Source organism: Lates calcarifer, linkage group LG21 (genome assembly GCF_001640805.2).
Source record: "Lates calcarifer isolate ASB-BC8 linkage group LG21, TLL_Latcal_v3, whole genome shotgun sequence".
Taxonomy (NCBI): domain Eukaryota; kingdom Metazoa; phylum Chordata; class Actinopteri; family Centropomidae; genus Lates; species Lates calcarifer.
In genome coordinates this window covers 21,260,515-21,548,872 of record NC_066853.1, presented here as the reverse complement: position 1 = coordinate 21,548,872, position 288,358 = coordinate 21,260,515, and the positions used below count along the sequence as shown (strand labels likewise).

General features: G+C 40.5%; 12 protein-coding genes and 1 long non-coding RNA gene across 40 annotated transcripts; 5 read left to right on the top strand and 8 right to left on the bottom strand.

The window, feature by feature from the left end:
* The first annotated feature begins 6,269 nt into the window (after positions 1–6,269).
* ckmb (creatine kinase, muscle b) lies at positions 6,270–12,265 on the top strand. The gene is made up of 9 exons (XM_018665484.2): positions 6,270–6,427; positions 8,085–8,197; positions 8,489–8,585; positions 8,931–9,085; positions 9,536–9,668; positions 9,810–9,981; positions 10,494–10,617; positions 10,870–11,059; positions 11,686–12,265. Exons 2-9 carry the CDS (start codon positions 8,105–8,107, stop codon positions 11,862–11,864), a joined length of 1,143 nt encoding a protein of 380 aa, XP_018521000.1. The 5' UTR covers positions 6,270–6,427; positions 8,085–8,104; the 3' UTR covers positions 11,865–12,265.
* On the bottom strand, positions 12,147–66,281 carry mark4b (MAP/microtubule affinity-regulating kinase 4b). Of its 5 annotated transcripts, none has more exons than XM_051065490.1 (19): positions 65,574–66,281; positions 65,149–65,262; positions 47,625–47,822; positions 46,325–46,378; positions 34,226–34,274; positions 34,045–34,110; positions 32,912–32,982; positions 32,322–32,378; positions 31,697–31,933; positions 30,900–31,019; positions 30,565–30,664; positions 29,949–30,058; positions 29,265–29,454; positions 28,930–29,150; positions 28,207–28,310; positions 24,894–25,172; positions 23,312–23,394; positions 18,565–18,601; positions 12,477–15,975 (listed from the first exon to the last, which is right to left on the bottom strand). In XM_051065490.1, exons 1-19 carry the CDS (start codon positions 65,574–65,576, stop codon positions 15,642–15,644), a joined length of 2,427 nt encoding a protein of 808 aa, XP_050921447.1. In that variant the 5' UTR covers positions 65,577–66,281; the 3' UTR covers positions 12,477–15,641. The 5 variants fall into 5 exon arrangements, with proteins under 5 accessions (XP_018520996.1, XP_050921447.1, XP_018520997.1 ...); XM_018665481.2 differs by having other exon boundaries at positions 15,760–15,975; positions 18,565–18,609; XM_018665480.2 differs by lacking the exon at positions 23,312–23,394 and having other exon boundaries at positions 12,147–15,975; positions 18,565–18,609; positions 65,574–66,279.
* A 5,544-nt stretch (positions 66,282–71,825) lies between these two features.
* si:dkey-182i3.11 (leucine-rich repeat-containing protein 15) lies at positions 71,826–75,804 on the top strand. The gene is made up of 3 exons (XM_018665479.2): positions 71,826–72,102; positions 72,672–72,911; positions 73,591–75,804. The coding sequence occupies exons 2-3, from the start codon at positions 72,696–72,698 to the stop codon at positions 75,460–75,462; spliced, it is 2,088 nt and encodes a 695-aa protein (XP_018520995.1). The 5' UTR covers positions 71,826–72,102; positions 72,672–72,695; the 3' UTR covers positions 75,463–75,804.
* A 167-nt stretch (positions 75,805–75,971) lies between these two features.
* On the bottom strand, positions 75,972–88,958 carry LOC108876111 (zinc finger protein 850). The gene is made up of 12 exons (XM_051065556.1): positions 88,752–88,958; positions 87,048–87,387; positions 86,257–86,319; positions 84,439–85,910; positions 82,921–83,061; positions 81,890–81,988; positions 80,785–81,004; positions 80,363–80,433; positions 79,726–79,851; positions 79,193–79,472; positions 78,055–78,800; positions 75,972–77,357 (listed from the first exon to the last, which is right to left on the bottom strand). The coding sequence occupies exons 1-12, from the start codon at positions 88,863–88,865 to the stop codon at positions 77,091–77,093; spliced, it is 3,939 nt and encodes a 1,312-aa protein (XP_050921513.1). The 5' UTR covers positions 88,866–88,958; the 3' UTR covers positions 75,972–77,090.
* Positions 88,959–88,995: 37 nt separating this feature from the next.
* Positions 88,996–94,772, bottom strand: LOC108876140 (zinc finger protein 345). Its single transcript, XM_018665478.2, has 4 exons — positions 93,899–94,772; positions 92,714–93,099; positions 92,251–92,320; positions 88,996–91,410 (listed from the first exon to the last, which is right to left on the bottom strand). The coding sequence occupies exons 1-4, from the start codon at positions 94,314–94,316 to the stop codon at positions 89,837–89,839; spliced, it is 2,448 nt and encodes an 815-aa protein (XP_018520994.1). The 5' UTR covers positions 94,317–94,772; the 3' UTR covers positions 88,996–89,836.
* Positions 94,773–95,662: 890 nt separating this feature from the next.
* LOC108876139 (spectrin beta chain, non-erythrocytic 4) lies at positions 95,663–174,846 on the bottom strand. 2 transcript variants are annotated; one of them, XM_018665475.2, is made up of 43 exons: positions 174,415–174,846; positions 161,782–161,939; positions 161,284–161,435; positions 160,860–161,033; positions 155,674–155,765; positions 155,456–155,536; positions 155,013–155,128; positions 154,703–154,815; positions 154,369–154,556; positions 152,429–152,546; positions 152,064–152,222; positions 151,584–151,886; positions 151,123–151,273; positions 150,233–150,369; positions 148,641–148,790; positions 147,558–147,926; positions 147,210–147,424; positions 146,966–147,103; positions 143,880–144,120; positions 143,483–143,641; positions 143,069–143,199; positions 142,708–142,933; positions 140,055–140,257; positions 137,609–137,699; positions 132,057–132,203; positions 117,038–117,301; positions 114,033–114,257; positions 113,403–113,492; positions 112,926–113,204; positions 112,516–112,646; positions 111,588–111,792; positions 111,050–111,295; positions 110,549–110,683; positions 109,578–109,822; positions 108,833–108,971; positions 108,338–108,422; positions 107,992–108,188; positions 106,822–107,855; positions 106,627–106,687; positions 106,267–106,523; positions 103,269–103,436; positions 102,082–102,124; positions 95,663–101,923 (listed from the first exon to the last, which is right to left on the bottom strand). In XM_018665475.2, the coding sequence occupies exons 2-43, from the start codon at positions 161,924–161,926 to the stop codon at positions 101,606–101,608; spliced, it is 8,121 nt and encodes a 2,706-aa protein (XP_018520991.1). In that variant the 5' UTR covers positions 161,927–161,939; positions 174,415–174,846; the 3' UTR covers positions 95,663–101,605. The 2 variants fall into 2 exon arrangements, with proteins under 2 accessions (XP_018520991.1, XP_050921682.1); XM_051065725.1 differs by lacking the exons at positions 137,609–137,699; positions 140,055–140,257; positions 142,708–142,933; ... (19 more) ...; positions 161,782–161,939; positions 174,415–174,846 and adding an exon at positions 132,971–133,547.
* On the top strand, positions 113,201–114,137 carry LOC127139077 (uncharacterized). Of its 2 annotated transcripts, XR_007808960.1 has the most exons (3): positions 113,201–113,302; positions 113,421–113,518; positions 114,048–114,137. It is a non-coding gene; the product is annotated as an uncharacterized LOC127139077 (long non-coding RNA). The 2 variants fall into 2 exon arrangements; XR_007808959.1 differs by lacking the exon at positions 114,048–114,137 and having other exon boundaries at positions 113,421–113,774.
* A 1,549-nt stretch (positions 174,847–176,395) lies between the features above and the next one.
* blvrb (biliverdin reductase B) lies at positions 176,396–180,168 on the top strand. The gene is made up of 5 exons (XM_018665612.2): positions 176,396–176,598; positions 178,040–178,201; positions 178,882–178,971; positions 179,186–179,317; positions 179,607–180,168. Exons 1-5 carry the CDS (start codon positions 176,514–176,516, stop codon positions 179,765–179,767), a joined length of 630 nt encoding a protein of 209 aa, XP_018521128.1. The 5' UTR covers positions 176,396–176,513; the 3' UTR covers positions 179,768–180,168.
* Positions 180,169–180,947: 779 nt separating this feature from the next.
* sertad3 (SERTA domain containing 3) lies at positions 180,948–186,219 on the top strand. 3 transcript variants are annotated; one of them, XM_018665603.2, is made up of 3 exons: positions 180,949–181,113; positions 181,881–181,977; positions 182,787–186,219. In XM_018665603.2, the coding sequence occupies exon 3, from the start codon at positions 182,794–182,796 to the stop codon at positions 183,898–183,900; it is 1,107 nt and encodes a 368-aa protein (XP_018521119.1). In that variant the 5' UTR covers positions 180,949–181,113; positions 181,881–181,977; positions 182,787–182,793; the 3' UTR covers positions 183,901–186,219. The 3 variants fall into 3 exon arrangements, with proteins under 3 accessions (XP_018521121.1, XP_018521119.1, XP_018521118.1); XM_018665605.2 differs by lacking the exon at positions 181,881–181,977 and having other exon boundaries at positions 180,948–181,113; XM_018665602.2 differs by lacking the exon at positions 180,949–181,113 and having other exon boundaries at positions 181,124–181,977.
* A 734-nt stretch (positions 186,220–186,953) lies between these two features.
* kcnk6 (potassium channel, subfamily K, member 6) lies at positions 186,954–200,356 on the bottom strand. The gene is made up of 3 exons (XM_018665580.2): positions 199,933–200,356; positions 193,860–194,252; positions 186,954–188,703 (listed from the first exon to the last, which is right to left on the bottom strand). Exons 1-3 carry the CDS (start codon positions 200,246–200,248, stop codon positions 188,453–188,455), a joined length of 960 nt encoding a protein of 319 aa, XP_018521096.1. The 5' UTR covers positions 200,249–200,356; the 3' UTR covers positions 186,954–188,452.
* Positions 200,357–207,048: 6,692 nt separating this feature from the next.
* Positions 207,049–219,804, bottom strand: si:ch211-14c7.2 (uncharacterized). Its single transcript, XM_018665577.2, has 5 exons — positions 218,341–219,804; positions 214,455–217,596; positions 211,328–211,526; positions 208,124–208,245; positions 207,049–207,157 (listed from the first exon to the last, which is right to left on the bottom strand). The coding sequence occupies exons 2-4, from the start codon at positions 216,985–216,987 to the stop codon at positions 208,161–208,163; spliced, it is 2,817 nt and encodes a 938-aa protein (XP_018521093.1). The 5' UTR covers positions 216,988–217,596; positions 218,341–219,804; the 3' UTR covers positions 207,049–207,157; positions 208,124–208,160.
* Positions 219,805–225,469: 5,665 nt separating this feature from the next.
* prx (periaxin) lies at positions 225,470–259,995 on the bottom strand. 19 transcript variants are annotated; one of them, XM_051078894.1, is made up of 11 exons: positions 259,734–259,995; positions 248,032–248,087; positions 246,254–246,361; positions 244,524–244,649; positions 243,343–243,502; positions 242,141–242,334; positions 241,530–241,771; positions 232,181–241,299; positions 232,001–232,078; positions 228,503–231,898; positions 225,470–227,734 (listed from the first exon to the last, which is right to left on the bottom strand). In XM_051078894.1, exons 4-11 carry the CDS (start codon positions 244,551–244,553, stop codon positions 227,448–227,450), a joined length of 13,506 nt encoding a protein of 4,501 aa, XP_050934851.1. In that variant the 5' UTR covers positions 244,554–244,649; positions 246,254–246,361; positions 248,032–248,087; positions 259,734–259,995; the 3' UTR covers positions 225,470–227,447. The 19 variants fall into 19 exon arrangements, with proteins under 19 accessions (XP_050934851.1, XP_050934854.1, XP_050934855.1 ...); XM_051078897.1 differs by having other exon boundaries at positions 228,503–231,796; XM_051078898.1 differs by lacking the exon at positions 232,001–232,078 and adding an exon at positions 231,899–231,976 and having other exon boundaries at positions 228,503–231,796.
* Positions 259,996–277,076: 17,081 nt separating this feature from the next.
* On the bottom strand, positions 277,077–285,797 carry pld3 (phospholipase D family, member 3). 2 transcript variants are annotated; one of them, XM_018665576.2, is made up of 13 exons: positions 285,610–285,797; positions 284,402–284,523; positions 283,893–283,989; positions 282,508–282,555; positions 282,241–282,398; positions 281,688–281,868; positions 281,339–281,456; positions 280,958–281,085; positions 280,154–280,351; positions 279,755–279,894; positions 279,142–279,307; positions 278,928–279,027; positions 277,077–278,515 (listed from the first exon to the last, which is right to left on the bottom strand). In XM_018665576.2, exons 3-13 carry the CDS (start codon positions 283,917–283,919, stop codon positions 278,331–278,333), a joined length of 1,449 nt encoding a protein of 482 aa, XP_018521092.1. In that variant the 5' UTR covers positions 283,920–283,989; positions 284,402–284,523; positions 285,610–285,797; the 3' UTR covers positions 277,077–278,330. The 2 variants fall into 2 exon arrangements, with proteins under 2 accessions (XP_018521092.1, XP_018521091.1); XM_018665575.2 differs by lacking the exon at positions 284,402–284,523.
* Between the last annotated feature and the right edge of the window lie 2,561 nt (positions 285,798–288,358).

Below are 288,358 nucleotides of genomic sequence, written 5' to 3'. Positions count from 1 at the left end.
CAAAAACATCATGTCCCTGGCCCCAGCTGTTGCCCGTGCGGAGGCACTACTGTCAAATGGAAGATGAGTCCTTCCATTTGACAATAGTAAACGCATGAGACATGTGCAAAGCTAAACATTAATTTATATATCACAGATAGTGTGTATTAATGTGTATGCTCTTCACATTTAGTCATGGATTAAACCTGATCCAACTCTTCATTGTTATTATTCTGTCCTCTTCTAGGCCACCCTGCTGCTCTGGCCAAGAAATCTGGATTTTGTCAGTCTGGTCAAGTGACTGTGAGTGAACAGCCTGAATGGATAAAGGGATGGAAGGAGGGACAGACAGACAGACAGACAGCTGAGTCGATGCAATTCAATCGGGAGTACTGGCATTGGAGATTGGAGGACCTGGTGAGGTGGCACTAAAGATAGAAATCCACAGTTCACCCCCAACAGCCTCACGCTCCCCGCTCACGTCCCCTGCCCCCCTCCAAGTTTCTCAGGTAGCTCATGTTTCATTGTAGGCTCACCACTGTCACCTTCACAAAAACACACAAGATCACAGAAAATCAAAACTGTGCTCCAAAGTAAGATAAATTTGTTATAAAAACGAACATCTAAACTGGAAATACAGTGTTATGTTGCTCAGTGCAGATGGGTGAATAATCAGTAGTGTGATTCCCTCAGGCATTTCAGCATCCATACACACAACACATCCAATTCATTTCACTGCTATGCTATTTATTTCACCTCTAAAGCTGTGTACCCTGTGATCTGTCCTCTTTCTAATATTACTGGTTCTATTTATGTTTCATAAATCCCTCCACTTTGTGTCCATTGTCCATTGCTGATGATATCATCTTACAGATCACTATGAATGTTGAAGGTTACAGTGATATGTGTTCTGTTAGCTAGACTGATGAGCTTCATGTCAAACCATGCTTGTAGCAAGGGATTTAATGTTGAGGTTTTGTGTAAAGTTTGGATCAGTTCAAGAGTTTTATTGTTAAACAGTGTCAAACTCAACAAAACACAGTCACAGAGGACTTTATCTAAGCTGAACATCGGTCAAATTTTTACAATACAGGAGATTAATATAGATCTTACAGTCCTGGTCATTATTATCATCTGCAATAAGAGTGCCGGTGCTACTGATGAGTTACCAATATTGACCAAAACACCCCATGTTAAAATCATTTTGTGCTGCATCAATAAAAATCATACTTATTTTTTTCCAGACCTTTATGTAAACAGCCAGTCTCACTGATCTCAAAATCTTATTTTCACATTCACAACACACATGCAGATTAAAAAAGATAAAACACTACAAGTTGCATTTCAAATGTTCAAGTGCAATATCTAAAAAATGTGAAGAGCATTGTTATGAAAACCAGTTCTATTAGACCATACAATGAAGGTAAAGTGAAAATGTTCTATAAACTTCATTCATAAATAATTACTTAACTAATAATTACTTGACTGTTGACCACTTAGAGAGTCAGACAGAGTGGCCACAAACTGCAGTGTGACATATGTGTCCATGTGTATATATATGTCCATGAAATGGATCGCTAAAGAGATCATGAACACTGATACACACATGAAATAGAGATGATGAGTGTCCAGCACGTGTTTGCTGTTGTGGCAGGTTAGCAGGTGTCTGCTGCACCACCTGGTAACATTTCCAACCTGTGAGTCACTTCAGAAGCCATATAATAAAGTCTAGATCAATTACATGGAGATGGATGTGACCACATTCCTATGAAAAGCCATGATGTGTGGGGAGATAACTCACGGACTAACACAAATGAAGTGATAATCCCATCAATAATACAGTTAATGGTTTCAATCACAGTATGTTTTATTATATACTGTCTGTATCAGCCCAGCACCAGGTTGTCCCAAATTACACAAAAAAACGTACATAAAATATCTATCTGAAAATTAATTTCTGTATGATCTAAACTGAAAATGTACATTTCTTAATATAGATACTAGTTACATGGTGAGTACTTACATAATGTGGTGATTATTCTCTCTCACCCTTCAAAGATAACAATAGTAAGATTGACACCATGAATTCTTGTTAGATGAAAGTTTGGATTAGACACTTAAGCAACTTGTTTAAGTTCTCAGTAGATCTCAGATGTTCACATGATCTGAGAGCTGAATCTGTCATTGGTTCACTGAAGGTAAATATACAGAATATTTTCTAAATTTTTGACATGACAGTGGACAACCTGTCCTTTAAAATTATATTGATATACAACTAACTGCATTAGGACATGCATTTTGCATTTTTACTCAACCTAAAGAAGACACATCTATAAGGAATCTACAAATTTTTCACTACCAACATAAAACATTGGTAGTGAAAGCTACAGAGATGTGGTAAACTAATTCTTTCATACTCCAGACCTTTCAGACTTGCAGTGGTCTGAAAATTTTGTGTAGCTCCCTGAGACCTTTTGTGGCATTATATTCCCCTTTCAAAATAAAGTTGACTTTTTCTCTGATCTTAACCAAGTGTATTAATAATCTAAAAACACAGTGTGGGACACATGATCATGAACACTAACCCTTGCATCACGAATGATTAACAGTGGAAAGTCTTGTGTACAAATACAACACCTCACATCTCATTGGCCCAAACACCGTCACTCCACATTCAGCCCTGCTCACTCCATCCCAGCACTTCTCACTGTGTGTCAGACTTAACATGCACACACGTTGACAGAGTCATCTTACAAATGCCAGGGTCTATTTGTGGGTTCTTCAAACTGCTAACATGATTTTTTTTTTCCTGCTCTGGCTCTGGCTATGTGAAATGGTTAATCCAAGTAAAATCTGAGGAATCCAAAGAAGCCCTGAGCGTCGTGGCTCCTGGCTCCTGCTTCTGGAGATCTGCAATTTCTTTCATCAGAGAATCACCTCCCTTTGATTTTAGGAAGTATCTTCTTTTTTTTTTATCAGGCTAAGTTTAAAACACCAATGTTGTTAACCTAATGTTACACCTTCAGGTTTCACATCAACCAGCCATCAACACCAGCTTTCAGTTTTCTCTCGCTCTCTTCTCTCTTAGTGCAGGAACCACAAGAACAAATATTGGCGCTATAAATCACTGTATAATGCAGATAGAAACATCACAAATGTGCGTCAGTGGATAAGACTGCCAGCTGTTCCTGGCAACACCCATGTGTGAATGTGTGAATGCATGTACCCCTCAACTGCTCCCTAAGGCCTTTACTGTGAGTAAGAATCTGTTGTGAGACTGCACGACAGCTCCAATGAGGTTTATAAAATAAAATGTATACGTATTATATATCAAAATGTTCTCTAGGAATCAGACTGTATGACTGATACAAACAACTTGCAGTACTGATGTGATACTTAAATGAAGTAACAGGCAGCATCTTAGGATTTAGATTCACATTATCTTGAACGCCTCAAAACTGTATTAACTTCTTCAGTATGCATGTATGCTGCACAGAATGCATGTAAACACATTAACAGAAACACTGTTGAATGAATGAAGTATTAGCACACGTGTAGGGTGTAGACATTAACCAGAGCACCTGGCATGAATCCAACTCATCACATTCTTAAAAATTCTTCACAGAAGTTGGATTTAATGCAAGGCTGTTGTAATGGATAGTAACTGACTGTGCATGTGGCCATCACCTGCATATGTGCACATAGTTGCACATGCACATACACAAACAGCACCAACACCACAATCTCATTTGTGATTGTAATACAGTTCAGGCTGTGCAAACCAGTTGCTCCCTTATCATGCTGCCTCATATGGATCAGAACTACTTTCTTCTTTATTCGGTTCTATATCATGCCATTTAGTATGCACTAAACCAATAGAAATATTCAGTCATGTTCATGAGATTCAGATCAGAATCATTATAAACCATTCACACAGTGTTCCTGGTTACATAACTGTCCTTGGTGCCTGTTTTTGTGGGGCAGCTGCAGAGTTCTGGGGCTGTTTGGCTCTGCAGCAGGAGGGTGGCAGGGGTATGTGTGTATGTGGGGAGTGCTGGGGGATACAGTGACAGTCTAAACTGGGATACTGGATCTGTGCCATGGTGGCATACGAGCTACAGAACTAACTGGTCTGAATGGGCAGAAGACAGACACAGCACATATCACACGTCAGTCAGCATGACCTTTGAGTTTTATTGATGGGGGTTTGTGGTAAAGGATGGAGCAGGGGGATTCACTTCACATCTTACACGGCTTTTACTTCATACTGACCATTAACTGGATTTTAGTTTGCTCACCAATTACAAGGTTATGTGCATGTGGTTGCATATGTCATTCAGGCACTACACTGATACTCTGCTGCTGGTTGTTATGGTAATAAGTAGGAGTGTGTTTATCTGTTCATTCATATGAGTATGTTCACAGTGGGTGAGCAACATGCAGCAACATGAAGACAGACTAATTTGGAAAGTCATGTCTGTGGACGGTCAGGCCGCAGCTGTGAAACTGGAGCCCGCGTGATGATTTAGAGCAAAGGGACTCAGGCTCAGAGCTCATGAACACAACAGTCACCTTCACATTCAGTTTTAACAGCAAGCTGAAAGGATGGATACAACCACAATTATGCATTCATAAACCTGTAGTAAGTGTGCTGTGAGAGGACATACAACTGATTCAAGTTCCTGCACACTGGTTATATGGTAAAATGAAATGCTGACATGCCATTCATTTAGCAAATTCATCAAATATTGTAAGTGTTTTTTTAAAACTGTAAGTGGTCATTTAGTATATAGAGTTGATTGTCATCAGCAAAGCATGAAAATCACAGATTTCTAAATGGTGGATTAAGAGAATCAACAGGCCCAGAACAAAACTGCACTGAACATTGAAATGCCCACCTGGACATTCTAAATGGGTGCCATAATAATTTCATTATCCCTTTCTGGTCTGTTTTAGGGAAGCTTCATGTTTTGCTATCCCCATTTTCAAGTCACTGAGTTCTGTCACAACCAATGCCCCCTCTCTCTGTGCACACTACTAGAAATGCTAGCTCTGTCTTGTATTTGCTTTTTCCACCCAAATTTTCCATTAGGCTTGAGCATTTTTCTGCTAAAAAAGATACTAGTCTGAATGCTCAACACTGCAACTCCTACCATAAAATAGTATATAATGCTCTCAACTCACAATAATGCCCAAGGCATATGTCCCTACTATGATTGTTTGTTAGGGGTTTGTCCAGTGGGTTGAGGGGGTAGTGGGGCTGTTATGAAACATGAAATCAGTATAACATGAAACATCTGACCTCCAGTTCTCTGTTGTGTTTAGGGGGAAACCTGGATCTTATGGGAGACTGCTGTTTGCGTCACTGTATCTCTCAGCTCCACCCCACAATTTCTACTCTGTCACATGATGTGTGTGTGATTTAATATCTGTCTGTGGGTAGATTATTGAGGCCTATCACGTTACCGGTGAGGGGTATGCCGCTGGCACTTGTACAGTACAAGTTTTACAATTAGAACCAGATCTGACTCTGAGTGTAACCCTCTGTGAGCCCAGACTTGACTAATGTCCTTCCCAAGGATATTTAATATATGATTGACCAAACTTCTGCTCTGTCACTATGTATCACTATATGACATTTCACACAGGGAGGAGTACCACATATTCTAAACTCACACATGCAGACACCTCCACTTGGCAAATTGGTGGGCGAGAGGACAACGGCTCAATGAAATTCAATCAGTAATCTTCAAAATTGCTATGATGTAATCTAAGATAAGATGGTTATTTTAACTCCTAAATACGATGACAGATGAAACTCCAGTTACTTTGCTTCATTGATCCACCAGGGACACTTATGAAATATGGAGGAGAGATACAGCACAGTTAATGTGCATGCATACGTAGACTTAATGTCCAAACCATCAAGTCCAACTGCTCTTTTCATAAGTTGTGGTCAAAAAAACAGGGGCAGCAGATATTGGGCAGGGGTGGGGGTTTATATAACCCTCTTACGAGAATGTTACAAGAATGAGAAACCTAATATGTTCTTTTAAATTTGCCTTTAATGTAATTTTACTACTTCATCCATTAAATGAATGTATGAGGATGCATGGGCTTTTCCACACTGCTCTTTCCTGCAGGCTCCTATCAAGCAACTATGAACAGGCAGAAGGTGAAAGGTTGGACAGGGCAGCTGCAGCTGTTGCCTTGTCTCTCGTCTCGAGTGTTGTGTGATGTTCGTTCTTGCCTTTTACAAACTCACCCAGGCACAGAGGACCCCCTGTGACCAATCATATGAGGGGACCCCAAGTCCAGTCGGCCAATAGGGACAGAGGTCTGGGTATAAATGCCTAAGTCCATCACCTGGCAGAGTTGGGCAACCCCTATATTTGGTGGACAGGATCTGATCCCGGGATCTGTTACCTCTTTCTTTTCTCCTAAGCAGGTAAAAAAAGCAAAACAATGTTATAGTTATAGCCTTTTTGATAAATCCATGGGAAAGATTGTGGTGATTCTTCCTCATAAGTCTGGACAAAAACCTCCTCTTAAACAAACCTCTTGAAAACAAATCACGCTAAGAGGGGGAGGCATTTTTAACCAAATATCGGTCAGTCAGATTCCTTCATTGGTGAACTCTGGAGCTATGAATGTGTTTTCTCTTCTTGCATTTTTGTCTTGGATTCCTCTGAAGCTTTGCACATTTTTCCTGATATGGAAACTACTAAAATCTACTTTGATCATTCTCCAATCGGTGCACTCTAATGTCTGATACTAGGGTTGTTTTTTTTCTAAAGACTTGATGCACTTGATTTCTTGGATATATATAGCATTAGCCTGCTGACAACAGGACAGTGTATTATATGGCAGTGTAGTGTCACTAGTGACAACAGTTGTGACTATCAGCTGTTGCTGACGCTAGCATGGCAGGTTTGAGGTGTGTCTCTGGATAGTTTGGGAGTGCTTGATTTAGTCATGGAACTTGTGGGGCCATCTGTGAGGCATATAAGCTTTGACCTTTCAGTGCACCAGGTGTCATCAGTCAGCTGCACCTCAAGCAACTGACGCAACTGAGTTTTGACCTCTGTCCAGAGAGAAAGAGATTGACTTGGAAATAGATACAGAATGATGGCCAGTAGTTGTAAATCTATTCCTGGCCCTATATGTCTATTCTGGCTGATTCTGTTGATTCCAGCTTTGAGTTCAGACGCTGGATCATTAAGTCCCAAAATTTATGTAACAGATGTGTGAGTGTTGGAGTGAGAATATACAAAAAATATTTCGCCTCTTTCCCCCCTCGAGACACTTACTCAGTTCACGTAAAGGATTAAAAGAATATAAAAGACAAATATGTCTCAAGACAGGATGTGACAACACAGCTTATTACTACATTACCCACTTGCATTTTTGAGCATCAGTATTTCTCTGCTATTTTTTTTTGTCTGAAAAATCTGACGTCATTTAACAATAATCCTGCTACCTTTTGTATTGCACACTAGTTAGCATTAGTCTGAGGGCGAATAGAGCAATGCAATGATGTGCCAGAGACCGTAGCTCCGTGCAGAGATGGGAGGGGAGCGGGGGTGGGGGGGGGCACGGTCACACTATTAATAATCTTCGCTGTGAAGGGGTGGGGTGGGGGGTCAGGTGGTGAGACAGTCAGAGGCGGGAAAGCTGAGAGAAAAGCATGTAGACAACACAGCTAAGAGAGAGAGGAGAGAGAGACAGTGGGGAGGCAAAGAAAGAAAGACAGAATGAGAAGGTGTCTCCTCTTCACCAGAAGACTCATAGACAAGGCCCTTGAAAAACTTGGAGAATTACCAGACAAGACATATGGTATTAATGAGATTACTTGCTTGTTATGTTACTGCAACAAAGAAATATCAAATGAGATTTGACAAAAACATCTTGTTGCTAGTAAAACTATAAAATCCCCTCTTTTAAGGTCTGTTTCTAAAATATTCTTCTGATGGAGCACAATTAGGACAAAATTGCATGACCCTGTGTATAATTACTCCCAAGTCTACTCTCCTATCATCAAATGACTCTACAAGCATTGCAGCAAAATAACACCTCTTCTCCTCTTTTTGCTGTCCCCCTCTCAGACGGAGTAAGAATCGCAGCCATGACGAAGAACTGCCACAACGACTACAAAATGAAGTTCTCCTTGGACGACGAGTTCCCCGATCTGTCCCTGCACAACAACCACATGGCCAAGGTACAAATCCTACTCTGATGTTAATGACCCCACACCCAGAATACACAGGCACAGGTACCTGTAACCTTTAGCATTATGATCCCAGGAACCATGCAGCTTAATCTGACACTTTTTAGTAAGTCACGACTTCTCTATAGACAATTCAAAAATATACCTCACAAGTCTCTTATAGCGTTGGATATTTTCATTGCTGCTTTTGGTGCCCCCTTGTATTTTGTAGATAATTTTTTACAACTTTAAAGTCATGTGACTGTAGAATCACTGACCTGCACTGTGTGTCATCTGCTGTAGGTGCTGACCAAGGAGATCTATGGCAAGCTGAGGAGCAAGTCCACCCCCAGCGGCTTCACCCTGGATGATGTCATCCAGACTGGTGTTGACAACCCTGGTACAGAACAAGTCACTAGCAAAGAGATAAACACACAAACAAAGCTAAGGTTTCAGGACACATAAATCAACTGAAGCAAACATTGTATCATTATGTTATGAGTATGGATTGTTTCTATATCCAACCATGCTAGTGTTTATTTGGACTGAAATTATAAGGTGACACTATTCATCATATTTTTGCATCAGAGGTCTGGTGAGTTTTCTATTGTCTCTTGTTATTAGATATATCCAGGAAAACCTTGTCTCGTAGTGGTACAGGGACACACACCTTATGAGCAAACATACATGACAATCTTCAAAACTGAGTGTTACCATCTTCCTCATCCTCCCTCTTGTCTCCAAGGTCACCCCTTCATCATGACCGTGGGCTGCGTAGCTGGTGATGAGGAGTCCTATGAGATCTTCAAGGATCTGCTGGACCCCGTCATCTCCGACCGTCATGGCGGCTACAAGCCCACCGACAAGCACAAGACCGACCTGAACTTCGAGAACCTGAAGGTGAGGAGAGAAGACATGCATGATGGTGTTGTTCAGTCAGTCAATCAGCAGCGTGTAAAGAAGGAAGGAAATTGATCCATCAGTAAGTATACATACTAGACTTACAGCCTTTAATTTATCATTTGTGTTAAATAAATTACTGATGGCCACATCACTTCGATGTTAAGTTACCAACTGGCCATTCTCCCAAAATATCCATACAGTCTTTACAGAGTTTTTCAAAAGCAGCAAGCTATAAATATCTATTAATTCCCATGTCATCCCCTTGAAAACAAGATGGCACACCTCAAGGAGTTGATCCTTAAATTAAAAATTGACATAAATAACCTTATAAATAAATTGAGGCCAGTCTCCAATGGCTTAGGCAAGTGGGTTTGTAAATAAGATATTAAGTTACAACACAGTAATAATGTGTCTGTTGTGTTTTTATGTCCTGTCTTCTTCTCTCAGGGTGGTGATGACCTGGACCCCAACTACGTGCTGTCCAGCCGTGTGCGTACCGGCCGCAGCATCAAGGGATTCACCCTGCCCCCCCACAACAGCCGTGGAGAGCGCAGAGCCATTGAGAAGCTGTCCATTGAGGGTGAATATCAACCTAATGACAATAATGCCCATCTACTCATCTGACTCTAATTTGTTTACATACAGTGCAAATATTTGCAGAACACAGGATCAGAGACTGACTCCTTCCCTCTGTCCACCCTCCTTCATTCTTTCCTCTCAGCCCTGTCCAGCCTGGAGGGTGAGTTCAAGGGAAAGTACTACCCCCTGGAAGGCATGACCGATGCTGAGCAGGAGCAGCTGATCGCTGATCACTTCCTGTTTGACAAGCCCGTGTCCCCCCTGCTGACCTGCGCTGGTATGGCCCGTGACTGGCCCGACGGCAGAGGCATCTGGTGAGCAACACAGACACGTAGAACAGAAATAAAACAGAAAATATATTCAGATTTATAGACACTAAAAAGATGACCAAGTATGTGCTAACTAAAATCAATCAGCTGTGAAATCAGATTTTGTGGGTCTGTGTATACACAATCATACAAACAAAAAAAAAGGACCACCCTCTGGGTTAAAACCTCCCATCTGGCCTTCTCAGGCCAACCTTTAAAACTTCCACCATCTGTCTCTTTCTCCCACAGCCCTAATATGAAAATCCTGATTATTCCTGTTTTCAAACATCTGGTAAAGTGTGTCATGAATACCAGTTGAGTGACAGCATTGACAGTGTGCTGCTCAGTGGGTCACATAATTAACATTTTCACAGTTAATGTTTTGGCACACATACCAGAAATGTATACGCTCAGTTTGTGTAGTATTCATGCAGCCTTGTAGTATCAAATGACTGATTCTTGAACTTTCTGTGCTGAATGTAGATTGAGTGACACTGAGCTGGATTTTCTTCTAACAGGCACAACGACAACAAGACCTTCCTGGTCTGGGTGAACGAGGAGGATCACCTGCGTGTCATCTCCATGCAGAAGGGTGGCAACATGAAGGAGGTCTTCAGACGCTTCTGCGTTGGCCTGCAGAAGGTAACACAAAAAACATCCATGTACATTTTTACAGAAACACACAGTTATGCAGACAGATAATATGCTCGATTCAACCACATGAGTAAAAGAGTTAAAGCCAGTTCACATTTTATTTAATTTCTTAAATATTGATTTATGTGGTGACTTTTGTGATTAGTGACATTAGTGATGTGATTCAGTGACATCCAGTGCATTCTATTTGGACTATAATGTATTTTAAAAAAAAATGTTACTTTCCTCTTTGCTGATCAGATTGAGGAGATCTTCAAGAAGCACAACCACGGCTTCATGTGGAACGAGCATCTGGGCTACATCCTGACCTGCCCCTCCAACCTGGGAACCGGCCTGCGTGGTGGTGTGCACGTCAAGCTGCCCAAGCTCAGCACACACGCCAAGTTTGAGGAGATCCTGACCAGGCTGCGTCTGCAGAAGCGTGGCACAGGTACTGAAACCATGGATCAGTCTCAAAGTTGGTGACATATTAGTATTACTATTAGTAGAAGCTTAAAAACAAAATCTGTGCTCTTAACAAAATAACATATTTGGAAATTTAATTCACTGTAATACATTATATTGGAAGTGTAAAAAATGAGTTACCACAATAGGTAACTCCAGGTTAGCTAACAGGCTAATATGAAATAAGATACAAACAAGTTTCTGGTCAAAACACTAACAGAAAATACAGGACAACCAATGGATATCACTTTAAAAAATATATATATTCATGACATAAAACTGGGACAGAAAGCAGGCTAGCTAGCTTCCAAACTGCCACTATTGTAAACTGGCCGCTTTAGTTAGACCATAAATAAAACCAAATCAGTGTCAGGTTAGTCTGAAGGAGTTATTGGCCAGGACAGGATACATGTATGTTGTACTTATGGTAGAAATAGTCTAAATTATTTTATGTCAGAACTGTATTTCTCATCCACTGTTCAACCAATGTGCCCAGATAGATGTAAGAGAGATGATACATACATCAGAGGACGGGAGAGGGGTCACAGTACATTTCTCCTCCTGCTGCTACTCCGACAGTGGGTTAATTCCTCTCCCCTCTCTTCCCTTCAGGTGGTGTGGACACAGCCTCCGTGGGTGGTGTGTTCGACATCTCCAACGCTGACCGTCTGGGCTCCTCCGAGGTGGAGCAGGTCCAGCTGGTGGTTGACGGTGTCAAGCTGATGATTGAGATGGAGAAGAAGCTGGAGAAGGGAGAGTCCATTGATGGCATGATCCCCGCCCAGAAGTAAAGTGGACAGACAACCAATGACTGAATGACTGTCTGTGTTTGTTTTTTTGTTTTTATATTATAAAAAAATGAACAGGTAGCCATGTTGTAAAGTTATCTTACTGGCTACTTCCTGCTTACTTCTTCCCGTAAAGAAGACACTCCACTTTTCTCTCCACTCCTTTCTTTCTTACTTACTTCTGTTAACCTTACTCATCTCTTCTTTTCCTGCCTTTTTCTTTGGGTCCTATAAGTTCCTGTCACTTTAATAATCTCTCTCCCCATCTTCTCTGTAACATCCTGGGATCAATCCATGCATAGTCTGGTCATGGCTATGTATATTCACCCCCCAAAAAACTAAAACATTTTTTTGGTTGTAAAATATAACTGGACAATTAAACTGTGCCCCCTGGAACAATCAAACCCTCTACTTCATGTTTTCTTTATGGGAAACACATACATGGATATTTTGCCATTTCTCATAACACACTGACACTGATATGTGCAGCTTTGCACACACACACACACACACACACATACACAACAGCTTAACAATAACACAAAGAAACTGGTGCAATGTCTCATCAAAAACATCAAATCCATATCTGAAAAAAAAAAAAAAAACGACATAAAATATGAAAGAGGTTGAAAGTCTTTATTTTTGTGTCACACATTATTTCCTAGGAGACATGCAGGATTGCAGGTCGATCATTTCTTTAATTTCAGCCCATAAGTTAAGTTTTGTTGATAACAGCGACAGCTTCAAACACACTATACAACAGAACTGTAGCCTTAAAGCATGGCCCTAACTGTATCTAGAGAACAGGTTCAGAGAGTGTGGCCCAGTTGTACACAAAAAAAAAAGGAAAACTGCAAAAACTAGCCCTAAATCACAGCTTCACATTTTCAGACAGTGGTGGACACGTGCTGCGGCTGAAATCTCCCATGAAACAGATAAACATGTAGACCTTACAGCCGTAAAGATCACAAATCTGTTGTAACATCTAACTTTTCCATTTCCATATCAGTGTTTTGTTAGATGCTGTATACTTCGAAAGTACAAGTTATAATTGCTTGGCTTTAAAGAGTTACAATGTAAATACAACAACCTTTTGATTTTGGAGTTGTCAGCGTCAATGCAGAAACACATAATGACTATAACACTTGGTGTTTTCGTTGAATCCTGGTTGATTTGTTCTGTGATGAGAAGCACATAGTTTTTATTAAAAAAAATCTAAGAATCAAATTTCTCAAAGGGTCATTCAAGGTCACATTCTCGTCTTAAACCACTGCCTCATCACTGCACACGTTGCATGCTTTTAAATTATACATTGGCTTGATGAGGCAGGGGTCTGATTAGTTAACAGTCATACACCTCTTACAGCAATACTGGGTTCAACAGTCATACACCGCTCATCAGTGCTGCAGCCTGATTGGTCAAGAGGGAAAAATCCACAGTTTCTATATCAAAAGTGTCGCTGAGTTAAAAAACACAAAACAAATGTGACACTGGATGAAAGAAGACTGTTAAATCTGACAAAAGTTTGCAGAGACAGATCACTGTTTTGAATTTTTCAGAAATTTGGTACTTTCTAACAGTTTCATTGATATGACTTTGTGGCATCAATGGATTCAAATGGCACCTCTACCTGGAAACCTTAAAGTCATCACTCCAGCTTTACTGTGGAAAGTGAATGATGCCAAGACGCCATTGTAGGTTGGTACATGTAAGTAAAGAAAAGAAAGGCTTTCAGACTGTCAATTATTCACTTCAGTGGGCTTTAAATGTGTGAAACAATATGATTTTTAACAACTTAATAAAAGAAAAATGCAGATCAACTAAAAACTCTGCCAGAACAGTACAACGAGAACCCGGCTAAAAAGCAAAAAAGTGCATCATGAATTTTAACAACATATCAGTAATATAAAAAAAATGAAAAAAATGAATCAAACAAGGAGCCCTATTAAGTCTTAATCAATGCTTTTTCAAGTGTTAACTCTTGGCTTTGTGGTTGTATTGCACTACACTTGAGGAATGCGACAGCGATGGCATCCTGACAGGTGATACAGTGTGGTTATGTCAAAGTGCTACCAGATCGAGCAATGTATACAGTAATTACTGTATTAGTGCTACAGTAATCGTGTGTGGGGAAAATGTTTTTGGAAGAAGAGAAAAAATTATAATGAACAAACTTGGAGGTGATCTGTAAAAAAAAAAAAAAGAGCAGAGAGGAGAAGTCTGTGGCTCCTTCACCTTTTACTGTTTGACAATGGACCAAAATATATTTGCACTGGCCTCGCAGGAACAGGAGTGAAAATGAGCTTTTCTTGTTTTTTCTTCTAAATTATCATCAATCCAGATAAAAACTAGGATCAGTCAAAAATAAAAGCTATGCCATTTGACCAGTTATATTTGCTGAGAAAATACGATTTTTAAGCATTTGTGGCACAGATGAATAAATGAAGTGAAAACATTCGACATGTGCTGAAAAATAATCAATTTTCATTTTCTTACCAATAAAAAATGTAGTTTAGTGAAACTGGAGAGAGAATATTGTCTCAGAACAATAAATTCAGATTGTCTGACAAAACCTGCTTTTTGAATGTTAAGTAACTAAACCTGCTGACTAGGGAGTTTTTGGGTAAATTACTATAAAGTGGCTCTTTTCCTTTGCGTACATCCCACTCCAGATTAGCAACTATTGTAAAATAAATACAGAGCCAGCTCAGATATCCTGTTGTGAAATAAAAATAACAACCCGATCAAATCGTGATTTCAGATGGAGGTCCAGTTTTTTCAGTTGGTAGAATTTTCAAAACATTTTCAGAAATTTTACTTGTTGAGAAATGTGGCGAAGAACACAACATCAGGCAAAGATAAGTATTTGTGAGGAGCAGAGCCTGAGCTCAAATGGTCAGGTTATCAAGTACATTTCATTTCAACATTTCATTTTGGGTCCTGTATTATCAGGCAGCTTTGCTCATCTGTGAGCAACTAACCTGCCAGCTATCAACACAATTTGGATAACTGGCAGAAAAGACATTTTGCCAGAAATGGTGCAAACGACTGAGCAGTAAAATGGGTTTGGTCAACGGATGGGCAGAGAGGGCATGGTGCGTCATTCAGTCTGTCACAAGTTTCTGCATTTCTGCATGTCTCCCTCTAGAGGCCGGAGGTCAGACTGTGCCCTTACTCCTAAAATATGTGACGTCTGCTTCCAAGGATGACAACAGATGTCAAACTTCTGCCCATTTTAAAAGCATTAAAGAAAGAAAATAAACTTAATACACAAAAATTAAAACATTTCTTTAAATAGCAGCTCTTTAAAAAGGAATGATGACAAATATGGTACAAGAGGAATAACAATGTCAACAACAACAAATTATCAGTCTCCATCATTCTCAGCAACGTCATCCTCCATCATCATCAAATATGAAATCATGAAAAAAAAACAAAACAGTTTGACTCCATGGGCTCGCGTAATATGGAGGTGGTGGTGTGTTTTAAGCAGGGGTTGTAGGTCACTGACAGCTCCAAGGTCAAGGGTCATCATAAGTCTGCCGATGGCGGTCTATCCGTGTCTGTGCATCCGTTTGTCTGGCTGTGATTGGTGGCATCAGAGGAAGAGGGTCTTTGGCGGAGGCGAGGCATCGCTAGCCACATCAGATGAGGTGGAGCCCAGGGTGGAGGAGGAGAAGGTGACGGTGTCTGCCTCTTTGTTCCTCCCCCTCCTCATCCCTCCTCATTCATCATCAATCTGTCCTGTCCGTCATCAATCTGCCCCGCCTCCTGTTGCCCTCAGAGCTCCAGCTCCTTGGACACTTTGGTGGCGATGTCTCTAAAGGCTAACGGTGCCCCCCACAGGCGCTTGAACCTCACACCGCTGCTCTGGCCCAGCCCGCTGGGCAGCTGGCAGACCTCGGCCTCGAAGGCCACCCGGGCGCCGGCTGCTCCGTGGGTGCAGGACAGGAGGAAAGGCCCGGCCAGGTGGACCTGGCAGCCGCAGCCCTGCGCTGCCTCACGCAGCGCTAGCACCACCTCGGCCGGGTCGCGAGGGCTCCGCACCCTCACATCCCAGCCGCATCGGGGGGTCCGGGGCTCGGCCGCTTTCTGATGCCCAGATAGATGGCGACTGGAAGAAGGAACAGGAGAAGAGAGCGGAGGGAAGGGGAAGGGTGATGCAAATGGGGGATGGAGAAGGAAATGTATGAAGGTTTAAAGCAGGAGGGACAAAGTGAAATTTGGGTGGGTGAGGTTGGGAGAAGAAAAAAAGGGCGTGAGGGCAGGAGAGCAGATAAAAATGGAGAAGCATGGACAAACAGATTTAAGGTAAAGGAGTTAATGTATAGGTATTGGAGTGAGAAGATTGTGTGAATGCAAGTGAATGTATGAGTGTGAATGTATGAATGGTTAGGGAAAGGGGAGAAGAAGAAAAAGAATTAGTTTCATACATCACTAGATTTTGACATTTTGCTACCTACAGTAAATCACTGATAAGTAAATGTGTATTTTCTAGACTAACAACATGTCTTCCTTCATACTACACAATGAGTGCACAACACCAAAGAGATATGCAAATCATAGCCACCTCAAATTTGTGGTTCATGTGAGTGATTTGGGTCAATCGGGGACTGACAATACAGTTATTTTATTCTTTAATGTATATTATTAACAGCATATAATTTCATAAAATAATGATCACTCAACTGGATTGTTTTTGTTTTGAATTTGCTTTAAAGCTGGTCATTTTTCTAGAATCACACAAAACAACAACTACATAATGAAAATTAGTACAGTTTCTTCCTTTTCTATAAATCAGACATCAAAGGATCGTCTACTACAAGGAGCCATGCTCAGCATCTACGGCCACACCACAGACTGTTAGCTAACGTTACCCTGGTGCTGCTGGTTTACCTGCTGGTTTTAATCTGAGACTGACACTGGGCTGGAGCAGCCGAGGCTGAGAGGAAGTGCACAAGACCTTTAGTAACATACTGATAAACTGAGACTATTAGCCCTGAAATAACACAGAATAAGAGAGTACAAAAGATTAATACCACCTCTATAATCTAGGTTTCGATGGTTTCACAAGGCTTTTGTTGATTCTTGCACCTTAAATATGGCATTCTGTCTGCACTGGACTTTGCACTGGACTTGAAGTTTCTTCACTGTGTTTTTTATTAGCAGTGATTTTTATTACTCCCAGTATTTATTGCATGCCTTCGACCTTTTATCTTAAGTCTGTTGATACTGCTGGAACTGCGAATTTCCTGTGTGGATTAATAAAAGTATCTATCTATCTATCTATCTATCTATCTATCTATCTATCTAAAATATTTTGTCATTCAACCCACAACTGAAACCAATAATAACAGACAGTTATGCGATGTATGTGCTTGTAATGATTCATTTCTGTTACACTTTGTGTCTTTCAGCTTTGATCTAATCAAAGTGTTCAACACCGTTATTTTGTGCAGCAAAATGACGACTGTTACCTCAGATAAATGACATAAAATGCCAACAATATCAAATTCTTTCATCCAATCATTCATTGTTTTCTGCAGCTACTGGGTTACAGACATACAGGGAATATAAGGTTACGTGGGTATTGACGTTTGTGTTTAACCATTTATAGCAAATATAAGTTATTGATGTTGATCAGCTGTTGGTTCTAGATTTCATGCAAGATGTAGGACAGATAAATATGCATGCATATTAGTTCTGCTTTTATGAGAATGTATGTAGGTAATTAACTACACAATATATATTCTCTGTTTAAACAATGTCAAATCTTTTTTGTTATATATGTATTTCTATATGTCTTCACCATACAAAAGAGAAAAACTGAAAAAAATAAATAAAAAATAAAATTAAAAATTATAAATAAATAAATAAACCAGATATGAGTGTTCACATGTCAGTAGCATGCTTCAGGCTCTGTGCTGGATATGTAATCCAGTTCCCATGTTAGATCACATGTACAAGTGTGACTCCATGAAGAAATCTGGTGTTTACAAACTGATCAGAAAAACATCAGGTCTTGGTCACACACACAGAATGAGAAGACATACAGTTAGAACGTGAACACATTATTACTCTCTTTGCTTAAACCATGTATGACAGTATAGAAGTCTAAACACACAGTATACATAAGCAACATCTATAAATATATCTTACTTAGAGATTACAGTGATCCTGACTAATATGTACAAAGTGTACAATTAAATGTAAATGAATGACAGAGATTTAACTAAAGCAATAACATTCTCATGAATAGCACACAAAAATGTCTAGAGGCATTTAGCATCCTTTTAACATGACAAACAGATGAATACATTTTAGCATACTAGATCTTTTAGGCCAATTCTGACAGAAATAAGATAAAGACATGACTGACAGTAATTTCTTTAGCACAGACACCCACTATTAAACAATATTGTTGTAGGTCTCTTAGGTTTCTTTTTAAAGAATAGTGGTCAAGATACACACTAAGTCAGACACCACTTAGTGCTCTTTGCTGAACAAACAATGTAAAGGTGACGCTGTTTCTTTGTTTTCATTTTTGTGCTGTAATTTCTTATTTACCTTACTGGCCAACATATACACCAATACCGATAAAGCTTGATTTATTGATCTAGCTCCACTTGTAATAATGCTGACCCAGGATTTTTAAGATTATTCTTTGGTTGTGAAAGTTGAAAGAATGTCAATGTTTACTCACCTTGTGACCGGAGATCTGCTGATTCTCTCAGGTTCGTCTGTGACCCTCAAGAAGAAGACAAACGTGTCTGTTAGGAATCAATTGGCCAATCACGTTCTCACACTAACCCCCCCCCCCCCCTTCAGTCCCGCCCCCTCGCCACTGCCTGATTTAAAGCAACAATCAGCAGCACAGCTATGTCAATCAATCCACGTCAATGATTCCACCAATTACGACACAAAACATGACAGCTCATCCAGAAATCACAGATGGATCATCACCACCCTACACTCACTACAGTGAAACACTGGATGGATGTGAAACAACAAAATGTCAAAGTTACCACCAAAACAAAAGGAGATGGATAAACAAATGTGGAGGGAGTGAATCTAGAGAAGACTGTCAGGTCTCAACAGACAGCAAACACAGCGTGTGCTGCAGTGGTCGACAGACATGATTCACACAAACAGAAACACATTTTACTTTTGTCTGTGCTTGATGTTAACTTTTCTCACAGCTATGGGCTGGAACTAACAATTATTTTCCATCATTGATTCAACTTCTGATTATTTTCTAGAACGATCAATTAATAATTTGATCTATTAAAAAAAAAAAAAATCAGTCTGAAATCCAAAGATCTCTGATTTATGATCACATAAGACAGACTGTAAGGCTGTATGGACTAATGTGAGTATGTGTTTATCTTTCCTCAGGTATCCAGTGTACTTTTAGTTAGTTAAATTTAGTTGTTGCTTGTTATACTTTTATACTGCAGCATATAAACTCCCACAGCACAGTCATTCATGCACCACATACACCTCTAATGTTACTAATATCTCCCCTTATTTCTTCAGTCATGTGAGATCTTCCTTAATCAAATTATATGCAGTTATGCAATTTTTTAAAACTTAAAGGAGTAGAACTTGAGAGAGTTATTGCATTTGAAATGTGAAAAGGTGCTTTGAATGCAAGTATAGAAACTATTGAGTTTGCAGCCAATTATTGCACTACCATTTTGTGGCCACCAGGGGCTACTGTTGTTATTTTCTGTGTGTACACCAAGGGCTTTTTCCCCACCAACCTGGCAACCTGATCCCTATTCCAGGAACTGGGGGTGGCCTGGAGGAGCGAACAGTGAGATTTCATTGATGGATTTATTTTTTTTCCGACTGAAAATGAAACCTAAGCTAATAAAGCCTTGGCTCTGACTCAGGAGCTGTTGCAGCTCTAGCTTTAATCAGATCTAAATACATGTTAATACATGTGTGCCTCAGCTTTTTGACTGCGTCACCTCTCTGAAAGTACAGGGAGAGAGCCCCGCTAATCCACACAGATAATCACTGAGATATGCATCAGCATTTATGAATGAATGTTATCCAAATAATTATTCAGCAAATATCTGGAGGAGAATTCCTGCTGGATTAAGAACAGTAAACCTCATTCTAGGAGCTCTGTTGGGAACGTTTGACTCTTAACACCATAAATGCTACATGCTGTACAAACGTTTACCTATCTGATTTTTTTCTTTATGCCATCTCCTGAAATCTTTTATCAATACACGCCTTAACTCTATTGCACAGTAGTAATTATGTAAATGTTTTGTGACTGTCTCATCTAGATTATGACCTCGCCTTTCTTGTCTGGGTAAAGTGAGTGAGTAACATTTTGCCCCTCCCTCAGAAACTGATGCCAGGGTTCCCTTGAGCAAGACAAGTGCTATCACATGGAAGAATAAAAGTGGGAACAATCAGCCCAAGTGTTTTGGAAGGAGTGACAGACTGGACAGACTCTTGCGCTCTGAGCCAGTGACTGTGTATAAACTGTACAGTATCTGCGCCAGATTGTGCAATCTGTGTGAAGACTGAGAGGTAAGAGAGACAGAGAGGGCTGAAAGTGAGGGATTTAGAGACAGAAGAGCACAAAGTGACATAGGGAGAAAGAGGAAGAACACATGAAAAACAGAGGCAGAAACAGGGTGAGAGACAGACAGAGAAGCTAGCAGCAGTATAACAGAACAATCTTCTTGTATCTTGAGGGAGAGCTGTGTAAGATCCCTGTTTAAGAGAAGGATAAATCCTGGTTACATAACTAATCCTGATTTAAAACGGCAGTGACGCTGGGTCAGTCAGTCAGGATGACTGGTGCAGGCTGAGATGTTTCTTACAAGCATCTGCTCTAGCAGAGGGCTCAGACATATGCTGTGTACTTTTAATGTCACAAGTTCAATGCTGCAATGATCTAGACTGAATTCTGTTTATGGACTGCACCTAGACATGAACCTTTACAACCTAAATGCTGCTTAGCTGTTGGAAGACAGGGTCATTTAAGAATGTAAACCTGTTCCTATGTTTTCTGTATTTGCTGTTGTCACTATAGTAAACTGAAAGTCATAGTTTACCTGCTTTATTATTTACTGCCATATCTCTGCTCTTTACACTGCTGTTGTTACAGTGTTGTCTATGTGATTACAAAGGGCAGCACGATCTAATGTGAGATCAGTCAACACAATCTCAAAAGGGTGACATACTCTATATACTAGAGCTGCAACGGTTAACTGAAAGAATATCATTTGGCAAAAATGTCTATTTATAATAGTGGATTCATTGTAAGGAAAATAATCTATTGTTCCAACTTCTCAAATGTGAATATTTGCTAGTTTCATTATTTTCTACAGGAATATCTTTGATTTTTAGACTGTTTCTGATATTTTATTGCCCCAGCAATTTAAAAAAAATAATGATAGTGGAAATCTTTATAGCTACAGCCCTTGTATATATATATACAGCACATTAAAAAAGTAATTATAACATATATAATCTTTCATTTTCTGTCTCTATATTCCCTCAATCTAATTTTACTCTTATCAATTTCCCAACTTTCTCCGACTGACACTTGACAACAGTTATCACCAGAAACTGTGTAGTGGTGAGTAAAAGCTTTAATCAAAACAAAACCTGTCTAGTGCTTTCACTAGATTTTGGTCTCTAACCACAGGTTTCTCCTTCGTAAGATTGGTGGTGAGACATCCTTCCTGTTAGATTCATCAAAACCTACATGTATTTTAAGGGTTTTAGATGACTGAGACATTTTCTGTCAAACTGGATATCTGGAAATATAAGAAAGTGGTGCTACGATGTCGATGTTTGGCCAACTATACAAAGTATTAGAAATATTTGCCTTTACAAACTAAGATAGACTCAGTAATGTGCAGTACATGACCAGTACTTTGTTTTAACAGTGATTAAGTCGTTTACAATCTCTCTCCATCACTATTTTTCATCCTTTACCCCCTGCCTCTGTCTTGTGTAAAACACCAATAAAGCACCATCCCCCCTTTTCCTGTCTGTCTTGGATCCTCTGCTCCAAGAGATCCCACAGCCCTGCTGCAGGACTGCTGATTTGTTAACAGCATGGACAAACATATGGTGTTGATTACATGACTCAGACTAGTACAGTTGAGCTGCAATAAATCCACATTCTCAAGGGAACACACAAAAAGACACACATCTTCATAGACTTGTTTATTCTAAAAACAAGTTGTTTGACTGTAAGGCAGTGTGTCTGTGTGATTATTGATTTCTACTGTACCTGCATGAGCTAACAGACAAATGCCCCATTATATGTGACATTCACACTTGTTGTCTAGAAATAGGGAAAACCCACATCTAAAAATCAAACAATAAACCAAGTCCACCCCTTATTGTTCCACAAAACCAATACTGTTATGTGTTTTGTGGGAAGCAGGCAATGGTGCTGTGCCACCTACAGCCTCCAATGAGTGCTACAGCACAAAGCCCAGCCAGCAGAGACACAAACAGTCCAGACAAGACAGACAGACATTCAGGCAGACAGCTGCTGATCAGAGTTTTGGTTACACGAACATAATGTTTAGAGATAAAGCTGCTCTATAGGAAGAGACAAACAGTGTACACTGAATTTAACTTTTATGGGCACAAGACCAGAAGTTTTCTGGATAAAAACTTTTAGAGAATAAGCTGGGTTGAAACTGGGTCATGGCTGTCCAATTCCCAGCTCTAGCACTTAAGACCCTTAAATGTCCATCTTAGCATGCTGTAAGTTTCTAAAGAAATGCTGTGAAGTCTAGATTTTCTGACCTCAACCCACTTTTGTCAATTAATGGAGACAGAAAACCTAAACTGGTACAAACACAGTGGACCTGCTGGGATGAGTGAGCAGCAACCACACTGGCTGAATGTAAGGAGCAGATAACTGTCTACCATGAGATGACAGTAATTTATTTACACTGAGATAACTATCCTTTCAATATACATGGTTATATTGTAACATGGCTGATTTAAGGAAATAGAGGAATTTTACATCATTATGATGAAGAACTGTGATTTTTCAAGTATCTACTTCACTGGTTATTTTACCTATCAACAATGTACATATGTGATATAAAATTACATGTACTGCAACAGAAGAACATAAATTTAAAGAGAAACTAACTACTGAGAACCACACTTGATGTGGAAAATGTAAACCCCCCTTTGAATTTACTTTGCATGTCTATAAAAATTGAGAGCCAGAAGCCTGCAGGTTGAATTGAACTCAACCAGTGATTAAATTCCTGCCTGTAGAGTAGCTTTACCTCAGATCAATGTTTGTATAACTAAACTCCAACCTGCCACAGACAGCGAATGAGGAGTAGAGGGGATGACAGTGCACTGGCAGGCAGACAGGCAGACAGTCAGACAGAGAGACGACAGACAGAAGCAGCCAGAAAACATGGGAAAGGAAGACTTACTAACTGTTTTTGTCCCCTGTGGGAGGGTGCAGCCCGACATGGACTTGTTTGAGCTCTGACGTTTAGTAGGGTCAAGAGTGACCCTAGGAACAGAGAGGAAGAAGAGAGGGAGATGAAGAGAGGATGAGAGGAATGGAAAAAAAGGGGGAAAAATAACAGCAGAGAATCAGAGACATTGAATGAAAGAGAACGCAAGTGAGGGGGAACACAACAGAGTGATGACAGACAGTAGGGAGCACAAGTAGAAGAGGCAGAGAAGTACAAATCAAACTGTGTGTACTGTAGTTCAGGGAAAAGAAGGACAAAAGATTGGCAGGTGACTGGCAAGGAAAAGCAAAACTTGTTAAAGAATCAAACAAACAAACAGATAAAGCAACAATAAGCAGCCAAGAAGAACTGACTGTGAAAGACATACAGTATGTTCACCTGATTAGCAGACCTGGGTCAAATAGGTTTTCGTTTGTTTTTACCAGCTTTGAGTACTCAGTCTTGATGACAGAAACTGAGAAGTACAGGTTACGCAACTGGATTTGAACTATTTTCTCAAACTTCACATACTGGTTAAGAGAGAGGGCTGCAACCAGATTGGGTGACTGTGTGTCCAGAGCCAAGTTGGCACATGGTGTTGCTACCTCTTATTCTCTTGAGTAACGCAACAAGATACATACATATGTAACATTAGAAATGACCATCCCATTTGTTAAATTTAAAATACTATTTAAAATGAAAGTAAGATGGCTAAATATAAACCCTAAAATGAATTAATTTTGTAAGCAATAATACTAATCTGTCTTGTCTCTGTTTCTGAGAGAACAACATAAACAGGGACACAACCTGGTTTATCCATTTTTCAGCCTCATACTGGAGCTGATTTTATTTTTTACTTTATAAAACCTTTGTGGCTTATTTTCAGTATATGTCTTATTATATATGTTATTTACTATTTCATAAGGGCTACATTTCCTTTATCCTTCCTGTGGGGAGGCGCAGACAGATTTTCAATAGCAAATGTCGGAGGAAGCTGGTGGTAATGGGCGGAAATCCTACAGCTGCTGGCAGGTGTGGGATTGGAAAAAATATAAAAAATAAATACACAAATAACAAACAGTAAGAATAATGTTGTAACACCATTTGACCCAGGTCTAAGAAAAGCTTTATTATTAGAGAAGGAAGGCTGGTAGTCGGTTAGTACTTGTTAAGGAATCAGACGGTGAGAGGCAGCAAGGTCAGCTAAATGATCTTCATGTACAGGTTTACAGCAAAGAGCTACACTGTCCAGTAAACATACAGTCTGCTCACACATTTGAATGATTAGCAATAAAAAATCACTTACAATAGCATATACAACCCTTATAAATATTTGCAAATGTCTGACTGAGGCATGAACCTTAAAGTATAAGTCCATTTATTGTCTGCTATTTCCTGGTTTCTACCAGTTATCATCCTTCCTCTTCCTGCTTCACCTTTAACCCCACCCTCTACAGTAAAGCTAATTCCCTTTTATGCTTAACTATCAATTGAGGCCATGCAGAAACCTTCCATTCTTTCCTTCCCTTCTTATTGATCTGGCTTCTCCCCTTACCTGCGGGTCAACTTGGAGGTGATTTTGCTCAGAAGGTTGGTTGTGGCCCGGGTCCTGGCATGGGGCAGCGGGCTGGCATCATGGGACGGTGTGGGGGAAGCCGGGGGAGCATGGGAGGGAGGCCGACGGTCTCTAATCTGCCCTCCGTGGAAAGTGCTCCTCACCGTGGATCCTCTAGAGAGGCGGGAGGAGGGTGTGGAGGTTGAAGAGGAGGCCCCAGAGGCGCCAGCGATGCTGTGGGTGGAGGGGGAGGCAGGGGGAAGGCGGTGGGATAAGGTACTGGAGGGAGGGAGGAGAGGAGGAGAAAAACCATGAAAGTATAGTTGCAATCAGGACTCACATATTCCTTTAAATTATAGCATCTGCTGCCATTTTCCAAAGTGTTCCATTGTTTATTAGATTATAGAAAATGTCTTTTGTTTTTTTTCTCCAAAAATCTTTATTTTTAAATTAGGTTCAATTGGTTTAAATATAATTAAAAAAAACAGACATCTCCAATAAGCAAAAATCCAATTACATACTTTTCAGGCAACATGAATACCCTAAAATTTGAGAGCTGCTCTTCATCACATCATGACCACTAGGTCTCATTTAATTTCTGAAAACTGACCCAAAATGCTCTCTCTCCCCACTGAGCCCCTCTGATCTTCCTGCATGCTCCCCTACCCCTCATCAAATTCTGTTCTCTTCAACCAACACTCACACTTCCACGTGCACACATGCATACATACACACACGCACACCTCTCCACCTCTTACTCTGGCTGGCTGGTGGCCTGAGGCTGCTTTAGATAACACCCACACACTGGGTTCAAGTGGGGCAGAACCATTAGATGGGTTAAGTTGAAGTGCAGCCGCTGCAGAGCAAAATCGTTTAATGTCAATGTGAACTAGCTGTCTACTGCAGCTAACTGCAGGGGGGGCACACCCTGCAGTCAGAGAACGAAGGGGCAGAGGGGGTTAGATGAAGAGTGAAAAAGTGGTGGAGAGAGGAGAATAACAGATTGATTGGTAATTGGCTCAAAAATAGAAAAGTATGGAAAAGGTGAGAGAAACTAACAATGTTCAACTCTTTTGCACACAGAGAACTCCTAAGACTACTGGTCCACATAAAACATTTTAGTCTAGCCTTATTTTTCTAGCTGAAGATGGAATATTTCTAGAGTGATATTGACTTAAATTGATTGTTATAATGAAATAATTCTATTTATTATAAACATGAAATATGTCACACTATTTTAAAATAAAAATGCATGTAAAACTGTGTATGTTTGTCAACATTCAGCTGCTTTATGATGTGCTTTCTTGTCTGCATCAACAGTGTCATCATAGATTAGTGTTTGTGTGTATAATGTATGTATTGATAGTAACATGTTTAATGCAAGAGCCTGTATATAAAAATAACATATGATTAATCATAGCCAAACAGAATAAACATAACTGTGTGTGTGTGTGTGTGTGTGTGTGTGTGTGTGTGTGGGTGTGTGTGTGTCCATGCACGTGTTGGACCCATCAGCCACTCTGGCATGGCATCACATTGACAAGGCCTCTGAGGCAAGTGGAGGGTTACACTGGCACACTGCCAGTCCTCACTTCATCCTGCTGCTCTCCACAGCTCACCTCCCCCTTTCTCCCCCTCTCTCCTCTCTTCTTCTCTTCCTACTTTCTCTTTTCCTCATCCCATCGTCCTTCCTTCCTTTTACCTGCCTACTCTTTTCCTTAAATCCCTGCATCCCTCAGCATCACCTGTTAAATCAGAAAGTGGAGCTGCAACAGAGAATAATGCCTCATTGTAAAGCTTTAATGTAAGTGTTGAGTGTGTCTCTGCTCACAGGAGGAGTCAAATCAGTGAAATCCAAACTGTCTCTTAAACATCAGTGAGCCTGGGCTCCATCCAGAGCAATGTTTGATGGTTGCTTTCTCTTTTCCATTTGGTATCTTATCACAATTGGTAAACATGAGCATGTTTGTGCAGTTTACATCACTTTACAAGATTTTTTCCAGACCAACATTCAATACTTCTGTGCTATACTTTTATACTATCCGGCAACAATTTTCCCCCAACATCCTACATGTTTTTGTGCAACTTGTAACACAAAGGTTTTTCAAATTTTTCTTTACTTAAATTGATTTGAACAGCATCTCGTTCACATATTTTCTTTAATGGAATCTTTCTATTTAACAACTCTCTGTCTCTTATCCATTTGATGCACCCTCTGCCTGATCTGCCCCCGGACCCTCCCCCATCTGTGCAGGAAAATTTTACTTGAGGTCAGACAGCAGACAGGACCCCTCTGGCGTTTCCATCGAGGGACAAAATTACAGAGTGATAAAGAGACAGAAGGACGGAAAAAACGACCAGACAGCATGAAAGTGAGAAAGTGAGAGAGTGACCAAAAGATGAGAGGGAGAGAGAGAGAGAGTGAGAGAGGGAGGAGATTGTGCTTGCCATGCTCTGAGACTGACAAGCAGACAACCATCTGTCACAACAACAGACAGTTCACACTGGGTACATAAACACCCACACACACACACACACACACACACACACACACACACACACACTCACAGACACACAGATGAACCCACTCATGCACAGTTTAAGCCCTTTATCCCCTCTTGAAGAGAGAAAATGTATGTGAGACAAACACCCCATGCCAAACACTCTCTAAGCTCTGTGTAATAAAAGAGAGGCTGTGTGAAACCAGTCTTTATGAACCAAGGCATTACAATAAACTTTTAAACCTTTTACTATGAATATGAACATATTTCCTACATTGCAATTTATTTTGTTTTGTCCAAATTCGCCTTACCGTTGTTTTTAAACTGCATTGATGAGATTTAACAGCCAACAATACCTAATCCTGATTCAAAATACAGTGAAATTTAAAACTGGCACAAGGTCAAAAATGGTGGCAAACTTTGCTAACTAACTATGATATTCTAAAAAATTTTTTTGTCACAGTAAAGTAAATCCTGATCTTCTGTCTTGGAGAGACTTTCAGGGACAGGACTCTGAGGACAATGCTGCTCTCAATTAGTGTGATGATGCTGAAACCTGCTGTTCCTACTAAGTATATTTAAACACTAATGCTCCACAACCACTGGCTGTTGTCTAAGTTTTTTCATAAATTTAAGCAAGAAAAATCTCTGCCTTATGTTGTATTTGGAAACAATATAAGAGTTATATGAGAAATGAAGAGTGACCAAAATGCCCACAAGATGTCACTGACCGAAGAAACCTTGTAAGGGGATTTTGTCATTTGCAGTAAAAGATTAAGCAGAACACACTCAGACACCTATGCTCCTCTCACCTGTTTTCCTTGCCATTTTGCAGCAGTGAGTGTCTGTCAGTGCTGGATCGGTCTGTGCACACATACGTGTTCCTTCGAGTCATGGCGCTGGCAGGGATGTTATTCTGGAGAGAGAATCAGAAACTCAAATCAAATCAAATGACTTTGCCGATGAATAAATGAAGTCCTGAATATCTGTAAATGGTCTGTTTTATTTTGATGTGGTGGGTAAGTGTGGTGTACCACACAATGCAAAGAGATCTTCAAATTCAGGAAAAGATATTCATTATGCCATCCTGTGCCATACAATTTATTTTGATTTGAAAACAAAGATGTCCTTGCCTTGAGTTCTGTCTGCATCTGTCGTGCAGAAAATTAAAGAGTTAATCTCAGGTTAATCTGGTTTCTGTCTTTAACTCTTTACATCACCTCAACACTCACTCTTTCTCTTTCATGCTTGTTTTACTATAAAGCCATAATCTCAGTGTTTCCCCCTGCTAAAGCAATTCTTCATCTCAAGCTATGCAAGTGTTTTACTTTTCAGCTCTTCTCTGATTTGTGAAGGATGTTACTGTTTGCAGGCTTCACAATATCTGTGTCAGTGTAGCCTCAATGTGCTGTAATCTGAGGAAATGGGATTAGGAGGACTGTGAGGATTCTGCCATCTGTACATGTTGCATTGATAAGGAACTAAATGTGACAGATTACAGTGGATGAGTCATTACACCCACCCAAAATACTTACTGTAGTTGAGTTCACTTCCTTGCGTCGGTCAGGTATCTCGGCTTTATTTGGGTTGTGAGCAGAGCTAACCATGGGACTAGAGGGGGTTGGGATGCTACGGGAGCCAACGGTATTGGTGCTCGGCTTGCGGATTGACAACCTCTCCTCTTTAAGCCCCGCCCCTTCACCTACACCACTGGGACTCCGTTTGGGATGCGTCGAACCTGGAACCGCTGGACCACCTGAGAGATGGGAAAGGAGTTCTCAGTGCGGTGGATTTCTGTCGCCATTTCAGAACTTCAGAATTGATCTACTAAACAATAACTAATCCACCTAAACCCCTGTATGTCACTTACAGAAGTCTGAATGACGTCTCTGGCGGTGGTATGTCGAGGCGCTGCGCTGTGCCTTGTGGCCAGAGGAAGAAGGGGGTGCACCGGAGGAGGAGGAGGAAGTGGAGTGTTTGCTGGTTCCGTTGGACATGGTGCCGGGCCGGACTCGAGCTAGACTCAGAGTGCTGCCTGACCGAGACTCGTTGCCGTCAATCTGAGACACAGACAAGTAGACACAGATATGATTTGAAATTACTATGAATGAACACAGGCATTAGTTAAGTTGTTTACAGCTTCTCTCAGTGCAACAATCCAGGGAAATAAACAAGACCAGGTTAGTCCAGATTAGTCTATTCCAAAACCAGGCTTAATTAAATTCATGTCTCTACATCAGGCTGGGATAAAAATCTAAATAAATCATTTATTCACATTTGTACACTGAGTAAAACCGATTCAGCCATGACTGTCACACAAAACAGCTGTGACCATATTAGCAGTAGGAACTGCCAAAACCAAAGACTTCTCCAGTCTGAATCCAACATAGCCATAGCTGTAGTATTTCTTCATTTACTGATGACTTTATTTAGCACTGTACATGAGCTTTTTTAAGATAAAATATACACTGTCTGAACTGTAACCATGACTGTGTAATTCATATACTAATAACAATCTAATAGACAAACAAACAAAGCAAATGAATAAACTCACCTCATTCTTGCGTGCTAGCAGCAGGTATGTGGCAGTGACCTCGTTGTATTTTTGACTGACCAGAGAATCTCTGACCTCTTCCCTGCTGAAGCCCATCCCAACCATAATATCTGGAACAAGACAAATTAGAAACAGGTACAACTTCAGTTGTCTGCTTAATGTAAATCTTTAGAACTTAATTAACACCTGCCAAGAGCTTAATGCCAGTGCAGCATGTGTGGAGAACCATGTATGTTCCTAAATTTATGGTTCCTAAATCATCACATCCCATAGGACATTCATGTAAAGGAGACTTTGAGTGATACGCCAGAACTCCTGGCAGGCTGAGCAATACAGTGCACCAGAACTTATTTAAAGCCATCCAAAAGTCACAGCTCCAAACAAACACCTCCACAATGGAGACTTTTCAGCTGCCTACTACAGATTCTTTGTCCCCGACTTGTGGGAGTTGAAGAGTCTGCTGACAGGGTCCTCAACAAGATGTACCCAGTTCACTCTCACTGAGTATTTCTGTTTACTGTTACTGTAACCTGCCACTCGGTCCAACAGTTATCTTGTCATCAGTATTGTTTATGATCATAACTAAATTGATGATAAAAAGGTATGCGTTTCTCACCAATGCGACTAGTATCGTTGAAATCCTCCACAGGCTCTGTGTGGGGCTTAAGCTCCTCGCCCTCATAGCCAACATTGATCCACTTGTCTTTCATTATTTGCTGGTGAGAAACAACAGTAATATAGTATAAACACAGAATAATGTTTTTTTGTTATTTAACTTTCATTTTTTGGTGACAGTAATATTTTGCTTTGAATCCATGTGCAGTTGTTCACCCTTTACTTTATGTACTTATTATTCTACATACTAATAATAATTAATCTATTTGTGTGCATTTATTCATCTGCCTTTTAATTTATTACTGGTGTCTTTGTATGTACTGTATTGCTGCACACCTCCAGCGAGCAGCGCTTGGCAGGGTTGAGGACCAGGAAGCGGCGCAGGATTCCCTCGCAGTCTGTAGACATGTAGAAGGGCACGCGATATTTCCCCCTCAAAACACGCTCCCGCAGCTCCTGAAAGACAACACACATTCATATGCCATGAGTTTCAACCAGAGGGACACTGTATCATCTCAACTGGGCACAAATGTTTATTGTCATTTCACTGAAGTCACATATGATGTCATATTATGATGCACAATTGTGTGGTTATAAAACTCATAAAATAGATTATTTGCAAATTTCAGTTCTGACTAACATTACCATAAAGTTCAACCTGATTAACAACAATGCCTTATCTTACATGATAATTTTGATAATCTCTGTACCTCTTCTAATAATCATGATACTGATTTTAACCATATTGCACAGCTCTCAGAGGACACAGATTCATAACAGTTTTCATTGTAAAGGACGTGATGGCTACATTAGTTCAAGAAAAATGGAAAAAAAGTGTGTTAAAATGCATTCTGTTTAATAGAAAGCATGAAAATGAAAAAATCCATAACAGCTACTTTTATCTGGCATTTTACATTCTCTAGTATTCTGGCCTTCAATGGTAAAATTACATTAACGTCTCTATGGTACCTACATTTTCTTCTGTATACATGTAAGAAGTGAAGGAAAATAATCTAATTTCTCACACTCTGTCACTGCACCCATTTCCACTGTAGACAAGTAGTCACTTCATGGGAGCTTTCAGTCACCTCACATGACATTATACTGAACCAACACAGGCTCATGTCACCCACCTTTAGGTTCTGTCCATCAAAGGGCAACGACCCACTGACCAGTGTGTACAAGATGACACCCAGGCTCCAGATGTCCACCTCTGGTCCATCGTACTTCTTCCCTTGGAAGAGCTCCGGGGCTGCATAGGGCGGGGAACCGCAGAACGTGTCCAGTTTACTGCCCGCAGTGAACTCGTTGCTGAAGCCAAAGTCGGCTATTTTGATGTTGGAGTCTGCGTCTAGTAGCAAGTTCTCCGCCTGCAGGAAACACCACAGACAGTGAAACACATAACAATACAGGAAAAAAAACAAAAAAAACAGGAAAACTATAATCATGTATTGAAAACTGAAAAGTTGAGTGTTGACTGTTATTTGCATATTTGCAACTTAAAGACAGAGTCCATAATTTCTTTCATGGCTGTCTCACGGGAGGTGATTTCTTTTGCAATGTCTGATTTAAATAAAATGGAGCTGTTTTTAACTTCATTTCAGATATCAGCTTTGAACTAAATGTCTGCTTTCATCGTATTCATTAATATGTGTAAAATCAATACATGCAGTCGACATTAAGCTTCATATATTTTTATTATCTAAAGAAGGTTTATGGACCCTTTTTATTCTTCCTCTTATTACACTGTGTAATTACCTTCAAGTCTCTGTGAACAATGTTCTTCTGATGACAGTAGTGCACTGCTGACACAATCTGAGGAGAGAGAAAGAAAGGAGACATCAAACAAGATAATTGCACTTAATGTTTGTACTTCCATCATGTAAATGGAAGCTTAACTAGGAACTCCATTCACACATGCCCCCTTGACCCATGATATAACACAACATTACGAATAAAAAGCTGATGGCTGGATTTCTTGCTGTGCGATCACACCTACTGTTTGTTTTATTTGGTCTGAACCACTGTGGAAATGTTAACAGGGTTTCTGTGTTTGACTCATTTAGGCTCACACTGCCCAGTTACAAGCAAGGCCGTGACTGTTAACATTAAGCCACATGAAGTTTTCAGCTTCTATAACTTTTGGTAAACTTGATCAAATTAACACATCTGTTACTGTATACACACAACCCCTCGAGTGTAATGTTTGCTGAGCTTTTGTTTTCAACCCTACTGTGACTGCAGTTTTGAAGAATTTCACCTGACCACATCAGAATCTTAGCCGAGCTGTCAGACATACAGACAACAGGCATATGGACAGGTCAGGTAAGCTATGGACTTTTACTGACCTGTCTGAACTTGGCTCTGGCCTCTTTCTCCTTCATTCTGCCGTGAGCCACGAGGTAGTCGAACACTTCGCCTGGAAGAAAAACAAAGAGTATGAAGACATGCTGCAATTCATGCAGCCATGGAAGCTCTTTATTAGTTCGATGCTTCATAGACTTTCCAGTTGTATGTGACAATTTTTCTTCCATCTGTATGTGTTTCTGTGTGTTTGAATGTTAGAAAATCTCCAACAATCTGCCAGAAGTTTGCAAGTTTTGAATCAGGTCTGTGTCGTGCTTGCACATATTTGTTTCTGAGCATTACAGCAGCAAATGTGGCAACACTGTAAAGGCTTGAAACCTAATACAAGTAACCTGATTAGGATGAGTGAAGGCATATGGGTAAGTGTATGTGGTCATCGATAGGAAAGAGAAAGAAATCTCTATGACTTCCAGTAAGGTAGACTATCTTCAAATGTTCATTCTTCCTGGTTTGTTAAGATTATTTCTCAGTTCCCGAAAGTACAGTAAACAGCTGAAAACTGCTATTGAGACAAGCATCAAGTATGAAACCATTTCTTAACACCCTATGCTATTTTTCTGTAATGACACACTGAAAAAATTCACAATATTCCCAAACTGTTTGACATCCCTTGTCTTGAACACTTAAATCATATTCCAGAAACTCCAGAAAGTTTCAAATGTTTCTGTGTGCCTCCATACATATTTGTCCATACGTGTGTGTGTGTGTATTCCAACCAAACAATTGACTCTAGAGATCCTAAAAGGTAAAACAAGCTGAGGTTGAGTTGAGCAGAGCAGCTGGGGTGCTGCTGCCTTATTAGGTATTGGAAATAAGAGATCACACATCATACAGGGAGAGCGATGAAGAGAGATTAAGGGATCATGAGAAGAGAAGAAAGAAAAACAGAAAAACTAAACAATGTGAAGAAAGGCAGAAGAGAAAACAGTAGAGCAACAAAGCAAAGTGACATTTTCACTAATGAAAATGGAGTCCAAGGCATTGAACTCAACTGTTTTTACCCTAAATTAATGAGTTCATCAATAGAACTGTATAGTTCAGTCAAAGTAAAGAATCTAATTGGCACCATTCAACACTTGGCAATGATGATGGGGGTGGTGGGGGTGTCACTCACCTCCACTGGCGTACTCCATAATCAGGTAAAGAGTCTTTTCTGTCTCAATCACCTCAAACAACTGCACTGTAACACACAGAGGAAGACGTGTTAGCACAAAGGTCAGCATGGAAACACACACACACACAACACATTATCACCTTCAAATACACACTAGATAATTCTCTGGGGTGCAACTCACCTATGTTGGGATGGTTGAGAGTTTTCATGATGCGTACCTCTCGAAACAGCTGGAAAAAAAAAAAGATAAAAAAATGACAGAATGAGCCGTCAGAATCCTTTACTCGTGTCAAGTCTCAAAGCACACAAGGGTCTGGAAAGGATATTTCACACATAGGCTGCGTAAAATGTTTAAAAACACAAAAATCATATGAAGGATATGGGTAAAAGGATAATGGCTATTATTTTATGACAGGCACCTAAAATCAGCAGAGAGGTGGGAAATATGGCAAACGTTTTATCCAGTCATGTATTTACATGTAAAAACTGTGAACTGCTAATCTTAACACAATTGTTGGAATATGAAGACTGAGATGACAATAATATAACATTGTGCACGTCTGTGTCAGTTTATGCTTGAGTTCAGTTTCCTCCACCTTCATCTTGATGGCTCGTCCATTGATCAAATGAATTGTTCCTCAGTTAAATTATACAGCTCACAGCTGGTATATAGACACTGTTCATCCATCTTATTCCTCCACACACACACACACACACACACACACGTACACATACGTGTTCTCCCTCACGCTCATCTTTCCGACCACCTCTAGACCACCCAAGGGAGTGTCTCACTGGTGCTAGGCTGACAGCAGGGCCTCCTCCCCTGGGTGTGCTGTCCCTCTGCCTCCCCCCTCATACCCATCCATCAACTGAGCTCCAGACTGCTGCCTCATCCTGCCACTCTGATGGCGTCTCTCTCTGTCTGTCTAATTAAAGTAATGTATTTGTCTGTGAGCTCCATTTTAAAAGATTACAGAGGGAAAGCGGCAGGGCTAGATGCATCACAGTGGAGCACGCTGATGGCCAGTTTTGAGATGTTTTTAACACCGGATGGAATTACAGTAAACTGAAGTGTTCATCCATCATTAGTTGTTTTTGGTTATTAGTGACAAAGTGAGACATTCTGACCCGGGAGAGGAAATGTGACTTCACTGGGAAGGGCATGTATGTGGAGTGCATTGCAAAAAACAAAATGGGCAGAGTGTGTCAGCAGGAAAATGAAACTGAAATAGAAAATGAGGCGAGATGAGGGGCACAGAGGGAGGAAACAACAACAATGAGAAAGTAAGAAAGCAAGAAGGGAGGGAGATAAAGAAGTGAAATCTATGTCAATAAGTATTTATTTCATATTAGCAGCACTGGTGTCATTTTACTCCTTTGTAAACTACTACATTTTCTTAAAGAACAAATTACACACAAGTGAAAAAAGTGAAAGCACAGAAAAAAAACAGGGGGACAGGCAGCGAAAAAGAACAAGAATACAAAAACAGGAATGCACTGATGCCTTCATTCTTGTTGCTGCCCTGGGAAACACACTCCTCCCTCCTCCTTCCTCCCTCTGTCTCTGTTACTGTTACTATAATATAAAACCTGATGCAATTCCCATCTCTCATGTTTTTATGGTTACGTTTCCATATTTGTACACAACAGTAGAAAGTCTATATTACTATTTTTTATTTTAAATTAAAATGATTTTATGCTCATTAGTGGGTTAAGAAGAATCTAACAGTCAGTATGTGGTGCCTATTTCACTTATAATTGATTGATCTATGGCCCTAAGTCAGTGGCTGTTGGTCTAAACAGATAATAATCAGTGATAATGAAAATGTGGATAAACTTTCATTGCACCTCCAATTCGATACATTCCTGAATGCAGCAGGCTTCAGATAGAGGTGCTCAAAAATAGCCATATATTACATTATTGTGTTATTGAAAACCTAGGTGTCTAGGAATACCTAGGAAAAATGAGAGTAGATGAGAATACCACTCTCATTTTTCTGATAAATATGAAGACAGTCAAACTGCCAGTCGGTTAGCTTGGCTCAAAGACTCTAAACAGAGGGAAACAGTTAGCCTAGCTTGCATGCATTAATGCTAAGCTAAACAAACTGCCTGCTTGCAGTAGCTTTATATATGCAAAGAGGACAGAGGATGTCAAAACTAAGAAGGTACAGACTACTACAGATTTTGTTAGCTTCAAATTTGCTTTTACCTTTATTTATTTATCCTATTCATGCAGGGGGAGCTCGGTATATGTCCTGTCTCACATTCATACTGATTCAAATTTATCGCATTTCACACCTAGCAGCTGCTGAGCGCGCCACGTGTTGAAGGAATTTGCTTTCTCACAGTGAAGTAATAACACTTCCACGCTGACATAACTGTAGAGTCGCCCGAGGCGACGTGTGTATGCCTGGGTGCGTGTTTTCACAGATATCATCAGAGACAGATTCCTGGTATGCAATTGACCCCAAGGAAAAAACACCAGTGTAGTTCGCCTACGCAAACACCCATCCTCCTACACACACACTAATTTGGCTATACTGTACAGCCAAACACAAGTTTTATGCCAAGATAAGAAGCAGACTGCTTCAAAAAACATTCAAATAACTACTACACAAGAACTGTTGTAAACTGAATTTGTAACAGAGTTTTATCACAAATTAATTGCCAGTTTTGATACTCTAATAATTGTTCAAGTTCTCAAAAAAGCTGGCTGCAGCTTCTGTGATTTAAGAGTTTGCTCATCATGAATTGTGGACAAATTGACCGATAATGAAAGTAATTGTTAGTTGCAGCCATAAACTGATTTCTATTAGTGTTGAGGAAATCAACTCCTCATATGAAAAGACAAACATGTCCAGCTACGGTGATTTGGCTCAGTTCTGTTCTTTTAAAAACCATAATGTGAATTTTTTATAAAGAATCACACATCAGAACCACAGGGAACATTTCCTGGCTGGTAATGTGCTGTAAACATTCATTTCTATTCTTCTCTGTCAGTTTTCTTACCAATGCTTTAAAAATAGGAAGCTGCTTCATCATAAAGAGACACACAGAAGCCCACTGGGAGTGTGTGTAATTGAATTAAGTGCATGGTGCATCAGCTGTTCATCTAAGCTTTAAGAAGAATTATCAGCTCAGCCTCTCTTCCCTCACCTCTCTCTCTGCTATACACCCATTCACCCCTCTCTTTCTTTCACTCGCTCTCCTCTCTCCTCCACATTTTCACTCTTTTTTCTGCCTACTTGCTCCACTGACAGACAAAATCCAATCTGTGACCACTGCTCACTGGGACGATATTTAAAGATAAAAATAACAACTGGGAATTGTTTCCAAAACAGAATATGGCTGAAAAGAGACACTCAAGAACCAGAAACCTCAGCAGCTGGCCAGGAAATTGTTGAGTCACTGCTATTGATCAACAGTCCAATCAATCCTCAGCTCATACTGATTTAATGTTGTGCCTGTAGTGGTTCTTACTGCAGTTTTAGGTGTATTTTGAAGATTACAAACACGGAGCATTTGTCCACTGAGTAAACAGAATAACTTCACTCTCTGGCCCTCTTATGTTCATCCTCTCTTAAATCACTTCTTGTCTCTCCGCGTCACTATTGCCATGCCAACCCAGGTATTAATCCCTAGGCGTGAATCTCCTGCACCCCAGGGGGTTGTGGGAAGTCATGGAACGCCAAGCACATGGCAGGAGCTGCACACACAGAGACACACACAAAACCTACTGACACACAGCCGCTGTACTGTGTGGTCTTTGTATCTAAAAATATGTTTTTGGGTTTTACACAATTATGGGTAACCTTAATTTAGTTGTGTGTTTAAAACTCTCAGGTTTAGAAAATGCTTCCCTTCCCTCTGTTCAGGCAGCATTTTCTGACCATTTACATCCTTTGTCTCCATCTCTCCTTGCCCAGACTCACTTTGTTCTTTCTCACTTTGAGAGTGCTGCTGCGTGGGTTTGATACATGTGTCTGGCCTGCCAGTCTGTCGACCTTTGACCTGTTTATCTAGGCAATTTATCTGTGTTCTTCCTCTCCTTCACACACAACCACGCACACAAAGGAGAAACATGAAGAAAACAAAGATGTTGAAATGAGGAATTGATAATGCTCGTCTAGCTCACACATTGAAATACCCAGCCCCTTCACAACTCCACTGCACGACACACACTAACACACTACAGCACTCTACACAATGTGAACCACACTTCCACTTATCAGTCGCAGCCAACCACGAGACCAGAGAAATTCAGAGAAAAAGGAGAAGAGAGTGAAAAACAAAGAACGACAGAATGAGGGGGACGAATGAACACACAGGCCTCTCTCTCTACTCCTACGTCAGAGTACCTCTTGTGAATAACCCCCTGTGTGTGTGAGTGCGTGTGAGTGTGTGTGTGTGTGTGTGTGTGTCTGTAAACTATGAATGACACAGTCCAGCTCTCAGTACATTACTGACTGTGGTTTAGGTTCCCTCTCTCTTCAGTCAGTATATGGCAACTACTAACTGCAAAACTATATATCTGTCACACCTACAGGTTTCTCAGTACAAGTCCTCCTCGTCATGTCAGCTGACACAGTGCCCTTCGACAAGACACAGATCAATCGAAGAAAGTACATTTCCACAAAATGCTAGAGATCAAAGTTTCTCCTTATGTGTTATGTGAGTAAACATTGGTTCAGATACTGTTGGTGCTAACTATTGCTCTGGAAGGATTAAATGACTAAATTAAATGCTGGTAGCCTTAAGGAAAATTAATACTTGTGTATTAAGGGGTTTTGGTGTACTTACAAAGGCTTTTTTCATTACCTACACCACAGCTAAGGTGCACCTCCACAAATATACAACTACACTTTAGGGCCCTTTGCTTTAGTGGCTATGGACATACTACACGGAGACTACAAGACTGTGATTGGTCGGTTTGGACAGTAAGTGCGGCCTCCCACATGTTTCTGATGGTGATAGAGATGGTTGAAGATCAAGAGAGATGAAAAATAATAAATCCAGTATCTGTAGTATCCCTAGAGAGTCACTTCCTTTGCAAACAATCTGCTCAACTTGATTGTCACAAAGTTAATTTAAAAACAAGTCAACAAAATAACTTCAGCTATTAATTAATGAATGACAGTAATTTCCTTTTTGGTAATGTGACAAGGCAAATCTTCCCAGTGTCATTCCATATGACAAATTATTTTGGGTATATAATTAAAAGTATGAAAAGTCTTGATAGTGTGTGATATGCATCCAGCTAGTGTTGCAGTGGTGCTATCAGTCAGTGAAATCCAACAGTGAACTATAAATCAACCCATGCCCCAAAATGCAAACTAATACTTATTATATATATTTTTTCACATTCAATACTGAAGAAAGTTGTGCAACAATTTTTAATTGGAGAGTCTCTCCAACATCATGTGATCAAGATCAAATAACAACTGCCTAAACATCTGGTATGTCAAACTCATAGGTTCCATTATTAACAAAGAATCAATAAACTCATTAGGCAAAAAGTTTAGCAACACCTAAATCATGTTAATACCTCATCGCAAAATTTAGCTGGCCAAACACTTTACAGAATGGGTAAAACAATCTTCTACTTCTGCCAGACATTTAATATGTTCAACAAAGATCAGAGGACAATCCTACAGTCTGTGAACCACTTCAGCACATGTCAGTGTCTCTCTGGCAGGATTAAAGGCAAACAGCAATGAACCGAACTGTCAGTGTCCTGCCGAATGTTTTGAGAGAGTCTAATGAGCAACATTACTCAAGGATTTGCCTCCGCTCTTTTGCTTGTCGCCGGGGAACACTTGAATAGACTTTTGACCCTGGTTCGCCTTTTGTTGCCCGTTGCTGGGAGCACTGCCCTTCTACGTTATCCCAATAAAACGGCTACTATATGAACACCTCCTCCCAACCCTCCATTCCCTTAATGTACAACAGTAATTGGAGCTCCCAGGCCTGTCAATGAGAGGAGGTGAATCATTAATGAAGAGTAGCTAGAGTGTAATTCTGGTCTCCTTTTGCTGGCAGTTTGACCTAGATCGCAGGAAGCCTGACTCAGCTTGATTAAATAAGGAGAATCATATCTAGTTTTGTAGATGCTGGCTAAACAGGGAACAGTGGGGTGGGGGGTGGGGATACTGACAGACCAACACAGGGCATTGTACTTCTCTTCTCTTCAACTGTTCTCTATTCCTGTTGTGGGAAAACCTTCTGCTCTCACTCTGTCCGCCCTCTTGTCCCTTTATTGTCTAATTATTCTCTTTACACACGGGCACAATAACAACAATGAATACAGCGGCAACAATATGATTATGCACAGACACCCACACAGGGACAGCAGCAATGCAGATAATGGCATTACATGTGCATACAAAGGCGGAGCAGAGACTGTGTCGGGCTGCAAGTTTATCCGCCTGTTATCATTCACATAGGCGTACACACACACGCGCACACACACACACACACACACACACACACACACACACACACACACACTCCTGTGCTCTTCGGGTTCTGCCCTGTATCTTGTCTTTCTCAGGGTCCCTGCTCCCATGCCAAGTCCTCCATCACACCCCCACCCGACCCCAACTCGGCCACCCCCTTTGTTTGCCTGTCTGGAATTCAGCTCCTGGCTGAAGGGGGCCTGGGTGAGGGACAAAACACACTTCATACCATTAGATGGTGGCCCAAACACCGTCCTGCATGCACACACACACACACACACATACATTTCACTTTTATGCACATACACAACACTGGATGGCTGCCTACAAAATTCTCCTGTTCTCAAAGTAACACCAGGCTTTGATGGGGCCCTGCATAGTCTGGCAGATTATCCGAACACCGCAGGGGAGGAGTGCACAAAAAATTCGATCCTGTATGCTGTTATTATAGCCATACAGATTTAAGATATGAAACAGGAAATCAGCCTACTTTTAGCAAGGTACTGACCAAAACCTACAAAGAGATTTGACTGAGGTTCAGTGGAAAGATAGATTACGAGTGTCTGCCAACACACAATTTCTAACGTCTATAACTCTTCCGCTGAGTTCAGGGGTAAATACGACAGTCTGACATTAGGATTTCCAACTCTTCTTATAAACACCTCTGAAATGCATTATATATTCTTCTCCAAAAAAAGCAATACCCAAAGGCAAATAGCAAATAAGAATAAACTGTTTACAGAAGGTGCAGCTTTGCAATTTGGAAAATTGCTCAGCACTGGCAGACGTGCACTCTGCCAGATGCTATACTCTGTATGCAACAACAGAGGACAATATTTGTTTCTCTACTATAACTACACTTTACCATATAATCGGTACTAAGAGTATCAGTTAGAATTTAGGCAGATTTGTTTTTGACGAAACCTGTGATAATGACTCTGTTTGTGATTTGCGCAGGGTGTGTCTACATCAATTGTATGATCGATCTGCTGTTGTGTGTCAACAATAAGTACGCCTGCATATGCATTAATTCAAGCCAAGATACATCAAACAAACTATTGCCGCAGCCTGGCACGTGGGTGAAGCAGGGAGCTTGTACAGTGGCACTCTGGCAGTACTGGCTGTTCTCTATAAACTGAAAATACTTTCAAAAGTCTGAAACCAGACAGTCCCTGTTTAGCAGGCATACTGTAGTGGCACAGACGGTAGAGAGTACAGCTGTGATTACAGTAGAGCTACTACTGCAATACAACGCCTGGGGAGAAAAGAGAGGAAAGTGGGACACAGTAAAGAGAGCAAAATAGAGTTGATGAAGAGAAAATAAAAGGGGAGGAGAGGGGGGCATAGGGATAGAGAGAGAGAGAAATGGGGCATAAAGCTAGAGTACAGAGAAGAAGTTGACAGAATATAGACTCAGGCGTAGCAGAGTGTGAAGAGAAAGAAAGAGCAAGAAGGAGAGGAAGCAGAAAGCTCCTGTACAGAGAATTAGAGAGACGCCACAGTGTGTTTCTACATCAACCCAACTGTGAATACTACTTCTTTTGAATATTAATGCTGTGAAAATTAAAATGCAAATTATGTGCATTTCCATTAGGTACACTGAAGCACATAAATCAATCTTCCATGAAAGACAAAAAAACTGATTAGTGTTGGACAAATACTCTGCAGTGTCAGCTAATGCTGCATTTATTTCATGTTTTCATCCAGAGACAAAAAGACGGAAACATCAGCTAATGGTCACAAAACCAATACAGGAAGGGGAGACAGTAGTTTAAAGCCATCATTATTAAACCTGTAAATGTTTTCAATTTATTACATTATTCTGAAGGGCTTTAAATGAGGGGAAATCGTGTGTATGTTTTTACTTTTATACTCAAGCTTGTTCGCTTGGATGGTGACAAAGCAGAAAAGTTGAACTGTTAATCATATGAGTCGGTATCAAGCAAAACTGCCAAACATTCACTGCTCCAGCTGCAAATGGCAGGGTTAGCAGATTTTCCCTATTTCATACCATATAAAAATGAACATTTTTGGATTTGGTTTGTTAGACAAAACAAGCCATTTAAGATCAAGATTAATTTAAAACTATTTCTTTAAGATTTACTGAATAAAAAATTACTGTATTGAAACAGAATCTGACAGATGACAAGTTACAAGTCTAAAAGTATGTACAATAATGTTTGGGATAATCAGTATTTGGACTATTTTGTAACAGCTTATAAACTAAATCAACTGATTAATAAAAAAAAAAAAGAAAAGAGAGAAACATGACACATAACATGATACATAACAATAACAGTAAGAAAACAATGTATGATAGAATTGAACGTTTGTTTCAGCCCTAGTTTGTAGGTTAAAGAGAAAGTGATGGCAGGAAAAAGTGGAAGGCATTGAGAGAGAGGATATGTGACAGACGGAGACAGACAAAGAGATGGAGAGAGACAGTGTCACCTGGCAGCATGTGTAGTGTCCTACAGCAACTACAATAATGCTGACAGGACAGGACACAACTGGCAGCCCCAGCCCTGACACAGCTGCACTATGCAGCACTAGACCACTACCATACTGCAGAGTACACACACACACACACACACACGCACAGCTCTGTATAAACCTTGTTAAAACCAAGGTCTTAGTTTAAAGATTTGAACACCAGATTCATGGTGTAATTAAGCAGACTCCTCACTGTTGGAACAGAAGGCAAATTATCTGAGAAAAAAAACTAACAGTGAATCTCACAGGTGCTGTTCAGCATAAGCAGGTCTGTTTTCCCACAAAGCACACACAGTGATACAAGACAACCATCCATCACCCCAGTTTCACCTCTGTTAAAGAGAGTCAATAGTTTATCTGGTGGTGATAACACTTTGACAGAATATTAACTGTGCTGTGAAGTACATTTGAGCTCCTAAATGGGTTAAGCGTCATGATAATGGTACTTTATCAAAGATGGATCCGGATGTATTTCTGAGATACAAAATGATCAACTTCAGTTGATGGCTGTCTGAAAACTGATATGCAGCCTGTTGGCAATGAACACTTCCATTCTTTGTCATATGTGCAATGTTGTGTGGCAGCAGTCAGTATCTATCAGTCTTCCTGAAAAGAATCCACACTGGGTTGAACTGCAGGTGCCAAACGGTTTAGATTTCACAGCCACTATTGGATAAGATCTGAACATTTTCTGGCCAGAATAAAAATGATCAGGGTATGTTTTCCTCGCTTATTGACCTTTGTTTATTTTGTCTAAAAACAATTCAAGGGCTGGGGGATCTGCAGTGACCCTCAAGGTTCTTTATAATCAGGACTCTAAATCCTGTTTTGACAAGCTGGATGTTAGAAATTAGTATGCAGGTACTGTTCAGTAGATCTAAATCTGCTTATACTTCAGAACATTTTTTTTCCAGTTTTGGAAAGACAAAGACTATTGTTTTTGCCTGGTTTAGTCTTGGTTTTCAGTTAAGCTGCTCAGACGTCACACCAAAATGAGACTTATTCTAGGATTGGCTCGGGTTGGGAATGTCTGGTAGTGCAAAACGTTCTCTTTCTGTATCCTCATGCTTCAAATTGACTAAATTGAGGTTAGACGTTGTTTGAAGTCACAGGGAAATGTTATTTCCAGGTAAAAATTAACCTAAAATTTGATATGACTTGGCTTTTGTTTTCTATTTGATCTTTTTTCATTTCGTGAAAAATGATGTTAACGGTCAGCAAAGTGAAAACCTGCCATCCTGACCAGTATCTAGGGCGGGTGAACCAACTATCACACTGAGCTAGACACCATCAATAATCCAACTCTGTTTTTATCAATAGAGTCAAAACCCAGACTGTACTGATTAGCTAACCAGCTGAGTATTCATCAATAGGCTAGTTGTGTGTGTGATGCAGTATCGATCTCAGTGATGCCAGTGAGTACATTTGTTGCAGTGAAGGTGCTGATAAAGGAGACTCATTGTAAGACAAGGCCAAAGTTTGGTCAGTAGAGCCATCACTGAACAAAGACTGATTTGTATGAACTGTTGGTATGACTGTGAGCCTACCACACAAACTACACACAAATTAAAACTATTACTACCTGACAGAGAATGAAGCCAATGAAAATCTGATGCAAAATTGAAAAAAGGTGAAAAAAAGCATTAAAGGTACATACACAGCAACTTTCAATGTTACAAAAAACCTTATTTAGAGTCAGTTAGACAGTTAGTTCACAGTAAATGACTACTGTTATAAATATTAGCAGACACCAGCTTCTTAACAAGTGAGTTTTTGTTTTATAACACTGTAAACTGAATATCTTTGGATTTTGGACAGTTCAACTGTGTCTTTCATATTTTCTGACATTTCTAAGGACCAACAATTAATTGATTAATTGAATCAAAAGCTGATTAATCAATAATTGAAAGAAAACTTTTTTTTTTAAATAATGATCACTAGGATGTAACCAATATCTGACTTAAGAAATGCTGAACATACATGTGTGTGGCTTAATAGTAAGAAGCTTTGTGACAAACTGTTTTGGTACCTGCATCTCGACACACTCACTGATGAGCCAAACTGAGTCACTCTTACAATGGCTCAACTATGTTCAACCAAAGATGCGACAGCCATGATACAATAATATCTTTCGGTGATTTAAGATTTACTTTTTCCCTCATGTATCAGAGAGGTTAAGCTGCACTGACAGCATGAAAAAAATCAAATCCACCAATCTTTTAATACTGCTTTGTTTTCAGAGGTGAATATTCCTCCAACAAAGCCGCATGAGAAAACAATGCAACTTTAAAGGCTTGAAAACAGTACACAGGCCGGGGGCAGTTTCTCACTCAACTTTGCTTCATTAGATGGCTTGCTATGAACACAAGCATCACACATGCACACACAAATAGCCATAGCAGGCCAAGTTCAAATAGGAGAGAGTTTAATCTCATTAAGCCCTGAATGCAACACATGCAGCTAATACAGAACCCTAGATGTCACTAGACAAGCATACAATGACGTACATTACTCCAAGCCTTTAGCCTGGTTAGTTCCAGTGGACTGAGTGGACAATTGATGGTTATATTATACTGACACAAAGCAGAAGTCAATGCTTCACCGCCTTCTTGGACTGTCTGTATGAAACTATATTTAGTTTAAAGATTTAAATCATCCCTAAAACTGGACAGACAAGATCTTTTATCATACAGCAGCGCACTGCACCCACTTCTGCTAAACCAACTCTGTTGTCTCACACCTTAACAAATTCTGCTTGAAGTGATGCAGAGCTTTTTCAGCTCTTAACGTGCGGGCAGTGACTGCTTCCACAACATTAAGTTTCACATAACAACAAAAAGGTCAAAGTTCAGACGACTGCTGCATGCAAGGGTCATCTGAGAGTTACAGCCTCAGGCAAAACAACATGTGAGGATGTTACTGTGCTCAATGGCTGCTCATGATGCAATACAAACGCCAATAAAGACATGTAGGACACCAGACTGACTGACTGTTAAATCTTTACAATAAAAAAAACAGACAGTTTGGGGTCATATTCACACAAGTTATAGAGTTAATGAGGATAAATAGATAAGGTAGCAGGGCTATGACAGAGTTCACAAAAAATAAGAAAATAGGATATCCGCATTGCTTCTTTTATAATAGAAGAAAAAGATGACTAATAGGCAGTTCATTTCTGCTTAAAGAAAATTAGATGATCAAATTATTAGTTTGATGTAGGCTTTGTGATAGCTGCATACTTTCTTTAATTTCAACTTTACTCTCCCACATTCACCTTTTACTCTAACACACAAAAGACTTCACACATACAGTAACATGTCACTCACCTTCTGTAGGCTGGTTGGGTTGAGTTGTGTTTTATCGATGATCTTTATTGCAACCTGTGGGGAAACAAAAAGCATTGTCACAACCTTATGGGTTAAATATATTAATTCAACATACACACTCAGATTTGCTAATCTGTTGCAACATGTTATTCTACTATGTCTTCCTGGGTTTCAATACTTCTTGTTGAGTTTATTTACTATGTTGAAGGAAGTCACAGTTATTTTCCTTATCATTTACTGTAATCTGCTGATTCTTTTCTCAATGAGTGGTTTGGTTTTAAAATGTCAAAAGATACTGAAATATTTTGTCTAAAACCAAGCATATTCAGTTTACTATAAATAAAGACAAAAGGCAGCTGAGAAGTTAGCTTAAGAAAAAGTTTGGTATTGTTTGAAAACTGACTTTAAACAATTAATCTTTCTAAATAGTTGCTGATCAATTTTTTAACTTATTGTTTTCACTGACTGAATTTATTATGAACTACTTCATTTTCCAAACTGCATAATGCTGTCTTTGTTTTCATCAGAGCAGTAGCTGCTGAGCAATGTGCTCTGTTGAGGAGTCCATGCATTAAAATAAAACACATTTTCATTGGCATTATCCCTCATTCAAACATATTAAATAAGAAAAAAAACACACTTATCAAATCACAGTGTTTGACAATTAAAATGCACAGTGTTTTAGAGCATGCAGTGAACCCAGGAGCTGAAATCCACTAAACAAACCAACAAGGCTTCATAAGAGGCTTAAAAACATGTGGTGACCCAATCAAAGACTACGTCAAACTACCACCGTAAACCACCAATATATGACTCCTGCTCTATGTGGATGAAACACAACAGCTCTCACATGACTGAGCCAGTGGCAGAGACATGAACTTTCTGCTGGGCCTGATGAAGTTATCAACTCGGCTAATGTAGGTCAGGGTTTTACGAGAAGAAAGACTACAGTGTGTTTAAACACACAGATATACACCTACACAAAAGAAACACATGACTGTCTCTTCAGGGCTTTAAGGCCCTGACTGTGCTGTGGGATGAGATAGTTTAAGCTAAGAGAAGGTGCTCTGAACTTGTAGGAACAGCCCTTTAAAACTCCATCTGTGGGCTGAGTCTCAGGGTTCATTTCTGTTCTGGCTCCCAAACACAGGTATTTACCCAGGAGTCTACTTCTACCTGTCAACTCTTTCTTTAGCCTCATCAGTCCCAACATGCAGGACTTTACTGACACTTAACTCCAGTACAGTCATGGACAGTTTGCAGTACACTGACTCCTCCTTTCTCGTTCCTTTGAACTCACCTCTCTGCCAGTCAATATGTGCCGTGCCAGTTTGACCTTGGCAAAGTTGCCCTTCCCAATGGTTTTGAGCAGTCGGTAGTTTCCGATGTGTGGCTGCTCGTCTGAACACAAGGCGATGGAGTTACGACATCGGGCACCAAGCGAGCGGCTTGACCAGCCGGTACCCTTCTCTGAGCGGCTGGCCGACAGGGAGGTATGCTGAGGACAGAGAAAGATGAGCCGTCAATATAACGTAACACTGGGCCTGTCATTTTGATTAAAGACATATGCTGTACAATACTGAACACTGTTTTGTACCTGGCCTCCATACTGTTTAAGAAAAAAAAAAACTCTTTCCCCCATATTGAACTATTGATGATTTGTAGGAAATATAAAAAAAATATGAGAACCAATACGCTGAGAAGAAACATTATAAGAACTTCCATCATTCCAAATCTTCAGGAATGAGAAAATACAAGACTTTTAATGTCTAAACTGTATTTACAAATATATTTACAGACAATACATATAATAAGAATATCAAGAGCTTTTATCTCCAAAATGAACAAATGGTGTCTGACGCACACAGAGTTACCATTTTGCCATGATGAGAGACTTTGAACATTCATGTTCTCATTTATGCATTCAGTGCTTATACTGATTTGATCAATAGACAAAAAAAAAAACAACTCCAACTATTCTGATTATCAAATAACAGTTTAAATTATTTTTCATGGAAAAATGGTTCCAGCTTCTCAAATGTGGGAGACGTCACCTTGGATTCTAATAAGGCATTTTTCACTAAGATTAATTAACTGTGAAAATAACCCTGAAGTTGCAGCCATAATCAGTTTTAGCATCAGTAGTGGTTAACACACTAATTCAGATGATAATTGAGTAAAAGGAGGTACACCCTCCAGACTAACAGTCATATAACATCATCAGTGCGACCAACAAATACCTTGTGACCTTGACTCTGGTCCTGTAGTCATGTGACTGCAGCCTGGTACCAAACAACCAAAGGTGAAAAGCGGGAGTAAATCAGGCCACCAATGAATCACATCTGACCCTGTCTGCATTCCTCACATTCATGTGTGGCTGTGAGGACACTGCTGCTAGACATGTGTTGCTGTGGCTGTGGCTTTGATTTTAAAATAACGCAACCCGAAGCTGAGAATAAACTGTTTGCCTGTAAATCACCGTCTCCTCCTTATTAACAAATAAGTGATCTGAAATTACAAATGACAAACGGACACTTTGTTTCATACAGTTCATAGTTTTACCTTAATATTTATTGACCCTGACACTAACCACCTAGGATTAAGTTATCAGAGCATCAGAGTGTGAGGGAAAGCCTGAGAATAAGCATAGCCTCACAAAAAATACTTGTTGTAATTGAGGTAGAAAGGATATTATCCAGTGGTCAAGTTATAACATGTCACACTGATGAAATTACTTAATTACAGAATTTGTTTAAGCAATAGGATTTGTAGATATAAATTCAGTATTAGCAAATTCATTAATTTATGCAACAAAATGTTTATTATCAATTATATATCAATATTGCATCAATTATCAATAAACATTAACAAAATGGAGTGATCAAAATGACAAAGATTGTGTCTGTGTAACTAAAGCACATTTGCATTTGTGCTCCAGAAAAAACATATGTCCTTAAATGTAGGTACGTTGTGCAGTTATTTGTTACTTATTTCCTTCAACTCTTCTTTTCTCCAAAAATATCCGTGACCTGTGACACTCAGCCTGACCCCACCTGAACCTTTAAGTTCAAGTGAGGTCTGAGGTCTTGCAGCATAAACATCAAACTCTAATCCCTCCATCTGCTCCCCTCTGAGCGGAAACAGAAATATCCCATGGAAACTAAACAAGCCTGAACTCTTCATCTGTAGTGGGTAAGACATGAGGAACAAGAAAATAAGACAGAACAGGAAGCATCAGTCTCACAGACGAAATTTAGTTCCCGTCTTCAGGCCTCACTGTCATGAAAATGAACAAACACAAATGATAATGTTATTTTAAATGTCTGTTTTAACTGTCTTATTTGCCAACTTCCATCCACTCTCACAAGCTAGAGCAGAGAAATGACAGCTCTGAGAGAAACTGCGCAACTCATGACAAGCTCAGCACAACTCAACAGAAGCACTCCTGTTTCCACAGTATGAGAACCAGACACACACTCACTCACACACATCAGAAGTTGATAAAACCACATCACCTTGAAATGCACCCAATGTGGTAAATACTGTGGTGAGATCACGAGATTGAATGATTTTCCAGCAGACACATGAGAAAGTGCACAGACAAAGACCTTTAATATTACTAATAATTATATACTATAACTGCCATTAATGCTACCAATATTAAAACTCACAGAGCAATATAGAAAAGCAAGGTAAAAATTTCATATCTATAGATGAACAGTAAGTTTGTGGAAGCAAGTGAACTAATGAAGCATCATAAAAGCTGTCTGCACATACAGTCCAGGTGAAAGAGACCCCTGATGTTGCATCAGACTTTCTTCCTCAGTAAAAAACCTTTTTTTCTTCAGACCCCTCCCACCCCTCCTCTATCCTCTGCCTTCGTCTCATCCACCTGTTCCTGGATCTTCTCCTCCCTCCCATCCATTCATTCATTCACCAGGAAGACATCTGATTGGCTATCGGCACCTTCCGAGCGCTGGCTCCTTTCCCAACATCCTTTGGGACCCAAAGTGCCTGAATCACCCCTCCTTTCTCCTTTCCTTTATCGTTCCCATCACATTTCCTCACCCTCTTCCTTAATCCTTCATTCTTATCTCTCTTTCTCTTGCCAAAATGAATAAACATTTTTAAGTGAGAAGCCAATTTCTTGTGGTGTTCTTGTCTGATACAAAGCTAAGCAGAGACAGAAAAAAGCAAGTTTTAGAGGAATTCGATAAGTCTTTGTGAGGAGTGACTGCTAATCACAGTTGCCCAAAAAGTTGCCCTGTGAATAAGCTCAAGTTCCACTAAATAGATTAAACCATGAGTGTGCCATAAAACTTATTATTTGGAAAGAGGAGGAGAAGGAAAAAGTTTCATGCAGATTGTGTTATAAATTCTTACAATATGCCTGAGTCATTTTGGTGTTCATTGCTTAGAAAAAAGTTTTGGCTTTCTGGAAATTAACACTACAATCTCGAGTATGTGAGCTATGGTTCATTTAATGACTGTAATATGAATCACTGCACCAGAAAACAACCAAAACCTACTTCATCTCATAATATTCCAACACTCTATGTAAAGTTCACTACATGCATCAACAATCAAGGGTTGAGCTTTGGTTATTTCTGAGCTTGGAATAGAAACAAAGTACCAAAACATGAAACTGAAAACCTCATGTGGAACAATAAGACTATGAGCTAACCACTGGAGCAGATTTCAAACAACATCAGAAGTGGTTCTAAGGTACGAAGGAGTACTATAAGGAATTTTTAATATCACAGCCACCCAGCCAAATATGTTACTTGTTCATTTTAGCCCCCCACCTTAAATTTTCACCTCCTCCTCACCCTTCCCCCATTTATTCACCCTTCTCCTCTTTCCCCTGGTTCATCCCATCCCCCAGACAAATCAATTTGCCTCCCTTCCCTATATTCTCCTCTCCGTGCCTGGACCCGCCCTCTCTTTTGTCTCGCACCACTATCTTCATTTTCAGCGACCTCACATCAATTTGAGCTTCGTGCTGCCCTCCGCCATCCGCCACCCCCACCCCTCCAGCTCATATCCCCTCCCCCCATCCCTCATACTCCTTTCAAGGAGCGCAGTCTATCGATTCTCCCACTCCTTCTGATTACCACGCAGTTTCATTCAAGAGGAGGCCTCTGTGCATGTGAGTGAATGTGTGTGTGCATGTGTGTGCGCGGCTGGGCGAAGTGTGATGGGGTCTCTCACCAGCAGACTGGGGCAGGCAGAGGTATTTGGGTGGGAAGCGGGGGGATGAAAGCCCCTGACATCATTATACATGTAGGGTGACATTTGGTTTAGAAGATAGATGAAGGGCTGGTGGATGGCTAGGTGTGTGTGCGTGTTTGTGTGTGTGTGCGTGCAGGAGAGAGGGTGGGGGGTAGGGTGCGTGTGTTGTGGGCTCTTACTATGTAATTTGCACATTCAGCAAACAAGCTGCACCTTGTCCTTGTGAACCGAAAGCAATTCAATTCTCTGTGATGATGCCCTACATCTCCCAACATGCCCTGCTCTGCTGTCCTAAACACTTTGCTCTCTGCTGCTGGTGAAGCTTGTGGATGTAACCCAGGCCACCATTTGAACTACCTACCCACTCAGTGTTATGGAAATCTTTACTGACATTTCATATCTAAAGCTGTTATAAAAGTACCTGATTGGATTTTGGATGAAGGCCAGCATGATTATGGCAAAAACAGAAACCCTGATCAATCTAAATATCCTCCTTAATGTCATCATACCTTTACCTGCACCTTCTGATTATTAAAAAAAAAAATATATATATATATATTTACACAGTATATCAAAATGGTATAACTCTCAAGTGCGGAAGAAATAAGTGCATATTTAATTCATTGCAAAGCAAAATTATTATTAGGGGTTTTTTGACTCAAGCTACAAGCTTGACTATGATTATAATGATAGGAGCTGATTTCAGAGTGGGAGTTTAAGTTTACTTGTGTTAGTCATTAATGGCATAGTCCCGATTTTCAGTAAATACATCTAAATAAGCTAACTATGCACTGTCAATAAAGTTAGCTGCTTTCATTCAGGCACTCTGCTTTAAACTCTGTGGCTGATAGGACTGACAGTACGTTCTGTTTCCCTGTCAACATGTGCTAACTCACATACTTGCACACTGTACATGTGATTTGTACAGAGATGTTAAAATATACTTAAATCAATATGACAAATTAATTTCAGAACTCAATATATTCAATTTTTTCTGATCCAAATCTGCAGCAACAAAAATGAACTTATCAGCAACAGTAAAAACTGTGACTATGAGCTTGCTGTTGTGTGGGAATGTCTGCGAGGTGTTGATCGTCATCATGTGTAAACAAAACAGATGAAAACTGCGTCTGTCCTTCCTCCGATATTTAAATAACAAGCTAAAATGGGTCAGTAAAATTGTGCTCCACAGTAAGAGCCCTAAATGCAAGTTTCAGCCATTAATGTTGCTCATGTTTGTTTTGATTTAAAAAGAAATTATATAATCAACCTAGGACATAAATCAAGGATGCAAAAGAAGAAGAAAAACCAGTCTGACTAAGCACTACAGGTGGACTCTACTCTTCAGTCAGGTACAGGTACAGGTACAGGTACTCTCTTCTTAAGAGCTGAAACTTGGAACAGCAGCATTGAACAAGTGCTCCATCCATTCTCAACAAGGTTTTCCTTCTCTTATATATTTTTTTTCTTTGGTATGAAACATCAGAGACTCTGAACAGATCATAAAGGAAGGTAAGGATGAGCACAATATCAGATGCTAGAATTATCTTTCTATTAATATTACATTTATTTGACACTTGTTTCACAGTGGACCCGCAGTGCTCTGTTGCTCTGTGAACTAAAAGTAAAATCCCTTGAGGGATATCACAGAGATATCACGAGGTAGAGCAACAAATCATGAGATATCGCTCTTTATTTTTTACATCCTCCTTGGTATAAAAGAATAAGTGTTGGCTAAATAACGTGGTGGCATGCATGTTTGTGTGTCTGGCATTCCATCAGATATTCTACAGTACAGCAGCTATATTCCATCTGTGCTGGTCTCTGTGGGCGTACAGCTGAATAAAAATGCATATGAATGCTTGAATGGAAACTCTTATGAGTTTTGAGTTGCAGTTCTTCTGAATATGTGCCTATTTGACTGAATGTGATTCCACTTTTCTTTTGTACTTCTAATATATAATGTTATAAGTCTACAATAATTTTTATTCAACAGTTTGAAAAACAGCCTTGTCATCTTTGCTCGTTTTTTAATCTCTTCACATGCTGCTTCTCTGACATATGTGAATATTTACACACCACAGGAATATTTTATCTTGTCACTTGCAGTCATTGTATAAGTTTTTTGTTGGACTAAATTTGTTGGAATAAATAACAGCATGCAAGTGTCAGCCCGATGCTGATAACTTATAAATGCAAATGTGATTTTCTCTTTCTTCCTTGCCCTGGTTTTGCAAGGACTGTTACGTCAAGACTCATAGTGTGACGAACACAAACATGTTTCTAAACAATGGACCACGCCCTGAAGGAGGTGTCCTGTTGCTGCAGCCTGGAGTGTGAGTGTGTGTGTTGGTAGGGAGGCATTGAGTAAAGACAGGATGTGTGACGTTGGTCCCCAGCAGAGGAGTGGCGTAACCTTGAGCCATCCCAAACCTCTGCTAACTCACACACACACACTGACCCACAGCGTGTGTCCAGTTTCCTCTTCCTCTATAGCTGCAGTGGCTCTCCGCCTTATGGCCTCAGACTGGTGTGTCACTAGCCCTGACATACACACCCTGTTCTATCACACACCAGCAGACACGCTGTCTCCACAACATCACACAGCAGAACAAAGAGATAACACCGTTAAAAATAAAAAAAGGATGAGCTGTCCTAATGGCTCATTTGACTAAATTACATAACATGTTTCTTTGGTGTCATGAGTTCTAAACACGGCCATATTGTTTCTTCCAGTCTGTGGTCACACGCTGTACTTTGTTCTGTCCTATTAACCAAACTACAAAAACAAAAATAAGAGAGAAACGAAAGATTCTGAACTTTGTGAAATGGCGGCTGTGGCCAGTGATATCTTGCTTTTTGGGAAGGTCAGGAGATTAGAATGATCATGTCCCAGAGCAGTACTTAAAGCATAGTTAAAGGTCTATTTTTGATATAAATGATGTAATATGTGCAGAGAAAGCAACAGAGGTCAAAACCAAAAAGCGCATACATGTATTTTGGAGAACACATGTGCTAACTACAGGTTAAAGGACATTCACAGAAGAGTTTTATACCATTGTGGCTTTATAATGACAATGCTGTTCTATACCTACTGTACATTTCAGCCTACATTTATATTTTTATAAATCAAAAACACCAGTCCACTCTGGATAGGCACACTGCAGGGCTTTGTGATGGACCGGCAGTCCACCATAGAGCCAGCAGTCTGCCAGCAGTTTCTTTCTTCCACCATCAGGACTGACCACATACTGTAAAACCCTGCCTACAATTCTTTGCCCCCACCAAGCCACACAGCAGGTCCTCCCCTCTGATAAATCTTTCAAATGTGTCAATGACTTGTATTAACTCCTCACATCTGAGTCATCCATCAAGAGTGTGTGTCAAGTGCAGCAGGAAGTTGCATGAACTTAACCTGCGTCACTTCCTGTCCTGCAGTCAGAAATGTCACTGCGATGACAGCAGACGTGTCACATGCTGCACTGCAACACTCAGCAAGTGTTTCCTGGCAGGACCCACAAGGAAGGGAGCTGCCAGAAAAACATGTCAGGGACTGTGACAGACAGGCTGTCTGATACTGTGGAGCTAACTCTCTATCAGTTGCTGAGGCCTCACTTTGCCTTTAACTATCACGTGGTCTGGATTTTTCACAAAGCACAAAGCATTTCACTCCAGATAACAGATTTCTTTTATGGAAAAAAACTGTATGTACAGTAAAGTTTCTCAGTAATGTGCCTCAGTTTTTCCCTGGAAAAATCCTGAATATTAGTTGTACTTAGTGAATAGGGTTTCTGATTGAAAATATAAGGCCTTACAATGGATCTGCAAGCCATTATTATCCAGCAAACATGTAAAAGTCACAAAAATACTCATAATAAAAAACTCATATAAAAATACTCAACTCATTGTTGCACAGCAACTTGATGACAGTGGCTACCTGAGGACTGATCTTCAGGACTGACCACCTGCTTTAAAACCTTGCTACAAGTATTCAATCTAATTGATATTATTTTAATATTGAATACTAGCCAATACCAAAGTGTTCCATCTGTTTTCCACCATCATGTCAGGTTTACTTTTGTCACAAGAAATAATTGTTAGCATTTTTTTGATGACTTAATTTGCAGCATTTTCTGTAAGAGATTGCAGAAGAAGTTCAATGGCAAGAAGATGAGAATAGATGAAGGTCACACTGGATTGAAATGTCTGACTTTTAGAATAATTAACAGTGAAAAGGCTGCTAATAGAAGTGACTGTCTTTTAAAGGAGGTGCAAATGACAAAAGCTATGAACTGAAATTAAGAGAGTTGACGCTGCATGACAGCACGACATTAGCTGCCCTCTTAAACTAGTTAAATGACCAATAATTAAACAAAACATTGCTAACATTTCTTCTTCTGTGATTACAGGGGCCATCTGTTTCTTTATTAGAGAAATGTTTAAATAAAACAACACAGCAGCTGACAGACATTCCTCAGCTTCTGTCAGACTCGTTCAAATTCCTACCAATAACCATTAGCCAGCCTATGAGTCAGAGCAGTTGCTGAAACACTGCTCTCACTGACATGTACAGTATATTTCCCCAGGGCAGGCTGAATTGTGTTGTTCTTACCGGAAGCTCAATCTTAACCTTCTGTCCTATGTGCAAAATACAGTACCAGCAGCAAAGCTACATTCAGAAACTCTACTCCTTGGGAGTTTCACTTCAAGCAGCCTCATTTGACTCCCTCATTAAACTCATGAGGTTAGCAGTTTTTGAAAATATAACATGGCTTTGGAAAGGGTTTGAGAGGCACTCAGGTCAGACGACTGGCTTTAAAACACATAAACCTTCAAGTTTGCTTATAAACATGATAATTGCCAGGGTCAGGTTTTTCCCATGACGTTGGCAATCACGGAGGTTTTTCGCCTCAGCCTGTTATTTGCAGTTCTGCAAGACTGAATTCATCACTAAAGGAGCTTGAATTTGGTCCATCACAACTTACACTGGATGTTAGTCTGTTTCTATCTGCTATTCAGCATCCCATGTAAGGTTAACTCAAGATGACCTTGTCTTTTATGTAAGTGGTAATGCACAACAAGGTCTCCTGAAAAACAGTAAATGAATATATACCACTATTTCTACACGATGATGTTCTTTTTTTTGAGTATGTTACCATCTTAAAGTTTTCTTAACTTCTGCTGGGTAACATCTAAATATTATTAACAACATGAGCCAAAGGGCACAAAGTTGAAGAGGACAACTACCCGACATTGAGGGTTAAAGGCGGCCTCCCTCCTCCAGTCTGACATTATCTGGCTGCAGTATGCAAAGCGTAACTGGATTCCTCAGTCTTGACAGTGCAGGACTTCAAACACACACACACACAAACGCACAGAGAGATGCTCTGTTCGCCTCTGGAGATCTGCCACATTACTCAGCATATCATTCACCGCAGGGCTGTGATCATCAGACCAGGCTGAGGAAGGGTCAGATTTATTCTGTTTGGATCAACAGCAGTGGATTAAAGAGCTGAGTCACTCCTTGGCCAGACCTCAGTGTCTCTAGCTGTCGCTGCACAGACCGACTCTCGTTTCTGTACTGATCTGTTCCCAAAATCCTGTGTCACTGCATGCTCTGAGATACATTTTTTCAAGTCTGACGGGGCAAGAAACACGCGGTCAGATCATCAGACAAGTTGTAAATAAGCACGCAGTTTAGCCAGTTTATCTTTGGAGATAAAACTGAAAGTGAGTGCACCCAAAATCTAGGTATTAATGCGTCACTGCACAGGAAAACTATGTGCAAGTCAGTCTGTAAAGTGTGACAAATATTTATGGAGGAGAATTTGTGTTTTACATTTACAGTTTTATGTTCACCTTTGTTTTCCTTCACAAATTGTAGTGACCAGTGTGATCATCTGATTGGTGCTCATTGCCCTTTCAGTCTTCTTTTTAGCAACGCTGCTGATGAGTACTATTGAGTATTATTACTGGTGGTAATGGTGGCCAAAACTAGAAAAAAATAAAGGTATTTGAAACTATAGTTTCCCTTCAAAAAGGTGCTACTTCTACTCTCACCTTTGCTCTTTAAATCATCTCTATATCCAAAAAAACCAATCTGCCTCATAGCAGCATAAACTTTGAGTTAAATCCTCTCATTCATTTCACTAAGTAATATATATTCAGAAACTTCCACCCACTCCCTTCTCTGTCATTCTCTCAGCTTGCAGTCTTTGTTTCTGCCCAGTCTGCCACTTCAGTCTGACCCAAAATGACAACGTCTACATAACCTTTCACAATAATTATTTTTCTTGCTTAAGCCAAAAGCAATTTGTCTAAAAAGTCAAACCATGGTGGACGTCGACAAGCTTTTTTTGTTAAAACAGACAGGCACAGAGACACGACCTGCTCTGTAATATCTGCATAATGAAATGTTATAGTTGGTTTGGCTTTAAAGATGAGGATTAGCGCAGATCCTCTGACTACCTGGTTGAAACAAGGAATTTCCATGTATGAAATTTTTAGTTCAAAACTAGTGTTTGAAAATATCCCTTAATATATTTGGTTTGAAACAAATGTTGAGGAGAATTTTTCCCCATGATGGTTTGCTGATGTGTTTCAAAATTACAGTCTGCTGCAGGAAACTATTAGACCCTGCAGTTAGGGGAAGTCATGACACAACAGTCAACAGCACCTACGACGTGCTACTATCTCTCTGATATTATCCATTTAATAAAGCAAAAATGTCCAAAAACACTGTTCACCCCTAAAGGAAAGCTCAAATGTGAAATGTGAATAATGTGAAAATGACAACATCACAGGCTTTGTGTTCCTACCGACCACAATTAAGGGACACTCTTTTGTTGCAGAGCTTCAGTCTGCAGCAGCTAATGGACAGAAACAGTGACAGCTTTTTCTGATGTGACATTTCCTCTGGTTAACAAGAACATTACCACACAAACACACGCACACACACACTGACCACATAATACTGCCATACAGCTCGGAATAAACAATATGAAGCACAAAGTACATGTACACCATAAGAAAACAGCTTTAAGGCAGTGTCTACAAAACAATCACAAAAACAAAACAACTGATGAATTTGTCACTCAGTTATCTATGTGACTGGAATGCAAAACAAGTGGGTGATATGAATGGAAAAAAGGTGTGTGTAAATGGAAGTGGAAAAGTTTACAGCTTTAGACCTGTGACAAAATATGGACCTGATTCAACCAACAAACAACATCATTTTTAGTGTAACTTGGAAAATCTATCTGACTGCCACCTTACACATGCATACATGAACTTTACAGAGCTGCAAAACTGACAAGATACTGACAAGAGACTCACTACAGATGCAAACATTCTTAAGAGAACAGGAAGAGCAGATATAGTATCTGCACGGGTTTAACTGCAGGAGCTCAACAACACACCGAGGACATCAAGTTGACACCTGAGAGCCAGACGGCAGAGGAGCCCCATTACACAATGAACACAAGAGACCAACTGTATGCTTGGGCTATGAGCATCAAAGTGTCCTTTATGCTTGTCTGCTGGTTCGTTTTTGTAATTGTGTGTGTCTGTGCGATAATATGTTTATCTGCAGGGGTCTTTGTGCTTTGTGTGTGTGTGTGTGTGTGTGTGTGTGTGTGTGTGTGTGTGTGTGTTTGGCAGTTAACAGAGGCTCTGTGAACAGTGTCATTCTTCACGTGGTAGCCTGATCTCCAGAAAACACCACCTGTTCAGCACTGGTTGCTGACTAACCACTTAACTAGAATTGCACAATAGCTGGCAGAAAAAACTGTTTGTGTTGAAAAAAGGCCATGACAGTTATGTTTGGATTGTATGCCAATAAAGTTTAATTAACAAGTGTTAAATGAGAACATATTTAGATTTGGCCTCTCTTGTACAATCTGACTTGGCTCTTTCTTTGTGAACCTTCATTTAGCCAATCCTGATTTTCTTTTTTACATTTGACTGTTTGGCCCACAGGTACAGCAAGAAAGACAACTGCTAAAGGACTTACAGGATTTGAACATGCACACACCTCTGTATGATTATGTAAGATCAGAGGACAGAAACATCAGAAACAGCAGAATTTTGAAAAAGCTATTTTGACATGAACAGGGCATGATTTTCAATTCACAAATTTATTGTACCGTCGATGTATGCCTTATTTATTCAAAGCAAATACCCATTTAATACAGCTAATACGCCCACTATGTTTAGTGTACCTTAAAAATGACTATTTGTTGATTCTGGATGTTTACCTAAAACAGTTTCATAAATGTCTGTTAAATGTCTGCCACACCCTTACCGATATATCAATTAATATTCAACATATATCCATTTCACTAAACTGAGTGTTCTAAACAAAATGTCCCGTGGTAAACAGCAAATAATGTAAATAGTAAAGTAATTCAAACTTCATCTACCTCCTGTCTATAGGAAGAGGATGCAATATAGATTCTGGAAAGTCTGATACATTAAACAAGTGATACTCATCTGTGTCAGGACAGGAAAAACTTCTATTTTCTGATTTCCCTTAAAAAACAGTCACTGAAGTGCTCTTGAGCAGGCCATTTACAGGAAAGTCTGCTAAATCTCTTAAGCTCTTTTCCCAGTAGGGCCTTGCTTCACATTCACACTTTCATACCTTCACAGCTGAATCTGTGCAGAGATAACATGGTTTCCCACTGCTGCCCAATGACAAGTGTCACCAAAGAAACTAGGAGCTCAGTAACTTGCTTGTGGGCACCCTGGTAGTAGCTGTTAAAGCTAAACAGATGATCGCCTCTCTAGCTTAAGCCAGAAATTTCCCTGCAATGGCCCACTTCTCTGACCTTTGGGCTAATGTCTCGCCCGTAACTTAAAACACATTTCAGTTGGGTTAAGCTGGTGAGCCTACAAAGTCTCACACGTCACAGAGGCATCGTGACCAATACCCTGTAGGTCATCTCATATGAACCTGCCCAATTTTATACCAATCATTCATGCCTCAGTTGGTCTGTTTATGAGTGTATCTGGTGTGTTTCTAGGCGAAACGAATGCCATCAGGGGCATCAGAGGTGGTTGCCAGCTTTTGGGTAACATGTCAGGACAGCAAGCTCATGAATCTTTCGCTTGTCCGGGGAACACAAAAGCCCTGCTCTGCCCTGCGGTGGCACACTGAAAGACATTTTGGCCTTTTTGTAAGAACACACAACCGTACATGTGCGCACAAGCATTCACCCACACCTACTATAGGACTTCCTTTTCTCTCTCTCACACACACGCAGATAAAACCTTGTGATTAGCCCCAAGCAAGATAGTGCGTTCATTCCCACAGTGCAGCAACAAAAAGCACAGACATACATGCATACCTGTTTATTATGCTTGAGAGGACCTTCACTGACTACATTCCATGTGCTTCACAATGCTAACTCTTACCTAAACTGGGGTCTGCTGTAATCCTAGACCCACGTGCTAATGCTACACTATAACTTTAAAGTGACAACGTGTCCTCACCTCTTCTAACCTTAAGATCCCCTTAATAAAAATACCAAACAACAAAAACAGAAGACACATGTACAGCAGTTAACCAGGAAACATCCTCTGAACATAAAAACTGTTAAAAAAAAAAAAAAAAAACAACAACAGACATAAGAGCAAAAGTCTAAATGAAACACTTGCAGGCTTGTAACAGATGCAGGTTTAGCAGGTTAGGTATCATCTGTGTGTGCAAATGAGGAAACTGGTACTGACACAACCTCAGGGACAGATCTGAAGATGATTTATGACATTATTTCACAAGAATATATATATATATATATATATATATATATATATATATATATATATATATATATATATATATATATGTATGTGTGCACCACCATGTATCAGAGGTCTCCAGTAGCTAAAGAGCTAAGATATGAACAAAGTCTTTAAACAATCAAAACATCTGTGGCAATCACCACTAAAATTGTACCTCTGTGTAAATAATGCAACTTCTTCAGTAAATTCATATTATTTAGATTATACTTAGGGTGTAAGTTTCCAAGTAAGGAAATGTTACGTATTCATTCTTCCTGAAAAAGTGATTTCAATATCAGTTGTTTCCTCAAAACACAGAAAAAAAAATTGAAATCAGCCTTGTTTTAGCACAACAGCCATGTGTTTTTAGTTTATCAAAGGGGGTTGTGATCCAGTCATTTAAAGTACAACATGAACATCTACAAAACTGGTTATGATGATGGTTTTGTGCAGGGGGGTGTGACATGAGGCGAAGCAGTGAAACAAGGAGAGGAGAAAGACTGAGGAGAAGGGGCAATGGGAGGAGCAGAGAGTATCAATCCATCCATGCATCCATTATCTATACGGTTTATCCTTAAGGGTGATGGGGGCTGGAGCCAATCCCAGTTGACACTGGGCGAGAGGAGGGGGGAGCAGAGTATGAACGTGCAAATTGCAGATCCTGGTGTGAAAGTGCCCGTCGTCACATCAGGGGTGCTGTGACTCAATGTGGTGATAATGATCTCGATATGAATATCACGGTTTGAATTGTGTTACAGCGTGTTAATGATGGTCTCCATCCTGCAGGAGGTTATGAAACAAACAGAGCGAAAGAGCAATACATTCACTTTTCATGCTAAGCGCAACATATGCATGCACATGCAGACAGGTTATGCCCAGAAACGCACATATGCATAAAAAAACATTCATGTTAACTGCCATGTCTACCACTCCTATTTTGTCTTTCCTCCAACCTTTACACCTCTTAAGCACTACCATCTACCTAAACCTTCAAAACATCAAAATCACAAAACCAATATGCATTTAAAATTAGCACAGGCTGCTATATCAGCATCAACTGAAGACACGTGCCAGTTTCTTGCCAAAAACATTCATGAAACAGCTCTTAAGCTAAGTGACAGAGTAAGATCAGACCTCAGTCTTTGTTTGGAGCCAGAAAGAGTAGTGAAATGGTTTCTTGGATCAGATATGGTAGTTTAAATCATTGGTGAGCATCTTTATTACATTATAGCTTCCGCTATGAAATTGCATAGAGTCTGAGTGCACACAGCAAGATGAACACAAGCCATTAATCAAATGACAAACAGCCTTAACCTGGTAAAAAGTTGAACTGCCAGAAAGCACAGTACATCTGAGACAATGTTTGAACTAAAGGAAGGAAACGCCTCTGTATCATCATTAAACATATCATAATATAAGGTCAGTGCTGATGACATATTGCAAGAGACACACTGATCATGGGTCCTGGCCCTTGTACACTGCATAGACCTAGTAACCAGAACCACTGAGTGTGTGAGAGCTAATAATTGTACATGTGAGTGTATTTGTTGAAATGGATAAGAATGGGTGAGGAAGGGTGGGGTGGGACAAATAAATGGAAGGTGGGGGAGAGTGTGGAGGACCCCTGCTGTTGCCATGGTGAGGTTGCTAACAAGAGTGGCTTGAGCTTGTGGTGAGTACAGCGATCACTCAGCTGCCCAGCTTATAGCCACATAGTTTCTTTTCTGCGCTGTTTGCCTCGTCTACCAGCTCAGACACGTGTTTATTCCTACATTCATCAAAATGAGGAGGGACGTTATCAATTCAGTTATTCTGCTTTCACAGTCAGAAATAAGAATTATGTTATATAAGACTGCACCTGCCCACCACCAATTTTTTGACAGAACTCCATCAAGCACTTAACAGGCACAATTATTAGTTTACTGCTCTGCTTTGTTCAAGAGAAACTGTTTTATCGCCTGTAGTTATTAAACAGGAGAGGGGAGCCACCAGTGGCACCCAGTTTTGCTTGGAATCTCCTAGAAACTGTTACGTGACTGATAAGACTATGTTCAGTAAAAATTTAAGGAAGTGGAAAGGGAAGTTTCCTGTTGTCATGACTTACATTTTTATTCTGATTATTATTGGAATAAAAGGCTTTATCTAAAAGCAGTGTCACTTTCTGGAGTCCTACATTTGGGTGTGGTCCAAGGCACAAACTGTTCAAACCAACCACAACAGGTTCATATAAAAAGATCAGAATGCCTTATGGATTCTGCCACCTTTAAAAGTGCATCTGGTTCCTAGCGAAGGCTACAGGTGATAAACACCTAACTGTAACAATCTGCATTGAGCCAGGAGCATGGCCAGAAAAATACAAAATAAATAAAATCACACAGCAGTTTGGTAAGGAGGGGTGGCAGCATCTCTCCCATGGGTACAACCAGGGCTCAGAATGCACTCAGTAAATGTCCCTGAGCAGAGGCACTTCATCTTTATGTTTGTCTTTCATGTATTTTCCCATGGCTGCCATTCAAAACTTATATTCCAGCCAGCAGCCGGGATGGAAAATTATATTTCACTTACATTGGTCTTTTGGTTTAAGTGTCCCACCCCAAATATGGCGTACATTCAGCAGTCACTGTGGTGAAAGGTCAGCGTGAATGCCAAGAAAAGCGGCTAATTGTTGGATAAATTCTGTGACAGTCATTACTGGTTTGAGATATCTGCACAATATCTAGACAGCAGGCGCACAAGGAACTGGTGTAGTGATGACATATCCTTTAAATACCCTTTAAAAAATGGGAGGGAAGTATTCTGTATTTTGTCAGCTGCTGCAAAAGGAAGTAGCTCTTTGTGAGAGCTTGTACTCCAATAGGATTCTGTGATATTTCAGGCTGCTAGGTTGGTGTAAGCTAGGTGCCCTTGAAATAAAGGTGGGGATTCTTCATACAGCTACTACTGAAGTCAATATGTGGTGAAGGGGTATTAGAGAGAGGCTCACATCTTTACAAAAAAAACCCCTCCAAACATAAAAACTGTAAAATGCTTTAAAATGCCATTCTACTCAAAAGTCCTGTTTCCCCAAAATCCAGACGCTGCCACAGACACAGAAAAACATCAGCAGGACAAACCAGGCTAGCCTGACACAGCAGATTTTGCAATACTGGGCTGCCCACTGAGCTGCCTGTCACACAGTTTCATTAAAGGGGAAACTGGACAGGTCAGACAGGGTGGAGGAGGACAGAGAAGGTGAGGTGATGGAGGATGGATGGACAGGCAGAGAGGGAGAGATGGGTGCAGGGCAGGCTGGGTGTGGAGAGGGCTTGGGTGGCCTTGCATCAGATGCATCAATTATTGATCAGTTGGGAGGGGGGGGCTAACATGTGCACTGGTTGGTAATAGGAGGTGGAGGTGAAAGTCTGGGAGGATTTTAAGGCAACTCTCTAATTGTGATTTTTCCATGTCTGCGTAATCAATGTAACAAACACGACTCTGTACCCAAATCTCCCCCACCCGTCATCTTTACCCCCATGTTCTGCATCTCCATCCAGGCCAGCCTATGTGTGAGTGTGTGTGTCCAATTGCAACCCGTCCCAAATGAGCTAGAGGGAGATTAGCGCGTCTGTGTCGCTTTTCTTGACTGCAGCTGCTCTTTGCACATGGCAGACTAATCTCAGGACCTTGGGAGGTGGGGTGGAGGTGGAGGTGGGGGTGTCGGGGGTGGAGGGGTCATTACCATTTCCTTCAAAAGCATAATAAAACCTAATTGTAACATATTCCTGCTGCCGGAGACGCCAAATCGACGCCCTGGGTTTTAATCATCTACTTACATGGTCCGGGTTCCGCTCGTTCCCAGGCAGTGCCGTGCGTAAAGACATTTTCGTCCCTGAGTTCGCTCCGCCGTCCAGGAGAAAAGAAAAGTAGGCTGTGGGTTTGTGTTCACACTGGGTTTAAAAAAAACACCCCCAGATTAGCCTGGTTGTCACTCACACCAGGTTTATCAGGAAGAAAAACAGCCTTACTTCTCATACAGTCCTCATTGTCATAGTCCTTGAAGGCAGCACAGATCACCAATACAGTGATCCAGCTTAAATTGATGCGTAAAAAAACAAACTGTGAACCTACAGCCACCTCATGTCTGCCTGGTGTTGTTGGTACCAACCCAGCCTCATCTGACGAAAAAAAAACCAGCCCAGACTGAACCCCCCACTTAGCTTTTCACTTTCCCCCAAATCCCTCCCAGACGCTATCGTACCATTTCGGTGGACGCTGGCTGGATCTTTCACAAAACAATCCGGGTGGTCACCAGTTTACTTCAAGCTGCATCGTCTTCGGGTGAGAAAGGGAAGGAAACACAACCACTGAGGCAACTGATGAGGGTTAATAAGAGGAAACACAGCCGCGAGCTCTCTGCGTTCCTGCGACCACCACGGGCTGAGTTGAGAAAAAAGGGGGGAGTTTGTGTTTTCCTGTTAGCTAGCTAATATAATTTTTCTGGGTGACAAGGGTTAAACCGGTGGCTCCCACGAAGAAACTGTCACGTAAACAGAACCAGGAACCGTCTGAGAGAACATCTTAAGCCGCCGGGAGATGCCCGGGGCCTTGGGAAATAAATCAATGGCAAACTGCGGTTGTATTAAAGAAAGCGGCGGATGTGCTGCCTCCCAGTCAGTCTCCGGCTCTCCCTCTCAGTCCAGTCCGCCCTTAGCTGCTCTCATTCGGTTTGGCTGAAAGTGCCGTATATGAAAAGTCGCCGGCGTCGGATGAGCAGCGGCGCAGCACGAAGATATGTCTCCCTTGTGTCGGAAACATAGCATTTGTTTTCTGTGAAGGAGGCGAGAGAGAACGGGATCCCCCCTCCACCTCCCGAAAAACACCGTGACAAGAGAAAAGAGGGAGGAGAGGGACGTCAATGGTAACGACAGGCAGGGCTGCTGCGTCGGTGTCCACGCACGCACGCACAAACACACACACACACGCTTTTTTCCACTCCCCTCGCGCTCGTGCTGCCTTCAGGTACTCTTCATAAAGTCAGTCTTCAGGGTTTCGGAAGTAATAACTAGCATTTGGTTGGGAATATCAGTCACAATTAACTGAATGGCGACGTACTTTTATATTTATATTAACAGAAAATAAACGGCTTGTGTTATTTTCATGACAAATTCTCCTGAATTTTATCTCCTGGTAAACAACATAGTCTTTCCCCTGAAATATCATTATCGCCTCCTGGTGGCTAAAATCTACACATTTCCTAGACACAAAATGTATTATTATTATTATTATTATCATTATTATTATTATTAATGACCCATCAAGAGTCTGTCCCATTTCAAAGGCTTTTCAGATGGTGAAAGAAATTATAAAAATATACTTTCTCTGGCTCAAAGTGAAGGACAAAACCATCACAAACTCTGCTTTACACCAGTCACTTGTGACTGAGGAAAGCACTGAAGAGCACCCTATGAGGAACCTCTGCAGACTTTGGAGATAAGGCAAAGGTTCAACCTACTTGCCTTGATTTTTCCAAAGGTCACAGTTTCACAGAAGCAGGAGGGTCCCATTTTAGAGCCCACTCCATGTGAAGGACACAGCCACTGAAATGAGAATATAGTGTGAATATAAAACAACTGAGCTGCAGGATGGCCTATAAACAGAGGCCACAGCTCTAAACACCACTCACTCTCATTTGACCTCTTCACCTGTTAGAGCTCGAATAATATTATACTCCAATTTTAGTGAAATAGGTCCGCTATTACAGGAGTTCCACCCCTGTTTGTGCAATTTGCAAAAATTTTACTAAAATCTTAAAAATCATATCATATTGTCTCCTCTATTTGTCATTTTGAAGGCAATTTCAAGATGCTTATTGTACATGTTAATCTCTTCTCCCAGAGCAGTTTAGCTTTCAGACAGATAGATGTGTTATGTTTTGTTGTTGCTGTTTTTGCAAGATAAATAAATAAACAGAAAAACACAATATTTCCGACAGCATCAGAACACATCTCACAACATCCCTCACCCACCCTTCCCCCTGTTGTTCTTAAAGGCACAATCACTCCATTCATTGAGACATGCAGCAGTTTGTGTGTGTGAGAGAGAGGGAGAGAGAATTACTGTTACCAGAAGTTTATATAGACACCCTACCAGGAAATCTGCCACTGCCTCATCTGTGTTTGTTGGTTTCAGAATTGCGATTAAGCATATTAAAGATATTTCAACCAACACTTATTCAGCTCAAGTTCCAGTCATGATTAAACAGCAGGCCTTATTATTACCACTGTTTTAACAGTAGTCTACAGCACTGCGGTTTTTATACCATGTGATGCTATTTTTACATGTGGAAGACCCTCCAACCTAACACCATTTAGGATGTTTTGTTTATTTAAAAGATCTCATTTTTGGACCAAACCTTAGTAGAAATTCTGATGTTATTAATACATATAGTTCAGTTATGGACAGTAAAATATAAATTCTCAACTACATTCTGCCCAACCATAAACCTACAAAACATGTGCTCTAGCATCATGTTGATTCATTACTAGTTTAAAAGGTAATTTTCTCTCTCAGAATGATGGCTTTGGACTGCATTACAGCCCAGAACTTTTGTTTCATTTATTTCATTTTATTTATGCTTTAAAATGTGTCCATCATGGAACACATTAAACTGTAAGCCTATTCAGACCTGGAGGGTGAGAACGTCCAGATTTTTCCGTCAGCGGAGGAAACTGAAGTAACCAATACCCTCAAACCAAACACTCTGAAGAGGAGCTGCTTGTCTATTTTTCTGCCACCTTTCACCTGGGCTGATCATCAGCTGGCTCACCTGTCTCCTCACTTCTCTTCACAGGTGGAGTCTCTAAAACTCATCAGCACAGTCAACCTCTGCCAGTGGTGAGCTACAGCTGATCCCGGATCTGTCTCTCTGTACTGAGCACCATTAAACATTCAATGTCTCACTTTGATGTCTGTTCATTTATTCCTATTTTTGTCTGGTGTCATGTTTTTTTTAAAGCACAGTTCCTACAGTGGAGCATAAACTGTATCCATTTTGTGTTAACCTTTTGCCTGTTTCAGCTCACAGAGGACAGAATCAGCAAAGATTTGGGAGGAGAGATGAACACATCCATGTGACTGAAGTGGTTGAGAATGTCATCTGGAGGGGGAAGCTGTGGTATCATTGAGTCATTGTGATGTTTCTATCACATATTCTGTCCAACAAAACAAAAAATCTTTCCTGTGCTTTTGTTGATTATCACTGTATCACTGAATTTGACTTCATTAATCATTATTGAGATATAGGGATCAAGTACCACCATAATGATGTTATATCATACTTACTATTTACTATGGATGAGTATAAACAAACTATCTACATTCATTACTATTAAATCTGATTACATTATTTAAAAAGGCCCTGATCATTTGTGAAGATGTACTTTGTGGTGCTGTTGAAATGTATTGCATCATAGAAAGGTTCTCTACTGATATAAATGGGGTGGACAAAATATTAGAAGCACTTTCAAAACCAAAGCCATTTCAACACTGGTCATTATAACCCTCATGAAGGTGGGATTTGATGCACAACTGTGCATTAGACTGCATTAGTTTTAACTATAGGCATACCTAACTAAAGGGAACTAAAGGGCATCTGAGTGAATATTTATCTTCATGGGAGTCTTTTCAGAGTGATGAGAGAACATGTCCTTCCATGACTATATTACAAATTAGAAACAAATCTTACCTGGACTGATCTGGACCTGTTGGAACGAACCCAGGGCCTCATCCTTCCCTTGCACCCCTGCTTCCTGGTTATGACCGAGACCTTCAGTGACCTGAGCCCCCGCAGAGTAAGGGGCTGATGCTGGAACAAGCAGGTTAGTGACACACAAGCACATTCAATGTCATCCCTCGGAGAACAGAGGCAGAGAAAGAGATTTACCAGGAGAGCAGAGTGCTGCTGCTGCTGGGAGAGAATCGATGCTGGAAAGAACAGCAGCAGTCCATATTTCCATGGACTGCAGAGTCTGTACTGAACACTGTGTAACAGGGCACACAAGCATCATTGGCATCACTGTCTGGTCAGCTGTGTATAAACCAATTAGAGGAAAAAAAAAATGCTGGATGTGGAATTGTCAATACATCTAATGGTCTACAGAAAAGGGAGGGAGGGGAGTGAGTCTGCCTCTGTTGTTTTCTACATTAGGAGCTGCGTGTGTGAGTGTGCAACAGATAGTGATTTGTGCTGTTCTGAGCACGTCAGCAGGGATTGATCCAGCCAGTGGCTCATACTGACCCTGAGGACATCAACACTCAAAAAAAAAAAAAAAAACATTTGTGTACTTTGATACTTTTGAGGTCTTTCATTGACATGATATATTCTCTGGCTCTTGAGCCTGAGTGTCACAACTCCATGCCTAATCTGACCTTTACCCAGACCTTAACCTAATTTGAATTTGAATCCTAAAACCAAGAGCAACCCTTTGAAGAGGTGAGGAATAGAATACCCCACCTTCCAAAATGTCTTCACTCTCAGGGCCTATAACTGGTCCTCACAAGAATAGAAATACAAGACCACACATTCACACACACATGTAGAGTCATCTACACACGTGCAAGAACTTCAACAATTAATTTCTTCCTCCTCCATTCCTCTATCCTCATCTTCAATACGCCTGATTTGAACCCTAATCTCATGGACGTATTTAGTTGTAGTTTTCAGCTTAGCTTTAAACACATTTCAGTAGTATTTATGCCTGCAGAAATGTAATGAATCTTCTGAGGCTCTAAATGTTCTTACATGTAACACTAAAAAGTTTTTGCAAAGAATTTGATGAATTCAGATGAAAATTTACCTGAGATAAATAAATGTAATATTTTAAACCCTGAACTGTTGCTCCATTATACTCTGTTTAAGGTGTGGTTATGCCCTCCAAATTTAAGTTTATTGTTGTGTCTGAATTGTGTACAAGTGTAAGTAACAGTGAACATTTCATTAAAGACAGAGGTGGAAAAACAGTAAGCTTTTTTAAAAGAAGGGTATGCCAGCCAAAATTAGACCATTTTCTAAAAATGTCCACTCTCTGACAATGTGAAAACTCAACCTGCTCATGCCTGATAACAAAAACACAAACATGCCTATCTCCTCTTTAAATTGGAGGGAAGCCAGTTGTACTGAGAGTTGTCTTTGCCAATCCCCCACACCTCCTTTTATGATGCCCTGAACTGTAATCTGGAATGGATTACAGCCAGCCTGACCTACTGTACAGCCCCGCGACTGTTCAGCCAGCCACGCAGCAGACAGTCAGCGCAGCAGACAGGCCGTAGCCAGCTGCGAATTGTACACGCTGACGTCATTTACAGGGATTTAAATGGAAGGACATACCAAACAAATAATAAGAAAAAAACCCACACCCATCAGGAAAGAGGTTCAAAACAGTGGTCTTCTTCACTAGGTTACTGCCTTCAAATAATGTGTCATTTTACTGATGAGCTTCTTCTCAGTTTAAGTGTTGATAAATTGAATTGTGTTTGATAGTCTTTAGTTGAAATTAAATCTGCAATCTTTAGGTAAAAATAAGCAAGACCTGCATTTCTGAAAGCTGGAAGAAATAAACACTATATGTGCCTACTGTGTTATTCAGAAAAAGACATAACAAGATCCCTTTAAAAAGACATGAACCCCTCTCTTTCTGTTCCTCAACCATGTTGCAGTGGACTACAATGACGACAGGCAAAAAGTGAAATATTCTGCCATCTGTTGGTGAAGTAGTGACAATGAGAGAGAAAGTAACACCTTGGGTGACAGTGTAATTTCAAAGTTACACAAACATTACCACACTGCAATGGATTACATGTTACATAGTCATTTTATCTACATAGCCCAGTATCACATACCACAAATTTCCCTCAAGGGACTTCATAGTCATACAACACACAACCCCCTCTATCCATCCACCATCAGTTCAGATGAGGCAAACCTCTCCAGATGAACACATGACTGTGTATTCAAACCATGGTCAAACAACTGTGAACATTACAAAGAGGGACCTGTGTCATCATGTCACCATCATGGCACTTTTAAATACAATGTTTTCTATTTTGCTATTTATATGTCTTTTAAATTCAACATGCATTGATGCATCCAAGGCACCATAGTTTTCCTGGATCGTGGTCTCTGACTGAGAAGCCTCATGGTCAGTGCCTTGGAGCTTTGCACATGGTCAGTATGACATATTATGACCAAACTACTGTACTACTACTTTTTGGGGCATTCAGTTGGCTAATGGTAAGGATGCATTCCACATAACTAAAACATGAACTACAGTGAAACCAGTCTGGTTTTCTATTCTTACATTTGAGAAGGGAAGTGATATACTGAGGGAGCTTTTGCATGAGGCCTTTATGAATAAAAATTACATCATACAGTTGTCTTCTTGCTGCTGGTGAGGACCAGCCTACATTTTCATATAGTACTCAGTATTAAGTACAATATTTATCTCATATGACAAAGTACAAAGTACAATGATAAATCTAGTATTCTAGTATCAAAGTACCTGCACTGTGTTCAGCAGACATTTGACACAGACGTGAGCCTATTACCACATTGGTTTGACCAGAAAATAGTTTCCTGTTCTTTGCAGCTGTTCAAGGAAAATGCACTTCCTTTGCAGCAGATAAATGTATAAGAGCAACCTCCACAATCACGTACAAAGACAGTCTGCAATCTCAGTTGTCAGCAGAACCATCCTGCAACAGAAACCTACTTCACTGCCTTCACATCAGTGGTAAGTTTTGATTTAAAATCAAATTTCAAAAAAAGACTAACACCTGAAAATCTTTTACTGAATAGATTATTGTATAAGCCTGTATAAAATATTAATCTTGAAGCTATTTAAATTGTAATTAATACAATATATATTTTTATACTATATAATTTTTACATAAATAATCATTGTTTGCAAAAGTGTTAAGATTTTTTCATTATACAATACAGTAAAGCCTTTTAAATAACAACTGATTTTCATCCATTAGTGTGTCATAAAAATGTTAACTTCTGTTTTTGCCTAACTGTGTCTTCACAAATCATGCAAATCATGATGGTTCAAGGAATACAAAATGAAAAAACAAAAAACAAAAAATCCCTTCAGAACATAAATTAAACACTGTAGAGAATACTTAGGACCAAATATTAGGTGTAATGTGAAATTTAGGCTGTTTTAGATCAGTGATTTCTAATTTACTTAATTCTTTCACACCTTGATCAATTTAAAACATTGATCTAATTTTTTTGTGGCTGTATAAAACACTTTTGAATGAAACAACATTGTAGTGTTTCATTTCTCCTGTTCTCCAGGTTTGTTCTCTGCTGTAGTCAGCCATGCTGGAAGCCTTAACTCTGGCCTCCCTTATCCTCTTGGTGTGGGCATCAGACCTCTGCCCCCCAGCCTGCCAATGTCTGCACAACCTGACCTCAATTACATGTCAGGAGAAAGGATTGGACCTGATCCCCGAACTGCCCGAGGACGCTGAGAAGTTGTATATCTCATACAACAAGATACAGGAAATACCCAGGCGTGGGTTGGAGAAGCTGCGGGTATGAAACATACAGCAGACTGAAAATGACACGCTTTTGAAAATAAATGGCCTGTTTCTTAAAGACTCCTGCATGCAGGAAAGTCCCATGTTACATTTTTTTTTTTTTTTACATTCTTTTGGGTGTTTCCTGCAGCACAACAGTAAGAAACTGAACCCACAATAAAGAACCATACTGGTGGTTTAGCATGGTTTGACATATTAGCTAGAGATTGTGCGTGTTTCATCTTGCCATTATTTTTAAGTGCTCAGTTGTTTCATAGAGAATAGAACCAATGGCTGCCTCAAAGAGAGGTAATCAGTCTTAAAATTAGAATTTAAGTATGTGATTTATAGCTGAAATAAGCAACATATAAACAGTGAATAAACAAGAGATAACATGTTAATTAGTGGGCCAGTAGATTTAATTTCCATCAGACAGATCCAAGTTCTGTCTAATGATATGCTAGGCTAAGATAATGGGAGTGGTCTTGACCTTCCAAGTGAGCAGATTTCTCAGAATGTCAAGGTTTTGGCTGTGCCTTTTTTTAAAAAAAAAAAACACATTTTCAGCTCATAGTCTTATCTTTTTTGAAACAAATACCCCAGTGCTTCCAGCATACTTGTCTTACATTGATAATGTGAAGTTTTATTTCTAAACAATTAAACATTAAAAACTTTTCACACCTGATATCCTGTAGGACTTGGACCTGACTAAGAATGAGCTGAATGTCTTCCTATCACACAACCCAGTTTGGCCCAGTATGATGAAGTTGTCCAAGCTCTTTCTACGTGACAATGGCCTGAAGTCTCTACACCCTGATCAGTTCCTAAACTGCACTGCTCTCACCTTACTAGACCTGAGTGAGAACCTGCTTGAATATCTACCAACCGGATTCCTCCATGGATTAGCTAATCTGAAGATACTGATTATGAACTTTAACCAGATTAGAATGTTACAGGTTGGTGGACTGGAAGGAGCCTTTGCCCTTGCCAACCTCCACCTCAGCCACAATAACATAACAAAGATAGAGGAAGGTGTTTTCAAGAACTCCACTACGCTAAAGATACTTGTTCTGTCACATAACAGAATCAGGAGTGTGGATGAGGCTAGTTTCAGAGGAGCAACAAATCTCCAACACCTTGACCTGAGTGGTAACCTGCTGATCACTGTCCCCACTGAGGCACTGAGGGATGTAAAGAGGCTCGAGCTTCTGAATCTACAGACTAACAACCTCAGCAGCCTTCCAGTGGACTGTTTCTCTTCACTTAGCCTGCTGGATAATCTGGACCTGAGCAACAACAAGTTGACCACTGTGTCTGAGGGATCACTGAGAGGTTTGACCATGCTGAGTGAACTGGACCTCAGTGTCAACCTCATAGATTCTCTTCCCTCAAAAGTCTTCAGCGACCTCATCAGCCTTCAGTCACTTGATTTGTACAGGAACAGACTGACTTCTCTTCCTCTAGACATATTCAGTAACTTGACCAATCTGCAAAATCTTCAGCTGGACAGTAATCAGATCTCTGACCTTCCAGATGGAGTATTTGATTCGCTGTCCAGACTCAATGAGCTACAGCTGTCGTACAACCGCATCCTGGAGCTCCATCCTGCTCTGTTCACCAAGCTCAAGTCACTACAGAACCTGTACTTGGAGCACAATGCTCTGAGCCACCTTCCCAAAGGACTTTTCCACAGGATGAATCACCTCAGGGAGGTAGACCTCAATGACAACCATATCAGCTCTCTACACCACTCAGTCTTCCATGGTTTGGTGAGAGTACTTTCACTGAGGCTCTCCAATAACCACCTCTCTTCCTTACACTCAGATCAATTCAGAGACCTTATTGATTTAAAAAAATTAAACCTAGATGGAAACTATATAAGTAAACTTCCTACAAGCCTGTTCATGAATCTAACAATTCTTACAACACTGGATCTGAACAACAATCATCTCTCAGAGCTGTCTCCTGATGACTTTGTAGGGTTAACCCACCTTAAAGAGCTCAGGCTGAACTTCAATCAGCTCCATGACATCCCTTTCAACACCTTCCATCACCTCCACAACCTCCGCAGGCTTCTGTTACAGAACAACAACCTGAGTAGTTTGCATCCTCAGCTCTTTGCCCGGCTTTTGAAGCTAACAGAGCTAAACTTGGGTGAAAACAAGCTGGATCACCTGCAGCCCGATGTTTTTCAAGGACTTAGAAACCTCCATAAATTGAGTTTGAAGTCCAACAAGCTCAGAGCTATGGAGAATAGGGTTTTAGAGCCTTTGAAAAAGCTTAAAGCTGTAGATCTGTCAGATAATTTGTGGGAATGCACCTCTGTACGCATTCTCTACATCAGCTGCTGGGTCAACATGCACAGAGACAAGCTAGTAGATCAGCCTATCTGCTTCTCCTATTCGCCATCAGACTCTGTTTCTGAGGATAAAGTGCTCCTAGACCCAGCAATGCCTCCCCTGTTACAAGATTATTGCATTTCAAATGCTACAAACTCATCATCTTTGTTTCTACTAGAAATATTCAATCTGCTCATGATGTTTTTCATAGCCATCAGCCCATCATGACATCCTTTGGTTTGTGGTTTCATTCTCTGTAACTGTTTTTTCTCCTTTCTTTGCGTTTCATGATTGCTCTTGGTTTTAAAATATTTGTCTCTGAATCTAGTACACTGTAAGTTTGAATATCAATAGATGCATTGATGTGTTCATAAATGCTGTCAAAACTGGCTTGATGACAGGGGAGTAGTTTGTGAACTGTTGAGTGTGCTTGTGTGTGCATCCAGTCGTGTCAATATACCAGTCAAAAGGAGAGAGATTTTACCCTTTTTAAGTGTCTTACAACACATTATTAAAGTCAATGAAAGAAAAATAAAACCCCACAAAATTTGAATTTCAGTGTTTATCATTTTGACTCACAGTCAAAAAGCTGAGATGTAACAAATACACACCCCACAGGAGAAGTTACAGATGAAACATTCTTACAAAATGACTGTTTGTCTGTTTGTGTATTTTGTCAATCAGCCTATCAGTTCTTCTAATGCATACAAGACAACTTTGTTTCCAAAAACTCACAGTTGTTTTTCAGTAATTTATTTATCACCTTAAATTATGTTTGGAAAAAGACAGATAATGGTTTAACCAACTTGAAGAAGTCTCAAAAGTCCTAAAACTTAAATACGGTTGTTTAAAATCCTGAAAAAAGCTAAACACAATAAAATCAGTTAGTCACACTTTCATAGTCTTTATGGATCAGGGTTGGAATTTAACAGCTGCCAGGAAAATACTGCCAAATTTTAACTGTGGCTGGTAAGGTTGTTCATGCTACTTCTAGTAAAACTAGGACTCTGAAAGTAATGAGAATGTACTGTAAACTTTTAAATCCATTTGCCACATTGGTCATTAGGCCAAAAGTTCTAGATCCTGTGTACAATAAACCTGTATTTGAAAAAGTCTATTAATTGGGTCTGCTCCGATACAAAAATATAAAATTCACATCCATTCTGTTAGTCAAAAAACAAGCAATTAGCCAGTCCATTTAATTCTAAGGGGCAGTTTAAGTTTTTTTAGTAGCCTACACAGCCAATCTTCATTGAGAAGTCTGTTCATTCAACTGTGCTCAGACCTTTCAGACATCTACCAGCACACTCTGTTCACAAATGCATTCAGATAGAGGACTAAAAGGCTCTTGGTACATGCAAGTTCCTCAAGTGAAACCATTATATTTTTCAGTTATTCTTTTCTCCCTGTCCAACTGCTCTCCTTAGTTTTGACTATTTTCTGTAATTTACCGGCAAATTCTTTCTTACATGATCTCAGGATTATTAGGTGTACTCCTTATAGTTGATTGCTCTTAAATGTTGTTTTTCCAGTATCTTTTTGAAGAATATCATACCTGTTTCTCCCACTGCAAGTCTGTCTGAAGAACAGTATTAGGTAAATATCTGCAACTTAAAACACAAATAGCTGCTCACCCAAGGCTCTTAAACCGTTGACTGTGATAGTATACACAGTAACTGTCTCCACTAATTTATTAGTTCTCTCATCTGAACTCCACACTGAATCTATACTTACCACTTTCCTTGACAGCTTAACAGTGAAAATCCTAGTCCATCCATTTATTTCTCACCAGGCACAAAGAAGCTTACGCCCTCTGCTCTGCCACCAGGGCCACCAGGTGTCTTTGCAGTTTCGCATCAGACGTAGAAACACTTGTGGTCCTTCAGGTTCCTCAGGTAGGAGAAACTCTTCCCGCACTTGTCGCACATAAACTGTTTCTCCCCAGTGTGTATCTGCTGGTGGGCCTTAAGGCTGTTGCCCTGGTTGAAGCTGCGTCCACAGGTGTCGCAGCTGAACGGCTTCTCCCCGGTGTGGATACGCTGGTGTCTGTTCAGGTTGCCCGTGTTGCTGAAACATTTCCCACATGTGTCGCAGCTGAACGGTTTCTCTCCTGTGTGAACGACCTTTGGAGGAGAGAAGCTTAAAAAAATTACATCCACATCTTTTCAAACCATCTGATGTGTTCAAAATACTAATGGCTGTGTGTGCCTGGCCCTGAAATTATTCTCTATCTTAATAGTTAAAGTCAGTCTGTCTCCTGTTTAGAGAATTAACTCAGCTTATATTGACATAAAACTTGGTGCACAAAATGGGTCAATTTTAGAGCATTTTTTGTTTCTAATTTACACTACCAGTAGCATTTGACAGGAAGTGTGAATATGTAACCACATAAAAGAGCAATGACGGGGTGCCTGAGTACTCCTTTACATCATAGCAGCAAGGTGCGAACTTCATCCACTACATGTGGCCAAAAACAAGTATTATGAATAAATCAAAAAATCATATTATAATTTTTTATCCAAATTGGTAACACCACTATGTCACCCTTACATCAGGTCTGTGTATCCTTATCCTGTTTATCAATTTCTACTGCACAAAATTAAATCTGTTGTGGTTAATGTGGTCTAAATCTTTGACTGCTTAATGCTCTTTTTTGGGAACTACTTAGAAGTTTTGAGAGTGCTCAAACATGTTGTTACAAGCAACACATTTTTATTTTCATGCCAACTACAAATGACAGGGATGAGGATATCTTTTCTCCACACAAGAGAATCCGTTGAACCTGTGCATTATGGAAAAAAAGAGTCAGCATTAACCTACCTGATGCGATTTAAGGCTGCTGTGCTGTGTAAACATTCGACCACAGATGTCGCAGGAGAAGGGCCTCTCCCCGCTGTGCGTCTTCAGGTGAATCTTCAGGTAACTGGACGACTTGAAACTCTTCCCGCAGAGCCCACAGCTGTGCGGCCTGTCCACTGTGTGGTGCTGCTGGTGCGAGCGCAGGTCGGTTATGGAGCTGAGCCGTCTGCCGCAGAGCACACACGTGCACGGGATGGTTGCCGCGTGCGTCTGGAGGTGTTTGCGTAGCGAGTCGACGCAGGCCACTGTTGTGCCGCACGCCACGCAAGCCAGTGTGTTCTCGCCTGAGTGAGAGGTCTTCTGGTGCATCTTCAAGGCGCTCTTCTGGATGAAACACTTGCCGCAGGTCTCACAGCTAAATGGACGCTCACCGGTGTGTATCCGCTGGTGGCCTTTCAGGGTGTCGGCCTGGTTGAAGCTTTTCCCACAGGTCTCGCACCTGAATGGCTTTTCCCCCGTGTGTATGCGCAGGTGACGCTGTAGGTTGCCTTGTATTGTGAAGCTTTTGTTGCAGTACTGGCAGTTATAGGCCCGCTCTCCAGTGTGGACCATCTGGTGCATTTTCAGGCCGTGGGCTCTGTAGAAGCTCTTCCCGCACTGTTCACAGCGAAACGGCCGGACCTCAGCGTGGAGGCGCTGGTGGTTCCTCAGGAGCTGCTTCAGGGTGAAACCCTTCCCACAAACCTCACAGGTGTGTGGTCTCTCACCTGTATATGGGAAATTGTAGTGTTGTTACACTGACAGAATACGGCATACTGCAGGCGTCATGGGTAATATGCATTTTTTTATCTGCCCTAATAAACATCTTTATGAGCACAAATCACATGACTAGATGTAATGTGAAAGTAGTCACTTGCACACACCAATACAGAAAAATTATTGCCCTTTTCTGCAGGTCTAATTATCTTTTAGCTCCTACCATTTTGTCTTAACCAAATTTTAGTGTATGGTCTGATTGCTCCCATCAACCCCATTTCCAGCAACAGCAGGATCACTACCAAGCCAGGAATACAAATGAATGTGTAAATATGATTCCTATGTAGGTTTATAAGGTGAACAAACAGGTAAACAACTTTATAAGGTGATGTCACACACTCACCTGTGTGCAGTAGCATGTGTGCGTTGAGGCTGCGCTGGAATGAAAAACCTCTGCCACACTGAGAGCAATGAAAGGGCTTCTCTGTGTTGGCTCCGTGGACGGCTTGGTGGGCTTTGAGCTGCAGCAGCTTGGTGAAGGTTTTCCTGCAGTGTTTGCAGCTCAGAGGCTGCTGGTTCTGACTCTCCTTCTTCGCCCGACCTCGGTGAGACTTGGGCTTCACAACGCGTTTAGGTCTCGCGGTGTATCCTGGGTCGCCATCGTCTAGATCTTCTGGCTCTAGCTGACAAAAAAAATTTAGGTTTTCGTCATTCATTTCCTCTAACCAGGTTTTTCTTTTCTTGATTTTGGTCATGGTGGGCTGACGCTTATTTCATTATACACGGGCTAGAAAGCAGTATTCTCTTTTACCAGGTGTAGTTTATTACATGCTTTCACAGACTGGCCTTTAAGACACAGTTTTTAATTATGAAAAGCATGTTAAACTCTTCAACAGACAGAATACACAAAACTATTGAGATAATCAAGAAATCAACCTGGTAGTCTGGATCGTCATCGTCGTCTTGACCCACTTCGTCTCTGCACTGACCAGAATCAGAGGATACCTGGTCAGCCAACGCTTCCAATCCTTCCTCCTTTATTATAACTGGCTGAACACTGTCCTGTAAGGAAGGCAAAATAAGGAGATATGGACATATTTAAAAGTGTAAATACCTACAAACCCTCTTGACCCTCTCTGCAGTTGTTTCCATTGTTCAGTCCAGTCCTCACAATTCCAATACACTGGTATTTCAGATGATACTCTGGGGGGAAGACTTATTGTAGAGAGCCTTGACAGATAAATGAGTTGTTACCGCAGCAGATTTATACCCATGTTCAACAGTCACATAAAGGTGAAGTGTTTGGGTGTCCACATATTTTTGGCGATATGGTTTACTAATAAAACCATAACCATAAATCCATATAAAAATAACATCACTTTTAAAAAAACGTACAAACAGCTTAAGTATCAGTCTCTGACATTTGCTTATTTACTCTGGTTCATCAGCTGTCATTAATAAATGTTAATGTAGCGCGAGGGAAAGAACAGGAAATGAGAAAAAGAGACCAAATAAAACCCAGTTCAGCCTCAACAGAGGATGAGCATCAGTGTGAGACAAGACAGGAATTTACCTCATAAGTTCTGCCTTTCCACAGATGAATTATAGGTGACCTTTTCACTCCTGTATCACCACCAGCCACAACTGTGAAAATTCAAGAAGTTATTTATTAGTACTTTTATGGCTATTTCTGCTTGATCAGATCAAGTACAAGGAAGACAGAGAGCAAAGACAGTGGAGACATGAACCAATTTTCAGTCACAGCACACTACTGTGTCAGCTTCCTTTTGGTATAGACTGATCTGTGTAGCCTCTGTTACAGTGTTAAGAGGAGGAAAAACAATGTCATTTGAGCTTTATAACCTGATTTTTTTTTAACCAAGTTCTCCTACTCACTAACATTCAACATTTGTGATGATATAGGCAACACTCCTGATTTATCGCTCAGTGTTTAGTTGAGAAAAAACAACACAGTGAAAGGACAAGACTCATCACCTCTGCGACTCTTCCTCCCTGAGCGGTGGCCGGTCTGGACAGTCTCTCCTTCTGCTCCACTTGTCGGAGCCCTCCTGCCCTCCTTCTGTCTGCTGCCTCCCTCTGCCAGCTCCTCTGCCTCGTTCTGACCTCTGCTGCCTTCTAACACCAGCTTCAGCTCCGCCTCTGCCACCTCCAGCCTCTTCCTCAGGTCCTCAATCTCTGCCACACCCTGCGACACCTACAGAACAAAAACACACAAGCTTTTTAAATAAAAATCAAGACAAATCAGGATTTATTGTGTGTGTATCTATGTTGTTTAACACTAGGCTCGGGCAATATGACAATATGACTGTAAGATATTTTTCACACTGTTTATAAAGTGCTCACATGCTGAGATTTGCTCAGATTTTAGTGCATTGTGGCATTTATTCTTGATATTGGCCAGATTCAAAATCAGCACTTGCCTGGGAACGGACCAATACTGTGGAACATCTAAAGCTAAAACGATTATATGATTAGGTGATTAGGTGAAAGTTGACTAACCACTGAAGTCATTTGTCTTTTCTTTCATGTCACAGTGATATCTTTGCCTTTTAGACTATTGGTTGGAATAAAACAGCAATTTAAGGAACTTTTGGAAATTGTAATGGAAATTTTCTGATGTTTTATAGACCAAACTATTTCTTAAGCGATTAATTGAGAAAATGAAGTATCAGTGTAAGTATCATTAAGTAAGTATCAGATCAGTAAGTATCAGTTGCAGCCCAAAAACATCTTTATAAAAAGGTCTATGTAGGAAGACATAAGTTCTATCAATGTCGTTCCTTCTTACACAGATAAATTAGTGACCCTGCAGAGCATGTGGTACCATATCTGAAAAAATGCATGTCATGTACGGATACATTTCAAATTTCTTTCTTAATTTCGGTGTAACAAACATGAGCATGAACTAGAAACAAACTTCAGTATCATTACAACATGCTGCACTATGCTGTCATTATGATATTATGTCATCCATTTGCTGATAACACTAGATAAGGATGCAATAAGAAAACCTGACTGTAGATGATGACTGTAACGGGGCTTCTATAGACGAACATATAAATGCAGTCGAGTGACGTACTTCTAACCGCAGCAGAGAAGAACATTCATGGAAAAGCTGGCAGATCTTCTCCACAGTTTCTCGAGCCAGAGACGTCATGAAGACATTGAACTGGATCACCTGATGGGAACAATACAGACCCCTGTTAGAGGGACTGGGTGAATACTCACCAGCAGAATGAAGGGTGAAAAATGAATGGACTGTTTCAGATAATCAGGGAGAGTAACAGGCACAGTCTGGGAATCTAAAATGATTTTCCAACTTGAAATATGATCAACTCATTTCATATCAATACAATGCACTTGTAAAAAGGGAAAGAGCTTATTAATCCTATCATATATTTCAGGAAGATACAATGAAATGATCATGAGGATATGGTGAAATAATACAATATTATTATATTGTTAATATTTTCTTACTATAGGACCAATTAGGACTATTCTTATTTTATCTTATGTGGTATATATCTACAGTACTCGAGTAAATGTACTTTCCATCACTGAGTAGAAGTATAAAGTATGTTAAAATATTATCAATTATTCATATTAGTTAAATACATTTTAAAAATTGCGCCTGCGTTTTAGTCAGACATCTTATAATCACAGCAGTTTTAAAATATTGACTGACAAATTGATCGTGGTCCTGACAGGTAATGATAAGCGAAACCTGTAGCTGGAAACGTTTCTAGACATACAGCAAATAGATAGGCCTGGGCCTGCTGTCCTACTCAAAATGGCGACCGAAAATGGATTCTTTTCAGTTGTTGTGGTATCCGATCGTTCACTCTTGCATGTTAAAATGTATTCACTCAGAATATACGACCCGCTGTGCATATAAGACCTGCTGTCAGTAGTAAACAGAGTTTAGTCGTTAAAAGCTGACTAAAGCAGCTAGCTAGCTCTTCTATTTCTATGATCAGCTGGTTGTCTGGGAGGGAGCGTCAACACAGAGAGGAGGATTGAACCAGAAACAACAACAACAATAACAACAATAACAACATCACCGTTCACATTCAGTTCACCGAATGTAACCATTAAGTTAGCTTAACGTACCTTTTCTTCCGAGCATCCGTGAATGTTTTCAGCCGTAACTTTGGTCATTTCTGTGACAGTCGCATTGACCATTATCTCCAAAATGGAGCTCACCTGAGCCTCCAAATCTGACATGCTGACGAATTGATATGTCAGCTGTGACTACTGTGGCTGTCCGGTGATTTTATACTGAAAGCAAATAGCTTTCGGAGCTACAATATTGACGATATAGTGAAAAAAAAGAAAAAAAATCGTACCACTCACAACACGGATCCGACCTTCTTCTTCCCGGTCGCGTTTTTCAAAATAAAAGCACGTGCACTAAACTAAGGTCCCCTGGGACCTGCACCACGAAGCCAGTTCAACCTCTAGGATGGGAACCACGAATTAAGACTAATATGATATGAGATAAAACACCAGAAATAATTCCCAAATAATAAAGTATGGCAAAGAAAATACAGTAAGAGTGAAAGAACCGTTATAGGGATCTTCACTATGGACTATTTTTTTCTTTTTTTTTGTCTAATAATGAACAAACTATTATGAGTTTTTTTATTATGATTATTTGATGCACATAAAAAGGTCTAATACTGTCAGACTGTTTCTACCTTTATAATAGAGGAAAGAGGAGAGAGGAGGAGAAAAGTAACAAATGTCTGATGGGGTTCTGTCCATCTGGCATGTGTCCTTTATAATCATGGAAATAATATTTAACAATATGTGGATTATTTTACACTAAAAGACAATATATGGTTTCATTTTTATTTACAATTACCATCACAAAGTCTCTTGATGTTACTCTGAGCTTCATAAAAGCATCAACATTGCTAGGAACTTCTGTTATCAGTGGGTCAGACAATTATTCTCTTTAAAATGACTGTTTAAAATGTCAGAAAATAGTGAGATATCTCCATCATTATTCCCTGAAGCTCATGTTAACACATTCAAATTGCTTCAATTGAAAGAGCAAATAGTGACAAAACCTAGGATTTATCATTTATAAAAATTGTTACCAGTTACATTTCTCAACTAAATCAATCAACAACACTACTACACACTACTGTTTTATTCCCACTTCTTATGGACATGACTGATGATGTTTTGACCATGGATTGTCTTTTTTAGGGAAATAAAAGGAGGTGAGGAAGTAGTCCATGTAATATTGCAAATATTGCTTCAATTTATCAGTGTGATTTGAGCTTTAGTTTTATTTTGAACGTTTTTATGGGAAGCAACAATATGGCATTGTGTCTGCCTCATAGACTGTGAGCAACAATAAAAAAGGAGCAGTAATATTTACAGCACTTCTTGTTGTTAGTATGAACTTCTCAAGTCCCTGTCGAGTCTGAAGTGGATCAAATGATGGATCGGTTGTCGGTTGTTATTTTTAGTTGAGGACACTTCAAAGTTTCCCTTGTCTATTTTGGTTCTAGACTTCTTTAAATATCCAGGTCATTTCAGGACTGACTGTTAAGTCCTGACAGTAAATTACAACTTAAGGTCTGCAGCAGTTAAGTGTCTTACTGCAGTTTAGTTTCAGGATGTTGTGAGTGTGTTCCCTAGCATTTTCTGATATTTGTCAGCACAGTTATGTCTCTTCAGCAGCCTTGAATCTGAAAATCCAAGTCCACAGCTGCTGCAAGAGTACGGTCTTTCTCCTGTGTGGACCTGCATGTGAAACTTGACGTGTCCGAGCTGCCTGAACCTCATCCCGCAAACTTCACACTCGTACGGCTTCTCCCCTGTGTGGATCCGTAAGTGTCTGAGGTAGTTTGTGTAGATCCTGAAGGCCTTGCCGCACTGCTCGCATTTATGTGGCTTCTCTCCAGAGTGCTGCAGTTCGTGGGACTTCAGAGCCTGTCGGATGATGAACCTCTTCCCGCACACGTCGCAACCAAATGGCCTCTCTCCTGAGTGGATCCGCTGATGGTAGTCGTATGTGGCTTTGTAGAAAAAGGACTTCCCGCATGTTTGGCAGCTGTATTGTGTCTGACCTGTGTGGATCAGCTCGTGTCTTTTCAGTGAACTCGCAGTGTCGAAGCCCTTGCGGCAGGTCTTGCAGCTGAACGGTGTCACATCTACTGTTGTTCTGTCCCGTCGACAGATAACTCTGCGGTTACCTCGCTCCCGAGTTCGTCTTCTGATGACCTGCCCATGTCTCTCATCATGAATTACTTTCTGGTGTTTCTGCAGCTGGCAGTTGTACAGAAAAGTCTTTCCACACAGGTCGCACATGAACGACTTTGAAGCACCGTGAAGAAGCATGTGTGCTTTCAGCTTGTTGTCCTGAATGAAGCTCTTCCCGCAGACTTTACATTTGAACGGTTTCTCACCAGTGTGGATGCGAATGTGTCTCTTTAGGTTGTGTTGAAGAGTGAAACCTGCTCCACACGTCTCGCACGTAAACGTTTTCCCTCTGTGGACAGACTGGTGCGTCCTCAGTGACCTCCTCTTTATAAAAGCCTTGCCGCACTCTGTGCATTTGTACGGGTGCTCTCCAGTATGAATGCTTTTGTGGCACTGCAGGGTGAAGGCGTACCTGAAACTCTCCCCGCACTCCAAGCATTTGTGTGGCTTTTCGGTGGTGTGGACCACCTGATGAGCCTGCAGGTTGTGCTTAGTTTTGAAGGCCTTCCCACAGGTGGAGCAGATGAACGGTCTCGTGTCTGTGTGCACGAGCTGATGGGTCTTCAGATGCATTTTTGTTTTGAACGTCTTGTCACAGAGCTGACACTTGAAGGTGGCATACTTCTTCTCCTCGTGGCGCAGCAGGTGGTACTCAAAGGTTGACGTATTCCTGAATTTTCTCGAACACTGGTTGCAGGCGAAAGGCCTCTGCTCTTTGTGAGTGTTCATGTGCTTCATCAGATGAAACTGCCGGCTGAAGCTCTTGTTACACACTTCGCATACAAACATCCTCCCTTTCTTCTGGACTTCTGCTTCCTGTGTGATTTGGCTGTGAGTGTTTTTGGTTTCTGTCACGTTCGTAGTTGAACAATCTTCTGCAGCATCTAGACAGGAGCGTAAAAGATAGAAGTTACCACAGAGGTCCAGAGTAACAGCACTACAGAGCCAAAAGCTGGATTTTTTTGTTATGGTAAAAGGAAAAGTTTTGATACATGTAATCATCACTTGAAAGAACAGAAAATGCTGAGTTTCTGAAGCCACAGTTAACTGCTACAATCATCTTCCAGTTGTAGAGTAATGACTGATTACATATGATAACTTACATAAGGAATAAAGATTATGTTCGGATTTGAAATGTTGGACCACACATCATGTAATGTATTTACACTTTATTCACACGTTTACTGGAGTCTTGTATTATATGTAATTTTTATTACTATTTAAAATCACCATGTCTAGTTGCTGGTGAGGACTCAGCTTCAGAATTCACCTCCTTCGTTGCCTCTCCACCATCTGAACAAGAAATTAATAGTCAAGAATACAAACAAATAACAAATACTGCAAATGCTCTGTTCCTAGTAATAATACAGAATCATCTGTCTGAGTCTAAGTTTCCTCTAAAACTTGATGATAATAATATTTTCTGATGCGGTTAAATCATAGCACTCTTAAACACTGCTACTTCCACAAGTGCTAAAAACATGGTTTCACAGAGAACACTTTTCTATCAGATCTTCACAGGTTCAACTACTCTTTTCTAGAAACAGCAAAAACAACAGCAAATAAATGTGTTGCACTGTCCTATTTGTATGTATTTGTGGGTTCCCTGCTCTGTCCTTTATTACATATAAATTTAATCACTGCATGGTCACTGTACTATGGTAGTTATTTGATCTGTGTGCTACAGTTGTTATCCTTAAATCTTTGCATTATGTTTATGAGAAGTGAGTTGCAGTAATGCAGAGAAATGCAGAGTAATATACAGAATTTTATGTGCATATTATTCTCCATATTTGCAAAGGGAGATGCAATTTTTCTACGATTACAAATTAATGAGAACACCTGACCTGCTTCAATAAATAGTGTCACTGCTTTGAATGTCATTTTAATTCCAATTTGCTGTAATTACAGATGTTATTTCTTTTTGTAGACCACATACTCACTCAGTCATCCTGACTTCCCTGCTTGCAATATTCAGGTTTCATGTTTTTGTGTGGTTTCCTCATTTAATGGAAACTTACCAGCATCACACGCACTCTGCATCCCAGCAGCAGGCGATGATTTGGTTACTCCCTCTGTCACTTCATCTGTTTTTCTTTTTAACTTCCCAAATGGCTTCAAGGTGAAAATCAACCCACTCTGCTCAAACAGGACCGGGCAGCCGTTCAGGACATTCTCTCTCCACATTCTGGCATTTTCATAGTTTTCAGTCATAGTCTTCAGCTCGTTCTCCAGCTGTCCCACTTTGGTCGACAGAGTCTTGTTTTCGATGTGCAGCAGTGAGGACAGTTGGGAGAAAATGGCACTGATCTTTCTTGTTGCCTCTCGTGCCAACATTTCCACGATACTGTCAAAATCTGGCTGTGAGGAAATAAGGCCATCATCACCATTTATTATGACAGATCTTTTAAATAAAATAATCTGATGTTGATACCAACTGCTAACAAAATCTGTCAAATTAATACTTACTATGAACGGGTAAAATTTAATATAAACAGGTGGTATGATTGCAGGATAATATCAAACCATCATACTAAACAGTGATTATTGCCTTATAAGGCTTTCAACTGATGATCAAATATAATTCACTTAGTACTACAATAACTTTAGCATAATACTTTATCAGATCACAACTAATCTGGAGGATGAGGCTCTTTACGGGTAGACTGTATTTAGACTTAACATCAGCAAAGCACACACTCAACAACTGCTTCACAGTCAAATAACATGAAGACAAGTAACCAAGAGGCATTTTCCAGATACATTATTATAATTATTATTATTGTTGAATAACACCACTGGACCTGTGACAGAAGAGTGTTGGAGTTTGAATTTAACTTTTGGGTCAAATAAACATGTTAATACAAGCTATGATTACTTTTATGACTAGGGCTGTAACCACTCATTTTCATATTTCTGCCAATTATTTCTCAGTTAATTGGTTTGCTAATAAAAAGAAGAAAGAAAGAAGAAGAAGACGAAGAAACACCTGACATCTTCAAACTTCCTGTTTTTTTTTTTTTTTTTTTGTTTGTTTGTTTTTGTTTTTTTTCCAACCCTTGGTCTTAAATCTCAACATCTTCAGTTTACTATCATATGAGACAAACTAGCTGTAACCGACGAATGTTACTCATTTCTCTCAAAAAAATGGTTAATTGATTATCAGCAGTTACCAATAAATTGATGAACTAATTATTAATTAACAACTCGTTTCCTACTCAGGGGGATAAAGCAGTAAATCACTTGAGGAAAGAGAAAGGGAAAGTTGACAAAGAAACTGCTTCATAAACCATACTTTTAATTCAAATTGCATAGTTTACAAAATTTCCTTTAGAGCCAATTCACCGCCCGTATCACTAGATGGCGGTAACGCACCCTGTTGTTATCAGGCGCAAAACAAACAAAAAAAACATATGCAAAAAACCAGTCAATTAAAAAAAAGTATAACTAGAAATACCCATAATAAATGCCTGAACTAATATCTAGATACCGATGTGTAACTTTTCAGTTACGCCGAACTTATTTTTGTTCAGAACTTTTATAAATACGGCTACTTGCTGTAAAAAACTGACATTCCGCCATCTTTGATACGTAGTCCCTCTACGTGATTTTATCCCGTCGATCCAATCTCCCCCAACCACAACATCTCCGACTCACCCTTAGACATCAGCAATCACCAACGTCTTGTTGAACGGTTACAACAATAACATAAACCACTCACTCACATTACGTCTCAGATTAGGCTCCTTTGTGGACTTTCCGATAACATCAACAGCCGTCTTTATGACAGTCTCCATGATGGACTTAGTTTCTGAATAAAACACTGTATTTCCTGACATTTTTCTTTCAAAGTTTAAAGCTGACGCTTTCACCTACGGAGACAGACGGCAGCGCAGTCGGCGCCATTGGTTCCGGAAATGGAAGCGGCACGTAAGGTAAAGAATATTTCAAAATAAAACTCAACGCTGCTTCTGTAGCAAATATTCTTTAATTGCAGTAACGAAATATAGTACACACGCTACCGTACTGCATAGAACTGTACATTTTACAGGTTCTTACTTTGAAAACAATTACATCTTGATGCCATTCTGTTGGATTATTCTGAGCTCAAAACATAAATTAATACAAAATAGTTTAAGAAAACTAAAAAAAAACGGTAAGAGAGGAAAAAATCAGTTCCCAACTATTCAAAGAAAAAAGAAAGCTGGCATTTATCATCTTCACAATATTTACAGAGGTATACCTTAATATTCCACATGTGTAACTGATTTTTAAATGGCCATGGTGTCCTATAATGGTAAACAGCCCTATCTGTTTTGAGGTTACTGAAGCAAAAAGGAAAAAACACAATTATAAATGCCACAAACAATGCTGCTGACCTCTACTGTGAAAACTCTGATGTGAGTAGAGCTGCCACTACTTTTACAGTCAAATACTGTATTAAATGCTTTTATTTAATCCCTTAACTTTATTAAATCAAGAGTGAAGACAAGTGAGAGTTACCAGAGCCCCAAAGTGTCAAAATAATGTGTAGACAAACAAGCACTCCTTCGCCGCCATGAAGCTATCACAAGCAAATGTTTTATATCCAAATTAAATGAATTTCTTTTCAATGAAGTAGTGTGTTATTTTTTCAGTGTCACCCTTGTTCAGTTGAGTAATATTTTGCAATTTTCTAATGAACTTTATTTCCCTTAATACAACATACCACCACTTAATTTAGGACTTAGGATCAGTTTGACACAAGTTCTCCCATTTGTTGAACAGCTGAGCGTACTCATGGCCGTCACACATCATGGCGTCACATCACCTACGACCCGTCGCAGCTGTGCTTCTTCAGCTGCCTTGAATCCGAGAAGCCCCGGCCGCACTGCTGGCACGAGTAGAGCTTCTGCCCGGTGTGGACCTGCAGGTGGGACTTGAGCTGATTTGACTGGTGGAACTTCCTGTCACAGTACATACACGCGAAAGGTTTCTCGCCCGTGTGTATCCGCAAGTGTCTGTAGAAGTTTCCGTCCGTCCTGAAGGCCTTGCCGCACTGGTCGCACTTGTAAGGTTTTTCGCCGGTGTGAATCCGCTCGTGCTGCTTCAGACTGCCGGCGTGGAAAAACCTCTTCCCGCACACATCGCAAACGAACGGCTTCTCCCCCGAGTGGCTTCTCTGGTGGTAGCCGAAAGAGTATTTGTTGTGGAAAGACTTCCCACATATGCCACAGTTGTACTCCTTGTGCTCACTGTGGCCTCTTTCGTGGAGCTTGAGCGAACACGCGGCGCTGAAACCCCTCAGACATATCTTGCAACTGAACGGTTTAACCAGAGACTTGTTTTGTCGTCTAGTCTGGAAAAATCTTTGCGTGCCGTCTGTCTCCTCGTTCCTGTCGGCGTGCACGTACCTCTGATGTATCAGCAGCCTGCAGTTGAAGAGGAAGGTCTTCCCGCACAGATCGCACATAAAAGGCTTTCTGGCGCCGTGGATGAGCATGTGGGACTTCAGCTTGTTGTTGTCCGAGAAGCTCTTGCCACACTCCTGACAGGTGAACGGCTTTTCTCCGGTGTGGATGCGAAGGTGCCTTTTGAGGTTGTTGTTCAGGCTGAACCTCGCTCCACATATGTGACAGGTGAACGGTTTCTCCCCTGTATGGACTATGCTGTGTCTTTTCAGAGCAGTGCCGGTCCTGTACGACCTGTTGCACACGCTGCATATGAACGGAGTGACGCCTGTGTGTTTCCTCTTATGCACCGTCAGGGAGTGGGCGTATTTGAAAGTTTCGTCGCACATCGTGCATTTGTATTTTTTGGTGTCTGAGTGAACCATCTGATGGAAGCGAAGCGTGTCTTTGCTCTTAAACTCCTTCCCGCAGGTTTCACAACTAAACGGTCTCTCCTCTGAGTGTACAGCCATGTGACATTTCAGCTGGACGGGTGTCTTGCAGGTCTTGTCACAAAGCTGGCACTTCAACATCTCCTTCTTTTTCTCGTGGCGTAAGAGGTGGTTCTCCAGAGACTGCTTGATCCTGAATGTTTTCCCACACTGGTCGCAGGCAAACGGCTTAGGCGGCTTCATCCGCTGGTGACGCTTCAGGTGATTCTGAAGCGACTGCTCTTTCCTGTACGATCTTTTACAGCGAGGACAGGGGAAGGGCAGGGGGGCTTTGCTCGCCTCATGACGCAAAACATGATTTTCCAAAGACTTCTTTTCCAGAAAACTTTTGTCACACTGATCACAGGGAAACGGCTTCTTGTGAACTTTCATGTGTTTGTTCAATTCACCTTTCCAATGAAAACCAACGTTACAGTGCTCACAGAAGAAACGCTTCGTTCTGCGTGCCTCTTTTTTTTCATCCGACTGGATTTCGTTTTCTTCTGCATTGTTGTCAGTAGATGCTGGAAATGGAGGGGAAAAAATCGACAAAATTAGTCTAATATTATTTGGAGGTTTTAATTCAACAGCAGAGCTGCACGATTCTGGATAAAATGAGAATTGTGATCTTCTTGCTTACAACTGAGACTACCATTTTTTTTTCAATATTTCTAAAGGTTCAGGTTAATGTAAGGAGAAACATGTCTCAATGGGGGGGGGGACAGGCTTCAACACAACACTAGTTTCTGTTGCATTATTTGCTGGGAAGTATGACTCGAAACCATGCTTTTAATCGTACAGCTCTATTCATCTTCTCTTCCGGATGGATGTATCCTCTGTGAAGGCTTTCTCTTCCTTCCTCTTTCAGTTTCTCTGCATTCCTTTATTCAGTGAGCGCCTACACAAGGTTTGTAAAGGCCACTACAGCTCATTTTATCTCTAGTGAGTGTGCAGCTGCTCCTACTCATATCCGCAGTAGCCATGGTTACAAATGGGGCCATTACTGATAGGATGTAAGGAGATATGTAAATATGTAAATATCTAGGGAATATGCAGCAACCTGGCACCATATAGTCTGAGAGAAAGAGGATTACAAGTAGAACATTCACACATGTATGGGATGGTCTTGGACAGGTGAATTTGGGCCTTACATACGCTCTTTTCAGGAAGACAGCTTCAGACTTGGAGTGGCATTACACTATGTTGAACCTGTTGACATCTGTATTGACCACTGACTATCTCCTGGATGCATCAAGCTAAAATAAGACATCTTTCATGTCCCAAGACCTCCTTTGTTCAGCGCACGACTTTTCCATCACATACTCTATCAGTTCCTTCACAAACGGTCTGAAATATAAACCTACTTTTTTCATTTTTAAAAGTTGTTCTCCTTGTCTTCCTTGTTCTCCCAAAAGCTGCCTCTTCCACAGATTTCTGTAATGCATAAAGAAATAACTGAGTTTAAATTAAATAGTTGGTAGTGTGTAATCAGAACCATAACAATGACATTTTCCTCTGCATTACACTTCATTTTACAGAAACATGACATTAGGAATATTTCCAGAATTAATTTTAGCTTGCTCTGTTGCTTGAAGACAGCACTATTCATGCAGCTTTTTTGTCTTAAGTTCACACTGTATCCCACCAGGGTGGGAAGTAACACCCTTGAGATGTAGACATGTATACAAACTCTGTCTAGTCATAACTAATATCATCTAAAAGATATTTTAACAAATAAAAACTAGCAGCACAGTAACATGGAATTTCAGATTTTCCAGACATTGTTGGTTCCAGACAAAGATAACTCTGCTCAGTCTAACATCTGACCTTCTCCTGTGCCGAGGTGAGACCACTGACGGTGCTGGAGTCTGGACTGGGGACGTCTTGAGGTGTAGACCCCGGCGAGGCTGCTGGTTTGAGGATGAGTTGCGTCGTTCCCGTCCTTTCATAGACAGCCGGCGATGGCATGGGGGGCTGGGTGACGGCTTGGCTGGCACCCACCAACAGAACTGTGGGCGCAGAGCTGACTCTGCCAACAAACACCATAGGAGCTACTGCAGGTTTGGGGACAGTGACAGATTCAGCTGTGGAGGTGGGAACAACACTTTCTGCTGAAACTGGTGGAGGGTTTGAGGTGGACTCCTTCACAGCATCCAGAGGGGCAGCAGGTTTTGGGGCAGTTTGACCGGTGGACACTGACAGCACAGGTGCTCCTGTGTTGTTTCAAAGACAGAATGATATAATGTCACATCAAACTCATTAATTAATGTGCACTGGCTCATTCATACATTCATTCAAACTTACTAACTGGCACACACAGCAAAGACAGAAGTTACAATCACCACATGGTAAATAAATAAAAGATTCATATATTCCAGTTTCTCAAATGTCAAGATCTGCTGCGTTTCTCTGATTTAGATGACTAAGCATTTCATATCTTTGGGTTTTGAATTGTGAGCCAGAATCATCACATCATCAAACTACTATCAATTACTTTCATTATTCTCCAACATTTTGACTCAACCATTAATCCACATTGACTGACAATCGAAAATGGTCAACTAACAATTACTTTCATGTTTGAACAATCTGGTAGGGCCGGGAGATGTAGGCAAACATGTTATCACCATTAAAATGTTCATATCAGTTGATATCGACAGTTGTGGTAAAAGTCAAATGTTTATTTCTTTTAAAGGCTGATTTTTGGGCCTGAGTGAAAGTTGAAGAAAACAGGAAGAAAAGCAATTATAATGATCAAATCTAACCTAACTGATCTAAAACTTGCATACCTCCTGTGATGTGACTGACAGTTAATGAATCATTTTTATGCATTCAACTAATAATTGTAATGGAGTCATTTAATGATTGCAGCTTTAAGTGGATTCAACTGCTGGTAGGAGCCTCATCTGCAAACACAGTTTGAAGGTAAATTACTGATGTTTTTAGATTCAGTCTGACTGTCAGATAAGTGTCACGTGTTCACCAGCGGAGTGACTGATGACTGTCCCTCACCTGTCAGTGAGCCGTCCTGCAGCAGGTTGTGGGTCGGACCTCCCGGAGTCTTGCTGCTGCCTTCACTGATGCTCTTCAGCTCCTTCTCCAGCTGCTCCATCTCTCTGCCCAGCTGACCCACTCTGGCCTCGAGCTCCTGCTCCAGCTGCCCGGCTTTCTTCTGCAGGACATCCTCCAGCTGCTCTACTTTGGCACGCAGAGCCTCGTTCTCCTCAAACAACTCCGAGGAGAACTCCGTGAACACTTTGTGGATCTGACCCACCAGACACTTCTCTATCTCCTGGATTTCGCCGAACTTCGCCTCATCCCACTCGGCGTTTGGCGCCTCTTTCGCCCAGACATCCCTGAACACGGACACCGCCGCCTGGATGGCGACTTCCACTATCGACGCTACTTCGCTGCCGAACCTCGCCTCCATCTTGTTTTCTCGAGTTAAAAGCTCAGCCCGCGGTGTCCGCCAGCTTATAACGCATCTTTAATTAAAAACTGGAACTTAAATCAAAGTCATTCGGATTGTAAACACAACAACAACAGTATTTCTTCCGTGTTCACAAACAATTTACTGTCCTACATGGCGGCCTGTGTGCCTATGAAAACGTTCCGTGTTGCACATCCGTTTCCGGTGTCACGTATACATTTCACAATAAAAGCTCCGGACACCATACTAAAATCAACGCGATATGGTGAGAAGAAAGTAGCCTTTACAAACAGTGATTTCAAAGTGGCATGTGTGTTTAACAGCAAACTTTGAAGTATGCCATTTTTCATGTTAAAGCTGAGCAGGCCCTTTTGAGTGACCCTTTATTTTTCAACTAAAATACACGTTATTTTTGATGTGACCAAGGCTGCACCCCTACCTAGGGACCCCAGAACCTTAAAAAAACAAACAAACAAACAAAATAAAATAAAAATAAATAAATAAAAAAATAGGTTCATCCACTCTACTCTGATTAGTCACAAAAGTCTGAAGTTATTTGCATCACTGACCACTTTTTATTTTTAGCTAATCATCCTTCCCTCTCTCGTGGAGGATCTCTGTGTGAAAGTTTTAAGACCTTTATTATTTTTTTTCATACTGTTCTTGCATGGAACATACTTCTATTTTCTTAGTCTTGTACAGGACAAATGACTTAAAAAGGACTTAAATTATTAGAATAATAATTTTCACATATTATAGCGTTTCCACAAAAAGTTTAATTACCTCATTTAAAATGACTGAAGTTTGATCTCTTCACTCTCTGTTTTTGAAAAATCTATGCCTGTGCTAACACTGTTAATCTAAATAAATTAGCTGCTGGGCACAGGATGTCTGCCAATCACGACTGTGATTTAACTGGGACTCTTACTTCCGTGCGCTCCCAGCAGTCTTAGAGATACAAGTCTGAATACTTCTCAATAATGCTTTTGGAGTGTAAGTGACTCTACACATGGTGGCATTACAGATACAAGTACAAGCCTGGTTGTCATACACTGAAATGTTTTATTCCTTTGTTTTAGAGAAGTATACTAACCTTTTAGTAGAATTAACAACCAGCAACAAAGGATATTTTGGTAATTTTATATTATTTAATTTTTTCTCCTTGTCCCAAACTGGGTCACTAATGTGGGCCTGTAATTCCCACTGAGACATTGTGCACCATATTAGGCTATACAGAAACTTTAAATAGTAGTCCTTTCACATTCAACCTATGATGAAATGAAATGCCTGAGAATTTACACTGGTCCTCACTCATCTGCTTCACAAAAAGACACACAAACACTGTCTTTCAATATCACAATTTGTATTTTATCAATTCAAAGAAATGACTGTACAGAGTCAATGATTCGCAGTTGGCTCTGATCATTTTGTACATTATTGTTTCATTCATTCACCTTTTTCCATGTTGGTAGTTTGTGTCGCCCCGGTATGTTACAGTGATTGTATAGTGGAGGGATGGGACTTCAAGACATGCACAGCAGTACCATAATAGAGACTATGTAATTCATGCAACCTCTTTGTCCTGATGTGTTTGTGTGGAGGAGGTGTGGATCGTTTTCAACCCAGTTTTTGGTACAAATCAATAATCTTGCTTCACAGACTCAAGAAAGTTTAACATAACAAAGACAAGGGGCAGTTTTCCCAGTGTCACCATGGATAAATTTCTTTTCTTGTCTGATTTTTACAGAAAATACTTCTGAGCACATACATTAGTACATTATCAGGTTGCTGTAGGCATACAGAGAGACAGACAGGCTGAGGGCAGACAGACAGTGGTGCTCTGGGGTCCTGGGAGGAAAGAAACTGTTGTATCAAAATATTCCTATTCGTCAGCACTGGACTATCCGCGGCTGGTGTCGTAACTTTAGCTTGAATAACATTTGGAAAGAATTGAATCTTCTCAGCGCTCAAGAGGTTTGATCTTGTTTAATGCAAAAAAGTGAATTTAAGTTAGAGTCAGTCAGAAACTCTATCTGATGTTACTAGAATCGTCCTAATGTTGTGAGCCCCACAAATATGGAACTCCAAAAAAGAAAAACAGTTTCTACAAATGTTATCGTTCGACTGTTTGGCCCAGATCTTTGTGGTTGCTAAAATTATCTCAAGACAAAAAGATGATGCCAATTGCACATAATAATCTAATTAATATGTCTAACTCCAGAGAAGTCTAATTTCAGAGAAGTTTATAGAAATGAAAAGCCTGTTGAAAATTAAATTGCTGCCTTAACTGTAAAGCCGTTGTCAAATATGATAATCAGGGATGGCTGCAAACAGGAAGAGATGTTTCATTGGATTAAATGTAACTTCATATAAAAAATATTGTGCTTTCTTTGTTTTAAAGCAGAAATGAACAGTTTCTATGTTTGTAATCTTGTGCAGTTTTGTCAAGATTTGTGTTTATGAATGAATCTCTCTCTACATCTACTGATGAGAAGGCTGAAACTCTGATATGCACTCCTAAAATGTTCAGTGAGTAAGGCATGTGGCCCACATACGACAGATGCTTTAACCCATTTAAACGCATTGCAAATGCTTTAGGCTGTGACTTTAGTACACGTGCATTAAAGATATTACCCTTCTACTAACAGATCCATATGTCCACAGAATCAACTCCATAAAATGTCTGTCGCCAGCAACAAAAACTGAAGGTCTGGGTCTGCATTCGGCTTCAAGAGCCCTGCATATGTTCTTATTGATGAGTGGTTAAATTTACCACCCATGATTGTCCTCAGAAAACACATAAACAGACTAGATTTTTTGTTTTAAAAAGAAAGAATAAAATTATAGTAAGAAACTTCAGGTTGATTGCATTCACTGTTGTCTAAGCCCTATTCAAAGGCAGTGTGTGTACTAGACTGAGGCTGATCATCTGTTTTTGTCTGGACACTGGAACAAGCAGCAGTCATTTTGATTGACAAATGATGAGCATATGGATTTTCAGCACTTCTGGTCACGTAAACTTAAGATGAGGTAACCAACTGTCCATAACCTCCCAAAATATTCAGTTTATTATCTTCACATTTTGAGAAGCCATATCCAGATATAAATGACTTGAACAATAAATTGTCAAAATTGTTGCAGATTAATATTCTGTAGATCAACCAACTAACTGTTTCAGCTCTGTCTTGAATTTCCTGCCTCTTGTCGACCCACATGGGCTTTTTAACCAACTGTAAAGAGCATGAGGAAAAAAATCAATTAAAATCAATTCACAAACTGATCCTGAAAAGGCCTCAAATAAAACTTTCTTCCACCTGATGTGAAAACTCATAAGTTTCCGTTGGATCCCCAAAACCACTGACCATCAGGCCTCAACTCTGTGATAGGCCAGTGTCCCTAGTGCAAAGAAAAAGTTGCATAAAGTCTCAGGTCATTGCTGACATCATCATCATCTTCCTCATCAACATTAACAACAGTAATTCCTGAACACAGCCCTCTACAATCCTCATAAATGATACTCCATATTACTGCATACTATTGAGTGGTTTTGGTGTCTTTATGTAAGTGGCTGAATGACTGATGGTATCAGGGAAATCTGCATCAGTGTTTCCCTCTGCTGAAGTATCAATAAAGATTTAATAATAATAATAATATAATAATAGAGATTTGACATCTCAATAAATAAACATGAACTTTCTTATTTCTTGTTTTTGATGCAGGAGGAGACACTGATCCAGACCCAAACATTTCTCAATAACAAAGTTCCACATTCATTTCCAGCGACAAAAGAAAACACTGACTATAAGTACATTAATGATAAATCAAAAGGTATTTTATTTGTTAATTCGTCTCGGCCATCAGACTGAGGTTGATGTGAACAGAACAGCACAGACTCACACAGACAGGCAGGGTACCTGCAAGCTCATCCAAACCAGATTTTTAACCATTTTTGTTTTGTACTTCAGTCTATCACGATGTTGACATTCACGTATCTCCTTGTTTCTGCTGTCAGCGCCTAAACCAGTTGAAATGACATACTTTGTAATGTTATCTGTGATAAAGTCAGCTGTACCCTGCATGTTCTGTCCTGTGTGAATCTAAAGCAACAAGGCGTCAGATAATCGTGCTGTTAGATTGATGATCCGACAGCAGAGAACTGAGCCGTGTCACTTTACACATGGAAGTTTTTCTCATTCAAAATTCACCTCTTTTAACTCTGACTGTTTGTTGTGTCCAACATGCATGTAAATGATTGCATTGATCTGGCATTCACACCTTATTTAGATGCATAAAAAGTGTTGAAATAAAAAAAGGTTAAAGAAAGTTACAAGTTCTCAAGACGTGTTTTATGACAAACACAAACCAGACCGACAGGTCAAGAGAGAATTTAAAATCCTGAAGTGAATGAGGTACAGCCTAAAAAAAAACAGGAGCAGCCAGATTTAATTATACTGTTAGCTCATCACCTCAATATTACACTTTTCAAAAAAAGAGAAGATGATTAACTTCTGGCAAATATAGGTCTCTTAAAATATAAAACAGATTCTGAGTGGGAATCTTGGGCTCTACAGCCGATGGAAATGATCGAAGTTTAAAGTCCAACTGAAATCACATCTAGTCATTCCTTTGTGTAGCCAAACGTGTGTTAGTTTATTGTCAACCGCTGTTTTAATCTTACAAGAAAGAAAAAAAAGTCTGTGGGGAACTATCACATATGTCTCCTTTTTGTCTCAGTAGCTGTCAATCAATCAAAGACACACTCACACTCTTTTAATGCAAAAAAATATGAAGGTATCCCTTTTGATTACTGATGTTTTTGTGATTTACAGAGCAGATGTGTGTGCTGTAGCAGACAAAACACATGCCGTTTCATTTCAGCTGGACTTTAACTGAATGAGTCAAAAACATCAGAACCGAAATGAACAATATTTTTATACAGTAGCAGTGATATAGAAACAGCATTTGTATTTGAAAGCATTTTCAAAAAAAGGATTTTAAATGCTATCTGACCAGGATGCTCCAACCAGAGCAGGAAAGTAACTTCAGTCTGCCCGTCAGCCTCTGTGGCTGGTGCTTCACAAAATCCCCTCCAGCTGCATTTACCAGTTAATTAGACTTTGACTATTCTCACTTTCCTCTCTCTGCTGTTTATGGCTTTGTGGTGAGTTTACAAGAGATTAAACATAAACTGATGAGCGTGATGCGGAGTCAGTGGGCAGCAAAGACGAGCTCCTTTAGACGAGTGATTTCTCTCCAAGCAAAACATGCAATCTCACAACTTACAGACAGTTTAACCCCTTTTTTCTCAGTATTTGGTCAGTCTGATATCCTGGTCATTCATTTATTCAGTCATTCATTCCTGTCTGACTCTACATTGCTGGGATGTTGACCCAGACAGTTTGATGACCTTTTACACTCTACACATTTTTATAACATTTGACAAGTTAAACCTGCAGAGTTCTACACTTCTGTGTGTGTGAAAAGTGTGTGTGTGTGTGTGTGTGTGTGTGTTTATTGGTCTGTTGAAGATTGGACATGTCTGGAAGACTGAGGTGGCGTCTGAGGGGACAAACATATTAACTCGTGAAGCACACGGTAAGCACACACCAACATAAATAACCTGAGAGCTATGGAGACCCTGGGAGCGAAGAGCAGCAGCACACACACACGCACACACACTTACACACACTCACACACACACAAAAAACCCAAGATATTTTGAATTCTGTATCAAAACGGATGCAACAGATTAGTGTGAATAAACCATCCAAGTATTAGTTTGATATTGTTAGAGAATGATGAGATGAGGCCTGTTTTCAGCCTGAGGGCCTCATTCATTAAAAACATGTCAGGTGCAGATTTTGTGCTTATGACCAAAGCCAAACATGTGATTTATGGAAAACTGATCTTGATGCTAAAATCAGAAAGTTAAAATGAATTTCACCAGTGTTGTTAAAGATATCAAAACTTAAATCTCTACAGTTACCTAAAATAGGAATGCTATATTTTTTTGCAGTATCATCAGTTTGTATCTATTTTTTTTTTTTTTTTAATTCGAGAAAAATAAAACAATATTTTAATGAATGAGGCCCCTGGGGAACCAGAGTCTACCATCAGTTTAAGTCCATCTCTTTCTGACTCTTTCTGTAGAACTGTGCATCTGTCCTTTATATCTTTATGAATTAGACAAGTGGCAGCAGCGACCAAGTGGTCCTGTGGTCTTTATGTCACAGTTTGAACACCTCGTGACTCGTCTGTCCTGCAGAAATCCTGCGGTTCTAAATAAACTCTACATAAACAAAGGGGAAGCTGCTCCAGTTGCTCTTCCCAGACAGATATCCAACATTAAACTTAAGAAAATTTCAAGCAGATTTCAGGGCTGTGATCTTTCTCACGGTCAGGATTTCAAGCTTTTGGATGCGTTTTTATTCATTTCTGAACAATTACAAATTTCTGCTCTCCTCTTGTTTTGGCGTTCACTCCGGTCGCCCCTCTACTCCCCTCTTGTCTTAAATCATCATCTTTCCATCCTCCTAAAATCAGCAGCTCATCAGCAGTGTTACTTCATCCATGATGAGTCTGGATGAATGTGGTGTCACTTGTTTTTTTAATGGCCAGACCTCAAGACAGATGGGACAAATTGGAGCGAAAACAGTTAACAAAAAAGTTTCTCTAAGTTTGTATGTCTGTAAAACATTTTGGCATAATTTCTTTCTCTTTCGATTTCCAAGGAGTAATAAGACATAGTGTAGGATGTCTCAACTTACAGACAGACAGATAGATACAGTAGATAGGACAGACGGACGAGAAATACATACAGATAGAGCTCATCTCATAGAAAAAACAAACAGCATGTGGAACAGTATGAGCTACGTTTTATCGCACTACCAGCAAACAGTAACAGCCTTCAAGTTAACGTGATACGTGTCCCGCCTCTTCCTTGCATTAACACTGCCCGAGGTTCAGCAGCACAAAACTCCGCCCTCGGCAGTTCTCTGAAACAGCCACCAGGGGGCGTCAGTGGCTCTGTGTGTTCTCACAGAGACACAGAAGAGAGGGAGAAAGAGAGAGAGAGAAAGATGTCTCCTGCTCCAAATTTCGTCCTGTCCGTCCTATGAGTGAGCCTGGGTCAATCCTTCTGTCCTGTGTGTCACTTTCCATCCAAACACAACCTCTTTGTTGACAGTGTTGGAGGCGGAGAGAAGGAGGGGGGCGTTCACTACCAGTCTACAGCCCCGCCTCCCATCCGGAGTTCGTATGCTTCAATCCCGACCAGTACGTCGCCCGGTTCACTTTTTCTTACCAGATTTCTCTGAGCGCTTCGCGTCCGACTTCCCACCCTTATCTGACCTCTCCGACCGTTCGCCTCTCTCCCTCTCCTTCTCTCTCTCCCTCTCTTTCTCCCTTTCTTTGTCTGCCCTCTCGATCCGGTCGGCCCGGTCCGAGCGCTCACCGCCTCGCTCTGACCTGTTGTCCGCCTTGCTGCCGTCGCGCCGTGTACCCTCGTCGGTGGATGAGGTAGTTGGTTGGGGCTGACCCCATTTGGCAATCTCCTCGTGCTCTGAAATACTGGTGGTGATGTTGGTCACCCATGCTTTGAGGTCCTCCTGGAGGGAGAGAGGGGGGAGGAGAGGGTTTACAGCTGTCAGCTGATTGGTCATTTGCCATTTTAAATTTCTGTAATGTTACTTTAACTGTCTGAGTGACATAAATCCATTGCTATAACACCATTATTCTGAGAACAGAAACACCAAACAGGTCTCACCTCATCTTTAGCATGAAACAAAAACTCGCTGCCGTCCTTCGTTCTGCAAGAGGAGGAGAAGAATCGATGAAGAAATGTTTTGTTTTTTTTTTGTTTTTTTTTAGCAAAGATCTGGCTCAAATAGCAGTTACAGCTGGAAGACTCACAAGACGCACATTTGAAAAATCTGTCAAAATCAAACGACAGATATCCTGACTTGTGTCAAGCTCCAAAATTCTTGATCCTAAATTTCCCATGATGCAACTCAATAACACCATTCATTAGAGTGTCTCTGCCTGGGGAAAACCTATGTCTTTCAAACTCCATAGTTTATGTTTGTAACTCATCAAGCCCAGGCTGAGATAAATGTGGTAACATCATAATTCATTATTCTACTGATGAGAAGTGGTAAACTTAACTTGATATGTAAAATCAGTGGAATGCCCCTTTAAACTCTGTTTTTTTTTTTGGATGGGATTTGTGATGAATTTCAAACTGAGAACTAGAGGCTACTTGTGACAATGGTGTATCAAAGTATACAAACTAACTTTAAAACATCTTCCTTTGACTGAACACCATTAACTGATTGCTGACTACATTAGTAGCTAGTGCACCAGCGAGCAAACAAAACTACCACACCACAGGACTCTTTATAATTCTAATTAACTTTACCTTAGGAATGGTTGACTCTACTTTGTGATGTTCTAAGCAGCTGCTCAGTTAAGACAAGACAGCCTCCCCTTTTAATACATCGACTGTCACAACTGCACAAATAACTGAACAAACAACATATTTATCTGTAGTGGTTAAATTATGGTAATCAGTGATCAAGTGTTTAGAACAAAGTCTGTACAATCTGAATCCTCTGCATCTTTTCTCGACATACTGTAATTAATATAATCATAATAATTATTCTCTGGGCATAAGACAAGTGCAAGCTACTTGCTAGCCTAGTCTGTTGAAACATAGCCAACAGTAATAGATTACTTGTAATATGTATAATGTAAAATGTAAAAATTGTAGGTAAAAACAAAAACACGTTCTCCGAAGAGCCCACGTTAATACTTAGTTCCCATCACTGTGCCTTTGCTAGGAAGAAACCAAAAACAAAATTCACTCCAAAAGAGTTGGAGGTTTAATAGCCTGGCACAAAAATCAAATTTGTGCCTGTTTCAAAAGTACAAAAACGTATGAAAACAGCTGCTCACTTGAGCGTGAAGACGTTCTTCTTCTTCTTGTAGCCGTTAGTGACGTCGCAGTGGCAGTGGGAGAGGCTGAGCAGCGGCTCGTTGTTGTAGGGCGTGGTGGTGTTCTTGGCGTCCTTGTAGAAACCCATCTCTCCTTTATTCAGCACGCAGTACAGGTTGACCCATGACCTGCTGTGGTGTGGGAGGGCCGGAAGGGGCGAGGGGAGGGAGAGTGGAGGAGGAGGAGGGAGAGGTGAAGGGGAGAAGTACGGGGAAGGGTGGGGAGGTGGTGGTTGGGGTGGGTGGGGGGAGATGCCAGGAGTCAGGCAGAGCTGCAGAGTCGCTCTCGCTAAGCTAACACCTCACTCACCTGACCAGAGCAGACAGGTATGTAGGCGTGATGGACCGGCGCCAAGAAGGGAGGAGGAAACACACTGCTGAACAAACACAGACGAACGCACAAACAGACGGACGGAGGAGGAGGAGGAGGGGGGATGGACGGGTGGGGAGGGAGGCTACATACAGCTTGTGTGTCTGTGTGTGTGTGGGGCTCATATATGACTTACCTTGGAGGAGACGAGAGGAGCAGCCAGCAGCACCGAGGAGGAGACGAGGGAAGGAGAGAGAGAGAGAGGAGTTTGATTAAATGGCATTTTTGCCAAAGCACAACTTACAGCCTGGTCATGCATCTTTTCCCTCTGTGAGCGTGTTTACATGCACACAGCATTCCAGTCAATAGCTTACTCCCAAATATAGGTATTATTCAGAACAAGATGTGTGCAGCTTAATATCCTGATTTCAAATACCTCTGTGAGCTAACAATGGAAACACAACTTAGACCAACGGAGCATGTGATCTATCATGTTATCAGGGGAAAAAATTTCTAGGAAAACTACGATAATAAGATGCTGTAGTTATTTGATATGGTGTTTTTTTTTTCTCCCCACTGGGGCTGTTCTAATCATACACAGGTTTTAAGAACCATATCATTTGAACAAAGATTAAAGTGTTTATTTTTTTCAGGTTAAACATTCATTGTGACCTTGGAAATAAAAGTTTAACATTTTTCTCACTACACAACCTTTTCTGGACCTTCCTAACTACAGGCTGATGCAGATATTGATAATGATATATTATAGTAATAGTAATTAGTAATATTAATTCTAAAATATAAACACATGGTATAAAAACACAGTTTATATGGAACACCAGGTTATCCTGAATAATACCAGGATATTAATGTGCACATAAACATACTCAGTGTCTCGTCACGTAGCTATGTAACGGAGACAGGTTGAATCTCAATCTTTCCTCACAGACTAACCTCTCTTCCTCAGTATTGACTGGAGGAAAAGGTCTGAGGATCTTCTCCTCCACTCAAACTCAAATCAAAAAGAGAGCACATAATAAGTCAAACGAGGAGCTGTTTGGAGATTCACACTTGTGCGGATTTAAGCCAGTCAGGATTATGCTTTACCTTGCCATGTACATAACAGGGCATGTACATACGAGACATTCATCCATCGCCTTGAGTGGACGCGTGCGTGGGACTCATCCTTAGCTGGGAGGGGATGAGCTTTTAGCTGTGCGTGGTCAGCCGCGCCACAAGGGGGCAGTGCAGAGAGAGACTTTGCTGTCTGTGTCTCTCTGGAGGAAGCAGGGCAGTCATCTGTGGAGGCCAGGTAGTGTGTGTGCATGTGTGTGTGTGTGTGTGTGTGTGTGTGTGTGTGTGTGTGTGTGTGCGAGCGCACAGGCTAAGCAACTGGTCACAAGGCAGTGTTCATCAACCCTCACTCCCACAGCGCTCGCCAGCCAACCACTTCTGCTGTGTTCTATTCTGTGTTAGATCAGGAGGCATCGTAAGCATCATGCACGAGGTTTTCACATGCTGTGAGATTTCTGTGAGCTGCCATTTGAATTCATGTATCTGTTGTCTTCAAATACTGATGATCAGAGACAACATACATTAGATATTCAGAAGCTGCAGCCTGATATGAGAATAACAGGGGATTGTCTCCCTGTGCCATCATCAATGGGATACTATAATATTTAGATTTTTCCTTGCTAATGCTTCTTTAGTAGTTAACTGCTTTAATGTGGACAAAACTACACAACTACAAGAGTGAAAAGGCAGTGTGAAAGATAATCATGATGGACTGCAATGGATTAATCACCACATACCAATCTTAATTATGTGACTTGTATATTTCTTGTATTTTCTGTTCACGTTACAGGAAACAGTTCAAGATGCTATAAATCTGACAACGTTCAGATTCTTTAGGAGCAGACTGAAACTGACAAAATGCCTCTTAGTTCTTCTGTAGAATAAAATAATATAATAAAATATTCAATTGTCTTTGGATCTCTTGAATCTAAACATGTAAACTTTAACCTTAGTGTCTACTGAGCAAATCCAAAGCTACGCTGATTATCGTCTATGTCATGTCGACTGACGCGCTGAGGCAACCAATGAGGCACTGTGTGTCATGATCTGAGCCGGAGTCAGTCATGCATCTGTTCAACATGTGTCAGCAGAGTGTGTTAGCTTGTTAGCTTCGCATGCTAAAGTCATGCTCCTGTCATCATTTCTTAATCCGGACATGGAGGGTTCTGTGATGTCATGAGAAACAGACAGCAGGTACAACGACATGTGCTTCAGCAAACATGTGAACAACAGTATTTGAAAGTACTTTTTTTGGTAGTTAAGTTTTACTCGACTGAAATGTAAAGTTTAGCAGCAACATGGTGGAATGTAAAAGACGTTGGTGTGTTTTTATGTGCAGTATAAATGACTTAAAAGCATTTGATTTTCTCTTTTGTGATAACCCCTGCCCACCTGGAAGTCTGGTACAGGTCAGAAATAACTTTCCCTAAGTACCAAAATAAACTGTAAGCATTTCAAGTACTGTTTGACCATGTACAAGTCTGATACTCATGACACCAGTGTCCATCCTCCTCCTCTATGACTCTATCATCTTCTCCACATGTTGTGATTATCATCATGACCCTGAACACCCACCTGTTGGTGCTTTTCTTCAGACTCTCGATGTCCAGCTTGCGGAAAAGGAAGCCCTCATGGTGTGCGGTGTGTGTTGGCGGCTGGGGGACTGCCGGGCTGCTCTGAGCAGGAGCAGACCTGGACCGTCGTGTCGTCTCGCCTGGCTCTTTGGGTCGCGGTCGGCGCCGTGGTTTGGGTCTGTCCCGAGCTCGAGGCCGGTCGGGACGGGAAGACTTCTCTGGTAACCCGTTAGGGAGGCGGGGCACCTCACCACGGGCCTGAGGAGAGAGAGGGGTGATAGAGTCAATAGAAAATCACTGTTAAAAAAAAAAAAAAAAAAAACACCATTTGAATGAAATGCAGACAAATAAAATCCCAGACCTGTGCTGCTTCTCTTTCTTGCAGCTGCTCTACAATTTCTGCCAGGGTGGATCTCTTCTCTCTGTGAAAAAAAATGCAAATTAGACAGTAACGCAGAACACAGAACTGAGGACAAAAATATTCTGTTATTATTCTCTGCGTTGTGCGTCACTACATATGCTACAAAACAAAAGCCACACAAGCTAGAAGTCTCACCCTCCTCCTGAGCGCCTGTCTGAGTGCTCCTTCCCGGTGTCATGCTCACTGGATTCTTGTCTCTCCAGCCGGTGTCGGTCCCTCTCTCTCCGCCGGCCCTCGTGGCCCCCGTGACCCTCCTGCTCGCTGGACGTTTGTCTTTCCAGTGTCCGTCTCTCTCGTCTCTCAGCCTGTTCCCTCCACACCTCCTGAGGCAGCTCGTCCCTGCGAGCTTGGATCAGCTGCTCGCTGGACAGCTGCCGTTCTATCCTGTGGTCCCTGTGGTAGGTGTGTGTCTGGACCTGGGGCTCGGCGTGGCCCAATGGGTCGGTCCTGGACCCCCGAGGCCCTCTGGTGGGTTCACTGTGTAGACGCTCCCGACTCGGCTCCTGGAGCACCACCTCGGCCATCACCGCTACCTCTGCTCTCTCTGTCCCTATCTCTCCCATCATGATCTCTCTCTCCCTCCCCCTCTCCCTCACCTTCTCCAGCCGGCTGGCTACGAGCAGGGGCGTCACTGCGTCATCCATGTGTTTGATTTTGGGTTGCCTTAGATACGGGGATGATTTCGCCTCTAGTTCCCTCGCTGCCTGCACTGGCTGGAGGTGACTCATCACCTTCGTCGCCTGGTCTCTCGCCGTGCTGGCGCCCTCTCGTACCTGGTTGGCTGAGACTAGCATGGCCGCCGTGGCAATAGACGCAATCGAGGACAGTGCAGGCTGGCCTAATCCTGCGGCCACACCCACCACCCCGCCGTGCCGTGCCTCCAGGGTGTGGCGGTAGCTGGAGCCATTCATCACAGGGGTGTAGTTGGCGACTGTCGACCCCAGGCGACGAACCACAGAAGAAGGAGAGGGTGTAGGGGTGGCAGGCGAGGGTGAAGGAGGAGAGCTGGCTTCGTTCTGTTCATAGATGGTTTGTCTCATAACGGGGGAGATTGGCAGGCGGGGGAGGGTGGCTGGACTGGGTGCGGCATCTTGGGGGTCCAGGAAGACTTTACGACCCAGCAGAGGAGTTGGGGGTAGTTTACTTTGCTCTGCTTTCAACTTTTCTACCTGTGGAAAGAAAATAACCAGCTAGAAAAATCCTCCGCTCTTACGACCTAGCTTGTTCAGCAGAAAACTCTCTTACCCTGGCCAGACTGTGCATGTATTTACACAAAGATGATAATGATGACGGTGATGGTATTACCGTAGTGAGTCGTCGCAGTGAGCTGAACCGTTCTTCCCAGGTAGCGGCGGCTTTGCGGAAGGCTTCATGTCGACGAATAAGCTGCTCCACCTCGTCTACACTCCCGCCCAGCTCGCTGCTGTTAATGAACGGCTCCTGAGCTGTCAGCCACGCCTCTGCCACCACCGCGTCCTGGGCAAACTGGTGAACCTCCAACACTGGAGGAGAAACAAAAGTAGCAATCTAGTCTCAGTTTTCATTCTCCCCTTGAACATTGTCTGTGTATTTATACTTCAAATGTGTGTTTGTACATCTGTGTATGTTGATGAAAACTTAAAGGTTTGTGTGTGTGTGTGTGTGTGCTCACATTGCTGTAGGACTTCCCAGTGCTTGTCCCACTTCTCAGACAGCTCACGTTGCTTAGCAACCACCTTGTCCAGCTTCTCCTTGATCTGAGAATCAAAATCACAATATCACAGGAGTCAGACTCAAAGTTAGTGCTAAAATATCTTGTACTAACCATGAACAGAACATTTCTAGGCACTACTTGTATCTATCTATCTATCTATCTATCTATCTATCTATCTATCTATCTATCTATCTATCTATCTATCTATCTATCTATCTTTTTAGTTTGGGTTCAGTCACTACTTCAGATTTTACTAACTTGCTTTTATTATTCTATTCTCTTCGTGTTTTATGTTGTCTCTGTTTTGTGAGTTTGTTTTGTGATTTCCCATAAGGATTAATAAGTACTCAGTTGGTTTCTTTTGAACTGATTGCTGCTGCAGAAAACAAGTTTCCCTTGTAAATCGTCCGTTTAACTGAAGTTTGTAATCTTCATCATATTTTCTCATCTCACCTCTTCAGCTGCAGGATTTCTAGCAGCCAGGAGGGTCTTTCCCATTTCAATACACTCCATTATGCTCCGGCTGCGAGCTTCCACTTCGCTCTTAAGACTCTGGTGATAATTCATAAGCACCTCTACCGAGGACACGTCCCTGTAGGAACCACATGGCACACGCTTAGCTCACCAAAACACAAACACCAAACTGTGCCATACTGAGACAGCCCACAAGAGAATGGTATGTTTTTACATAAACTACTTCATCATCCAAATACAACCTACGATATACACAGAGAATGTTAATAGAAATGCAGATGTTCTGTACACATTTAATCAAATCTTGGATTAAAAAATGCCAGTTAATATTTGAAAACAGGCTTTTATACTTTATAATATATATATTATACTACATAAAAATTTAGGTGCTATGTTTAGTGATGATTTCTTATCTCCCATCAGAAATCGGAAACCACTTAAAGCCTGAAATATAACATAATATTAATAACTGGATATTTACTGTTAGACTGGTAATTGTACTGTATACTATCTAATGATAACAGTCATTTTCAACCTAATTTTATCCCTGAGTCAGATGCAAACTGAGAGCCAACACCCACAAAAGCACACATTATGGTGAAAGTAGAACTCCAGTCTTTGTGTGTGTGTATTATCCTATGAAAGCTGTACACACTCCCACCACATTGATTTAACCCTGAAGCTGACACTGACTCTGTGTTCCCTGCCCCTGTGGTGAAAATACCTGGGCTTCTCTCCTGTCCCTATCTGACAGATGATCGAATCCATCCACATGATCTGATCTCGGACCATGCCGAAGAACCTCAGCTTGTCTGTCTCTGTGGTGATTTGCACTCGACACTCTTCACAGGATGTCAGCAGCTCTTTCCAGCCCTGCATCACTTCATGCTCACAACATGCGATGGCTTCAGCTTTCTCGCCGGCGTACACCGTCCTCAGCTGGGCCGCGCTCTCCTGTAGCTGACGCACCTGGAAGAGTGGGGAGAACAGATTTTAAGGGGAAGCTAAGCTGAACAAGGACGAATCAGATATTAAAAAATGGAAAGAGAAAGAGTTTGTTTTCCAAATGACGCAGAAAACACAGCTGCTCTGACAGCTGTGTTCAGTCAAGGCCAAATGATACGGGCTCTGTCACCGGAGTTGGCACAGAGCAGCTGTGATTTTGCATCGTTCTTCAGTAAAATGTACCACTGTTTCTGTTCCCCAGGTGCATGACAGAGACTAGACAAAGCAAAATTAAATGCAGAGTAAGAAGGTAGTTTTTCCATGATGATTCGGACTCAGACTCACAAATAACCTATTTCCAATTCAACTTTTCTTTACAAAAAAATGTAAGTAATGATAACAAATGAATCACGTCAAAGTTGCAACCATACCTCTAACGCTAAACTGACTGTAAAGTAGAACAAAATACAACAAAACTGAGTACAATATTAGACAATTCAATCCATGTAAACTGGGGCTTTTGGAGAGTATGAAGAGACATGAAAATAATAATAGTAACCATCATTGTTATTTCACTGATTCATGTGCGGTATGGCATGTTACACAGACCACGTATGCTACATAAACAGACCATTTACAGAGTAATCATCACTGGGGGAACATTATTTCTTCCCTGCATGAGCCCTTAAGCCACTGAATATTGAAGCAGGTAATTTAACATGCTGTCTTCTCATGTGCATGTTGTTGTACCTGCGTGACCAGCAGCTGTATGTCCTGCTCAAAGCTGTGCAGGAGTCTCTGCAGGGTGCTGGTGTTGGCAGTGCTGCCCTGCCGAGCCCGAACTTCTGGCAGTCTTCGATGTTTGTCCTCAATCTGAGTCAAAATCTGAAAGAAAAATGAAGAACATAAAGCAGGTATACAGGTATAGACAACTATCGTTCATGCACACATGAAGCCGAACTGACTTATTTTTTCTACTGTTCTACTGTTTGTTTAGGAAGGTAAGGTTCATAAAATCTTTTCAAAACCATAAAAATGAACTCCAGCATACACATCTGTTGTCAGTGTAGGGCTCTAATGTTATAAACATAAAAACATAAAAACTTTATGTGCAAATAGGATGTATGAGTAAAATCAGGTGAAATCAAATTATTCCCTCTAAAAACTGGTACTATATCGAGTTGTTGTTCTTGTGTCTTCTCCCATTTTACTGTATCACTCCGCGTCAGCTTTGCTCCTCAGGTGCCTTACCTCTCTACAGTCAGAGAAGAACTTGTGCAGCTGGTGTGAGGCGGCAAGCATCTGCGCCCGGGTCTCCATGAGCTCCAACAGGTCGGCCCAGGCCTCGTTCACCCCGTCCTTCCATTCAGCGATGGTGGCGGCCTCTGAGTGGCCGTAGTCGATGAGCTCGTCCACCATCTGGTTGACGGCCGTCACGCGTTCTTGCCCCACACTGCCTGTCTCTGATGCAAACTCTGTGAACTTCTCCTGCAGGACCTGGGGGTGTGGCAGGGGTGGAGGTAAGGAAGGAAAGGGAATATAAGAAGAAGAAGAAGAACAGAACAGAACAGAACAAAAGATATAGAAATTTCTTGTGTTACATTGTTAGTAAATGAACACATAAGTCACTTATTCTCAGAGCAGATTTATTAGCTGCTGCTCATTAATAATTCACAGTTGTAACTTTAATATAATAAATCAAATGAGACCAGTGTTGAAATAAAATGTGACTTATAAGAAATGTTGAATCCATTATTCATCCACAGACACCATCTGTCGACACACTTACTGTGACATGCTCAAAGTCTTGACCCAGTTCGGGCGAGCTGGCAACCACCTCCTTCTGAGCGATCCACTGCTCCAGCTCGTCCACCTCTCTGTTGAGCTGGTAGAGCCAGTACTGCTGCTCTAGGCGGCTCTTCCTCTCCTCCACCAGGTCCTTCAGAGACACGTACAGACGGTCGATCTGCGACTGGCGCTTGCTGATGTGCTCGCTGTCAAAGAGAGAGAGGAGAAAGTGTGCCAGGTCAAGTACAAGAAAAACAGGGATGACTGCAGCATTTACCTTCAGGTATGCAGGCATCAGAAGTACAAAAGATGTGGGCACTGGTGTTTTACCTGAAACCACCACAGATAGTCCCAGTGGATTAATGAAGTGGATGGATTAATGGCTGCAGGAGTTTTTTATGTGAGTACTATTTGTATTCATTTTTTTTTTTTTTACAAGAAAAAGGCAAGAATATAATGTCAGCTATATTTGCAGTACAGAGAAGCACATACACATTTTATAAAGAAATTGCTGTCATTGTCATGGTTAATAAAACACCAAACAACCCCTGATTAATGCTACGTGCAGAAATGTAATTTAAATGCAATTTAAATGACAATTCTTAAGCTTTGAATTTCAATTCCTGGCATTCCTCTTGCTCATCTTTCATTTTGCTGTTTCATTTGTAACAATAAATGCCTTCTCTTGTTGCTTTCGACAGATCAAACATAATAAGTAAGATGAACTGAAAAAATGCCAGTAATAAGATATCTATTTTAGATTTTCAATTTGATAGAAAAGTAGCTTTTTATGGCTAACTTTGGCTTTCTGGTTATAATGCAGAAAATATGAGCATTCCTGTAATTTATTTTGTGGTGAAATAAAAGCTCTGTTAGATCATGTGGGTTTGTATGTGTGTGTGTGTGTTTGTGTGTGTTTACATGCTCACCAGTCTGGGTGCCCCATCTCCAGCAGCTGTCGACACTGCTGTGACAGCAGGCCGATGGTCTCAGCATAGTCCTCGATGGTCTGTTCCAGGACCAAGTGTTTCTTCAGCAGCTGCAGTGTGCTCGGCTCGTCCTGGTGGGAGGAGGAAACAACATACACAAGGAGGAGTTTCTTTTTAAAAATAGTGTACACAAATACACAAACTGCATTAATCTTGCCTCTATGTAAGAGTAAACCTTTCACCATGACTTGTGCTTTCAAAGTAGTCCTTCTAATGACTCAAACGTTATGAGGAAATGATTTCCTGATGATAACAGACTCCATGCATTGATTTTGAAACAGATAATGAGCAGTTTATTAGTTGTATTTTATTGTAAATACACCGTATATTTCAGACAATTTTGCACTCACCTTTCCCTTCTCCTCATTCATCATGTGTAGCTCCTGCTCACTCAGCCAGGCCTCCACTTCAGCAGTGTCAAAGTAGTACTGCTGAGCCTGGTACATGGCGTCCAGGACCAGTTGCCTCCTCTCGGTCTCTGCCCAGAGCAGAGACCACAGCTGGGCCAGCTGGTCATGACCAGCCCTGACGCAGTCGGCCTCGGGGCTGCGTATGGAGGCGATGATCCCTGCCCTCTCCAGGACGTCCTCGATCCTGCTTCTATGGCCCTGCAGCTCCCTCTGAAGTGTCTGGAGGAGAAGCAGAGGGAAGGTGTAAATGGGGATAAATTAGTATTTCAGGCTGCACATCACCTGTCACATATTAGCCCTTTTGTGACTTAACCATGGTGAGCTGAAATTTAAGTGTATCAACAGGACCAGCCAGACTTTGCATGTGTAACTGTTAAAGACTGTGGTTGCAATCACTTGCTTCTCTGATTTTCTCACCTGATTCTTCTTCATGAGTTGCTGGACCGCCTGCAAGGTGGAGCCGTGCTCCTGAGACATGGCCATCGGGAGGCGCTCCTGGACCCACAACTACAACCGCAACAACATAATGCATGGTAGTGAACGTTGTAATCAGTGAGTTTGTGAGAGAGCATATCTGCACTGCATGTTCTTTAAATTTAACATTGTATAAAAATATGCCTGCATATCTTATATTGAACAATTGTACATAAAAATGTCATGTCCCACGTGTACACCTTGCATTCAATTCAAAATGGATCTTTATTGTTAACAGTTAGCCCCACAGTTTATATCACTGTGAGGTTAACATGTATTTTTAGAAAGTACTGAAAATAAAACAGAGAAATATCCTGCTGAATTTCATTAATAATGTTCATAAAATGATCTGTTGAACTTAAAGGTGGGATTTAATTAAGCTGTAGAAATATCAGATTTTTCTTAAGAATATGGATGTATCTTAACAGTGTCTGTCACTACATCAGGGTTGAACTGTTGGTTTGGACCAAAGCATTTAAGGTTTTTCAAATGTATCTGTTCAGTCAGTTTAATGCTCTCCGAAGGCTTCCTATTTTTATTACACTGCGTATGAGTGTGTCTGGGTGTGCGTACAATCTCGTCCTCCAGGTCTCGTCCGACTTGGTGGACTTCCTTAGATGCCAGCAGGATGCGTCGTCTCTCCTTCAGCGGCTCGATCAGACGCACCATCCTGGCCTCCACGGCCGCCTGGCGCCCTGCGACCGTCTCCTTGATCTGCGTCTGCTGTGGGATGGAAGCTGCCTGCACCTGGAGCTGCCCCACCTCCTTATACCACTCCTCCATCTGGGTCTCCATGGTCTGAATGAAGGCGGGGGAGGGAGAAGAGGAGGAGGAGGATGGTGGAGGAGAGAGAGGGCGTAGAGTAGAAGTTATCAAAACAGACGGAGGGAAAGAGGATGTGTTGATTAGGAGAGGGAGATGGAGGAGATGAGAGGAAGAGAGGTGAATAATAAATATGTAGTCATGGGAGAGAAGATAAAGATGGGATGAGTGGGACGTAAAGAGTGCGACAGAAATGCAAAAATGAGCAGTTTATTGTTCATTTGACTAATTTGAATCACATGAATAGTTGTTTTTTTATGCATTGCATTAGATGTAAGATACATATTTCTAAACCAAAATAATCAGATTTTAAACTTACCATAACAATATTATTAAACACAAAATAAAAGTATAAAACATTTACGTCTTTTTATGTAGTGTAGAGTCAAACAGTTATGAAGAAAAAACACTGCAAAAACTGGTGTCATCATTTGTTGGTGGTCTAAAAAGACAGGATGACATGATCACAATAATTAATTCAGAACTGGTCGCTTGTAATACCTGCAATTAAATCCATGAAGTAAAAACGGAAGAAAGATCACAGCAGAAATAATAACTGCAGTGTTTGTATCAATAAAGATTTTTGACTACTCTAATATACATTTAAAAAGTTCCTGTGTTCAGTTCAGTGAAATTTCATTGTTTAATAAAAGATGGACATGAAAGCAAAGATGAGACTGAAAATAATCCAAAGCAGCAAAAGAATAGTTGACAGACATGAAGTGTAGTGAAGGTTACTGTACCCCTTGTCAGGATGGATGCTGGGTAGTGGAGTTTGGTTTGGAGTTAAGATGATGTGGGAAAGCAGTGCTAATGGCGGCCTGTTAAAGGAAGCTGTAAGCGGCATGCTGTGGGAGAGGAGAGCGAGAGATGTCTGGTGAAATGATGAGGTAATGAAAGGATGAATCTGTGTGTCAGCCCAGGTCACACCTGTCTGCTGTTTGCTCGCTGTTGGACGGCAAGCGAAGAGGGTGTGATTACTAACATGAAATTAAACCTAATGGATATTTATTTATGGAATATTAAGTTATGGGTCAGGTTAAGAGTATAAACAAGAAAAGTCACTATCCTGTATTTGTGTAATGGAGAGTTAATTGGCAGCAATTTCTCCTCTGTCTTCAGAGTAAGGTCTATTGTTGTAATCAACCCTCACCTTCACTCCACCATTAGCATCAGAGATGACAGAATTTAATCGTGCTGTTTGGATGTTTGTAACGACGGTGCTTGCATAACAAATTTCAAAGAATTACACATTATTTGCTCTGATGATAAGGACAGTTGATTCTCCATATGTTGGAAAGGCTCAAATGGCCAGAAATGATGTCATAAATAAAAGCAAAAAAAAAAAAAAAAAACCCCAACAACTGGAAACTGAAAATGGAGCCATTGCCATTTGACAAAATCACACCTGTCCTACAACATTACTGAAGAGACTTCAATTCAAAGGGGGAAATTAGCATGAACATCTGCAGTCAATAATGATATCTGTATGTGAAGAGATATACTGAAATACTGTACATAAAGAGTAGATTTAAAAAATGCATGGAGAATAGTTAGTAATAGTTGGCATCAACTAGAGTCTATTTTTTGTTGATTAAGTTTTGGTTAATGGTAAATGGACTGCAGTTACAGCACTATTAACTTGAGAATGGCGCTAAGTAGTCACATCCACTGACACACATACACTGCAGTGCTCATTCACTTACAATCTGTTGACATAATAAAAAATCAGATTAAAACACTGTAGTTGCACCACTACAGAGATGTAATCTCACTGCCCACAGTCAATCTGAACTGAATAACACATGCTCAATAATTTAAATAAAACAGACATTTTTAGATGATTCATTGATAGTGTGTAACAAAAACTGAACTAATGCTCAATTAGTATCTCCTACAGTGATATAACTAAACACAGGACAAACAGAGAGGAAAATATATCCAATCAGTCACAAAGCAATTAACTTATTTAAGTGCATCAACATCTGTTGATTTAATTGGCAAACAAAAAAAAATCTGGCAGCTGTATTTATAAATACATTACACTAATAAATAACTTCCAATCATCAGTGTCTGTAAAATGATCTTGGAATGAAACTCTAATGAAAGCTAACCAGGTTGGCATGAAGGCTTATAGTGTTTCCAAAAGCCATCAACACAAATTAAAAATTAATGCTGCTGTGAAAATAAAAGAACCTGACTTTGCTGAAATGAGATGAAAAGCTCAACTGAAAGTACTGCAGGCACACAGTGAGAAATGTTGTTGTTAGTCATTTTCCAACATGATGATTTTGTTTAAATGTTAATGAGATGATGCCGTCACTGTGTGGTGATAATAACATGAACAGTGAGTCATTCTGAAACAGTTCAACATGTGAAAGAAGAAGCAGAGCAACAGAATCATATTAACAATGTAGGTCAAGGTATGATGTTAAACCATATGAGTTATTTGCTATGAAATGGTTAGGGTTACATAAACATAGAGGAACAGCACCTCATATCTCTTTGGCTACTTGTCAGACTGATGACAAGACGATGACAAAGAAAACAACCCAGATGAGAAACAGAGCAGCAGTGCCATTTAACTGACACGCAAAATCCTCCCTGAAAATAAATGTATGTAAACTTCTAAACTGAAAGTGTAAGAAAGGCTGATCCTCAGTTTGCTGAAAAATGCGCTAAAATCAATTTCCTGACATTAGAGACACTGAATTTCAATCGGAGGGTTTTATTTAATGTTTTGAAATCTTACATACCTGTAGTTTTTTTAGCTGCTTGTTGACGGTGGTGAGGTCCTGTCCCTGGTCCACGTAGGCCAGTTGACCCTCCAGCTGGCCCAGTCTCTGGTCTAGGCTTTCGTAGCTCTGCACCAGCAGGTCTGCCTTGTTGGCCTCGAAGAGCTGGCGGGCTTTGGCCTGGGTGGTGCTCTCGAGGTCCTGCCAGCACTCCCTGATCTCCTCCAGCTTCTTCCGGACCACAGGGCTGAGCTCTGGCTTCTCCTGGATCAGGTGCTGGCCCTCCTGGATGGACGGGAGGAGGGAGGGACACAGAGGAGGAGGTGAGACAGAGGTGAGACTTTTCAGTTTTTAATAAGAGGACATTAACAAAGGTGTTATAAGTACTCAACAGTTGAACATGTAGAGCAGAGTCAGCATGTGAAAACATAACACATACAGGTAAATGCTGAAAACAAAACATACTTAAACTACCAAATGCTGCACCACAATCACCATGTTACATTAAACACAACCTGTTATGATAATAAGGTAATTAAGGAGAATAATTAACACCTTCATCAGTAAACCTATGTCTCTACACAGCACCTGGGAAGTATTATCATGAACTCAAAAAGCGTATATCAGTTTCACATTAAATCACTTTTTCCTCGTCACCATGCAAATTTATGCCAAAAGATACTTGAAGATTGAATCAGATCATCTGCTCTGATTGAAAGAGGCTCATGAGATTCAGGTCAGGAGAATCAAATTTCTCATTTGTGTTTTTTTATCTGTATTCATTAAAATATCCTGCATTTCTTGAAGCATTTATGGTCAAAACCTAAAAGAATAAATATACTTTTTAAATATACAATTTCACAGAGGATGCAACAGTACTAACAGTACTTCACATTTGAGAAGCTCTAGCCACATTGCTATAACATGTGATATGTTTACATGTAAGGGAAAAAAAAAGCAGTTGTATAGTGTCTGTAAACTAATCAGTTAGTTATACCACCAATCCTTTGATCATAGGGGGGCTAGAGCCAATCCCAGCTGACACTGGGTGAGAGGCGAGGGCTGACATATAGAGACAAACAACCATTCATTGTCACAGCGTACCTGGAGTGAACCCATGCAGACACAGGGAGAACACGCAAACTCCACACAGAAACAGCCCCAGCAAACCCCAGAAAGTTTCCACCCTGTACCTTCTTGCTGTGAGGCAACAGTTCTGGTCAGTATTAACTATTAGACAAGTCAATTGGCAGAAAATGAATTAGGCAAGGAGTTTTTGAAGCAAAAATGGTAAAATATCATTGATCTCAGCATCTCAATTGCTTATATGCTCTGGTTCTCTTAATCTTTTATAATAGTAAACTGAATATTTTGGGTTTGGACTGCTGTTCACACAAAACAAGACACGTGAAAAGGTCACATCAAGATCTTATAGACCAGATAATAATCAGTTAATTGAGAACATAATCAGTAGATTGATCGATCATGAAAATAATTCTTACTTGCTGCTCTATTGAAATGTAATATCTAAGCATAATCAACACATAATTTAAAGGCGGTATAAACCCTTTCCCTGTTTCATCACATCCACAAATATTCACTAGATCCTGTGTCGGGATAATTATGTGCAGACACTGTGGAACTGGGTTGAGAGGGGTGTGTGTGTGTGTGTGTGCACGCCTGTTTGTGTGAAGAGATTAAACCTCGCTGTATTAAAATGCCTCATAAATTACCTCACACTCCCCTCCCCCTTCCTCTCTCTCTTTCTCTCTCTCTGTGCGTTTTCATATTTCTGCCCCTCTTTTGTACCTCATTCTATTCTGAACCCCCTTTTAGACACACACACACACAGACACAGACACACACACACACACACACACACACACACACACACACACACACAGCCATTCCTTATGTACACCTGCTCCCTTTCTGTTTTTTTTTTTTCCATTTAGCCTCCCCCACAGTAAAATCCTTCCCCCATCCAATTGTAATTCGTATTGTGCGGCCCGTGTGTTTGTATGTGTGTGTTACAGAGAGGGAACTACAGAAAAGAGGACGAAACAAAGAAAAAAGATCTGATAGAAACAAAAAACAAAAGAAGACAGAAAAATGGTGGCTTATTTACCTCTGTGTCAAACTGCCAAAACCAGCGTTGGTTAAAATAAGTTTAAACCTGGAAAGACAATAAATGAATGGTGCATTACGGCTGCTAATGGTTGTATATTTAAACATACATATACAACCATTATTATTTAAATTTTTAACCAGTATTTATTGATATTTGTTAAAATAAATGCTTTTATTGTTGCAGCCATGCATCTTATACAAATGAGGATTTTTGGGCAGCACCTTGATGTTTTTAAAGTATAGTCATAAAAACTATAGAAGTAATATTAAAGAATGTAAATTAACTGAATAATTACTTCCATTTTAACTCAATACAAAAGACTAAGACACTAACCATACCAGAGGCTGTAGAAAGGCACAGTGGCAAACTAGAATTGATGGGAATGTCATTAGTTTTACAGATATTTGGTCATGAACTGAAACTGAACTGATGAAAAGTCAGTTATTATAGTTAATGCTACATGCATGAATGTGTGTCCAAATTTGCATGAATATGAAAGTTACAGGAAATTCACATTTTTTAGGGAAATTTACCAAGTAAACATTTTCAAATTATGATCATAAAAACTTCCTGGCTAACCCATGCCATGTAGTTTGGAATTCATTATACCGTGTAACAGAGATTTTGAAGCTTCGAGAACAAATAAGTTACTGGACTGCCTGACTGGCAACTTGTTATTCTGACCCATTTTCTGCAAAAGACTAAATTTTCCAGCATTTGGTGCTCGGTGGGTGGGAATTTCAGACTCTGCCAAGACATCTCACCAAAACGGTAAAGTAACTTTGAGCAGTGACTCATCATCCACAGAGGACAACATCCAGTCTGACTCACTCAGGTTATGATAAAATCTACAGAAACAGAGAGCTGCCCGATGACTGGAAACTGGATGTCACTGATGCCATAAAAACATTTCCAGTACAACCCCCCCGCACCTGCTGTGTGAGCATGGTTCAGGAAATCTCTGTTTGTCCCTCCGTAGCTCCAAGGTGTGAATGAGAGTATTTTAAAAGCATGCTTGTTAGTCATGGTAATAAGAAAAAAAAAAAAATCCCTAAAAGGAATTTTTTTAAGTGATGGTGTATGTAACTACATAAATGTGAATGTTAAGTTATTTATTACAAAATATATCTAAATTTACAAAAATACATTACATTACAATACAATTCACCTGCATTTTGCAATACACGACAACTTCTTTTTAAATTTCTAATTACTGTCAAAAACATGTCAATATAACATAATAATATATGTTTCTCATCAGATTTCACAAGTGGAACAGTATAAGGTATATTATATACATGCTATAATCATTTATTATTTTGAAAATATTGCATTTGATGTATTTCACAATACTTGGCAAATAAATGTATGGCAAAATATCTGTTGCATAATTGTCCCAAGCTCTGTAAAATTTTCAAGTGAAGTTAAAAACTACAATAAATATCTACAATACAATACTACAATAAATATCTTTTTGATGAACTCCAGTTCATTTATGTTCCAATAAAGCCAACTGGAGATGACAGAGGTTATAATGGATACGTCCAGGTGTAAATGTGTGTACATACGTTAACACCCACACAGAAAACAGATGAATTACAAGCTGCACAGCAGGCCGCACTACACCACTCACTGTCCTGTAATTTCCCTGTGTTAGTGTGTTATGTCAGCTTTCATTCTGGTGTGATGTTTCTCCAGCTGCTGATGTATGCTGTCCTCTGCGGTGAGTGGGTGGGCTGCGTGGGCTAGAGCAGCATCACCCACAGGCTCAGGGCTGCTACTCCACACTCACACATACTCAAGTCTGCAGTTCAAAGAGGACCAGATATTCCATCGCTCATACAAACAGTATCTGCAGAGATTCCACAGAAAAAAGGAAAATCCATGTCCAACACATAACAACAACATTTTCTTTGTAAAGCTCAAGTGGCTCTCAACTGACTTTACACATAAAGGTCAGTTTAGTCTGCCAGTAAAAACTGTTGTATAATGTCTTCTACTGTCATCAGGGTTATCTTGGCTTGAGCTTGGACACAGAAGTTTTTAACAGAAAGCCTGTGTTTAAAAGACACAGTCTTTTATCAGGCAGGTAGGGTCTATTACAAGATGCCATCGAGTGGCAGTAATTAAAGGTATATTAAAGGATCAAGTGCTTTTGGAGCTTGACCCATACCACAGTCTAAAAGTCAGGGTATATGTCTTGACCACTCTTCTAATCTTTCTCTTGTAAGTCACCAAACTTTGCGGAGGTGTAATACTTAATCTTAAGCGTACCCATTTAAAATGGTAAAGGTTTGTGCAGTTTGTGCAATGAGACCACTTGTTTAAAGGTGCTATATGTAAGTTTATGCTATCAGGACATAATAAGTTAACAGCCGTTAACTCACCAGTCTAGAAGAAATTTATGAGTTCAGCATCAAACTTCATTCCTTTATTCACCAAAAACTGTCTCCAGTGGTGGAAAGCAATGCCAATGTTAGCTCTTGTTTTCTTTCTATTTCTATCACTCTTCTTTCACTGAAGTTAGCATGGTACCCAGCAAACCCCGTCCTGTCCCGTAAGCAATAGTGAGTCACTGTAGTGTGCTGCTCAGAGGGCATATGCTAACCTCTTGTCTGTTAAATACAACAGTGGCTGAAGCTCTTGATATGTAAACAGCTATTAACGCTACATATGGAAACAGATATGGAAAATATAAAAACTTTCATTTAATACCTACATGGCAAATTATTATTTATGTGTTATGGAAATCTCTGCTGTCTGCTGTTACAAAGTATTCCTGGGCATCTCAATAGCTGGAGAGTAATGGCACATATAACATAAGTGCAACATCCTCAGTTTGAATCTAGCCTTGCGTCTGCCTCTACAGTATGCAGTAAGAAAAAAAAAAAAAAGACAATAATATTGAAAGTAACTTGCTGTGATGGAAGATGATTCAAATGCAAAGAGCATCTAAGAACCAGAGCAAAATAAAGACAAAGGATTAGACAAAATGAAGAAGCACAGGATGAAGAGGTCCGGAAGGACAGAGGGTGAGGACTCCTGACAGGACACTGATGCTAACAGTAACAGATGGACCATCCTCTCTCTGCTGTCTGGTCTGTGTAGCACAGTAGACATCTGCTCCTGAGTATCACTGCTGACACTCTGCTGGACAGTGTGTCTGTCATGCTCAGGCCACTGGAGCTATTGTGTCAATATTGACTTTGCATGTGAAAAATCTGCTCGTCCAACCAAACAACTGCTCTGCACTCTTCATGTTATAGCTCTCACTTTTTAGACAAATAATTGTTGAACTGGTGACATTTTTCCATTTAAAATATATTCTCTACATCACTCTTTCCTAAGGGAAATCCTTGGGTGCACATAATGAGGGAAGCTACAGCGGGAGAAATAGCTGAAATCCATACCATGATGCTGTTGATGCACACTGTCCCAAAATGAAATTTAGAATGCAGCAGCTTCTTGGAGGTGGGAAAATGATAAATTGTGGATAGTAGTGAGACAGCTCCGGAGTGATCTTGGAAAACAGCAACAATAAAGAAGTATTAAATCTTAGGAAACCATTTAAAAATAAATTGATGTAATTTAATTGGCAGTAACGTTCCAAACTCACTGTTTGATTGACATTTGACAGAGAGTATCTACATTTATTTAGCATAGTAATTGTTTAAACAATATATTATGATCAGTTTGTATATAGAATGGAATTGGGACACAGCCAAAGATCATCACCCACTGAAAATCATCCTCCTGTTTTCCCTAAAATAAATCAGGAGGATGGTAGCATGATTTCCACCTCTTACAGCAATGCTATGGATAATGCAAGAGAAACGTATGTCAACATGTACATCACAACAGTGGATTTTTTGGGCATGAAAAATTAAGATTTGTGACCAGATTCTGTAATATTTGTGTATCTGTCCTACTGGTATTTTTTGAGTTTATTATCTGTCTGGTTCACTACTCGTGCCGGTAGTGCCATGCAGAGATACAAAAAAGCATGTAATCATGAGCTGTCATTCACACATACAAGCAGCCTGCTTTGGCTAATGGAGTACAGGTTTAAGAGATATGCACTTACTATATGTACACACTCAGAAACACACACACACACAGCTGGAGATGACATATTTTCCAGAAGGTGCCCAGCTAGAGGCGGAGATGAGCGATGTGGTCCCATCTATCCAGAAAGTGCTCTCCTCTCCTCCTCTGTGCTGCAGTAAAAGCATCACTTTGACTGGAGGAAGAGAAGAACTGAACCTTTTTTTTTTTCCTGTTTTGTCTTTCTCAAACCCGAGTATATCTTTTTGTACCGAGCATTAGAAAGCTCACAGTGCTCCAGGATTTGACAAGCATATGAGAAAAAACTCTGATGGATTTCATTTCATTTCACTGCGCTTCCCTGTCTGATGTGAACTTAACGTCAGCACAGATGTATTAAAAGAAACTGCATGAGGCTTCACTCACAGAAATCATGTTTAGGTTACTACTGATCTCTGATTACAAAACAGTGACAGTCCTTTGAAATCTTTCTGGAGTAAACAGAATACTGATTTTTGTTGCTATTTTGCTGAGAAATAAAGCAAACAGATTTAGTTTTAAACCTGTCTAGTGTGCATAAGGGTCAGCCAAAGCAAAGCTCACTTTGAAGAATAAGAGTCTTAATAGCAGGGTTGCAGGGCAGGCAGAAGAAGCTACTGTACAATATCACTGTGGGACGTATTGAGGTCAGAATCAGAAGGTGCAGATAGACACACATGAAGGGATAAATCAAAAGAGAGACTGGGAGCTCCAGTAGGTAATTAGATAGTACAATGGACATTTTCTTTTCCTTGAAAAGTCCCATCCATCTTGTTGTTGTTATGTGTTGGGCATTAGTCTACAGGTTAGACAAGGCATGAGACTAGATGATGACTGCATGTGGATGCCAGTTTTTTGTATGTTTGTTCTGTTTAAATTTTTTGTTTGCTTGTTTTATGAGGAAACAAATTTGTAAGACATGTAGTAAATACAGCAGTAAATGTGGATATTAACTAGCTTAATAAAATAGAATACAACATGGGAAATACACTGTGGATCAGAGAATCAATTCACTACTGTATCACTATGGACTCAATTCAACATCTAATTCTATTGTCAGTGAATATTCAGCATATTGACAAGTTTTAACAGAGCTAATGCAGCCTTAAAACAACAACTGTCCAGCTAAGTTTTAAATTAGAAAAACACAACCTGCCTTTGACTCTCATACAGCTCTTTTCATCTTCCACAGCATCACTGCCTCAGTTCAGTCCAGCTCTGTGTGCTTTACCGAATTTTGTATGAACTGTGTTGCCAGAATATCTAAATAAAACTGGAATTGATTGAAAGGAATAAAAATATAACAGCAGATCTCTGTCTCAGTTTACCACTTGCTCTGAGTAAAAGTGCCCCATTGATGTTCTCACAGTACATACCTACACACCCGCCTACACACACTCCCTCATTCACCCACACACACACAAACACACACACACACTGTCTCATATACTGCAGAGCCAGCACAAATCTACAGGTCAAAGCTTAATGCACACAGGGCTTTGTGAGTGAGGCAGTCGCAAATATAGTGTACTGTGTATCAATATTACCATATTACTGTTCTTACCATGATAACATGTATGCATGGTAATTTTTAGCATGTAAAGGTAAAGATGAGGCTGACAAAATCAAACTTAAGCTGATGAAAGTCGACAATGAAAAACTGAGTCTGACAGAAAAAAGCCCTCTGTACAGATGATAAAGGATTTAGGAAAACACACTGCATCACCCTCAGGCCAAACATATTTTTGTCCCACTATTTGTAAGGATGAAAGATCAGCAAAGTTGTCTTTCCATCATCTGACTCACAGGGCTACAAGCACTCAGCAGACAACATAAACCCTGTTTTCTTCGGCTATACTAACTGTGCACAAACACCACCAAGAATCATATGTAAGGGGAGGGGCAACTGATACAATCTCAAAACTACACAAAACTATCATTTAAAAAACAAACCAGGTAGATACAACGGTAAAGGATGTTATAACATTATAATAGTTTTGCTTTTTCATTAAAACATCAAGCTAATCAATCGCTCATCCACTTCCACCACTATCTATGTCTTCGTTTGTGATACAACGCAAAGGAAGACAGTGGAAGTGGGATCAAGGCGGCAGAGGATGAGATCATTCTTAATGAGTTAATGAAGGCAATTAATTATTAAGCATAACAGGAGGGAAGGGGACAGGAATCAAAAGCCCACTGGGTTAAGCCTATCAACTGCATGGGGAAGAGAGTATTTTCACTGTGCACTCACACACTCCTCCACACACTGACATACACAAACACAATCTACTGCAACTGAAGCAAATCACCCTGAACAGCCAGCAGCTTCTGTTTGGTCTAAATCACTGCAGAGTTACATTACAGACATTGCAGAATGACTAGGCATGTCTTTACAACCAACACAACTCTCGAAGGCGTGCAGACTACTGTTACATCGATTTCTAGCTCTGTAAATAGGAAAACTCAGGTTCTATTTTCGGATGGAAAGCAGAAACCTGCAAGTGGCTCACCAAAAAGTATTCTTACACCTGGGCTCTTTGTTTCCTCTTCATATATGCTGCAGTATTAATCTGAGTTTTGATAAAAAATGTTCTTCCCACAGGTCATTCATTCATTCACAAGCTTTGTCATAGTATCAAAGTAGAAATATAATCCATAAACATATATATATATATATATATATATATATAGTTATCTGTATTTGTCTATCTATTTATCTGGCCCGTTAAGGACGCCCAGTCATCCTGCAGCGACAGAACAGCACTTATTGATTAAACATTGCATTACACATTCAGAACACTGCAAACCTCAGCTTATTAGATTTGGCCCTCTATACTATACTACATTAACACCTAAAGTTGTGGACTGAATCTCAAAACTCCAAAGCAGCTTTCTCTTCCTCTTTTGGTCTGTGTATTACATCACTTCCTGTTAAATCCAAACTTGTTTCCCATCCCCTGCTTAAAGGGGAGTGGACTAAGACTGAGAAAAAGGGAGAGAGGCAGAGAAAGAGAGAGAGAGAGAGAGAGAGAGAGAGAGAGAGAGAGAGAGAGAGAGAGAGAGAGGAGGGGAGGGAAGTAGAAATGACCTTCACACATGAGCTGTACGAAGAGAGGAGGGAGGACAAGGGAAAGGGAGAGGGGATTGGACAGCTGTTGCCTAGCAACCGCCGCAAGCACAGGAAAGAGGAGACACGTCGCTCCAGCTGCTGCCAGCTGTTTGACGTCACAGCAAACTGACACAGCAACCCTAGATGTATCATAATCATTCATAAACACCTCCTCTGCTGGGGTGTCCCCTAACACCAACACTCACCTAAACCTGAGGAGAGATCATTGTTTTATTTTTCATCTAAGTGCTTGTTATCCCCGCATGATTAGATCCTTTCAGACTGCCACATATGCATGATCACAAAACTCCATAGTTGACAAACACAGATGTAACTGATGCCGTCTTGCTGAAGGGTAACCTCTCAATATAGTCCGACTGATGATGGGTTTTTCCAGCCTCTCTAAGGAGTGACCTTGGGACTATAATCTTACCTGTGATATTTTTAGGCAATATTTACATTAAGTGACATACACTGGACTTTTATAGATGGAGCATCACTTGTATGACAATAGTGGAATTGAAAATTGTACTGTATACATGAATGTGTCAGTGTTTTTATAGGCCAGGTCAGGATTATTAGGATGCAGTAACATCATGTTGGAGTAGAGATTTTGAGATTTCAAACAACTTTAAGTTACGCATGATGGATTGTTCGACACTCTGCTGTAACATCCCTCCTCTTGGCCATACTGTTAGGATACATGATAATACAGGAACAATCAGCCAGATATGAGCATCTGTCCAGTCTCACTTTTTCATGCTTGTCTTTCCACTGTGGCTATCAATGTTTTCAAACCAGTAAAACCTTGTGTCTCTGGCTGTCTCCTTTAGTTGGACTGGTTTGTGTTCACAGTCTTAGCAAACAAAAACTGTTCTTTTGAAAGAAGTGAGACATTGGTTCCAGCAGAGTAAACAATCAAGAGTTTAAACATGTGCGTGAACATACGAACATACATAACAACAATATGACACAGATGTTAGCCTTTTGGTAGCTAGGCCTTTGGTTAGCTTGAGGCCCTGCAGAACTGCCATCAGCCTCTGGGCTTATGGAGGCTGCTGATGAGGAGAGGAGGGAGAGGTGGACACTTTAAGAGACCTTGATGTAAAGAGTGCTTTCACTGACGAGGAGGGGATGGTGAACGGGTGGACCAGCAAGCAAAACTAAGTGACTGTTAGATGAATATCATCTGTTGCTACAAACTCAGGGATTTCTAACTTGAACAGATTAGGTAATTTGTTTTAACAATTATTCAGTTCCCTTATAAAAGCTCATGTATATCCTTTATTTGCACTGTGCATTGTACTGTATTGCAATACCCATGTAATCACAGATGACTGGCGCTACCCTCAAGATAGCCAATGTGCTTCACAGAGTCCTTCATGGCAGACAGGAGTTCTTACTCTCAGAGGACACAAACAGAGACACAACCGCACTGTGCAAAACAATGTTTTCACAAGTGAGGACTGTACACAAATCCTCACCAGTATTGCCATGGTAAAATGCCAAATCCTGTGAACGTTATGTTGCAAAAAAAAAAAAAAAAAAAAAAAGGAAGTTGCTAAGCAACGGCCATGGAGCAGGCTTGTAGGGTGAACATGGCTGCCACGTACGACTTCAGAAGCTAAACCCTGTCTATCTGCCAACAGCTAGACGACCTGGTGTGCCTACAGTCTGCCACTAAAGAGCATGAACTGGGACCACTTGAGCTGGACACACACCAATACAGCCATACACATTTGCACACTTAAGAGAACTGCATTGGCATATTATAAAAATCCCTACCTAACATCTGAGCTCAAACTTAAACCCAAACCAAGTTTCTTTAACAGCTCCTTGAAGAAAAGATGATGTAATGTCCAGCACTGTCCAGAAATCTCCACATTGTTGTTGTATAAAATTGGTCTGCACGAATACAGGAGAGCACATACATAAAGAGGGCATGCACAAAAACACACATAAACCTTTTCTTTCTGCAATTGTCTTATTAGTTCAATTCCTCTGTCTGCACCAAGATGCTGTCTCACCTGGTATCTTGTCTGTTTTAAGCACCAACATTTCAGTATCACACATGATCATAGTGTTTTGCTGTTACATGTTAGTTTCTGTTAAATGGGAATAAGTTAATCTGACTAAGCAAATCCAAATGTGACCATCAAGTTTCTAAACCCCAAACACCTTTGATTTCTAGTTGGATTCTTTGCAGTATAAATGGGGTTTATTCCTGTTAACATTTTTAAAAGCTATTTTCAGTGTTCTACTTGGAATACCAAAGAAATAAAATTTGAGTGCTGAGTGGTTGTCACTGTTTTTTTTACTGTCAGCCAATTTAGATATTTTCATCTGAGGACGAAAAGAAAGAAATGCACTTTGCAATATTCTGATACTTCAGCCTGTGGGCGTAAAAACTACAGTGGACTCCTTTATACATCACAGCAACAGCAGATTTGGTATTTCTAGAGGTGCACTGATCTTTTATAGACAACATTTCAGACAACTGAAGGGACTTTTGAAGTGTTGTCCAAAGTAATCATGCCAATCACTTATACAATTTATGTAAATGATGCAAATGCAAATGCTAAACTTGTCATTTTTCTCTATTACATCTACAGACACACATCCTCACACACTGACTTCACATTGCCCACTGTAGAAGAAGGAACAGAGAGAAATGACTGTGTACTGAGCAACACACAGTAATTAGATATAATGAGCAGCTTACAGGGCAGCAGTGGGTGAAGCTGCCTACCTGTGCAGCCATCAACCACAATGTTACAGTGATCAGCTAGCTGATTGGACGAGGACAGAGAGATGATGTAATACCTGGACTTCACTGGTTTATTTGAAGCTTTTCTGCTCACAGATGGTTTGTACCAGAGAATCAACAGTAAAGGTTGTTTTGTTTTGAAAAGTGACTTTTGTACAGATAATGCTTGTCCTCTTCTATTAGGTTTATATACCCTATTAATAATAATCATTACTCCATCAAATCATCTTGGGGTAGATGTTGGGGTGGATGGTTTTTGATCTACACGCTTAACAGCTCCATCCCACATGTACATTTAATGCCTCTAGCTACTTCTATACACTACCAAATTCAAGCTGAAATGCCTAATATATTTTATTTAAGCTGAGTGATGGACTATTACTTCACTGACATTTGTGGTTATGCCATAACAAGTTAAGTACCTGTGCCTGTGTCTACACTGGGGATGCAAATAACAATCATTTTCATCAATTATTTATTTGATGAATCAATCATTTGATACAGAAAATTCCAGAAAATAGTGACATTTCTTGTCTGATCAACAGTTCAAAACATAAAGAAACTGAGTTCACTATATTTGTTTGATAAAAGTATCAATTATCAAAATATTTGCTGATCAACTAACCAAGTAACTGACTGATTATTTCAGCTTTACTCTTAACCACATCAAAGGTTGTCTTAAAGTACAATATGTTTACAGACAAAAACATAGAACGCAGTGTTGTGCCTTGGCTCTGTTCACTTTGCTCCCACAGGGGAGTTCAGCTCCAGCCCTGCCCAGTATGAGACTGCAGAGCACTGAGCCATTATGACATAGTCAACTGTATGCACCATCATAGCAAATGTATTATGAGTTTTTATGACTCAAAAACACTCAGTATAACCATGTTTAATATTTCAGTTAAGTGCTGAGCTTTATGATAATAAATGTCGTGTCACTATCTTTTCACTCGACATACAGTAGTTCTTTCGCTTTCCTCAGAACAGATGTACTGCAAAGATTTGTTTATACCATACAAACATCACATGGAACTGCAGTCTGCTAACTAAACAGTCACAGGTTTGACTTTCTACAACAGCCCATATGGGTCCATCAGCGTCCATGTGTCCTGTCAAAACTCATCCACTCACTGTTACTCACTCTGGGTACTCTGAAGAGTCATCACATACAATGTCTAATTTTGTACAGATAACTGGCACAGAGAGACTGCTGAAAGCTATCCACCAACTGTCTATATGACCTGATGACCTGAAACAGGTAAGATCAACAACCATGGGCTAAGTAAACAAAGACTGAACTTGTGCATGTTGTATCATTTTTATATATGCTCCCCTACCATATGCCTAGAATTATGTTTCCTGTGATGCACACACATACTCCCTGAGCCTTCATTTTTCAGAAAAAAGTCTTGTTCTCTAAGGATCATAACATTTAACAGGTGGGCTGCAAAAATTTCAGATGAAGCGACTTGAGAGATGCAGAAATCTACTGACAACATAGATAGCAACATAACATCCACAGCCATCTGCAGGATGATAACATGAGCAAATGTCATTTAATTATCGCCTTCACTGCCTCTCACAGGCCAAACACAGAGGCACACACATTCACAAACACACACAAAAACACTATGTGTCACTTTGCCTAACACAGGATCACAAATCAGTGATGAGATGGAGATGGCCTGAGGAAATGTGGCACTAAACTACAGCTCTACTGGCCAGTAATGATTTTACACATCCAGATTCACGTCACAGCTGCCAGAGGTGTGAACACAACAGCCCAAAGTCAACCCAGAGAAACCCGGACGTGCAGCTGGGGAAACACTGGCTAACCCAATTATGTCTGTGTCGACTGCAGCTTTAGACAAGAGGCTGATATGCCATATAAATCTCTTTAATATGAAACAGATCCTATCAGGACGCAGAACAGTGGTGAAGGTTACAGCGCTCCCTCTCTAGTTAAAATCCCTCTGTAATACTCTCTGTCCTTGCCACTGGCTTTGTTATGCTTTGATTAAGTAAGTTTAGAACTTAAAGGGCTATTATGTAAAACAGTTCGAAGTAAATTTGACATTAATGAAAGACTGTGATGACTGATATCCACACTTTGTTTTCGTCAGAGATGCCTGTCTGAAGGGAAACAGACATGAGAGGTCACTTTTCTTTTTAAAATCATATGAACAAATCTTAAACTTTAGTGACCAAACAGACGTTTGACAGCAGTGATAAATCTTCCCAAACAAAGCCAATATAACCATTTGTTAAACATTAGCACAGTAAGCTAGCAGGCATCTATATACATCAGCATGATTCAACATATAGACATGTATCTTTCCATCTTGTCTTCAACCTTCTATTTCTTATGTTGAGTGTTTTTTAAACTGCAGAGTAGGAAAATGGTTTAAAGTCAATAGTAAGTTCTTAAACAGTAAGAACAGCACAAGCATTGGTCAAAAAAAAAAAACAAGATGATTTCTTATGTCAAGAGGAACTGAAAAACATCTCCTAAAGAAAGACAAACTGCAATAACAAAAAGGCAAAGACATATAATAAACACAGTGCATATAGGATCACAAATGCTGCTGATTGACAGTCAGCATAACCCACTTATTTGTGATGAAATCCACAAATCCAACTCTATATTCTGGTCACTATGAACTGTCTACAGTGCCATGACACACACAATGACAACTCCAAACAATCTATCCTATCTTCTTACTCTCCTTATCCTGACATACTCTGTTGCTTAATGACAAAAGAAACTCAATTACTGCATCATAAAATACACAAAAACATTATTCAACATTCCACAGTGGCAAATGTCGTAAAACTCTCTCAACAGCAGAACGATCCAGCAAAACTCAAGCCAGAGAAAAAGAAAAGCAGCAAAACTGTATCAGCAAGGCAGGAGCACTCTACTGTTAGGATGACCAGCAGCACTCACCTTTTCAATTTTGTCCAGCCATTCCTTATTCTGGGCCAACTCGGCCATGAAGGCCTGGTGTTTCAGCCATTTCTTATGAAGCTTCTGGGTCTCGTCTCGGCTGCTGTCCCTCGCCATCAGCATCTTCTCACACACCCAGTCCCCCAGCTGGGCGAGAGAGGCAGCAAGAATGAAAGAGAGAGAGGTGTCAGTATTGGATGAGTATAAATACTGTAAATAGCTTTTGGTGTGGGGTGTTGGTGTTGTAGAAACTGATTTCTCATTTCAAAAAGATTGGGATACAACAGAACACTTTCACATACACAAACAGGTCGCACACGAATGCTGGAATTATGTCCAGTTCATAAGAGAAACATGTTTGAGTCATACACTCACTTATAGTACATTATCATAATGCACACACGTATGTTTTCATCAGCTTCTGTGAAAAAGCTAAATAACAAGACAGGGTGCACTGTATATAAACACAACAGCAACACATATGGAGGGAAATGCAAGGTCAAACACACAGACATGAATATTTAATGATGCACAGCAGGCACATGTAGGCAGACACACGTGTACCAACAAGCATGGCGGTGGGAATTCACATGTACACACAACACAACAGATCACAGTGTCCACAGCATCAACACACACCCACACAGTAAACAAGCCACAAACACCTCCACTCTCCATCAAAAGAGGAAAATCTGCACATTTTGCACACCCAGATTATCTGTGTGAGGCAAACACACAGTGAAAGCCCCTCACGCCTGCGCTGACAGCATCACCAACGTATTCAGGTCAGCATCAGCACTCTCATCTCTCCGTCATCAACATCCTCACACCTGCATCCAGCATTTCCACCTGCACCTCCACTAGCAGTAACCGGTCTCTCCTAACCCCAACTGTACAGCAAATAACGGATTTACCGGTGGCGCTTAACAGGAACAGCCCACGGGGTTGTGGCAGCTGTGGGCAGCCGCTGGTATCCGCATCCTCTCTGGTTTGCCGTCAAACACATGCAAAGACGCTCTTCACCGCAGAGCCAGATGGAAAGAGAGACCAAGGAGAGGAAGGGAAGGGAAGAGAGAGAGAGAAAGAGAGGCGCCTTCTGGAGAGCTGAACACGAGGGAGCAACATAAAAGGTGTGCTGAGAGGAAAACGCCGGCCAAGAGGGTAAATAACAACAATACTGGAGGCTGAAGAGACAGACTGGAGACTTCAAACTGAGGCTGCGCTCCCCTCTCTCCTCTCTCCTTGCTGTGTTGCTGAGGACTCGCTGTACGCTCCAACCAGGAGAGAGAGGAGGGGCGGGGGCGGATCAGTGATAAGCGAGAGGGCAAGAATGAGGATGACCGAGAGAAGAAGAAGAAGAAGAAGAAGAAGGAAAAAAAACTGCTCTTCCCCAAAACAATAAAATGGCAGGCGGCCGAGCCGATGCACGGGTGCTCCTCCCCTGCCTCACACCTTCAGCGAGCGGGTAAGTGAGCGAGCGAGCGGGCTGGTTGGAGGAGAGGTGGAGTGGAGGAGGAGGAGAAGAGAGGGAGGAGCAAAAGGCTGGAATTGGGATTTTGAGGGGGGGGGGGTGCAGGCAGTGCCTCCAGGCTCACCGGTCACGGCTAATGATGCTGAGCTGGAGGAGGTGGAGGGGGGAGGTGGGCTTTAATTGGTGTCAAAGCAGCAGGACGGATGATTGTGAGGGGAAAGAAACAGTGAAAAACAGAAGAGGAGCTTTGTTTTATTTTTGCTGCTTTGATGGACGGAAGCACGCCGGTCTCCACTAACAGCCGAGCTCACGACTCCTCTGCTTTTGTTTTATTCTTCCCCTCCTGCACTACGCACACCACCCCCCTTCTACCATCCCTCTCTTCCTCGCTGCAGCACTCCCAGGCAGCTGTACTCTCTGTCTCCAGCTTGCCTGACGCTGCTGCAGTGGTAAAGCAGAGAGAGAAGAGAGAGAGAGAGAGAAACAGTAGAGGTTTAGACAGAGGAAAAGAGAAAGAAAAGAGGAGGGGTGATAGTGGGAAGAGAGGGACAGCTAGTGGAGGATTGGACAGAGCAGTGGTTTATCCTGAATGATGTATTTGTAGAAAGATTTACTGCTCCTCTTTCCTTTAAAGGACCGGGGCTGGATTTCAGTCCAACATCCCCCCTCTGTCACTTTGTCACCACTTCCAGAAGTTATCACACACAATCACACACAGGACATCAAGACATGCCGACTAACATGAGCAAACACGCCTCACACGTTCACACACATAAATGCAAAAAAAAAAAAAAAAAAAAGTGTGTGCACATTCACATATGGCATGTACAAACACACACACACACACACACACACACACACACACACACACACAAACACACACACAGGTCTCATGAATGTAGAGGTCATGGTGGGTCACAGCCTGATGCCCCCCTTGAGACTGTAAATGAATTGAATGAGAGAAGAGGAGGAGAGAGGGATTGTGTGAGCGTGGGCTGGAGGGTGGGGGGTGTCAAGAATGAATGAGAATGAATGGGTGGGGGGAGGAGGGGAAGAGGAGTTAGAGAGGTATGTCTGACGTAGGAACGAAAGAAAGGAACAGAAGGGAGAGGAGGATACAGGTCAATGAGAGAGGGAAGATTTAAGGTCAGAGGAGGATTCACAGACTCGTAGTCATCATCACCTCATCACACTTGGCATGACGTTGATCTGCCAAATCTAAAAATGAGCATGTTGAGAACGCTTCTTCAGAAAACTCACAGCTCTGCCATGAAGTAGCACTTTGACAACACACTGCAGAAAGTCAGTGAGAATGTGTGGAACTAAAAATAATCAGTCCATTAATCAGTACACGAGGAAGTTCATCAACAATTTTGATGATGGATGAATTGTTCAAGTCTTTTCTTCTGTTGTAATTTAAATAGCTTTGAGCTTGGGACTTTTGGTTGAACAAAACAAGCAATTTTCAATATGAAGATGTTACCTTGGCATCTGGGGAATTGTGATGGGCATTTCTTACATTTTATTGACTGAATCTCGGATCGACAAATAACATAATTAATTAATCATTAACAAAAGTAATAATTACACTCAGAATAAAAAAAAAAAAAACTTTATAATAAAGTACAGCCTTTTTAAAAAGTTATTCTCCTTCTTACAATTTAGATATGGTGTCACACACTATTTATAAAGACAAAAAACTGTCCCAACATATGGAGAAATGGATATCAGTGGGAAGGTTTGGATTAAGGCTAAAAATAAATGTCCATGTGCCCCTGCATGTTGACAAGAAGTATGTTAGTGCTTCAGGCTTTTTCATGGGCTGAATATTCTTTTTAGTGTTTTTCTATAACAGCTCACAGACCACTTCATTTCCACAGCTTTTGGGGGTACAATCATTAAATCAAGTGACGGATGAGTCCAGGACAAACACTACTCCACTGCAGATACTGTATGAAGAAGAAACGCTAACAAAGGATTTTTAAGTCTGGAGAAAATATTATCAGGACAAAACAACTTAACACTGTTGAACATAAGCAAGCAGTAAGTTGTCTGAGTTGTCAACCCATAATATTTAATGTGACTGTGGAAAAACACAAACAAGGTGAGGACTGGAGTGAGAGCATACTTATCATGTGTTACAGCTACTGTATCATATAGAGACACAGCGTGTTTAGCCATGCAGCCTTTGGGCATACACCTGTTCTTTTCTTGAAACACACTCAGAGGTGAGTCTGGGTAAAAAGCTACAGTTTGATCTCGAACTGAGTTCACTGCTTCAGTCCCCTATTGTCCTTACGATGGAGTTGTACTGTGGATAAAGCGGAAGAGACAGGTTGAAGAGGGACTATTACAGTTATATAAGAGGGAAAAAAATATTTTTTTTTCTTCTTTTCTTTTTTCCCAATATTTTTAGACTCTGTTATTGTCCTCAGAGCATCTTTGTTGAGAAGGTGTGTTTCTAAAGTGTTTCTAAAAAAGCAGCTGCATGTGTGGTGTGTGTTACAACTTCTGTACCTTTAAACTAAAGTCTGTAGTATACAATCAGATGAAGCATGTCAGTCTAACATAAGTGATGATGACTTCCTGTAGCACCTCTTGCACCTATGGTCACCACTGTAATAATTTGATCTTTGCCACATCTACCTTCACTTGATCAGATGATTTTGTCTTTACCGTTTACTGAGCAGCACTGAAATCTGCTTTGAACAACAGCGCCTCATAAATCTACACATGAAGAGCAGAACAAATAATATAAACTGTAGATGTGCTCATTTTGTGTACAATAAACATAACTGACAGTGTGATAGTCAGTGTAAATGTGTCAGTGAGTAGATAGGGAGTGGTACTGAGAAGCTGGAAACACAGGGACCAGACTGGACTGAAGAGAACACACCCTGCCAGCTGAGAGCTCAGGTTCCTACAGACTGACGCAGTGTCACTCACCCACTGTAGCCCCCCCACACACGCACACAAATACACACACACACACACACAAATACACACACACACACACACACACACACACACACACACACACACACACACACTTCTTATGCATACTGTACTTCTACAGACACACATACCACACATGGGCAGACAGATATATGGCTGACACACACATAAACCTACACATGCACACACTTATGTACACAGTGAGATACACTCTTCCTCCTTTGAATTAGTGATGAGGAGCCGTGCTACTGAATTATTCAGGACAGCCAAAGAGAGAAAGTTGCTGAAACTAAACAAGGTTTTGGCCCAGAAAGAAGCCTGTGACTCTGCAGGGTGAGAGAGCAAAAACTGCAAGAGCCAGCAGAGGTGACCCGTGCCCAACACAACTGGACACACACGAGGTGTCGACCATGTCAACAACAAAAAGATTTAAGCGGTTATCCTCAAAATACTGTACATTTTTTGTTATCTGTGCTCACTGTTTTTGCACAGCACTTCTCAGAAACCACAAAATCAAGCCAATCAAGAAGGACATACAGTGCTGATGTCAAAATGCAGCTCTCGCTATAAAGAGCAGAGAATGAACTCATTTAATAATAAAGTTATAGATGTACATATTCATTACACCATATAAGTTAAATCATAAGGTATTAGTCTACATATTATATCATCATACACACTAGTTTTAAGTTGATGTCAAATTACAGATCTAGCCAATCATTACAAAATGTTAAAGGATTCATTACAAACTAGATATAAGCCAGCTGATAGTTCTCCTAATGTGTGACTATGAAACTGACGACATGATAGCTAAATCTTACAGGGCAAACCTTTATATGTACATTAAAATTTACGGTTAGTGTGAGCTGCTAACTTAAACCCTATAGATTTGGCTTTTTTGGCCGCAATCATTTAATGTTTTGAAGAACACCAACCAACTGCTATGATTAGGTGAAATATATCAAAACTTCAGAAAAAGATTCATAACTTTAAGATGGAAACTATTGCTCTGTCTAGGCAAAAATGAACAGTCACTGAACCTTCACTTTCCCCCACAAAATTTTTCTCCATAGGAGGGTCCATAGGAGTCCAACCAGTAAAACCTAAAAGTCTGCTGGCCTCCTACCTCATGACAGTCCTGGAGAAACCTCTGAAGTTCCCACTGATCGTTCAGTTTTTCCAACCACTGCTGGGCCAGCTCTCTGTTCTGGTTTCCCCTGAAAGAGTGAGGGACAGGCTGTTAAGTTTAAGGGTACAATAGCTTAACATTTAACACAATTATACCATATTTTAGGTATGTGTGTACTTTAAACAAGCAGTCAGCTGTGCTGGACAATTTATCCTCAAGCCCTGAGAAGGGAGGTCACAAGCAGTAGTATTAGTATACAGTGATTTTTCAAACTATAACATATCATGTCTTCATATATTATATAATCAGATAAAATATAGTACACTGACCCAGAATCTTGTTGATGGAGTTCTTCACTGATAAATGGCAATAAAAGCCATATTTTACTTGTTGCACTTTTGTGAAAGTATGATTATTGGGTTAAGTATGTTAATTCATTGTTTTCATTTGTATTTATATTAATGTGTCATACTCATTCCTGATATTGTAGTATAATTTTTCGACATGTGACATAATAAAAGTATAATGTTCAGAGATTTATTGAAATTAGCTTGTGTGATATTATCAATACTTACTATATGATTAGGAGAAAAGAATAGTGGTAATATGTGTTTAAGGTCACCATATACAATAGTGTTCACTGCATGCAATACATATCATGTGTAAACCATATGTATGTGTGAAGAAAACATATAATTTAAAAAAATGCTACAAGGAAGAGTTAAGAAATAAGGGTGTAAAGAACCAATGTAATCCAGTTTTTAAAAAATATAGCCTAGAAGAATTAAAATGTAAAGAGAATGTAAAAAGAAAGCTGGGGCATGCCCAGGCGTACCCTGAGGGTCTGAAACCTGATATTCTTAGAGGCTTTCCAACCTAAAGAGATGAAAATACTGGTGTAATGTCCAGGGATGGCCTATAGTCCTAAAACAATGTTATAATAGTGTAATGTTGAAGGCCAATAAAATGTTCAAATAGGCATGGAAAAACTACAGTCCCAAGGGATATATAAGAAGGACACAAGCCAGTAGTGATCAGAGTGCTTCTGGTGTAACCTGTGTACACTTTGAACAGCTCTCAAGCTCGTTTCTCCCAGCCTTAAAGACTCTGCTGCCTTGAGCACTGACACCTTCTGATGATTTCTGATGACCAATAAGAAGTTGTTCTTGAACAACTGAACAAAGCTGAAAACTGAATTTGGTTCCAAGTCACAACAATATCTCTGGTAACACCACTTTGATTTGGCATCAGGGGAGAATCTGGGTTGATGTTTCCTAAAAATGTACTGATCTAGTAGTGACATTTGTAGATAACAGCAAACAGGCAAATCTCATTTGTTTATAAAAAAAAATAACTTTGATTAATGTAATGCCTGTGAAATGATTTATTACAGAACCAGAATATGATACATAAAAATAATCACACTACACTGTGCTCATTTATTTGTTGTCAATTCATGTAAATTAAATCTAAAAACCATATGGTTCACCATATTGTTATTGTTGGACCCCCCCCACACACACACACAAAACCCCAACCCCCACTCAGCACACATACATATACACCACCTCAGCTATCACACAGATTTCATGGTCAGGTGTCAGTTCTGGACCAAACAGACCGGGCTCTGTTTTCTGTGTTTTGTTTCATTTACGCTTTTCTTCAAATTCAAATTTAGCTGGTATTATTCTTTTTATTATCCTTGTGCTGTGTTTAGGCAGCTGCTTAGAACTTTGTGCTTTAAAATCAGCTCACCATACAGCTAGGACAGTGTGTGCTGCAGTTAGTGCTATGTTTGAACAGAACAAAAAAACAGTGAGCAAGAAAAGTGAAACTTTTGGAAGCCTTTCATCTTAAATGAATCCAACATTTAAAATGGGAGAATACAGCTACTGAGGGTGTTGACAAGTTAGCAACTACTTCAAGAACATATAGTATATAATAGACATATTTCCCACATTTACATGTACATTTCCTCCTCTCCATTCCTGCCTCCATTTTGCACACAGTTAGAATAATTGGACATACAGTACTATCCCTTAATAGAAAACTATGTCCTACATCTTCCTTTACATATAGCACAAAAAACAGTTCTATAGAGTAAGCGAATCCATCACAGTGCACAAAAATCTTTTCTTTTACATGGTTTAACTGTAAGTTTCATTATTTAAAAAAAAGTTCTATTATTAGAAAGTGTGAATTATTTTTGGCATAGTTTCTACATGCCATATGCTCACACTTAGCAAATGTTCTCATTAAAAAAATCACAAAGCAGGAGCGAAACTAAAATGTCAACGTGAGAACATTTTGCAGCTTTTTTGTTGATATATTATTAAAAATGCTAAAAACACAGATAGATATTCTCTTCTGCTTCAGAGTCAGTCAAGGCTTTGATCCAGCTCATTTCCTTCACTCCTTTTGTTTTTATGTATGCATTTCGTACCTGTTGGCGAGGGTGTCGATGCGTTCCCTGATGCGTTCAGAGTAGATGTTGCTCTGGCTGATCAGACTCTCTCCAGCCTCGATCACAGCTTTGATCCTGTGTAGGTTCAGCTCCATGGTGGTGGTGAAGTCCTTGTGTTTCTTTATGGCAGCTTCAACTGTTTCCACCGTGGTGGGCAGCTCCACGTGAGCGAGGGCCGATTCCTGGAACATGAAGATGGGAGCAGTGAGTTCAGGAACGGACACAGTAAGATTAATGAAGAAAAAAGTAAAGAGCCCACAGAGAAATACCAGAGGCACAGAACAGACTATTGAGATGAAATTTAGGATCATGGCTGATATTGACTGATTCATAAAAAATTATATATCAACTAAACCATATGATGAAGAATCATAAGGACAACAACAAATTTAATCTTTAACATTGTCAGTTTTGGTTGTCCAACCAAACAAAATTATTAATTAGTCATTTTTCAAGCCAAAATGCCAAACATTTCTTATTTCAGCCTCTCAAATGTAAAGATTTTCTTTGTCCTCTGTGATAGTAAATTCATTATATTTTTGGACTGACTGTTAGTTGGACAAAACAAACAATCTGAAAATATAAACTGCTGTTGATCAATGAAGACTAAACGATTAATCAATGGGTCAAACAAAAAATAGGCAGTGAAAAATAATGGCAGTAACTGTTGCATTTGTTTTTCATTTGCCCTTTTTCTAAGAAGAGGTTATTTAAATTTTGGTCTATCAATTATGTGAGATCAGAAAATGCTGGCATTTTGAAGCAAAACTACTCGAACAAACTATATATTTACAAATGTAGAAGGCCTCTGGATACAGAGACAATAAATGAAATTGAGGCAGAAACAGCAGGGAGAGGCACACAAAGATCTATAGCTTGCAACGTCTTTGATACTTATTGAAGAAGAAATGCTGCTCTCTAAATAAACCCCCCACCAGGCTAATAAGGAGCGCTGGTCCCTGGTAAAGATCTGTTAGCAAACCAAAGGAGACATTCTGGCCAACACACAGGCTTATATGTACACACACACACACACACACACACACACACACACACACACAGAGGAGTCAGGGGCAGCTCTGCGTGTGACATTTCAGTTGAGGGAAACAAACCTCTGTGCATGTGATTCTGACTGTTGGTCTGTACCACATGACACAGGCAAGTCTGTAGACACTGAAAATGTCCTCAGATCATTTTTATATGGCAAATGTCAAACAAGGTGATAAAAATACTTTTATACATTATACAATAAAAGGGATAATCATCATTTAGCTGATGTAAAACTACTGATTTTTAAGTCTACTTTAAAAGGAAAAGAACTTCAGTTATTCATAACATGAAAATTCGATGAAATACTACTGAATTTATACCGCTCACCATTCCAAATAATTGTAACATCATATTGTTAAAGTAATATACTCTAACTTCATCAGTGGTCCCACTGCATTAATTAAATCCAGTTAATATTCAAGGTATGAGCTTTGAAAACCAAAGACTTGTAGACTAGCCTATGACTTGCTAACAGAATTTATCCAATTAGAAGGACATACAATCTACACAATATGACTATAAATACCATCATACTGTGTATTGTTATCACACAGTCACACACATACACAGACTTGAGCATCAGAAGGCTGCCAGCAGTTCCTCCTCCTACACTTCATCATGAGGCCACAGTGAACTGTAGATCTAGAGTTACTAGCTGCTGCCTCGGCAGCTCCTGCTCTACTATCGCATAACACAGAGACACTCTGCAGAAAGACACCTGCTGACACACACACACCCTTTCTCTGTCTCTTCTTTTCTCTTGTTGGCAGAGTTCTAAAACGACCACACCCAGTCGAGCTGATTGTTTGTGCGTCTGCTGCAGTCTGAAGGCATCATTAAACCTCTTAAGAGAGAATGTGTTCATGCAGACACCAGGATGTTTAAGTGAAATGCACAAAGTCTGTTCACTATCTCATAGGGAGAAGTGTAGACGTGAGTCCGTATTCTGCGTCCTGTCAAATTTCTCTGTTTCCTAATCTCCCCCTCACTTTACTTCAGTATTGCATATGTATGTATATTTTATTTGTGGTCCAAAATACATATGTGTAAAAACAACCCTGATATGTAAATGACAGCACTATTTGAGCTGCACAGTCTTTTTCTCTACTGATATTGTGTGCAGTAAACAGCTCCTTCTGCTCTGCCACCATCGGAAGAAAAGATAAGGGAAAGGATAAGGGAAAAATAAGCACAGCAAAGGAGATTTGTGTCTGCCTCACTGGCAGCCAGACAAGCTCTGACAGACATCACCTAAAAGCTGCTTTAATACAACGTTTCTGATGTTTCAAAATTGACTAGAGTTAAGCAGATTTCCATGATGCAGTGGGGTTGGAGAAAGGTTGAGAGGCTTTGCTAATGTGTGCATCAGGTAAGATGGTGGGAATACACTATTACATAGGAAGCCAATCATAGCATCACAACAAACAGAAAAGTCATGGAGAGCAGTGGACACTGGCTTTTCATGTCATCTGGCATTGGCTGTATTTCACGCTGTAAAAACTTTGATGCATTAGATGATCAATAACACTCACACTCAGTGTCTGTACCAGATTTCAGTCTTTCAGTCCTTTCTCCATCTCACCTGGTTATTGAGGAAGGACTCAGCCTGTTTAACATCTCGCAGGAACAGGTGGAAAATGTGAGCCTGGACCAGAACCTCTCTTCTGCTCTCCCACATCTCCAGCAGTTTATTCCAGCCAACATCGAGCTTCTGGAGCCACTGCTGCAGGGCGGCCTGGGGGAGAGGAGCCTCTTCAGACTCCAGCAGCTCGTTCATGGCCTGCAGGCGCTCGTAGTCCTCCTCATACCTGCACAGACAATGACAGAGACTCGATCAATCCGAGCACCTGATGTGGTTTTTAGGACCTTTTAGGAAGGTCATGTTAAGGATAAAATAACATCAAAACAAAGAATAAGTCTTTTGTGGTCCCTCAGTAACCCACCGTCCTATCTCCTCCTTGAGGGCAGCATGTTTGTTGATGAGTCTCTCAGCCTCCTCCAGGTCATTGGGCAGCTGGTCTGAGGCAGCGGATGTCTGCGTCTGGACCAGCCAGGTGAGGAACGAGTCCAGGTCCTGACAGGATGGACAGAGGAACATGATTTACATTTCATCAATTCTACTGTTAAGTCTACACCACAGACTGACAAATTCTGTGTGGGAAAAATGCCTTATCTCTTGCAAGGTGAAATTAAAGGCAGATTATACAGTTCATTTATACATTACCAGTTCTGTCAAGACAATACTGCTTGTCCAATAGGTAAGGTCTCTGTAGCACAGAATTGCTATTGCCGTTTTGATTCATTATCAGTGGAAGTCAATCAGAGCACTAGATTTCCTCTAGATGTACAGTATGTACCTGGATGAAGCTTTGCAGCCTGCTAGCCACCATCAGTGAGTCCTCACAGCCCTGCAGGGTGTGTTTCAGCTCCTCCCACTCCACACTGATGCCGTCAAATGGCACAAGAACCTCCATGGCTCGACCCGGGTGAGCGGTGGCCAGATGCTCTGCCTCCTCCTACATCACCAAACAGCATTACGATATTTGTAGCCTTTTGTTCTGAAGTTTGTATCTTCTGTGGTTTCTTTCACTAAATTTATTTTAAAATGTATGATGTAAGCATGCATAATTACATCATCAACATAAAGCAAATCCAATTTTTATATTGATTTTATTTACACGGTGATATGACAGGTAAAAAGTGACACCTTCCTTACTGTTTGTACAGTTGATAGATTCTCCCATGATTCCCTACCTGCAGATGTAGTAGTTTGGGCTCCAGGACAGACAGGGCTCCCTCCATGGTGGAAAGGCGTCTCTGCAGAGCCAGGACTCCTCCCAGATCGCTGCCCACGTACTGGGTGGCGTCGATGGCTTTTCTCTTGTCCTGGATCTGGGACTTGATCTCGGCACACTCCAGCAGATAGTTCTGCAGGCGTAACATCGAGTCTAGCTGATCTTTCTTCTGCTCAACTAGCTCCACAATGGTGTTCCACCTGGTGTGATGTGGAGACAGATAGAATAGAGTAATAATGAAAGTGTAGTTTGAGAAGGATGACGAGAGCAGCTTATTGGGAAATTTTACACCAATAGTAGATCATTCAATCTCATTTGCTGTATTAAGTAACAAAGATTTCAGAACACTGAGTCAGTTTGGATCATTTACGTACTTAAAGCACAGAGTAACAAGTTTTGAACACGTATAAAGGACGTTAAGGCCGTCAGTTGTTCCAAGTAAAAAGACAATACAGCAGACAATACTGATCAGATGAAAAACATCACAACTGATGGGGTTTAACAATTAGTCCTACCTCATGTAATGCTAGGTTTAGTGCTGATTATGAAAGCTCTTATTAGAAAAATTCTTTTTTTCTGCTCAGTAAATTGAGATGTGAAATTAAATATGAATTTAGAATTTAGTAAAAATACATTGGTTCCGTTTGCATATTTAAGATTTTCTTCAGTTGAGGTGCTCTTGATATTAATTTGGACCTTAAGAAGAGACAAGCTGCATCATGATTTAAAGACATGTTTAAACTATGATGACCTGATATGAACTATTAGGATTTATTCGAGACAGTTGATCCTGTTTGCTCTCTGCTGTACTGTGGTTTCAAGCCCAGGCCTCGTCTGCTTCCCATATCGTCATACAATATGTTATTCTGATTCTGCTCCAGACCAGCGGGTCTCAATGCACAACTATTCAGCCAAGAAACACACACTCACACACATGCACAGATGCACACACACACACACACACATACATGCAGAGATCCTTGTGACTGTAATGAGGTAATGGTAGAGTCACTGAGAGGCAGACAGAACGCCCAGCAGGCAGGAAGGAAAACAGCTCGGTGACACTGACCTCAGAGCTGCAAAAGTCGTCGTATAGATCAGACCAGCAGTGGTGGTGAGTTTAGGTGTGAATGAGGGGGTCGCAGCTTTACAAAAAGAAGATATGAGCTGTGTATTTATGTATATGAGGATACAGTAGTAAATACCCTAACCCAAACTGAGTTTTTTGTGTATATTTCTGTAAAATAAAGGATGACCATGAATGTAACAAAAATATGATTTTAAATTAAAATACTTATAAAGTAATATAATAATAATAATATATATATATATATATATATAACACGTGCATTAAGTAATACTGTAATAATTGAATGACTAAATTACTAAAACTGTTTCCATATATATATATATATTTCCATATATATTAGTAGCTCAAACCTGGATAGTTCCATCATTTCTGTTGTCTAAAATGTCAATAACTGTGTTTGTTAAATGTGGCCGTTAGTAGTCTTGTTTGAGCTTCAATTAAGAAATAGGAACCGATCTTTATTAGAGAGCCATTAGAAACATGGAAAATGAAAAAGATGACAGATATTTTCCATTTACACATGATTAATGTAATTTGTTTCTCTGTAGTTTGTTGGTGTCTCATTTTATAGAATTTACACACTAAGCTAATATTGCGCCCCAATAATAACAGACACCAGAGAATTCAATGAGATGAGAGAGGTGTTTATTTCTTATGTTTGTTTTTATTTTTGGGACAAATGCTCTCGGCTGGCCTCGTCTTGACTGAGGCAGCCAGCACAGATGGTCACCCTGAGACCAACTCTGTGTGCCAAGGTCACAAGATTCATGGACACCCGGCCGTCATGGACACTGCTGCCAGACGTAACAGTGGTCAGTGAATATGACAGAGATGAGATTAAAAAAAGCCAATTCTATTGCAGGGTCGACTTGGCTGGATATTACCATCGATTAACATGTCGGCCAAACAGAGAGGGAGACTCTGGTGCAGCAAATGTACAGAACTCCTATTTTACATTTACATCTCAGGCTACGAGGCATTTTTCAGAAGACAGTTAAAGAAAAATTACTGTGTGAACAAAAAGAACAAGAAAACACTCTTTTTTTTCTAGATAATGAATTCCCTTGAATAATTACACAGCTCTACAAAATTTAATTCCCTCACCATCTCTCTTCTCTTTCTGTAAGTCAGTTGACGTCCCTCTCCTTACACCTACTCCTCCCCCATCCCAAAAGGTAAGAAGGACCAAACCAACTACCTTGTAACACACAGAGAATTGACGGTGTATATTATCAAAGTTATTTTTGAAAATTTGATTGAAAAACATTTACTTTGCTGATTCATTTATACACGGGGCAAGAACTTGACTTAAACAAATAAGACCTCAAGTGATTCAGTGTCTTAGTCACTGGCTAATGACTGAAATAAAGATCTTTGTCAGTTCTGAGATCTGATGACCACACCCTCTGCTTTGTAGTTCCAGGCAGTGCCGGTATCCCACATTTGTGTATAAATTGTAGACACATCCATAGTATTTTAGTATTAGTGTGTTAAAAGATATGATATCACTGTTTGTATACAGCTAGTAGTTATAGTTTAGTATTACAGTGCAGTGCTTTGTTGGTATTATTTTTAGAAATGGTAGCTGCAATATGATGAATTAATAATACAACAACTAATTTAAACAATAATTGTAACTGCACTGTAACTATTTTCATTATTTCCCTTAAGTAGACTTTATCTTGCTGTTTTTTATGTATTTCTGTGCCTAAATCAGAGCACTGTGTTTGAAAAGTATGATGTAAATAAACTGGCCTTCCCTTGCCTAGGAGTAGTATTAGTGACATCAGTAACAGTGATGGTATTCTTGGTTTAGTATCACAGTGTACTGTCATGTCGTATAGTCACAGTAAAGTACTTCAGGCTCAGTGTTTATGTGTTTTGTAAAGCTGTTGTAACGGTTAATGTCATTAGTAGTAACAAAAAACTGTTGGATGCCACTTTTATTTCAGTACCTGGAGTTGAGGTGGTCCTGACAACCTCTGACCTCTGTAGAAGATGGATGACCTCCATCCAGGAGCTGCTGAACTATCTGATTAACATCCAGGATCCTTCCCATCAGGCTGTTCATTTCCTGGTCCAGACTCTCAAACCTATAACATGGGGCATTGGTACAGTGAGCCACTCAGAGCTTCTCACTCCTTAGCTGCGATAAAAAGGAAATAAATAAATACACGAACTGTTCACCCTCCTCCTCACCTGTGTGCCACCACCTCCACGTCCTCTAGCCTCTCTGGGATCTCCATCTTATCCAGCCACTGCTCCTTCTCATCAATCCACAGCTCACAGGCGTTGACCTCACTGAACATGCGGTACACAGCGAGGGCATCATGAAGCCACTGCTGTCTGAGCACCGCCACCTCGGCCACCTCTGTATACAGCTGCTCCACCTCTCCCATACGAACCTGCACCTCCTGCAGAGAGGAGAGGAGAGGAGAGGAGAGGAGAGGAGAGGAGAGGAGAGGAGAGGAGAGAGGCAAAAACTGTAAAAACAAAATACTTTACAACAAAAAAGAGTAATATCTTCACCCTGCTCCCTCTACCCACCTCCTGTTCACGGTACTGCAGAGGAAGTGCCACCATGTGTTTGCGCAGCGCCACCACGTGCAGACGATGTTTGTCGACGGCCTCGCTGACCCCTCTGTGTTTCTTGAGCAGTGACTGAGTAGAGTACTCGTCGTGTCCGAAGTCTTCGCTGGAGACCAGGCGGTAAGCATCCTGCAGCCAGGCCACCAAGTCGTCTGTCTCCGTGGAGAACTGGAAAAAGTTGAGAGCCTCCTGCAGGTGGCCGAGACGTTGCGCCGCCTGGTCCTCCAGTCGCTTCCACTCGCCCTTCACCTCCATGATGCGCTCCTGGATCCCAGCTGTGCCAAAGCTCTTCTCACTCAGGATCTGCTTTCCTCGCTTCATGGTGTTCTGGAGGAGAGGGGCAGGATAGAGGGATAGCAGTGTTACCCTCAATCATTTCACACTAGGTGTAGTAAAGTAGCCAACATTTTATCTTTAATGTGTATTTAAAAGTAGAACTGTGGTGTTTCTTTTATTTGCAGGAGATCTTGGAATTAAGTGGCCACCAAACCAACTTCATGTACTGGGGTCAAAACCAAAACACTATCATGATACAAGAAGTGTTTTGTAAGAAACAGTAGTGAAGAACCATATATGTATCAACATACAGGGATTCATATAACTGACAGCATATTTTAGCTCCAACATCTACCCTGCATAAAGCTGCACCTGTGAGATCTGACCAAAACTCTTCTACACTACCACAGAGAACTTGGCATCATTTTCATAATATAAAAATACTAAAAATTAAAATGGTATGTATTTTCAAGGAGATAATGATAATAAAGTGTGAATTAATCAGCTACTTTAAACTGTCTTTAAACTGTCCTCTAATTAAACTCCAAAACCAAAAAGAGGCAAGATTAAATATTTTTCAACAAAAAATCTATTTGCACTACTCAAAAAAAAAAAAAAAAGTTTTTTGTAGGTGAGCTCAAAAAGTAATGTATTATTGCTAAAGTGTACTGAAGTACATGAAGTTCAGAACAGAAACTCTGGGTACTGCAGGTGCTGATTCGCTCACACACACATAAAAACATAAACACACATGCGCACACACACCTGCAGCAGCGACCGGTGAGCCAGCAGTTCTCCAGCCAGAGTCTTGTGTTTCTGAAGTAACCTCAGTACACTGCTCAGGTCCTTCCCATAACCCTGAGCTCCCAGGATGGAGCTCTTCTCCCTGATCCAGGCCTCCGACTCCTCCAGCTCCTAACAGGAGAACAAACAGACAAACTAGGATTACATTTTAACACGTAAACGGAAAACAAATTAAAAAGAAACATACAGGCAAGTAGGAAAATAAAAGGAAAAAAGGTCAGAAATGTAAAACACTCCTCGCTTTAATCCTTAAAATGCATCTCAAATTCTCACAAATGGCAGATGGAGAATTAGCCAAATGAATCAGTGATGTGATATAAATAGTGATTCAACAGTGTGAACCAATGACTCTGTGGATTAAGAAATCCACTATTCTCATTATACACTCATTACTTTCATAGTTAATTCTAAAAGCTTATTCAGCTTATTCATCAGCTCTGTGTTGTCAAAGTGAGAAACAGCTTTTTCAGGAGATGAGCAGATTCCCAGTCTGACACTGTTGAATGAGAGGAAATGATGCACACAACAAATTCTCAAAGACAGACATATGATAAATGAAAAGATTGTACCTGTTGTACTTAAAAATATTAGACAGTAAAGGACAGTTTAAGGATTAGTACCACTGCATGAGAATACCTAATCTGATCATACTTGTTAACCCTCCTCTCCCAGCCTACTGGAGAGACAGTTTAATTATTCATAACTATTGCACTACAGATATTCTGTAAAACACAACAAATCTCCATGGTTGTGGAGCTCAAAATGTCACTGCAGTGCTCCACCACTATAAAACATTTTGTTCTCATGCACATAACAAAATGTCACTGTTACTGTAGTATTTTGTTGTGTGATTTATTACCTCTTCTGTGGACATTTCTGTTTGACCTTCACTCTGATCAGTGAGCTTACGCCACTCTGCTAAAGACCTGACAATGTTGTTGCAAAACCTTGGCCAGAAATAGAGGTTGATAAAGGTATAATAAATGAATGAATCCATATTTACACATGAGCCTGTCAGTGTTGTGTAACAAACTGAGGTGCTGAATTAACAAAAATATATTTTTAAAGAAACAACTTCAACACTGCTGAAGGTAAATTTGAGACTATTAAGATTTAATTCTTTGGAAATCCAAGCACAAGGACAGACACCCATTCAAATGTGAACTGGGTTATTAATAAATATATAAATATGGCTATTAAGAAATAGATAGTTTGACAAAAGTGTTTATAGCTGTTCAGAACAGCCACACTCAAAGGCAGAGTAAAAAGCCAACGGGCCCAGAGATGGGGGGAGATGGGACAATTGTTTAAATACAATAATAATGGCACTTTTCCAGACAGTCTCTACTGGAAGACATTCATAGTGAGACATTAAGAGAAAAGTTTTAGGTTTTATAAATTTAGAGAAACTGTTACATGCAGCTCCCACTAATTCCAACATCACAAAGGTGTGAAAAGTGCAGGTTTCCACAGCCAGTCAAAGCTTCAGGTATAGTAATAACGGCCCTTTGATCTGCTAGGAACATTTAACACAACCTGTCGAACCATCCTACCTGAAAAAAGGCCCACAGCTGTCTCGACTCCTCGAGCTCAGCTCGTCTTTTAGCTGCCAGTTGTTTCAGCTCCTCCAGACAAGAAGAGACATGGTTGACACGGTTACAGATCACCTGCGGGTCACACGGCTGGTAACCTGGGAGCCAACAAAATGAGGTTTATGCCCATGAAAGGAAAAATACATAATAGGTACAGCATTTCATTCATTACAGTAGTGCACTATGAACTTGACTACTAAAAACACATACACACACACACACACACACACACACACACACACACACACACACACACACACTAAGTGTACTGAGCAGATCACTTTACTGATATCAAGTTCCAAAAATCAATTTTCCTGTTGTGTCAAGGTCAAACAGAGAACATCTTCCGTTAGCAAAATGAAATCAATACAGGATCTTTACTTCCTGGTTTAATTTAGTCAGTCTATGACAGATAACAAGCACTGGGGAAAAGAAAACAATTGTTGGCTCTTGAGCCTGTATAGAATAATGCAAATAATAGGTCCAGTTGCCAACTCTCAGACACAATCTTAACAGAAACTGAACATTAGAAGCTTTACAAAGATTCAGTTTAATATTGTAAAGGTGTAACTGTGCAGATTTTATCGAGGCCTTATACCTAAATCGAAAAACTCTAAGTGCTCTGACTGACGGATTTGAGTTTTAATCTTTCACATTCTTTAGTATTCTGCATCCTGCAGTTGAATAGATATTTAAGGAACTGTTGCAGAATGGAAATCTTGTTGTACTAGGCTAATTTGCTTTCATCTGAGATAACTGCTTTAACAATGAAACCTTGAAACTTTTGATATCGTACAAAGCTAATAACAGCAAAGCTGTGTGTGTGTGTGTGTGTGTGTGTGTGTGCATACCCTCTATCGTGGTGAATTTCAGAGCAGCTGTGTTCAGGGTCTCGACCCTCTCAGCCTGTACAGCAATGTCAGCTTCCTGCAGGCTGTGTTTCTGAAGCAGGTCGTCCACCTCCAGAAGATGCTTCCCAAAGTCCTTTGACAACAGCTGGACCTGAGAGGGACAAAGAGATGGAGGGAGAGGAGGACAACAGAAATATCTTTTTATTTACTAATTTCATTTCTACAATATTATTCTACTCCCTCTTCATCTGTTTTTAGAAATCAAAAACATGGACACGTACTTCTGCTCCTTCTCTTTCTTCTATGACTCTAAATTACTGGATCTTTTCTTTCCATTGTCACTCCTTGAACCATGCTGACTTTACTCTTTCTCCACATTTCATTTACACTGTTCATCTAACTGCAGATTATACAGGTGGGATGTCTTTCTCTTTCTCTCCCTCTCACACACCCTTCATTACCTGTGTGTCCTCCATCCAGTCGATCATGTAGACCATGTCCTGAAAAGTCTTCTGCAGTGCCAGGTTCTTCTCCAGACGGGTTCTCCTCCCTGCCACCAGTTCCTTCAGTAGACCCCACTGCCCCAGGATGTTCTCCTTGCGTGCCAAGATCCGCCGGATGTCGTAGTATCCTTCCGCCTCCATCTCTGCTGCAAGTTCCACCACCACTCCAATTCGTTCTTCATACGAGGCTATGTCCGCCTCGATGGCCTCGTGTTTCTTCATTGCTGCTTCGACTGCTGGTAGGTCGTAGCCAAAATTGTCCTGAAGGTGGAGACAAGGAGAAAGAGAAAGAAAAAAATGGAAGAATGAAAGATGTGCAGCCGAGGAAAGAGTAAGGGAGGACTGAGAGGAGAATGCTAAAGAAAACTGGATCACAGCTGCTTAGGGTTAAATGAGTTGAACGACACTGAAACATAATTTTAAGCTGAGTTTCCCTGCCTGTGATACAAGTCGCTGATTTTCGTTGAGCCAGGCTTGTCTCATGGTGGTTTTATGGTCAAAGCGCTGAGCCAACAACTCCAGCTTTTCCTGACGAATCAGCTCCTTGCGCAGAGCCACGCCCCTCTCGTGCTCCGCCTTCTCCAGTCTCTCCCAGGCCTGAACAGAAAATGACACAAAAAGAAAACAAAAAAGTTTGATAGTGGTAATAAAATGGAGAAACAGACGTAACAGAAAATAGAACTGGTTGATGTAAGATGAAAACTTTGGAAACTCAGTTTGACTGCAGAGTGTTGATGATCAGGAAATCAAAAAGTGAAATACTACATTTAAAACAAAAACAACACAGCTGGCGGATGTATGACCTTGTTGATGTCTGAGATGAGCTTCCCATCGTGAGGCACATAGGGTTTCTGGTTGTTGGCTCTGAGTTTGCTTTGGATGGTGAAGAGAAGGACCTCGAGATTCCCCTTCTCCTGAAACCTGAGTGGGAAACAAAAAACTTTAGTTGGGGATACTGTTCCACAATATGACCTCCTCTCTTTCAATAGTCCCTTCCTGTGTAGGACACACTGAAAATACTAAAAACTTTGTTCCAAAGAAACTCAAAAAAAATACTGAGGTCAGAGGAGACGCTCAGACTCTTGATCAAGGACACAGGGCAGCGTGAATGCTTTCTGACCAGGAGGTCTGAGGACTGTGGGTAAAGGGCAATTTCTCTTTTCATTCTGCTAACCTGCTGTCCTGTGTCACTGTAATTCATCACTCAGGGGGAGTCTACTGTATGAACACCTAGGTGTTTATTACTGCTACAAAGCCATGGTGACATTTTCTGAACAAGTGCAGTTCCCCATGATAAAAAAAATTACCTTTTAAATAAAAGACACTGAGACACCTTGATTTATGAAAGGTGTTAATATATGATATAAATTTAAGGGCTCTTGTGTCAGTTCACGGGGAAAAACTAATTTATTCTGACAGGGAAGCCATCTATAGCTGGAAGTTACTGGTTAATCGTCTCATAATTTTCATTGATTTTCTTGTCTATAAATTGTCAGAAATTATTAAAAATGTACAAAGTGATGTCTGCATATGTCTTGTTTAGCCCAACCAATGGTTCAAACCTTAAGATTTTCTGTATATTATCATATATGACAAAGAAAAACAGCAAATCCACTGGAGAGGCTGGAACCAGAGATTTTTAGGCATTTTGAACATTCTTGACAAAATGACTGATTAATCAGTTATTAAAAATATTTGCCGATTCATCTGTTGATCTGATTATCAGAATTATTCATATTTATTATTAATCTATTCATTATCAGGTAAAGCTTATGCAGTAAATTTCAAAGGTTTTCATGTTTCAGCTCCAGTTGACTACGTACTCTGTGGGTTTAGTTGTTATGGGTCTAGAGGTTTAGTCCTTAGACATTTAGCCCTTAGACAATCACGAAAAGGTGTTGACTTTTGAGTATCATCACAAAGACAAAAAGCTCAAGGCTGAGTGGCTCTGTGTTAGAGTGTGTCTCATGCCTGCATGTACACATATAAAAACATGATAGACTTCCACACTTTTTCACTCCTAATCAGACTTAAATTCAAAAATAATTGTTTAAAAAGAAGTATATATATATATATATATATATATATATATGCATGTGTGAGATTCATATGTAATGACACTAAGACACTGAAAGTCAAATTAGGGAGTGGTGTACTGATGTTAGTTGCTACACTCACAATAACACACAGGAGGGAATATAAGGCTTGAAGAAATCATAAATATATTATTTTGAATGGTGAATGCTCTGAAATATGTTAATTACATTTTTCTGATTATTTTGCATTCAGTAGCACCATAATGTCCAGACTCTACCTGACTGTATTTATGTTGACTGATTGCTGATTAAAACATAAGGAATGCAAATGATGATTATTTTCATGAAAAATGAATATACTGATTATGTTTTCTATTAATCAAAAAAAGTTCTCACATTTGAGGAGCTGGGAATGATTAACCCACCAATGTAACTGTTGTAAATATATTTTCTATGTGTGGACTTACTGATTAATTGACTAATTGTTTCAGCACTAAAGAGCCTGTATTTAGCCAAAGTCAGTCAAGTTGCCAGTAGTATTTACAAGCAGTGTGTTAATGAAATATATGGTTGTCAATATGGGGGTTGGCATGAAATCATATGCATGTGTATGTAGGAATAGTTTTGTTTGTGCGTGCTAGGTAATAAATGATGCAAAAATGGCACCAAAATATCAGGATGCCATTTTAAAAATTCCCACAACATACTTGATTGGCTTCTCTATGGTGCAGTAGGTTGTGAAGGCCTGAAGCTGCTGCTGAACTCCGGTCAGTGAGTTAGCAAACTTCTGGTTGCTGATGACCGCAATGGTCTTCTCAATCCAGTCCAGCAGATCTGATGCCAAAGCCTCATAGCGGTTGATGATTTTCTCTGCCTCAATACAGTTGTCTAGTACCTGGGAGAGACAGAGAGAAAACGGTTAGGAGGCTTGTGTCCTGCTGGTCCTCAACTTTCAAATTAATGGCAGCTCAACTACCGTCTCAGCTGTTATGCATTGGACATGTAGTATCTACATGTAAATCTGCAGAGTGTATTTATCACCTTGCCAACCCTCTTGCCTTCCACAATAAGAGCTTTCATCTTGGAGAAGTAGTGATAGTAGGAGACCACATAGGTGATGATGGACTTTTCGTCTGGGTTCTCTGTGTTCACATCTGTATCACAGGTAGGTGATGGAGACAGAGAGCAGAGGAGTTAACCTATTGTAATTAGGTGGTGGCGCCACAGAGTAAATATTTATCTTAATGAAAACAAAAAAAATAAATAAATAAATTTATGTCATTATTCTGGATATTTCTGTATGTAATATAGTTTAACTGACATTAACCCAAAACCAGGCAAACACTCTCACCCTCAGGGTCCAGGAGTTTGGTGAGGCCCAGGTGCTGCTCAGCGATGTTGAAGGCTTGCTGGAGGTTATGGGTTGCATTGGATCGTGTCAGCTTGTGGAACTCTATCAGGTCAGGTCTGGAGGGTGCAACATGATGAAACACAATTTGTCATGTTCATATGGCTCTAATCCTAAAAAAAAAACTGTTGCATGTCTTCCCATTCCATCTTTGCCTGTTTGTCTACGTAAATGCATGTGAATTCATTTTGGTTCTGTCGCTGCAGCTGTTTTTGGTCATTTTTTTAATACATCTAAATCTTATATTGTGAATAGTTGTTTGCTTCTATATGTGAACCCTGTGATAGACTGTCTTCTCACCCAGTATCAGCTGGGACTGGCCTCAGCCTCACGTCACCAAATTTCCCAATTTCTAACAAGATAGATGTGTTAGAAATACTACTTACCTGTGTCTGTGTATGAGGGCATTAAAGGCAAGGCCGTCTCTCCAGCAAGTGGTGAAGTTCTGGATATTGACCTCAGGGTACCTGGACGTGGAGAAATCTTTTGTTGCTTTAAATGTAAACCATGGAGAACCAGCGTTCTAACACTATCATACCAACTTGGTACATTATATAAATGATCACGAAATCCACTGTTTCTATTTTATTATTTCACTGCTCACCCTGCGGTCTTCATCTGGCACCAGAGCAGCAGGGCATCCTTGGCAGAGCGAGTTTCTCTGTTGTCCTCTGTCTCTATTTTGATCACCTGGATCTGAACAAGATCACAGCAAAGCAACAGTTCAGCATTTATGGGAGGGACAATGTGGCACAGACCCTTCACCTTTCATTTCACAGACCAGATACAAAGTTTAATGCACTGCAGTGTTTTCTATTTAGGAACATACATTCACATTTTAGGTATTTAGCTGTCCCTAACTGAAGACTGTGTCTACTAGTTTCTTGTTTAGCAAATAGAATCACTTACTATTTACTGTATGGTGCACTGTATTGATGGTTCCCACAATGCAGGAAGAAAAGAAGTGTCCATGTACAACACTTTCTGCTAACAATCCCACAATGCAACACTATACCTTTCCAGTGATTGTTTAGTGTCCGGTATCTCAATTTACCTCCCACTACAGAGAAACTATTGAGTGTCTATAATATATATATATGGAGAGGAGAATGAGAGAAGATCAGACGCAGTTGTTAGATCAATGATTAAAGTGATAGCAACCATGTGACAAAATATGGCAATGTCCCCAATTTCAGTCCTGTCCATAAAGGCTCTGATTGGCTCAGTTGTTTTTTCCAATGGGGTAAACAGCCATTTAGAGGAACGACAACAACAAAAAAACAAACAAAAAACAGAGATCAGAGAGGTCCAACCAGTCAAGAGCAAAGGTCAGAGTCACACTACTCTTATAATAAATGAACACAAACAGCGAGAGAAAATTAACAGTGAAAACACACAAGAGCAATAAGAGCAGAGGATCTCAGTGCAAAGAGGCGCAGAGCAATTACAATGTGTGATGATAGGTGACAGTGACAGCTATTCAGCCAATCACATCACAGTGACATGATCCAAGGTAATTGGGGACCTGACACCCACGAATCAGCTGCCTCTCATGTCGTTAGGCACAACATTATGCGTGTACACACACACTCACACACACACACACACACTGAAACTAGCACTAGCGGTTATTTCAGCAGCACTGACATTATGATTTATATATAAACAATGCATCAACTTTTGTAAAGATTTGAATATGGAAAAAGATTTATTAACTCATGCATAGATATTTATCAAATGGCCCTTATATGTGCATGAAATACACATATATGTATATCTTTACAAATCTCATTATTTTTTACCCAAATCCAACACTATAAATGATAAATGATCCTTAAGAGGAGGCGAGCACTTGCTGAGGCATCACAATAGGCTGGTAACTTGTTAGTAATTAATATCTATTTTTTACATACAGATGGATTAAATTATTAATCAGTAAATACAATAAATAATCAATAATTTAATCATTACAATCCAACAGCAACTGCTAGATTGTAATGATTATATGTGTGAATGAATGATCCTAGTGGGTGAAAACAAGGAAGACACTTAGACACTGTTGTTTGTTGTCTCACTGCAACAATTCAAAAAGAGTTAGAAAAGAAAACATTGTGAAGCTTAAGACAATGTGTCAGATAAACACTCAGACACTGTATAAAACTTGAGGAACATATCTCTGCTATTGAACACAATCCACATCTTGACCATGTCAACAATGAAATCTGTGTATCTTGTCAAATATACAGAAAAGCTAGATCAAGGTGTCTCAATTCAGACTCACTGTAAACAGCAAGTGAGCTGACAGTGTGTTAGGTAAGTACATGCACACACACATAAACACACACACACACACACCCATGTACACTGCACACAACACAAGGACACTCAGCCAACCATATACAACACTATACTTGCAAATAATAACAGTCTATTATTATTTGTGTATGGTTCTGTAAATACATTAGGATTACCCCTTCCCTTGCCTGTCAAAATCCACTCCCTTCTTTCTCTCTCTCTCTCTCTCTCTCTCTCTCTCTCTCTCTCTCTCTCTTTCTGCCTGTGTGCAGTTACTGCAGTGGTTTGGTCCTACCTGCTGACTGGGCAAAGCAAATTCTCTCTTTCACCACAGAGGAAGGGAGGAAAAGGGAAAAGAGGCGGAGATGAGAGGAGGCAAAGTGCAAGGGGGAAAGATAACTGGGGGCCACTCGAACAACTTAAACCCCTGCCAACCGGCTGACATTATTCTTAGCACTTAAATGCAGTACTGTTAAATTAAGGTATTGACCCTATACCCTCTGTTAGTATCACAGTTAAGGCTAAAAACAATTATGTAATGGCAAAAATCCAAAACTTGGATCACTTGCAAACTATAAAATGAACTGTGTCTTGGCCAAAAGCTGATCAGTACACAAAAGTAAATGTTCTTGGTCTTAAGTGGAAATAAAATGTGACTGAGTTGTGAGACAGAAGTAAGCTTTTCTTATTTAATTGGGACATTAAAAATGCAGTTGATGATTTTCATATTTATTTAATTAATCTTCACATTATTTGTATATACAAATATAGTATATTTGGACTGATTTGCGCACTGGGTTATACTGCTAGCTTGAAACATAACCAGAATAAATCTAATTTATTCAAATTAAATTTCATGTGAATTTCTTTTTTCAATGGACTGCATGGTGTCGTCATTTATTTTATTCACAGTCATGTATTTGTTTTACCTCCCACTACAGTTTTCATTCTAAATTAGATTTTTTTCTTAAACTTACCTGTCTGCTTAGATAATGGCAAATACAGCAGGTGTGAGGAAAGATTGGCATGATGATAAGCAGTAAAAACTGCAGTAATAGGATCATAAAATGCAGCTTGTCAACAGAGACAAATGATAAGGACAGCAGGAAAGAGTGTGTTATAATGTACATAAACCGAAGAACCTGACTTCTATTCTAACCTTATTTTTGTTAATAATCAGAAACTTGACTGAGCGCATATAACAAATGGTGAACACTGACTGAATGTCAAAGTCAGGCCCCACCCAGCCGTTATTTACCACAACATCTCTGCTTACTGTTTCCCATCAGCCAACCATCCTTTCCCTCTATACTCACTTCTTTCATAATTACTCTTGCGTGCACGCCCCCACGCACACACTTGAACATCAGTCTCCTGCACTGCTCTCCTTTCTCAACGCATGCAAAATTGAAGAGGCCATCGACTGGTGGCTCTGGGGAGCAGGAGAGCAGGACGACAGCCAAGCTCACAGCTAATGGTAGCAAAGTTTGCAGGCAGCTAACACTGCTGTGTTATGTTTTAACTGTGCAGCTACAGCTGCTTGGCCAGACTCAAAACACAACAAATGGTGTGGGGCAGCTTTATTGAAAATAAAGATATGTATGTTTTTTCTGCACAGACAACCGAACTAGTTACCTGATAACATGTCATGCAGATTCTCTGAAACTTGGGTGGTGTCATTTTATGATTTAATTACATGTCAATAATATCCATCGTGATCTAGGTTTCAACAGTGAAAACCACAGCACATATAAATTATTTTCAACATTTACAGTGAAATTATGAGACCAGTCGGTCATCTTGCACTCACACAACATTCATCCTCTTTGACTCACTAGCCTGACTTGCAGTGGGTCACTTGACATACTACGAGCTAATTCTGCTAGCAGTGCTGTTAAATGTGCTTTGTGTTAGGTAGCCGGCCCGAGCATGACAATACTTAGTCCCAAGAGACAGCTACTAGGGGCTAGGCACCGTAAATGTTACAGAAGGGTAACATGCTAAACAAGCATTTCGTGCTGAGGCCACACTGTAGCACTGAAGCGTAATAAGGAGGAGCTCTGGGCTTCTGTTGTACTTACATGGCAGGAACTGATCCTGTATCACTGCTGCTAAGGCCTAGAAACCTGTGTACGTGTGTGTGTGAGTTTGTGTGATAGTATGTGTATGTCAGTGAGTGAGTACATGGGTATGTGTGTGACTAGACAGACAGATAGACAGATACATACTGAGAGAGCGAGTGCAGTGTGGATATGTTTGTGTGTGTGTGTGTGTGAGTGAGTGTATGTGTCCTTGTTGAAGAGTAGACTGGAAGGCGGCTGCTACCTCTAGGCCGCTAAGCCCTGAGTGACATTCAGGTTTTATCCACCAAACACTGCTGTCGCCGTCGCACACTGATGACGCTGCAGCCGTGACAACCTCCCCCCAACAGAACCACTGGCAGCTCATCCTAAATGAAGCTACTGCTGATTGCAGCATCCTGGTGCTTTAGTGAGTAGCATGGGAACACATGCCAGTAAATCAGTGCCTCACAAAAAAGCTCAGATTTAACCCTGGGTCCCCTCACAGGCAGAATCATGAGCGTCAGTCCATCTAATGTACTTTCATTTACTGGTAACACCCATGTGATACTGCCAATATCAGACCAAAACTGGACTTGAAGATATAATCTTTTAGATTTTCATGAAAACTAACTCCCTTTTAGATACTGGCTATGGGCAACATTTTCAGCAATGGCCATTCAATGCATTTACATTCTGTAATTAACTCTCTATATTGTAGGTTTTTCATTGTGTGTGTGTGTGTTTTTGTTTTTTGTTTTTTTTACTTTCTGGGGGTTCAGTCACATGTATTTGTTAACAAGGTTAGCTTTGACAGTGATAGTTAATCAAAAATGCATCTACAACACCAAACAAAATATGGTAATTTTTAGCATTTTTCCTCATCAAATAAGTTTGTATTAATAATTATTAACATGGCGACAATAACCAGTCACAGTGTGCTATTAGATTAAGTGCTGAAGGCAACAGCCTGCACACCTCTAACTCCTCAGCAAGGTAACCAACTTCTGTTTTGTGAAAAACTACTACTGTCAGATCACAGCTGCAATTATTACTGACTGACTACAACAACATGAGTTTGTTTGGCTGCACTGTTAACAGGTATAGCAGCTGCTCCTCTGTCGTATTTCTGAAAAAAAGGAGCCTAGTCTAGTGCCTAGTGTTAGCTGTCACTTGCTGTTACCACGGGAACCATAGGTGTCAACAAATAAACCAGGACTGAAATCTTAAGGATTATTTGTTGTTATGACAATGACTAAAATCACAGTTTTCTCACTGTTGATATTGAAAACTGATAACAAAAGTCATCTATAACATGTCAGGAAACGAAAATCACTTTCTGCTCACTGCCAAAGGAAAGATATAAGGTTAGGTGATAAGATGTCACACAATAAGTTTAACAATACCTATGTGTTTTATATGTGTCTGTGTTTACCTGGAAGCGTAGAATAATGGTCCAGATAAGGCCCAGAGTGAGGCGGTGGTTTCCATCCACAATGTCATGGGAACCAACATTTTCCAGGTGAACCCTCTGTTCTTTGAGGAACTGCAGGGCTTTGTCAACGTTTTCCAGGCAGTGGATCCGCATACGACCCCGAGTAGGCCTCGGCTGGAGGAAGACAGAGGGATGAATTACTGCTTTTGATATCAAAGCCCTTATTATTAGCATTAGCATTAGCATACATATAATATGTAATATATGGATTTTATTTTAGAAAAACAGTTAAAGCAGCATTTGAGGTAAAGCCTTGAGAATTGTTTAGGGACATGTACTTTCTTTCATTTATACCCTTCAGACTACTTAACTGATACAAGGCCCATTATGATTTGTCATTATGTGCATGTGTGTGTTCTCTCACCAGCAGCTCTCCGCTGAGGACCTCCAGCAGTCTGGTAAGCATGTATCCATCTCTCAGGTCGTTGTACAGGTCAGATATGCGACAGGACACTCTGGCCAGATGCGAGTTGACCCACTTGGTAAAAGTCTTCTTCTGCACCGCATCTCGTTCATCTGCAAGAAATAAAGGAATCAACTTTACAATGAAGGGAAGGGGACAGGGAGGAGCAATCCCATTCCTGATAAAACCATAATACAAAAATACACCCACAATATACATAATTATAACAATGTACAATATCAAATGAAATATTATCATTTAGCATTAGCACAGCATTAGCATTTAATCTGAAATTTGTCTTCTGTGTTTTTTGGGAAGAGGATTTTTATTTCCACTTAACTACTGCTTTACCACTAAAACCATGGCCTTGTTATATCAACACACCTACTAATGTTTGTAGTGTGTTTGTCTGTATGGATGTGAATACAAACGTGTGTCAATCTGTGTGTGACCTCTGACCTGCCAGGGCCTTGATGCGGGAGCACTCGAACAGCTTGGAGCTGGTACACTCTGTCTCCCAGAACCCAGAGCTGATTGGTCGGTTGTTGTTGTTGAGCTGGCGCTGGGCATCCGCGTTGTCCAGATCTGGGGAGGCATTAGCCATCGCGCCCGACGCCCTAAAATATACACACACACAGATGCAGGTCACACATGGGCTACAGAACCAGAGGAGACACAAAAACACAGTTGTAGATTTATTAGACTGTGGATCATCAGTAAAAGCAATGATGCTCATTTTCAATGGACAGTTTTGGTTAAAATGCAGTTTCACAAGCTTTACACACACACACTTGGGTATGGACTGAATACTCCTGTGCACAAGCATGTAAAGGCATTTACACATGCAAATACACACACTCCACACACGCTCACACATGCACGGAGGAGTGACAAAGGCGGTGAGGAGGACAGGTGCCATTGCTGTGTTCTTGTCCTATGTAACCATCAAACACATCCCCACAGGTGAAAGGCTGTTCACACTTCATAATTAAACTCTTACTGACTTCACACTCCTCATCAGACACCTTTAAATCCGTATTTAGCCACACAGGTTCACTAAAGCAAATTCATATTCACACAATATGTGCAAACCGCTGCTGCAACATTTCCAATTAAACTGAGAACCAAAATGCACAAATAAAATGACTCACAGCAATAAAACTACTCAGGAGTCCATAAGTAACAGTTCCTTCCTGTTTATGAATGATGCAGCACCTGCCCTTGACATCAGAGCATTTTACAATAGAGAAGCTTAAAATAAAATCTCTCTGATGATTCAAAGGATGGTGGGAGACAAAGTAAAAATTATTTGTCTCTCTCATCTCTCCTGTCTCCTCCATTGACAGCTGACAACCAGACGATAAAAATAACTTCTAAACTTCACCAAGAAATTGCACAGTGCAGGGTGAGAGGGGAAGAATGGAAATGTTCAAAACATCAAAATGATAATGAAAAAACAACAAAAACTAAAACAAAATCTTACTAGAGAGGATGATTTCACCTGGTGTTAACAATATTGTATGCTTCAAGCACTGCACTGTTTCGGGTATCCATTAGAAAATTCAGAGCAGACATAAAAATCAGCAGACTGGGTGAAAATGTAAACTCCTTGCTCTCTCATGCTGGAAAAGCCTGGCAGCTATAAACACAAACTACATTTTCAAAGGTGACTTTCTCACTCTTATGCACATATTCTAGTGGTTTTTCTAACAACGCAACTAATATGGATTAAGCTATGTTACAGGATATATCTGTTTTAGCATTTTACACGCCCTTCCTGATATTCTACTGACCCATCTTTGTTTAAATCCATGAACTTATAATCCTTGGTTGAACAGTATATGTCACATAAATGCAGATAGCGCCCCATACTTGGCAAAGTAAAGATATGGATACTTGTTACTAAAAAGCAGTGGACAGAGTGGAGTATTTAGCCATATGTCAACATATTTTTTTATTTTTTTTGGGGGGGGGGGATTTGTTGTTTGGAACAAATGTGGGTGGACTATGCTGCAGGAGTGTTGACAAGTTTCTATGGATATTTTGTTCTCTATGATGGATGAAAATTTCAACATCCACCTTTCAACCTACAATAGATTTGTGTTTAATACTAAGAATAAAGTCACGTTAAAATGTTTGTCAGTCAATCCTGGTGAATGCAACTGTCATTTTGTTTTTTTCCTCGTCCTCCATCTTTCTTTGTTTAACACACGTGATGGATGGATGGAAAACACATGCAATGGTTTCTCTCGGTAAAGAGCAGATGTGCCCACAGGACATGAAATATACCATTTGGTGCTCTTCTCCAAAGCTGCTTACAATGGGTTGGATATGTGTTTGCATGCATGGTTGGCCCCAGTGGGAATCAAACCCTCATCCTTACAGAGGTTTTTCACATGTAGGCCGAGGGGACTTAACTGATGTGACGAAGGAAGCATCATGCAGCTTCTTATTTATATTTGTAACCCCTGTGACTCAAAAAAGATCAGGAGTGAAACATTGTTTAGACTATAGTGTTGGTCCCTGTTTGTGTTGAGGACCACGTTTTTTTGAGGCAATTTCTTCTTTGGCTCTGGTGTCATATATTATATTTAACAGTAGAAAGACAATTACAGTTGATGATTGCAGGGTTGAAACTTAAAAAATGTATGCCTTTCTTTCACATTCACTGCTTCCACTTTATGTAGAAACCACTGTAGCTGAAAAAAAAATCAAAATAAAAACACACCTTTAGATACAGCAGTATTTCCTCCCTCTGTCAGGTGTTTGTTGGCCTTCTCTTAAAGCACTAAAACCGTTGGCCTTACTACTGCTCACCTCTCTCTGCACCCACTGAGGCTCCTGTCCTTGAAATGCCTCGTAAGATAACACAGAATGAAAAATGTTCTTCCCTCTTTCCCTCTCAGACCCCCCACCCCCCCAGCCTTCTCCCTTCCCCCATCTCTCCCCCATCCCCATCTCTCTCTCTCTCTCTCTCTCTCTCCTACACACACACACACACACACACACACACACACACAATTGCTTGATGGATATCAATCAAACATATTAATGAGACAAATGCACCAGTGCACAATTCACTGAATAAATAAGATTTAATGTGCAATTAATGAAACTGTGCACAGCATGTTGTGTGCTTATACTGCAGGTTTACATTCATTAAAATTGGATCAAAGGATTTCCATGATTATGAGTTTGTGACAGATTGATTAATTAGGAACTCAAGTAAAAGATTAAAAGTGGAAGTGTGATTGAGGCTGCTGCTAAGGGTTTAGGGGTTTCTCTGTCATTTTCTGCCTCAACATTTTTGCTGTAAATCTCTTTGTCTCCCCCTCATCCCACCCCTTTTCTGGCCTCCTCCTCCCTCACCACTGCAACAAAAGTCCAAGCTCACAGTTGTCACTATACCTAAACCCCTGGAAAACAACATAGCCATATCGAGTAAATGTCAGCGTGCCCTGCAAGACAGAGAGAGGAGGGGTAGTTCTGTGCACATGCACTTAGCTGTTCTCCCTGGAGAGAATAACAGCAAAACATTACACTGCTTTCTGTCTGATGATGAGGCAGATAGGACTGCAGCAGAACCCAACAGAGGTGAAAAGTATAAAGTAGAAATCAGTTGAATTTATAGGTTAACTGAATGAATATAATGAAAATAACAGTTTGTTACCAGCTATGGAAATGTGCTAATCCCACTGTGCCGTTCAGTTAGGCAAACAAACAAACCAGTTTTATACAGAAAAAAACTAATGTAATGAGGGTATTGTAAGTAAATCATGTGAATGTAACTGGAGCTAAAAGTAACAACTATAATCTGCCAATTACTTTCTTGATTAATCACTCTATCAAGAAAATGTTGGAAGATAGTAAAAAAAAAAAAAAAAAATACACCAAATTGTCCAAGAGCAAAAAGTGAAATATTAATGTCCTGTTTTGGCTGGCCAACAAAAAGAAGTGACATAAAATTGTGCACATTTGTATCATGGTTTTGGTCTTGGTTTCAGAATCATTACATTTCTACTTTTTGCAAATTTTGCAACTAAAATATCTTAAATATCATAAAATCTAATTTTGAGTGCAGGGGTTTTACTGCACTACTGGCACTAATGGAAATACATATTTCCATTGAGGTGGACAGTCAATCAATCGGTCAACAAACTGAATGGCTTGCAATTGATTATGTGGAACCAAGACCTGTAATGTATCATGATGGATTTTCCAAAATCATTTATTCACTGGTTTATCTGCTATATTTTGTCTGAGTGGAGGAGGTGCAGTATCTTCTTCTGTGTTTGATTTCTCCCTGTATTATTCCTGAATACTGGTGCAAACTGGCAGTTCTAGGAAAAAGGCTTTTTTTTTCTTTGATGCTGAAGAAATGACAGCAAAACCCAACATTTCCTCTTAAACATCACCGAAACAGTGTCTGCTATCAAACTCCCTTGCAGCTGTACTGAAAATATCTCACTGCGACTTGGTCTATTTAGTTTTTAAGTCTCAGATGAGTGGCAGCTGATGGTGTGATCTCAGATGCTGCAAATGAACCAGCCCCACGTTTAACCTCTCTAAATCCCTGTACATTTTTCACCCGTATCCTCCGTGTGACAAAATCCTTTGCCAGCATTTCCCCTCAGAGTATGTGAGAGCCAAAACCAAGGTTGGTTGCACACAATCCCACTGCAGACTGAAGTGACTGATATTACAAACCATGAAGTCAGCAAAGGTTCACCCAGAAACACTCCTGCCACAGAGAGACGGGAGAATAAAACAAGGGAAGTTTATCTGAGGATGGTAGAGTTATATCTTTAACCATATCACTGTTTCAGCTGTCAGCAGACTGACAGAAAGAGAGACTTGAAGTAGAGACCTTATGTATAAGAACAGACCACAAAAGACATGTGTGATATCACATAATGTGTAATGTCACTGTTACACATGACCAACAAACACAACATGTATCAAAACCCATCAGTGGATTACAGAAGAGAGACAATAGCTGTAGCACAACAGCAAGTCCACATCAATCAAACTGCCACACTGTCATGTCTGTCAAAATACTGTGTGTGTGTGTGTGTGTGTGTGTGTGTGTGTGTGTGTTTGTGTGTGTATGTCCTCTGCTCTCCTTGCCGTGATCCTCGCCTAACCTCAACCACCTGGTGTCTTTCAATCAATCAGACTCACAGCTCGCACGACTGCTCTGATGTGTATCTGTGTGTGCTTGTGTGTGTGTGTTATCACCTTTATTCTAATAATCAGACTCAGCTGTTGAGGAATCAGCCAGCCCCCAGCAAGGGAGTCAACACTACTAAGAGGCAAACATGCTACACACACACACACACACACACACACACAGAGAGAGAGAGAGAGAGAGAGAGAGAGAGACTCCTGGCTATCCATTTTCTGCTCTATAAGTAACAGCAGCAGTGAGATGCTTCATGATTTGCCTCCAGAGCCTGAGCACAATCTGAAGGAAATCTCAGATGATGGAGATAAAGCCAAAGAAAAAAAGTGACCACACAGTGACCCCAGTTTGATTTCACTTTTTCTGTTTTACTGTTGACCCCAGTGAAAAACAATCATAAAGGCATATTCCAGCTATTTTTGTACAACACTACTGTAATATTGGTCAAAATCAAACAAGCAGAGGCTGAGATGTCCTGACTTTTAGTGACCAGTACGAATCAAGCTCCAAAAATGCTGGGCCCTACAATTTCCAAAACACAAGTCCTTCATCATTCATTTTGCCGTCCCTTCTTATTGTTGACGTGAAGTGGCACAGGCAGTGGGGGATGGACAGGCACACCAGAGGGTGGAGTTAAAAAAAGAACAAAAAAAAAAGGTGACTTTAAAGGGGTGGAAAACTGCGGTAACAAATCACATTTAACACCGGTTATGTATTTATTGTGATAAATGTAACATTTAGAGCTCAAATAAAAATCCAATAAACTGCTGCATATGTTCCTGCACAGTTCAAAACTGCAACAAACACGGAAGCAAACCATAAACTGTATTTGGACTGACAAGAGGATGGATCATAATCTGTCTTCATCATAGTTTATTTAATATTTTTATTATTAATTTATTTAGAAGCTAAGGCACTGCTCATCTTTGCGCTTCAGTGAGTCAGATGCAATTCAGGACATGTATGACTGACAAAATGCTGCACTGCCTAGTTGTCCAACTATAAGAACTATAGACAGAAAACAGCAGCAACAACCTAAACATGATAACACACAACAAATCTTCACTACCTTAAATAGACACTTACCTTGGTAAAACAAGGTAAAATAAGTGTATACTGTATGTATGCAAATCAACTGTAGAACTTTAGAAAACAACTGGAAACATACAGTGTTGTTATCGTGGGTCTCAGTTTACTTGCTTTTCAAAGGTTTTCAAGTACAGCTTCTTGACTTCAGTGTCAAAAATAAAGTGCTGAGTAATGCTGCTGCCCTCACAGCAGCCAGTATGTGAAGCTGGTCAGTAATCAACACCTAAAACCACAAAGCTGCACTAAAATGCAAGTAATGGGAGTAAAGCTGCTACTGAATGCTTTTGTTTTGTCTAGTCCATTTATACTGCTCATAAATGTAAATATGATCTGTGAATATTGTTCATTATTAATGACGTCAGCAGAGCAGTATCTTGTTTCATGGTGTGTTCGTTAAATCTGCTGAGATTATTCATTTTGCTGTAAAGATACGATATCTAAGATCATTTTTGCAGCATTTAAAGGGAATAAACAAAGATGATCTTAGCACTGAACAACTATAGTTGGCAAACACTAAACCTGGTCTCAAAAAATAGGGGAAACAGCAGCAGGAACACAGGATGAGGATAAAGGTTGTTTCTGGGCCTTTTTGTACTGAAAAGGAAACTGGTTCTGGTTCTGAGGTTTAACTCCACAGGATTATAGAGTTTACATGTTTCAGTCAGTCCAGGAACCAGAGTCTACGGTTCCAACACTGAAGGATCAAACATTCAAACAGCAGCAGCCTCTCTGATCTCTCCATGGAGCTGGAAGAAAGAGCAGGAATCACCTCTGTGTATGTGTGTGTGTATGTGTGTTGTGTAATCTCTTGAACATCCCACATACAATGAATGTGTGAGATCATGATAGATACAGTGGAAAAACACTAATTCTAAACACGTGTCTGGTAAAACTTTAGACCCCTTTAGTGACATTTTCTCAAACAAGTACCTAACTACGAATCCAACAACTTTTTGGACAAACATTTGGTACTTTTCAATAGTACAGTCAGCAGTGTCACCCCTGCGAGCATGAGGTCGGGCTTTCCCTCCATAGGCACACCTCTCCGTGCATCTCAACAACTGATTGCACACAAACTGACATAGATGACATAGCACCAGATGTCTTCTCATCTCTCACTTTTAGGACAGGATCTAGATCATCCGAGGCATCATTTTTTTCCTCCAGGTAGACCTCAAACCTCACCTCATCGTAGTTTATAGGACAGCATCTAAAAAGAAATCTTCTCTATTCAGGGTCGCCATCTTTGTTTCGCCCCCAGGTGGTTTGAACGTGTTTGTGTGACTCTACTCAAGCTCTGTCACTACTCTTTTAGCTGTTCTCTTTACTTTGAAGTTTCATAAGCCAGAGTCTTACCTGTCTGTCTTAGTGGCACAGCTGTAAGAGACTGCAGCTCAGCCTTTCTTGCACATCACTGTGTATTCTGACATTTCCATGTGGTATTATTAATACTTACAGCAATATTACAGGACAGAAACACAAACTTTTCTGTTTTGCAGCATGACTTTAGAGGTGTATGTTGGGGCAACAACTAATGATTCTCATTAGCCATTAATCTTTCAAGTATATTGTAAGTTATTTCAACAGTCTCACAGAGGCCAAGATAACACCTTCAAATTAGTGTTCAACCAACAATTGTATAAAACAAGGGAAAAGGAGCAATTCCATGTATTTGAGAAGAAGAAATGAGATAATATTTACATTGTATTTTGGCTTGATAAAAAAATGATTATGGTTATCAAATTATCACTGATTAATCTTCTATTGATTTCAATCAATGACACAGTAGTGTCAGCACTATTGTTCATACTGTATATGTGTGTGTGTGTGTGTAGATATGTCAGTCGTTATGCTTTCTCCTCTAAACCACTCAGTGTTATTATTGCCCTCTCCCCCCAGCTATGCTGTTGCTGTTGGTAACCACAATAAATCACTGTTACACCAATGGTGTAATGAAAGCGTCAGCCCACCGCCCCCCTGCTCTCTCCTTTTATTATCCTTCACACTTTTTAAACTGTCCTCTCCCTCTATTCCCACTCCTCCCTCTGTCCTCACCTCCCATCCTCTTTGTCTGGCCTCCACAACTTGTATTTTGGCTATTAGCACTTGGCATGATGCCTCCATACTACCAAAGAGTGACAATACTCTAATCTTTTCAGTACATGCAATGCTAACATCAGGCGCCCTTGAAACAAGCACTTAACCATGAAAATACTGTAATGAAGCTGTTCAGTCAACATCACTATTATGTTCATTGGCTGAGGACTGCTGGTCACAGGAAGCTAACAGTTGTTACTGTATAAAACTGTGTGACTATGAAAATGGGTGGTGGTGAAGAACAAATGTGGCAAAAACTTTTCACAATGTTTTGGTTTTTACGGGTCCTAAGCTCCCAAATACTGTAGATGTACACCTGAAAATCAAACCGCAGATGCTACAAATTTAAACCAAAAATCAATTTCAGGTTTTAGAAACTAATGGGATTGTAATAATAAGTAAAATATATATAATATGTGTATTTTATGATCTTGTGTTAACCTCCAAAAAACAAGTTACTCAGTCCAAGATCCACACTTTGAGGAAACACTCATGAGGACATTTCAATTAACTTAAGGCATTTTCTGGACTGGATGAACTTTTTCAAAGTTCTAAGAACTGATGGAGGACCATCCCCTCTGTCACTGTACACTGTACGTTTGGTCCAGACTTATATGTAGGTTGATTGGTTGAACATGAGCCAACACAGCACCAGCAACCGCTCATAAGGGTTCATAACCTCTAAAAAATGGAACCAAACATGGACAAATTGATCGACAACAAAGTCCAGGCTTTACTGAGTGTATGTGCAACGGGAGAAGTACAACACAGTTTGGACCTTGGGAGAGATGAGAACAAATGGCTGGATGACACATCACTACTTCCTCCCTGTACAAAAATTAAGCCAAAATATCCTGGATCAGAAAAATGAACACAGAGAAGATCTAGCTAAAATGACTATTTTCAGGAAAAATTTAACTGATGTGCTTTGATTTTTTCGTTTAGCCCTTAACCTCCCCACTAACATGGAGTGTGGAGAGTTTATGACCTATTCTACAGCCAGCCACCATGAGGAAATATTGAGATATTTTGGCCTCGCTTTTGGGGAGCTGTCATGTCATCCATCTTTAGATACAATCATTGTTAAAAACAAATGAATCCCTCACTTTTTCCTCACACACTTCCTGTATAACTCCCACTCTAAGATGAATTCCTCAGACATGATAACGATTTAAGTGATGATGTTCTATTGGTTTTTATCCCCCTGAGCATATTGCTGGACTAATGATCCAAGAATAGTCTAATGTAGATCACAAAGGTCCCACTGTCCATCTCTTTTGATTTAGAGGTTAGATGTAGCGACAGACAGAGAGTGAGAGAGGCAGAAATAATCAAAAGACATAGAGAGAAATGTGTAAGATAGGAGGCTACAGAGAGAGAAAAATAGACAGAGAGGTCATAGAAAGGAGATGTTACAGAGAACAGGAAGGCTGACACAGCGAAAGAGAGATAAAATAGAGAGAACTGGGGAAAAAGACAGAAAACAAAGGAGAAAAACAGAGATGGGCATATCACCAGAAAGATGAAGAAAGAGAGAAAGGAGAGAGAGACAGCTGCCAGAGTTAATCAGTCAGTGGCAGCAGCTCTGTGTCTCTGTTTCTCTGAGGCTTAATAGAGACCAGGCCCTCAGTGTACACACCCACACCCACACAAGTCCTCATCAATACTGTCACACACACATCAAAATATCTTGGGGACATTTAGCATGACCTCTGCTATCTAGCTAATATGTGATCTGTCTATTGAGAATTGTGAGGAGCAATTTCTGTTGACTGATCTGATAATCAACTTAGCATCATTTAAATTCTCTTTGGAGGGTCTGAAGAAAGTTAAAGAAACCATATTATTCTCCATGACAACAACAGTCATCTAATGTACTTTCCCTGATACAAAGAAATCTTTTTAAATATATATTCTGTGAAGAGATAAATGTATGTTCAAATGTAAAACAGGGTGTGCTGCCCTGACCCATATCTTATGAGGCCCCGTGGTTCTTACTGTATGTCAGTATGACCACTAACCCTTTTCTGTATATAATAATTACATGGTGTATTAACTAAACTGATGATTGATGTTATACATCATACATCAGGCCAAAAACTGTGAATCATGTGCAGCTTCAACTGCAAAGGATGGTGTTGTAAGAGACATCCTAAATATGGAACAAAACTTTGGAGAACTGTCTGACTGTCTCAGAGAGTTATGATGAGGTGATGACGATGGTACGTGTTAAAAGTGGTTGCTACTACACTGTATGCAGAGCCTGTGAACCACCATCTAGCATGATGGAGTATATTGTTCACTGTTTTGCTGTGCTTCTATGTTTCTGTTCTTACTGTTCATCTAACTCTGTTTTCTGCTTTGCTGCCTTTTGTGTGTGTGTGTGTGTGTGTGTGTGGTGAAGTTTGTTCCTCCTGTGCTGTGTTTCTGAATGGTCTGTGAAAAATGTATACATTTAGATGTATTCATTCACTGTTAGCCACAAACAAAGATTAAAATGTACACTGAATGCCTTTAGGCTGCTTCTCAGTAAATGTCCTGTATAGGGCTGCAATGAATTTGATAAAGTTTTAGAAAGTTGACACTTATATTTAGTGTGACAGCGTGAGCTGCTCTCTGAGAACCTAAGCTAACCTTGAATTTAACCATTATTCTGCCCTTAACATAACCTGAGGATTTAGCTCAAACTCTATCCAGAATGTCCTCACTTTGCAAAAACATCTGAAACCTGAATCGATCTTACAGGGATGGAGGCTGTCTCTTTCACACAAACACACACACACACACAGGCAAGATCCTTCACTGTGACGTCACACAGTACGCACTTTACACACTGCACTGAGTCACTTCCACTCACTTCAACTCAGCAGAGTGAAACAACATCTGTAAGCAAGAGCAGCAGCCGACGCCCAGTTCTGAGACAGCAAGACCACAAGTCTTAATCAAAACAGTCACCTTCTGGTCTGATAAACAACAGAGGAGCAGCAGAGAGCTTCAGTGTCCAGGAGAGGCTGTCTATCATCCAGACAAGACAGGGACAACACCAAGAGGAGTGTCAAAAAGAACTCTATACTGTGATGGAGCTGAGCAGTAAATTGTACTGTTGGGTTTCTCTCAATAATGTTGTAAGGTCTTCACTTTACTCTGTAAAGTGCTTTGAGATAATGTATGTTGAAATATGGCACTATACAAATAAAATGGAACTGAACTGAAATTCAATGTGAGATACACAATATACACCAATTATATTATACTATACTGCACTATATATCTATACACATACATACACAGTGCATAGTATAGCATTAAGCACTATAAAAGTTACTATAATTACTGTACTCTACTGTACTAATTAGGACCAGATGTCACAACATATAATACATAAGTAATATTATATATATACTATATATAATAATATTTCTAACAGTTTTAACATGGGGTGTTAACGTGAACAAAATACTGAATATGTCAAAGATTTATTCTTGTATTATATAAATATCAGTGATACTAGACAAGATGTAATACTACAAAGTGTAATAGATTCACAATAAAGCAAACTGCTGAGCAGTACAGACACACTACAACCCCCTCTAGGTGTGTTGCAGAAATTGTTTAGTAATACAATAATACTTCCATAAAGTACATATATGCACCATATGAACCTCAAGAGGAAAATCAACATGAGAAAATCAAACTGCCTCAATAAACTGACTTACCAGCAGCATTGTTAGCTGTTTGCTATTATCCATGATGAAATGACTGAACTAGATGAAAAAAATAATACAGCTGATGCTCATTGTGACTGCCTTTAAAAAGAGCACCTTGTTTTTCACTTTTCTTTCCTGTTGACCACCATCAAACTAACCTGCACCTGCCTGCACATCTCTGTAGCTCTCCACAGCAGCTCTAGATTATTTACCAGAAATAGCCTCCATATCCAATAGCCAGTGATGAGTCTCAATGCAAAACGGAGGCTGTAGTTACTTTTCACTGCAGCTGTGATCAAACAGACCACATTACGACTTGACAGGCTACAGTGCATCTGCTCCTTGTGTTTCTAAAGCGAGCTGTGCTGCTGTTGGCCTTGTCTTACTAAAGCACACAAATAATCTGAATGAATTTACCCCTAGAGAACAGCAAAACCCAGTCACGATTTAGGAATGTGACTCCACAAGGGGCAGAAATGTCAATAATATGAAGTCACATAGTGAGACACACTATAACTTCCTGCAGGGATATATAGCATTTACTGTTGAGATTTATCGCTTCGAAAGTTATGTTGCTAGTTGCATTTGGGACACAATTTGCCAGGAAACAACAGACGACAACGCACCTAACAGCAATTTAAAGTTATTCATTATAGAGGAGCCTAAATTGAGTCGATGTAACGTGTCACAACCTACCACAGCCCGTACACTAGGCCGCTATTCTGCACCTTAACCCATTTATCCTTTCAAATTAAACAACAAGCTCTGGCAGGCACCATAAACACTTTTCCAGGCATGCATCATGTAGCACATGTAGGTGAAAAAAGACAAGAAACAGCGCGTCCCCCCACCGGATCACTGCGGTACCCTGCACCCAAATGCAGGCCGGCGTCCCTGCAAAAAAAAAAGGAAAAAACACCATGCACCTCGACTCCTTGCTCTCACACAGGGAATGACAAAATGAAACGACATCCCATGGAGAAAGGAGGCATCCTGTCGTCATTCTATCGGCCTTACCTTCAGCCTCAGTGTCAGTTTTTTGGGGTTGGTTTTGTCCTCCTCTTATACCAAGACGTCGTTGGACTGAATCGATGAAGAGAGCGCTTCATCAATGGAGGAGACGGACGCTCCGCTTTTATTCCAGCTGGGTCTTCCCTAGATTAGTCCTTATAAGAAAAAGGAAGCGGTTTGTCTAGGGGCAATTACAGAAGCAGTCCGAGGTGTCTGTAACGTGGAAATACAATGCCTTGGCGCATAGGAAGGGCGCTGCGTGCCTGCAGCGGTGACCGCCGGCCGGGAGATGCTGTCGGTGCTGAGGATGTGAGCCGGTGGAGGGTGGTGATGATATCCATAGAGGTCCCCGTTTCCACCTGACACAACCTCTCCTTCCTCCTCCTCCTCCTCCTCTCCGCTGGTGATGCTGGAGAGAAATATCAGCATCAGTGCGGCGAGCAGAGAGAGAGGGAAGGAGAGAGAGAGAGAGAGAGAGAGAGAGAGAGGCTGTCAGCGATAAATTTCAGCAAGAAGCCACAAGAGGCCGTGTTTTACAGTCATTTTACAGCAGCAAACGTGGATTAAAGACGAAAAAAAAAATCAAATGTTCGCTGTGTTCAAATCTCATTGTTCTACAAGAGCTATAAAGAAGAAAATAAACACACCGTGTTTGAATCGTATCCCGTGTTTAAGTGTGTTAGTAAGCACTTCCAGTAAATGTGTAGATCACCATAAAGTTACTAATAATTAAAATTCTCCTGTTTTCAAGTGCTGTTCTTCTTGAACTTCTACTTACATTACATACTGTTGTATGGAAATTACATACGCATGGTTGAATTTTGAAGTGAAAAATAGCTGATACAACCCCTGCAGTAAACAGACAATAAAAATATTCTGTCTTAAAGGGAGAAATAGAAAAAAAAATCAAAAGTTATTGTGGTGTTCTGGCTTTTGCATATAACTGTAAAATAAGCTAATTGTACAATTACTCTCAGCTGGTGCACATAGCCACAGGTGTACTTGATATATACTAATTTTTGCCCACCAACAGTGATGACTGCCAGAGATGTAGCCAGAATTTAAAAAGAAAAAAATACTGAGTCAATGAGTCCCAGTCCTGGAGATGCCACTGTTGTCATGCTTAAGGACACTTTGACATGTGATCAGGAGGAGCTAGAAATCAAATGGTCCCCATCAACACAAGGTCTCTTCCAGTTAGTCCATGTCCTCACATTTTACATCAATAGTCAGTAAAACTTGTTAAAGCCGCAAGCAAACAATTATTCAAATGTTTGTGTTGAATTGGAACATACAGAGTCAATACATCTATACAAATATTACATCTGAGTTTGGGACTTTGGGAGTTTAGTCCCTTATGAAATATTTTTTTGCAGTTAAGAGTCTTCACCAGAACATGACAGGGACCTCACAGCCCTGGTCTAGTGTACAAATGTTTTCAATGGGGGAAAAAAAAAAGAGGGGGAGTGGAAGAGCTAAGTGCACTTGAGACCTCTCAAGAGTGAGTCTGTTTTGGAAGCTCTGAGAAGATGTATTAAAAAAAGAAGCACAAAAGCAGGTCAGCCTCCTCTGTGTGTTCACCACATTACAAGCACAACTTGTGAATATCAAAGAACTGGTTTGACTGTTTCCCACCTGTCAGAGCTCTCTGTCATAGTTCTGCCCCTGAATTAAATGATATCCAATGACATGTAGCAGTCATCCAGGCCTGGACAAGTTTCAAACCTTGTGCTGCTGACATTATTTAGCAAACATACAGTAAGTCTTATGATCTTGGGGGATTTAGATTTATATTTTGATCGAAATAAAAGGCCAGTTTTTTTTAATAAGACCTGGGTTGAATCGAGAAAAGTGAATTAGACTGAGTGGTGATGTGATACAACAGCCCGGCTGCGGCAGGAGTAAATGACCAGCAGGGCGCCTTTAACTCTCCATGTGGGAGGAGGAGTCTGAACTGCGGAAGAGCCTGTCTTCCTGTCACCTGCAAGAGGCGTTACTTCACGTGTCAGATGTGACTTTTTTAAGTGAAAGTGTCTTCTGCCTCTGACACAGTGAAGCCTACAAGCTGCTGCCGTGTCGAGGATCCAGTTCTCTTATTACAAATAATGTCGGAATCCATCAAAAACGTCGCGATATTTGGAGCCACGGGAATGACCGGGCTGGCGACCCTGCCGCAAGCAGTGTCTGCAGGTGAGCGGTGAGAGGAGAATAGTAAAGAATAGAGAATAAATTAGATAATGTGTCGATGTCTTCTGCTGTTCAAACGGTGAAACAGGGACACACAGTGACACCAGTAACATCAGGGTGTCACTGTGTTAAGTTTGCAGCCCAGAGAAAAGAAGTGGTGTGTGTTCTGGTCAAAGTTTTCACCCGCCGCTTATACCTATGATTAGTTGACTGTTCGGGTACAGGGATCTAAAATAGGGATAAACTAATGGTCAATCAATAAGCTGATCAGCTCTACCGGTTCATAATAACTTTACATTAGAAGAGATTATTAATAAAGCTTCACAGTGCCAAGTTGTGGATATCTACCTCTGCTATGAATTTAGACTTCGGCAATAAATCAGTATTAATTGTTATATACTGTGTAGCTTAACCCTTTGTGTTTTTCATTTTTTAGTTTAGTAATATAAGTTAAATAAATTTTCTCTGTGTGTGAATGTCTTTTGGAAGCATCAATAGTCATCTTTAAATATATACGTCATCATGTAACCATATCAGGTTATTAGGTCAAAACTATGGTCATATTTGACTTTGCCAATTGCTGTTGAAGCTTGTGGAAAATTTTATCTGATGCAAACTAATCAATACATTTTAGAGGTGGAACATATTCTTAACGTAAACTTACATTTAACACTGATTGAAATATTCTTTATTTACACTGGAATACAGCTTAAACTGTAAATTCCAGCTGTAATTTACTCCGTTTTTTGGCTTGAACTCTCGAAACTCATTCAGAAACATAAACTCTAGACAGACCCACACACTCACACAAATCACATCACAACATCACAAACACATCATGTCAGATGATTAATTTGATTTAGCTGCATTTTCATTTCCTTCCCTGCTGCTCACAGTGGAGTAAAAAAAAAAAAAATGTTGAGTCATGTTAGACGTTACAGATCGGCATAGTGCTGAGTCACAGCAGGCTGTGACACACAGAGCTGATAGTAGGAGATGTTCACTATCTTGCCTGTACAGGAGGGGTGGGATCACCTTTGTGTCACTGGTGAAGTTATAACAGAGCTTCTGGAGAAGACTCCTCATGTGTGTCCAGTTAGAAGAAGTTGAAATCATAAGTTGTTGCCTGCAGTGCTCTTACACTCCACGTTAAGTTAAAAAGCTTGTTCCTAACAGATTACTGCCCTCCTTCTCTTTTGCTTTACCTTGATGGAAAATGTTATAATATTGTACAAGATATGAAGGAGAAATCCTGTAGGGTTATGATATATAACCATAGTTAGCAAGTCATTTAAATGGCCTGAGGTTGCATAATCATTACATCTGTAAACTTTGCCGATATGCAATACAACTGCAGTTTTTAGGGGCAATTATTTGAAATATCATGGTAGTAATGTTGTGAGTACATGTTGCTGCTGTTTCATTTCTGTGTGTCCTCCCTCAGGATACAATGTGACGGTGCTGGTGCGGGATCCTACCAAGCTGCCGGCTGACCACAAGGCATCCAGAGTGGTGGTGGGAGATGTACTGAATAAAGAGGATGTGAAGGTGACCATGGAGGGCCAGGATGCTGTCATCATCATCCTGGGCACCAGGAACGACCTCAGTAAGGCTCCACAGTTTGAAGACACACGAAGCAAGCTAACATAAGAAAAGAAAACATAATCTGAGTCTTAACTAAGCCAAGAAGAACTCACATTTTTTAAATATTTGTCACTAATGTCATTGCGATGATTGATTTTCCGTCACTATTAATGTCAGTGCTTTGGCCTCTTCTCACATGTTTACACTGACTTGTCAACATATGATTTCCTTACATAACTGACCATGTTCACCTTACACAAGGAGGATTGTAGTTTTTGATGGTGTAATAATGTAAATTATTCACTAGAGGTCGCCATAAGACTTACCCAACACACTGCATAAGTCATCATTGTATTAGTTCGACACAATCTGATCACATCCTACACACTGAATATAAAAGGTTAGATGGTATTTACAATGTTGCATATACTGCAGAGGATGTGCGTGGATTTCTCCAGGTCAAGATTTCCAATAGCAGTAAATGCCCTAATGGATTAATTGTAAATAAACTAACTTGCAAATAACATGCAGGTAACCTAGATACAAGATAGGGTTCAGAAGATAGTAAAAATGATCAGGACTTTTAATGTTGTTGGTCTTCTAAATCATCCATTCACTAAGAATGAACACATTTTATGGTCAGTATCAGTCAGTGCCTCAAAACTATTCCTAACTTTCCTAACTTTCCTGTGTGCTCATCAGGCCCGACCACCATGATGTCTGAAGGCACCAAGAACATTGTGGAGGCCATGAAGGCTCGTGGGATTCGTAAAGTGGTCGGCTGCATGTCAGGTACAACTCACTGCTATAAACACAATAACAAAGTAGATGAACTGGTCAAAGGAAAGAGAAATGTATTTGAATGTCATGTATATGCATTTACCTGTCACTGGTCTGGTGTGGTCTTTCTTTTTGAGAGTGATAATGAAAGACAAATAAAACTAGAAACAGAAGAAAATAAAGATTTAATTTAGGTGGTAAACATCTTTATCCTCCTCCCTTCCAGCATTCCTACTATGGGATCGCTCCAAAGTCCCACCCCGTCTGGTCCCTGTGACAGAGGACCATGACAGGATGTACACGGTGCTGAAAACGTCTGGGCTGGACTACGTGGCTGTCATGCCTCCTCACATCGGTGGTCAGTAGGAATTTGAAACTAAGAGCTTTATTCCAGACAAAAGTGGGAAATATTTTTTAAAATGTTTACATGAAAATAATACAGCTAAATCTTTCTTCATCACCAACATTGGTCTTTAACAGAGAGGAAAGTCTGAGCCACACAAATTGAAACGCTGACTCACTTCTTTTGCGTCTTTGACTGGTTGTTTGTTCTATGAACTGCAGTAATAGAAAGAATAATATGTTTCCTGTTTTTGTTTGTTTGTTTGTTTGTTTGTTTGTGTGTGCGTGTGTCTCGCTCTCTCCAGATGACCTTCCTCTGACAGAAAGTTACTCAGCGACAGAAAACATGCTAAGAGGAAGAGCCATCTCTAAACACGACCTGGGACATTTCTTCGTCAAGTGTCTGTCCACCTCAGAGTGGGATGGCAAGACTGTTGGAGTGTGGGGAGACTACAAAAAATCCTGAATGAAACACTGCTGATGCTCTTCAGGCTGAAGAGTAGATATGTGTGTATGCTTAGAGATAAATGAAGGATTTTGCTATTTTTAATGAACCACTAAAGCTTTGCTGTTTTCACTTCCATGATTATGACAATTTTACAATTACAGATACAATTTTATACTAATTTTAGTTTTATCATCAGTGGTGCACAAGAGATATTTTTATACAAATGCCAAACCTGCACAGCTGCTCCTAAGCTGCCCATAAATGTGTTCATCACCATCAGTTCTATCTTTTCACATGAAAAGGATTTACATATTGAATGCTGTCCTTCCTGTGATTGAACATTTTGTCATGTGACGCCTACTGTTGCTATTCTTGTTAGTTTTATAGCTGATGAAAATAAAAGACTCTATTGTACAAAAGGTTGTGGTGAAAGAGTAAAGTGTAATGTGACTAAACATATAGCTGAAGGCTATAACAGCAACTATGATTTTAAAAAAGATTATGCAGCACTATTGTATAAAATATAAAATTTTCTTTCTTAGATTGACCCATTACAAATCTACAGGGATCTCCATGATCGTCACCTTAAATGACTTACTTACTTGACTTACATGCGTATAAAATCTGTTATATTCAATCAGGTAACAAGCTTTTCATAGAAATGTAAGGAATATGAGTTGCTTCTGCCCCCACACATTGATGGCGCTGTAATTAGATGTGAGTTTAAGCTCTCATTTGATGCTTTTGTTGGATTTGGGTATGGATCACTCATTTGATCTGCTGTGTCTCCTACAGTTCACCTCAGGTGAGTTTAACATGTCCACTGAAAGTCAGATGAGTGGCATGTGTAGCTGTTGTGCAACTCCCTCTGACAAAAATGTGTCAAGCTAACCAGGGAGAGGCAGCATATCACAGAGCTATGTCATTTCTGCCTTCAAAATAAAAGCGTAATTGAGGCGATTTACCTCTCAATCAATTTGTCACCATTTACTGACATTTTTCAGTATCCCACTGAAACACAGCAATTCCAGCCATTACCTCCATGTCTTCCTAAAAAAAATGAATATATATTTGGTGTTTTTGAGAATCAGAACCAAATACAGTCTCATTATATGGATGTTTATTTTGAAAGAAACTAGAAAGATAAGTTGCTTTATGTTCTGGCAACTTGATGTTTTCCTCTTCTGTCCAATACTCAAGCTGAGGAGGAGTCAAGGCTGTTTTTTCAAAGTTGACTTGCTGGTTCGTCGTGTGGCGAAAAATCGAGTGGAGGAATTTGAACCGAAACAGAAAATATTTGACATGTTTGACAGGAGAAGTTGAGCCTGCTGACTGTTTTCCTCCCTGACGACTGCAGCTCTCAGGTAAATGACCGTCTCTGTCTGAAATAAGACTGATCTTCACCGCTGCACATTTTATTACAGTTTAAATTACTTCTCCTGTGGACGTGTACGTGTGCAGCATCCACACTGTTTTCCTCCGTCGATGTCGCATAGTAATGTGTACATATTTAAATCTCTCGGGCTGTTTTAATAAATTACAATCAGTTCCATAGCCTTATCTCCTCTCAGTGTTTTAGTTTTTTCTCACAATAACTTTAACTTAAACGTTACACAAAACATGCAGATTTCATAATCCATTCAGTAAGGTTTGTGTTAGTTACACATTAAGTGACAAACACTTAATGTTCAAGGGCATTATGCGGATGGGGTCCCCTCTTTTGCCGTTGATGTAATCATTTAGGAATTAGTGCTATTTAAATTACATAATAACAAGTCAATCCGGTCGGGACGGCAATTAATCAGGGCGGGAGTGGATTTACAGGTGTACATATGAAATGAATTGTGATGTTATCATTATGTTTCCAACATAAGTTAGTTAACGTGTCTTTAATGTGGATTTGTAGTGTGACATTGCTCCTTTGGAATGTACCGAACATAAAACTCTACTACCCATGATGCCCTTCGTCACATCCATCCCCCAACTGAAAACCTTTTGGCGTGAAACTCAAATCACGGGCGGGAGAGGAGCGAGTTAGTCGGTTAGCAAAACTGAGCCGTAAAGTTTAGGGGTTTAAACAAAAATTATTGTTCTAAGTTGCTTTTTGATTATTCCTTAATGATTTAATTAGTTTTTTCGGGTCGAGGAGGAAGCGAGAAAACGAAAGATTAAGCGGCAGCACCGGTATCTACTAAACTTGCCGAGGAGGGACGGAAGTGATTCAACAGGTCTGTTTATTTAAAGATACCTTACTTTTGAACTGTTAAATGGTAACACGCAAGTAGTTAACGTACGTTACTCGTGTTCGTGTCGTTTATCAAGATTATTGAAGTCAGTTTAAGTGACTTTACACTGCTCTTTAATGGCCTTGTTCATTAGGTTTCTGTTTCCCTCCTACACGATGGAACCAAAGTTACAACCCCCAACACTGAGCTCACTGAATGACTCAGTCCATAGAAACTCTGATTAAAGCATAACACCGTCACTTATTTATTTAATATTCATGCAGTTGGAGACTTAATTCAGAATCCTTTTGTTTTCTCAGCCGTATTCATTCAGAAGATTTGTCGTTAAAGTATTATTTTACTACATTGTAATTTTTACTCTTTTGCCTCACTGTGTATATTGTATCAGTCTATGGCTAAAACTTTGATTCATTAGAACCATGACATTATTGGCCCAAAGTGATGTTTCGGATTGGAACAATAGTAAACATTAAGTTCATAGTGATTATAACAGAAAAGCAAGTAAATGCTCCTGTTCCTTTAGAACCTTATTGTTTTTTGTGCAAGATAAAACTGTCATTGATTAATCTACTACTGAGTTATTACTTTCTTCCCCTCCATAATAAAATTGATATATATGTCATCAGTGTTTAGATATTATTCCATTCTTCTCTGTTTTCTCAGTTTCTGAATTTAAAAAATCCCACATTCCTTTACTGAGGGCAAAACTGAGAGACTGATCATCTACAAAATGTGCACAGTGGACGATGCATAACTTTACGTCACCTAATGGTTTATGCCTTCCATTGCAGTTTAAAGATGATCATGAAGGGCCAGAAGCGTAAATTCCCACCAGAGGATGTGGAGGTTTCAGACAGGTGCAGCCCGACCTGGGAGAGCCAGCGACAGTTTGTGTTCTCAGTTTCCCTGAGCAAGTATCAGCGTGGCCAGGAGCTACCTGAACCCAGCCTGCGGAGGTCCGTTCTGATAGCCAACACACTGCGGCAGATCAGCTTAGAGGCTTGCAGGGCACCCTGTGTGGAAAGGGAAATGTCACCTTGCAGCTCTTCATCTGCACTCCAGGGAAAAGAACGAGAGAGTGCTTTCTCTGAAGTTACTGCCGCAAAGCACCACTCTGCAGTAGGGTTTACTAACAGCCACCCAGCACTTGGCAGCTGCCCCGTGCCTTCCTCAAATTACCTGTCAAATTGTGCCACGAATAGGTGTCCAGCAAGCTACCACTTGAATACATCAGACGTCCCACTGTCTGTAGGAGACGAAGATGAGGACTGGGGATCAATGTCCACAGATCCTGATTTCTCCCTCTCAGCTGCCATTTCTTCCATTCTCACTGCGCTGGACTCTACCATTGACGGGAGCCCACAGGCAGCTTTGCGGACGCCTCTGCGGTCCTTGGAGAACCTGTCGAGGCCCTCTGAGGGAAGCATGGCAGGAGTAAAGCAGGGAGTCAGAGGTTATGGGGGCAGCTGGGAGCAGCATCAGCAGCAGGAGGAGGAGGAGGAGTGTAGGATGCGGGAGAGCAACATGGAGGCGATGAGGTCCAGCTACCTCAGTGATCTCACTGTGGAGGATCTGTTCCAGGATATTGACACATCCCTGCTGGAGAGAGACATGGGAGTGCTTGGATTTAGAGGCAGCGGAGGTGGATACCCAGCTGGAGATGACCTCCTCCGCTACCTGCCACCTTTCTCTCCCTCCTCCTCCACCTCCTCACACCCCTTCTCCCTCTCTCTCAACCAGAATCTCAAGTGCCTGCCGTCCTTCTCCACATTCAGCCCATTGTCTTCTTCATCGTGTTCTTCACCATCTCTCTCTTTGCAACCATCCTCCCCCTTCTCTGGTCAGAATCATGTGAGAGAAGGACTTGAGCTGGAGCATCTGATGGAGATCCTGGTGGAGTCCTGATAACTTCATCATCATCATACTGTGAGAAATACACTTCAACAGGAAGTAACCCAAACATCATTTGCTAAATTAATGGACTAAAACTGAATTCTTTAGGCAAAGAGCTGGACTGTCAAACATGTCAAATATTCTCTTTGTTGTTTTTATATATTGCTCAAGAAATTGTGTATTATGGGCTTTAGAAAGTAGTAGGAATGATCTAGAAATGTAGAAATGGCTGATGTCGAAGACAGAAAATGCTCCACGAATGCGCTAGCAAGAGGAGTAGCTGTGATGCATCTGGCAGCTCTTATTTTAACATAAAACAAAAAAGTAACTTATGTTACAGTCAAAAATGGAGGTTAAGTGAGAATGAAAGCTATGATAATCCTGCGTTTCTGTGAACAATGAACTGCTGAAAACTATTTTATTGCAGTTTATTTTCAGCATGACTCAGCTAATTGGAACTCATGAAGGGTTGTGCCTGACTAGAGAACAGGATTTATTCAGCAGATCAGAAGTTGTCAAATGAGGAGAGAAGTTTGCAGTGGTCGCCTAAAATTTGTCAGGTGCATCACAGCTTCAAGTAATCCTGCGTTCACATTGAACATCCTGAGTTATCAGGAGTTAGGGAAAAAAGCAGCAGCCAGTTATGTACTGGTGTTAATTCATGCAGTGGGTTAAACGTTGGGTAAAACGTTGATGTGAATTCTGAGAGAATGTGATTTGGCTGGTGTTGGAGGGAGAAGGGTTGAAACACTAATATTATAGGTCAGATCTTCTGTGAAGAAGTCCTTTAACCTCTTATTTATCAAGCAGTTATAAAGGGGGCATGATATCAGATGCTATGAAATCAGGCAAGGATTTTAAAACAGCAGGGACACCCAGGAAAATGTGCTTTTAAAGTCACTGAAAACGTTTGCATACTTATGATATCAAGTGGTTCAGCCAGAAGAAGAAGAGATCCATAAGGACCAGTATTTTGTTCAGTTATGAAAAAAAAAGCAAATTTATCGTGTATAATTCTTGAAGGTTATCTTTAACTAGGTGATTCTTCTTTGTATCCTTCAGTTTATCACCAGTTATATTTCAGTAACCAGTAGTTGGGACGTACAGTAAGACTACATTTCATTTATGTATTTCTGTGTTAGCGATGAAGAAAGTTACTCTTTGAATATTGCTCAGTGGAAAAAGCACTCAGCCAGCTCACTGCCAAATCATGTCCCATCTGAAAAGATCGAAACTAGAATTTGTTTCCGCTGACATATTTCCTCTCAGAGAGTCTTGAGTGCAGCTGTGTAGCTCAGGAAACACAGTAACATGTGGTTGGTCTGTAATGGCTCAGTGCACAGTCCAGCTCAGACAAAGTATTCAGTGTCTTTAAATAGATGACTTTATTCAAAGAGCCTTTACAGTACTGTGATTATATACAAAACTCCCTCATGAGTTTGACTGTGACAGTGCAGAGCCACCACCAGAAGGTGTCAAATTATTTACAGTCATAGCCACTATGCAACAGCTTCTGTTGTACAGATGTCATATTACTGACCAGTCCCACTGGGTGATTAGTCTCAGCCACATTGGCTGATGGAGTCTGGATGGTGCTGACTTCCACCCTGTGAACAGCTGTTCACTCATCAGTCCGTCAGTTTCTGTTTGTTTTAGTGGAGTTCACATGTTTTGTCTGGTTTACATCTGAATTATTGCACTTTTGTTAATAATATGCATTTTAAGTCTCTGTCATGTGAGCGTGTGGTTTATGTTTTACTCTGTATTTATTTAGCAGTAACATTACAGGTAAGATTTGGCCAAACTGGACGTTGTTCTGTAAATGCATGTTTCAAAGAAAAAGGAAAGGAGTTACAGCTGTAAGTTAACCAGCTCTAGATGTTGACCCATCATCTAAACTAACACAGCTAAAATGCATGGCAGGAGAGTCACTGAGATAAATTGTTTGAGGAAGCTCATGATGTCCATTTGTTAGGTTTTTGTACATTTATAGCCTGTTTATGGATCAAAGTTGCTTTCTATGCAAAGTTCCTTCCTGAACAGCAGGACAGCAGTCTCAAACTATTTATAAATGGCATATTTTGTTGACAAGATGAGTAATTTAATGTTACACCATATTTGACAATTCACTAATGGTATATTAATATACTGTCATAGCAGTTATTTTATTTACTTTTATTTTCTGTACAAATATTTTAATGGTTATGTTTTGAAATGAAGAGCAGAATGCTCAGATACTATGTGTTTAGACTTTTGTAAAGAAGGCTAATGCTTGTTCACCTGTTTACCTAATGTTTTTAATAAAATATGTAAATAAAATCATGGGCTGTATTTATTCTTTTTATAATGATTACATTTTCAGTGGAAAAGCATCACAAAGGATTGAATGTAGTCTGTTGGAGAGAGTTATGATTATGTATAGACAACATTCATTGCAGGTATTAGTTTTGGAATCAATGTTTTACACTGTCTGATATTTAAATTTGAAGAAAAGCTGCAGTGGTATATTTACAGAATATTAACATTAGGTTTTGAAACAGACTTCAACCACAGACATTTCAGTTTCCAGTCCATTTCTCTACCTCAAGGCTGACCTGAGCAGTGTGGAGCATATTGAGACCACCCAGGATGTCAAGAAGTAATTTACACTGATCTGATCAAAACATGCAATAAAAGTTTTAATTGTCATGCAGGCCATATTGTGGAAGAACAGGTTTTACTTCTTTTACTTTTTTCATACTTGAAAAAATGTGAAGGAATAGACAAATATTGTTCTGTACCTGTATGACAGATGGCATCATGTAGATCCTTGTGGACAGCTTCACCCATGGCCACTTCACTCTATAACAGAGCCATCATTTTGTCTCATTCTTGTATAAATCTGAAAGACACATTTCATGATTCTTCCTAAAAACACACAGCAAATTCTCTGTGTTCGAGTCCACATATTGACAACTTCAATACATACGAGCCTGTAAAACTCAGATACGTCTGTCTTGTACATCTCTCAATGCTTCACACAACTTCAAAACTACACAAGACATGCAGAGGATGACAAACATGAGGACAAGGCAGAGTTTTTTTTTTTAATTCATGATTGTCCAATATGAATACATTACTACATTATTACTAATCTACAACATACATGCCAACACAGATGGAGACAACTTATGTTACAGTATCAGGACATAATAAGCCTGTTGATTTGATGACAACTCTGATGGTTAGAAAAATAAATGATGTGAACGCTAAAGTGCATTTCAAGTGTTGGTTCAAATCCAGACACTATAAATCACACAGAACAGGTTGTGTTTGACGAGCAACATTTGGTTTTCCACTGAAATTAATCACACCCCCAATCACCACAATGAAACACTTATTTACCCTCCTTTTCTTTCTTTTTTTACAATCTTGTTCAGTCCCTCAACTCCTGTACCTCTCCTGTTGTGAAGGTGTGGTAAAAATGCACTACATATATGTAGACACCAGGGGGCAGCACCATATAGGAGAGGACAGCCCTGCCTGTGTGACCTGAAGCAAACAGTGCATCTCTGTAGTTTCTGTGCTCTTTGAGACAGACCCAGGAACAGCAACGTAACTACTTTGACACAGGAAATCGAATTAAATAAGAGACATGTTCAAGTTAACGTCCCCACTGTTTGAAATGCTCAGTTTAGGTCCAAGTTAGGCCTTTATTTGAGGAAGTGGTCTAAAGCTGTAACAGGTTCACTTGTCAGTTCACAGCACCAGTGATCATTCATGCTTGTGAAGATACATTAAAGTGGTGCAAAAGCAAGAAAAGGCCGATCCAGCGAGCCAGTCCGAGGATATGACTGGACTGTCTGGTAAATAGTCTGGAGGTGTTTTGACCATCATGTGCAGACGTGAAATATAAAGAGAAGGAGCACGACAACGCACCCATATAAAAACAAATGCACTTAAATGTGTACAAAATTTTCATGAAGTTGAAACGGCAAGCGCTTTTACAGACTGTGTTTACCACCAAGTTTTAGTTTCAGCACAGTTATATAAAGATGAGATTTGTTAGTCCTGATGAACTAGCAACCCAAAGGCACATTAAACAACGTGAAAAGAATAAGACAAAAGTGATCGGACAACAACCAATCATGTAGCAAATGTTTTGGTTCTAGCCCTTCGTGTGCGATCCTGAGGCTGTCAACACACAAGCAGAGGCCTGTATGGTGAACACACCACAGTTACACCAGTGTTTAGGAGGAAAAGGCTCATCTGCGCCTTTTGGCCCAGGTGGGTTGCCATAGTCATGTTAAGATGGTCCTTCTAAATGTGCAGAAAGTTAATTATATGACCACTCACAAACGGTCTGGCGGCCCTCCCACAGAGGCTGAATCTCAAAACTCTCTTCTCAATTCCTCATTATTACTGTGCTCTCTTCTCTGGATGTTTTTTTAATAAGAGAGAATGAAAAAATTAAGACAAGAATTCAGATTCAGCCCGCCAGTCCGCCTGCTTTATCACAGGTTCAAGACCAAGAGATCGCCAGAGGTAGAGCTTCTGTTTCTTTTCTCTGCCCCTGCCCAACATCTCAGCCTTTGTTGATGGTATTGTACGAGGGCTGTGATCCCGGCTCCAGGGGCTTACTGGCAGCCTTTTCTGTCACATAAGGGGACGCCTGGTCTTCATATTTGTTCTCCATGATGGGCTCCCTGTCATCGTCCTGTTCAGACTCCTCGCAGCGCGGCAGCTGCAGGAAGGTGGTCAAGCCGTGCAGGTCAGCCATTTTGTGGAAGGTGCGCAGCAGGAGGTACATCATCATCAGACCCACAAACAGGTAGACTGGAGGAAAGAGCACAAAGACAGGGGTCACAGGAGGTCATTATTTTTATTAGACAAACATCCAGAATGCCATGTGTTAAGTCTATATTGGTTACAGTGCTGCTGGTAAGTTCACTGTCAGTTGTTATTAACAGTCTCCTCCTTTCACGACTGCTTAAGAGTCCACAAAGCTCTGAAAATGTGGCCACTAAAGAGCCGAGGAATTAATGTCAAAGTCTGACATGCACTGGGCTGTGGACAGAAAACTATTTTAGCAAATCCATTTCATCAAAAGCAGGACAAGAGTGCCCTCAAAGTTTGTTATTTCTGCTCTGATTCTTGTGTTTGCCTTAAAGAAAAGGCCATGTGGCTTTCTCCTGTCACATGTTTGCAATGAACTGCCCCACATAACCAGAGAGTTCAGGTCCTGGACAATAGTCGCTCACTGTACAAGTGGGCCAACTCTTCAAGAAAAACAGTGTAGGATTAGGCCTCAGCTCCACTACTGTACTGTTACTGTGGGACATTTACAGTAAGTGGTGCAGGGGAAATCCTGAGGCACACAGGACAGCACCTGCTGGTTACATATTGTTGCTCCAAGCAGCTGTGGTTCTATGTTTTTATATCTACAGGTTTCAGGAAGCCAAATCTAGGACTTTTAAGACACCACCTACTTTTTTTTTTATCTTGAATGTTGTATTGTGTTATAATGATCTGTGAAGCACATGTTAAATTTTCATGGTGAAAAACTGGTGAGTTAAATGACTGACTGTCCAAACTCCAAACTACCATCCCAAAATATTTGCTCTTCAGCAAGTCACTAGAAACGCTGTGCTGTCATAGAAAGGCCCTGTAACAGCAGTTTTTGAGTCTCTCTGACTTGAACTTTGCATGATCAATAATATGTTTCAAGATGTTTGGGGCCTTTGTACTGCATAACCTCAGGTTCAGGATACATTTTATATCGAGATAATTTATAGAGTGTATTCTGTTTAAGCAAAATAAGATTTGAAGCCTTCACTTCTTTCTCTGACAGAATGAAGGCTGGTAATAAATTAATCATACTGTGTGAAAATGGTCAAATGAGTAAACACTAATTACAGCCTTCACCTCCTGTACAGTTCTGTTTGAGGACAGAAAAAAGGACCTGAATGAAGGATAATCCAACACAATAATTCAAAATAATGAATAAAAGATTTTTGGTAAAATTTCCATTTCTGGAATAAATCGGATCTATTGTTTCAGGCTGTCATTAATACTGTTATGGGTAAATTTTCCAGTTATCACAGGAACCTTGACAGAAAATAGTAAAAATATTTGTCTTGCTCATAATACAACATATTTCATACTGCTGATTGTGATGGATTAAAACAACCATTTACAAGAAGCCAACATTAGTCATTTACCACTAAAGAAGAGATGTGTTGTTATTTACAGGACATTTACATATGAACTATTTTAGCACACAGCACTTCAGCTGGGGAAACAGCAGCGGTTTCAGAAGACGTCACGTCATCGGGCTGTGTGAACAACAGACTACATCCTGCAGCCGGTCACTAATCCTCCTCAGGACCTGCAGGGACTGTTTGGGTTAATCTGACTCAACCTACATCATTATATAACACAGCCTGCTCCGTGTGAAGTGATGGGGCTTCTCCTAAACTGGAGACTTGCAGCAGTGTCCGCAAATGTGCATCTAACCATCACATCAAAAAATGAAATCCTCCATATTTAAGTCTGCAGGGGGAAGAAAGTGTATATCCTACTGAGAGATGGTTTGAGAAACAAACCAAGTAATCCAAGGTTCCTCATCAACAGCTTTTTTTTGTTGTTGTTTACAGTAAAAAGTGTTTTAGGATGGGACTGGTTGTTTATTGGTCAAATCATTTCATTTCAACAAGCTAAACTGAAGAAACAAAGATGTGAAATGCATTTTTTCAGCTCTGAATACAGCAGGCCACATTCAGCTCAATAAGCTCTTGTGAGTGTTTGTCAGATATTCACTGTAGAGCTCTCTGACTTAGACCGCAGTGGAGAAAAAAAAAAAAAAAAAAAAACACAGTATGGCCACTTTTAGACAAAAGTCATTCCAACTCTGATTCAATTACAGAGAAAACACCCACACAGAAACGGAAAAACAAGAGCACGACTATGAAAATAACCTCCGTCATGTGACAGTGATATCTTGATCCAGACAAGAACAAAGAGCCACTGCGATCCGGTACAGCGTTTTATGAAGAGGGACATTTATGGTTAACCTCCACATCATATTGTTGAGAGTGGTTTCAACACTAAATGATATGTTCCTATTTTAAAGCCAACACTGGCTACCAGCACTGCACCAGCAGAAGGCAGATATCACTTTGCATTTCTAGATGTAGCTTTGCTGTGGGGGTAAAATGAGATGAATTAATATCATGAATAACTGAGTGAAAGAGATGAAAGATGACTCACAAGATGCTGTTGCCAAAGTTACGACAGAATCAGCCTCCAATATGGATAATAACTGAGATATTTCAGTCTGGACTCAAAGTGGTGGACTGACAAACCGACAGACGGTTGTTGTTATCCACAGAACCATACCGCCAGCATGACTAAAAACTACTGAACAAAAAAATCCCCTGAGGGGATTTGCTCTTTAATTTAAGCCACTGTCTGACTCCCACACACTGAACTTAGTATTACAGTCAGAGTGCTGTTGTTTTGACTCTCTCAAGGTTTTAAAGCTCAATCAAAAACAAACTTCTATCAAAAGCCAATATCGGCTCCTAGATAATTTCAATTCTGTTTCACGTAATTCTCTGCAAACTAGGATTTCTTTACAATGAGCGACACAGAAGACTGAACTTCAATTTACAGGGTGTTAATAGATAAAGTCGGAGAGCAGTGTCATTTATGAGGAACCAAGAAAGGAGAAGCGGTGCGGGGTGTTACTGCTCACATCAGAGGTGAGAATGAAGAGGACGTGCACGGCAGCAAAGGTCAGCTTCTCCCCCTCCTAACAGCAAGACAAGACAATCATCCTGTTTTTAATACATTTCTGTTTCACTGTATGCTCTCAAGAAAGCATTTTAAAAAACATCCTCTTTTTTCCTCTAGAGTAAAGAAGGTGAGGAGAAGTTTCTGCAGCAGAGACACATGAATCGGTCGGCGATCTGGTGGTGTGATCGTCTGTCACCTCTATGCCTCTGCACACAGTCAGGTCAGACTATATAAGGGATACGCCGGGGGACCTGCTCTCATCTACAGCTCTGCAGGCATGTGGCGGTTCTGTGTGACCCCCCTCACTGGACAGAACCAGACCAGACTAGATGTGTCACGTTAGCTTTCATTTTCACGCACCCAATGCAAGCAATGGGTTTTTTGTTTAAATCTTTAGTAACCACTGTAGTGAAATAACAACAACAACAACAACACCAGGGTAGTAATTTGCAAATATTATGCTTCCTCTGTGTGCGCTGAATTTTAATTTGATGTTTGGATGGTTTAGAGACATGCAGTGGTAGTGGGAACCAGTGTATTGTAATGGGAATTCATGGGCTCACGTTCATGTTGATAAACTAACTGAATAAATATGATTCCCCCAAGATGAAGCAGAGGCAGTTTCTGCAGTGACATTTCTGCTGCCATCAACTATCCTCAGTTGTATTTTCTCTTTATCGACATGGCTATGGCAGCAGTATGGCAGCCATTTTTAAATTTCCACACAGAAAAGTAAGTGTTGCACCTAAAAAGCACCTCTCTTCAGTTACAGTTAAAAGTTTGGCCTGGTGAAAATCACGTTAGCTCCTGGGTGTTTGCTTAGGTGCATATTTAAACTAGTCTACTTAAATGTTCCCTGTGGACAAACAAAACTTGTGTTTACATTCAGTGTTTCTTGCAAAAATATACGGTGTGCATCCTCGTAGTCTAAAAGAAGTGGTGAATACACTTTCTTGCTCACAAAATATTCACAAATCTGATTTTTAAGCATTTTAAATCCTGAATTCTTCACATTAGTATTAGTTTCTTGGCCTGTTACCGCCCCCTGCAGTTCAGTGGAATAATGTGAAACCTTTGGCAGAACTGCTCATTAAATTACCTGTGTTTGCATGTTTTCTCATCCATGTGTGCAAGACAAACAAAACAGAGACCCACTGATAGCAAAGTCCTGCATAGTGATTACCAGAGGTTAAAAAAAAAAAAAAAAAAAAAAAAAAAAAAAAAAAAAAAAAAGCACCACAGGGTATTCTTTAATGTAAACATGTTGGGATGTAACCTGCCCAACAAAAGAGGAGAAGGGCAAGTCTGACAATACACTTTACTGACTAAACTCAAACAGCTGCGTGTTGTAGCTTTGAGTTTTTTCCTCCCTAGATTGTTCACTCTGTATATTTCATAAAATATAACATCAAACCTCAACATCTGTGTATGCAGCTGTTATTTCTGGGAAAACGTATTTTTATTTTTGACATCCCGACTACACACTGTCAGCTAAGTGTGTGTTGAATCATAACTGGGAAGGTAGTGAGAGTGAGTAATGTTAAGCCTGGGATTTGTATTTTTTTAACATGTCTATGATACATTTTAAGTGTGAGTGACACTCTGCACTAATCTACCTACATTAACTAAAAACTGCAGGCATGCATTTAAAGCTGATCTGCTGGACCTGGCTTCGGACTCAGTAAACAGTAGCAGTTACAGATATGAACGTCAATGTGTAATGTTCCATGATGAGACAACACCTTCTTGTCAAACATATACTGCCAATGGCCAAGCCTCAGAAGACGACGTGAGTGGGCCTGGTGCTGTGACATGAGAGATATTCAGACTTTACTTTGAATCAATCAGATATCAAATGTAGCAAAAACAAGTAATAAGTAATAATGGTTAAGCAGAAATCAGTGTTTGCCCTCAAGATTATACTTGATACTTGTGTGATTAGAAAAAAAAAATGGCTTTGGAAAAATGTTAAAAGGACATAAAAAGACACACAAGATATTTGTCATTTCATTTCTTATCCTGCCAGCTTCAGTGGAATTCAGTGTGAAGGAAAGGACAAATATGACTTTAACATTGTGGATTTTCTGGGCTTTAGTCTGATATCACTGTATTTAGCCATAATAGGTTGCATTAAGTTGGGTGACTGAACTAGTTCATTTCTGTTCTATGCGGGAGATAATAGCAACGGCACTCACCCATGACAGAGACCTGATACAGCTGCTTGTTTCTCTGCCCAGGCTGTGTCCCTGGAACGAAATCCCCCAGCCCGATGGTGCACAGTGAGATGAAACAGAAGTAGATGCCGTCCAAGAACGACCAGGACAACTCTACCGCGCTGAACACCGCAGCCGGAGCGATGAAGAAACACAGCACCACCAGAACCAGAAGCAACACGAAGTGGACGACGGTCGCCGGCCGAGGCTCCATGCCTGAACGCTGCAGGAGGCCGACTGGAGCGAGGACCAGAGGGTACATGAGCCTCTGGACGCAGGCGGTGAGCACCAGCATGGTGAAGGGAACGCCTATCAGGGCGTAGAGGATGGAGAAGGCCTTCCCAGTGTCAGACAGAGGAGTGGTGTGGCCATAACCTGGAGATGCAGGGAGAGGACACGAGTGTTGGAGGAGGAGGGGGGAGTACAGGAGAGGAAGAGGGGAGACACAACACAAAGTACAATTGTGTAAAAGTTAAAATTGTGACACATGGGATGGTGGACAGAACAATACCGACTGTGTTTGCCTGCATTTCTACACACAATAATAATTATTATTATTAAAACTGTGAACTCTATGAGCTGCTAAACAGCATTTTTCGCAACATGTTTGTTTCAGTGGTTTCTTTTTACCATGTGTGCCTTGCTTTCATACTTTTATGTTTTGGTGAGCTACAGAACATTTTCCCACTCTAATGAACAATAAAGTTGTATGATATTCTTAATCAATGTAGCACCCGTGAAACACCTTTAACAATCTCACCCATGACAGGGAGGGAGCCTGTATGTAACCTGAGAGGAAAAACTCTCTCTTTTGTAGAGAACAGTTGCTTTGAAGACGATCAGTTCTGTACTGGACGGGAGGCAGAAATATGAGAGAAATATGAGCGAAAGGAGAAAAAAGATGACAATGCCCTCATCCATCCACATTGCTCAAAAGGAATACACTCCTTCTTTTGGATGATACCTGTGTGATTTGGATGCATTTACTCAAAACGTGCTCAAAAACAAAAGCATCTCCACAATTTATAGCTGAATCATTTAAAACAGTCTAATTCTACAGAATCAGTAGTGTTCCAGGTAAAGCTAACAGCACCTAACTGGCTCTTGAAGCTGGGCTGAAGCCAACCTTTAGGTTCAAAAAACGGCAGCTGTGGCCAATAACAGGAAACTAATGTAGGGAGGAAGAAAATAAAACCCAGGCTCATGGCACAAACTATTCACTGAATATCTGTCAAACCTGCCCACGGGGAAGCATTACCTCGCAGGCAGAACTGAAACCATTGTAACTGATGTAACTGATACGAGCCTGATGACTGGGCCAGATTTCAGCGCGGTCTCCTCTGTCACATTAAGGAAAAGCGATTCGTGGCAACAACGTGTCATAAAAATATAATGAAAACAATACAGCCCGCAGTAAAGAAACATTACAAAAAAGCACAATCTACTCAAACAAATAAAACTAACACATTGATCCATACAGTGCTGACCAGAGTCAGCTGATAAGAGCAGCAGGGGTCCGCAGAGTGCAATAAAAAAAAAACAACAATCCTGCATGTGTGCAAAATGACTGTTTGTACAAGAGGAAGATATAATATCAACTGATGTGCAAACAATCTAACTGCAGTGGGATTAAAGAAGTTCCTGTTTACTTGGTCTGTGAGGATGAGATCCAGAGAGCTGGCGGTTTTTAACCAACCTGCTGTTCATGCGAAAGATCACAAACCAGGCTACACCACAAAAACAGCTTCAATTACACAAACTCATCATTTTACTCACACAACATGAGAGCTGCAGTTTGTGCAGAAATAAAACACTGCTGCACTTTCCACCTCTTTTTATCCCTAAGCAAAGTTCTTTAACAGCATCAGTAGCACTTCACAGAAAGATGCAGATTTGGACACAGGATTATGTTCAGTTGTTATGCTGTCACAACATATGCGTTGTAACTATATCACATGTACTCTGAAATTGTTTAAGTTCATTTCACACTGTGAACTAGTGCGTCCAATTTATTTCTGTGGAGTAATGTAGCCTGACATTATTACATTCTCAATACAATGAACCTCTGCTAACGACCGGCTGGATTTTAGATGATGTGTTTAAATGTTGCTGCCTGACAGCGACTTCATGACAACAGTACAAAGCTTCCTTTGTCAAAGTCAACCTGCAGGTTATTATCCATCATTATAAATGTTCACGAACAGAGACAAACACAAACATGGTTAGTTGGGTGTAACTAAAAATCACATGATGGCCTTCCTTCAACGTGCAAGTGTTTAACTACAAAAAGCATGGGAGGGACAAAATGTTTTTGAGGACAGTGACTGACCAGCCATCTGTAGCATGACCCTGATAGTACTATCACTCTGCTGCAGTGGACCTTGAGACTCACATCTGGTGAGACAACACAGTCTGTCTTTTGTGCCTGGATGAAGCAGTGAAATCATGCCTCAAAAATACTGTGAAATACATCGCAGCCTGAGCATTCATATCTCTTCCAACTACAAATAAAACGACGCGACTTCCCTGCAGAAAGACGGGGATGGTGATTTCCTCTAACTTCCGTTTAACTGGTACTTTGAGGGGTTTTACAGACTGCAGTGATCTTGTGTCTCTGTGGTTGTTTTGTGTAGTCACTGGATTGACTTTCCTAACTAGAAAATCTTCAGTCAGTCTCTTCAAACAGAGTGTGGTCCCTTGGATTCCTAGGCCTGTGCTCAGTAGGGCTACTCCAGTAATCCATTCATGTTAGAAAGTAACTCAGGGTGGAGGGAACCTGAATACAATGTGAGCTGTTGTTTATGTTCCACATCTGGTGACACTGTAACGACATGTAAAATTTGTACATCTGCAACGTGAATCACCCACTAGTATTCTTCACTGAATCCAGCCAGTGTCGCCAGTCACAAGCTACTGTATCTTATCAGCAGCAGCCATTCAGTTTCAGTATGGAATGACAAAAAAAAACATTTCATACTGTACAAATCCTTAATAAATGCAATTCAGAATGTCATGCACAGACATACCATCAGTCTGGAAATCCCCCCTCCCAACTCTTGGCAGCTGTGCAGGTCCAAAGTATTCAGCCGTTGAACTGATAAACTTTACAAAGCACAGGACCTGTTTGTTTACACCCAGGGTCTTATTTTCAAATTCATACTGGTCATGGTGACGTTTTAGTCCCCAGACGTCATTTGGTGAGATCTGGGGGTCAGTGACATCCCCAGCTCAAACAGGGAAGGAACATGAGAGCTCAGATTCTAAATAAACTCGAGCTTGAAATTACTTCCCAAACTGTCCATTGTAAACTTCCATAATTTGCACAACAACTTTATGGTCCCACTAATGAACCGTACTCACAGTGGTTCTGCACACACAGTTATTCTATGCAGACAATTTGGGTGCCATCACTTCTAGGTTCACCTCCAGGTGAAAGGTTTAAATAATAAACCAGTGGTTTATTTACAACCTGAGTTAGCACATGACAGCTTGTGCTCTTTGTCTTGTTTGCCTGGGCCGAGAACCCTCAAGTTAAAAACACCAGATACATCAACTGAACGTATCAAAAACATTTAAGGAAGTGTCACGTAAGAAAACACACACGGTATTGTGAAAGAAATTCATGCATCACTTAGGGCAAACAAACACCTCCTGAACACAAAGATGACTTCTGTTCTGCTTCATGCATGAATCTGCATTTCCCCAGTGGCCATGTGAGTGTCTGGTTGGCAGCAGAGTGTCTGTGAATGTGACCGTTTTCATACTAGTTTGTGTAGAAAGCACAGCAGCTCGCAACAGAAGTCTCTAATAGCTTGCTACCTTGATGATGCTGCAGCAGTTTGGTGCTGGATCCTGTTAGCGTCGACTCTGACAGCGCACGTCAAAACTATCTCATATATATATATATCTTGGGACAAGTCCAAGTCAAGTCACATACTGCAACAACTACAAGGTCCAATACAAATGACTTCCTTAAGACACAATTATCATGTCTATTAAAGAAGCTCAGGCATATATTTTGGTGAAATGACAGAAATCGCTTTAACTTTTATCAAAATTGTGAAATGAAATGAGTAATTAAAAAATAGTCTCTTTTCTTCCCCAGTGAGAATTTACACATTATGTTTCAAACATGCTGCACCAGTGCATCACTCTGCGTGGCCACAACATCCTGTATCAACAGGAAATACAGGAAAAGCGAGGCTAACACCCCACTATGGATGGATGCTGTTTTTTGTTCCAACATCAACTGTAACTGTAACAAAGTACCACTGAACCAACAACTGCTTTGTGGCTGCACTGTTGTTGTTGCGCTGGGCAGCTCCTCCAAACTAAGGTGTGTACTTGAATGTGAAGCAGGGTGTTGTTTTAAGAAAGCGCATACGCACATCATGTTCATACAGCAACTTTCTCAGGATGTTTAAAAAATACCAGGAGTTCTGTTGCCACTCAGGTATGACCAATTTTTGAATATGTAATCTTATACCATTATATGAGAGACGTCCTGCTGGTGAATTAAGACATAAAATCTTTCCACAAAACAGAAACACATAATTTGTTGTTGAAAAAAATAAAAAGAAACTTTTCATCTCATGACCAGGCCACTGACCCTCAGGCCTTTACTGCAACAACTGCAGACATGGTGATCATCTCCGGTCAGCCCCAAGTTTTAAGTTGCAACTTCAACGGGTTCTCCAGCGATCTGGTATTGAACTTTCTTAAAGCCGAGTGGCTTGATAGAAACCAGTTTTTCAAAAGAATGGTCAAAATCAATGACATTAGGTCAAGATCCTACATTTCCCATTGTTCCAAGTCCAACCTAACAGAATCATGGCTCCGGAAGAGGAAGACACTATACAACTGTTTTAACAGGCTGAGTAGAGAGCCTCATGATGAGTCAAGTGAGCTTCATATAAAATGATAAGATAGACTTTAGTGTCCCAAAACAATTAAATAAAAACTTTAAAACTTATACAACAAATAAAACAGTAATATTGTGTGTAAGTATTGCACATTCTTTCCTTCCTTCATAGTGCTCTGCATAAAATGAATGACCTTATTCTTTAATTGTACTGACAGGTTACTGCACATCCCTTGAATACCGTACCTGATTAAACTCTCTGAAACTGACTGATGCTCTGATGTGATCTTGTACTGTCGGTCATTCCCCCTCAGGTCTAAGACTAACAATCTAAATCACAGAGCCTAACCCTAAGCAGCACCTTCACCCGCCTAACTAAGATGATGTGAGATAAACTGTGCCTTAAGGGTGTGGATGTGCACATGAGTGAATAGTTTGGGGAAAAACCTAACATCAGGGCTGAGCTCCCTGTGGATGAGCTGCCAAAACACAAAAACATCTGTGAGGCAGGACAACTCTGCTCTCACCCAGCTGCACCAGTTACTTCCTCTAACATCCAGGACACCAAGTTTCCTGGCAATTGTCAGAAAACTTCTGAATCTATAAATCACCCCCTTCTCCTATCATCAACAACTTTGTCTCATAATTTCACAATAAAAGCTTCTGAGCCTCCTGGATATTTACTTGGATAAAAGGAGTCACACCATACACACTGCTCAACCTTTCATATCTCGCTGTGTAGTCTATACATGTGGGATTTTTACAAGAAAATGAACCGGAAATGAACTTTCCCTTGATCACAGTGCGTTGTTAAAAAAAGTACTTTCCCCCCCTGGTTGTATCGGGTTGTGTTTCTTCACTGACGTTAGCTCAAAGTTGCACAGCTGCACCTTGAATGTAACATCCACGACACGTGGCAAAATAACGCCATAAAATCATTTCCAGTAACTGACTCTTGTGGTGTTTCATCTCCAGTCCAAACACAAAAACATAAGGTCCCTGTATAGCACTGCTGGTGTCTTTGTATTATTCAGTTAGTTGATAGTTTAAACCGTTACACTCACTGTTAACACCGCTGACATTTTTGCTGTGATGGGATTTTGAAGTTATTTATCGCGTCGTGCGTAAAAACGCGCCTGTGACTTTCCTCTGCAAAACTTTATCTTTATTTTTTCTTTTTTGTTCTGAACTCACCTACAGTGGTGACTAGAGTGTTGGCGAAGAACATGGAGGATGTGAGGTCCCAGTTAGAAGCACCGGAGGAGTTTCTGAGGACGGAGACGCCGTACTTGTTGGCTGACAACACTTTGACCAGAAAGAGTTCGAGGGACGCGGCGTTGACGCAGCTCTGGTTCAGAAACTGCTGCTTCAGGGTTTCCATGTCATGTCGCAGCTTGTCCTCCACTGGCCGCTCGATGCTGGAGAAAACCAGGGCCCCGAACAGCAGGTAGATGATATAAAACAGCACGAAGCCCGTAAGCAGCAGCCACGACTTGCCCACAGAATGCATGTCTTGTTTTTACTCCTGGGCCAACATCAGTGAAGCTGCTCACCGGAGATTCCCTCTCTGCCTCTGTGGCCGCTTTCCTTTCTTTACTGTGTGGAAACTTGTTTTTAGGGGCTGTCCTAATTGAACTTGAACCCCTCCTTGTCTCAGCGTCCTCCTCCCACAGTGGAGGCAGGAGGGTGTGTTCAGCGGACTCCCGCAACCGCATCCTGATCCTGAATCCTGAAAAGTCTCGAGGTGTTTGTATTAAATGACCAGATTCTGTCACCCACGAACAAATATCACTTGCTTAGCTCTGTCTGGAAGACATTTTAATTCATGAAACACTTTTCTCCCCCACTGAAATGAAAAATAATCCCCCTGCTGTTCAGTAATGAAGATCCATGCTCCTTCAAGGTCTATCACAGTTTTAGGAGTTACATTTACCTTATTTTCCATTATTGTACATTTCCTTTGGGGTGTAAGACATGTAATGATGTACTTGTCTTAAAGTAAGACTTCCACCTGCCATGTTTGTGTAATTTCTCAGTTTATTTTCATGTTTCAGTCTGTATATGGAAGTATGTGTAGTGTATACAGTATATTATGTCCTGTTAATAATAATATGATCTTGTTTTATTTGTTGACATGCCTGTTAAGAGTTTCCATTCATCCATCGAGAGAGGCGGGGTACACTCCGGACAGATCACCAGTCCATCACAGGGCCAACACACACGGACAAACAACCATTCACACCTACGGGGATTTTAGAGAGTCACCATTAGTCACCTAACCTGCATGTCTTTGGCCTGTGGGAGGAAGCTGGAGTACCTGGAGTGAACCCACGCAGGCACAGGGAGAACATGCAAACTCCACACAGTTTGAGATGTTAGAGGAAGTTGTCCTGGGTTTGAAAACCGGGAACCTTCTTGCTGTGAGGCGACAGTGCTAACCAGTGCCGCCTGTGTTAGGAGTTTATGAAGTTTATATACACAGTGTTTTAGTGATGTTGCTTCTCCAGCAACTACAGTTCCAGGTTTTCTCCTGCGTGTTTCCTGGTCTAGGTGTGGCCCTCACGTGGCTCTGCAGTGGCTGAGCCCTGGAGGCTACACTCAGGCTGAGTCACTGATATCATTCTGCGTGGCATGTGGACCAGAAACCCACGTCTGTGTACAGTATCCTAAACACGGCCACAGGAAAACCATCTGTAAAACCTCCTAAATCATCTTACTTATTCATGCTATTGTTCAGTAGTGTGTTTGTAAGTGAACCCCTGGTATTCACCAGAGTTTCCTCTAACACTGAGCCTCATACTGACCTGAAATGACCCTGGCCTGGGTCAGTAGACAGTTCCCATGATGTCTATGATGGCCTAAATGTTTCTTCTTCCACAAACCACTATAGCACAAACACAGCGCTGTTTCAAAATCTGATGTGAAACTGGCAGCATTTATGGATATTAGGTACAAAGTATTGGTAGCAGTTAGCCCCAGTATAAATATGAAATGTATGAATCAGCTGTTAAACTGCAGCATCATTTTATCCACTGATCAGCATCAGTAAGAGATGTTACAGGAAGTTGTCCTGGGTTTGGAATTTCTGTCGAGGTTCTTTAAGAGCCTGCTCTGTGTTTACATGAGTTTTCTCCAAATTATGCATTTATTATAATTCAGTGTATAATATACTCCTGCTCACTGGTCTTTAATATTTTGGATGGGCTTCGTGTTTCCACACAAGGATCACTTAAAGCAATTTCTTTGACATTTTAAAGAAATTTGCTATCAAATTTACTAACATCATCATCATGTATCAAGCATAAATATTAGCTTAGCTTAGCATAAATACTGAAAACAGTGGTAAACAGCTAGCTTGGCTCTGTCTATTAAATCTGCCCAGCAGCTCCACCAAAGCTCACTAATTAATGCTGTTATCTCATTTGTTTAATCCTTAAAAACATGGCATGTTGTGGTTTTACAGGAGGATTATGTGTTTCTCTTTTCTGGCTGGGAGACCAGCAGAGACCTCAACCTCTAACCTTAACCCTCAAGACCTAACCCTACCTGGGAAACATTAGGGTGATATTGATCTTCTCACCTAACTCTTGGCAAGAAACTCCATCCATCCATTATCTTTACCACTTATCCTTTACGGGTCGCGGGGGGGGACTGGAGCCAATCCCTGACATTGGATGAAAGGACATGTTGCCAGTCCATCACAGGGCTTCTTGGCATATTTCCAAAAAATGTTTTACTCTAACCTTTGGTCAAGCTGAACGACACTTAACTTAAATTCCAGTCCATATGAAGCTCAGATCTGAATTCCTGAACCATCAGGCTGTAACCCAGTACTTGTTTTCACCGACAGAGATTGCCTGGCACAATACAACATCCTCACCATGCTCTGTTAATTTCTCCTGGAAGTAATCACTGTCTTTTTCATGGCGTTTATGTAAAAGGCCGACTGACTCATACGGTGAGGTCAGGGTGGTCTGCTTCATATAGGCCTGTTTTCTACCTCACAGTACAATGCTCTGTTATCACAGTGCAGCAGGCAGCTGCTCTGACTCAGCAAATAAAGAGCTTAACTCTCTCTGGACCACAGAGCCGCCTCACTCACCTCACTGGGGAGAGCTGTTGATAGCACCTCATACGGGATAATCATGTTGATACTGGCTTTTTCTTAAAATGTGAACCAGCTGATGTCTTGAACCTCTGATAGGATGGAGTTTCCTGAGCAGTACTGCAACAAATTGAGTATTATTTATTTAAAGAAACCCTAAGCCTGGGCACTGTATATATAGTCAGCTTTATCCAGTGATATGTAAAGATATGTAGAGGTATGTAAAGGTCCTGTATCAGTATCACTTTCATCAGCAGACTGAACTTTAGTCAAGCTGAAAATATACAGTACCTTCTCACTGTGTGCACAAATATGAATTAATTATTACATGTAAACATGCATCTCAACATGTTACATAACATGTTGTTTTGAGCAATAAGTTAAAAGTCAAAGCACTGTTTGATCTGTTTGTTTGCCTCTGTGTATTGATAGTCCAAGGGTGGGGGTGGTGGTTTAGGCTTGTGACCAGGATGCTTCTACCAACTTTATACAACACTGCATCTTTAACCACTCCACTTACAAAATCCATTCAATTTAGTGCTCACCATATCTCTGGCTAGTTTTTTTTATGTTTCATATCATTTGGCTATGACTGGTATCTCCCTACAGTAAGTGCCTCTTCAGTGCATTTTAGAGGCAGAATCTAGCCTGAGTATTCCTGAAAAATCTCATGTAGGTGGCGCAACAGCAGTATGATGAATTTCACACTGCCCACAACTCAGTGGTCACGAGTTGGACTGTAGTGAAATTTTACACAAACCACCCCTATACTAAGTCACAGTTTGAATATTTTTCAAGTCTATCTTACTAACATAGTCTCCAATGTATACACTGGAGGAGTTACTGATCACTTCCTCTGGGTGTGAAATGAATCTATACAACCCTAACTAAGTGATGACTTAGCCAGGTCCTTCCATCTCTATGATTTCATTGAAAAAAAATCTAGATGTATTTGGGAGGAAACAGGTAATTTTGTAAATCTGTTTCAAACAGAGGTCTCAAATAGCTCATCATGTGGTGGTTTTAGTTTGTCTAACGATGGATATATACATTTAAATTGAACACTGACCAAGCAGTCATCACGCAGTATCATTTTATTACGTCAGTTAACAAGGCGACATCTCCTTCTTCCTCATTTGAACAGATCAGAAAATATTCATCTTTTTCTTTTTCAGAATTTGTCATTTGTACAAATGGCAGACACACACATAATTTGTTTCTGAATTTCATCACAAATGATTGAGTGGACAAGTAAGATATACAACGTGAAGCGAAATAAACTTTCTGAGGTGATAATATGTAATAATATGTCTAAATGAAAAATGTGCAGTGCATCACCGACGTGAATAATATTCTCAAAAATACTGTTTTGATTGGCAGCTAGATTCAAGTTTTGCCCATGAAGTGGACTCAACTGCAAAATAATGTTGCATTCACATGAGTGTAGTGAAACAGAGGCAGACAGGAAGCCGGACAAAGACAAAAACAAAACATCACATGCCAGAATTTTTGTTTGAGTCCACTTCAGTGGACTCACTGAAGTTTTCTCCTGAATGCATCTGTGACGATTCTGCAATCTCGTAAACATTGGCACTTTTCACTGGAGTTCCTGTTGGCACTAACTGGAAGACAAGCTTATTTCTCTGAGGAACCAGAACAGTTTTTAAGGTTCATTCCCATCATTGGCTTTTTTTCTGTAGCTATTACACATTGAAAGCACATGCATCACTTTGCAAAATGTAAACAGAAAATATTAAAGTCATCACATCTGGACTCAACTTCAGCACTTTGCAAGTAAGTTTATATCTGCCATACGTGGAAAAATAATGCTTTAATTTGCCCTCCAGTGTGATGACACACTTTTCTGTTACTTCTATCATTCATAACTGAAAAGGGGGGGGGGGGGGGGCATATTTGAATAAAGATTACCAGCAGTTACAAGGGTCAAGCCACCACAATAATGGAGTGACAGCAAAAAAAAAGCATTATGTCATCACCCCCTCCTCTCTAACAAAACAAAAACTAAATTTCTGGGAGGTAGATTGGAGCTTTATATCATGTTCACACCCCCTTCACAATGACTAATTCAATGCTTATGTGGCAAAACTCAGTGCTGAATAACTGTTTTTTCTGTGTGCAAGTTTCACCATCAGTACTTCAGTCCACACAGAAATCTTTTCAACTACTGCTCTCCTCTATTTCCACATGACATGAATACATCCATTATACAAACCTCTCAGAGCTGCTCTTCAAGAAGAAATAATCTCAATGGTCGAGTTAAACAACTCTTTAAAGCCAAAAAGACAATATTCTGGATATGAAAGCTATCTCATCTTGCACAAAAGAAAAAAAATTTTGAGAGGAAGTGGTCATGGGGTGGGTGGGTGGTGGAGTATTAACATGTTCAAACTAGCCACAGTTGCCTACATCAGTACAGATAAGCAAGTTAGCAAGCATGCTAATCGTCAAAAATCATGGACGCCATGTTCATGAATCAACACAGAAATGACATCAGTTTCTGAGTTCATTCCTTGCACGTCAGTGTTTTTGTTTCGCCTACTGAAATTTAATCAACTAATGACACTATCTCTGCCAAACCAGCAGCTCTGCCTCAGAGACCAATTTCTATTTAAGTAAAACTTAAATCCTCTCAGATAATAACAGCACAGGGAGAAAAATGTCAGGGTGGACTTGACTCTTCCTCCAATATGGTGGTGAGTACCTTGTAACCACAGGTCATCACACTCCAGACCGTCTTTGACAGCCTGCTGGAATCAGGGTTGATAAGGAAAATCAAAATAGGAGGTTGGTGGTGGTGGTGAACAAGGTGGCTCATGTGTAATGAAATCACTCCACCAGTTTACATCAACAGGAGCTGGAGGACACGATGTCCGAAACATGGAGAGAGTCGCTCCATTTTCAGGGGTTATGTCTTCTCAGTGGCTTAGGCTTGATTAACCAGGGAGTGTGCAGAGTCAAAAGGTCAGTCAGTATTTGACTAGCAGAGAGTACACATGTTGTGATCTGTTGTCGATCTGTACAGCGGCCTGGTTAAAACCCGCAGTGAACAGTGATGAATCACAGTCCACTGAACCCTGTAACTCAACCTACAGAGTTACTCCATGATGTTTCTGTTGTAGTCATACGACAGCCGTCGCTTGGCGGCAGCGTTCTGGTTGGCTGAGGGGAGGCCAGGGGAGAGGCGTCGATTGGCTGTCCAGGAAGCAGGTCTGCTTTCCTGCAAAGACGCCAACACAATGAGACATAAGAGTTGTCATATTAGACAACTAAACACTTTCTACAGCCAGCAACTCAACCCAGGGGTTAAAAACACAAATGATGAAGTTGATAAATCGATTAGTCAACACATATCAGATTTAGTGGCTAATTAATATAACAGCAGTAATTTATTATTTATTTAACATGGAGCATTTCATCACCAGTAAATTGTGCTTACATAAAGATACCATGGTATAATTTAGCACTAGACCTTTGCCTTAAGACTGTCAGGCTCTGGTGACTCCTAGAGTAACCTATTTCTATAATATTCTATGTTTAACACATTACATTACATACACAAAATCATTGGTTAGTTGCAAAATAAGAAACAAATATATTAACGTATGAATAGCTAACAAGTATTTTCAGAATCTATAAGAAAATACCAGATAAAACATTTGACACAGTTCTGACTCTAATGCCCTGCAGAGAAAGACTCTGGAGGAGGAAAACCACACATTTGCATGTTTTGCAGGTGCTCTGTTGTTCTCTGTCATGGCTTGGTTCAACTGTGAGATCAGGCTGCTCTCTCCGTTCATTTATCTAGGACTGTGAAGTGTGGGGAGTGTTTTGCGTATAACAGCGGTCACATAATTTGAATCAAGCTGCAGTTTTCAAGGCCATCAGTCAAACAGCACTATCAGTTCATTTTACATGCTGTTATGGCTGCATCTACAAATTCAGTTTTACAACCTTGAAGCTTCATAAATTGAAACTCAACACCAAGTGCTCTATGCTAATTCCTCTGCATGAAATTATGTATAGAAAGCGTGTGTATCTGGAGAGAGGGGGAGCATTTACTGTAAATGCAGAACACTGAAACACGTCAGCATTACGTGAGTCAACTGATACTTTGTTTTCTAAAAATTTTGTGCTGCCAGTCTCGTGTTTGTCAGCGAATGGAGCCAGTCTTTACTCACAGTGTGTGGCTGCTCCAGATGTAAAGTCTTCAACAGCAGGTCACGGGACACACCATTGGCTCTCTTGTATCTCTGGCCAATCATTTTGTTCAAGTCATGGAAACTGTCCAACAGCCTGCAAAGACAAACATGAACACACAGAGGAAACAATGATTTGATGATGACCTGCTGTATATTATCCATGTTATTAGGGATTTTCTTGGAGAATGTATCACTTGATGGTGTAAATTCTCATTGTGAACTGTTAATTATTTAGTTGAAACTGATGATGCTGAATAATGTCAGTATTTCAGCAGCACATATTGTTTAAATTGTAATGTGCATCAGTGATGTTTTTGCTAACCCACTGCCATGAAACAGTCAATCATAACCACTCCGTTTTCAGAGATTGCAGTCTACCTCCAACTTGCAGTTCACCACATTAACCACTTGGTGGCTACAATTTGTTCCAGCTTTTAACTAGAATTACTGGCCCCTGCCAACCAGTCAGGTTGCAGGCGATACGGACACAGTGTTCCTGAGTTATGGTGATGAATAATGGCCAGAAAACTGTTTTTACAGAACATTGTGATGGCACTGTGAAGGTGACCTTTGACCATTTGGATATAAAATATCATCAACAGTTTATCCTGTAAAACATTACATTTCATTATAATTAGTGTATGAATTCTTGAGTTATGGCCAAAACTGTGTTTAGTGAGGTCACACTGACCTTGACCTTTGACATATGACCACCAAATTCTACTTAGTTCACATAGTATCTGAGCTCTCTCTATTAATAGACATATTATATATAATTATATATAATATTCTTTGTGGATTAATAATGAGAATGACATCACGCTTTGGAGAAATCAATTCGGTGGTTCAACAAATTAAAGACTATAAAACTGAGAACCCTGCATTCATTTTCCTAGAGCTAATTACAAGCGGATCATGTAGGATTTTTCTTTGGGCTCAGATATACTGTGTTACAAATTGGAGGAATGTATCAACACATGCAGTAAACCCTGCAGCAAATCGATTGAAGTACAGTAAATCAAAATGCTGTGGTGGGTTCAGTCGAGTTAGTTTACCCTACCCCTGGTCCTGGCTGGCTCGGCCCCTGAGGAGCTGGGTCAGAGTGGGAACAGTATCGAGGTCACAGAAGTCACTTGAGGACGAGCCAGGCACCGAGGGGAAGGCTTCGGCAAAGACAGCCGCCTACAGGAGAGACAGAGAGATTCTCCTCAGTTATTCCAACATCAGAGCAGAGTCCAAAAATGGTGCTGTCTCCTCCTGAGCACTTACATGGAAAAATCAAACGCTGACTGGAAAATGAAAAATAAGTAAACATGCTGCCCAGAAGACACGATACATCCATAATCACTTTTCTCAGCTCTCTTCAGTTCACCATGTATGACGTTAATGCTTGATTTTCATTACACTATCAGCAAACAGAACAACTCATTAAAAACCCAACACTCTCCCTCACTGCAGCTTTGGACAGAGCTTGATTTCCATCTGCGCCTTTTCACTGAGTTTAACATCCGCTGGGAAGCTCTTCCTGCAGCACCGGCTTCTTTTATCCACTTTTTAACAAGAATACACTGACAGCTCAGACTGGAATAATGTGAGTAAGACATTAGACACTTGGACAAAATACTGACTAATTTTAAGTCTAAAAACTTAGTCACCCAACCCCCAGGGCTATGTCAGAATGAGCTGTGTTTCTATGGCAACAGTGGAACGGTAACTGAAAAAGAGGGACAACATGGCTCATAATTACCTCTGCCAAGGAGGTTACAAATTTAGGTCTAATGGTTTATTTTTTTAAAACACAAAGTTAAAAAAGACCATGGACTAAGAAACAAATGGTTGCAGAAGATCTGCATTCAGGTATTATTATTATTTATTAAAAAAAAAAAAAAAGTCAGAGCATGGTGTTGATTAACATATCTAGGAGTCCACAGCCATGCTCGTGACTCTGTGAGGCCGTATAGCAGGACTCTGAGCTGAATGCTAATGTCACCATGACGATGCTAACATTCTGATGTGTAGAAGATATGATGTTTACCAGCGTTATTAATGTTGTTCGAACAGCACTGCCCTCCCTAGAGTCTCACTGTTAGTGTTACAGAAGAATCCTAAACATTTTCTATACTCTGAATTGTACAAGAAAGTTCTTTAGCCTTTGAATAATGAACAGTGATAAACCATTAAATCTGTCTGATTATGGTATCCTGTAGGCTGTTGCTCAGTCTGTTATGACTGTAGTCTTGACTTGTGCAGAATACATAGAAAAAAAAGGTTAATTTGGTCCCACTGTAATATTACAGTGAGAGGTGGCTAATAAAATATTCCCCTCCTCTCTCATAATAAAAGTCATCCCTCTGGATGGCATTTGGCCACTGGCAAACTGCTAGATATGTAACAGACATTGACATGCTGCAGTACAACCACGTGACCTCCATCACCAGCAGACTTTGTATTACTTTTAATATTATCTAATGGCAATTAATTAGCTGCAACTTAAATATGAACACAGACTGATGCAAACTATTAATATATCTGTTTCTGAATGTTGATTAGTCTGATGTAAGAGTTAGAAACAGACTACTATCTGAAACAGTGTTTATAAGTCTAATCTTTAATGCTTCCTTCATTGTATGAGACTGGTGTTTTTCTACTTCTTCATTGATCATACTGAGTGCTGAGCTGGTGCAACTCAGTAACAGGAAACACAGCTCTATCAGTAAAAACGGAGATACATGGCAATGTTTCACCCCAGACTGGACTTAAATTACACAAGGACCAGCGAGTTTGCTGAGTAACAATGGGTAATTCAGGCTGGAAATAAGACTGGGGTGGGGGAGGTGAAATATCACAGACAGATGTGCTCTGGACAGGATTAATATCACTGACCAGTGCAGGTAATAGTGAAATCAACCCACTACCCCTAGAGAAATAAATCCTGCCTGGGTGGGGCTTTAGACATAGATCTTAAGTCTTCTGATGAATTGCAGTCAATATATTTGTTCAAGTAAAATGTGTTTTCAGTAGCAGGAGGACTTTTACTCTCTGTGTGGCTTTGTTGAATGCTAATCAAAAGAAGTGGCTCCAGGTGGTCGTAGATTATTTTGCATGAGGCAAAATAATAATTATTAGTAATAATGAATTGAAATAATTTTGAATAATATGTAGTAGTTTTGGCTGCCCTAGAAAGTATATACAGAAATATATTCCATGTACTTAGTGTTTGGTTTACCCACAACTGGAAGTTAAGTGAGGAGAGGATGGTGTCACCATAGGAGCTAAAATTAGTGGCACAAAGATTTCAAAGCAACCTCAATACCTCAGCCTCAGATAACCTGCAGTGGATGCTTTTATTTAACTAGTCTTGACAGTGAGGATTTTAGGTTTGAGCTGATTTGGTGGGAATAGAAGTTTAAAAGCAGTTTTCTTTAATTTCTGTTTTTAACATTTTTGCACCACTTCTGTGACACACCTGTTCTATAAAAGGAGTCTTAAAGCAACATTTTACTCTGGTACAACAGACAACAATTTCACTTTAACTAGGTCCTGGAGCAATCTGCCTCCAACATTAGCTGCCGCGGTGATCTGCACTTTAGGATTTTCAATTTTCTGTCTGAATCTCAATATCAGTAATTGCAATTTGGTCTCATACAGACTCAAACTGCGCATGAGGGGTGAACACAAGGCCAGTTAAAAATGAAACCTGTGAACAATATGCTACCAAAAAAATTGTTAGCATTAATATTCTGAAATTATGTTTGAGGGAAAAATAACAGGATTTAAGTCATAAAAGATGCAAAAAAAAGAGATATTGGCAATGTGCCCAATTCAGGGAGCCTGCACATCAATGGTATAGGTTTGGTTTATACATGATCTAGGAACCGTGAATGTGTATATAAAATTTTGTACCAATCTTGTAGTTGCTGGACCAAAGTGATGGACCAACTGACATTACCATCCAGAGAGACATGCTGTTATCATGGCTGGATTAGTCGTACCTGCACACAATTCAATTCATGCACATATATTTCTAGTCGTAACTGTCACATATTCGATGCTAACTTGATGACACACTGAATGAGACAAATTAAAAAATGTTCAACTGAATGCTGATTACCAAATGGTAGGTGGATTCTGAGAGAAATGGATGCAATGAACACTTATTGGTTCTCACTGAAAAAACACACACAGGGGCTCTGAAGGTGGATTTCTACTTTCTGGTTTCATGAGGACCATTTCAAGGACTCTGAGCACAGAAAAATAACTGTACCATGTTCTGATTGGCCGAGAGCCTGTCTCTCCTCTCCTCCACAGCGCTGGTCGGCCACCACTGTCCCACGACGTCTCGACCCTCATGTGACGAATCCTGAGGAAAGGCTGTCCAGGTGTCATCTGCCTGGTGGAACGAGCTGTCCGTCCAGCCTGGTGTCCAGTGGGTCGACTCCCAGTGACGGCCTGGTTTCCAAGAGCTGTTTTCAGGCACACACAGTCAGAAGTACAACGTATGAGTATCTGTTGTAGATGTCCCTGTAGTGTTGTGGTGTGTGCAGAGAATAGCTGTCGTGTCTAGCTTTGCCCTCATTCTGATGACCTAGATGGATGACAAAACTAAACTACATTGTACTGGGGGTCAGATGGATGTGTTCCCTAGGCATACAAATGGCCACTGATGGGCAACTGACATTTTTTTTTATCATACACAATTAAATGTGTCTTTGCTTTTGAAGATGAGATTAATTATTAAGATTATCTCATAAACAGTCATCTCTATCAGCCAAAACCTTAAGTGTGGTATCAAAAGGAAAAATGCAGGATTGTAAAACCTGGGTTTTTTCAGCTGCAGTGTGAGACAAGTAACCTTTATTATTACGTTGATCACGTTATTGCAAGAAAACAAGTGAGTGATTATTTGTGTTTCATTGTGTCGTCTGTTGCTATGACTGTTGCCTGCTGTTGCTGAGAAGTTACCTGCTGTATCAGACACTGCAGGAGTGTTTGTGTTTGCGTGTTTGACTTCAATCACACTGCAACATCTCGCTGCGAGGAAAACATTTCAGTGAATATTTGTCTCTTTCCTGCTGTCTTCATGCCTTCGTATGTTACTTTCCATTGCTCAGACATTGCACAATGTATCTATCAGACACTTCACTCAAGTGACGCTGTGTGTATGTGTGTATGACTTTTTCTCTTATATCTGTTGCCCCATAACCTCAGGCTAATAGGACCTCAGAGTCCCAAGCCCTGTTTGCCTCCTCCTCTCTTAACCCAACTCTGAATGATTAATACCATGTAGCGAGAGCGAGAGATTGGTTAGGAATCCAGGTCAGGACAAACTAGACTCTCATTTCCATTGCGAGAGCAAGTGGTGCTTATAAAGGCAAGAAAATAACTCCACACATTTACCACATGCTGGTCATATTGTTCAAAAAATAAAAAAAAATTGTGCCATCAAAATATGTTCTCCAGACTCCAGATGTACAGTTAGTATTAATAAATATAGTTATTAATCAGGACTCAGTGCCTTACTTAGAGACAAAACTGTTAATATTTTACTGAAACATTTTGACAACTTAGCGGTTGTGTTTTGTGTTTTTAAATGTATTTTTCCAAGATTCCAGGAAGGCAGCCGTTCTCTTCATTTCTGCACAGAATGAGAATTACGTAGCACATTCAGAATGGTTTTAGTATAGTCTCATAGCCATTAAGGTACATTAGTCTTAAATTAGTGTTAGTAAATCAAGCTGCACTTTAACTACATGCTATGTTATAATAATATAACTCTGACAAACATTAATACAGACTTGATTTTTACAGTGACGTAAGGCTGGAAGATTGTCAAATAATGAAAGCAGTACTTAGCATATCAAAATTTTGTTTGAGATGCTCACTTCACTGAAAAATTGCATTTAAAAATGGGAATATCTCCATACCTGAACGAATAAAATTAAGTATGAAAATACATATTTTTGCGATTTGGGTGGAGTCACCCTTTAGGAAGTTAAGGGGTTAAAACTTGCAAAAACACTGGAATGGTCCTTTAAGTCATGACAATTCACACATGGGACTTCCTCTGTTAATAAATCTCCCATTGATAAATCTTCAACAACGCATTAAAATAAACAGGAATGTTTTTATGCAGATAAACAGAGATAACATAAATAATGAGTAAACCTCAGCTTAACCTTGTTTGGCCCTGCAGTAGAAACTGGGCTTAGGTGATTAACTAAAAGGAGCATAATGAGGGAACATAAGGACTGATTAACATTGGCTGTTAGAGAAAAAAACAAAGACACACAAACTCAAAGATGTCAAACACCCAGCTGCATGTGTGTCTGTGTTGCCTGTTCATACTGTCACATTTGTAAATACTTTGTGAATACTCTACTCACTGTGAATGAGTCTCATTATTCATTCTATGTTTTTTTTTTTGTTTGTTTTTTTTGCAAGCACAACTCCTTCAAGGCCAAGAAAACCTGTTTTTTCAATCAACCTCTTACAATGAGTGATGGGATCCAAAATAAAGACACAGCTTTCTGCCAGAGTTAGAGCAGTTTTGGTTACTTCACATTAGACAAATTTTTGTTCTCACGTACTTTCACATTCCTCTGTGCACAAATCGAGACTTGACAATATTTTAATTGAAAATCTGATGACGGTTGTAGAGTTGTTTTCTTATGTTGCAATTCAAATCTGATCAAACCAGTGTTAAGCTCCTTGTATGAATGCCTAGGAACTCATTTATCCTAACTTAAAATTAAATTATTGCTTATCAATAATACTATAGTAGAGAAATATTTTACATTTGAAACCATGCTACAGTAATGTATACTATTTGCTGTTTAGTTTTAGATTTTTTAACTTGAGGAAAATGCCTCCACTGCATCACCCCATAATGATAATGTAACTGCTAATAGATTTTAATGTTATACATACATGAATAGAAACCAGCATTTTCCAAATTATTAGTTGTGCTATTTTACTGCATTTATTGTAGTAAATGGGCTAAAACATGGGAAACCACTGGCATGGCCCTTTAAAACAAAGTGCATGCATTCCTGAAACTGTACAAAAGGTTAAAAATGCACTAATACTCTGAGTGAGTTTTATTCCAGCACAACAACACAGTGCTGATATTTTTATGTCTCTAAATCTGTGCATTTCAGACGCCTTTCAAAGCTTCTGCTCTACTTCTGAAGTCTTTTAGTGTCAGCCTTGTCAACTTTAACCAAAGATCCTCACATGTCACATGTCTACGGCAGACAGAAAGGCAGACGTAGAGTGAGAGAAATACTACAAAAGAGAAAAGAGGGAGGGAGAGAGAGAGAGAGAGAGAGAAAGGCTTGCTGGTAGATATAGAAGGAGACAGAGAATGACAAACTAACAACCATGAGACTCACCGACACTCTCTCTGCTCCCACAAGGCACTGAGGCAGACATGGTGAACCCCTCGCTCCAGGCCGGCTCTCCCTCCGCCTGCATGAACACTCCAAACTCATCTTCCTCCACCTCTTTCCTTCCTTCCAAAGCAGCCACGGTGGAGCCCCTCTCCTCCTCACCCTGCTCCTCCAGCTCTCTCCTGTGCCTTCTCTTCTCTTCCTGAACTCTGCCTCCTGCCGTTGCTCGGAGTCCCCCCCCCTCCTCCAGACAGGGCAGGCTGGTTGCCATGGATCCCAGGGGGGGTGGAGAGGGGTCAGGATTAGCTGGGGAGAGTGCAAGAGAGGTGGAGGGATCAGCACAGGCAACACTAGAGACGTTAGTGCTGGTCTCTCCATTTTCTTCAACATGGGTGATGCCTGTTTGACCGCATCCGTTTGGTGCACAGTTTCTCTTGACTTCTTTATAGTTCTCTTCCTGTATGGTACCAAGTATCTCATCCTTTGAGTGCCATTCTTTGTCATTATCAACTTTACCATCACTATTGTCCAGCTCACCGCAGGTGAACTCTCTCCTCCAAATCTCCTCAGCTTCAACCCGTTCCCCAGGATTTAGTCTCTCCTCTATATTCTCTTCCACTGACTCCAGCTCATCTCTCCGCTCAGACTCAATTGCCCTACAGTCGCAGCTGTTTTCTGTTACGATCCTGCAATCTGTCTCAAAGATGGGAGGATCTTTGTGACTGAGAGATAAAGATGAAGCTTCTCTCTCCTCCAGCTGGCTGTTGCTCTCCTCAGTTTTAGAGAAAAGCTGAGGCTTGTTATTCTTGTCAGCCACACTGTTTGGTTCTTGGTGGTCAACATCCAGTTCTTCTACACCCATGATCCCATGATCTGCCTCCCCTAGATGATACCCCTCAAGGTGCTCCTCTTGCTCTCTCTTAACCCAACAAGCCTCACTGTCAGGAGTGCAGATGCTGCCCTCTAGAGAAGTGGAGGACTCAGGGGAAACTGCAGTGCTTATGGGGGCAGAGTGGGTGGAGACAGAGATGTCCTCATAGCAGTTGGACATGACTGAGAATTCAGCAGGAGTCTGATTGATGGTCCTTTCCTCCTCTTCAACATCCACTTTCTCCATCTCTTTCTCTGATTCTTCATCTGCTTCCATACAATCAGAAAAGCCATGTACATTAGCCATTATTTCTTCACCTTCAGTTGGCTCTCTGTCATCAAAACCTCTGCTAGGTCTTGATTTAAAGTCAGCAATCAACTGTCCAGAGTGGTCATGAATGAATTCACTGTTTCCTGTGTGTATTTTCATTATTTCAGAGTTTGAATCCTGCTCTTTCTCTGAATAGCTGTCCTTCCTGTGAGAGGTTTGCGTCTTCAGCTCTGCGTTGCTGTCAGATTCTCTAATCTTTTCAACATCACAGCCACCAGGGGATTGTGGGTGAAAGCGGTTAGATTCTAGGTCAGCGTTTGGTAGAGCCAAAACAGGGTTAGAAAACTCTAACTCACAGAGTCCTCCCTTCTCCTCCTCCTCATTCTTTTGCCTCTCTTTCCTCATTCCTTTCACCTCACCGTTTGGCCCGTTTGAGGTGCCTCTTCCAGGACTTTCACCTCCCTCCCCTTCGTCCTGGCTTTCCCTTCTCTGCGCTCGCCTTCCACACTGAGCGCAAGTTTTAGGAGAAACATTGTGGCAGCATCTGGGACTTCTGCATGCTCCCTCTTTCTCCTGTCTGGCTTTCCTGCCATCCTGCTGCAGGCTGGGAAACTGTTTACTGTCCAGGCCTCCTTTGTCTTGCTCTTCCTGTCTTTCGCCTGCAGGATCCTCTCTGCTCCTCTGCTGCCTCTCTCTGCTCACGCCTGTTTTCTCTCGGGCTGCTGCATTACCGGACTTCCTCCACCTCCGGCCTGAACGCACTCTAACCCGGTTTGCTCCGGTCTGTGCCGGCAGAGTTTGTCCATTGTCCCTCCTCCCCGCTGGAGCGTCTCTGCCTCCTCCTCCTGTCTTCCCTCTCAGCCACCCTCCAACTACACTGGAGACTGCACTTGTAGTCGCCCCAGAACCAGGCTTAGATGTTGAGTACAAACAGCTCCCTTTCTCAGTCCGGAGGAAGAGGCATTGAGTCTGCGTCTTCCCACTGCCCACAGAGGTCTTAAGAGTGGCAACCGTCACCAAAGCTCCAATTCCGGCCTGTCGGGTGTCCAGCCCCAAGGGAAGCCCATACCCCATGCGACCCCACTCCCCGCTCAGGTACACATCTGCAGGCCTGGGGCATGTGGTTGAACTCCCGCGACCTGCAGGTGGAGCTGTGGGGGCCTGTCCTCCTCCCAGAAGACCACCAGCCTTGCAGCGGTTCTTGGAGCACAGGGCCCAGGCTCTGAGGCCCCGGATTAGCGGCAGGTCTCCGAGACCCAGCTCCAGTCGGCTGGGGAAGGGCAGAGAGGCTCGGGAGCACTTCTGGAGCATCTCCCGGGTGGAGCCTGACACGTTCAGGCAGGGATAGTTGTTGTTGTTATTCTGCTGGAGCATGATGCTTGTTGTTGGCCTCATCTATGTTTTATTGGTTTGTCCTCACTTATCCTTTATTCAAATGCAGCCTGTCAGGTCGTGTTGAATTCTCATTTGTGAGAGGGAACGCTGTCACTATCAAGAGTCTATTCTTGATTCAGAGTGAGGCAGCACAAAGGTAAAAAGATTATAATTTAGAAAAAATGCACTGGGCATTATGAAACAGCTGAAATACTCTCAAGACTTTCTCACTGATTCATTCTGACAAAGAAAAAGTACTTTGCTGGCACTGCTAACTCTAACTAACTCTCCTGTTAATCTCATGTTTTAACAGTTTATTCTGACAATGTCTGAGTTTTTTGCACCAAAAAAAAAAAAACAAAAAACAAAAAACAGTAAGTTGTCCTCTGACAGCGAGCTGGGGTTGTGCTTCTGTTTCCCTTTATTGCTCCTCAGTTTTGAGAGTCTCCTGGTGAAGAGAAGTAACGTCCAGGTCAGACATCCAGCTGTCAGTGCTGATGATAGAGAGGATAATGAGAAGTTTATTTTCTCCCAGACTGATGCTCAGTAACGCCGTCTTCAGAGCTTCAGCGCCCTCCCCATCGGCTGGCCTCTCATCGCTGTGGACTGATTCAGCTGTCAAAAATCAACCTGCAGGGGAGTGAGACAAAACAAGGAGATTAAAGATTCATAGCTGAAAAAATGTGATGTGTACTCATAAAGAAACAGCAGACATCAGCTGTTTGATATGGTTAAAATAGTCAGAATCATGCCAGGAGGATACACTGTCCAGTCCTTTAGTGGATTTATCTGACTATTTAGAAAGCATTTCCGGTAGAAAAAAGGCAGATCTAATGAAATTATCAATAAAAACATTCATTTTATTTCATTTAAAACAGAGAAGTTATTTTGTTTCACTTTGGTTTGGCTCACTGGATTACAGCTATACTGTTTGAGGGGGTGTGAGTCTGTCAAAGGTCATATATTTGAATCCAAGTGGCTTAGTTTCATTCTACTCCTACACAAACAAGCCTTATTTTTATATAAAAATGTGCATTCATTTCATGTCCATCATGGTGACAATTAGATTAGTTGTTGCATCAGCCATACAGAATCATGAAATGGACTGAAAATGAAACACAGGTGACCACAAACCCCTAAATCCACTCCTCATGCCCACACAGCATATAAGATTTACCCAAAGTGACTCAATAAACCGCCACATAAGAGGCAAAAATAGGTTTGGGCCACGCATATCACACTTAGCCTACTCACATCAGCAGGTTGTGTACCACTCTGATGAAGATAAACCGCACACTGTACCAGCAAAACCAGTATCCTGAGCCAACATGTCCTGAAAGAGACACCCGAGGAAAAGCTTTTATTGTTTCTCACCTCAGTCGATGCCTCAGTGTCTCAGGTCCAGGCTTTGAATTACGTGTCCTTTACTTGATGTCTCTCTGCTTCCTTATTGTTTACAGACGAAGCCAATTCAGCCCTCCTCGGGCTCTGGAGCATCCTTAAGTGGGATCAGCGCCACCACGTCCTTCCAATCGGCCTGCACCACTGGCGGTACAGCGCTACAAATCAAATATGCGTTCAGGTCTGTCCCATCGTCTAAATTAGAGCCGAACACAGCGGTGAATCCTTTTTTTCGGTCTCTCCCGTCACTGTTGTCTCACTGCGCATCATCTCATCCACCGCGGCTCGGCATCGTGCGTCGCCGCATCTTACCGCAGTAGCCTCCGGTGCGCTCGGCGAGCAGGATGACGGAGAGCTAATTTGACTTGCAGCCCACTCACCGATAGGAGGGGTGATTCGTGCCACGCTGAAGCAGGGAGAGGTGAGGCGAGCGGAAGCGTATGAGGGACTGTTGATGTCACACTCTGGGGGAGGGATTTTTAAAAATAGTAATACAGTAATAAGTAAGTCTGTTAACTCATTGACAGAATTTAAATGCAACCTGGGCTTTCCTTCACCCTGTGCTGACAAGCACCAGGTGTGCTCGCCGGTTAACACCGGCTTGTTAGCTTAAGGTGAGGGAGACCAACAGCTTCAGCTTCAGGTGAAGGAGCTTGATACGGTTGTGATACTTCATAGTATAGATTGTCATGATTAGTGACTAAAGTCCTTGCACGCTGTTGTGTGAACACAGTTTAGTACACATTTTCGGCTACACCGACCTGCCCGAACGGTAGAAAGACTTATTATAATTAATTTATCCTCTTCAACATTTTAAAGCAATATGCAGACCCTTGCCAAATTATTTACAAAAGGTTTGATAACGCTAAACAGTCATTTATTAAGGGTTAGCTTACTTTGACCACAGAATAAAATCTATATTCCTACCATGAAACGTAAGGAGCTAACGCTGGCCACCGCAGTGTAACATTTGATAATTTGCATAATTTGACACGGTGGTAAGCGGTAGCGGTTATGACGTCGAGCATTCAAGGACCATGCATTTTAATTTTAAAATGCATAATGTTAAATGAATAAATAACCCACCGTTGTCACGAGCATTTCTTGTTCTGACAGTGGAACTGACCTGAGAGTCAGCGTTAAAACTGACACGACAGTGCAGCCTTGCAGGCAGAGCATCTCTTTCCGCCTTCACCGACAATACATCTGTGCTACATAAGTGCTGTATGAGGGATAAGATGGATTTATGAGGAAGAGAAAACCAAAGGGGACACAGAACAAAAATTTTCGACATCAGTTATTTTGAATCAGCGATTGCTTGAATTCAGATATATTGAATTTAGAGGACAAAGGCAGTTTTTACAGCTACATTAACAACTGTTGCAGGGATACGTTATCAGCTGTAAGACGGAAGTTGCTGGGAAAAAGGGAAAATGGCTGCTACAGTCGCTCTGTCCTTTCGTCATTGTGACGTCATGTTTTTGCTTTGACTTGTGTATAACGTAGTTTTAGTTTTTAAGTACTCCTCACTGGAAAGCCTTTTCAGTTTTGTACACATAGCATCCAGAGGATTCAAAAATTCACAGTATCAGTCACAATGAATAAGAAAGGAAGTGCACAGATGGAGGAGATGCCGATTGTTAGTGTCAACACTCTGCTTCCGGTTGTCGAATCCTTTTTTACAAGGATGACACCGGAACAGTGTAAAAGTTTGAAAGCAGGCAAACCTGACGAGGCAACAAAAATACTACTCGCAGAAATTCTTTTAGAAATTGTGGAAATATTGAGAAAGTCATTTCAGGCGGCTCTCCAGGACTCAAATGTCACCGTGTCTCAGGAGAGTGTGCTGTCCAGTGTGGGCAACACACTTCCTCAGACCTTTGCCCAGGTTCTGGCCGTCACAGAACTTGCCCACACTACTAGCTCAGAGCGCTTGACAGCGCTGATTGTTGAGGAGGTGGCGGAGACTGTCAACTCTGCGCTCTCAGCTAGACAGAACAGTGCGGAGCCGGCAATTACCCCCCCATTCAGGCTTGATTTCATGGTTAGTCATGCCTGCAAAATGATTAAAGAATTCATGGGGAAGATGACCACTAGGTGCATACCTCAATCACGCAAGAAGAGAAGTGAGGTCAGCACTGCACAAATGGACTTGGACGAAGAAGATCTGGATTTGGAGCACAGGGGTGACCGCAGTTGGTCATCAGCCAAAGCTTTGGAAGGAAATGGAAGGTCTCAGGGTAAAATCTCCACAGTCTCAACAGAAGACAGGGGCAGCCTTATAGCTGCAACATCGAAAACTGTCCAGGAGATAATTCAGAAAGAGATAAGAGAAATCACAGAGCCCATTTTGGATAATATGTCAGATGATGATTTTGAGCAATTGGAATCCAGCTCCTCTCTGGAAATTAAAATAGTGGGAGATGAAATTGCTGAAGTGATTGTTGATGAAATTAAGAGTCTGGAGGAGGAAGATGCTATTGAAACACCTCGGCACAAATTTTTTCTAGATCAAGTAGGGACAAAGATTAAGACCTTTATCGCAAAGCAGTTTGCCCAAGCATCGATTTATCGCATTGTGGCAGAACTTAAGAACAAATACTTTCATGGCTCCAAAGTTGGAAGCAGGCAGTCGATGTGGTTTCTCAAGACTAGATTTGACTCTCTGCTTGGAGCACCAGCTACTGAGGAAGAAGAGGATGAGGATGACATTTTCGAGCATAAATGGGCAGAAGACATTCGCAATGGGAAAGTTATGGTATTCACAAAAACACTTAATGATTTTCTCAACAATTATGTGGATGAGATGCACCCCAAGCTTATCCCAGAACCAAATGGAACTGGTCCGTCTTGCGTGGCTGTCCGTGTCTCACGTGAAGTCATATCTGTTGACATAAAACGCAAAGTGTGGCATTTCCTTGGTCTGATGAGGTGGTGGCTCAAAACCCAGGCTGACACTCACAGTAACAAGGTGGCCACACTTGCTGTAGCAGAAACTCAGTCAGAGGCATCAATACAGCTGCCAGAGGTCATGGTTGTCAAGGCCAGTGAGCCTTTTGCAGCTGATCCAATCTCTGACTCAGTTTATGAGGAGATCCGTGTCAAATGTGAGGAAGATCAAAAAGCAGAGGCAGACAGAAACAAAACATCTGTCCAGATAATTGTTGAGAAGCTGGTTACGCATATCTTCTGCAAAGCAAGGCTGAACTGTGCTACCAGAACGCCAGAAACCATCATAAAGCGGCTGTGTGAAACAACCTGGGCCGAACTCGAGGGTGAAGATTATGAGGTCACCCTAGAAATGTTGAAAGACCTCGACAAGGTAATTTTCGACAGCCTATGCGAAAACTGGCACTGTGCTGAGATTGCGCTGATTGAGAGTGATTTAGAATGCCCCGTAATTGAAAAATTCATCGCCTTTGCTATCAAACACCACCTGACAACACGACCAAAAAGATTTAGAAACATCCGTAGATTCTTCTCTCGTGTGCGCAAAGCCATCACCAGGCCCTTCAGGAAGTAGAAGTAGAATGGACGTTAGAGGCCAGTGAAAAAGGAGGTTACTTAGAACTGTGCATGGGATTACTCTGGGTTCTGCAGTTTCTCCCGATAAAAAAAACATGCAGCAATTGGGCACTATAAATTGATTAATCAGGAACTAACCATGATGTGGGTTTACTCTGGGTACTCCAGTTTCCCCCACATCCTTTGACAAACAACAAAAAATAAAAACAAAAAATAAAAATAAAATTTGAATTCCATTGTCATTTACTGTCAGATCTGTAAACATTCCACTCAGACAAGTCATACCAAGTCATTTTCACTGAGGTTAATTTTCTTGTGCAAAAAAACATAAAAGACTTTTCATGTGATAGCATTTAAGTTTACCAGTGGAAATATTTTCCATTGGGGTATTACCCCTGTAATATCTCAGTTTTTAAAAAATCATCTTTAATCTAGAAGAAGAGTTGTCATGAAAAGCTTCAACCATCAGAAGACACCAGCTATCTAAAAACACGGGCTGTGACCAATGGAGAGGATTTCTCTCCTGTGTTGTGCAGATCTCAAATGATAAACCAACTAAAATCTGTAGAAAAGACACAAGAAAATAAAAATAAATAATATCTGCTTACTTGTTATTAATTACTCTTTCACAATATTACATGTCCTATTAGATAAATTGGTTTTCATCTAAGAGTGAAGATTTTGGGAACTGGAAACATTTTCACTCAGTATTTAACATATAGCAAATATACAGCATACAGCCTACAACGATTACTCTGATCATGATGTAATGTATAACCCTGTGGTCATTCATCTGGATATACAAGTGTAAATATGGCAAGAGGATGGTGAGAGTGTATACCTGGTATCTTTATCATGAACCTGAAAAACTGTTTAGTCAATGCAATTACTCTAACTAATGTTGGCTTGCAAGGTAATAATCTGCTTAACACTGACATTTGAAGTAGATGCAATGCACTTAATATTTCAGGAAGAAAGCTTGTCTGTTGTCATGCACACAAATTCACTGTCCCTTGATTTAAATACACTCAGTATACTGTCAAAGCTCATGATTACTGCACTACAAATATGCTATTTCTGATGTACTAAGAAAGTCCTTAGTATGGTAATGATATATCATTTGCTTTAATTAAGACATGGTGAAATAAAGTGTACTTACTATACTGTGTTGAGACACCATTAAGAAGAATATACTTAAGTACACCTTTTCTTACCAATGCTGTACTTTTTAAAAGTGTCCTTTACTTTAATTCTTTTTCAACTTAAAGTACATTTGAATTATGTTTAATGTGCATTTAAAAATGTATTATCCACACATTTGGATTGAATGAGGTCTATATCTCTTGTGTATTGTGAGTGAATTAACAGTTACATGAAAAGTGACTTGACATGTACTTAAAGTTGAAGGAGAGTACACCTTTAAAAAGTACAGCATTAGTAAGAAAAGGTGTACTTAATATTATTAAAGTTCACCTTAATGATGTCTCAAAATAGTATTAAGTATTAAGCTTTAAAAATGCTTCATCTATTTAAGGACAAGCCACTTGACAGTGAGATATAATGCTCTTTGTTCTGTTAAATCAGCAGTAAAGGTGAAGCTGCAGTCTCTTGCTTTTCACTTCCCTTCGCTCAGTGGCATTTTTTGCTCCTCATACAGCATTAATCTCCTCTCACATACACTCACCCTTGAAGCCTACGTCGAACAGCATCATCACAGCAGCAGATGAGTAGATTGGGAACACACACACACACTCACACATATACACACACACACACACAATGGGAAGACGTCATGCACCCTGTGAATAGTTTATCACTTTCTCCTCTAAAGTCCCTCCTCTCCAGGCATTTTTTAATAAGACTCATTCATGCTCTTTTGTGTCTCTGCTCCACAGCAGAAAGCCATTTGCTTTCTCTTTCTTTTTTTGGCAACTGATTTAGGCTCAATTTAAAGGTGAGAATAATGTGTTCCTAAAATATTTCTGCTGTGCTGTGCTTGTGCTTTTTCTTCATGCCTACAGTACTGGGTTTTAGGTCTGTTTTAGCATCTGTGTGAACAGATCACAATGAGCACTCTGTACACACATTGATGTGTGTCTGTATCTGCTGTTTTTATCCAGTCATACAGAATAGTGACTAGACCCAGCATATTCTTACACTGACCAAGATGTTAAAGCTGTGGCTGTGTCAGAGAACACTCTTTTTCCATTTCCCTATATTTCCATTTTCCTATATTCTAATACAGGGTCTCTTTGCTCTCAAAGCAGCTTCAGTTCTTCATGACATGGATTCCATAAGATGTTGGAAACATTCCTTGCTCTACATGATTGTATCACATTACAGCCTCCTCAAAAGTGTACTATTAAACTCAGATGTGGTGACTGGAGAGGCCACTGAGATTTACTGAACTCACTGTCACGATCATGAAGCCAGTTTGAGATATGGTGCATTATCATGCTGAAAGGAGCCATTAGAAGATGGTAAATTATAGCCATGAAAGGATGCACATAGTCAGCAACAATTGTCAGATAGACTGTAACATTCAGACTGCCTTTGCTTGGTATTAAGGGGCCCAGAGTGTGCCAAGAACTTTTACCACTCCTATTATATCACCACCAACTGCCTGGAAAGTTGACACAAAGCAAGTTGGGTCAAGCTGTTGACACCGTACTCTGACCTTATCATCTCAGAGTTTTGTCAGACCAGGTTATGTTTTCCCAGTCTTCAGCTGTCCAGTTTTGGTGAGCCTGTGTCCACCACATCCTCAGATTTCTGGTCTTGACTGTCTGGAGTGAAACCTGACATCGCCCTTTGCTCTTGTAGCTCATCCACCTCAAAGTTTAATGCTTTTTTGCTCATTACAGTTGTAAAGAGTGGTTATCTGAGTTACCATGGCACCTCTGTCAGCTCAAACCAGTATGGCCATTCTCCGCTGATTTCTCTCATCAACAAGGCTTTTCCATCTTCAAAACAGCTGCTCACTGGATGTTTTTGTTTTTTTCGCACCATTCTGAGTAAACAGCTAGACACTATTGTGTGTTAAAATCCCCCTCCCACAAAATCCCAATCTTTGGTCCACAATCCCACAGTGTTTTTAAATTATAATTTAAGTTAAAAAGTATGATAGCATGTCAAAAAGTTTAGTTACTATCTTATAACTACTAATTTTGAATCACTAAACTATTAAGACATCATAATCATGACATAGTAATTAAAAATATTGAACACTATGATGTAATTATTAGGTAGTAGTTACAGTTAGTTAGAATCTTGACTTACCCATCAAAAATTTGAGTTAGTAAGTCAAAATTACAATTTAAACTCTGAGTACTTTTATTTAAATCACACACTTTTAAACATGCTTGTATACCATGAATTTGCCTGTGGATGTACCTTTTTCCCCAATGTGAGTTGCTACTGTTTGCTATAGGCTCCAGCCCCCTGCAATAGAAATGTGGGTAGATAACTGATGGATAACTAATTTTGGGTGGACGTACACTGTAATGTACATAGCTTTTGCAACTAATTTTATCCACTGTGAGAGTCAAGGCATCAGTGAACAATCATTTAAACAATATTTGTGTGAATATTATTTTATTGATGTAACATCTTAAACAACATTCTTTCCAATGCAGCTTTGACAAAAACACTTGGCACTGAAACCCTTATATTCTATAAGAAAATTGAAGACTTCATAAAACCAGAAAAGTAAAAATCTCTATACACATAGATACTACTCAGTGCGTGTTACCTTGACATGTCACCACTCTTGTCCCAGCTTTTAAAAATCTATTTCTCACCTGCGAAACAGGCATAATGTTAAAAGTTGTTAAGATAAAAAAATGTGGGAGTGGATTTGTTGGGATTTCTTCATGCATTTTATCACACAATTTCATTCCATCCACCAGCCAAGTAAACCAAGTAAAGTGATAAGTGCTCATTCTCAAATGCTTCCCATCAAGCTCATTACCTCATTGATTTTTGCATTCTGTTAGTGTTATTTTGCTTGTAAATGGATATGAGTAGTGTATAGAATCAAAATTAAGTTTTGATTTAATGCTGGCAATATTAGAGAGGTTGTTTTTTTTTTTTCTTTTCTAACGGTGGGCACTGCATTTGGGAATGAAAACTTATAAAATAATATCTAAAGGACAGCAGAAGGCATTTCTCCCTGCATTTCAAAGCAATTTATATTTTAAAAGTGAATGACAAAGTTTTGAAAAATAAGGGGTGAAGACACTTAATCAAGATGCTTTTATTAATCTGACATTAATAATTGCAATATTTGCAATATTTGTAAGTTATTCTGTAGCATCTTCACAAGTATTAATATAAGAAACAGAAGACTGTCATTAAACACATTTTAAGGAAAGAAGGGAAAACGTGCCTTGGTCCTCTTGCTCTTGATCCCCTCTCTTCTAGAGGACATATTTTGTGAGATGCCATTTGTTCAAGATCAAGGCTTACCAATCCATAGACAGTCTGTCACTGTAGAAGCCTTACAGAAACATGATTCAAGAAAAAGGGTTTATAGTTTTACCTTTTAAATGCCTCTCACTTATTTTTTAAAGCGCCCAACAGCATGCATAAATCACAAAACTTCTTCCAAGTTTGCTATTTTGAACCTCAACATGGTTAATAGCTGAGTTTCAAAACATCATTCAATCACAAAATATACAGTGGTGTCTTTTTTCTGGCAGTGTACAGTAAAAAACAGAAATATAAAATAGATTAGCAGCAGGTTGGCCTAAATGTTTGAGAGCAACCTGTAATCGCATGGTCACAGGTTTGATCCCCACAGCAGATAAAGTCCAGAGTGTCCTGTTCACTCACTGTGACTATCTCTGGGTAACAGCACTAGCTAAATGCTTAAAATATAAAACTATGGCAGAAAATGAGGATAGGCTATAATCTCAAAAAGCTCACACTTTTCTTTCAAGACAAACAAAATAGGTTATCAGGTCAAAAAATATAATTTCAACTGCTGACTCTGGTGAATATGAAAATAATTACATTTTGGATTGAAGGGCTACTGCTTCAAAAAAGCAATTATATAGTTGTATTTACATAAATATTACTCTGGCCTGTACTGTAGTGGTTCAAAATGAATCATTTTGAGCTAATCATAAAATCATGGTCAAATCCATGATGCTGATGTGAATAAATGACTTATTCCAGCACATTTTGAATACACAAATAACAATAAATAATGGAGCAATCTGACATCTTACATTCAGATTGGAAACCTTTAAAACCAAACAAAATCTGATAAATAATTAGGACTAAACTAACAAAACCCAAAGAACAGTAACAAAAAATAGTCACATTTAAAATGAAAAAAAAAGGAAGTATATATTACTCTTGCTATTATAATGACAATATTGCTGGTTGATGAAATGCCATTACTTTTCATCACATTCATACTCAAATATAAAATAAAGACTTTTCCTTAAGAGAGGTTTGCCATGTTGTAGGCTTAGCTTACAAGAACACTGCAACCTCACCAAAGAAAAACGAAAAAATTAAAAGACATCTAAGATATCATTACAGCATCCTCAGTAGTTGAAGTCTGACACCTGCTGGGTTGTTGTTGTGGATACTGAAGTTTCACCTGTTCGTGTTTCCGTTGAAACTATGCGCTGGGTGATCTTGGTGGTCTTGGTCACCATGGTGACAGTTCCCTCCTCGCTGGAGGAGACTTGGTGCTCTTCTGACATTTCCTGGGTGGTGAGGTCGAGCCCTGAGCTGTGGAGGCAGAAAGATCCCAAGACGTCAGCCTCACCTCCCAGCTCCCCCTTCCGCTGGGCCTGAGGAGAACCCTCTGGGGTTATCTGGAGGAAGCCTGAGGGGAGGAGGAGAGAAAACAAGGATAGGCAAGTAGAGGGAAGGAAACGAGGAGAGTAGGAGAGGTTGAGAAATTGAGAGGGTAAGAGGAGAAAGGGGAAAATCTTAGTCTTATGTAGCAGAGACAAAACAGGAGAAAATATATTAATAATTTATAGAATAGAAACAAAAACATCAACAGTGATAGCAAGAATAAATTATGTATAATGTAGTGCATATTGCTATGTATATGACAATATAATGGCATAATGATAATCAATTGATTTGTATAAAGATTTGTATATATAATAATGATTTATAATGGTATAAAGTATAACATACAAAGTTTATACACAATATAAACATTATTGCTGATTCTAGAAGATCTGTGCAATAAAACAAATTCTCTTTTAATAGAATACTTGGCTACGGTGGCTTACTATTGTACTCCTAAGGACAGATTTAGAAAGGTAAAAATCAATGCAGCAGAACCTGCAGAGATATACTAACTTTACGTTCTTAATGTGGATCCCACAATTCTCATAAAGCAGGCAGAAAAGGTCCACATTTCAATTTCAACTCTTGCAGTTTGAATTGTAGCAGCCTGTTAAAAATCTGTATTCGGAGGCCAAAAGGAAATGACTATTTTTTGGGGACTTTACAAAGCTCCACCAGAGCCACTTAAGAAATAACATAGGGTGAGTTGTACTAACTAACTACTATCAGCATAACTGTCTAATTTTTCAAATATTCTGTTATCCCAGCTCAAAGTATCCTTTATCCTTACCTGTTGAGTGTGGTTTCAGGGTGAACTTAGGAACCTTGAACCAGGGGGAAGACTCTCTTTCTTCAGACTCTCTGCATTTGCTCTCCACCTCGCTCCAAGCCTGAACCTTTGTTGAGCTTAACTCCATGGCAAAACCAGCAGGTGACTCTGAGCTGTCCCTGTCCAGCATATCTGTTCTGGCATGAGATGACACCACAGCCTTTGAAGACTCCTCACTGAAACCTGCGAAGGCCATCTTGCCTGATTTTACTGCAAGCCCTCTATCATCTTCCCTCGCTGCTGTTGATGAATCCTTTCCCAATTTGACATTCATTTCTGTGTCCTCCTCCCCAGCAGCCACCTTGCCATATGGACTTGTAAACTCCACCTTTGGAAGTTTGATTTTACCACTGAATGTCCCTTTATCATCTTTGGAGCCCCTGTGAGGACTTGCATCTTTTTCACCGTTGAGACTTGAGCTTGAACCTTCTCCTTTGAGAGTGACATCAAACCCTGATTTGTCAGGAGAAAATGACACCTTGGGCATTTTCATCTTTCCTCCCTTTGACCTCTCCTTTTCCTCCCCCTCTCTCTCTGTGCTCACAGCAGCTGATTTATCCTTGGACTTTCCAAAGTTTGGCTTCATTTTGATTTTGGGCAATTTCACTTTGATGTCCCCTGTCTCAGACTCAGCTGTTGTCTCCTCCTCTAGGAGCCCTGTGCATGGAGGAGGTTCATCTGTTTGGGGAGGATTTACCAAGACAAAAACAGCTTTCTTTACTTTGGGCATTTTAGGGCCCTCATACTGAATTTCTTGCCCATAGATTCTTCCTTCAGGAGAGGAAATTGAGGGTAATGGAACACCAAACTTGGGGATTTTGATTTTCTTGCCTTTTTCTGTTTTGTCATCATCTTCATCTTGTGATGTACCAATATCAAATTCTATGTCTGGGATCCTGGGGACTTTGATTTCTGCCCTGGATGATGAGAGGCCAACATCTTCCCTTGTGTCCACATTGGCTGAGCCTTGTTTGGTGTCCAGACCAACACCTGGTAATGTAACCTTTGGCACTGGGATGTTAATACGATCTTTATCTTCTTTATGCCCATTGTGAGTTTCAACTTCGACTTCATACTCAAATCTTTCTTTAAGCACGCACTCATGTTTCACTTGACCACCTAACTCCTCGTTGCAGTTTTTGCACATTTTCACTTCTGCTGTTACATCTCTGCCAGTTTTCTTTTTTGGCATTCCAATCTTGAATTTTCCTCCTTTGACTTTAGGCCCCTTTGCTTTGCCGCTTGCTCCTGCTGTGTCAAGATCCAAGTCGGGCAGTTCAACTTTTTTCCTGTCCTTTTTGCCCTCTCCTCTATGAAGTCCTATATCAAGCTCCAAATCTCCTTTTGGACTTGTGATATCTATTGTTGGCATCTTAAGTTTCAGACCTTTGTGCTCTCCCTCAACATGCGACTCAGCTTCCGCATAAGCCTCTGTGTCTTGTTTAGGTTTACTAGATGTCATACTAATGTCCAGATCTGGTGATGTGACTTTTGGCACTTTAATTTTCCCTCCTGCCTCAGTTGTTGGTAAATTGATCTCTGCTTCACCCAATGTACCCTTTGGCACTGATATATCCCCCTTTGGAGGTTTAACACCTGGACCTTTGAACTTTCCGCCTGTGACTTCCATCTCTACATCAAATGCTTCAGTTGCTTTACTTTTACCTTTAGGAAGTGAAATATCAACTTTTGGCATCTTGATATGTGGCAGCTTGATGGTTCCTCCCTCTCCCTCCACTTTGTCCTCTGGTGTTTCAATATTTGCTTTTTCTTTTGGGATAGATATTTCTACATTAGGCATCTTGAACTGTCCTCCATCTCCTTTAATCTCCATCTCTGGACCTTCAAATGAAGGTTTTCCTTTAGGAAGAGATATGTCAACTTTTGGCATCTTGAACTTTCCCCCTTCACCCTTAATTTCAAGTTTGGGACCTTCAGGCTTCCCTTTTGGCAGTGAAATGTCTATTGAGGGCACTGTCATATGTGGCATTTTAGATTTGCCTCCCTCTCCCTCAATCTCCAGCTCTGCTTCTTCAATTTTGCATTTTTTTCCTTTGGATAGAGACATATCAACATCTGGCATTTTCACATGAGGTACTTTGAATTTCCCTCCTGTACCTGCCTCCATCTCAACCTCTGGACCTTCAAATTTTCCTTTTGGCAGTGAAATGTCAACTGAAGGCATACTGAGATGTGGCATCTTGAATTTTCCACCTTCCCCTTTGAGCTCCACTTCTGGACCTTCAGTCTTTCCTTTGGGCAGTGAGATGTCAACATCTGGCATTGTCATGTGAGGCATTTTGGATTTGCTTCCTGCTTCTCCCTCAATCACAACTTCTGGACCTTTGATTTTTCCTTTAGGCAGTGAAATATCAACAGACGGCATGCTGAGATGAGGCATTTTGAATTTTCCTCCTGCAGCTCCCTTGATCTCAACTTCTGGACCTTCGACTTTTCCCTTAGGCAGTGAAATATCAGCTGAAGGCATACTGATGTGAGGCATTTTAAATTTCCCACCATCTACTTTCAACTCCATCTCTGGACCCTCTGCTTTTCCTTTAGGCAGGGAGAAGTCAACATCTGGCATTTTCATATGAGGCATTTTGAATTTCCCTCCTGTACCTCCCTCTATTTCAACATCTGGACCTTCAGTCTTACCTTTTGGAAGTGAAATATCAACTGAAGCCATACTGAGGTGTGGCATCTGGAATTTTCCACCTTCTGCTTTGAGCTCCACCTCTGGACCTTCAATCTGTCCTTTGGGCAGAGAGATATCAACATCTGGCATTTTCATGTGTGGCATTTTGAACTTTCCTCCAGTTCCTCCCTCCATTTCAACTTCTGGACTTTCAGTTTTTCCTTTGGGCAGTGAAATGTCAACTGAGGGCATACTGAGGTGTGGCATCTTGAATTTTCCACCCTCCCCTTTGAGTTCCACCTCTGGACCTTCAGTCTTTCCTTTAGGCAGAGAGATATCAACATCTGGCATTTTCATGTGAGGCATTTTGAATTTTCCTCTTCCTTGTCCTTCTATTTCCATTTCAGATGTCTCAGTGCCTTTGAGTTTTCCTTTTGGAAGAGAAATGTTAGGCATTTTCATGTGAGGCATTTTGAATTTTCCTCCAGTACCACCCTCAATTTCAACTTCTGGACCTTCAGTCTTTCCTTTGGGCAGAGAGATATCAATACCTGGCATTTTCATGTGAGGCATTTTGAACTTTCCTCCAGTACCTCCCTCAATTTCAACTTCTGGACCTTCAGTCTTTCCTTTGGGCATTGAGATATCAACATCTGGCATTTTCATGTGAGGCATTTTTAACTTTCCTCCGGTACCTCCCTCAATTTCAACTTCTGGACCTTCAATCTTTCCTTTGGGCAGAGAGATATCAATACCTGGCATTTTCATGTGAGGCATTTTGAACTTTCCTCCAGTGCCTCCCTCAATTTCAACTTCTGGACCTTCAATCTTTCCTTTGGGCATTGAGATATCAACATCTGGCATTTTCATGTGAGGCATTTTGAACTTTCCTCCAGTACCTCCCTCAATTTCAACTTCTGGACCTTCAATCTTTCCTTTGGGCAGTGAGATATCAACATCTGGCATTTTCATGTGAGGCATTTTGAACTTTCCTCCAGTACGTCCCTCAATTTCAACTTCTGGACCTTCAATCTTTCCTTTGGGCAGAGAGATACCAACATCTGGCATTTTCATGTGAGGCATTTTGAACTTTACTCCTGTACCTCCTTCTATTTCAGCGTTTGGACCGTCAGCTTTTCCTTTGGGCAGTGAAATGTCAACTGAAGGCATTTTCAGGTGAGGTGTTTTGAACTTCCTTCCCCCATCTCCCTCTATTTCAACATCTGGACCTTCAAGTTTTCCTTTTGGAGGTGAAATATCAACTGAAGGCATACTGAGATGTGGCATCTTGAATTTTCCACCTTCCCCTTTGAGCTCTACTTCTGGACCTTCAATCTTTCCTTTGGGCAGAGAGATATCAATATCTGGCATTTTGAACTTTTCTCCTGTACCTCCCTCTATTTCAATGTCAGGACCTTCAGTCTTTCCTTTAGGTAGTGAAATATCAACAGAGGGCATGCTGAGGTGTGGCATTTTGAATTTTCCTCCTCCTTGTCCCTCTATTTGCATTCCAGGTGTCTCAGTGCCTTTGACTTTTCCTTTAGGAAGAGAGATGGTGATGTTGGGCATTTTCATGTGAGGCATTTTGAACTTTGCTTCTGTACCTCCCTCAATTTCAACTTCTGGGCCTTCAATCTTTGCGCCCACATCTGGTATACCAACATCTGTAGTTTTCATTTTTGGCAGGTTAATGTCAACATGTGGCATTTTGACATGTGGCATCTTTAACTTTCCTCCTTCATCAATTTCAACATCTGGTCCTTCTAATTTACCAGTCTTTCCTTTGGGCAGAGATATGTCAAAGTTTGGCATTTTGATACCAGGCATTCTGAATTTGCCCCCTTCTCCTTCAGCATCAAGATCTGGAGTATCAATTTTTCCGGTTTTTCCTTTAGGAAAGCTGATGTCAATACTGGGCATATTGACATTAGGCATCTTAAATTTGCCATCTCTATCAACATCTATTTCAATGTGTGGTGCATCAAGATCTCCAGATTTCCCTTTGGGAAGAGACACATCTACTGATGGCATTGTTATATGAGGCATTTTGAATTTTCCATCACTTCCTTTTAGTTCCACTTCTGGCCCCTCAATCTTTGGGGACTTTCCTTTTGGCAGGGAGACATCCAGGTCTATTTTGGGAATGGAAACATCAATTGTTGGCATTTTGGGAATTTTAAGGTTTCCCTCATAACTTTTGATATCAGCCTCTGAGACATCAACTTCTGCTTTAGGGAGAAGAACCTCAGTGTCCGGTGTTTTAGCTACTGGTAGTGACAGCTCAACAGAGGGCATCTTGACCTTGGCCTTAGCTTCAAGGTCACCCCGTGGCTTACCTAAATCTTTGTCTTTGGGGCCAAATCCTGGCATGGAGAACTTGGGTAGTTTGATAGTGACATCAGGTGCATGGAAGCCACCTTTCCCTTCCACATCTGCTTCCAGTTTAGCATCTACCTCTCCTTCTGGCAGTTGACCTTTTGGTGACAATATTTTAAATTTGGGGAATTTCACTTTGTATTTTGACTTATCATCTGGGCTCTGAACATTGATTTCTGGTTTTGGAATGTCAGTTATCCCTTTTTTCACTTTAACATCCACATCGGGACAAGACACAGATACATCTGCATCTTTTTTTGATATTCCAAATGCAGGCATTTTGAGTCTAGGTTTTTTCACTTTGACTTTTCCATCCCTGTCAAACTCTACTGACGGTGCCCTAATCTCGCCTTCCACTTGTGGTGGGCTGAGGGAAACATCTCCCTTGGGGCCTTGTCCTGATATTTCAAAATCACCACTCCTGGACTTTCCTCCAAACCTAGGAAAAGAAAAACTAGGGACTTTGAGGGAAATATCAGGTAGATCAAAGCTGCCCCCTGAAGAAGGTCTGCCTCCCTCTGCTTTCAGAAGCTCCACTTCCACATCATCGCCTTTAGGTTTTGTGAGGCCAAAGTCTAAATCCACCTTTGGAGCTGCAATATCAACTGTTGGTAGTTTGACAGAGGGAAGTTTGAGGGATGCACCTGGACCCTCTACACCACCTGTCTCAATGTCTGCACCCTTAACTTTCAACTTCACTGGGTTAATATCTCCTTTGAGGCCAGACATTTCCAAATCTCCTGATGCATCAGGACCACTGGTGTCCACTTTGAGGTGTTTGTCTTTCACACCAGAGGGGAGGCTAAGGTCCAAATCAAATTTGGGGAGATTTATGTCAATAGTCGGCATGTGGAACCCACCACCTTTTTTACCATGTAAGTCAACTTTTGGCACTTCAGACTTTCCCTTTACAGATGGTCCTTCAATATTGATATCTCCCTCCACTTGTCCCACTGGAACTGATATGTCCACAGCTGGCATTGATGGCATTTTCCCTCCTTTCATTTCAGGCCCCTCCACTTTGACACTGCCCTCTGCCAGGTTCATCTTTGGAAGTGAAATGTCAAATTTGGGCATTTTAATTTGGCCCCCTTTTACCTCAGGGCCCTCAATACTGAGGTCAGCCTCTCCTTTAGGGAGTGAGAGGTCAATATCTGGCATGTTAATTTTTCCTCCCTTAAGGTCAGCTCCTTCTATGTTCATATCTGGTCCCTTAGCTTTAATTTTAGGAAGTGAGATATCAATAGAAGGCATGTGGAACTTGCCCCCTTTTCCAGCATTTCCTTCAATTTCAATCTCTCCCTCTGTTTTTCCTTTAGGGAGTGAAATATCAATGTCTGGCATCTCAATCCTCCCTCCCTTGATGTCTGGGCCTTTTATTTTGACATCACCCTCTGGGAGACTCACCTTTGGTAAAGACACATCAAATTTTGGCATTTTAAATTTACCTCCCTTCACCTCAGGACCCTGAACATCAAGGTCAACCTCAGTCTTTCCTTTGGGGAGTGAAATGTCAACAGTTGGCATGTTAAACTTTCCTCCTTTAACATCAGGACCCTCAAGGCTGATATCTACCTCTGGAGACTTCATTTTAGGGAGTGACATGTCACCTTTGATTTCAGGTCCTTGAATATCAACATCAACTCCCTTTGCTTTGATTTTAGGAAGAGAGAAATCAACTGAGGGAATGTGAAACTTGCCTCCTTTACCACTGTGCCCATCAAGGTCAATATCCATATCTTGCTTTCCTTTTGGAAGTGAAACATCAACAGCTGGCATTTCAATTTTCCCTTTCATGTTTCCTCCCTCCACATTAGTATCAACCTTTGGGAGACTCACTTTTGGGAGAGAAACATCAAATGTTGGCATTTTGAATTTCCCCCCTTTCACTTCTGGGCCTTCAACATTAATGTCACCTTCAACTTTTCCTTTGGGAAGTGAAATGTCCACAGTTGGAATGGTGACTGTCCCTCCTTCGACATTAGGACCTTCAAGGCTGACATCTACATCAGGAGATTTTATTTTGGGCAGAGAGACATCAAATGATGGCATATTTAGCTTCCCGCCTTTAACTTTGGGGCCTTCAACATTTATCTCTGGTGCCTTAGCTTTAATTTTAGGAAGAGAGATATTAATAGAGGGCATATGGAACTTTCCTCCTTTGCCAGCATGTCCTTCAATTTCAGTTTCTCCAGCTTTTCCTTTAGGGAATGAAATGTCAATGTCTGGCATTTCAATCTTCCCTCCCTTGATGTCTGGGGTTTCCAGTTTGACATCACCCTCGGGGAGATTTAGTTTTGGCAAGGAAACATCAAATTTGGGCATTTTAATTTTTCCTCCTTTTACCTCAGGGCCTTCAACATTTAGGTCACCCTCAAATTTTCCCTCTGGAAGTGACATGTCACCTTTAAGTTCAGGTCCATCTATATCAGCATCAGTTCCCTTTGTTTTTATTTTGGGAAGAGAGATGTCAATTGAGGGCATGTGAAACTTTCCTCCTTTACCACCATGCCCCTCAATGTTGACATCTCCCTTTACTTTTCCCTTGGGGAGTGAAATATCAATGGTTGGCATTTCCATCTTTCCTTTAACATCAGGTCCTTCCACTTTGACACTGCCCTCTGGGAGGTTCATCTTTGGAAGTGAGACATCAAATTTGGGCATTTTCAATTTGCCTCCTTTAATCTCAGGACCCTCAATACTAAGATTAGCATCAGCATCAGCCTTTCCTTTCGGAAGTGAGAGGTCAATGTCTGGCATGTTAATTTTCCCTCCCTTAAGATCAGGACCCTCTAAGTTGATCTCTGGTCCCTTAGCTTTAATTTTAGGAAGTGAGATATCAATAGAAGGCATGTGGAACTTGCCTCCTTTTCCAGCATGTCCTTCAATTTCGAGTTCTCCTTCTGTTTTTCCTTTAGGGAGTGAGATATCAGTGTCTGGCATCTCAATCCTCCCTCCCTTGATGTCTGGGCCTTTTATTTTGACATCACCCTCTGGGAGACTCACCTTTGGTAAAGACACATCAAATTTTGGCATTTTAAATTTGCCTCCCTTCACCTCAGGACCTTGAACATCAAGGTCAACCTCAGTCTTTCCTTTGGGGAGTGAAATGTCAACAGTTGGCATGTTAAACTTTCCTCCTTTAACATCAGGACCCTCAAGGCTGATATCTACCTCTGGAGACTTCATTTTAGGGAGTGACATGTCACCTTTGATTTCAGGTCCTTGAATATCAACATCAACTCCCTTTGCTTTGATTTTAGGAAGAGAGAAATCAACTGAGGGAATGTGAAACTTGCCTCCTTTACCACTGTGCCCATCAAGGTCAATATCCATATCTTGCTTTCCTTTTGGAAGTGAAACATCAACAGCTGGCATTTCAATTTTCCCTTTCATGTCTCCTCCCTCCACATTGGTATCAACCTTTGGGAGACTCACTTTTGGGAGAGAAACATCAAATGTTGGCATTTTGAATTCCCCCCCTTTCACTTCTGGGCCTTCAACATTAATGTCACCTTCAACTTTTCCTTTGGGAAGTGAAATGTCCACAGTTGGAATGGTGACCGTCCCTCCTTCGACATTAGGACCTTCAAGGCTGACATCTACATCAGGAGATTTTATTTTGGGCAGAGAGACATCAAATGATGGCATATTTAGCTTCCCGCCTTTAACTTTGGGGCCTTCAACATTTATCTCTGGTGCCTTAGCTTTAATTTTAGGAAGAGAGATATCAATAGAGGGCATATGGAACTTTCCTTCTTTGCCAGCATGTCCTTCAATTTCAGTTTCTCCTGCTTTTCCTTTAGGGAATGAAATGTCAATGTCTGGCATTTCAATCTTCCCTCCCTTGATGTCTGGGGTTTTCAGTTTGACATCACCCTCGGGGAGATTTAGTTTTGGCAAGGAAACATCAAAATTGGGCATTTTAATTTTTCCTCCTTTTACCTCAGGGCCTTCAACATTTAGGTCACCCTCAAATTTTCCCTCTGGAAGTGACATGTCACCTTTAAGTTCAGGTCCATCGATATCAGCATCAGTTCCCTTTGTTTTTATTTTGGGAAGAGAGATGTCAATTGAGGGCATGTGAAACTTTCCTCCTTTACCACCATGCCCCTCAATGTTGACATCTCCCTTTACTTTTCCCTTGGGGAGTGAAATATCAATGGTTGGCATTTCCATCTTTCCTTTAACATCAGGTCCTTCCACTTTGACACTGCCCTCTGGGAGGTTCATCTTTGGAAGTGAGACATCAAATTTGGGCATTTTCAATTTGCCTCCTTTAATCTCAGGACCCTCAATACTAAGATTAGCATCAGCATCAGCCTTTCCTTTCGGAAGTGAGAGGTCAATGTCTGGCATGTTAATTTTCCCTCCCTTAAGATCAGGACCCTCTAAGTTGATCTCTGGTCCCTTAGCTTTAATTTTAGGAAGTGAGATATCAATAGAAGGCATGTGGAACTTGCCTCCTTTTCCAGCATGTCCTTCAATTTCAATTTCTCTTTCTGTTTTTCCTTTGGGGAGTGGGATATCAATATCTGGCATCTCAATCTTCCTGCCCTTTATGTCAGGCCCCTTTAATTTGATGTCACCCTCAGGAAAATTTACCTTTGGTGATGAAATGTCAAATTTTGGCATTTTTATCCTCCCCCCTCTTACTTCAGGACCTTCAACATTTATGTCACCTGTGACTTTTCCTTTGGGAAGTCCAAAGTCAAAGGATGGTGTTTCAATATTCCCATCTCTTCCTGAGTGAATGTCAATATCAATGTCCCCCTGTACTTTACCCTCAGGTAGTGAGATGTCGATTTTTGGCATTTCAAACTTCCCACCTTTTATTTTCGGACCTTGAAAATTCACATCTCCTTCAGGGAATTTTACTGCAGGAGGGGAGATGTCTACAGATGGCAGGCTGAATTCACCTCCCTTGCCTTCACCAACAGTGATATCACCTTCTAATGTTCCTTGAGGGGATGAGATGTCAATAGTTGGCATTTTAATTTCCCCACCTTTGATTTCTGGTCCCTCAATGTTGATGTCACCTCGCTTTGATTTCATTTTAGGAAGAGAAACATCAATTGAGGGCATATGAAAATGTCCTCCTTTACTTTTAGTTTCAATGTCACCCTCTGCTTTACCTTTTGGAATAGAGAGATCAACTGAGGGTCCCTCAGTATTCCCCTCAGGTATCTTCATCTTTGGTAGGGATACATCAAATGTAGGCATCTTAAACTTGCTTCCTTTTCCTGAGGCTCCTTCAATATCAATTTTACCCTCTGCTTTTCCTTTTGGAATAGAGATATCAATTGTAGGCATGTTAATTTTCCTTCCTTTAATCTCACTTTCTTTTAGATCTAAATCTGCCTTTGGTGACTTAACATTAAACTCTGGACCTTCAATGTCAATGTCATATCCCTGTGATTTGATATTTGGTAGTGACACATCTAAAGAAGGCATCTGGAACTTTCTTCCTTTGGATTCAGGACCTTTGATTTTGATCTCTCCTTCTGTTGATTTTACTGCAGGAAGAGAGATGTCCAGTGATGGCACGTTGACTTTTGTACCTCCTTTGATTTCAGGTCCTTCAGTGTCAACCTCTGCCTCCTTGGTTTTCATCTTTGGGAGTGAGAGGTCAAAAGCTGGCATTGTGAACTTGGCTCTGCTACCACCACTGCCCTCTAGGTCCAGGTTGCCCTTGGGGAGTGAAATGTCAACATTTGGAGGTTGAGGGCATTCTATGTTGACATCTCCTTCATGTAGCTTTATTTTTGGGGGAGAAATATCTACAGATGGCATGCTGAATTTTCCTTCTCCTTTTACTTCACCACCATCAATGTTCAAATCTCCCTCTAGATTTCCTTGTGGAATGGGGATATCAGCAGTTGGCATCTTGACCTTTCCACCTTTGATTTTAGGTCCCTCCAAAACAAGCGCTCCTTCAGGTGACTTCATTTTCGGAAGAGCTATACTATATGAAGGCATTTTAAACTTGCCTCCTTTTCCCTCTATGTCAACCTCACCTTTGATTTTACCCTCAGGTGGAGAAATGTCTACTGATGGCGCTTCAATTTTCCTACCTTTAATCTCAGGTCCTTGCAAGTCAGCCTCAGACCCAGGTGTCCCTATCTTAGGGAGTCTGACATCGAATGAGGGCATTTTGAACTTCCCTCCTCTTGCAGATGGACCCTCTATTTCAATGTCACCCTCCAACTTTCCTTTTGGCAGAGATATATCACCAGAGGGCATCTGGATCTTACCGCCAACCTCAAATTTAGGGCCTTCTATGTTCACCTGACCCTCTGGTTGTTTTAGCTTTGGTAAAGAAACACCAAAGGTGGGCATTTTGAATTTTCCTCCTTTTGCTGCCTGCCCTTCTACTTCAATGTTTCCCTCCATTTTGGCTTTGGGCAGAGAAATGTCAGGTGTGGTCAGTTCAAATTTACCACCTCTCATGTCAGGGCCTTCAATGTCAGCTTCCACCTCACCTGTCTTCATTTTAGGGAGGGAGATGTCAAATGATGGTAACTTAAATTCTCCCCCTCCTTCAATATCAGTTGTTCCTGCTTTGCCTTTGGGAAGGATCAAGTCTACTTTGGGCAACTTGATGCCTCCTTCCATCTCTGGTCCTTTTATATTTACTTCTCCCTCTGGTGACTTAATGTTTGGGAGAGATATGTCAAAATCAGGCATTTTGAACTTTCCATCACCACCAATGTAGTAGTCCATATCCACATCAGCAGCCTCTGTGTTCACCTTTGCTGGTGAGATGTCAACAGAAGGTAGACTGATTTTCCCTCCACCTTCTGGACATTCAATATCCATGTCAGGGGATTCCATCTTAGGTAATGAAATATCGACCTTTGGCATGGAGATTTTAGGCCCTTTAAAAGTGCCCTCCACCTCATCAGGAATTCTCTGTCCAGTGTTCAATTCCAAATCAAAATCAGGCACTGAGATGTCAATGGCAGGCATTTTGATCGCACTCTTCCCAGCTCCTTCATACTCTGGGAGTGAGGTGTCTATGTCAGACTTTCCTTTCACCTTTGGTAAAGAAATCTCAGCAGTGGGCAGTTGATTTGATGCAGCTTTCCCTGAGAGATCACCCTCCATCATTGGTTTTGTTATACTTGCATCAGAAAGACCAATCTCCCCACCTCCTTTGATTTCTGCTTTTGGCAGTGTTATATCAGCATGAGGCATTTTCACTCCTTCAGCTTTTACCTTGATGTCACCATCTATTTCATCTGAATGACGTGAGAGTCTAACTTTGGGTAGTTTCAACTTTGGCATTCTGAGCTTTGCATCTCCTTTGCCTAGGTCTACATCAGCCTTTCCCTCAGCTGCATCAACTCCTCCTTTGATGTCGATTTTAGGAGCTTTCATTTCTGCCTTTCCCCTCACAGTGGGCAAAGATGCCTCAGCTTTTCCTGAAGGGAGAGCAAACTCCACATCAGGTGCATTAAACTTAAGCCCTCCCTTTTCCACATCCATGTCCTTGTCACCAGACAAACTGAACTCCCCTGATGGGGGCTGGATGTTCACCCCTGGTGGCTTTAGCTCCACAGATCCAGTTTCCAAAGCTGAGCTTGATTTTGTCTGTTTTGTCTTAGGAAAGGTGATTCCAAACTTGTGTCCTTTTTCTTTGGTTTTCACTTTAGCTCCAGTTATCTCAGATGGCGAAATATTCACCTGTCCCTCAAGTCGTCCTGTTTCCACTTTTCCTCCCTTTGCTTTCATATGGGGAAATCTGGGTATCAGTGTATAGAAAGGAAAGAGAAAAAAGAAAACAACATGGTAAAATAACCCCACAAAATATATGTTTAATCTAATGCTATATAAATAAAAACATATCTGTAAGATAGTCATCTTTACACTGTTCTTTAGAACTAGCATTCTTCTACAAACTTTTTGACATCCTCTAACTGTGACCATTTCAACATAAAGAACAAACACAAAAAGAACACAAACAAGGCCAACCTGATCCTCCTCTTTGCCTTCCCCATGGCTGCTGCTTCTCCAGCTTCTTCTGCTTCAACCTTCGCACTCCTCCTCTGTTTAAATTTAGGGATAGAAAACTCCACGTCCACATCACTCATCTCAAGCTTGGGGGGTGTTCCCTCTATCACCAGCTCCTCTCTGCGCTTCTCTTTCAGCCTCTTCAGACCAAAACGACCACCTCTTTTCTTCTTGGCCTTGAATGGCTTGGTGCCCTTTACACTCTGAAACAGACACACATGAATAACAAGAGGGTCATTCAATGACATATGAAGGCCTGCATCTTGAGAAGGGTACTATCTGTTGTTGAACAATTAACAACTAAAAGTATATGGAAACTACAAATGAATTTTGAATTTAATTTGAGGCGCTAAAAGGTTGGACTAAATGTTTATATAGCTTATAAACATTGGACCCATAATTTAAGTTACAATTTATTTTAAAAGTTATGACAAAACCATATAAAAGTATTTTTATGGACTTTTAATGAGGTATTTACCAAAGTCTAATTATAACTGAAAATGCTGAAACTGCAAATTTAGATGACAAATTGCATATCACATATATATACAGTATAGAGTGTAACTGATTACCATTTTGGCCATCTTGGCTTTGGGACCTTTGACCTCCACACTGGGAACTCGAGGCCGCATGCTGACCTCTGCTCCAGGGATGGTCCTCTTCAGTTGGAAGCTGACCTTATATGGCTCTGCACACTGAAGGATCTTAAGAGCATCTTCATACTTTACATTGTCGAAGTAGACCTTGGCGCTCAGCAGCTGGTCACCTTTACACAGAAAACATTATGAATTAATGAGTCCAGTGCACCTGTCAAAGTGATTTATGAAACTTCCTCACCACCTTACACCATTATCAAGTTATCATATCATATTGAATCAAAAATTAAAATTTAGTCTGATGTATTCTTGGTATCCTCTGCTTTTCTTTTAAGGGAATAATGGTGCAATAGTGTAGAGTAGCTAAAAGTAGTGAGGTAGAACAATTTATAATAGCAACTCTTTAAGGAGAAGAAAAAGAAATAAAAGTAACATTCATATCACTAATTAGTTATGAGTATTAAGTGACTTAACTAAAGCAATCTGAACCTGGGTTGTGAAAAAAAAACCTCCTCCAGCATTCAGCTTTTTTGTTTTGAACTATTTTATTTATTAGGGTAAACTCACCAATAGAGTTTTTGACCACATACCTTTAGAGAAAGTGCTGCAGAATATCTGGACCAAAATACATCCATAAACAGCTTATTGACATTTGCAACTGGAGACTTGTGTATTACTCTTTTTTACAACAGATTTCTTAATATATTTATAATCCCAGGTGACGAGTAATTTGACAGCCCAAAAGAAAGCCTGTCAGTAAAACATTTTTCATTAATCCTTTAAAGCCCTTAATTACACTTTACAAAAACCTTTATAAATGGTACCTTATCAGAAAGTGGTACTGTGAAATATGGTAGAAGCTTCTGTTTTTCTGTTTAATATCTTAGCATAAATGTACAAAAAACATTTTTAAATCCAGGTTTAAGATTTGTACAAAGCATTTCCACCATTCATAAATATAATTCTTGGGATTTTTTCAGGTTTACAACAGCACCAAATATCCAGCAATACTATACCGATGAAGGAGGTATCAGTGCTGGTCACAAACCCAGGATACACAGTTACACCATAACTTAGAGTGCACATGTTTTCATTTGATTTTCTCTTTAGATTATATTCATTTTAAAGCACTTCATGAGGAATATGTTCCTTTATGAATCAGATGCACTTGCAGGTACCTTGCTGTAGACTGAGATGTTTTGCAGCTGGAGAGTCTTTGAGGACATCTTTAACAAAGATCCCTCGCTCTCCTCCACCAGTCACACTGTAGCCACTGGCTCCAGCTTCCGCCTCAGTCTCCACCACGATTTCCACGGACTTAGAGGCTTCCTCCACACTCTGAAACATACACAGACAACTTTTCATATCACCAAGAACAAGATTTTGTCAAAGACAAATATTAATCTCTATCTTGTTTTAGCCTTATTGTTGTGGTTAGTTTGATCGTAGGTTCAGTTACAAAAATGGTTGTAGTTATATCAATAATGCATTAGTTGAAGGTGAATCCCATGAATAACATGGCATCAACTGACCAGTGTGTTTTGAATGAAATATATTATGTAATTTAAATTAATATTATTAGTCAAGGATTCATGTGATCAGACAACTTGTATTTCAAAGTATTTCAAAAAACATGCAAAACATGGCTGTTGTTGTATTAAGTCACTGGTCTCATTAATCTGCACAGCAGTGACTGTTTACAAAGCTGCAGCAGAAAGGAGTGTCTGATCTAAAACAACACTATACTGGAGATTTAACCCTGTTTGGCTAATAGTAAGTAATAGATTTTAAACCTGGGGAGAATTAAATAAGGATTATATTTGGAGCCACCAAGATCTTAAGTTACATTCTACAGCTTTCAGAACATCATACATTAAATGAAAAACAGAATATTTTTCTGCTTTGTATTTGACTTGTCTTCTCTACTGGATAGATTAAATGCACAAGGGCTTTGACACTGTTTTACATCTTGTTTCACTTTCTTCAGTGAGTGCAGAATTTAGTGTATAGTTATTATGTAAATGTAAATGTATAGTTATTTGTCACTTCACACTTCACTTCTGAATCCATTTTATCCATTAAACTGTCATGGAGGAAAGGTCACTCTATTCTTGGACTGCATCCACTTTTCAAAGTACAAAGGAAATAACTGGTAGACAGCTCATAAAGGAAAAAGTGAATCATGTACTTTATTAACCATTTGAGTGACTTTGTGTTCAAGTGAGTATCTTCATCTATATTGTGTAACATTCATGTTTTATGGTGGATAATGGATTTATCAACCACTGATACAAACCAAGGTAACAAAGATTTCATCCTGAAAATTCACATTAACAGTGTATATCAGACTCTAGCTTACTGTCTGTTCATCTGTGGGATCTGTGTCCATCTCTGGTTGGGCCAGTTGGCAGGTCGACTCTCTCAGGTGACTTCTCTTCTGACTCAACACCTGTTTCAGCTCTGCATGAAGCTTCTCCTTCTGCACCTGGACACAACACATATGACACAAGGTGAGATGGTCTGCATTGTGGGTGGATCTCATGATGCCAAAACAACAACACAACCAAACTGTGTTTGATATATACAAAAATGTGCCATTGTTCTTTCTTTCTTTCCTCTGTTGTTCTTTCAGCATGAAGACCAGTTAACCTCCCAACAGCCTGTTAGCTGGCATTCATGTTTGAAACCAGCAGGTGTCACTGTCTCTTGACAAGCCGCAGTTTCATCAAAACTCTTAAAAGTTGCTAACGTGCTACTTTTCAGTTCACAAATGTGGTCCAGAGTGTTTACAGAGTCCCTGACACCTGTGGCTGGTTTTAGATCTGCCACATTCAGATGTTTTTTGTTGTTGACTTTGTGTCCAACGGCTGGTGGTCACCTGCTGCTGCAGCATGAAAAGGCCACGACTGGCGTCTGTGCTGAGCTGGGAGAAATGAAAGGTTGTTTATGTGGCGGACAATGACCTCAGCAGATCAGGCCTTGACTATTGTGATCTAGTTTGTATAGACCTGGTGTATGCTGGGGTCAGGACGTCAATCACAATGCCGATTCCTCTCTCAAAATACATCTGTAATAATGTAGCTCATAAAAATTATGGTCTCTTCTGTATACAGCTGGAGTTTTAAGGGTCCTGAGGTGAATGTCTCAGAGATTCTCCTTGGTCCAAATAAAGTAAATCACAATTCTCAGAATTAAAGGAGTACAACAGGAGGACATTAATTTTAGGACATTATGCATATTTGTTCTCTTGCAGAGAGTTAGATGAGAAGATTGATACAAACACAGCGCTGTGTTTTGGTGTCTAATAAACTTTTAAACACATAGATCTGAGCATATTTCATGTGTTGTTAGTCTTGCTGTTTAAAGCAGGCCTTATTTCAGTGTAAACGCAGGCCAGGAGTACACAACCATGCTAGCAACTTTGACTAGCAGCTCATGCTGATGCTTAGCAGGTATAATGTTTGTAATGTTTATGATCTCAGTTTAGTGTGTTAACATGCTAACATTTGCTAATTAACCTTAAACACAAAGTATAGCTGAAGGAGATAGAGAGTTTTTTTTTTTTTTTTTTTTTTTTTTAACATTTAGTCATAAACCAAAGTGCTGGGTAAATAAAAAATGACTTGATAATGGCACTACATGAAAAGACAGGGGCTCCTCAAATGCAGTTGGAGTCCTCCTCTGGGCGTCATGAATGTCTGTGCTAAATTTTACATTGATCCATCAAATAGTTGTTAATTCAGTCTGGACCCTAACCCTAACCAACTGATGTTACTATCCACACAGCCATACAGTTACAAAAGGACATACAACAACATAACCAAGAAAAATATGCATGCTCCAAGAATGTCTTACTTGTTTTTTTGGTTTAGTGTAGCTTCTCTGCTTACATTTATAGCTAAGACAAACTTCAAATTTTCAACTAACAATCACAACATTTCCAATCACCTTTACCCAGACTCTCTAACATTCCTGGAGACATACATATCAAAATCAAAATATGTAGGTTTATGTCCTGTATGTTTGTGTGTTCTTGCAGAGTGTTAATACAGGTTGGTTTGTGTATGTATTGCAACGTGTGTGTCTCACCACTCTCTCAGGACTCTCCTGTTCGTCTGTGGAGCCGCTGTGGTGAGGGTTGCGTTGTGAGGCAGTGGGGGATCTGTTAGAGGGGGGTGACCGCCTCTTGTCTTTTACCTGCCCACAGAGTAGAAGATAGCGTTAAGTCATTTTGAAATGGTTCACACAGCAGCAGTTTTCAGAATGGTTTTACCCTCTAACTCAACTAATAAGATTATTTGTGCTCCAGAGCAGCTTCGTACTGCAGCATGTGTGAGACTCCTATGGGAAAATCTAAAGAACATGAGGTTCGTGATGTGAATTTTCTCAGTTTAATTTAACAACTGCTGACATTCTCCACTGTCAACCCACCACTGCTCCAGTGAAGCTGCTCAACAGAAGAAAACACGTTGCACTGGGAAGCTCCTGGCTCCAAGGTTTGAATATATATACTGTGTGCATGCGAGGCTCAGTCAGCTCAGGGATACAGGCTGTGGGTTTGTTAAACTCTGAACTACTTTGTATGCTTATCATATGTTGCTACTACCATCGACTAAACTTTAGGATGTGTTCATGATCTACTCTAAAAAATCTAGAACAGTTATTGACAACTGAACTTCAGTCAGAATACAGAGGCAGTAAAAAAAAAAAAAAAACATGGTTTTTATCTCTGAGGAAACTAAATTCATCATCATTGTCTGCAGATGACTCTTTCTGTGACTCCAGAACCTTAACTACTGTGATAGTTTTATCGGTATTTCTTGTAATGTTTCTGTGTTATTTCCCCACTGCAACAGAGTTTCTCCACTGGAATAATTGAGTTGGGATAAATCAGACTGAACTGGCTTCAAGTTCTTTTTGCCTCTTACCTTCCCTCTGGAGGAAACATATTGTGACCCAGTCTCCCATGTCTCCTTCCTATACTTGCTTAAACTCTTGCACACTTAATCTTGCAAAAACATCCTGTTCTAACACCTCACCTGTTGTCAGACTGCTGTGACCTCTGACACTGACACTAGAACTTTCTGGTGCAGACTGTCAGCTAAATTCCTAAAATAATGACATATACTATAATTATTCAATTTTGAAAACTTTGTTATAATAATTACAGTATAGAGGAAGAGGTATTTTTGCCAAACAACTCTTCCTCTTTTTAATTCTTACACAATTCTTGTATTAATCATGATATGTGACAATGAATAAAATATGCAAACTGTAATAATCTAACTTGCTTATTCAAGTTATATGCAGCACACACATCTGCACACACATTCAGCAGCCAGTGAGCCAAGCTTGAATGATTTAGTTCCCTGTTTATGAGGTACAAGCACACCATCAGAAGTAATATACAACTTTCCTCACAAAGTGTTATAATGCACTTTGCTTAAACATATTAGATTAGAGCACCGTAATGTCTTCAGCAAAGTAAGTTGCAGCACAGCAGTAGCATCTGTTGACACCCATTTCAGTCATTAAACTGCAATCACATTAAAGAATCGCTCCACTGAGTTTAAGTGCAGTGTCTTATTACTGTGTGCAGGACAAATGGTGCTTTTAAAAGGGATTGAGAACACAGTAATAAAACACGCACCATCTCCTTCTTAGTGAATACTTTTATACTCTGTCATGTTGATCATCTTGTCATTATTACATTTTTTAATGGCACAGATATTTCATCTTCAACACCACACCTGCTTTGGTATACTTTGGTATTACAGCTCTTACTAATGTATTAACTTATGTCGTAGTAGCATCTTTTAATTTTCTCATATTCTCAAATCAAAAAGAGGAGGATGGTGTTCACTTACGGCTGGATCTCTGGTCTGACTGAAAGCATGGCTGTCCTCTTGGTCTCTGTCAGAGTCTGAAACAGAAAAAAACAACACATGTTATTTTGATTGTTACAATGTTTATTGCAAATCTGGTTCAATTTAGTGGAGAGTGCAGTTATAAAGAGCATTCTTTCCTAGGTTTTTCATCATCATGTCAAGAGTCTTGTCAAGCAATGAATGGGAAGCTATTTCACTGATTTTCTTGCAAATAAAAGCACATAAACATGGATTCAATAAAACCCCCACCTGTCTGACAACTGCAGGTTTCTTAAACGTGAAACAGATTGCAGACAGAAAATCAAATAAAGCTAACTGTGTTAAAAGGGTCTTTGGTTTTAAGGTGAAGATGAATGTCTTTTCTGACTTTCTTTTCTTTAATCTTTTTTCCTCTGCAGACTGTGTTCATTTTCACATTTTGCCCATTGTTCAGTCTGCCTCTGTGTTGCCTATAATGCTGTATCTGAATTACAAATTTCTAAAACTTTAAGACACAGCGTATAGTGCCTAGCCAAACATTTTCTGCTATAGTGTCAGCCTTTTTACTGTAGAATCAATTGGAAATGGCATCAGTAGCAACAGTGCATACATGCACACAAAACATATGAATCATGGGAGAACCAATGACACCCTTTAAAAAAAATGTCCTGACATGCCATCAGATCAGGACTGTATCATATAACAGTAAATTAGCTCCAGTAGCATTCTTGAGAAAGTGTAGCATCAGGTGTTCATGTCAGGCTTGTATATATGGAATTTAAGCGTCTGCTACATGGCCGTCAGTCTGAGGCTTCTGAGACGGCGGTCTTGAGATTCTTTCCGTGGTCTTGGTCATGCCTCTGCACCGGCTACCCCAGTCCAAACTGTGTGCGCACAGTCCATACTCACACGCTTTCAGGACACCAATGGTGCAAATGATACATTCTATATGAACACCAAAATAAGAAAAATGTAGAATTTGATGCAAAATTTTGTGAGCATTTAATATTTTCACCAAATGTGTTTGTTAGTGTGAAAGTTCATGTTTCCTCCAGGGAACAGAAAGGGCTGTGAAATGGTAAAAAGAGGAAGAGGATAAAGCAGAAAGAGCAGGATTGGTATATAAAGAGGAACTATTTGGGACTTGACAGCAGAAGTGAGGAGAAAATTCAAAAGTAAAACAGCTGCAAAGGGCGGAAACCAGTCCACTGTATCTTGAACTGAATCCCTGTGAACCAGAGTCTCAGGAGTCAAACTCTGAAGTATGTGAAGTAACAAAGGCAGGTACAAAGAGCACAGGTTAAGTTTCTTACTGTCTGTAAACACATCCCGCAACTTACAGTGATAAAACATCCCAGTGACTGTTCTTGTGTCACATGTTCAAATATAGCTTTTCTTACTTCACTTTTCAGCCAGTGCATATACATTAGTTACCACTACACACAAAACCACATTACCAGAGTAAATGATTTCACTCTGATGACTATAGACTGGACTGCTGACCAGATTCCACAGTTTGCTTCCTGGTGCTTTGATGTCGACATTTGAGGTTGTCTGGAAACTGTTTTCAAACAAATTCACCAGAAAAAGCAGGTAGCAGAAAAGCAGAAATGATGCAAGCAGGAGCCAATAAACCTGAGTGTTTGTAGCATCAACCATTCAATACAGATAATGCACATTAGTTTTGAAACTTCATGTTCAGAAATTTTGAACAAACTGCATTATAAGAAGCACTCTCAAATAGCTTAGGTGTATTAAAGTTTGTAATATTCATCCATTGCTCATCTGGGCAGAGTGGTGTGAGTTAAACTGCCAAAGAAGACATACAACATTTTCCTCTATAACTTGGTTGTCTACTATGCAAACAGTAGCACCTGGGCTGTGAGTAGCCTGTAGAAAGTATTTTTAATACGTAAAGCAGTCATTGAATTAATTAAGAGTTTGTGGAGGAGTTCAGTCAGTTTACCATCCGTCTATCAGCAGCACAGCTCTGCTTGTTTGTGAATCGCTTGGCTTTCTGTCACCGTGGCCCCCTGCAATCTCATTCCTCACAGTCCTGCCTTCATGTGATCACTTTTTTAACTGACATAGCTTAGTTGTGTGTGTGTGTGCCTGTCTGTATATTTCTGTATATGCAAAGAAGAAAGCCCATCTGTGTGTGTGTGCGTGTGTGTTTGTAGGACGTGTCGAGTGTCAGCGTGGATGTCGTGCCTGTTTGGGTGGGTTGGAGGTATCTGGTGTCTAGCAGGTCACAGGAGCACATAACACACATTGACTGCTGCCCATCCTTCACTATATCAGTCACAGAGAAGCAGAGACAGGCACTAATGGAATCAAACAAGTTCTGGAGAGGTAGACACATTATACATGAAGTGATACACACTTTAGTGATGAGAAACTATCCTTGAGCCCCTTGGAGATAATTCACTCTGGTGCTCCATGCAGGGATAATGAGAGCTAATTACACACTGCATCATGATCAATTGATGAGACTATAATCTTTTATTTAATCTTTATTTCTGTGAATGTTTGCTGATAATTATACAAATAACAATACAATAACGATCTGTTTCTGGACAATAAGCAGATCCAGAGTGGGGTGTTTTCACATTTCATTCAAGTTTCATTTCAATATGAGACATCTACCAAATGTAAAATGGTATGACTTGATGGTGCTTGTGCTATGTAGTGGAAAAAACCTGATTCAGGAGTGTTTTAAAACAGTGCAGGTAATTTGACTCATCTTAAATATAAAATCTCCCATAGTTTAGATATTCTAGCTGACAGACATTGTCTGGCCATCACATTCAGTTTTTTGTCACATACTTGTCAAACAGAGACGTTCACCTTGGTGTGTTGAGATCCAGGCTTTCTAACTACTAGTTATGTGCTGGGTGACTGACATTTTATTAGGTACAGCGGCAACAACAGGTGCAACCACTGCACTCCTGTACTAATGGCCTGTAAGTGTATACATGAGCAGTCGGCAGTGGTGCATTTCATTATAGCAGTGGCTGTAATGTGCAGGATGATGCTGTTGTTATTTGTAAATGTACTATGCACAAAAGTGATCTTGTTAGTTATCTACATAATAGCTTTCTGTTAAACCCATGAAAGTTTTTTGAAATTAAAATGAAAACTTTCCCAAGCTGCCAGTTCACAAACTACAGCCACGCTGTTTGAGGGAAGCTGAATATTTCAGTTTAAGTAAAATATTTGATTATTAGCTACATTTAAACTTGTGTAGGTTTACACCTGACAGCAGCTTTAAACCACAGCTCTGTGTGACAGATAGACAGACGGCAGCAGGTGGAGGGGGTGGCACTCCCTGGACGAAGCAAAGGAATGGTGGCATGGAGGAGGAGGAGGAGGAGGAGGAGGAGGAGGTGAAGATTTGAAATGCCTTGCAGTCCAGTCTTATTATAGATCAGAGTCACATCTGCAGGTCTCCACAGGCCTCCACACGCCTGTCCTAATCGACATGGACCCTCAATCTCTTGCATACATCTCTATGTGTACAGTAGTGAAGTACTTTTGCTCACTGCTGAGTGAGCAGCATATAAACATAGAGACTCCTGGATGACTTAGAAATGGTTTTTATGATTTGTTGTATGTAACCACGATCAATACTTTTGATGCATACTCAGGTTAAACACTGTTTGGTTTCACTGGCTGATCCTGTTTTTACAGTCTGACAGACCCAACCACAGACTGCACCAGCACTGATAACTTAACTCTCAGCCTCAAAAGTGATGGAGACAGAACAAATGTCCAGGGGGCTAAATCAAAAAAGGCACAAACATGAACAAGAATGTATGTTCTGCTACAACCCTCTAGACTATTTTCAAACAAATTAAATGTTGCATTACTTATTAAAGACTGTCTGAATATCTGATTATAATAATAACTGATAATCTAGTCCAAGGTAGCTAATATGTAGCTAAAGAGTCTCAGTTCTCACTGCCTGTCTTGTCTCACGTTGATCTCTGAGTTTGAAGATCAGAGGACAAACCAGAAAGTTAAAGAGCTGGTTGGTGCTGTCAGCCACTCTGCAGTTTGTCTAACAGGGGTTGGATTAAGCTGTCTACAGTAGATTTGATAATGCGGGCGGGTTACTGAGGTCATTGGGTAGAAAAGACAGCTTAAACATAGTCTGACAGCCCTTTTGAACTTAAGCACTGAGTCTGTGCATAAAGCTTCTTTGCCAGTTTTATATGTAAATCCCTGTGTGATCTTGTTCAATGGAAGGATGCTGGAACTGAGTACATTCACATACGCACACAAAAAAGCTCCATCGCTGCAACATTTCTCACTTGGTGCAGCTTATTGAGCAGCGCCAGCCCAGCAATCTGGAACTAGATGCCATGCTAAAGGTATCAGGCAGCAGAGTGCATGTAGCTGTCAAGCTGCAGAAACCTTCCCTGAACAGATCAGGAGGACTGAGACCATATGAGTTTGCTGTTTATCATGCCACAGTAGCATCATGATCCCCTGGTGTTTCTCCACACACTGCTGCCTGCTTTCAGAAATGTAACTCCCTCCACCTCTCCACCCTCCTCCTGTATTAGCATTTAGTCAAACTTTTTTGAATTTTGAGTCACACCACCAAACCAAAATATGTACTGTTGTAATACATTATACTGAAATTGCTTTCACACCTGAGCTGTTCGGTTTGGTTACAATGAATCCTGGTGCATTTGTGCAGTAAACTGTCATATGGTTTATTTGGGCTGGAGCAAAAGTTGTCAACAAAACCTTGTTTTGGACCAAACAACTGGACAGAGGCAGCGTGTCTCTGTCTGCTGTGTTTTTTTTTTTTGGTGGTGTCAGAGTAAGTGGACCAATCACAGAGTTTTTGGTAGTTATTTTATTAATAGTAATTTTAGCAAGATTTTAAAAGTTGGTTGTTGATCTGTTGATCATGAACTGTTAAGGAAGTAATCTTACAATCAACTGATAATTTTTGTAACCATTGGAAACACGTGAGTGCAGTGATTTTCCTTGATCACACCAACTTCCCATTATTTTACTGTACAGGACTCCTAATTTTCATCATGTGATCCATTCACAGTCTTATGATGCTAATAATGCTTATAAGCAGTTGTTTCTTTGTGAGCACTTTGTGACACCAGAGTAGATAAATATACTGTGTAAGCTGCTGTTTGTCACAGGAATTTGATTGGACATCACCAAAACTATCTAACCACTGAGTTACCAATGAGTGAATGTTCATGTTTACTCCTTCCTCTTCTCCTCGTCTCTCAGCAGTCAGTGTGAACACAAACCAGACCAGAAACAAAATCCAACAATGTATAATTTAGAGGTGTTACCCTAAAGCTCTGTGTGTGTGAGGTCACACTGGTCTGGTCTGTTCTTCTCACTCTGTCATCTTTCACACAACTGCAAGAAGTCATACATTAGGAAATCATAACCACTGTCCTTTCTCTGCTGAGGATAGGTTCTTTAAAAGTGTAACTGATAGCTGTGATCCCTCACACTGCAGGCATCTGTCAGTGAATGTGATGGTTTGATTTTTGTTGTCCTGCTTTCTGACTTACAGTGGTAGACTTGTGAAACTGACCCTCCTCCTGCTGCTCTGAGCCTATTATACATGGACAAGTTAATGATGTTATAGTTGGCTCAGTAATGACGGAACTCAAGCATCAGGTGTCTGCACAAAGAAAACACTCACCAATCTGCCCTTTAAAAAGTTGATCATGTTTCTTCGACATAAGACTGCAGCAGGGAAGCAGCGCGTGAGAGAGAGGACAGGCTGTGAGGTTGTGATTTATTTGTGGTTGGAGGTATTATCAGCAGAGGCCAGATATATATATAGACAAAAATAGGTTTTCTCCTCATCCACAGTTGCATAAGAGTACACATGCAGAGGAAATACCACAATACTTTTTCACAATTGGTGGCAACCTGAGTAGACAACACAAACCTTATTGGATCTAATTTTAGGACAATCATAAGACCAGAGGAGGGAAACCGTTTCCATACCAGACACCAAACTGACTGCAAATACTTCAATGTGACAACATCAGTTTTTACAAAACACACTAAAATTTAGAAATCAGTGTCACTAGTTTTCGGGAGATCACACATGCATGCAAATTGTTTGTCAGCTGATTATAAGCTTTTATTTATTTGTACATTTATTTTGTGAATCGTATAGAAGTGGCCAGAACATCGTATTTTCATGCCATTTGGAATGAACTGCTTTTCATGTATATGAAACTCGAAAGCTTAACAAAACATAGTGCAAACATTCAGAAACATAGGGTCACAAACGTATATGTAGACTAAATTCAATCAGAAAAACAATCATTGGAATGCATGCCCTTATGTATTTTCTGTCTGAAAGACAAAACATCAGTATCACAGTGATATTTAAAGAGCAGTGGCCAGCAACCAATTGGTTCAAGGAAAGCAAGCACAAAGACAAGTGGACTGATATGATGATGTAAAAAGGAATGTGTGGGATAATATGGGAAAGCAGAAGTGACAAAAAGAAGGGGAAATAACAAAAATTCAAAGGAAATACAAAGGAAATTAAAGCAAAATGTAACAAAAGGGAACCTGAAAAGGAAATTGTTGAAAAGTGGAGGGATGTAATTTGACTGAAATGTGCAGTTTTAAAACCATCAAAGAGTCAAACTGGAAATAAACAGAGTGAACAGCATGCATTCTGCAGCCATGTGAGATAAAGAAAAAACAAGTGGGAGAGGCTTTGAATGTGTTCGTGAGCTTGCATGAATAGAATACAAGCGGGAGACTCTTTCTCTCTGTCATTGATTTTCTTTCGTTTTTCACAGCTACAAATGAAGCACTGGCGGTTCTTCATCATGTTATCATCGCAATGTCTCCATGGGAGCGCCATCATAAATAAATCTCAAACACATTGTGAACAGTGAAGATGAAAACCAATGGACAGAATCAACAACTTTTCCTATTTTACCACTATCAGTACCAAGTCATGTGAGGTCTGTGTATTATCCAAACTAACTCCACTGGTTTGATTTTACAGATGATGGTTAGTTTACATGACACAGATGAAAAGATGCTATTGGTTGCATTATGGGAAATGTAGGATTTAATGCTTGTGGAGTTTTCAACCCATGCTGCAGACTAAAAAGCAGATATTTCAGCCTCTGCTGCTTCAATTTTGCTACTTCAGGTTTTTATCTGTCTCTTGTGGATTCAGCAACTTTATGGAAGTGCAATATTAAATCACTGGAGTACCCCTTTAAAGGTAATTTTTCTGCACTGACATCCTTCTGCCTTGCTGCAGCTGTGAAGTGGATTTTTTTTTTTTTTTTTTTTTTACAAGCATCTGACATTACTGACATTTAATCCTTTTATTGTAATTTCAGGCTTTGTGATGGTCAGTCTACTGCAACATTGTATCATTTTCAGGAAAAGACCATAGACTGTATGGTATGCACTGATCCAACTCCTGTTATCAAAGTAGTCCATCCGATAAAGGTAACAGAATTAAAGAAGTTCATTCATCATGTCAGGTCAGTGCTGCTGCTGGCATAGTCCTCAGAAAACAAGTTCATCTCTTTGTGTTGTGATTTTGTGTTTGAAACTAAAGAAACTGAGTGAATTATGAGGTATGCACCTGCTAGTAACTGTGTATTGATTAGAAAAATACAATCTAAGCATAAATGCTTAGATTGCATAGCAACACTTTATAACAGCCTATGATTTACAGTGTAATTATGTTGTCTGAATCAGGTACTGATAGAATACTGGCTAGTTCCTTCTGCTACTTAAATATAGGCTCAGTGGGAAAAACATCAAGAATATGGGGAACAAAGGAGTAATTACTGGGCATTATAGAGGAAAGGAGAAATAAATTATAATAATAATACTAATACTAATACTAATACTGGGTCAACAATGTCAACATCCTTGTTCTTAAAGAGGAGAACAGCCACATGTTACGTTATGGCCTGTATACCTCTGTCTTAAAAGAATTACACGAAAGCTTAACAATACTTGATCCACCTGTATCTATATGAATATTATTACACTGCTTTATTATATTTGATCCACTTACATTTAATATATTATATTGTTACCTTACTTTATTATTATGCTTGGATAGTCTACCCTCCTTGGATGACAACAGAAGCCTGGACATACGCCACAGAAATCAAGTCTTAAATGTTTAACTTAACTTGTGGCATGTGTAGCTTAACTTAAATGTTTGCTCTTGTTAACAGCCTGTAATGAGTAGCTGTGCCTATGATGTTGCACACATCATGACAGACATGTCATGGTGGTAGCAAGTTTTCAAAAGTTTGGACCCATTTCTTGTCAGGTCCTTATTCCAAATCACAAATGAAGGACAGGATTTGATAATAAATCCCTAATTGTGGCTGCAGTTTGCGTGCAGAGGGCACACCTGTAAAAAAAAAATAGGGTATTTTCTCCTACACCCTACAGTGACCTTTATTTATGTATAAAATTACAACATGAATTTTGACGTATTGAAGTATTGCCTCCAAACGTCTTTATAATAATATATTATATATGGTATAATTTATTTCTTCTTCCCTTTTAAAAATGCCCAATTGTCATAGTTTCTTCCACTGTACCTACATTCAAATATCAAAATTACTTTGTAAATTACTGGCTGTATCATAAAGTGTTACTGATGTTACCACTACAACAGGGCTTTACTGGAGTTTTTGACTCCCACTGGGGCTGTCTGAGCTGAAAATTTAGGAAGTGTTGCTACTGTTCGCACAATGTCCACACCATTCAAGATTAGAGAGATAGATGCCAGTGTGTCTCCTGATCATCTGAGACATCAGATGCACAAAACAAGGCACACCCGCAGGCGTGAACCTTTGGACAGGAAATGCCTCCATGTAAACAGGAAACTGAGATGTTTTTGACTGATAAACTTGGCACATGGTGGGAGACACACACAGCTCTGGTCATTTCAGGATAAAAATGTGTATTTCTATATTGTAATTTTACAGTTTACGGAAAAAACATATTCAACAGTATCTCAAAAACTGAATGCATGTGCTCCTAAATCATTTGTTTCCATGAGTATTCCTTCCTGTAAAAATCTCTCGGCTCTCTGTGTACACTGAGGGAAGTTCACCCTCGTACGCACGTCAAGCAGTGTTTCCTCGTGAGGTCTCCCCGCCTGGGCCACCCAACCCACTCTTGACCCTGCTTCCTGGTCTAAAATTAACCCCACCCACAACCGTAACCACCACCACCCAAAGTCTGCCGCCAGGAAACTGCTATCATCATCCATCATTTCATCTCTGACGTCATTTACTCTCAGCTCATGGATACCCACACAAATTACACCTGCTGCTTTTTTATTTTCTACACATCTTCCAGAGCAACATGTAACCTTAAAATAACACTGATTAGGATTTCTTAGAGCGGCCACAATAACAAAATGCCACAAGGGTTTGAGACTTTATTTGTAGCGCCAGACCTGTGATCCCAGAGACAGTTTGTACTGACAGAATTAGAGGAGAGTCCAGTTACCGGCTTCCATTTAATCAAGTCCAGCTGACAAACATTATAGACGAACATTTTAAAATGTCCTCTGATATGCTTAAAGCTCAGAAAGATGAGAAAAGTCTGCAAATGCTTCCAAATGTGGAGCCTGGTTTCTGTACCTTCAAATAAAATAAAAAGGTACATTCAAGGTACAGGTTATAATAGCTGCTAAGTGAATTATAACAATGATGTATCAGAAGATTTTTCACCTGAAACACAAAGAAATACTTTGACCTTTGACCCCAGGGCTTTCATGTAAGATAAGTGGCTTTTACTTTAGAATTCACCAAGATATTACAGCTGTAAATGTTCAGTTAGTGAAGGGAAATGTTTAAGACCTGTTTGATGGGGAATCTGACTGCACACAGTTCCCTTGGAATAGTTATACAGTAGTCATCCCATGTTGTTGCCATCTGAACTGATTATGGACCATGTAGCTCACTGCTGACTTCTGTGCTATTGCTGTCATGTTCACTGTAGTCTCAACACTACTTCACCAACACTGTAAAAGATTTACTTTCATGTTGAATGTATAGACTCAGTGCTTTCCCACAAGCATAAGAAGCCTGTCTGTGCCCTCTATTTGATACAGTTGGACTCAGCAGAAAACAGTGAGCTGATCCAAATGTGTGTTTCATTTGAAGTATATTTTGATAACAAAGCCAACATAAACACTTAACTAGTAATGCTCTAGTCAAAAAATGTTAGAAATTAAGTTAAATATTGTTATCAAATCAGAGTTTGATATATTGTGATGCCAGCATCAACACCAATATCCACATGTCCAAAAATGACCCAGTGCATGCATTATGTAACCCAGTGCCACACATCTGTTGGTGATCCTCTATCACAGTGTGGGTGTGTTCTGGCGCAAGCAGCCTCTGTACCCACTTTAGGCCAACGTACATACCAGGCTGGTGGGCAAGCTCTGTGGTGGAGCTGGAACTGGGGGGCAAACAGATCCTATGACCATCACACTGCAGCTGTCGCTCGTGTGTAACATTAAGACAGGGGCTATTTGAAATGACTGTGTATTACCGCCACCAGCACTGACAGCTCTGCTCTGCAGCATGTACTCATATCATTACAACCAGTCCTGGGCCAAAATCTGTTAAGAAAACAAGTTTCATGCTGACTGTATCACATGGGTAGTTTACTGTCAGCTTTTTAAAACACCAGTAAAACACTTACCATGTTGCTCCATGCAGCAAATTCCATTAATGTGGATTGCGATAAGATTACGAATACATTTTTACATACACTACTCACAATAAGTTAGGGATATTGTGAGAGACTCAGTGGATGTCATACATACACTTCAGAGATTTTTGGGATAGGGAGGCAATTGTATTGGGGTGATAGACACACCTCATTTTGTGTTTTCCACATAATGGTCTCACTGTGTACAGTGTGCGTTACATATTGGCGCACTCATGTAAATAACAATATCCCTAACTTATTGTGAGTAGTGTATATATATAAAAGACGTTCTATTATTATTTGGGTCCAGTGTTGGAAGCCCCACCCATCTGGCACTCCTAAAGGTTTAAATAAATGTTACAAATAATGTTAAAGTGTTATGTGACCGAGGTCTCATTACAAAACAGTCTTATAAACTTGGAGTCATAGTGACATTCCACACTGCAAATAGTTACCATAAACCCCTGAATACTCAAGTGTTTGTGACTAGCAACTGGCATGTTGGAATAAACACAAGCGGCAGCTGTCTTACTAAATCTGTCTTTGCATTTAAACAGCGTGCTATTGTTATGCTCTCCAAAGTCAGCAATGTGGAGTCTGCAGGCTGCCACATAAACTGTTCTGCACAGCTCTCAGCAGCTCCTGAGCTGCCAAATGTTAAAGTGATGTTTCAGAAAATAAAACAAGTTTCAGGCTGATTTAAAACTAAATTATACAAACACAGAGCAACAAAGGCGCAGTCGCTGACACATCTACTGCTGCTACTCCAGAAACTGAGGCATCAGTCCCCTTCAACCGTGATTTCTAATACCTGCTTTCCTCTCTGCACCAACCACCAGAAACCATATACCTCTTGTTGCGCACTTTCCAAAAGCAAGAGCAGAAAGCCCTCAGGTATCAACAGACTGCACTGTGTCATCAGCACAGAGACTTTATTAAACCTCATCCATCCAACCTACCTTAATTCTCAGCCTCAGTGTGTCTCTTCCAGCAGATCAAAGGTGACAGACCTCCACCTCCAGCAGAAGAGTTTCAATCTCAGCCTCTCTCTCTCTTATCCTCCTATGATTACCTCTCTCTAGCATTCACTTCCTGTCTGTCCTCAGCTGCTCTCCACTTGTTGTTTTAGTTGTTAGTGTTCTTAATGTCTTCCCCCTCTTTCTGTCTAAAGCCTTTGCCCCTTGCCACCAGCCAGTGTGTTGCTCCCCTCACTGAAACCTCAGGCCTGGCCCGGGCCCATGGCATCTCTAGAAGGGACGCATCCACCCTCCTGATTGGCCGGAGGGCAGAGAGATATATGCCATATTAGGGCAACAAGGGGCGGGGTTGCACGACTGTGATAAAGGAGGGAGGAGAAGGAGATAACAAAGTTTGTGACATAGTAGAGTGTCTGTCTGAGCAGCGAGGCTACGGACTGTTTCCCTCTGAGTCTCACAGATTCCTGCAGCGATCTTGCAACGTGTCAAAGTTGTTTTATGAAATCTATCGTTATAAATGGAAAAATTGTGCATTGATCTTAAGTGATACGAGGCCATGTTTTTACTACACAAGAGATCAACATCATTGTCAGGAAAATAAATATGGCAACTCCTTTCTTTGTTTCTTGTACCAATTTAAAGTGATACAGTAATGAAAAAGTTCTACAAATAAACCTGGCTACATTGGCAATATTAAGGTAATGATATATTATTTCGAGAGCTTGCTTTAATTTTATAGATTACAGGCTATAAAATTAAAGCTCAGAGGTCAATCTTTCTACTCTGGATAATGCTCCTCCTCATCTACTATCCAACTGTATACTGCTGAGTTTGCAAGTGCCACCATTAAGTTCTGCTGAATTGTCCAATGGGACAGTTTCCAAAAATGTTATGTACATTTACTCTGTGGTTATAAGAATGAGCTGGGACATGCTGTGTGATGTTAGATACGTCAGCTGAGTGAGCTAACTTCAAACCTGGAGGCAAAAATAAACCAGAAAACAGGCTTGAATTAAATCCCCACTGTCTTTAAATACCTTGATGAACTTTCCAACAAGTGATGTTGGAAAGTTATTTTTATCCCAAATGGCTGAGAATAGGAACAGCAGGGCTTGGATCTCATTTTAGAGAAAGTGTGACTCTTCCTTTCAGGAAGGCAGCTGTTGTTGTGAGCTGAACGACGAGTGTGTGTGTTTATTTGTCAGCTTGTCTGCTTGTGTGTATTCCTGTCTGCATTTCTGTGTGTCAGTGTGTATCAGTCTGTATATTTGTGTACGTCTCTGTTTCCCTTCAGGTATTTACAGATGATTTGTAGTAAATCAGTTGGCTGTAGAGCTGAGGTAAATATGAGAAGGTTTAGACGTCTCAGATAGCGAGCAAAAGTCCTCTCCAACTGCAAACCAAAATATTACTTGCTACCTATATGACTAATATTTATTTCTAGATTCCTGTAGCTAAACACATTTCCTCTACAGTGAGGTCAGAGGTCACTCAATGAGCTGGTTGGGATTCAGTTATTTTGCTCAAGGACATTTCAGCAGGGTGACAGCTGGACAACATGAGCGGTTGATCCTCAGGTTTTAAACACACATACAGTACACTGTATCCAGGCTCATATTCAGAACCTGCCACCCAGACAAAATTTTCAAGGTGGCACTAACAAAGCAAGACTGACACAACTTCATGCTCACTGAGGTGCAGTGAAGTGGAGAAGTGTTCACTCCAGTGGAAGTAATTCAGCTGGATAAAAGGAGTTTAACTGACACTGTAAAGTACAATGCCAAACACATCCGCATCAAGCCTGGCTGCCTGGAGATTCTGCCTCTAAAGGATTGTTAACAGCAGTAAAAAATGTCTGTTACATATTCATGAGGACTATTACTGGCTACAGTTGAACTGTTAAACTGCTCAAGATACAGTCACACTGGATTTTACTCCCCATTCGCCTTTAGTCTTAATTTGACTTCAACCTGAAGAGCAAACAACCGCCTTAGGACAATAATAATAATTGCAATGATAATTTTAATGATAGAGGTGTCAGTTGCCCAGCTCTGACAGGCACAACAGGAAAATTAGAGAGACATACTATATCAGTCACACTCTGTACACACCCACACAGTCCTGACAAGATGTCTATGCACTCAAATAAGTGCTAAAATTAGCTTTAAGAAAATGGTGTGATGTTGTGTGCTTGAAAATATACAACTTTTCTGATACTATCACTGTAAACTGAATCACCTTTTCCCCACTAATTGCTGTTACGTCAACATAAGATGATGTCAGCTTGACTCTGGGAACTTGCAATGGACATTTAAAATGGTATTTTTGGACATTTTATGGAGCAAATCCATAACTTTTTGATTTTCAAAAACTCACTGAAAGATATGACATCAGTATGAAATAAAAATGGTTGTGACTGTAGAAAAATATGAACTATCATTTTGTTTTGACTGTAAGTTTTCAAGCACTTTTCACAAACGGCACTTGACTGACATCTGCCTTACTCCTGTTAAGTTTGTTGCACCTGTTCAGGCTGGAAAACCATGTCATCATAGCTCCACCAAGCTACAAACTGAGCAGAGGTCTTTCAGCCAAATACAGTGAAAATAAGTGAAAACACCTGCATTTGTGAGCTGTGTCTTAAACTACATTCAAATGCAGACCACACTACCCCTGCCAACCCACCCATAACCCCCCTCTGGACCCCTTAAAGCACCATCCAGCCCACAGCCTAACAGATAAGAGACGGCTGTGTCCCTTGCCAGTGAGCCGGCTAGAGGTGGGGAGGTAGGGGAGAGATGCTGTCAGCGCAGATCAGGCAGCCAGCACTGTGTCAGCTAACATGGTCATTGTTGCATTCCAGCTCCCACACAAAGCCAGGATTTAGATACAGGGGAGGCCAGGGACCCTGTAACAGGGGCCGGGCCAGACACGAGGAGGGATGGAGGGTGAGAGAGGGGAAGGTATCTGTATACACATCACTGGTAATTTGAAGGCTTCTTTTCAAAGATATATTTTGGAAGTACAAGGGTGTCACCTGACTGCTCTTATGATACTGTAATCTGGACAGACACACAGGTATTTGTACATGATGTGTCCTCGGGAGTGTTGGTGGTCAGGACAGATCAGGGGAGAGTAAAAGGAGGCCTGAGGAAAAGGGGGTGGGGTGGGGTTGTGTGTGTGTGTTGGGGGTTGTTGATGGGTGAGGAGGGTTGAGGGAGAATGAGTAGCTCAATTGGCATTGGGCACAAGGTCCCACCAGACCACAGCTATGCCCTCGTCAGCACTTAAATGGGCCAGGAAACTGGAGCAGGTTGTGTGGGCATGTGTGTGTGTGTGTTACAGTGAAAAACACGTCTGAGCTGAGAGAGGGAGGATTGCTACCAGGTCTCCAAAGGGTTATTAAGTTTAATTTATGCCCACCACGGTCACAGAAAATACTTGTTTCTGTCTGTATAACAAGACACTTTACATGTTGTTGTGATCAATATGCAGATTGTGAAATTGATTTTTTAACATGCTAAGTCAGAATCAGAATCAGCTTTATTAACCAAGTATGTTTGTGCATACAAGGAATTTCACAGCTGTTTTCTAGTGGCTCTCACTGTATTGTACAAGAGAAGTCAACATGAACATAAACATATGATGATTATGTGCAAGCCTATATGTGCAAAAATAGACAGATACTGTATATATATATATAGTAAAAGAAAGATTTAAAGAATATAATAAGAGGATAATAAAGGATAATAAAATAAATAAATAAAGGACTACAGCGAGTGAAAGTCCATATATGGTACATCACAACTTATAGACTCATCTTTATGTAAATTTCATGTAAACATGAATAATCAGTTGGTCATTCAGGTGAACTCTCACAGTAAATAAGGTAAACATGACCCAAGAACAGAACCATCACACTGAAGGAACTGACTGCATGAAAACTTTTCAAGGCAGAGGTGATAAATGTTCTCCTCCAAGTCCTTTATATCCATCTGTCACTTCAGAGTGTATTATTGACAGATGGATACAGAACACATTTGTTAGTTTATGTGTTTTTGCGTGAATACACATCTATATATGGAACACTGCACACATTTCCCTGATGCATTGCCTCTGTCACACACACATTCATCAACTCGCAGAGCAGATAAACTAAACAGTCACTAAAGCTGTTTTCAGTGACACAATTCTCACTTCCTCCTTTGGCTTTGCCTTGACCTGCAGCTCAGTGACCTTTCTGTGTGCTGACCTGACCTCTCTGTATTAATAGAGATGAATGTAAGGAGCTCTGTTTTCCAAACATGACAGTATACGTATGTATATCCTTTTTGAATACCTGCAGTTTACTGAAAAAGTTGTTTGTGTTCATAAGTCACTTATGGTGAATTCCATATTGTACATATTGGCAACTGTGTAAAAATAAGAGACCACATTCTTTCACTAACCTTAACCTGAAGTACTGTGTTTGCTTAAACATAACCATAAATATGTATAATATTGCTGTAGTCACTACAAATCCATATTTACTGTCACTAAGAAAAAGCGTAATTCCAATCCATGTAGGCTAAATGAATAAACATATTCAATGTATTAATTGTTGTGATTATTTGACAAACAACAGAGTTTGGCTATCATGAAAAAAAAAGAAGGAAAAAAGGTAAATCATATCCACGTACACAAAATTTGGACTTCACACAGCTTTACATTACAACTTTACACAGAGAAAATCAATGTGGAGACGTCTCTTACTTGTGTTCCAGTGTCAACCACGTTTTTGTGTGAGTTGCAGTCATTAAAGTGAATTACATCAAGCATGATTCATGTTTGCAAGTGACTTGGACACGTAACAGAGCTGTTAACAGCAAACAAGTCATCAGATTTTGGTGTGATCACCGTATCACATCTGACATCATTCTCATTATTACCATAAGGAGCTAAAATAAACTGTAGGGAAGATTAAGATGTGGTAAAGCTGCAGCCACAGTATCAGCAAATACAAAGACGACAAATGTGACCAAATAACCATCTGATTCTACCAGCCAAAAAATCTCAGTCAGTACGTTCGGTGCAGTATTGCAACAAAAAAAAAAAAAAAAAACAGGCAACCCTGTCTCCCAGAAATGATGTTTGTATACAACTAAACTGGAACAGCTACATTTTGTAGGAAATGTAATCGCTTACTGGATTATGTTCAGACACAACATGTTTTTTGAATGAATCAAGTGCTATATTTATTAATGGCAGTGGAGTTTCCAGGAGGAGGGGTTGCGGTGGTGGGCAGATGGACATAGCTCATGGCTTTTACACCAGGGACCAGGGTTCCCATCCAGACTACTTTCTCAAACCAGACCACAGTCTGTCCCTAACCTTAACCAGGTGTTGTGAGTGTCCACAAACAATAAAAAAGAAGATATTGTATTGCAAGATTGGACATTTTGTCAGAAAATAGATATATTATCTGTGCACATTTTACTGATACTTTCAGTGTCAACATATTTGGGCCAAATACATGAATTATTACAACATATCCTCATTATTTCCTCTGAAACATATTTGCTGTTTTAATTATATATAGATGTCATATCTGGCACACAAGGACACTGAGGGTGTTCCTCTTTGATACAATATGAAATCCACTCAAAATATTGAGAGAATTTAATATTTTGGCAACCATTAACTAACTGTATTTTAAGAACAACTACTTGAGCATATATATCATATATCTCTTATCATGGGTTCGTAAAACAACTGAGCTAGAGACCTTGTTACAAATGCTACTCTATATTCAAATAAATATGGTCCATAAAAGTTAATTCAGGGGAGATTATTCTAAAATAAGTAAATATACAACATTTTCCCAGCACAAATGTATCACATGAGCCATGAGTGCAAGGAAACAAAAAGAGTCATGGTGGTTGATGGGTGTGGGCATCAACTCATGTCAGACTATTGTGCTTTTTACATAAAGTTATTTATTTGAATATGAACTAAACCATATATCATCTGCCAAATCTTAACCAAAGATTGACTTAAATCCAACTGGGGATGATGTTACTTTTAGAGAGGTTGTGTGGCTCCACGAATACAGTACAGTAGGAGTTATTCATCCTGACCTGCATTGGAGGAGGGTGTCCAGGTGACTCTGAATATTCCACGCAGACACTCACACATGGTCCGCAGCAAGAAGCCGATGGAGGAAACACACCGATGGAGGAGCCCGTAAACGGGCCGTGGAAGTGGGAGAGCTGGGCGGCAGAGCTGGGGGAGGCAGGTGGGTGTCGGAGGTGATCCGGGGATCGGTGTGACTGTTTGGGCCCACGGGAGACTGAGCTACACTGTCAGTGTGGATCACAGATAGAAAGAGAGCGAGAGCGAGAGAGGGTGGAGGGCTGGGAGATAGAGGGATGGATGGATGGACGGAAGAAAGAGGGATGGAGAGCAGCAGGAGGAGGAGGGGTGGCGTGATTGACAGAAAGAGAGACAGAAAAACAGAAAAAGAGAGGGGCTGTTTCATCAGTGCGTGTACATATCAACATATGGACCACTGAACTTTCTTTTTCTTCTGCAGACCACCATAGAGTGAGAGACAGACACTGGGTGTGTGTGTGTCTGTGTGAGGGAGAGGCGACAGCAACGAGACAGGACAGAATAGGGGTGTATTAGCACTAGTGGACAGTCAGCAGTTTGCTCTGACCCTCTGTAAAGCCCTACTCCATTGTCTGTGGTGCTGGAGGCTTTAGCTGTGGCCCAGCAGGGCCTTGTTACTGGGCTTAGAGGGGCTGGACACTGGATACCAGTCAGACACAACCACACCTCATATGGGGCAACACATCCTCTGCTTGTGGCAGTTTATCACTGGGTGATCAGAAAAATTAATTTAAAGGTTGAGGCTGGTGTTATTATTCATTTATCTCTCAGCAATTTCCAGCTTCCATAGCCTGTCTATAGCACTCAGTCCTAAGCCCAAGGACTTATATAAGACGTCTAATGACCCACAAATATATAGGTTTTTTTTTTTTGTTTGTTTTTTTTTTAAGGGCTCAGTCATTTCCTAAAAGTGCTGGGCACTGTAGTTTTTAGTAAACATTACTCCAACATGAGGAATTAGTACATATCTTGGAGACAATTTTTTGGAGCAGATGAGTACACAGTTGGTGGTCGAGGAGCGGGACAGTGCATGTAGGAATGAGTCAAATACACTACAGTGTATATGTGTTCATGGTAATAAAGGAACATGCCACCCAGTGCAACAGTGTGGTTCACTGGTGTATTACAACAATAGTGCTCTATGGCACAGAGGAATAATACACATCAGGCTTTGGATAAACTGTTAGTGAGATGCATGTATTGGGGCTTTTGGCATTTTCGCATATAAGAACGCTAAAAAAAATACAGGATATTATCAGAGTTATTCTGCAACCAGAGGAGTCAGTACAACACTTGCCATGATTACTTATGCTCTTTGTAAAAAAACAATATTAATGTCATGGGTTGTTAGAATTGAACTGAGCAGACACAAAGACAAGTGCACGCACACACAGCTGAGCAGCAGGAACAGTCTTTAATGATAATTTGGTTGATGAATGGATAGGAATTATAGTAATGGTTAAATCCGGGAAAGAGGGACACAGGAGGAGCAAGAGGGCTTAGCTGGAATCCTCTCAGGTAAAGCTTGGTCCAGAGAGGCAGAGCAACAGCAGCAGTGGAGCAGGTGAGAGCTGGAAGCACAGGAAAACTCAGGTAAGTACAGAGCACAAGAATTTATCACTAGAGGATAAACTGAGCGTAATCACTAGACTTTTCACTAGAACACGTGTGACTAGAGAATAAGTAGGACGCAGCAGTCACCACATGAGTAGCAGAACTATCTGGCTTCGAGTGGAGAGAGAGGGGGGAGTCTGTGATGCTTGGAAGCAGGCATGATAATGAGTGAAATGAGCAGCCCCATCGACCCGTCAGATGCAAGTTGTGAGAGGGGTTTACTGTAGATCCTTGTTAGTAGAACTTGTTCCTAGGAACCTGATCTAACTGAAAATTCACACTTTTTGTACAGGTAGATCTTCTGATGTATATGACTCAGTTAACAAATCAAAACTTTCTGATAGTCATGTTCAGGACCTTTGTGTGCTTCTATGGGACCATCTCTAATTAGAACAGATGAGTTGATCTGACCTGTGAGACTGATGATGATGATGTAATTCTTACAACAAACAGGAAGCCATGGGTTTGTCTATGATGGCTCCTTATCAGTGGAGCCTGTTAGTCCGGCACTGTTTCTGGGACAAGTCATTACCTCTGACTCCATCCTCGGTCCTGTCTCCTGCCTCTGTCACAGTCCTTTCCTCTGCCTCTGTCTAATCAGAGGAAGAATAGTCATCAGCTTGAGCCCTCTTCATCTCTGCAGCTGCAGCTCTGTCGCACAGCGCAGCTCATCCAGTGCTTTATGTTGATGCTGCAGCATGAGCTCAAGTCACAGAACCATTTCTACATTAATTCTAATGTACTAATTCTACATTAATTTAATCATACAACAATTAAATGTGTTGCACAGCTGCATTTCATGCAAAGACCATTCAGTTTGTACTGTGTATTTTGCAGGTGATGTGTATTTACAGAGCTATTAACAGCATTGTATCCATTGGAATTTGAAGGTTGTGATGCATGTGTAGTTTAGGAACAATTAATGATTAGCATGGAGTGTTCTCAAGTGTCAACACTGAATGCAATCCAGGCATACTAAAGCATACTAAATGAAACTCAAAACATGTAAAGTTGATTAGAATTTGGCCCTTGGTTTTAGAGGTGTTTTTACCTGTTGGTCGTCCTAGGTGAAAAGTCAGCTGCTCACCAAATTTGTTAGGATCAAATTTAGCAGATTTCATCCCAATCAATCAGTAACTGTCAAGATATTTCACTCTGAACACACACTTTAGACTGCCACTCTGTTTTCGTGTCTAAAACCAGTGGAGTTTAATATCTTCAGCATTTCAACACTCAAACGTTGAATTATTCTAATGCCCTACCTTGCCCTCAAAAGCACCAGAATCTGAATTAAATTATGCCATTGGATCATTTTTAAAGAGACTCTTGACCACTAATTTAACAAATTTGTGATTTCTACCCCACAGAGACACAGAGAGAAAGTGTGAGGCTTCATCAGGTCTCTGGGTGATAAATGTAGTTTCTGTTCTCATTAGAAGCGATGTTTGTCTGCCACATGCCTCAGTTAATCCCTACAAAGTGCAGAGTAGTTGAGAGCTGAGTCATCGAGGATGGAGCCAGCGTGCGTGCAGGCACACACACACACACACACACACTCACACACTTCACACACAGCTAAAGCCCTGAGAATCCTGAGGGTTTAACAGAAAGTGACTCAGAATGATCACTCAGGTTTTCTTCTCCCGATGCCCACTCACAGCTCAGACCTTCGAGCTTAAACATTTCGTCGTCAGTACTCCTCTTCCTTCCCACCGTTCAGACGGATGAGTAACTTGTTTGAGCCATGAATTGTAATTTCTATGAATATGCAACAGCTGTTGTCAGAAAAGCGAAAAGATGGAGGGCAGGAGAGCAAATAAACCAAATCTCACGTTGGTTTCAGGGCAGTTTCACAGAGTACAGGGGAGCTTAAAGGGAAACTGATCAGCAAGGACACTTGAGGAGTTTGTTTGTGTGTAGGTCAGTGTTGTAAGAGCATCCACCTTCCACCTACGGGGCCACAACTGAAACTGGTGCCTCAAGAGATGGAAAAGAACAATAGAGCTCAGTTTTGACATCCTTGACTTTATTGTTTCTGTAAATTAGTTTATAGATTGAAATTATATACTAGACCTAATTTTCTTCCTTGGTTCATCCCTTCTGTCGTCCCTTTACTTGCCTTATATTTCTTCGTTAACTGATCTGGGAGCAAGAAAACTTCCAAAACCTCCAGTTTTGGGCCTGTCTGGAGAAACAAGTCCTCCAACATGAACAACCATATAGGTGGTTTGCCCCTACCCCCTGTTATGACTGGGAGGTCTCCTGAAATAGTGCCCCAGTAGTGCCAGGCATACCTTGGTCACCATGGTTACAATGATAATCACACAGTTACGTTTATGGAATGTTAATGGTTAGATTCAGGCACAAAAACCTACTTGTTTTAGTTTAGGTAAGAATCGTAGTTTGGATTAAAATAAGTACTTCCTTAAGATTAGAGGAGCTTTGTTGTCATACTAACAAAAATTAAAATGTAGTAAAGGTTATGGAACCGCCTCGTCATACTGTGTCACCTGACCTTCTCCTGTCATCCTGTCATTATGACTGCGGCCACAAGAGGTCACCTAGCAAATGAAACTAACTATGGGTTGTAGTAAGCTGCTGCACAGGTGACCCAAGGGGTCTTTTTTTTTTTTTTTTAACAAGAGGGCAGTTTCACCTGGAGGATTCCTTTCAATACACTGACACTAAATGATCCCTTGTAACTGCAGTAAAAATGCTGTATTTCAGGTTATTTAAGACCAAAGCAAGTCTTAAGTTGCTCAAGCCAAGCCTGCTGTCTTAAGTTATTCAAGATATGTCCAAGGCAGGTCTCAAGTCATTAAAAACAAGTCAGATCCAAGTTCAAGACAAATCAAGACAAATGTTCAAGACAAATCCGAGTCATATCTTAAATCAAAATAAAATATCTGGGCAAATTTGAGAGTTTCCTGAGTCAAGTCTCAAATCATTTGAGTCAACACAAACAGCATTCATTTTTATAAGCAAGAACAATATTTTGTGCTGCCAGCATTACCATGTGGACCAGCTTTTATAATCTGAAATTACAATCTGAAGAGGCATTTTTAGCCCCATCTTGGAAAACAGGTTTTGGCAATCCTCTTTGGTGCTTCAGAGAAATATCTTGTATGAGTTAAAGACCATGAATGAGTCACACTGGAGACCTAGCGAAACAGGTTGGCGTCAGCTCCTCAGATCCATTAATGGCCAATTGAACTGAATCTAATCACACAGGAGAGAACTGAGAAATGATCAAAATTGGTTGATTACATTCAGGGGCATGTCCGGAGAAGAGGAGGGACTGAGAGCTAAGAAACAGAAAGTTGTATTTCCTCCACCACAGAGGTCATACAGTGTTAAACTTTACTATATGTAAATACCAATGACAGGACAGCATGTTGTATAAAAATGAAAAGCTTCCTTTAATATTTTTCTAAAAAACTGCTCAGGTATCATACAATTTATCATTAAAAAGTTAAATAATAACAATAATAACGACATATGAACAAGTCCACTAAACACTGGGATACACAGTAAATCTAGTTTAGTTGTAATAATGATACAGTTCTTCTCTTGGCTGCTGTGGTGTTTGTCCCACGCTGATCATGCCCGAGGGAGAGAGGGAGATTAATATCAATATGAAAACATACACACAGTAACTGGTTTCTTAAAGGGTGTAGAGTCATTTCAGGGTAAGCCGTGAATAAAGTGTCATGGATTTCTCATTTTATAATGAGCCATCAATTGAAGACATCAGCTAAAGGGTTTTATTACAACCTGACAATTTGAATGGTGCTCTTATTAATAAATGTACAAATGATAAAACCCATAACTATGAGTTTGCCTCATCAGGCAGCAAAGTCACATTTCATCCATCATCCATTGGTCAAAATGGAACTTCCAACTAGCTCTGATCATGTAGTGAAGTCCCATTTCTCTCCACACATCAGGCAGGTATGATCAGAACCAGCTGTGTTAAGGGACAGGACTCCACCATTTACTGTTTGCACCCTCGTCACCACACGTGTCCACTGAGAGGACACTGTGGTAATTAAAGTGCAATTAGCAATTAGCTCATTATCACACTCATCTCTTCTGTTCCATTTCCTCACATCTGAACTAAGTTGTAATAGTGACTATAGGCTGTACAGTGCTAAATGGCAGTATCTTATGTGTTTTCTCTCTTCTCGTGTACAGTGGTACCACTGACATATTTTTGTCATGTCTGGTGTTGTCTCTGTGCCAAATTTGTATTGGATCTAAATATTATTAGTGGCCATTCTCTTTTTGGAAGAACATTTCTGTAAAGAAGACTTTGCAAGAGGAAAACAACAAAAGAAAAAATCATGGTAAAAGAAAAACAGACAAAACCTGCAAAAATACTCTGCTTCACAGTGTTTGGATATTTCGTTTCATTTGTCATTTTATTTAATGCTCTGCTGCTGCTATTTTACACCTCACCTCTTTTGTCATGTGGGTCGATTATCCAACACATGTCGCCATTCATTGTTGTTGCTTTGTGTTGAAGTGTGATACTTCAATAAGCTGCTTGTTGTTTGCTTGTTCGCTGATTCCATCTTTACTTATGTTGTTTTTCAAACTATTTCATCATTTATGCCTCTTTTTTTTATCACTAGGCAAAGTAACTTCATGTCTTCATAAAAAAATGTTTTGATCTGAGGACGATCAACATCACATCTCGAAATGGTGCCAGTTAATGTCTGATGTATAAGTGTTTAACATATAGACCCTACTTTTTCCTCCAAGCAGGACTGAGTAGGAAATAAGTATTATAACAGAACTTGCCATCATTAAGACTGAAACACTCACACACACACACACACACGGTACCTGCCTCAGGTTGGTGCTTTGGTGCCTCCTGAACATTTCTGCGGCATCTTGGAGCTGAAACATCTGCATGAGGAGTAAAGATATAATCTGTCACCACACTGCAGAGTAAATTAATTAAGAGCTATCCAATTTTACTGGGTGGTCCTCAGCGCAGAACACACACACATTAAGGTTCTCCCCTGGCAGCTGAGACTCTTTCCATTACAGCATTAGCTGGGTGGTGCAGCTTGATGCCGCAGTGATAAAAGCAGATGTGAATAAACACACTGTTCGTTGTTTTTTCACTTGTCTTTCAAATTAAACTTTAACATCCAACAGACAGAAATCAGTGTTCTTTTGAGAAAACTGAGGGAAAAAAAATCCTGATCCTGCTTTTCAGTCTTATGTTATTATTATTTTAATTATTTAGTAGAACTGGGATGGTGTCCAAAAAAGTACTTTGTAAAAATTTTAAAGGTGGATCAAAAAACAGGTCATCAGCTTTGAATGTGGACCCAATAGTGCCACTATGTGGCCATTTATAAACCACTTTATTTTGTTGCCCCTCCAGATAACACCTGAACTGTGAGGCCTTGGAGCAAAAATGTTCTTTTTCCTCAACTCCTTGATTTAAACCAAAATTGCTTGCCAATGCCCATTTCTATTTTAACACATTTCCTGCCATTTTTAATTTTTGGCAAAACATTTTTCACTGTTTGTCCTGAACATTTCAGTTCTGTGTGTGTGTGTGTGTGTCTGTGTATGTATCCAGGGGTCCCCAGTACTTGTAACTAATGACAGTATTAAATGGCCACAGTGACCGACCAACATGAGTTGTGAGCAAAGAGACAAACACATAACTGGTGGTTCACCTATAATTACTCCCAGTCGGAGTTAACACTAAAGTGAATCAAAATGCAGTCTGTCCAGAAAACTCTACCTTGGCACCACCTGTGCACCTGAACTCTCACAGTGCGTATTGGAGCAAGATCTATCAACACACACACACACACACACACACACTTCATGGGTCACTGGATGGGTGGGGGCTAGATGGTCTTGGATGGCTGACAGAGAGACAAAAATAACCTCCTGGATGGGACTCTGCTGCGTTCCACGGCCTCTGACGACACTGAATAGTTTACACACTGGGAAATGACATGCAGGAGATACCTCAGGGTAAGTGTGTGAGTGTGTGTGTCCTGCTTAAGCTATATCTGTGTGGAAAGGTACTTGGACGTCTAATATTCTTGTTAGTTTTGGCCTGACCCTCATCCTGAAAAATGCTGAAAACTGGGAGGTTATGAGTGCAAGACAGAGAGAGGGACAAAGTGTCACATAAACATAATGTAACATTGTGAGTCATACGATGGGTTTACTGTATTTGGATTAAAACAACACACAGTCTGCTCTGGGTCAGTGAGTGAATATGAAGGAAACAGCACATCCCAGGCTGGTCTGCAGTCAGCAGAGACTGGGTGTGTTTGATTCTTACATTTAGACACACCCGTAAACACTCAGATCCAATGAACCACGGGTCTCTGATTCCATCTGACACCTCCCAGGCTTGTCTTGAAGATTTATTTTCTTTACTGGTGGAATTTGTATTTGTATTTCAGATTTCACTGAGCTCAAATTTTCAGCCTGAGTTGTACTGGATTGTAATTTCCTCTTAAATCCCAGAGGAGCATCTGAGAGCAGTGTGAAGTGAAACCAGAGGAGAGCTTGAACAATGTTTCAGTATGTCTGTTTAAACCTGCACCAATGCTGCACACAAGTGTTAGAAATCTGCTACTGCACCATGACGGGCACCAAATAACCTCCCACTGGAAATGATCAAAAGAGGGCAGAAAACAAAAATAGCAAGAGTTTGATGTTAAAATCTGGAGCAAAAATAATCAGTTACCATCCAAAACAAGTTGTGGCACTGTTTTCTTCCCTCTGTAAAACAGAAGTGGTGGTTGGTGGAGGTAGGATTTTCACGCTGTCTTCAAGTGCTCCTCATAAGTTCCCATTACTAAATGAAGACATTGTAATGACTGTAACAACTGCTTTTAGTCAAAAATGACAAAAAACATATTTATTATGAGACTTAAAGTATTTAAAATAGAGAATGCATGAGAGATAATATACTGTGATTGACTGCTTAACTGGTGTCTTGGTTGTTTGACTGAACTAATGCAAAAGCCACACAGCCAGCCAATTCACATAAAATGGAAAACATAAGAATAACATGATAAATTATATACAGTTAATTGTTACCACCAGTTTACATGGTTATAATGCAATGTTGCAATGGTTAGTCTACAGGCTTAACTCCCCATTAATGACACTCCAGTTACACACACACACACACACACACACACACACACACACACACGTCTGGACACAGAGAGCAGAAAGTTGTGTGTAGAGAGTTGCGGAGTGTGAGTGAACATGTTGTACCTTGAACAGGCAGCGGGACACTGAGGACATCAGCGGGGCTTTAATCCGGGCGGAGACTGCAGAGACAGCAGTTTGAGAGATGACCAACAATAGAGACTGACCTCTTCGCAGTAACACAATGTTGTAACTGAGTACTTTGTGTTTCTCCTCGTGCTAAAACACACACATCTATGGATAGGCATATGGAGGGTTAATGGAGTATAATCCTGAGCAATCAGTAAACAAAAGTAAAACTTTGTCGCTTTGATTTTCAACTAACTTGATATAACATGTGCTCCGCAGGCACCATCAAGTCTCACTCATTCTGAACTATATGCTGCATGTCTAATAATAGCCGACAGTTGGATGTAGTCAAGGTCCACTTTAAGTTACACGCCCTATATGGTACAGTGGGACTCGGTGTGTTAATCCACGATAAATAAACTTGATGGCTAGTTAGAGAACAAAAAGCGGTTCATGTTGGAAAAAGCTTTTTAAACTCACGTGGGGTTGATCGATTTGGTTCTATATTCTTATACCTTCATTCCTCTGAAACAGCCGCTCTGGTTTGGAGCCCTGCCTGGAAACTTTGCAGCCTCACCCACAGAAAGTCCCAGTTTTTGCGCATCAGAACACCAGCAGCATCTCCGCGCAGGAACACATAAAAACCAAATGTCGCTCGTCCATGGTTACAGGTGGCATCAAATATGATTTGACTAAATTGTTCAGGGGTAAAAGGTTTGACAAACAGCCTCTCCAGCGGAGCTGTGCGCCGCCATGTCCACCCTGCCGACCGGTCCCGGTGCCGTTAACGCTCCTCCTCCGCGCTGCTGTGCGCAGATGGAGGCTTATAGGAATGTATAGAGACAGAAAAGCCCAGCGGGTCTATTGTACTGTGTCTGGGAACAACCCAACAGCTCCACAGCAGAAACAACATCACAGCAGGCGGCCAGAGGGCTGCTCTGAGGGCAGTTACTGTCAGAATAATGATAATCATAGTACAGTGGCCCTTCATTTGTGAGGGTAATATATGCTTACAGTATATCTCATTAATAGCAGTGAAGAAAAGTTTTACTACTGTATTTCATGCTGTGATTAATTCAGATGGGAACACTTATGTGACATGTGAGAGGTCCCTCACCCCTTCTACATTCAGACAGAATTCAGACCGGTTCACTTTGTTGTGTCATAGATTTCATTTTAAATTGCTACAACTGTCATCTCTGCCCATCAGTTTACCCAACTGATGACAAAGTGAAAACATGTTTTCAGATTTTTTGCAAATGCATTAAAAATGAAAAGCAGAATCTCTCATTTACAACAGTATTCAGACTCTTTGGTGCTGAGCTCTAAATTGTGGCCAGGTGCATCCTGTTTGTTTTAATTACCCTTGAGATGTGTCTAGAACCTGACTGGAGTCCACCTGTGGTAAGTGGGGTGATTGGACATAATTTAGAAAGGCACACACCTGTGTATATCCCACAATTCACACTGCATGTCAGGACAAAAACCAAGCTATAAGGTCTAAGGAACTCTCTGAAGACCTCCACAGTTCAACAGTGGCAAGGCTCCCAGGAACACAGTGGTTTCAATAACTGTGAAATGGAAGAAGTTTGGAACCACAAGGACTCTTCCTAGAATTGGTCATCTGACCAGAGTAACCAAGCAATAAGGGCCTTGGTCAGGGAGGTGACCAAAAACCCAGTGGTTATTCTAACAGAGCTCCTCGGTGATAAAGTGGCTAAGCAGAAGCCACTCTGTGTAAAAGTCACTTGTAAGCCTGCTTGGAGTTTAACAAATGGTATTTAAAGGACTCTGAGAACATACGAAAAATGATTCTCTGGTCTGATGAGACAACAAATTGAACCCTTTGAGTTGAACTCCAAACACTATGTCTAGTGAACACCAGGCATTTCTCATCACCTGGTTAATACCATCCCACCGGTGAAGCATAGTGGTAGCAACAATATGCTATAAGGGTCCTCCTCAGCAGCCGGGGTAGGGAGAATGGTCAGAACCAAGGGAAAGAATGAACGCAGCAAAATAGGGAGAGGTTCAGGATGAAAACCTGCTCTAGAGTGCATAATATCTGCCAGGACGACTAGGAGAAACTGCCCAGGTGTGCAAAATGTTAATGTTCTGCTGCCTTTGGAGGCACTTGTCACACGTTTAAATGTACAGAAAGTTCTGAAGTGGCGAGAAGAGTATGAGGTAAATTAGGCCGTCTCTCAACTTGAACAAATACAACTATGTGAAGTTGCCTGAGACACTGATCTAAGCTTTTGGCCAACAAATTAATCAATGAACAGGTTTGATTGAAAGACATTTATTGAGAGTAATTTCTTTAGGACTAAGGAGCTAATTACATGTACATGAAATACTGCTCCAGATTTTTTTTTTTGTAAAAGCATACTGCTACTAGTAAACACCCTCCCTTGGACAGTTGCCATAACAAGCATTTCCTCACTAATTAATAGTTTCAGTCACTCCACACAGTGGAAATTAACTGCTGTGGCAAATTTCCAGTCTATTGTATGCACGGCTGACTTAAGTATTAAATCTGTTTATTTTAAAACAGTCCAGAAGACTGAGAGTAAATTAAAAAAAAAAAAAAAAAAAAAAACTTTTTTACAGTACAGGCACAGCACACCAGCACCAGTTTGAGCATTAATTATTCCATATTCCAGCAAACTAAAGTGATCCATTAAGAAAACACACAATCTTTACTCCCTGAGATGAGCTGGGAGAAAAAAAAAAACTCCCATAGAGGCTGAAGTTGTATAAAAGAAATGCATTGTGATTGATCTTTAAAAGGAGAAAGTGATCAATGAACATATCACTTCATATATGTGAGTATGGAAGCCAACTGAGGACATGATTGTGCCTCAGCATGACAACAACCTGAATGGAAAGATGAAACAGAGCCCCCCTAGTGCTACCAGGACTACATGATACAAACCACACCATAAAACAATTTAAAAGTTAAATGTACATGTTTGTTTGAGTTTTTTTTTTTTTTTAAGAAGAGGTAAAACTGCTTGTTCATTGTTTGTCACATGTCACTGGTCACATGTCAAAGTAAATTCTGACTGCAGACCTGTGTTTTGCACTGATCTGATGTTACGGCAGAGTAACAAAAGTTTATTCATTACACGCACATGTTGTTTGAATCAATGGCCAGCTTTGATAAGAAAGGGGAGCAAAGACATCTATGCTTTTAACAAAAGGGAAAAAAAGATCAGGTACTCTTAAACAGCCTTTGACACCGACTAGCAGCACTGAACTAATGAGCGGTTTGACGGCACGATTGGCACTAAACCTGTGATGAGCCATGTTTACTTGAAGTTGACTCTCTTCCTTTGGACCTGAGCAAAGGAAACTCTGCTCCCCTGAGGTTTCCATGTTCACCGTGTGAACAATTGTTTCAGCTGACTAGTGCAACTGAGATAGTGCATGAGAATTTGCAAGCTAAAATAAATCTGCAACTATAGATATATAACTAAGTGTCCAACTGTGGCGCAGTTATGTAGGCTGATGTGGTGTTTGTAATAGTGGATGCTGAAATCAACATAAGTCTTTGAGGTTTGAGTGTTGGGTGAGAGGAGTGCTGTAGTCAGAGCTCCAGTCCCTCTCAAACACAGCCTTCAACTGTGACTGGACGGTTGACTCGGCCTGTGATGCAGTCTGGTTGACAACCAAGGCTGAGCCAGCTGTGTTCACAAAGTAGTCACCTGACCAGTTAGATGTACCTGAAAACAGAAAGACGCAGATTATATTGTAGACCATTTATCATTTTTTCACAGATGATAAATGTTAATGTGTACAATCAGAAAGAACTAATGATTATTTTCAAAATGAATGAATACATTATTCATTAATGATGATTATAATGAAATGTTTAAAAAATGACAAGTCAGCCTGCTGAACCCCCAGAACCCCAAGTACTTCACAAGTTTTACAAGCTTTTAAGGGAAGTAGAGCAAGTCTTGTGAATACTGACATTTGTGTATGTTCACAGTCCAGTGTGTGAGTGAATAAACTTTGCATTTATTACAGCTTGATACATCAGAAACCTATTTAAAACCCAGTTACTAACAACATACTATATGTTGTTATCCAAGTGTGTTTCACATGAAACATGCAGTATATCTGCAGCCTTACCTATATAAGCTATCTTGTCAGTCACCATGTATTTGTTGTGGTTGACTCTGGCGAAGGGAATCTCCTTCTGCTTGGAGCTGGCAGGCACCACAAACAGCCTCTGGATAAGGGAGACAAGAGTTCATCAGGTCATTGTTTTCACTACAGGATCTGCATCATTATATACACAACCTCCTTCATCAGAATTTTTTCATAATTAAGAAGAGCTACTTACCACCTGGATGTCTAGTTTGCTCTTGGGGTCGTAAACGGAGGCCAGAGACCTCAGGAAGGGAAACATGACTGGCTGGGTGCTGGCCCAGCAGCTGATCAGCAGGCGCACTTTGACCCTCTTCTCGTATGCCATTCTCCTCAGCTGGGTGTCGATGTCTGCCCAGTACCTGCAGAGGGTGCCCCAGGCAGAATATGATGACATGGGACCATCACACTAACCATTCAATCACCTTTCAGCTGTGACCCAATTCATGACTACTTTTACTATTCATTAATGCAAACAAAATCCTCAAAATAACACATTTTCATTAAACACAAACATTGAGGGAAGGAAGGTTTCATTTATGAATTTCACTTCTTCAGTAGAGCTTAATTAGATTACAATGGAAAAGCTGAATTTCAAACAAGGCCTTTTGATTACACGTTTCTGCACAAGTGATTGCACTCATTTCACATTTCTGTCCACTCCTCTAACAATTAAGCTCGACACAAGTATGTTGGGTTACCCTGTGATCAAAAGCACGCTGACTTAAAAGGATTAAACAGATGCTCTTAATCACTGAGGTTCCTGTTCGCCCTGTAGTTGTGTCTAACAAATCTCCGACCATCTGTACCTTTTAGGATGTGAAAACTCCATGGTGGGCAGGTAGTTCATGACCGCGATATAAATGAAGCTCTGGGCATCCTCCATCACACTGAGGATGGACTGAAGGTCTGGAGTCCTGCCGGCTGCACAGAAGGACGGAGGGGAACTCTGAGAGAAAAGATGAGAAAAGAAAGAGATCTAATAAATCATTTGTTCATTTCATCAGCATTCTTAATTAATACAAGAGAGCCATTATAAACTAAGATGATAGAATAAGGAAGTTGGACTAATGGTACCACTAAGTGGTCATTAGAATGTGTTGCCTCTTTTAATATGTCCTCGTAGTTTGGTATTAAAAACTTTGGGGTTTCAGTCTCATGACTCAGCAACAAGAACAAAATGATCATCTTCCCCGTATGTATCTCACCGACAGATAAACGTTGGACGGCGTGTTGTTGAGCGGCAGCTGGAGAGGTGTGTCCTTGTTGTACAGGGTGGAGAAGCTGGAAGGCCAAGGTGATGGGATCGACTGACTCTCCCCCAGGAACCAATAGGCTTCAAAGATCTTACCCAGATCTGCAGCCAAACAACTGCAGTTATAGACCACCGCACCCAGCTCCTTCACCTGGAGACCAACAGCAGAGCATTGACTTATTCTCAGTCAGAAATTTTTACAGGTTATAGATTAAAAAAAACATTTATGTCACATTTACCTGGTAACATTTACACAGTTTTATAGGATGTTGGATAGGATGTTCATGGCAGTGATTATGATAGATCATCAAAATGAATACTAAATATCTGACTATGAAAGCTAAAATTGAGATGTGGTTGTGATATTTAAAATATTGTTACAGCGGGGCATGTGACTGAAAGTTTGAGCCGACACAAGAACTTCCTCTTAGAAGCAGAAGAAACTTTATTCTGCCTGGACTGGACACCAGACAACTCTCACTGCCAGCCTGAGAGCCTTTATCAGACTGAATTCTGAATTAAAAAAACTAAACTAAACATAGTTTTGTTATCCACTGCCTCTGATGATTACACTAACACAACCCTAACACTGATAACATCCACAGAGTAATAAAAACAATCGTAATCCATAAGATATTCACATTCACATATGATAAGAAATACGTTTGTGAACGAGGCTACTTTGGAGACACCTCAGTCTGACTAACCTGTGTCTGTGTGTGTGTGTGTGTGTGTGTGTGTGTGTGTGTGTGTGTACCTGTGTGAGGGACCTCCAGTCCATGTTGGCACTGCCAATGTAAATGTGTTTCTTGTCCACAACCCAGAACTTGGTGTGAAGGACTCCTGAGGTGAGCTCTCTCATGTTAACTGTTCTGATATCAGCTCCTTAAACACACACACATCAAGTATTGGTTATCGCCTGAATAACAAAAGCTATGATGGTTGGAATCATTTTATTCACAAGCCCAAAAAAAAAACAAAAAATTGTCTTGTGTCATGTTTTAGTGTGTGATTTAGTGAAACCAGAGACGCAACTGACAGCAGTGAAACTGTTGAAACACTGCTGATCAGAACGTTCTGCTACATAGTAAACAGAACTAATGAATATAAATATAAATATATAAAATTAAAGTGTTACCGGAGTCGTTGAGCAGCCTAAGGTCGTCCTGAGGTTGACTCTGTTGTGGTGTGTTGACTGCGATACGAACAGACAACTTCCCTGAAAGCTCCGCTAGTTTCTTCAGAACGGTCTCACCCTGTGCACACAGCAAGAAAACAATTTTAATGTTGTTAAATGAGAAAAAGAAAACCATTTGTTAAAAAATAATGTTAATATCAGATGAATGTTTAAAGAAGAAATCAAAGCAAAGACACGTGACAGACTCATCAGAGGAGTGAAAAAAAAAACAAAAAAAACATCATGAAGACACATTCAGATCAGGTGTAAGGCTCTGGGAAGCACAGGCCTGTCTGGCCATTCAGCTGACCTGATATGCTGTCGGCTCTTGAGTGCCGGTGTCTTGGTTAGTGAGCGTCCAATAGAAGGAGGCGATGTCAACACTGCTGCGAGCCTCGCCCATGAGATTGAGCCAGGTCTGGAAGATGGAGGGGTGAGTGGTGCTGGAGTTAAACTCCAGCCCCTCAGGGATGCTCTCCACCAGAACAATCCTGACAGGAAAGAAGAGAGGAAATGTCTGGATAATGGTGATTCATATCTGTATCAAACTCAAAAATCCAGTATTGGTCAGGCTATACTACAGAGCAGATTCTGGGTAAAACTAATGAAGGTAGAACAGTTATGACACTAAAACATTATTTTAGTTTCAACAATGTCAGTCACAGTTACACACACTATAACCAATGTGTTTGCAACAAGCAGTGGAAGCATCATTATAAACTCTGTCGTGGACACATATTTTGTGTTATCGGCCAGTTTATATTAATACTGAAAAGTGCTAAATTATACCATTGTTTAAAAAAGATGAGAAAGCTGAGTAAATGTGCTGGTCTGTGTCCGCATATGAGCAGATGATTTCTTACTTGCAGGGGTCAGAGCAGGACTTGGTCTGGGGCAGAAGGAGGCTGCTGCTTGGGGCAGGATGGGAGGAGGAAACCCTCGGTGTCAGGAGGTTATAGACGGCCATGGCAGCCAGTAGAACAGTAGCTACGGTAGCCAGAGCTATCACACACCTGGAATACTGGAAAGGTGGAGCAACACTTAAAATGTCTATGTGTTGATCAATGTTGAGTAAATCACGTTCATCTCTGAATGTATGTGTGTGTGTGTGTGTGTGTGCTGTAACGTACCAGTGGTGCTCTTCTGTTGTATTGTCTCCTCCACTCCACATCCGCCAGCTACAGGTATCAGAGGAAAACATAAACACAATGACAGCACAGTATTTTGAGAATTTACATTTCAAACTGAACAATAAATCTCCATGAATGCTTCCATTAAAAACTAAATATGCAAAATCATTTATTTTAAAGGAAAACTGAGAGGAACTACAGAATGCTGAAAGCCGTCATTACTGACAACTGATAACAAAAATCTGGATGATTTTAGTGATGCTTTCATGAAGGATTAAACAGTCTAATTTCTACCACTGCTATATTACAATAAATGTGTGAAACTGATTAGGAGTGGGTCATAATTTTTGAATAGTTGTTAAATTATATAAAAAAAACCCCAAATAGTTTATGTGACTGTCTTGTTATAAAACATTTTCTCTTGTTTTTACCAACACTTGTTGGTAAATTATGTGTTACTACTGCCAGCGGGTGACGGTAATGCCAGTAGAGGAAAGCCTTACTACCAGGGGCTGATAAAATGTGTGTGGTGCTGTGAGATAAGATGCTACTGCACAAACGAAGAAGAAATATCCCAAGCCAATTACAGTCATCAAATATAAATGAAAATGAGGTGCAGTGCAAATTCTGCCATGTAAAGCTAGTGCATTGAGTCTCCCACAACTATGCACAGTCAGCTCACTCTGTGCATATATGTGTGTAGGAGTGTATGTTTGTGTGCATGTAATGGCTGAATAGTTCTCAGTGATTATTAAATAGTATTTTTACTTGAAATGCCCGTCCCTAAAACCAAATAACTGAATATTTTTCAAATCAGCTGACTTCCTCTGTTTGAGGAAAGAATGAGGAAACTCTGCTGTTCAGACCTGAGGACATGCTCACTGCATTAAACACGAGTAACAATATTCATTTAAAACAGAAAGTATTCCCTCATTATTATTAGCAGGAATACACATCGGCTGTGAACCTTTTACAAGACATGGCAGCCTTTTATTAACTATATGAAGGAAATTCCTTGACTTACCTTCACTGACTGTGCCTGTGTGAATCTAATTAATTAATGTATCATTTATTCAAACTCCCCATGAACAGTCCAAATGATTATATCTCTCAACAGATTTAAAAATACTGTCATTTAAGTTTAACTCAGTAACCCTCCCCCACCCTTAAGTTACATTAGTCTTCCTGTACTTCTTTCTGTGTTGTTGTTTATGTTCATTTTTTTATAGAGATACATGGCATCATTAGGGCTTCAACTAATGACAGCAAGTAAGCTTCAACCAGTAAATGCTTGATATTTTCACTTGATAACTGTTTTAAGCAAATTACCAAACCCAATAAGAGGTGGAAATTATTCCAAACTACAACATGAAAAAATAGCTTACCTGATTGTAAGCCATGTCCGACTTCATGTTCACAGACAAAATGACATCTGTTTTAGTAGCAGTCCAGTCAGCTCAGGTCAGATGAGGCTCTGAAGCTCTGAGACCAAACAGAGGAAACAAAACACACAATGTTACATCATGCCCTCATCTGCGGACTTGATAAATGACCTGATACTGAAGCGACACAAGGAAGCTTTTACATGTTGGCAGCTCAAAATGGCAATGCAATGTCCCCACCGCACTGATGTTTACTAACCAGTGTGCAATTGGGGATAAACACAGTTTTTAATAAATATATAAAGTTAACTTGACAATAAAAAAAATTAGAAGGATGGTTCTACTAAGATAATCATAAATGTATCTCACTTAAAGTGCCTGTACGGTTATGAAACAACATGGCAATCTCAAACACCACTGTCTCTCCTTTATACACACACCGCTGCTGAACCTTTACAGACTTTACAAAGAGAAGCCTCTAGATGTTTTCAACACCAGAGACAGAGAATAACCTGCACAGTTCATCTCTAGCACAAAGACACACGCGGCTCCAGCTGCTGTCAGGCTGCATGCAGGTCAGCTGGAGCTGCTGGGAGCTGAGCTCATAACCACCAAAAACTCTGAACATCAGTTACTAGAAAAAAAAAAACAAAAAAAAACATGTGATCAAAATCAGCTGGGTGCTGGAATCTTTGGTCTCGTGATTTATGAGATGTGAAGGCTTAAAAGAGAGAGGAAGTATGGAAAGTTAAATGCTGACAGCAGCAGTTTGCATCCTTAAGCTGGCAGTCACAAGTTGGTGTCTCCTCATTGAAACATGTGACTCAGTATAGCTGTGGGTATAGGAACATACAGTGTCCTGGGCTGTGGACTAAAAGCATGTTGACTTGGGATCACACAGAAGCATCTGGAAATATTTTAAGTTGTGTAAATAGAGGAAAAAAGCTCTTCAGCATGTTTGATTTTATGTGACCTTTGCTCCGGGCTGATTTGAAAAAAAAAAAAAAAAGGCCAAACAGTTCCTGCTAGAGCCATACTATAGAAAAAACAACAACCTGGAAGCTGTAACACAATTCACACAAATTTTCAGGCAACACTTGTGAAGCACTGCGATGCCACATTTTATCCTTCCTGCATTGTACTATGCAAAACAGATAAGCTCAATAAGGCATTGAGAAAGTTAAGAAAAAAAGGTTTTCTTTGCCAAAGTGTGCCAAATCCTTCAGGTCTGACTTCTCCAATTACAACTGGCATCAGAGGACAAAGAAGGTTTGTTTTTTGTTTTTTTTATCTGTGCAGAGGAACAAGTGAGTCAAGAATTTTGGCTCAAGTTGTAGAAGTGAGGGTGAGTCAGAGAAGATTGGTCAATTTCTAAGTTACACGGTGGAATAACAACAGAGCAACACACTTTGTGAGCTTCAGAGTGGATAACCGGGATACATAGCTAGTATTAGGACAAGAATGTGAATGTAGCTCACACAGGCCACTTTGGAAATGAACACATATCTAAATTTCTTAAAAACACATTGCGTTGTACAGTTACAGACAATACGCAAACCCGCTTCAGACTGCAACGTTATATTTTCTGTTTAACAGTACCATAACTTCTATGAATAAACCGCTGTAACCAAATGTTGGTTTACTGAGCAGACGACGAGTCGCTGACAGTGCAGAACAACAAAAACAACTCCGTCTCAGCTTGGGAAATCTGTCAACCCACCTGTTCTCATACGTCCAGGTTGATCGAAATCCCGCATAAAACAGCGTCGACGTCTGTACTGTACACACGATAACATTCACGGTAGTTGTTTCATTTTTAAATGCACCAAATTACAAAGAAGAAGCCCATTCACTATGCTGTTTAAACACCGATTCGACTACAAACCGGACAGTGAGAGGAGGTCATGTGATCTGAACCGGACAGCCAATTGGAGAGGAGCTGGTCGCGTGACGTAGCACCGGCAAGTTACAGTAGTGCAGTTCTCACTTTTCACCAGCGGAGGGCGCTGTATGTCCACGGTTTGTGTCCTAATATACTTCTAACATTATAAAAGTCGAAGTGGCGTCAGTGCACACTGTCATATTGTGTTTAATGAGAATTTACCATTACGTTTGTTGACGGTTCTTTTATGAATCCGGTGAGCCGAGTCGGGATATTAAATGACCTCTGACCCCACTTCCAGGATGAAGATCACTTGTTCCTGTTATAGGTCGGCAGGTAAGACGAGTAAACACAAAGCTAAGGTTTTCAACGTAACCTCCCCTGACATTAACATTATGAAACAGACAGTGTTGATGCATGAGCTGCACATTAACACTCACTAGATATTACTGCTAACACCTGGAGGCAGCGGTGATATCATTAGCGGCTACCTTAGCAGCTTCTTCCAATGAATTTTTATAGTTTGCGAAAAAAGTTAATACCTTTTTAACTTGGTCGTGAAAAAGACACCGACCGCTCAGCTGTTGGACCTTTATGTAAGTTAGTCTATCTGACTAACGTTTAATCATGCTAATAATAATTAGCATTAACAGGTAATCATCTTCTATCCATCCAGCGTTTTTGAAAAAACACCACAGCCGGTCATTCATTTGTCTTTGGTTTTAACTTATGGGTCACAAGTGAATTTATACCTGTAGCTTAGGATTGCTAATGACATCAATACACCAATTTATGTAATGGGTAATGAACTTGTGACCCATCAGTCACCACGGCTGTCCTCGACACTGACTCAGGCCTGTTAGTATTATCTTTACACAGGGTGCAGACTGAGGCTAAATTTCTTATTGGTTTGTTGTGACTAATGTTTGTTTTGTGGAAATGTTACTTGTTTCAGAGGGGTGTAGTTTCCATAATTTCATTTTCATATTTTTGGGGCTGCAAAGCACTTTGAACATGAATAAAAATAAATGCTAGAGATATGATTACAGGAAAACAATCATATTAATCTTCTCTGGATGTGTGTCTTTGACAGCAAGACCTCTGACTTGGACACTGTATCCTCACTCCTTGCTTTTTGATTTGCTTCTGTACATCATGAAAGTTTTCCCATTAGTGACTATAACACATTGTCTATGTGATAAAGACATGTAAGATATAAGTTTTTTTATTTGTATTAATTAAACACATTTGCTGCATTTAGCTTGTATTGTTGATATCTTATTGTATTCAGTTTAGTCTGCATCGTGCTTCTTGTTCAGCTCTTACTGCCATCCTCCTCATAAGTCATAGATTAGTTTTGATTAACTGTCAGTAGAGTGATTAGACCTGTGCTTGTTTGTAATCAGTGTCTAATAAACACAATTGTTTTTCTTTCTTCTTAGCTTCTATTAAACCTCATGAGCTTGCACCAGCTCAGATGAGCAGCACAGTCAAAGGCCTGAAGGTGTTTGCACAGCTACAAGTCAAGAGGTGAGAAATACTAATTTATGAAAAAGAGCACCTCAATTTCAGTGTTTACCGTATTTCCCCAGATGAAACTGATTGCGATCTTGACTCAGGACAGAAAGAAAGGCAAGTTCTCTTAAATGTGTGTACCGGCTGCACTCTGTGCATATACAACATCACTAGTAAATGTGGGAATTGTACATTGATCTTTCCTACGTTTCCATATTTTACCTGATAAAATCGTTAGTGGCAGCAGTGCTAATACTTCCCTCATTAGATCTTTAATTTTACTCTGCATGTGATCCATTGCATATCAAAATGACCTCTCAATCCTTTGTATAGTCAACCGAGACATATAATGTGCAGAAGAGTTTGTGGCAGGCTGTCCAGCTCTATTTTCATCCATGTAACTTTGCAGAGTGAGGAGATGCAAACCCTTTAATATCTGAACATTGTCTGTATTAGGATGGTAGTGTTGTTCAGATTTCCTCAGAAAATGTGTTTAATAAATGTTGTATGTTGGAGGGTTATGCTTGTGATGTTATTAAGTTGAGTTCTGGTGTCATCTATGCTTGATGATGTGGAGTTGGAGCATCTGAGGCATCTCTCTTCCTGCAGGCTGGTGATATGTGCCTCTTTACATCTGATTGGCAGGTTAAATGTTAAATGTGACAGTCTGTTTTCTTCAGGATAGATGTAAATAGATGCCCAGTTGATATGGCATATGTGTTTTACAATTGTAGATGCACCAGCATGCTGGACAACTGAGGGACCAGTTAATCATCACTTATCGAAGAGAATGTGATGGTGATGCCAAGATATCTGATATAAGAAACGTCATGTACACCCACATACATATGTATCAGTTCTCATAGAGACATTGTTTATAATGTGCTCTAGTGTGTGTCAACTTGGCTTCAGTTTAGTAACTCAAACATTAAGTGAATCCACAGGTGGTTGGGTTACAATACATTTCAACAGGGGGCAATATAGTGCAAGTACAAACAGGGATTTCTCAGATCCTTAGACATGAGTGATTGTTGGATATGGAGATAGCAGAAAGCATAATAGAAGGGGAAAG

Bases quoted from the DNA above. Each gene is read 5' to 3' on its own strand.
- ckmb (XM_018665484.2), top strand. From the start codon at position 8,105: ATGACGAAGAACTGCCACAACGACTACAAAATGAAGTTCTCCTTGGAC. The intron at 9,669-9,809 runs GTGAATATCAAC...CTTTCCTCTCAG, and splicing joins TGAGAAGCTGTCCATTGAGG to CCCTGTCCAGCCTGGAGGGT. The intron at 11,060-11,685 runs GTACTGAAACCA...TCTTCCCTTCAG, and splicing joins TCTGCAGAAGCGTGGCACAG to GTGGTGTGGACACAGCCTCC.
- mark4b (XM_051065490.1), bottom strand. The intron at 34,111-34,225 runs GTGAGTTGCACC...TGTGTGTTACAG, and splicing joins TCTCAACCATCCCAACATAG to TGCAGTTGTTTGAGGTGATT. The intron at 30,059-30,564 runs GTGAGAAACGCA...GTCTTGTTCCAG, and splicing joins CAACGATACTAGTCGCATTG to ATATTATGGTTGGGATGGGC.
- si:dkey-182i3.11 (XM_018665479.2), top strand. From the start codon at position 72,696: ATGCTGGAAGCCTTAACTCTGGCCTCCCTTATCCTCTTGGTGTGGGCA. The intron at 72,912-73,590 runs GTATGAAACATA...GATATCCTGTAG, and splicing joins GTGGGTTGGAGAAGCTGCGG to GACTTGGACCTGACTAAGAA.
- LOC108876111 (XM_051065556.1), bottom strand. From the start codon at position 88,865: ATGTCAGGAAATACAGTGTTTTATTCAGAAACTAAGTCCATCATGGAG. The intron at 81,989-82,920 runs GTACGTTAAGCT...TGTTCCCATCAG, and splicing joins ACGGATGCTCGGAAGAAAAG to GTGATCCAGTTCAATGTCTT. The intron at 81,005-81,889 runs GTACGTCACTCG...TTTGTTCTGTAG, and splicing joins CTTCTCTGCTGCGGTTAGAA to GTGTCGCAGGGTGTGGCAGA.
- LOC108876140 (XM_018665478.2), bottom strand. From the start codon at position 94,316: ATGGAGGCGAGGTTCGGCAGCGAAGTAGCGTCGATAGTGGAAGTCGCC. The intron at 92,321-92,713 runs GTCAGATGTTAG...TATGCATTACAG, and splicing joins TCACCTCGGCACAGGAGAAG to AAATCTGTGGAAGAGGCAGC. The intron at 91,411-92,250 runs GTAGGTTTATAT...CTCCATTTCCAG, and splicing joins AACTTTTAAAAATGAAAAAA to CATCTACTGACAACAATGCA.
- LOC108876139 (XM_018665475.2), bottom strand. From the start codon at position 161,926: ATGGCTAATGCCTCCCCAGATCTGGACAACGCGGATGCCCAGCGCCAG. The intron at 150,370-151,122 runs GTATGCACACAC...GTTGGCTCCCAG, and splicing joins GAAATTCACCACGATAGAGG to GTTACCAGCCGTGTGACCCG. The intron at 147,927-148,640 runs GTGTGTGTGCGC...CCTCTCCTCCAG, and splicing joins CTCACCGGTCGCTGCTGCAG to AACACCATGAAGCGAGGAAA.
- blvrb (XM_018665612.2), top strand. From the start codon at position 176,514: ATGTCGGAATCCATCAAAAACGTCGCGATATTTGGAGCCACGGGAATG. The intron at 178,202-178,881 runs GTAAGGCTCCAC...TGTGCTCATCAG, and splicing joins GGGCACCAGGAACGACCTCA to GCCCGACCACCATGATGTCT. The intron at 178,972-179,185 runs GTACAACTCACT...CCTCCCTTCCAG, and splicing joins AGTGGTCGGCTGCATGTCAG to CATTCCTACTATGGGATCGC.
- sertad3 (XM_018665605.2), top strand. From the start codon at position 182,794: ATGATCATGAAGGGCCAGAAGCGTAAATTCCCACCAGAGGATGTGGAG.
- kcnk6 (XM_018665580.2), bottom strand. From the start codon at position 200,248: ATGCATTCTGTGGGCAAGTCGTGGCTGCTGCTTACGGGCTTCGTGCTG. The intron at 194,253-199,932 runs GTGAGTTCAGAA...CTGCATCTCCAG, and splicing joins CACTCTAGTCACCACTGTAG to GTTATGGCCACACCACTCCT. The intron at 188,704-193,859 runs GTGAGTGCCGTT...TCTTTCCTCCAG, and splicing joins GTATCAGGTCTCTGTCATGG to TCTACCTGTTTGTGGGTCTG.
- si:ch211-14c7.2 (XM_018665577.2), bottom strand. From the start codon at position 216,987: ATGAGGCCAACAACAAGCATCATGCTCCAGCAGAATAACAACAACAAC. The intron at 211,527-214,454 runs GTGAGTCTCATG...GCCTGAAAACAG, and splicing joins TGGGAGCAGAGAGAGTGTCG to CTCTTGGAAACCAGGCCGTC. The intron at 208,246-211,327 runs GTACAGTTATTT...TCTCTCCTGTAG, and splicing joins TCTCGGCCAATCAGAACATG to GCGGCTGTCTTTGCCGAAGC.
- prx (XM_018665526.2), bottom strand. From the start codon at position 244,553: ATGGACACAGATCCCACAGATGAACAGACA. The intron at 243,503-244,523 runs GTAAGCTAGAGT...TGTATGTTTCAG, and splicing joins ATCCCACAGATGAACAGACA to AGTGTGGAGGAAGCCTCTAA. The intron at 241,772-242,140 runs GTAATCAGTTAC...TGTCTGTTTCAG, and splicing joins AAGCCAAGATGGCCAAAATG to AGTGTAAAGGGCACCAAGCC.
- pld3 (XM_018665576.2), bottom strand. From the start codon at position 283,919: ATGAAGTCGGACATGGCTTACAATCAG. The intron at 282,556-283,892 runs GTAAGCTATTTT...TGATACCTGTAG, and splicing joins CGGACATGGCTTACAATCAG to CTGGCGGATGTGGAGTGGAG. The intron at 280,352-280,957 runs GTACACACACAC...GTTGGTCTCCAG, and splicing joins ACTGGAGGTCCCTCACACAG to GTGAAGGAGCTGGGTGCGGT.